At 41.9% G+C, this 233930-nt stretch overlaps 2 protein-coding genes and 1 pseudogene across 15 annotated transcripts; 1 reads left to right on the top strand and 2 right to left on the bottom strand.

The window, feature by feature from the left end:
- The first annotated feature begins 46968 nt into the window (after nucleotides 1-46968).
- HUWE1 (HECT, UBA and WWE domain containing E3 ubiquitin protein ligase 1) lies at nucleotides 46969-187849 on the top strand. Of its 13 annotated transcripts, none has more exons than XM_084870972.1 (84): nucleotides 46969-47096; nucleotides 52989-53125; nucleotides 79359-79427; nucleotides 84270-84368; nucleotides 84942-85148; nucleotides 86456-86608; nucleotides 95572-95634; nucleotides 97735-97812; nucleotides 98680-98727; nucleotides 98808-98876; nucleotides 99406-99505; nucleotides 101224-101324; nucleotides 101822-101972; nucleotides 102105-102232; nucleotides 103186-103326; nucleotides 103532-103637; nucleotides 106197-106322; nucleotides 107018-107119; nucleotides 107577-107657; nucleotides 111622-111728; nucleotides 111959-112136; nucleotides 113202-113293; nucleotides 114009-114220; nucleotides 119348-119405; nucleotides 120424-120600; nucleotides 123615-123860; nucleotides 124981-125114; nucleotides 125847-125914; nucleotides 128792-128983; nucleotides 131500-131716; nucleotides 132057-132179; nucleotides 132751-132988; nucleotides 133371-133601; nucleotides 135850-135972; nucleotides 136459-136554; nucleotides 137161-137430; nucleotides 138608-138760; nucleotides 140338-140465; nucleotides 140640-140721; nucleotides 141370-141546; nucleotides 142294-142453; nucleotides 143997-144355; nucleotides 146724-146919; nucleotides 148083-148250; nucleotides 149687-149832; nucleotides 150246-150309; nucleotides 151470-151684; nucleotides 156264-156475; nucleotides 156860-157042; nucleotides 160349-160521; nucleotides 160870-161018; nucleotides 161754-161829; nucleotides 162704-162802; nucleotides 163370-163503; nucleotides 163674-163842; nucleotides 165252-165480; nucleotides 166072-166250; nucleotides 166694-166783; nucleotides 166949-167103; nucleotides 168626-168671; nucleotides 170119-170406; nucleotides 171302-171593; nucleotides 171756-171886; nucleotides 172382-172596; nucleotides 172684-172972; nucleotides 173111-173213; nucleotides 174078-174621; nucleotides 175064-175667; nucleotides 176413-176528; nucleotides 176639-176795; nucleotides 177895-178027; nucleotides 178275-178477; nucleotides 179066-179193; nucleotides 180852-180948; nucleotides 182054-182203; nucleotides 182589-182834; nucleotides 183124-183241; nucleotides 183606-183746; nucleotides 184604-184891; nucleotides 185000-185105; nucleotides 185683-185800; nucleotides 185970-186151; nucleotides 186411-186601; nucleotides 187203-187849. In XM_084870972.1, exons 3-84 carry the CDS (start codon nucleotides 79383-79385, stop codon nucleotides 187303-187305), a joined length of 13245 nt encoding a protein of 4414 aa, XP_084727098.1. In that variant the 5' UTR covers nucleotides 46969-47096; nucleotides 52989-53125; nucleotides 79359-79382; the 3' UTR covers nucleotides 187306-187849. The 13 variants fall into 13 exon arrangements, with proteins under 13 accessions (XP_084727098.1, XP_084727097.1, XP_084727093.1 ...); XM_084870971.1 differs by having other exon boundaries at nucleotides 125847-125941; nucleotides 149690-149832; XM_084870967.1 differs by having other exon boundaries at nucleotides 125847-125941; nucleotides 166189-166250.
- Nucleotides 187850-199183: 11334 nt separating this feature from the next.
- Nucleotides 199184-202104, bottom strand: LOC311615543 (nascent polypeptide-associated complex subunit alpha-like; annotated as a pseudogene). The gene is made up of 3 exons: nucleotides 202049-202104; nucleotides 200552-201113; nucleotides 199184-199310 (listed from the first exon to the last, which is right to left on the bottom strand). The product of its transcript is annotated as a nascent polypeptide-associated complex subunit alpha-like (transcript).
- Nucleotides 202105-211961: 9857 nt separating this feature from the next.
- Nucleotides 211962-214307, bottom strand: LOC311615542 (large ribosomal subunit protein uL6-like; the record flags this gene model as incomplete). The annotated part of the gene is made up of 2 exons (XM_084870890.1): nucleotides 211962-212588; nucleotides 214297-214307. The coding sequence occupies 2 exons, from the start codon at nucleotides 214305-214307 to the stop codon at nucleotides 211973-211975; spliced, it is 627 nt and encodes a 208-aa protein (XP_084727016.1). The 3' UTR covers nucleotides 211962-211972.
- Between the last annotated feature and the right edge of the window lie 19623 nt (nucleotides 214308-233930).

Here is a 233930-nt window from a genome sequence, read left to right as displayed (position 1 = left end):
TGTTTACAGTACAAGAATTTAAACAAGAAGGCAGAAAGTAACCTTGTTTGACCTTCACTGGGAACAAGCACATTAGATATCTCAAATGTTTTGCCACTCGGCTTATGTGCATGCCTGCAAATGACTGTAAGCACTGTGAGTATTGATTTTAGGGTACAAATAAGTTTTAGAGAGTCAGTGAATTCACAAATACAGGATCCATGAATAATGGGAATTGATTGCATATCTAAAATCACTCCATAGCAAGTCTGGTCAGGGTCCCCCTCTTGGCATACCGCCAACTGTCAATGGACTCTTGATGTTACTGTCACTTCTGTAAATAATTTCTCAACATTCTCTGTGCTTCTGTATTGCCCTCTTTAAGATTTAACATTGTGATGGAAGCATATTATGGGAGAACCCTAGAACCCTGTCTCTTACTAAGACTCACAGTAGGACGTAATCCTTACATAGGAAGGGTGTTCTAACCTTGGATATTACCCCCATTAATAAATGACCACTGAAGTCTACCACTTTGGTCGAAGCGTGCATACACCCTGATTCAAATGTTTACACTTTGTGCCCCAGTTTGTTCCCACTAACATAAGATAGCCAAAGTTCCTACAACTGAAAATAAGCTTACCCTCCCTCCAAACTGAGGAGCATTTCAAAGTCTCATCCGTTGCCGCTCTTGGCTCCAGTTCCAAAATCCAGGTAATGTTCATCCTTCCTCTAATTCTGATGCAATACTATGTCAATATTCTGCAATATGGAGTAAATTGTAAAGTTCACTCTCACTACCAATATCCCTCACATGATGTAATGGGTCAAAAAAAGAAAAGAGGAAAAAAAGAAAAGAAAAGGAAGATTCATTAAAATATATCAAAGCATACATGGCATAATAAAAAGTAAATTGTGGTAGAGTCTACAATTCTTGGTTTTACATCTGATAAAGATGTAATTTGAATAACAATATTGGGACAAAGTTGAGGAGGAAACAGGGATATATTGACCCAATTACCTAATGTTTATAACAAACAAACATTAATTCAAAAGCACTCATAGGTTGATGACATAGGAATAGAAAAAGATATGCCATGGAAACAGTGCCCAAAAGAGAACTATAATGGCTATATTAATAGTAGGCGAAATGGAGCAGATAAGGGTTTCTCAAGGGGGGAGGGGAGAAGACGAAAGCAGCATTTTGGACATGTTAAATTTAAAATGTCTGTGTGACATCCTAGCAGATATATCATGTAGGCAGTTGGATGTAATAATATAAATATAGAGCCTGGAGGAATGGTCTTGTTTATGGAGTTTAAATTATGAATCTTCAGGTTTAAGGTAGGAGACTAGACAAAATCACTTAGGGAGGACATGTAGAGAGAGAAGAGGACCAGAGCCAAACCCTAAGGAGCTCCAATACGTAGAGGAAGGAAAGTCATAAAAAAGTATGAGAAGAGGAAGCCAGTGGTAATGGATAGGGACAAACCTGTAAGTCTTCTGTGACTGTGAAAACGTTTCAAGAAGGAAAGAGTGATCAACTGTCCTAACGCCTGATTAAATCAGGAATTAGAAATCAGCAAGGCAGCCATTGGATTTGACAACATGGAGTTCACTTGTCATACTGACAAGAAAAGTTTCAGTTGAGTTATGAGGACAGAAGCCCCATTTGAATGGGCTAATGAGTAAAGAGAAGTCAAGAGGTGGTAGCAATAAAGAAAAATAGAGACCGCCATTTTGAGAAGGTCTGTGAAGGAGAATAGAGAGATTCATTCTGCAAATAGTTACTGAATGACTAATATAGGCTAGGCATTGTTCTAGGCTCTAGGGATCTATCTGTGAACAGATTAGGACATGCCTTAGTGAGGAAAACTATCTGGATAAGGATTCAGATAAGGGATGATTTTTAAGGTTGGAGAAATTAGAGTATGTTAATAATCTAGTTAAAAGGGAAATACTATTATGCCATAGAGGAAATAACCCAAGGAGAGATGTCCTTGAAAAGGCAAAAGATAACCATAGACTCAGAAAATAAATATGCCCCATACCTCCTTGTGCAAATTAATTTGATGATGATCTCCAAATAAATGGTGAAGCAAAGTTAAGAATTGATTTCTAGTTTTAAAATGATTTTCCAACATTTTGTTGTGTTTTTTTAAACATAAAGATAAATTATAAGAATTATACCATGAACACTCATACATTCTATAATTAATACTTAGCTATATTTGTTTTATCACACACACCCTTGAAACCCTTATCTGCTCCATTTTGCCTGCTAGTATATATCCATTAATCCATATTACTTTCTGATGCATTTCAAAGTAAGAAACATCAATATGCTAAGCACTTTAGTATATATGAAGGCCAATAATTTTAGCGTGTGTTTAAGTCCTTTCCTTTCATAATCCCATTGAAACAACTGAAGAACTATAAAAATAAGAAAAAAGCCTTTGTTTATTGCAGCATTATTCACCATAGCCAACATTTGGAAGTAGCCCAAGTGCCCATTAGTAGATGAGCGGATAAAAAAAAATGGTACATTTATATAATGTAATACTACTGAGCCGTTAAAAAGAAGGAAATCTTACCCTTTGCAACAGCATGGATGGACCCGGAGAGCGTTATGCTTTGTGAAATAAGCCAGTCAGAGAAAGACAAATACCATGTGATTTCACTCACACGTGGAATTTAATAAACAAAATTAATACCCACAAAAAAGAAACAGATTCATAGAGAACAGGCTGACAGCTGTTGGGGGACGGGGTCTCAGGTGCGGGGTGCTGGAGAGATAGAGCAAAAAAGAAAAAACTCATGGACATGGACAAGTGTGGTAACTGCTGGGGAGAGGAGTGATCAGGGAGGAAGAGGGCATTGTGCCCCAGCATCCCACATGGGGAACAACTGGCTGAAGCCTTCATTTCCTGAAAACGGTGAGCACAGTGAGAGGCATCGTCATAGCAAGATTCTCCAAAAGGTGTTAAGAGAAGGGGTGTGGTGCCTCCAATATACAGGCTGTCACAATAAGCATCAGAACATCAGGAACTTGGCTTGTACTCCGGGCTCCCTATTGCCCAGGAGCAATTAGACCTATGACTAACACAGGAACTCCAAATCTCAGACACCGGGAGCCTGAGGCAAAAGTGAATGAAAGGTCACCTCGGAAGAAAATCCAAGTCATGAGAGATAGTGGGAACTGTAAATCATCGCTCTGTCACCTGGGATAGTTGGGGGGAGAGGGGGGATTGATCATTTAACAAAACAATTAATTTCCCTGGCAATTTAACTACCTTTTGGTTCTTCATTCCATACTCCATGTCCCAATTTAATTTCCCCAATACAGCGAAATGAAATGACAGAAAACAGAAACTCTCTCTTCTCCCCTTTGTCTAGGACACCAGCTCAGAGAGAATCTATCTCTAGTGTCAGTGATAAGCAAAGATGCCTTTTGAATGAACAGAGACCAGTTATGAGCTTGTGAAAAGACAACATTTTGAGAAAGGCCACCGTTCTTCGGAAATGTTTTTCTTTGAAATCTTCTCATTGAGATTTGAGAGGACATTCCAGCCTTAAGAGGGATAATCCCAGCTTGCTTTCAGATGAAAAACATTATTATCAACTTTAAAAAGACGATGGAGACAGTGAACAGGACATTAGATACTGCTGTAAACCAAGTCAGTTATTGAGAATAAAGCATTCTTCTTTAATCTAAAAAAGAAGAGGAGGATAGTGACTTCAAAGAACAACAACATGAAAGAATTTCATGAGTAAGGAAAGAAATTGTGTACGATTCCAGAAAGAAAGAAAAAAAAGCAGATTAACTACAAAGGCTGGGGTGGGGTGGGAAATGAGGTCCCTCTCAGAATTGTCTTCCACGCCACAAAATGGGACATTTGAACAGTATCTATAGAGTTTTAGGGGAAACCAAGGTTGTGATCCAAGAATTCTATATCCTACCAAGCTATCACTCGTGTACGAAGGCAGGAAAAAAGAAGACATTTTCAGAGATACAGAGACTCGGATGGTCTATCTTTTATTTTTATTTCCTCTCTGCCCAATCTTGCTTGGCAGAGAAACTCCCCCCCTCCATGCACCGACTATGGGAGGTAGCCCCAAACCCCTGACCACAGCTCTTTGGACCAGAGCTGGGCACATCCGCCACCCTGAAGTCAATCAGGCTACTCTGAGAGACTGGTCAAGAAAACAGCTCTAGGCATTTCACTAACGAGGTCATGCAGAAGTCACATAGAGTCAGGTTGGGAGTCACCAGCGTTGTAAACCTGCAAACTGAAATTAGCGTGGGGAAGGGGGACGGGGAAGAAAAGGAAACAAAGGAAATTCTGGTGGAGCAGTGGGGCTCTGAGAGAGAAGAAGAATCTGGATCTTCAGAAAGAAGAAAGAGAATAGAATGTGTGCAGAGAGAGAAGGAAAGAGAAACAGTAACTTGCCTGTTGCTTCTGTTTTATAGCCCTTACACCCCTTTTGGGTCATTTTGTGTTTTATTTCTGTATTTTTTTTTTTTTATTCCAAGTAACAGAAACAAACTGAGATTCGTTTATGCAAGAAAGAGAGTGCTTCAAACAGATACAACAGTGGCTGAAAATTCCCAAGGCAGGAAGAAACTGGGCCTCAGGAAGGAACCAAAGTCTCCACCACCCAGGAAGTGCTCTCTTCATATCTAATCTCTGTTTCTCAATGCATATTTGCTTCATTCCTTTCTCTCTTACTGCCTATCGATTCTTGCTGCTTCCTGGTCCACAGGGTGAGAACTGATTACCGGCAGCTGCAGAGTTTTCATCTCCTCCACTGTTTAAGAGAACTGTCAAACCGAGACTGGAAAGAGTCTCAACTCCAAGAGCTACAGGGAAAAGGCTCACTAGTTCTATTCGGATAGGATGGCCACTCCCAGCTCAATTGTCTGTGGCTAGAGAACAGAGGCATGTTTACAAACTTGGTGTCTGGAAGACCGTACCTGTGTATCCAGGATGGTTCCCACAGTCCTCCTAAGAGGTGCCTACTATGGATTATTTTTTTAATACTTATTTTATTGATTTTTTTACAGAGAGGAAGGGAGAAGGTCAGGGAGCTAGAAACATTGATGAGAGAAACATCAACCAGCTGCCTCCTGCACAATCCCTACCGGGGATGTGCCCGCAACCAAGGTACATGCCCTTGACTGGAATGGAACCTGGGACCTTTCAGTCTGCAGACCAAGGCTCTATTCACTGAGCCAAACTGGTTTTGGCTATGGATTATTTTAATTGCAAAAATAAGTACATTGGGCCGAAACCGGTTTGGCTCAATGGATGGAGCGTTGGTATGCGGACTGAAAGGTCCCAGGTTCAATTCCAGTCAAGGGCATGTACATTGGTTGTGGGCACATTCCCAGTAGGGGGTGTGCAGGAGGCAGCTGTTCCATGTTTCTCTCTCATCGATGTTTCTAGCTTTCTATCCCTCTCCCTTCCTCTCTGTAAAAAAATCAATAATATATATATTTTTTAAAAAAATAAGTACATTGGACACTAAAAAATGTTGGTGAGGATGTGGAGAAATCAGAGCCCCCATACATAAGAGGAGGAATGAAAATGTTGCAACTGCTTTGAAATCAGTTTGGCAATTTCTCCAATAGTGAAATCATGTGATCCAGCAATTCCACTCCTAGATGTATACTCAAAAGAATTGGAAACATATGTCCACATAAATGCTTATACACAAATGTTCATAGCAACGTTTTTCATAATAGCCCCAAAGTGGAGACAACTCAAATGTACGTCAGTTGATGAATATATAAACAAAATGTGATGTCTCCATACAAGTGAATATTATTCAGCCATAAAAAAGAATGAAGTATTGATACATGCTAAACATGGGTAAATCTTGAAAACTGCTAAGTAAAAGAAGCCAATATAAAAAGCCACATACAGTGTCATTTCATTTATATGAGATGTTCAGAAGAGACAGATCTATAGAGACAAGAAGCAGTTGCCAGAGGCTGGGGGAGGAAGAACCAGGAGTGACTGCTAAAGAGGCATGAAGATACTTCATGGGATGAGAAAAATGTTCTAGAACATTCAATAGCTAGATATTGGTGATGGTTGTACAACTTTGTGAATACACCCAACACCAATGAAAGGGGTGAATTTTTTGCTATGGGAATAAATATCTCAATAAAATAATTATAAGAGAAAAAATTAATAAAAGAGACTGTTAAAAATAATATGTGCTATTCTTTTTTTTTAAATAAAATATATTTTATTGATTTTTCACAGAGAGGAAGCGAGAGAGGGATAAAGAGTTAGAAACATCGATGAGAGAGAGACATCAATCAGCTGCCTCCTGCACACCCCCTACTGCCTCTTGCACATCCCCTACCTGGGATGTGCCCGCAACCAAGGTACATGCCCCTGACCAGAATCGAACCCGGGACCTTTCAGTCCGCAGGCAGATGCTCCATCCACTGAGCCAAACCGGTTTCGGCAATATGTGCTATTCTAAAAAAAAAAATTCTAAACAATGAAAAAAACTCCATAAAATAAAAAATAGAAGTAGTTTTCTGATCACCTCTAAGTAGTAACCATGGTTAATCGATTGCTGTATATGTTCTAACAGACCCTTTTTTAAGCATACACAATGTATATTCACTCTCTAGAAATGTCTTCTTTTTACAAAGATCAAATAGATGGGATCATGCCGAAACCGGTTTGGCTCAGTGGTAGAGTGTCGGTCTGTGGACTGAAAGGTCCCAGGTTCGATTCTGGTCAAGGGCATGTACCTTGGTTGCGGGCACATCCCCGGTAGGGGGTGTGCAAGAGGCAGCTGGTCGATGTTTCAAGCTCTCTCTCTCTCTCCCTTCCTCTCTGTAAAAAAATCAATAATATATATATATATTAAAAATAGATGGGATCATACAATACGCTGATTTGAAATTTTCCCTGAGCCTTGCACCGGTGCTCTATTGTGTTAACCAGAGCCTGTACTCAGTGTTGGGGGGTGGGGCGATCAGGGTGTTTCCAATTTCCTGCTGGACAGAGTGCGTTTATAGGTAGTCTTCCACAAGGGATAGTCCTATTCGGAGCATAGGCGAATTCCTTGTTTTCCAAGAGCCTTGTGTCTGCGACCCAAGGACTTCTGACATAGCTGCCCTCGTTTTGTCCTTCAAAGTAATCGCCTTGGCTCTCTTTTGTTACCAGTTTATATTATCTCTAAGCTTCCAACACCCCCTCCTCCAACAGGCCTTCACCTTTTGCAACATTTGATTTTGCCTTCTTGTATGATTCAAGGTTCGGTTTCCTTTGTCTTTCCAGTCATATTTGTCTTCCTTTTTTCACAGATTCCTCATAATTCTGGGTCTACTCGACTTGCCTCTTCTAGTTTTGTTTTACTATATTTATTTATTTTAAAATATATCATTTCTGCCAAAACTGGTTTGGCTCAGTGGTAGAGCGTCGGACTGTGGACTGAAAGGTCCCGGGTTCCATTCTGGTCAAGGGCATGTACCTTGGTTGCGGGCACATCCCCGGTAGGGGGTGTGCAAGAGGCATGGTCGATGTTACTCTCTCATTGATGTTTCTAGCTCTCTATCTCTCTCCCTTCCTCTCTGTAAAAAATCAATACAATATATTAAATATATATATATATATATATATATATATATATATATATATATATATATATAATTTCTGTCATTTTCAAATTTTTCAGTAGGAGCAGGATGCTGGACATGTACTCAGTCCTCTGTTTTCCTCTATACTGCTTCATGACTTGCCTTTTTCATTCAGCAGTAAATGAGGTATTGGTTAGGGTCTCTTAATTGCAGGCAATGAGAACCTGATTTATTCTAATGAAAGGAACTTATTGGAAGAAGAATTATATATATATATATATATATATATATATATATATATATATATATATATATATATATATATATATATCTTATAGAATCAAAGAAAAAACTAAACAACAGAACCTCAGAAATGACAAGAACCAGGCCAACTTCTAAGATCTAGGTAGTCAGTTGGACAGGATGCCATTGTTGAGATATTTTCCAGCAATATTTTCCTATCTTTGTGTTGTTATACTAAAAAGCCCCTCATAGTGCCCTGGCTGGTTTGGCTCAGTGCATAGAGTGTCAGCCCTGAGGACTGAAGGGTCCCAGGTTCGATTCCGGTCAAGGGCATGTACCTTGGTTGCAGGTTTAATCCCTAGCCCTGGTCAGGCACGTGCTGGAGACAATCAATCAATCTGTCTCTCTTACATTGATGTTTCTCTCTGTCTGTCTCTTCCTCTTCCTTCTACTCTCTACAAAAATCAATGGAAAAATATCCTCAGGTGAGGATTAACAACAACAACAACAAAAGTAACAAACAAACAAACAAACAAACACCCTTATAGATACTGACAACAGTATAGTATGGTGATTACTAGAGGGAAAGGGGATGGGGGAGGTAGAGGAGAGTAAAGGGTGTATAAATAGTGATGGAAGTAGACTTGACTTAGGTGGTGAACTCACAATACAGTATACAGATGATGTATTATAGAATTGTACACTTGTTTCCTATATAACTGTATTAACCAATGTCACCCCAATAAATTCAATAAAAAGTAAAAAACATGTAACTTTGCATACATATGTGTAACATATAAAGCAAGGATATTCAAGTGGAAATCTTCATTTCTACAACCAGTTAGGAGGCTATGACTGGTATATATGAATTCCCTCCCCCACTGCCCATTCTAAATTCTGAGCCCTTGGTGGTCCTGCCTATATGGAGTTGCTTTAGTCTTCTGCTACCTTTTACTTCTGGACATGGTAGTAGCAGGAAGTACCCCCAGAAAATCCTCTGGTGCCATCCATACTCATCCATGCCCCTTTGGGCAGTAGCAGCTGTATTTCCCCTTGATAGACTCCATCGTCCCAGCCTGTTCAGTAATTCCCACCCTTTGTCTGGCCTAACTCATGAGAAGATTGAAACGACCAGGTGGCTGTTGTCAGATAATACTTCAGGGGAAACATTCCTCTCTTCTAAACTGAGAGAATTCAGACTCAGACAGGAAGCAAAACCTTTACAAGCGATTCGTTGTTTGTAATTGTGAGACGTATCGCTCCTCTTTCCATTCCTTGATTCCTGGATCCATATGTTCTAGCTGTGAGATAAAAGCACCACGTATTTATCCGTTAGTGTAGAATGATAGCCCAATCTACAAAGGTGTTGCCTGCCAACTGGTGCTCCTACTGCCCTTCCCATTCTATAAGGCTAGTTGCTTCTGGGTGATGGGATATGTGGTAAAACACATGAACATCAGGCCATTGCATGACTTTTCCTGCTGTGAGACAAGCTCCTTGGTTAGAACAGTGTTCTATGGAATATCATGATAATTGAATGAGCTATTCAATAAACTCATGGATAGTGAGATTTGCAGAAGCATAGTGGGCAAAGAAGATAAATCCATTTCCAGAATAATTAGACATTACAGAGATAATAAGTCACTGCCTGCTCCACAAGGGGAGGGTTATACTCGGTGTACTGGTTAATAATGTGGATTTTTTCCCCAACAGATGGAGTTACACATGTTGATATATATGCGACTTGATGTGTATGCTATTTTGTTGTATTGACAACAAGCTTCAAAACTTCATATGACAAACTTGCTGAAAGTGTTATCAAAGAAAACATGATAAATATCATAGATATTTTTATACTGAAAAAATGTCGAATTTCATGCAAAAAAAAGCATTTGCAGAAAGTTATAATTCATTACTATATTTTGAAGAAAAGTGCTGCTGAAAGTTATCATACACTTCAGGAAGCTTATGGTGAACATGCTCCATCTCAAAATACTTGTGATCACTGGTTTAAATGCTTTAAAAGTGATGATTTCGATGTGAAAGACAAAGAACGTCCAGGTCAACCGAAAAAGTTTGAAGACCAACAATTACAGGAATTATTGGATAGGGGAAGAGTCTGGAAGGATTTCGGATTTTGCAATGGCTGTTATTCCCCTCCCCAAGCCAGTACTCCAGCCTGGGGTGGGAGATTCCTGGAAGAAAATGCAGCAAGTGGTTGAGTGTCAAACTTAAAAACAACTTGCAGAAAGATTAAACATTGCTCAGCAAACAATTTCTGATCACTTACAAGCAATGGGAAAGATTTTAAAGGAAGGAAAATGGGTGCCACATCAACTGAACGAAAGACAAATGGAAAACCGAAAAGTCATCAGTAAAATGTTGCTTCAACAGCACAAAAGAAAGTCTTTTTTGTATCGAATTGTGACTGGTGATGAAAAGTGGATTATTTTGAGAATCCCAAACACACAAAACCATGGGTTGATCCAGGTCAACCATCAACTGCAAGGCAAAATCGCTTCAGAAAGAAGACAATGTTCTGCGTTTTGTGGGATCAGGAAGGTGTGGTGTATTATGAGCTTCTAAAACCAGGTGCAACCATTAATACTGATCGCTACTGACAGTTGAGGGGACAATTTACATATTAGCCATTTATTATATAGGATAATTTATCCATAGGTAATGCTTCATGAGCCCATAGGTATGGGATGCAGAGAATGTAAACTATCCATTCATGCAATTTTCTTGTGCCTCCAGGATCTGCTTGAATGCAATCTTGTATTTACTTCCCTTTCATTATGGAATACTTGTGGGAATTTTATTGTTTGGTAGATAATAAATGAATGATAAGCAGCTAAGGTTATGTGCCTAAGGGTATTGTATGCCTATAGTCAGGCATTCAGTCTCCACCAGGGTGAAGCAAGATATGCTACTCAAATGGAGATCAGTGCTTGATAAAGGGATGCAGATTTACTTCAAACCCCTAAAAATCTCAGTTGTGAGTACCCTACCAGGGCCTTCCATAGGACCCTTCCCATTGTAGATTAAACTATTTGCTCCATGAAGGAGACAGGGGGAAGAGTCTGGAAGGATTTCGGATTTTGCAATGGCTGTTATTCCCCTCCCCAAGCCAGTATGCCTGTGGTGGGAGATTCCTGGAAGAAAATGCAGCAAGTGGTTGAGAATGTCCCTGTCACCACAGTTCCCAGAAAGTCCATACTCTGGTGATAACTCACACCAGCAATTGCCTCCAGCAACCCATCAAAATTTCGAGTTTAAAGTTCTTACTAGGTTAAGTGGCATCTAGCAGAATCTGCCACAAGCAAGTGTCTCCCTGCAGCATCCATTTCTCCCCAGGTCATTTGACTTGTGACCTCAGTTCTTAGAAAGGCTCACTAAAAGTCCTGAATTTACATTCTGTCCAGCTTTTTTCTCACTAGGGCTTCCTAGCTCTCTACCTCTCCAAGTTGAAACGGGAAGTTCTTTGGACACTGAAATTTGAATGTCATGTAATTTCCACATGTCACAAAATATTCTTCTGTTGACATTTTCATCCCTTTAAACATATAAAGGCCATTGGTAGCTCACAAGCTGTACAAAAACAGGTAGCAGGCTGGATTTGGCCCACTCGTGGTAGTATGCCAACCATTGACCTAAGGGATTTAGTGCTAGGTCATGGGTGGTCATGTCTTATGGGGAGTCATCTGCTGAGGATCTCCCAAGAAACGTTTCCTCACTCTGAGAGACACACAGAAAAGACAGTTTAGATTCTTCATTTCAATGTTGCATGTCTGAACATGATACACAGAACCTCAGCAGCCATTTTGCAACTCTGTGGGGGACTAGCCTGAAGATGAAGCTAGGAGGCTGAGGATGGCAAAGCAGAAAAATGAAGAGAATTTGGTGTCTTGATGACATTGTTTAGCACCTAAGTTAATAAACACTGGAGCCATTCTACCTCGGAACTTTTTATATGAGATAATACAATTTTCTTATCTTTAATTATTATTTCTTACCAAGTTATAGTTTCTGTTAGGCATTCTAACTAAAACAATGAGTCAAAATATTTTTACATCATCAAAGTAAAGCATTCTGCTCATTGATAAGACGCTGTTCAGAGAATGAAAACACAGCCACCGAATGGGAGCAAATATTTGCAAATCATATATTTGATAAAGAACTTAGTCCAGAACTACAAGGAGTTCTCAAAACTCAATAATAAAAAACAAACACAATTAAAATAAAATACAGGCAAAATATTTGAGCAGACAGTTTACCACAGAAGATAAATGGATGGCAATAAGCACATAAAAAGATGCTCAACATCATTAATCATTAAGGAAATGCAAATTCAAACCATAATGGGATACCACTACTCCCTTATTTAAATGACTAAAATTAAAAGATGAATCAAACCAATTGTTGGAGAATGTGGAGGAATTGGAACCCTCATACCCTACTGGTGGAATATAAAATGGTACAGTCACTATGGAAAACAGAGTTACCATATGACCTAACAACTGGGTATCTACCCAAGATATTTTAAAACATTTATTCTCAAAAATATAAAACTTCTATGTTCAATGCAGTGTTATTCACAGTGGCCAAGACATGGAAACAACCCAAGTGTCCCTTGATAGATGATTAGATAGAAATGTGGTACATATATACCATGGAATACTACTTAGCCATAAGAAAAGATGAAACACTACCATTTGCAACAACATGAATGGATCTTGAGAATATCGTGCTAAGTGAAATAAGTCTTACAGAAAAATTCAAGAACAATAAGATTTCACTTATATGTGAGACATGAAAACAACAAATGAACTAACAAGAAAAATAAACAACTCGCCGAAACCGGTTTGGCTCAATGGATAGAGTATCGGCCTGCGAACTGAAAGGTCCCGGGTTTGATTCGGTCAAGGGCATGTACCTTGGTTGTGGGCACATCCCCAGCTGATCGATGACTCTCATCATTGTTTCTAACTCTCTATCCCTCTCTCTTCCTCTCTGTAAAAAAATCAATAAAATATATTTTTAAAAAAGAAAAATAAATAACTCGTAGACACGGATAACAGTATGGTGGTTACCAGAGGGAGGGGGGCTTGGAGCAAGGTAGTAAAAGGCAAAAGGGGATAAATGTATAGCAGCAGCAGATTTGATTTTGTTGGGCACACAATGCAATATACAGATGATGTATCATGGAATTATACACTTGAAACCTATATAATTGTATTACCAATGTCATTCTAATATATTTAATTTTAAAAACATTAAATACATATCAGCCATATGATTGAACCATACTTTTCCTAGGAATTTACCCAAAGAAATAAAAGTATTTTTTCCACACAAAGACTTGTACAAGAATGTTTATAGCCTTTTTTTTTTTTTTTTCCAGTTTCCAAAGGCTTTGTTGTAAATATGCTTTAGAAAAGGAAGATGGATCCTATTGCTTCCAGGTCACTGGAATGAAGAGCTGTGTCCAGGGACACATCCAAGCAGAGCTGAAAGTAACTGATAATTTGTATACTTCTTACTCATAGGTCCAGTCAAAAGCATAAGACTCTTAGTCAGTCAATTCTTCAAGCTTAAACTATAGGCTGATTTCTTTCACAGCATTTTATCCTGAATGACTGATGTGAATGATGTTCCCACCAACCTGAATGCAAAAGGCCTCCTGGTACCTGGCTTAGAATCTGCTGGATTGGCCTCCCAAAGCATCGTTCTCCCTGTCTTCACAGCATTCCGCCCCACCCAGGCCATAGCCACCACAGGCGCTGAGTTAATATACTTCACAGCCTGGGGTAGAATGGGCGATCTTTCAGGTCACTGTAGAGCTGCCTCAGGAGTTCCTCAGAGGCCTGAAGAAACTTCATGGCCACCAGATGGAATGCCTTCTCCTTGAAGTGGTTGATGATGTTGCCCATCAGGCCACTCTGCATGCCACCCATCCTTGATGGCGATGAAAGTGTGCTCCATATTGGCCATGGTCTGAGGAGTCAGCCCAGAGTTGGGGGGACTGAGGAGGTTACCTGGGAAGACCACAAGAGCTGGAAGTCGCCCCTATAGCCACATTTTTGCTTTGTTCCCAACTTCCATGCTATTCTGACTCCTATCTGGAATCTTCTTTCTCCCCTCCCCACTTTGGCTTGGGAATTGTGATCTCTTCCAACACTGATTTTTTTCTCCTTTTGGTCAGATAAAAATATATTCTCCTGTAACAAAGATTGAGTATGTAGCATCCTGACATTTAATAGACACAAATATTTGTGTCTATAGAATCCTACATACATAATTACCTATATATGCTATGTATTCTGAGTGTTTTTTTTTTTTTTTTAAGAATCTAAGCCTGAGTAGATGGTGATGCCATTAATAGAAATTAAGAGTATAGGAAAAGCAACAGGTTTGGGGATCTCCCTACTGATAGCCACAAGAACACTGAAGATACTGTCTCAGTATCTTCTCAAAGGGTGTTTTCTTTACACCGGGTCAGAATTCACATGTTAAAGAGAAATAAGTTTTAATTGACAGAAAACTCAGTATGGGTCAACACTGAGATGTAGTTGCCAAAACTAATTGTAAGGTTATAGCCACTGTATTTTTCATAGTCTCAAACTGGAAACACATCAACAGGCAATCAGATAAACAAATTGTGATAAAGCCATAGTACGGAATTCTACTCAGCAATAAAAATGAATGAACTACTGATACAACAGCATGGATGAATCTCAAAATAAAGTATGCTGCATAAAAGAAGCCAGACCACACACACACACACACACACACACACACACACACACACCGAAAGACTAGGTACTGCCTGACTATATTTCTGTAAAGGTCTAGAAAGTGCAAACTAAGCTGTAGTGATAGAAAGTAGAGCAGTGGTTGCGTGGGGGTATGAGCAGAGGAGCAAAGGCAGGTGGGAGGGGTTACAAAGAATCATAGGGAAATTTTGAGTGGTGATGAATATATTCATTACATTGATTGTGATGATAGTTTCATTTATTATATTCCCATGTGGTCTATAGAGTTTATTGAAACATCAAATGTGCATTCTAAATATGTACACTTTAATACATATTAGTTACATCTCAGTAAAACTCTTAAAATTAAAAAAAAAAATCTGCTTACACAAGGTTAGGTGGGTTTTCTTTCACTTTTAGCTAAACTTTTTAACTGGAATGGCCATCACACTTAGGCAAATTATGCCTAAATGATACATTTATCTAATCTCCAATATACTTGCATAATGGTGGAAGGAAAACCAGATAATCGAAATTAAAACTAGCATTTGGAAAAAGGAAAAGAGCACACAGCAGTCATTACCAGTCCAGACTCTAACGGGATAGTCAAGTTTCCCTTCCCTGCTAATAGAGTACATTTCTTGATCAACCAATCTACTCTCACTTCTGGGTCTGTCTTGGGAGAATTTCTCTGGCTTGTCGTCCCCTTAGACCCATGGAAAATGGTTATTGGAGAAAATTCCTTTTCTTGGGGCTGTATCATTTTAGTGACCCACTTCTGGTTGGCAGGTTCAGTACTTCTGAAAATATGTTTTGTAATCCACTTGAATTAGAATCACCTTTTTAAAGGCAGACTCCTAAACCAGGATTATATGACATGCTGAAGGGTATTCTTTAAGAAGAGGAGGAAGAAGAAAAAGGTAAAGATAAAAATTATGAACAACAAATACATATCTATCAAGTGAATCTAAAAATCAAGTGAATAAAAAAAATCTAATGAACAGAATAAACTGGTGAATATAATAGAATCAGGGGCATAGAAAGGGAGTGGACTGACAATTCTCAGGGGGAAGGAGATGTGAGAGGTGCAGGAAGAGATTGGACAAAAATCATACACCTATGGATGAGGACAGTGGGGGGTAAGGGCACGGGGTGGGGGGAATCAGATGAAGGGGAGCTATGGGGGGGGTGGAAAGAGGAACAATTATAATAATCTGAACAATAAAGATGTATTTTTTAAAAATAAAATGCAGACTCCTGGGCCTTACTCCTGAAGTGCTGAATCAGAATTACTGGGAGCAGGGTTAGGAATCTATATTTTACTAAACATTCTAGGTGACTCTTAGGTATACTGTAGTTAGGAAACATTGAAGTAAGTCTTGAATTGTCGCCCTCATGTCATACAAAGAAAAGTCTAATTTAGGTTTCAATATTCTTTCTTTTCATATTGATAATCCCTTTGAGACTGTCATAAATGAAATGTTTCTCAAACTAGGATCCATGGCCTGTGAGGTGTCCCAACATGGATTCTCGGTTGTCCATACATTCTCTATAAAATATGTTAATTTTGTATTTTTCTTTTGATGCTATTCTAAATACAACAATTATAATTCTAGATTTGGATGATTGCCTTCAAGTCCAGTTACATAATGTTAGCGCCCACGTTACCATTGCTTTTTGTAGTAAAGTTGATACCAAGGTATATTATTTCAGTTGTCAGATATATACCAGTGTCTATGTCCCCTCTGTCCCTAGCAAGTGATGTATTAACATGTCCCAGTCCTTGTCTCAAAGTGTAGATGTGGGAGCTCCTCTATGACACTAGTAGATGGCCAGAGTGACCTGAAAGCACTCCAAGTGCCATAGCTAAGGGTCCTCAGACATTAGCTAGATGATCGTGGTACAAGGTCTCAGGGCACAGACAGGATCTTATTTCCCTTCCTGTGATAAGAGGGCAGTGAGAAGGTGAGGTCATGGATAATAGGCAGAACAATTGTTCTCTCATGTAGATGCTTAGGTGGCAAGATCTCAAAGCACAAGTAAGGCAATGCTTTCATTCATGGGACATATCCCCTTGAGACTTAGCCCCTGGCCATGATTCTGGGCTCTGGTCCAAATCACTGTTTCTTGTGGCAATATTGATCCATTGACCTGGCCCTTCTCAGTCCATTGACCATCTGTGTAACTATACCCAGTGGTTGGTCTCTATTACATTGAAAGACAGGTAAATTTTTCCATTTTCGGAGGGGAAAAAATGAGGAACATTGGTAATAATATGAACAATAAAGATTTATTTAAAAAAATGTTTCCATTTTCTCAAGATCTTGGTCTACCCCTAAGAAAGACTTCTTATTACAATGTATGTGTCAAAATTTAAGATTTCATACTTTACTACACTATGCTCCCAGTAAAAAAAAAAATTTTTAAACAATAAAGAAATTTTTTTTTTTTCTCAAGGAAAACTCACTTCCTATCCCACAGCTGTCTTCCAGAGGGAAAAAAAATGCATCATTTTCTAGAACTGGTCCAAAAAATTCGTACGTTTTAGTTTCAGGGTTTATTTAATCAGTAACGTGGTAACGTGGGCACTAACGTTATGTAACTGGACTTGACTATAAGGCAATCATCCAAATCTAGAATTATAATTGTTGTACTTAGATTAGCATCAAAAGAAAAATACAAAATTAACATATTTTATAAAGAATGTATGGACAACCGAGAATCCATGTTGGGACACCTCACAGGCCATGGATCCTAGTTTGATCAGATGACATCATCAAAGGCACAGGGTCTCCTTCTCTTCCTCTTCCTCTTCCTCCTTCTCCTTCTCCTTCTCCTTCTCCTTCTCCTTCTCCTTCTCCTTCTCCTTCTCCTTCTCCTTCTCCTTCTTCTCCTTCTCCTCCTTATCCTTCTCCTTCTCCTTCTCCTTCTTCTCCTTCTCCTCCTTCTCCTTCTCCTTCTTCTTCTTCTCCTCCTCCTCCTCTTCTTTCTTCTCTTCCTTCTCCTTCTCCTTCTCCTTCTTCTTCTCCTCCTCCTCCTCTTCTTTCTTCTCCTCCTTCCCCTTCTCCTTCTCCTTCCCCTTCCCCTTCCCCTTCCCCTTCCCCTTCCCCTTCCCCTTCCCCTTCTCCTTCTCCTTCTCCTTCTCCTTCTCCTTCTCCTTCTCCTTCTCCTTCTCCTTCTCCTTCTCCTTCTCCTTCTCCTTCTTCTCCTTCTCCTCCTTCTCCTTCTCCTTCTTCTTCTTCTCCTCCTCCTCCTCTTCTTTCTTCTCTTCCTTCTCCTTCTCCTTCTCCTTCTCCTTCTCCTTCTCCTTCCCCTTCCCCTTCTCCTTCTCCTTCTCCTTCCCCTTCCCCTTCTCCTTCCCCTTCCCCTTCCCCTTCTCCTTCTCCTTCTCCTTCTCCCTTCTCCTTCTCCTTCTCCTTCTCCTTCTTCTTCCTCTTGCCTTCATTTACTGACAGCAGATCTTTCTTCCTCGTTGCAAGGTGACTGTAGCAGCTGCAACACTGCATGAAGACACAACATCCTGTTAAGAAGAGGGGAGTTTCCGCCTATGCATCTCCTTTTATTTCTGAGGAAAATAATCCCAAAAGTCCCCAGTAGACTTCCCCTCCGGTCCTAGGACTGGGTCACTTAACCATACCTAAACCAATCACTGGCAGGAGAATAAGCCCATCAATGATTGGCATTGACTATTCAAGATTCCACCAATACCTCAACACAGGACTCGGGTAGAGCCCCTTCCCTAAGTCCATAACCACCTCAGGACCATGACAGAAAGGAAAAAAAGGTCGGGGGGGGGGGATGGATTTGGGCAAACAAGTAGTAGTATCTTCTTTACTCACCTACCTCCACATTCCCCACATTTGGACAGTTTAGTTCAAAAGGTGATGCACAGGATTCCCCAAGGCTGTGAGTGAGTGGGCAGCTTGATAGGTGACTGTCTCCATCTTCCCACTCAAATTCACTACCCAAATCTCTCACCCTCTGAGGTGTAGGTGCTGTTTCTTTCAATTTCATACAAAGCTGAATCTCTCAAAGGATCTACTCTTACCTTTTCTTCCGGGTCTGAAGAAATTGTCCCCTCTCTACAATAGGTTATGTGGGGGTATTTTTCCTAACCAATTTCTTTATAAGCCATAAGTTATTTTGGTAGATCACTTTATCTGGACTTCTCCTACTTTCTCACTATACTTTATACACAGTAGAGGGACTCATGTTTCCTTAGCACGTGTTAGGGGGATAGCAGCCTAGTGATGGCTCACAGGGCAGCCCCAAATTTCACAGCAGCATCTGGGCATCTTATCCTAGTGGCAATTCAATGCCTTATATTGGTTCCACTGCCTTTTCTGATCAGGCCTGAGCATTCCAATGATCTATAATAATAAAAGTGTAATATGCTAATTAGACCAGATGTCCTTCCACATGACCTTCTGGATGACCTTCTGGAGAAAGCTGAGGCTGCGAGGGAAGCCTGGGTCCTGAGTGCCAGAGGGAAGCTGGTGCCAGCAGCTGGGGGAAGGAAGGCCTCCTCTTGCAAGAATTTCGTGCATCAGGGCTCTAGTATTTAATAAAAGTCAATTAAACCTTTCTGGTTGTGGGGTTAAAGGCTCAGTCCTGAACTTCTAATCAATGTACTGTTGTCAGCAAATGTAAAACGGGGGGAGTGTTCATAGGCTGAGAATTTTAGAGCAGAAGTCCCCTAGAGTTGTTATACATATACTCCATGTCTTTGGAGTTAAATGGCTGCAATCAGAAAGTATACTGTGGTGCCGGATTTTGTCCCCAGGTATGTTCAGGTATATCCCTTTAAGGGATCAAAAGCAATGATTTGTTGAAAAAAGTACTCTAATTCTCTCCCTTCACCCACTACCACCATCCACTTGCTCCCAGATCACAAGTCATCATGCCTGGGCCTCTAGACAAGGAGGTTATATTCTGAGGACAACGCCTATTGCTTTCTCTGCCTTGTACAGGGCACCCATGCTCCCAATACAACCCCACCTCCAACCATTAGGCAGTTCTGTTCTCAAATCTTGCAGCAAAATATTAAGGCCCTGAGGGAAAGAGCCCTTATTTCTTACTTTGACCAGTTTCTTCAGTTCAGAATCCTCTACTCTGTCCCCAAATGAGGTAGCAATGACTAATTGGTGCCACGTGATACCAAGTAGCCCCCAACCGTCAGCCTGTGTTGGGTCTTTTGCTACTCTTTTTGGGTGTGCATTTGAACCCACTTCCTCTGGTTAGGGACTTCCCCATCTCATGGTTCTTGGAAGGAGGCAGAACCTTCCTACCTCTACAGACTTAAAAATGCCACAGTTAGCCTCTCTCTTAGGATGTTGGCACATAACCTAGACCAGTCAGTCATCCTAGACTTTGTCTTAGGAGTTAGAGACAAAGAATCAGGGATCCAGGCAGACTGTCTCAGGCAGCACTACCGTTCACAGCAAGAAGGAGGTGTCTGCAGGGCGACAGTGGTGAAAGCTGCAGGTGGAGTACTCAGAGGAGCCACAATGGGTTCCTCACCAGACCAGTTCTGCAGCGTGGTTTGAGTTTTGTTGCTACCTGCAAACCTGCCTCTCCAGCCCTCCTGCTGTTTCTGGGACCTGCCCACTATCCTTTTCATGAGTTCGTTTTTCTGCCTAAATCATCCAGAGTTCAGTTCTGTTGCTTGCATCAAGGATCGGGACTGAGACACAGCTATACCTCCTTCAGGAATGTGCCCTACTTCTGAGAAGTCCCAAAGGGCTTTCTTTGTCAGCGGGGAGAGTTGAAGGGGATCTTTGTAAATGTCCATTCTGTTATGAAGACTAAAATTGGAAACAGTAGTGCTACCCACCATGGTCCCACAGTATCTGGTTTAGTAGCAGTGAGCACTTTTGTTCTGAGCAATGCTGGAAAACCCCTTTGAAAGACAGAGTCTACCCTGGCCGGAGACTTCAGAATGCTTCTGGAAATAATGAGTTTCATGATGTCCTTTGTGTACCAGAGCTGATCTCGGTGAACGAGTGATTTTGAGATGAGGATTCAAAAGGTGCTTTGGCAGGAATTGAATATTCCAATGTGAAAAGTTTAATTGATGAGAAGAGAGTCTCTTTTGAGATGATGCAATACCTGCCCGGTATTGAGTCTGCTCCTCCACTGTGTGCACACTGTGTGTACACTGTGTGTACATTTCAATGTTGATCTTGGTATATTTGAAATCTGGTAAGCGATTGGTTCTCTCTCTAAGCTCTGTTACAGAATCTAGCCTGAAAAGTTAAAAGCACTGGTAATGCCCTGACCAAAATAGGGCTACCCCTTGCTGAAACTTTGAATTTCAGCCACGTGGTTCTGTCTGGGAAGACCCTGGGGCCCTCCCCTGTCTGGTGACAGCCAGCACTCATCTTTATCTCTTATCTCCATCTGCTGTGCTCAGCTAAGGAGGGTCAAAGTGTTGATAAGCACTAGGTGTTGTTGCGCATTAGGTGTGGTGTGAAAATGTCCACAGAGGCCCTCAGCTTCTGGGGCTTGTGGGAAGAAATAAAGAGTGTCTTCCTGCCGAGCACATGTACCCGTATGCTGGTAAGGGGATTTGGGGGTGATGGAACTATTCTATATCTCGGCCGTGGTGGTGGTTATATGACTCTAGGCTGCGTCTAAACTCATAGGACTTGAGACACTAATAATAGTAAATTCCATTGTATGTAAATCCATTTACATTTTTTAAAAGAAAACGAGTGCTGGAATATCTATTTTGCATGTGTGAATTGTGGCTGTGCAGTGGTGCAGCGTGCAGACACGTGACCACGGTGGAGAGCAGTGTCTACAACAATCAAAAAGCGCTATGTGTCCATTCGTTCACATTTTATCAGCCACCTCAAACATGAACTTCTAGAATTTGTGAGTGACTGCCCATTTTAGGGCCAGAGATTCAAATTGGTAAGGAGGTTACTGGGTGTGGCTTTCTTTCAGGTTCCTGCCTAAGGCTGAAAGAATCTGTTCCCCTTTTGTGTTGATGTAGTGGTGTTCACTCCTAGGCCCAGCAAACGGCCATCTGTGTGCATAATGAAAGCTTAGTAGAATCACTGAATGCTGAGAAATCAAGTTACACTGTACAATCGATAGTGTCCAACTTACCGGTAATAGGACCAACTTTCCCCAACAGTTGAGTGGGGTGGCTGGATTGCTACAATTCTCCTGCTTTGCTGGTGAGGCCCTAGTCTCAATCATCTCCAGCTGTCCTGCCACATGACTCTAGGTTGGCCTCCTATCCCAGCAGTTCTCAGCCTTGGTTATAGTTTAGAATCACCAGATACCCAGGTCACAACCCCAACTAATTATATAAGAACCTCTGGGGTGTGGGGCCCAAACATTAGTATTTATTAAAAACACCTCAGGTGATGTCTATAATTCTAAAAGAGGGAAAGTTTCTACTTTATAGACAGGCAGGAACACAGGAAGAGGGAGGTATTAGTCTTTTCAGGCTGCCATAACAAAATAGCCAACAACAGAAGTGTATTTTCTCACAGTTCTGGAGGCTGAACTTCCAACATTAAGGTGTCTGTAGGCTTGGTTTCCCCCAGGGCCTCTCTCTCCTTGGCTTGTACACGGACACCCTCTTGCTGCCTCTTCATGGCTTCAGCCTTCTGGGCAAACAGGCCCCTGGTGTCTGTGTGTCTTACTTTCTGTTAGTTCTGATCAAATAATTGAATAGATACCCCCTCCCCTGGGAACTGACCTTTAGGCCACTTCACAACAGACATTCCCCTGAGACCACATTCCCCTTGCTAAGACCACATTCCATTTGCTAAGACCATTATCTCTCCCCTCAGGATCTTCCCAGGATCCAGACCCGCCCAGAGAATTCTCTGCCCAGAGGAAGCGCCTAGAGTCCTTTAAAACCTCTGACTCCCTGTCCCTGGGTGCTGGTATCATTTGGGGCTCAGCCCATCTGGTCTCCAGATGACCTCATAAGTTCATAATCCCTCACCACTTTGGCCTCATTCATTCCTCCTTCGGCGACCCTAACATTTTCCTCTACTTATAAGGACAGTAGTCAGATTGGACTAGAACCCTTCCTAACAGCTTCATTTCAGTTTGATCTCCTCTTAAAAGTCCATATCTCCAAATACTATCACATTCTGAGGGACTGAGGGTTAGCGATTCAATATTTGAAGGAGGGACACAATTCAGGTCATAACAAAGGAGATCATTGTCCCTCCAATACTCCTCAACATTTTTGTTATCTTACCCTACTAGGTTTAATAGCCAACCTTATGGTCTTTTGGGAGTGTGTCTGCCTGCATTAGGGGTAAGAGACTAGAGTTCAAAAGGGCAATCCAGGTTCCACCTTCATGAGATCATTCTCCCAATGCCAACCACAGTTCCTCTTAAGACTTAGGACCAACTGTGAGCACTTCTGCTTTTTCTCCAGAAGGCTCTGAAGTGGATCAGAACAGAACATTCATCAACTTGACCCCAAGTTCCCTGATGCATCCTAGGCTAGAAAGTCTATCCCTGTTGTATTTTCCATCCTAAATTATGCCTAGCCACATTGTCCAATATGGTTGACCAGAAGTTATGTGTTCGGCCCAAATGATAGCACAAAAGTGTCCCAAATAATGTATAAATGCCCAACATCTGAACAATGTGACATTCCTGGGAGGAAAATAGTTGCATAACTCCAAAGAAATTTAAGTCCACAAGAATTTCCTCCCTGGTTTCTGTTTCTGCTGACTCTCAGCTAGAAGGGTCTGACTCTGAGATGTGAAGAAAGGGAAGGCTCCTTTGGCATCTGCAGCTGGGACTGTCACCCACTGAAATAGGTCAAGTTCACGCAGGACTCCAAAAAAGAATCAACCCAGGATTCACATATGTCCCACTGTCAGAGTTCAAAAAGTTCATTGGGCACAAGATTTTCAGGGCACCAAGGCCACATGAACAGAAACTTGAGAAGAAAATAATGCAAAGAAGCAACCAGACAAACACAGTAAGTAAAACATTCTACAAAACTGGTAGCCTGTTATCTTCGACAAACTGGTATCATTAAAAATGGCATCCGTGTGAAACCGGTTTGGCTCAGAGGATAGAGTGTCAGCCTGCAGACTGAAGGGTCACAGGTTCGATTCCGGTCAGGGGCACGTACCTTGGTTGTGGGCACATCCCTGGTGGGGGGCATGCAGGAGGCAGCTGAATGGTGTTTCTAACTCTCTATCTCTCTCCCTTACTCTATAAAAAATCAATAAAATATATATAAAAAATAAAAAATCTATAAAAATAAATTATTAAAAAATGGCATCTGTGAATCTTGAAGACTTGCTAGATGAAATAAGTCAATCATAACAGAAGAACTATCTATGCACGCAGTGGAATATTATTCAGCTCTAAAATGACATTCTGATAGGTCCTACAACATGAATAAAATTGGAAACATTATGCTAATTGAAATACACCAGACCAAAAGGACAAATATATGATTCCTTATATAAAATATCCAAAAAAGGCCAATTCATAGTGACAGAAAGTAGGTTAGAGGTTACCAAGGGATGGGGGTAGAGGGGATGGGAGAATTTTTGCTTACTGGGTACATAGTTTCTATTTAAGGTGATGGGAAAGTTCTGGAAATAGATAGTGGTGATGGCTGCGCATTGCGAATGTAATTAATACCGCTGACTTGTATACTTAATAATAATTAAAGTTTTATATATATATGAAAAAACATATATGGAAAAAATGGTGTCTGTGCTAGATTAAAAGAGGCTTAAGGGACATAAGAACCAGATGCAATACATGGTCTGGCCTGAGCACTGCTTTGGATGAAGCAACTGTAAGGGACATTTTTAGGTCACTTGGGGAAATACGAATATAAGCTGACTGTGAGATGAGTTGAAAATTTCCTGAAATAGCAAAACTGAGTTTGATGACTGAAAAAAGCAGGCTACAGGACGGTAGTAAGCAGTGTGTATCGTAAGACCTCAATTTGGTAATGAAACAAAATCATGTGTAGGCAGAGGGGAGGGGGAGAGAGAGAGAGAGAGAGAGAGAGAGAGAGAGAGAGAGAGAGAGAGTCTGCAAGCTATGCACTGGGGTCTTACGGTGGAGATTTCTGGGTAGTAGAAAGTTTACTTGTTTAATCACTTATTATTATATTTCTGCTTGTCTATGTTGTTGAAATATCCATAATGCTTCTGTATACATATAAAGTTATTTAAAAGAAAAATTTTCCCCTGTGATGTTGTGAAATCAAAGTGCTACTTTTATGACAGGAGTTATTTGACTCCACATGAGCATCAGTATAATTAGAGCTGTGAAAAAATTATAACAAGGATGGACTGGTTTTCAGATGTCCAAATCCGAGTCAACTGTCCTTTTTTTTTTTTACACAGAATTGTCTTTGCGAGCAGCCCAAGAGGGAACAGCATGAAAAATGAGTGTTTCTGTAGCCTCTTTATTTTTTTGCTGATCAACAGTTTGTGAGAACAGCAGCTGCAGGCTTGTCACTTAAGGCCTGAGACAGTGGAAGAGTCAAAGGTGTCATGAACTCGGTTGTAAACAACTGTATGCCTGAACACCAGCCAGCTCTGGAGGAAGTGGCGGCTTAGGATGCTTGCTCTCAAAGTGCTGCTGGAAGGCTTAGGGTCTGCGTTCCGTGTCCCACAGATAGTGCTGGTATGTATTTGGCCCAACCTGCCAGGCTCAGTGGTTGAGTGCTGACCTATGAACCAGGAGGTCATAGTTTAAGTCCAGTCAGGGCACATTCCTGGGTTGTGGGCTCGATCCCCAGTTGGTGCATGCAGGAGGCAGCTGATCAATGATTCTCTCTCATCATGGATGTTTCTCTCTCTCCATCCCTCTGCTTTCCTCTCTGAAATCAATTTTTAAAATATATTTTTTAAAGGTAGCTTTAAAAAAGGTAGCTTTTGGTTATGTCCCTGTTTCTTCTTTCATCCAGCTTGCTTTCCTGCATTTTCTGCTGAGACTGAGTCTTCTGCTGTGTCCACAAGTCATATCCGGGCAGGGACAGGCTTGTGTCTTGTGTCTGAGATACCATGAGGCATGAAAGGGGAGGCGGTGCTTGGACCAAGAGGAAAGGAATGGGGTGGGGTAGGGGGAGGAGAGCCCGCCCAGCATCCCTTGGGCCTCCTCCCCCCACCCAGGAGGGGAAAGAGGAGGAAAAAAAAATTCTTAGTCTCAAGCAAACCTCAACCACTGAAGCAATTACCCCCAGCCAAATTATGTTCTTAGAAACTAGTCAAGCCTCACACTGCCATCAGCTTGTAGCAGGGAGATCGGTGTCTGGAGAAAGGAGGGTACCCATAGAAAACGCGAGAAAAAGGAAACGGTCTTTCTTTCAGCCTCAACAGTAGGCAAATGAGATGGTGCTGGTTGTCTAGGGTCCATAACCTCTCAGTGTAAACACTATAGCCTCTTGCTTTGGAATTTCTTGGTTGTATGAAGCCTGCCTCTTCGGGCAATTTCCCATTTTCTCTCTCTCTCTCTCTCTCTCTCTCTCTCTCTCTCTCTCTCTCTCTCTCTCTCTCTCTCTCTCTCTCTCTCGTTTACTTTATGAATTACTCTCAGCGGACTCCTAAACAGACATTCAGAAGCTTGTGTTTTTGGGTCCTGGTGAGGAAAAATGTATTTGCCTTGGGCTTTGCTGTTCTTATGAAAAGCCTTTGACTTTCCCAGGCCTTAAATACCACTTCACCAATAGCAGAAACAGTTTCTCTGTCCCCTCTTGTGGCTTCCTTTCTCTGAAGCAGGCTCAGTTGGGTTTCCTCTTTTTTTTTTTTTTTTTTTTTATTGTGAGAAATGTCAAAGCTACAGAAGAAGTACAAAGGCTATTATAACAAAATCCCACAGTCCCCTCACCTAGAATTGCAGATCATTTGTCTCAGCTCGAATGAAAAGATATTAGAGATGTAGCTAATTTTCCATTTAACCACCATCTGCTTGGCCATTCTCCTCTGAGGCTCTACTATGGTCTGCAGGGTATCCTCATCCATTTTCATACTTATAAGAATACTAGAGGCCCGGTGTACAAAATTCGTGCACGGGTAAGGTCCTTAGGCCTGGCCGGCAATCAGGGCCGATCTGTGGGGCTACTGGCGGAGTGATCAGGATCCCTGCTCACACCCGCCTTGGCTTGGCACTGCCCGTTCACCTGCTCCACCATCCCGCCACAGTCCTGCTCTCATCTGGGCCTATGGGGCCCAGCAGCGCCTCCACTGCCGCCTGCTGCCAGTGCTGCGTCACTGACACCTGCTATGTTCTGCGCCATCCCTGGGTGGTCAGCGCACATCTAACTCCTGGTCAGTCAAACTCCTGCCCGTGGGGACAATTTGATATTAGCCTTTTATTATATAGAATATACATCCATAAACTGTGGTATTTTGTACCTATTCCATTTACATTATTGCATGATTTTTAGTCAGCATTGTTTTTGAGACCCTTATTGCTCTGTGGAGATCTAGCACCTTTTTCTGTGCAGTATTCCATTGTATGACATCACCACATTTTATTTTTTAAAGTCCTAATGGGTAAGAAATGATGCCTCAGTTTTTGTTTTCATGCTCCTGTGTGAAGTGTTGCTTGCTCTGGGCTGATCTTGTGACTCAGGTAGGGCCTTGCTTGGCTCCTGAGCCTCAGTAGGGACTGATACTCCAGCCCCTACAGCCTGTGTCCGTCCTGGCTCCCTTGTTCATGCCTGCATTTCTCTCTGTGTTGGACTCCTGGACAAGCCCCCCTTTTTCTGTTTTCAAGCTCAGATGTCTATTTTTAACTTTAAAAATATGTTATAAAAACATGGGATAACTGTTTCAAATCCAAACAAACTAAAAAGACATAACAAAATGCAATGCGAGAAACTTGACTAAATCCTGTGTGTGTGTATGTGTGTGTGTGTGTGTGTGTGTGTGTGTGTGTGTGGGTATGTTTAAATAAAGCTATGAAAATGAACCAGAGGCATGGATACATGGAACAGACTGCCAGCTATCGGGGGATAGGAGGATGGGAGACTAGATGAAGGAAGGTGAAGGGGTTAGCCATAGAACATATATGCATAACCCACAGACACAGACAATATGGTGATGGCCAGAGGGAAGGGGAGGCGGGTGAGGTTGGATGGAGGAGAAATGGAGGCATCTATAATAGTGTCAACAATAAAAATGAAGTTAAAAAAATAAATAAAGCTATGAAAATAATGTTTTGAGGACAAATAGGGAAATCTTAATATGGCCATATCTTAGATGATATTAAAAATATTGTGAGAATATTATTGTTCATTTCTTTAGGTGTGATAAAGGTTTTGTAATTAGTAGAGATTGTCCTTTCAAGATGTGCATTAGCCCTAGCCAGTTTGGCTCAGTGGATAGAGCATCGGCGCTCAGATTGCAGGGTCCCAGGTTCGATTCCGTTCAAGGGCATGTACCTTGGTTGCAGGCTCGATCACCAGCCCCATTTGAGAGGCAACCAATCAATGTGTCTCTCTCACATGGATGCTTCTCTCTCTGTCTCTCCTCATCCCTTCCACTCTCTCTAGAAATCAATAGAAAAATATCCTCAGGTGCGGATTCACAACAACACAAAGATGTGCACTAAAGTTTTTAGGGATGATGTGAGTCAACTCACTTTCAGGGGCTTCAAAAAATTAGATGGATGATAGATAAAGCAATTATGGGAAATGTTAGGAGTTGGAACTGAGGGTAGGGCATAATGATGTTCATTGTACTAATTTGAACTTTTCTATATAGTTGTGATTTTTCACTAAGTTTCCAGGTATTTGAAATAGGGCTGAGGGCACATTTTAGCAAATACTGAAGTCACCGTCTTGATCTTGAAGGGTAACGATCAACTGCATAACGACCTGATCACCATCGCTGATCTGCATGAGGGTAGGGCAGTGAACTACAAGAGCAGTGGAGAGCTACAGGAGGGTGGGGCAGCAGGTGGAGATACTGGAGGGCGGCAGAGAGCTACTGGCATCTTTCTGGATCTGACAAAAGCATTCATGGTTCAACAATTCTTTTCTACCTTAACCTCCCAGAATTGGATAATTTCACCAGGAGGTACTCTCCCATTAAAATCAATATCTAGCCCAGAAGGGGTGGCTCAATGGTTGAGCATCAACCTATGAACCAGGAGGTCATGGTTCAATTCTCGGTCAGGGCACATGCCTGGACTATGGGCTTGATCCCCAGTGTGGGACATGCACGAGGCAGCCAATCCATGATTCTCTCATTATTGATGTTTCTATCTCTCTCTCCCTCTTCTTTCCTCTCTGAAATCAATAAAAAATATTTTGAAAATTAATATCTATGCTAGCATTAACCCAATCTACTATTGTCTTGCTCAATTCCCCTGTATGTCTCATCTTCCGTATATTTTTCTTGGAGTCTTAACCCCATACAAGTTCTGAGCTTGTGCCCACAAGGACATATGTCATACTAGCTTGCCCACCCATACTTGTGTTCCCTAGAAACTCATCTAAAATACTTGAAGTATTTTACAATCATCCTCTTCCCCTCCCTTTCATAAATCTGTCCAACTTTTTTACACCCACTTAGTATTATGACATTCAGTCGTTTTCTATTGCTGTTGTAACAAATCACCACACATTTTTCAAGGCTGAACAATCCACATTTATCTCACTGTTCTGTAGGTCAGCAGTCTGCATTGGCTCAGCTGGTTTCTCTGCTCTGCTCCAACTTTCACAAGGCCATAATCAAGGTGTCGGGCACCTGGGCTCTTACTGGGAGACTCTGGGAAGAATCTGCGTCTAAGCTCATTCAGGTTGTTATTAAGAACTAGTTCTTGCCGAAACCAGTTTGGCTCAGTGGATAGAGCATCGGTCCGTGGACTCAGGGGTCCCAAGTTTGGTTCTAGTCAAGGACACGTACCTTGGTTGCGGGCACATCCCCAGTGGGAGGTGTGCAGGAGACAGCTGATCGATGTTTCTAACTCTCTATCCATCTCCCTTCCTCTCTGTAAAAATCAATAAAAATATATATATATTTTTTAAAAAGAACTAGTTTTTTTCTACTAACATAGTTGACCAAGTTTCTTGATGGCTGTTTCTATATTTTATGCTTGGAATCCCTCTGACTTCTTCTGCCATGTCTATATTGCTGCCAGCCAGGGTAGGTTCTCTGCTTTTAAGGGCTCCTGCTATGATATTGGGCTTACTGGGGAAAACCCAGGATAATCCTCCTATTTGAATGTCTTTACCTTTAATCATATGTGCAAAGTCCCTTTCGTCTATGTAATATATCATATTCAGAGGTTGCAGGGATTAGAGTATGAACATCTTTGGTGGGGGATGATATTTTGCCTACTATGTGTTTTTTCCCCCCCCAGTTGCTCTAAATATAGTCTCTCTAAAGTCAGCTTTCTGAAGATACCTTTATATGCGAATACCTGCTCAGAGCATTATTGCTCTGGATTCTCACTGGTAGAGTAATTCCAGTGTGTTGTTCTTTTCCCCTCTCCCTATCTCTCCTTGATTTTGTTGGGATCCAGGCAACCTTCCTGACCAAGTAACAATTAAAATATCTCCCTGTTTTCTAGTTACATTTGGAAAATATTTAGATTTATGTGTATCTTCTTTTTCCCTTTTATCTGTTTAACTAGTTCTCCAAGATGACATTTTCTTAAGAAAAGCACCCTTTCTCCAGCTTAAGTAGCATATTTTCTTGTATTTTTTCTTTCACTCTCTCACTGCTCTTGCTCTGGCAGTAAAAGCAGAGCTTGTTTTTATTTTTCTAATGTTTTATTATGGGAAACTTCAAACATACACAAAATTAGAGAGAATACTATAGCAAACCCCTATGAATAATACAGTGAATCACTCAGCTTCAACAATTATCAACACTTTACCCTTTTAATTCATCTGTTTATACATTTTTCTGGAATATGCTTTAGCAAAACAAACCTCAGGCATAATGTCATATCACTCAAATAAATTAGCATGAAGCATTATTTTGAAAGAAATCTAGTAATGTCTTGATTTTGTGAGCAAATCATTCCCAGAGAAAGTGGCCTTTTTTAAACAAAATTTTTTTCTCATTGTTAGTGCTAAATCTATCCCAAAGATATGTTTCCATTGTTTTTTACAAATAGGGGAAGGAATGGGGAGAGACAGAGAGAAACATCGAAGTGAGAGAGACACATCCATTGGTTGCTTCCCACGGGTTCCCAGACCAGGGTTGTGGATGAAGCCTCCAACGAAGGGTACATGACCTTGACCGGAATCTAACCTGGGACCCTTCAGTCCCCAGGCCTACTCTCTATCCACTGAGGCAAACCAGCTAGGAGGGGAAGGTGGTCTTTCAAGTGTTTTTGTTTAACTTTGAATTTTAATAATTTAAGACTTCTTTCTCCATAGCAATACAAAGTGCTATGTCCTATACATGGTGGGGCCTTCCATTTTTCTCTCTATACCTTGATAAAAATCACCTGCTTTCCTAGGTTAAACCCATAGTCTTTAAAATACAAAGTCATAGCCATGTCTCATCTACACTAATAAAAGAGAAAGTTGCAAATTGACTGTACCTTCATATCACTCACCAGCCAATCAGGAGTGAGTATTCAAATTAACCCAACAAAGATGGTGGGTTAGTTTGCATATGCAGGCACAGCCCCAGCCGCTCAGGGCCTCTGAGCAGTGTGGGAAGGTGGGACTGGAGCAGAAAGAGGCGGCTCCAGCCCAGAGTGGAAAGGTGGTGGAGGCAGCCAAGGAAAGGAAGGCCCATTCTTGCATCTTCATGCATCAGGCTTCTACTTTAATTAATAAATCCAGAGCCAACCTAAAACCATGCAAAGGTGGTGGGTGGAGGGAAAGGGGAGTGAGTCTATGAGCCTGTGGATGTACCATAAGAATTCAGGAAGGCTCCCTGTAGTTTTTTCCTTGTCTCCAGAACAGGATGCCATCCAAATCCAGGTAGAGGAACAGCCATGGTAGAATGCCACCTACTAAATATAAAAGATAGCACCTCACTCTCTAGGAATGCGTGATTCACATGGAATTTAGCTACTTTTGCAGTTAAAAGTCCTAGCTGAGAAATCGAAAAAAGAGAGCAAAACTTGTCTGCCCTCTGATACTGAAAACGCCTGATTATTGAAACTGTTTGTAGGTAAACCTTAACCAGTACCAAACCGTTACTCTGATCCCTGTCTCAGACACCAAAGCAAGCACAGTTTGTTCTTACTGGGTCTGCTTGGGTCCACCTACTTTTTTAAACACCAGCCACAGTTGTAAGGTCCAAAATGTATTAGGCCCGTGCTTTCTAAAGCTGCTGTCTATTAACAGTAATTGCGTGCAGCAGGCACCAATCATAATATAAACTGTTGCAAACGCCCCAAGTCAATCATGCGCATGGCAGTGCATTCTAAGGCCTGCCCTTATGGTGGAGGTGGGGGTGGGGTGGGGGGGTAGCTGTAACACTTGCATAGCAGCCACCACATTCCCAGAGAGAGAGCTGCCTCCCTCCAATGTTACTCTAGATGGCAATTGCTAGTCATTGTTTCCATTTCTCAAGGTTTCTCAGCCCATAGCCATGGGAGTCTCTCTAAAGGTCAGATCATCACACTGCTCTCTCCCCTGAATTCTGAAATTATTAAGAAAGAGACACGGGAGTCCAAGAGCGATCAGAATATTGAGACTTATTGTTGACAAGATCGGTTTAGAGCATCTCGCCCTCACACGGGCCCGTGAAATCATTTGGTCTGGCCATGCCAAGGCATTCGGAGTTCATCAAATACAGCAGGCTCCTTTTTAAAAATATATATATTTTATTGATTTTTTTACAGAGAGGAAGGGAAAGAGAGAGAGAGTTAGAAACATCGGTGGGAGAGAAACATTGATCAGCTGCCTCCTGCACACCTCCCACCAGGGATGTGCCCGCAACCAAGGTACATGCCCTTGTCCGGAATCGAACCTGGGACCTTTCAGTCGGCAGGCCAATGCTCTATCCACTGAGCCAAACCTGTTGTGGCCAGCAGGCTACTTTTAAGCTGATCATTTCCTATGGCCCATGAAGGATGTTATAAATATCCAATGGCCCTTGGCAGAAAAAAAAGTAAAGGTTCCCCATCCCTGATTTAGAGAATGGGTCTGTGGCCTCCAGCCTGAATCAGGTTTTCAATATTTTCTGCCCAAGCCTAGACTTTCACACTTTCCCGAGGGAAGGGATGGGTCTATACAGCAGCCCTTCAGCCTGTGGAGCTTGTCCTAGCGGGACTGACCAGGACAGAGAGGAGAACATAGCATGTTGTAGGCAAGGGAGCCTTGAAAGCGAACAGCTCAGTGGGAGCTGAGGAATAAGCCCTCAGTTACATTCTGGAATCTCACCCATCAGTCCCTGTGAGAGGAGGTAATGAGTGAAAAGGGAGCCAGCAGGTGCTGGGAAGTTCTCTTTCCCATACTTCTGAAAGGACAGAAGTTTCTAGTTCCGGTATAGTTGAGAATACTACCTTGTTTTCCCGAAAATAAGACAGTGTCTTATACTAATTTTTGCTCCCAAAGATGCGCTAAGTCTTATTTTCAGGGATGTCTTATTTTTCCATGAATACGGTACACATTTATTGTTAAATGAAAATAAAGGAAATTTATTACCTGTATACAGTACGGTAGTACGGTAGTTGTCAACACAAACCAGACAAACTGTGAATCCTACAGTATCAAGAATTTACTCATTTATTCAATGACAATCATGTCATCATCTTCTGGAACATCATCAGAACAATCCAATTGCTGAATTTCCTGGTGAATTTCTTGCGACTCCATTTCTTTCAGAATCAGTGGACCAAATCTCTCATGTTTAGCCTAGGGGGGGGGCTTATTTTCGGGGGGATGCCTTATATTTCACTCAGAAGGAAATCTGTAAGTAGGTCTTATTTTCGGAGGATGTCTTATTTTCGGGGAAACACGGTAGAAAGTGAAACATCGGGGTAACTAACAAGTATGCTCAAAGGGAAAGATCCCTGCCCTCCGAAGGACTTTCTCCAGTGGCCAGCTTTGTATCCTCACCGCATTACTGGAACCGACTGGAATGGAGAGATGCCTGTGGAAACAGTGGAATCCACTGGACTCACCCCATGAATACCTCTTTAGAGTCCTGCCTGATGACCGTGACCATCAGAGAGGGAGAAAACTTTAGAGCTAACTGGTTATCGGTGGGGGTGATTTGCTTGTTTTGTGTTTCGTGGAGGGACAGATGGCAGAAGATATCAAGTCCAAATGCAAGACAGAGGAGCCCTAGTGGGTTTGGCTCAGTGGCTAGAGCATCAGCTTGCGGACTGAAGGGTCCCGGGTTCGATTTTGGTCAAGGGCACATATATCAGTGGCAGGCTCTCGGCCCTAGGGGGGCATGCGGGAGGCAATCAATTGAGGTGTCTCTCTCACGTCAATGTTTCTTTCTCTCTCTGCCTCTCCCTCTCCGTTCCACTCTCTCTAAAAATCAATAGGAAAAAAAATCCTCAGGTGAGGATTAAAAAAAAAAATCATCTTCTCAAATTGCTGTTTGGATTTTTAACAATGAAAATAAAAAGCTTTTTTTCTTCTTAAAAAAAAAACACACGCAAAACAGAAGATAAAAGGGAGCTTAAACTGCTTGTAAACTGGTAGCCTGCTGAACAGATCCGGTCCACAGATGTGTTTGATTTGCCCCATAAGAATTTTTGAAAATATTTTAAAAATTACTTGTCAGCGTAGAAAATTGGTCGAGTTCATCTTAAAAACCCAGATTTTTGATGGTTTCTGTGGAAAAGCTGGATTATCGTGTGAGCATTTCTGTAGGACAAAATCAGCTGGACCCAGGAGCCGCTGATTCTTTAGGAAGGGGTGAAGTCCGCAGTGAGGCTCTGGGTGGTGTGCCCAGCGCCTGCCTACATTTGCATCTGTGATCTCTGAATCAAACTGACCAGCAGTAGAGATTGCGATTGGAAAGAAATGCAAATCACCCATCTTTGAGTGGTTAATCATGTCAGATCGAGCGTGTGGCAATGTGGAGAGTGCCAGGGAGGTGTGTGCCAAGACAAGGATCTGACCATCCATCAGGAGGGGGGAGGGATGAGGAGACATTTGTCTCGATGTCGAGGATGGAGACGTTATTATGAAAAGGCGAAAGAAAAGGGGCCACAGCCCGAAGTGTGCAGAGGCAGGCAAGCCTGGAGCAGGTGACAGCGGGAGTCAATTACATCCAAGTGTTGCTAGGGCAACTCCGGCTCCCGGAGCAGACTGGAGGGCCTCTGGCCTTCACAATGCTAAGGCAGCTGATTTAGAAGGCTGGATCTCTGAGGTCAGGGAAGCTTATGAGGAGAAAAGATAAGGTTGCAGAAGCATTGTCCTGATTTAAGGCTCAAGTACTGGTAATAGGGACAAAGAGAGACACGTCTCACCCCAAAGCCACTGGTGGCCACTCTAAAGCCTCTGGAGGCCCTACCGGAACGGCTCAGGGGTTGAGCATCGACCTATGAAGCAGGAGATCACAGTTCAATTCCCTGTCAGGGCACATGCCTGGATTGTGGGTTTGATCCCCAGTGTAGGGCGTGCAGGAGGCAGCCAATCAATGATTCTCTCTCATCATGGCTGTTTCTCTCTCTCCCTGCTTCTCTGAAATCAATAAAAATATACATTTTTTATTTTTTTAAAAATATATTTTATTGATTTTTTTCACAGAGAGGAAGGGAGAGGGACAGAGAGTTAGAAACATCGATGAGAAAGAAGCATCAGTCAGCTGCCTCCTGCACATCCTGCACTGGGGATGTGCCTGCAGCCAAGGTACGTGCCCTTGACCGGAATTGAACCTGGGACCCCCCAGTCCGCAGGACGATGCTCTGTCCACTGAGCCAAACCGTGTGTGTGTGTGTGTGTGTGTGTGTGTGTGTGTGTGTATGTATATATATATATTTAAATAAAGGCCTCTGGAATGGAGAACCATTACAACATCCCCCCTTAAGGGCACCACTTTCCAAACTATAGGCTGCATCTTATTGGTGGGCTGTGAAATTAATTTAGTGGGACAAGATCAGCATTTTTAAATGACAAAATGCATACAATTTTTAAACACCAGCATAAGTGCTGTTTTGTGAAACGCTGGTTTCAGACGTGTGTGCGCATGTGCATGGTGCACGTGTACTGAGTGGTGATGTCCAATACGTTTCTTACTATGTGGACTGCACTCAAAAATGTTTGAAAGTCCCTGACACAGGCTCCAGAGCCACTCACTCACTGTGACCAGCTGCCTGGAAGTGCCAAATTTGGCATGTCTAGTGGACTTGTATTCCCTTTTGTGTTCGCTGCTGTGAGCAAACATGGCAGATGTAGGCCAATTATAACCTCCTAAGGAGGACTCTCAGGTATCAGAAACAAACACAGGTGATGCCGGGCCAGCTGGGAAACAGCTCTACCTGACCACTCGAGGCCCTACCTTTTGGAAGTGGCAGCACTTGAGGTGTATGCAGTTGGAACCCCAAAGAGAGCCTGCTCCACAGGAGTGGACCAAAATTCTCTTTTTCTCTGGATTTTTCAGGGTTTCTAGGAGCAACAGCATTCGCATCCTTTTTTGCATGGCTCACGCTGTGGGTGCCCTGCCCACTGGCCACATCTGTCTTCCCTAGTAAGCCCCCATTTTTATTGATATTTGGGATGACCCTACGCATCATAGGAGCCGGGGTTCTCCAATGAAGACCTCCACAACATCAGCCTCATTTTGTTGTTGTTGTTAATCCTCACCCAAGGAAATATATATAATTGATTTTTTTTTTTTTATAGAAAGGGAGATGGATAGAGAGTCAGAAACATCGATCATCTTCCTTCTGCACACCTCCTACTGGGGGTGTGCCCGCAACCAAGGTACATGCCCTTGACTGGAATCGAACCTGGGACCTTTCAGTCTGCAGACCAACTCTATCCACTGAGCCAAACCAGTTAGGGCCTAAGGATATTTTTCCATTGATTTTTAGGGAGAGTGGAAGAAAGAGGGAAAGACAGAGAGAAACCAGTCCAGGGAGCACACTATGAGTGACACTGGTCTGAGCTAACTAATCATGGTAATTCCATTTCCCTTGCCAAATTATTAGTTTAGGCATGGCCAAGAGATATGATTTCTGACAATGACATTACAGGTTGTGTCTGCTTGGGCACCTGGGAAAAGTTTCTCTTGGTCTTAATAAAGGACACATAACACGTATGCTCTTTCTTCATGTTAGTATGACCATGTGATGCCTGAGAAGCTGCAGTCATCTTGGGATCATAAGGTGAAGGACCAATAGGCTGAGGACAGTGGGACAGGATGGAGGAAAACTGGGCTCTTAAGCATATTGCCAAGCTGCTGAATGGCCTACTTTTGAATCCCTCTGTGCCTGAGATAGTAAAATGGCCTTATTTGTTCAATTGATCCACCTTGTATTGGCTTTGCTGTTATCTGCAACTGAAAGAATTCTGATTGGGGGTTAACTAGGTTGGGTACAGAGGTCTTTCTATATTTGGGATATTTTATAGACAGCTTAGAATTCCCAGGAAAAAAACCAAAAACGTAGGGATACAAATGATCAAACAGACCGCCAGTGTGGCTCCATGGTTGAGTGTCGACCTATGATCCAGGAGGTCACGTTTTGATTCGCCAGGGGCATGGCTGGCGTGCAAACCACCACAGGCCCCTTGCCCAGGCTACCCCATGTACCAAGGGAACCCCCACCCTGATCCGGGACATGCTTCGTGGCAAACCAGCTGGTCTCCACCCATGAACCAGGCCTCTGTCCTATCTAATAAATGAGTAATATGCAGATTGACCATCACTCCAACACACAAGATCAAGATAGCTGCCCCTATGTGGTCAAAGATCCTGCCCCCATGTGGACACAAGATGGCCAGCAGGGGAGAGCAGTTGGAGGCGATCAACCCTGCAGGGGAGGGCAGTTAGGGGTGATCAGGCCGGCAGAGGAGGAAAGTTGGGGGCAAACAGGCTGGCAGGGGAGCAGTTAGACATCAATCAGGCTGGCATGGGAGTGGTTAGGGGGTGATCAGGCTGGCAGGCAGAAGCGGTTAGGGGCAATCAGGAAGGCAGGCAGGTGAGCATTTGGGAGCCAGCAGTCCTGGATTGTGAGAGGGATGTCCGACTGCTCGTTTAGACCCCATCCTGATGGGCAGTCAGACATCCCTCAAGGGGTCCCAGATTGGAGAGGGTGCAGGCTGGGCTGAGGACACCCCCCCCCATGCATGAATTTCATGCACTGGGCCTATAGTTATACAATAAAACAGAAGATTCTAGAAATGGACTCCAAAATATCAGGAAGATTTGTATTTGATAAATGGGGCATTTCAAATGAATGAGTGAAATATCAACTAGTCAATAATTATATAGGAACCATTGTATTGCTACTGGGAAAATTAAAATTGGAAACCTACATTTGTACTGTTTATCAAAATAAAACTCACATGGCACAAGTATTAAAAGGTAGAAATGAAGACAATAAAGGTGCAAGAAGAAACCATAGAGAAAGAGTTTTATAACCTTGAGGTAGGGGAAGCTTTCCAAAATACAGCACATAAGCCAGCTATTATAAAGTCAATGATTAGCCCTAGCTGGTTTCTCAGTGGTTAGAGCATCAGCCTGTGAACTGAAGGGTCCCAGGTTTGATTCTGGTCAAGGGCACATGCCTCGATTACAGACTTGGTCTCTGGTCCCCAGCTCCAGTCAGGCATGTGTGGGAGGTAACCAACTGATCTCTCTCACATCAATGTTTCTCTCTTTCTCTATCTCTCCCCCGCCCTTCCATTCTCTCTAAAAAAAACAAATCAATGGAAAAAATATTCTCAGGTGAGGATTAACCACAATAAAAATAATAAAAATAGAGTCAATGATCAGTAGTTTGATTATATAAAATGTCTTAAATTTGTGTATTCTAAGAAACAAATTTACAAGATTAAAATACAAATTACAAACTAAGGGAGCTATTTGGGACAGGAAGACAAAGAGTTATTATCCACAATATAAAAAGTTATTCCAAATCAATAATAAAATACTAAATTCAATAAAATGAGCAAGCAACATAAACAGACAAAATATTTTGAAAACAGAATACAAAAGGTGCTCAACTTCACAAAAAAACAACGAAAAACATGAAAATGAAAGCAATTAAATGTCACTTTGTATCATATTAGCAAAGAAAAAATGAGTGAAAATATATAGCTTTGGCAAGGATATAGAGAAAACACTCATATTCTGCTATTATGAAAATAAATTTGTATAATCTCTTTTGGAGGACAAGTTGGCAATATCTATCCAATTGTAATATATATATATATATATATATATATATATATATATATATATATATATTCATTGCAGAAATTCCATTTCTAGGCATCTGTCTTACAGAAGTACATACATGTACGAGGCTATTTACAGGGATTTTTATTTTCATACTCTATAAAAATGAAAACATACTACCCTGTTTCCCTGGAAATAAGACAGTGTCTTATATTAATTTTTGGTCCCAAAGATGCGCTAAGTCTTATTTTCAGGGGATGTCTTAGTTTTCTATGAAGAAGAATACGGTACACATTTATTGTTAAATGAAAATAAAGGAAATTTATTACCTGTATACGATACGGTAGTACAGTAGTTGTCAATACAAACCAGACAAACTGTGAATCCTACAGTATCAAGAATTTACTCATTTATTCAATGACAATCATGTCATCATCTTCTGGAACATCATCATAACAATCCAATTCCTGAATTTCCTGGTGAATTTCTTGTGACTCAATTTTTTTCAGAATCAGTGGACCAAATCTCTCATGTTTAGCCTAGGGGGGGCTTATTTTCGGGGGGGATGCCTTATATTTCACTCAGAAGGAAACCTGTAAGTAGGTCTTATTTTCGGAGGATGTCTTATTTTCGGGGAAACACGGTAACAATCCAAAGAATCATCCACTCTACACAATTAATTAAAAATAAGGTAAATCTTTAAGTATTGACATACTACAAAACACATGATTGCTTATTACCTCACCCACTTATTTCTGAAGATCATCGGGGGATTTCTTAATAATGTGATTGTTACTGTTACTTAAATCAGCATAACTTTATAACCTGTAAAGTAGGTATAATTGTAGTACTTGCCTCACAGGATTGCTGATTCATTCATTCCTTCAAAAAGTATCTATTGAACAGGTACAATTGCCAGACACCGTGCTAGGTGCTGGGGTTCAAATATAATTAAAACAGACATGGTTAGGCTCTTAATGAAGTCATTATCCAGTGTAGGGTTTGTGGGGTGTGTGTCTGGGCAGGGAGGGCAGACATTAATCACACACAAGACTGTACAATTGTCTTGGGTGCAAAGGGAGGAAAATAGCAGAGTCTGATAAAAGTGTATTATAGAGTGCCCTGATCCGGTTTGGGGGGAAGCAGGGAAGGCTTGCCTGAAGTGATATTTGATTTTTTTAAAAGATAATGATAGGCCATGGGCTTTGTATAAATGTCAGCTCCAGAGATTAGTTAAAAAAGGATGAGGTACATGTATATATACTGACATAGAAAGAATGTCAAGAATACATTATCAGTAAAGCAAGTTGTAAAACATATATAGCATGATTCCCCCCTTTTTGTTATAATACATATATCAATGTATAGATACAAAAAGATCTGAAGAATATATACCATACTAACAGTTTTTAACTCTACTTGAATAATTTATAATTTTGGCTGGCATTCTGTAATCATAAAAAACAAAAATATATGTGTATATATTCATATATATACATATATATACATATATATGCGATAGCATGAATATTAGGAATATTAGTAGTCAAGGCAAAAAGTTTTAAATAAGGCAGAGATACTGATAAAATATACTACTTACCAAGAATATCTTGTCATAAACATACAAACCAAACAATATTCCATTAAAGTATATAAAGAATTAGAAAAGCAGATAAGTTGTACCTTATAATATATATTTTTTGAAAAAAGATGGCCTATGCATCTTTTGCAAAAATTGATCATATACTAAGTCATTAAAAAATCACAATACATTTTCAATATTAGAAATCATAAAAGTCACATTATTGGGTCACAGTGCAATACAACTAACTTCTATCCACAAAAACAGCCATAAAAATTTGTCACTTCAAAAATCAAACACTTTAAAATAACTCATGGTCAAAGAAGAAATTGAAAGCTAATATACTATTATATGTCAACTGTAATTAAAAATAAAAAAATGACTTAAGCCGAAACCAGTTTGGCTCAATGGATAGAGCGTCAGCCTGTGGACTGGAAGGCCCCAGGTTCGATTCTGGTCAAGGGCATGCACCTTGGTTGCGGGCATATCCCCAGTAGGGTGTGTGCAAGAGGCAGCTGGTCGATGATTCTCTCATCAATGTTTCTAACTCTCTATCCCTCTCTCTTCCTCTCTGTAAAAAAATCAATAAAATATATATTTTTTAAAATGACTTAAAAATTGTAGACTAAAAATAAATGAGAATGAAACCACTATATATTAAGATCAAACCAAAAAAATGTATAAGTTTAAATGCTTTTAGAAATAAGAAATAATAAAAATGAATAAACCACAAATTCTATATAATAAAGAGGGAATATGCAAATTGACCATCACTCCACCACAAAAGATGGTGGTGCCCACAGTGGAGGCGGTATTTCCATAACACAAGATGGCTGCACCCACAGCAGAGGCCAAGAGCAATCAGCAGGGACCTGTGGCTGCATCCCGGTGGGGCTTGACGGGGTACCTGAGGCTAAGCCCACCTCCCAGTGCCAGGCCAGGGGACCTGAGGCCGCACCCCCCCTTCTGGCATGGCTTGATGGGATCTTAGGCCGTGGACCCCACCTGGTGGGGCTTGATGGGGGACCTCAAGGTGTGCCCCCTGCCCCAGCCTGGGCTGGGGACCTCAGGCCACGCCCCCCACTCCAGCACTGGGCCAGGGGACCTGAGACTGTGCCCCCTGCCTGGTGGGGCTTGATGGGACCTTCTGGGGCTGGATCTAGCCCAATGGGGGCGGGGGCTGGCCGGGTCTGGGTCTTGCACAATTTTGAGGCACACGTGGGTGGGCGGGGACTTGACTTTAAGTCCCGTTGTGCACCCCAGACTCTGATAGGAGGAAGATTTTCATATACATTTTACTAAGTTTCTTTCATCTCTGACACTTCTATTGATATGATAGGGAAAGGGCAAATAGCAATATTAAAATATTTCCTCTAATTAATCCCCTTTTAATGTGCATGAATTTCATGCACTGGGCCACTAGTTTCACATAAACCATTACAAAGAAAACAGGAAAAAGAACACAAAGAAAGAACTAGAGGAAGAGTTAATCAGTGTAAAAGCTGAAAATAATAATTTATTAAAGTAGAGAACAGAAAAAAAAATGGTAGTCTAGGGAAATAAATATGAAAAATAGTTATTTGAAAATATCAACAAAACAGAGAAACCTCTATAGTTTAGTTAAAATAGAAAGAGAAATGCATCGACAATATAAGATGGTTTGATTGATCGGCAGCTAGCTGATAGCTATGTGATCACCAAGTATAGCAGAACATTAATGGTAAAATCTATGCTGAGTGTATGCAGGTGTTCACTGAAATTTCTTAAGCTTTCCTGTTTTGAAAATTTATAATAAAATAGATAAAAATCTATTATCATCCAGAACATCAGTGTGGGAAACATTACACTAGAAGTTTCACTAAAACCAGGAAGAAGAAAAAGATGCCCACTGTTGCCTCTACCATTTTTTCTAGAAATCCAATGAAATGCAATATGTCAAGTAAATGCAAATAGAAATTGCAAATATAATAAAGACGATGAAATCATTATTTGCAGATGATATCAATATCCACCTGGAAAACCAAAGAGAATGAATAGAAAAAATTATTTGAGCCGATAAGGACGGTAAGTAGAGTGGCCAGCTACAAAAAGATGTCCCATTATGCACACAAAATATAAAGGGCTACTTCTAAACAGGCATGGCAGAGAGGGAAGGATGGTGAAAGGAGTCTTTCATGTTTTGCTCTGATTACAGTACTTCCCTGATGTTTGAATCCTTTACAACCAAAATGATTCATGTAGTCGTTTGAAAAGGGGAAATCGAATCAATGGTAGGCAGAATCCTAAAATGCCGCCACCCCCTCCCCATTGCCCACCCTCATTTCCGGACTGTGGTCGTGATGAGACCTCTCGCCTGTAATTATGTTGCATTATGTGGCAAAAGGGATTTTGCAGATGTAATTAAAGTTCCCCTTAAAATAGGAAGATTATTCTGGGTTATTCCAATGGCCTTACTCTAATCACAAACCTTTTAAAAGCAGAGCGTTTTCTCAGGCTAGTGGGAATAAGAAAAGTCAGAGAAATTCCAAGCAAAAGAGGGGGTCAGCGTGCTATTGCTGGCTTACAGATGGAAGGGGGCACAGGAGGAAAAATGTGGGTGGCCTCTGGAAGCTGGGAGTGTGGGGAACTCAGTCTAACAGGAGCAAGGAACTGAATCCTGACAAGAACCTGAATGAACTTGGAAGTTGGATCTTCCCCAAAGTCTCCAGATAAAAGCCAAGTCCTGGGGCACCTTAATTCTGTGAGACATCAAGGTGTTGTTTTAAACTGCTAAATTGGTGGTAAGTTGTTATGCAACAATAGAAAACAAATATAGATGCTCCTCTATGTACAATGGGGTAACATACCGATAAACACATTATAAGGTGAAAATGCATTGAATACACCTAACCTACCAAACATCATAGCCTAACCTAGCCTACCTTGAATGTGCTCAGAACACAGTATATTGTAGAGTATCTATTGTTCACCTCGTGACCACATGGCTGACTGGGAGCTGAGTCTCCCTGTGCCTACCCAGCCATCACTGGAGAGTATTGTACTAAATATCAATATCCTTAGCCTGGGGAAATATAAAAATTCAAAATTTGAAGTATTGCTTCTACTGAATGCTTATTGGTTTAGACCACCTTCAAGTGGAAATACCCTAAGTCAACCATCGTAAGTTGGGGATCACCTGTATAAAATATATCACATCAGCAAAACAATGCGATGCATCAGCTATCAAGTTTTCAAAGGTTGAACCCCAATAATGGCATAGTCATGCATTAGGATAGGGAAATGACACACCCATACACCCCATGGAAATGAAAATGGGTAAAATCTTTCTTCAAAGTACATTGGGCAATACCTATCAACCTCCCCCAAAACGTGGCTATGCTTTGCCTTATTAAAATGTATTATAGTGCCGAGACCGGTTTGGCTCAATGGATAGAGCGTCGGCTTGGGGACTGAAGGGACCCGGGTTCGATTCCGGTCAAGGGCATGTACCTTGGTTGCGGGCACATCCCCAGTAGGGGGTGTGCAAGAGGCAGCTGATCGATGACTCTCTCTCATCATCGATGTTTCTTTTTCTTTTTTTTTTTTTTAAATATATTTTATTGATTTTGTACAGAGAGGAAGGGAGAGAGATAGAGAGTTAGAAACATCGATGAGAGAGAGTCATCGATCAGCTGCCTCTTGCACACCCCCTACTGGGAATATGCCCGCAACCAAGGTACATGCCCTTGACCGGAATCGAACCCGGGACCTTTCAGTCCCCAAGCTGACGCTCTATCCATTGAGCCAAACCGGTCCCGGCTCATCATCGATGTTTCTAACTCTCTATCTCTCTCCCTTCCTCTCTGTACAAAATCAATAAAATATATTTAAAAAAAATAAAAAAAAATAAAAAATAAAAAATAAAATGTATTATAGTTAAATAATCAGAGTGATGAGCAAAGACTTCTGAATGTCCTTCTTTACAGAACTGCTTATAACAGTGGACAATTAGAAACGACAGGAAGGTATGGGCATAGAAGACTGGTTTGTCAAATAAAATATCCTACACCATTTGATGAAATAAATGTATGCAATCAAAAACCCAGTAGGGATTCTTATAGAACTTTACAAGCTAATTTAAAAATTCATCTGAAAGAAAATGCATGCGAATAGTCAAGATATTTTTTTTGGGGGGGGGGGGAAAGAGACAGAGGGATGTGTCCTAGCAGATCTGAAGTAATAATTTGAAGGTCAAGTGCTTAAACTGTGGTATTAGTGCTGGTATGGATTTTAGGACTATTGAACTGATTGTTTACATTCAAATGTATATACTTAGGAATTTGGTTTTTGATAAAAGGAAAGAGGATCTGTTCAATGAATGTTTAAGGCCCTAGAGAAATACCAAGTAATTAGTATTACAATGGAATACTATTCACATATTAAACATAACATTGTTAGAATATGCGTTTTTTAATTGATTTTTAGAGAGAGAGGAAGGGAGAGGGATAGAGAGAAACATGGATGAAGCATCATTGATTGGCTGCCTCCTGCACGCCCCCTACTGGGGATCAAGCCCACAACCCTGGTGTGTGCCCAGGACCAGAATGAACAGGTAACCTCTTGGTTCTTGGGTCTAAACTCAACCACTGAAACACAGGGGTCTGGCAACATTGTTAGAATACTTAACAACTTAAAAAAATGTTTATCAAAAGCCATTTCAGAAAACTAAAGAACTAAACATAAACAATTCTAAAACATTACAAGTAAATACAGAACAATGTTTGTAATTTTGGTGTAGAAAGCTTTCTTATGCAAGATTCAAAATGCAAAAGCTATAAAAGAAGGAACTGATAAATTTGAATACATCAACATTTACATCTATACACCAAAGACCCCAAAAGCCAAGTTTAAAAATAAACAAAGGTCTGCAGAAAAAGAAAACAAATAATCCCACACATGTAACAATGATTTATTTCCAGACTACAAAATTCGACAATAAGAAGCCAAACAATCCAATTGAAAAGTGGATGGAAGATCTGAGCAGGCAAGTCAAGAAACATGAGCAAATGGCCAACAAACACATGAAAATATTCCTTAACCTTGCTAAAAAATCAGAGAAACACAAGTAATGAAACATTTTTTACCCATCACATTGGAAAAACATTCAAATGATAGTTTAATACCCAGGATGACTAAACATTTCGGAGAAAATGGTTATTCTTATTCACTGCTAGTGGTATAAATTGTCTTCCTACATGGCAATTTGGTATTACATATTAAAATGTCAAAATGTGCTGCCTTTGAGTCATCTATTTCACTTATCTATATTTATCTCACAGAAATATTTTAGCAAGCCTTGGCCAGGTAGCTTAGTTGGTTAGAGCATGATCCAGAAACACTAAGGTTGTTAGCTTAATCCCCAGTCGGGGGACATACAAGAAGCAACCAATGAAGGCATAAATAAGTGGAACAATAAATCAATGTTTCTCTCTGTCTCTCTAAATTCAATAAATACAAAATTTCAAAAATACATATTTGAGCAAATGCAGAAAAAGTATGTACAAGGATTTTCACTGCAGCAGTGTTAATAGTAAAAAGACACTTATAGTAAAAGATTGAAAACAATATATATTTATCAGTAGGAGACCCTATCAATATGGTAGCTAACTATGGTACACTCATTCAATGGACTGCTACTGTCCAGCATGTATAATGAATGAGGTAGATTTATATAGAGTCACATGGAAAGATCATCAAGCCAAAGTGAATGAAGCAATTGCCAAAACTACACAAAATAGGATGCCATTTATTTATTTTATTTTAAAAATATATATTTTATTGATTTTTTACAGAGAGGAAGAGAGAGGGATAGAGAGTTAGAAACATAGATGAGAATCATCGATCAGCTGCCTCTTGCACACCCCCCACTGGGGATGTGTCCGCAACCAAGGTACATGCCCTTGACTGGAATGGATCCTGGGACCCTTCAGTCCGCAGGCAGACGCTCTATCCACTGAGCGTAACCGGTTTCGGCTAGGATGCCGTTTATATATATATTTAAAGGTAAAAAACACAAAATGAAGCTACGTATTTTCTACATTCGTGTGGGAATATAAGTGGAACATTAAATTTATCTATTGTGCATTTTATATGTTTTATGGATTTTAGAGAGGGAGAGAGAGAGAAGGGGGGCGTGGAGAGATATGAATGAATGGATGAGGGCTCACTATGTGCCAGAAGTGCCCTCGGCTTTGCCTTGTGAATTCAGAACGGTCTGCGCCCTGATTGCCTACCACCCTCATCCACGCGGTGCCCTCGCTTTCCCACTTGCCCCCCATTCTTCCCAAGGCAGCTGGCAAGACGGTTCATCTTTAAACGAAAATCAAACGCCGCCGTCAACCTTCAGCGGCTTCCCTCCTGCCTGGAATCAAACCCCAGTTCCTCGGAGACCCCGCATCCTTTATGGATGGGTTGGCTGGGCCAGGAGGAGCCCAGGCGCGGTCCGGGTAGGAGACCCGGTTGGCAGAGGAGGGAGCGCCCTCCCCAGGGACGGGGGCGGGGCCTCGGGAGGGGGCGGAGCCTCGGCTGGAGTGTGAGCGCTGCCCGCAGGGGAGGCTTTCAGTGCCAGCGAGCGAGGGGAGCGGGGCTGGAGCAGGGCCCCGGACCCTGCACGCTCCTGCGGGCCCCGCGCACCCGTGGCCGCCAAGGTGAGCGTCTTCCCCGGGGCTCCGGGGGCGGGCGAGGCTCCCGCGGCCTCGCCGGCTCCCCGCCGGGGCTGGTTCCCACGGGACGCCGGGCGGAAGCTCGGAGGTGGCGGCCTTGGGGAGCCCGCGGGTGAGGCTGGCGGAGGGGCCGGGCGGCCTGCCCCGGGGCGCCCCCCACCCCGCCTTCGCCCCCGATCGCGGACCCCGGCTGCGCCCGGGGGGGGAGCCAGCCGCATCCTCGGGGGCGGCGGGCCGGCGGCCGGCAGCGCGGCGAGACAGCGGCCGGCAGCGGGGATGCGAGGTACCGGCATTGGCCGCGGCCAAGGGGCTGGAGGGAGTGCAGGCCCGGCCTTCGGCGCCGCTCTCACGGGTTGGAGGAAGGCAGGCTCAGGGGAGGGGGAAGGCGATGGGCGGGCGGGCAGGCTTCGCGGGGAACTACTAGGCATTGTATATGCATGTTTCGGGATCGCGACGGTGCTACAGCACGCAGAGACCTATTTATCGGGGCCGATGGCTTTCGGAAAACTTCATCTGGCTCGCAGATCTTCCTGCATCAGGGGATCTCAATTTGTCTGATGCATAAACAGCTGCATTGTATGATTGTACTACAGTTTATTTAACTGTTTCCGGATTGATGTTTCCCATTGGGGGGGGGAGGAGGAGGGGGCAATTGCAAGCAATGTTCTAATGAATGGGTTCGTATGTGCTCCGTCCACATGTATGAGTATTTCTGTGGGAGAAATTCTTAGACGAGTAATCTCTGGGTCAAGGTGTATATGCATTTTGAATTTTGATAGATTTGTCCAATTTGCCCTCCCGTAAGGCTGTGTGAACGTACGCTCTCCGATGTTGGGCGAGAATGTCCATTTTCCCACAATTGTGCAACGCAAATTATTAGCAATTTTTGGAATTTTGACCAATTTAAAGGGCAGAAAATGGCATGTCATTGTTTTCGTTTGCATTCCTCCGAATACTGCTGAAGTTGGACATATTCTTTATTTGCCGGATTACAAAAGTAAATAGGCAAATATCAATAGTTCCTATCTATGAGCAATAAGCATTTCGAAAATTTAATACCAGAAAAAAGCCCATTCGCAATAGCAAGAAAAGCAAGTCAAAATACCTAGAAGTAAACTGCAAAACTTTATTGAGGAATTATAATAAAAGAACGTTTGCATACACGGAGGAGGGATAGAAGTTTCAATTTTGTAGTGATGTCCATTTTCCCCAGGTTCTTTCATACAATTGATACAATTTCAATAAATACACCAAGTTTTTGCAACTTAATATGATTCTAAAGTTCATCTAGAAAAAAAAAGGCTAAGAATAACTGAGAAAATATCTTAAACGATAAGTAAAAAATGGGAGTATTTATACTACCAGGTATTAAAACGTACTCTAAAGGAATTGCATTTAAGTTACAATGGAAAGAACAATGTATTAGAATGGAAAAGCTCACAATTAGAGCCAGATTGTATTCCAGGATTTACTGGAGAAATATTGTCTAGACGTGGAAAAACTGCCATATTAAAAGCTCCAAGCATTCACGTTCTCCCCCCACCCCCACCCCCCAGGAAGCTTCAATTTTCCTTTGAGGGCTGACTCCTTTGTTTGGAGAAAACCACTTTATTGGGTCTGTTGGTTAAGCCTCAGGAGTTAAAAATTAGTGGCTTTGTAGCTAGAACTAACGACGTGACCCTTCAGTTAGATTAAGATGGATTCGGGTTAGCCTGCAGTGCGGCGAGGAAAGGAGTATGGATATTACCGATGTTTTAAAAATTATTTTTCCCTATCTAATGGGGGAAAATGTTATGTCATTGTTTTCATTTGCATTTGCATGCTTATTGTGAGGCGGAACGTCTTTTATGTGTGAGTCCAGGTTAATGTGTGATGCCTGGTGGCAGGTAACAATGGGAGACCCGCTTCTCCTCTTTCAGAATGGAGTTTGGCTAATTGGTACAGCTCTGCCTAGAAGCGTGAGAATAAACAGGTTGACTTTTTCCATTTTCCTAAAGCACTAGGCTCTAGACACCTTAGATCGGGGGCGGAGGCAGTTTTCAGGACATGGCCGAGATTTGGCGCTGAGCTGTGTCATCGCGAGGTTTGGCAGCCAGCACCGCAGTGGGTCGGAAACCTCGTGGTAGGCGAGATCCCTGCAGGACGGGAGGTTCCTCCCTTCCCCCCGAAAAACTCCCAGTCATTTTCGTGACGCCCCGCCTCTCTCCTTTTTCGGAGTGCACCGGGTCTCGCGAGAACTCGTGTTTCCGAAAGGCGAGGCGCGGGCGGCTTCCTGCGGTGATTTCAAAGGTCTCGTAGAAACTCCATGTAATATCGCGATGGTTGCCGCAGCGCATGCGGGAGCCAATGGCGGCAGACTAACTCCGCCCCTCGACGGTTCATGAGGTTGTGCGTCATTTGCTTTTCGCTTCGCGGAGGTTGAGAGCGGAGCCGTAGCGACTTAGCCTTTTGGAGGAAGGAGGGGGTCTGCGAAGGGCTGGGCTCTCGCTTTTGCCGTCCGGTGGAGCCTCTCGCGGCATCGCGCAGAGGCAGCCGCGGCTCGACTCCGGACTGCAGCAGCCCGGGAGGCGGCGGCAGCGTCTTCGGCTCGTGCTGTTCTAAAGCCCATGAGTTCTCGCGGGAGTGGTGTTACGTCCTCGTGGGATCCTTCGGCGGTGGCGGAGGTAGCTTGGAGGTGGGGGGGGGGGGCGCAGTGACTAGGGTCGGTCCGCTTGCTGTTAAGATGGCGGCGGAAGCTTATGTCTGTCCGGCCCGGAGATTAGGTGGTGGCCGTCCGCATTTGTGACGCCTAAGGTATCCGACATTAGAGGTGACGATTGGCGGAACGCCGAGGTGCCGAGAAACCGAACCTTAGGCGAAGATCACCCCGTCTGTGGTCGGTTGAGACGACACCATTTCTCGGCCCTCAGCCGCGTGTGGGCTCGCTTTTGCCCCCCCCCCGTCAGTCAACGCCTCCGTTGTTGCCGCCGCAGTGGGCGGACTGGGAAGGGGGGGGGGACGGGACCTCTGTAGTTTCTGGGGTGTGTGGTTGAGGGTTAGATTGGGCCGCGAGGAGGACTAACGATGACTAGTTCTCCCCCCTCCCCTACCTTTTTGCGAGCCCTCCTCCGCTCTCCGCCCCTGCGGCCGCCCAGATCAATCACCTAGTTTCCCTTGAGCCGGACTCTACTTCCCGAACTCGCATGGTCTTGGATTACGAGCTGAAGCTTTGGCGCTTCTGATGTCCTCCTCCCATTTCTCCCCTCATTCTGTGGTCCCATTGAATCTTCTTCCCCATCTACATGGATATTTAAGGCTGTGCTTAAGAGGCGGCGGCAGTGCTTTGCCCCTATCCCATCCGATTTCCCTCCTCCATTGGTCCTCCACGCAGGTGATGAATAGAACCCTTCCAGTTCCTTTCATTTATTACATCTCTGTGGACGGAGCCACAGCAGCCTTCCGCTTTCTCAGGTCTTCGTGCTTTACGACCCCAATCTCAGCACAGGGCATCGAGTCCTCCCGCTCCGCATGCTGTTCAAGCCTCTCTTAGGCGGAACAGTGAATGGGTTGGTGGTTGCTGTCTTTGTGACCTCTTCATTCTAGGGGTTGTTGGTCTTTCCGTCTTCATAACAACCCCCCCCCCAAAAAAAAACAACAACACACACACAAAAAATTAAAAAGCTGTAGAGGGTAATCCTCCTGTAAACCAATTTTTTGTCCTACGCCCCGCAGGCCCCCTCGAAAGCTGGGGAACTGCCCCTTTACCTTACCTTACTCTGAGGTCCTGTGACCTCATGGTCTATGGAAAGCTGTCTTTGCTTCTGACCACCTCTTCCATGGGACTCAACGTCTTAATCCTTCTATTTCCTGCCCCCCTCTCCCCATACTCTTACAGCAGCTGAATTCCCTAGAGAGAAGATACTTAACTGGGACCGGCTCCATCCCCTCTCCCCCACGTGCTAGAAAATGAAATCGCTTTGGTAGAGTATCTGTCCTGCCTCTCCATCTACCCCGGGCTAGTCCTTTTTTTTTTTTTTTTTCGTACTCCCGCCATTCATTACAAAAGGCAATTAATGGTCGATTCGTTTCCTTTTTAGATTGCATGTTCAGTATCTTTTTAGCCCCACTGTTGCCCGGATTGAGGAGACGCCAGCATTGCCCAGTCAAGGGAAGGCAGCTTAGTATGGTGGAAATACTCTGTGCCCGGGGTTCATGTTGAACTTCGTGACCACGGTCAAATTACTTTTCGTATTCTCAGGCTTTTCATCCGGATAATGGGATGGGGCAGTAGCGCTTGGATTTGCTAGCTATGTTGTGAAGTGCCTGACTTGTGGTTGCTTTTTCTTAGTGTAAAAAGACCTTTTCAGATACATCTGTGTTCTGTGGCCATTTTATGACCTAGGAAAGAATAAGAGATTTTGTTCCTTTAACTCCTTAATTTTTTTTCCCATTCGTTTCTAGGCCAGTCCTATCAGTTTTGTATTTTTTTTTTTCTTCTTCATAGGCCAAACTATCTTCAGTGGTTCCCAGTGTTTGGATATGATTCCCACCTGCATTAACCTTTTAGTGCAGAATCACTATCCCAGCATAACCACCAGCCATAATGTTTTTTCTCAAGAACCCTCCACCCCTTTTCTGTCTTTTAGAAAGGGTGCCTGGTCCCTTGCTTCTTCCACCTACGCTTTCAAAGGCAGGTTATCCTAGATGAGATTTGGTGCCATGCTTTTTCATGGTGGTGATAAAGGGAACTTTGGCTAGCTACAATAGTTCCAAATGTTCATACTGCTTTTTCCCTCCCTCCCTCTTTTGGTATAACTCAGATCAGTGTAGGATCTGCTATTATCCTAGGCAGGATAATTCTTGTCTGAGAGTTTAGAAAGGTTTGGGACACCAGGCTGCTTCTTTTCCAAAGGGAATTATTGTCAGTTCTTTAATACCTACATCACCTTGTGTTATTCTTTTGACATTTTATGTTTTCAAATATTCTAACTAAATAAAAGTGACTGCTCAATATGGGGGTAGTTTTCTTGCTGCTCTGTTTGTATTTGGCCAAAATTAAAGTGAGTGCTTTTTTCTCTAATTACCTTGGTGGGTGACGGGGTTTGAAATAAGAATATGATTATGAAAAGTTCACCTAGGATTAAAAATTGACTGTGGGTAACCATCCAGTAATTACCTATATGTGGGCACTCAAGTCCCCTGGAGGTAACAGAATTTTCCTCTTTCATTGGAGGGCAGGGGATCACTTTCTGTTTTTGGATTTTGCTTTGATGCTCTTTACAATGGATCAGCAGTAATCAGAAATGAACTGAACTTTAATTTGACTCTTGTCTCGGAGAACTAGAATAAATCTGGGAATGACAATCTAGGTGTGGCCTAAAAGGTTGAATATATTCTGGGTAGATCTCTCAGAGGAAGGAGTGGAAATACCAGTTAAAAACTTTGTCGAAGGTTCAGTGGCAAAGTTCAACCTGAGTTTCTAGGGTGTTGATCATTTGTCTCCTAGTGTGGCCAAAAAGCATGTATAAAGGTGAACATTTTTTTGGTGTGTGATTTTTTTTTTTTTTTTTTTTTTACCAAAAAATAATAAATTTGCCTTGGTATCAACTAATTATGAGGATAAAAAATTGGTTATAAAATAATCACTATCCCCTAACATTTCATTTGGGTTGAGAACTGAGTTGAGTTCTCAGGGGATGTTGTCAGATGAGAAGAATTGTTTTAGCTGTTGGTTGTGAATTGTTCCTGCTTAAAGCAGGTCCTGAAAAATGTAAATTGATATGTGAGGGCGATTGCTTAAGAAATAATAACCGTGATTATGTTTGAATATTGATATAATAATGGTTAACTCCCCTACATCCTAATAAATGTTTGTATATCCCCCACCTTTTCTTGTAGGTACTTCAGTAGTCTGACCTGAGCGTTAGTACTCCAGAGGAACCAGCAGTGACCAGCTTGGTCAGGAAGGTTCAGAAAGCTGTTGCAGCAGTTTTGGTATTTCCCACCAGGATGAGTATGATTGGCTGTGATTTTAGGTTAGTTTTTTAAAATCTTTGTGGTTAGCATTTATATTTTACTTCCTGGAATGGAGATGTTGGGGGAGGGGGGTGTATTTTCCATTGTATAATTGAGGTACTCTGGTTTCTAACATTGATCTGAAGTGGCACTAGTTGGTTCTCGTGTTTAAGTGGAGCTTATTACCGAATTAAACTGTTTGAATGAATTCTGTCTGTACATGATTTTTTTAATTCACCTTAAGTATCATTCAGAAAAATAAAATTACAGGGTTTGTCTAACCAGTTCTGTTTTAAAGACTTATGGAATTTTTAAACCTACAAACATTGGGTGGTATAATGATCCCCCTGTGTACCTATTACCAGCTTTTAAGTTACTACCAATGTGTAGCCATTCTGTTTCAGCTATACTTCTCCCCACTGCCCCCCCCTCAACTATTTTGAAATAAACCCCTACTGTTATATTTTTATTTGTAAATATTTGTATCTTTATGAGGGCTGTATAGGCATAACCTGAAAACCATTATCACCACTCAAAAAAATTATGCTTTTTAAAAATATCAAATAGGAAGTTAGTGTTCAGATTTGATCCGTTTGAACTAGGATCTGAAGAAAGTCCATTTATCACAAAGGATTGATATGGCTCTAAAATCTAGCTTAATCTGCAAGTTCCCTCCCTTTTGTGTTTTTCCCCCCCTTCTGAGTTATTTGTTGAAAAACTTGTCCTATAGTTTTTCCCACATTTGGTGATGATGATATACCAGTATTGATATCCAACCTATTCTTGCTAATACGTGAAAGACCTTGGAGGAACTCGTTATAATAGAACAATGGCAGTAATCTCTATCGCAGTTGGAGTTGATACTGCTGGCCTAGGCACTATCCCAAAATAACTGGTCATGGATTCTTTTTTTCTGTGGCAGATTCTTGATTTAATTGATACCTGACTTCAGTTCCATGTCTTGGCCCTGCTTCCTGCTCCACATGAAAAGTAGGCCTCCTTGTGGAAGGAGCTAATGTTTCCTAGATAATGACCTGATTGTGCCTTTGGGGTTTTTCATCATGGTTTCAATTTCCTTAGGTGGTTTAGTTATTTTTATACTATGTCATACTATTGCTTTTTATTCTTTTGATGTTGGTATCTCAGCTACTCTGACCCATAACTTCTAAGCTATTGCATCTGAGTGATGAGTTCCTCTGGCTGTAATATTCTGTTTGAAATGGCAGTACTAAACAGTTTGTGAGAGCTTTGCACTTACATCCTGATTTCCAGTTATTTTACACACCTGTAGTTTTCCTGTTATTATTTTTCATTTTACTTCTGGAAATGATGTTTTCCTGCCCACTGCCCCCCAGCATAAAGTCCTTTAAGCTGTTCATTTAAATATATATTTATATTTATATTTATATATGTATTTACATATATATTTTTTTTCTCAGAAAGAAAGGAGAGAAACATCAATGATGAGAGAGAATCATTGACTGGCTGCCTCCTGCATGCCCCCTACTGGGGATCAAGCCCACAACCTGTGCATGTGCCTTTGACCAGACTTGAACCTGGGACCCTTCAGTCCCCGGGCTGACGCTCTATCCACTGAGCCAAACCAGCCGGGCTATACTGTTCATTTCTTTCCTTGTATAGCATTGGCCATTTTGGGATCTACTGTCTTGTCTTTTTTGCCGTCAGAACCTGAGAAAGGAAATTGGACAGACTCCAGCCAGCCTTTGACTTAAGCACAAATAGAGGCAAGAGCCAAGGTTATTTGTGCCTACATGTAAAACGAGAGTGATTCCAAGTTGAAGGGGTAAAGAGGGTATACAGGTCATGAATGAAAGTTTTTGGGGTATTAGCTGAAATATGAGTGTGAATCCAGTGATGGCTCATGAGTTCAGACTTTAGTTCTTTGTTATTAATGGAGAAATAAGATCACTAGTTGAAAACAGACTGAGTATTAAAGAAGTGATTTCTTGGGAAATGCAGTGAAGTTCATTCATTTAACAAAAAAAATTTCAAGCACATTAGATGTAATTAGATATTTATCCTTGTAAGGTTTCTATAGTTAGAAAGTTTGTCTAGGTCACTTAAACCTTCGGAGTTTGTGAAAGTAGGATAACTAGATTTTTGGCACACAGCATTACACATAGGCATTTTATTATTTGAATTGTTTCCACAGTTAAACTTTACAATGGAAATGGTGTTGGATTTTTTTTCTTCTTCTGTTGTATGTTTTAAACCATGGTTTCAAAGTATTATTGAAATGCCAAACTTGGTTGCTCTGAAAATATATGCTCTTTCTAGTCTATGTTACCTCTCCTGCAGTTAGATTAAGTTAAAATCTGATGTGTGGCTATAACCATATTAGGCTGCTTTACAATGATTTTCCCATCTAATAAGGTTGATAGTCATAAGCACTTGGGTTCTGGGTGTTTTGCTATATTGTTCTCTGACTCGTTTTCTCAATGACTGGTTACCAGATGTTTAATATGTTAATGTCAGGGCTAATTCAACTCCAGAGATTCTTTGGGAGCCTTCTCATTTGATGTGTCATAGGGGTTGAGTTGCTAAAACTTGATGTACTTGTTGACCAACTTGGTCTTCTGGTTATAGCAATGCTTTCAGATAGTGAAGGAGTGGCTCACTCTGAGTAAAACAACTACGTATTTTGTTTGGGCTGTTAACCTGAGCGTTTTCAACTTTTAGCTCCCTTAGAAAGTTTTTAGCCATTTGGCTTTTAAAAATTACAGTGGTGACATGGATTGGTCCTGGAATGCGATTTTACAGAAAGTTGGAACTTGTTTTGGCTTCTTATGAATGTATCATTAAATAGAGATTGGTTTTATAGATCCATTCAGTCAGGATTGCTAGTTGGACTAAGATGAATGTGAAAGTTCTTTTCAAACTTGGGATTCTGATTGTGTAATCTTAGATATTGAGAAAGTGATCTTTCCTTTTCAATAATTTTTAAGTAGTAACAAAAAGGGACTAGGAGTAGGGAGATGCAAATTATTCTGGAATAATCGTTTAGACTTTAAAGATTGATAAGTGAACGGGCTGCCATGAATTTACCATATTTAGCATAACCCAGGTTTTCAGTCCTTATAACTTGATACCAGAGATAATTACTCTGGAAATACTTGGGTGTGTTGTATTTGGTGGCTATTTATGTCTTGGGACACTTTTGGGAAGATTGCTTTAATGATTTCATTATTTGCTGTGAATATTTTCTTACTTGCCTGTCTTTATAGTGAAACATATTTCTCCTGGCCTTTACTTTCTTGTTGTTGTTGTTTTTAATATATATATTTCCACTACTAATTATTTATTATTACATTCTGCCAATTGAGTTTTTAGAGATGGAAGTACCTTTCAGCACAATAATTAAGAACATTGGAGCCAAGATTCCCTGGGTTCAGATTCTGACTTCTTTTTTTTTTTTTTTTTTTTTTTTTTTACCAGCTCTGCCATCTTGTGCAAATTATTTAACATCTGTGCCACAGTTCTTAATCTGTATAATGGTGTTACCTACTTCATAGGGTTTTGGAGAAGTTTAGCTGAGTTAATGCGTATAAAATGCTTAGAACAATGGTTCGAAACTTAATGGGACATCAGAATCATCGAGAGAGCTTGCTAAAACACAGATAGCTGGGCTCTTTACTCCCCCCCCCCCAGATTTCCTGATTCTGTAAGTGGGTAATGTGTTGAGAATTTGCATTGCCAACAATTTCCCAGGAGATATTGGTGAGCTGGGGAACCACTGAAGTAGAACAATGCTAGGCATAGAGTGCTAACTGGTGTGTGTGTGTTTTTCGGGACTACTTTCTCAATCCCTGAGTAAAAATACTTCACTCTTCAGTGCTGTTTAGTATTGCTTTTATCTAGAAGCAGTTTTGAAATATTTTGTTACAGTGGTTTTCAAAATGTGGCCTCATGTCAGTATCAGCAGTATCACTTAGGAATTGTCAGAAATTCACATTCTCAGGTTCCACCCTTGCCTGAATTTTTAAAGTGTGTCATGCCTGAACTGGGGTGTCTTAGACTCTTTGAACAGCTTTATTGAGATACTAGAGGCCCTTATTATCTTTATTGAGATACTAGACACGGGGGTGGGGATGGTGGTGTCCCTCAGCCCATCTTGCACCCTCTCCAATCTGGGACCCCTCAAGGGATGTCTGACTGCCCGTTTAGGCCTGATCCCACCGGACATCCTTCTCACAATCCAGGACTGCTGGCTCCCAACTACTCGCCTGCCTGCCTTCCTGATTGCCCTAACTGCTTCTGCCTAACCACTCCCATGCCAGCCTGATTGATGTCTAACTGCTCCCCTGCCAGCCTGTTTGCCCCCAACTTCCCTCCTCTGCCCGCCTGGTCACCCCTAACTACCCTCCCCTGCAGGATTGATCACCCCCAACTGCCCTCCCTTGCAGGCCTGGTGCCTCCCAACTGCCTTCCCCTGCTGGCTATTTTGTGGTGGCCATCTTGTGTCTACATGGGGGCAGCCATCTTGTGTGTTGGAGTGATGGTCAATCTGCATATTACTCTTTTATTAGATAGGATATTGGCCTGGTGCACGGGTGGGAGCCAGCTGGTTTGCCCTGAAGGGTGTCCCGGATTAGGGTGGGGGTTCTCTTGGGGTGTGGGGCAGCCTGGGCAAGGGGCCTCTGGTGGTTTGCAGGCCTGCCATGCCCCCTGGCAACCCAAGAGGAGGCCCTGGTATCTGGAATTTATTTACCTTCTACAATTGAAATCTTATAGCTTGGAGTGGAGTGAAGCCTTCTGCTTGCTCCATGGCTGCTGCCATTTCTGTTTGGATTTGTTTACCTTCTATAATTCAAACTTTGTAGCCTTGAGTGGAGGCCTAGGCCAGCTAGGGCAGGCGGAAAGCTGGCTTCTTCCATTGCCTGGGAAACCCATGTCTCCCTCCTGCTCTCTGTGGCCGCAGCCATCTTGGTTGCAGTTAATTTGCATACTTGCTCTGATTGGCTGGTGGGCGTGGCTTGTGGGTGTAGCAGAGTGGTTATTAATTTGCATATTACTCTTTTATTAGGTAGGGTTATTTTAAGGCAAACACTTTCGTAACTGCCACCCAATCAAGAATTACAACTCTGCCTGCCACCTAGAAGTCCTTCCATGTGCCCATCCCAATCACAGCACCCTCCCTCCCTCAGAAAGTATCTGCTATCCTGACTTTATAGTAATCACTTCTTTGCATTCTGTTATGGTTTTTTTTTTATCCAAGTGTACATCCCTGGATAGTAATTTACTTGGTTTTTAAAAACTCTATTTGTCTTTTAGATATCTATAACTTCCCTTTTTTGCTTTTCCCCCTATACTATGCCTGTTGAAATCAGGCCATTTGACCTGTAGTTTCCCACAGACTGAAGATTTCTGATTGCATACTCAGTACAGTTCAACAAGCTCTCTGTCCTCTGTATTTTCTGCAGACTGACAGCTGGATCCAGAGGTTTTATAGTTTCAGGTTCATTCCCTTTGGCAAGAATATTGGCAGTTTTGTGTTCATTCACAATATTCATCAGGTTGTAATGATGTCTTGGGTATTTTTTTTTATGTTAACAGCTATTGCTGTCCAAAGCTTAGATCCGTTAATTCATTGAAAGTGTCAAAATGGTGGCATTCTAACTCCATCACTTTATTTTCATATATTAACTGGAATAATTTTATAAGGTTACTCAGTGATATAACTTATATAAGAAGGCCAGGAAAAATGCTCCATTTAAAATTTTTTTCTGGCCACTTATCTATCACTTTGGGCAAGTAACCTAACCCTGTCAGTTGCCTCTGTGAAAAATGCCATAGCCTTGGGGTTATGAGGATTCAATGAGAAAATGCAAGTTGTTAGTACACTATAGGTAGTCAGTACATAATAATTTCTTCAACATTCTATTTTGCTTAATGCTTCCAGCAGCTCAGAGGGCAGTCCTGGTGGTGAAGCGATGGCCAGTTAGCAAAGCATGTCTGTATTGGGATCACCAAATAGTGGGAAGGAATGGGGTTTGTTCTTTGGTCATTTGGGGTCTAAAGCTCTGGTCAATTATAATAATGTTCCGCCAAAGTAGTTTTTCACTTTGCAAGCCTCAAGAGTCACATTCATACCCTCTGAAGTGTCTTACCCAGTTCTGTGGTGATGTGCAATACATTGGTTGCCTTGGTCTCCCTCCATCTATACAACCCCTATTGTTAAAGTTTGTTTTGTTCAGGGTTCTGCTGTAACCTTAGTAACCCATAATGCTGTAACCTTAGTAACCCATAATGAATCTTCCTTGTAGTCATCAGTATCACTATTTGATTGGCCCATATATAGCAGGTTAGAAAATAGGTAAATATTCTTTTTTATATAAAAGAACAGCACTGGATACATAGTAAGTGCTTAATAAATTGGAAATTTTTAAAATTAATATTTTCTGTTTTTCCCCCTCTCACATCTTACCCTCTCCTTTTTCAATTAAATAAGTATTAATTGAGTGTTTCTAAGTAATATGAGCTGGAAAGAGAAAACGAATGAAAGTTTGTTTCTGCTCCTGAAACTCACAGCCCAATTAAAGACTAAGAAAGACCATGTTTAAAGTTCCTTAGCCTTTTCCTCTGTGTTATCATTTCTTCCCCTGCTTTGTCCATGCATAATATAATCTATTGTTTCTCAAAGTTCTTCTTAGCTCTGTATCCCTCCCTGGCCTTTGAGACTGCTGATATGTGAGAAAGCCTGCCATTGTCTTCTGTGAATACAGAGTAATATTAAGAAAAACCTTTGGGCCAAGATTAGATCCCGAAGTGGCACATGTGGTTGACATTACAATATCAGTGTTTGGTCTTTAGATGGATCTACACCTGGTCTCCAGCTTCTGTCCTGTTGCTTCAACTGTCTTCCTCTGACCTTCTCCTTTCCCCTCTATCATCCACCCAGATGTTTGTTGCATAAAGATAGGGGCTCCGTGAGGGGCTCCTTGCTGGCCTACAGACTGAAGGGTGGTGTGTTTTTTTCTGGACGACTTGATTCTGGCCAAGGGCATACACCTAGGTTGCAGGTTCCATCCCCGGCCTCAGTTGGGGATTAACAAAAAAATAAAAAGTAGAGACTCCTAAACCCAGTTGATGATCTATCTAGTATGTAAAGAGACTGCTGTACTTCCTATAAACTAGGATTTGAGTGGACCTAGGATTTAATCACAGAATTTTTATTCTCATCTATAAAATGGTGATCAAAAAGCCTGCTTAATCAGCTGTCGCAAGCATTAAAGTGAAACGATGTATTTTAAAATGTTTAAATTATGGAGTGCCCTCCAATGATAAAGCCATTGTAATTTATGTAAAATAACTACTTAATAGCTATGTTACTTGGGGCATATTACTTCATCATTAAGCCCATTTCCTCGTCCTTTAAGTGGCGCTGGTGATAAATCATTCACTCAACAAGTATTTGAGGGCATAGTACTGCCAGATACTGGGAATACAGAGATAAGCAACTGGAGACGGGAGGGCGGCGTGGTCTGCTATGGGAGGGAGACCTATAAATCACACTCAGAAGGACCGGTACAATAACATGAGGAGTGAACAGAATGGGCTGTAGCATTTTATAGTAGGGCATCAGAATATTACATAGTCATTTTGTTAGTCCGTGATGAAAAGTACATCATGGACTCCAAATGCTATCCAAGTTAAGTTAAATGCATCCCAGATGTATCAGTTGCCTCAACCATTGTTTCATTTCCTCACTGGACTCATTCTTTAGATGCGTTTATTTCTTTTAGCTTGATGTTCCGAACTCCTGAAGGGTGTTATGTAGTCCTGTAGTAGAGTAGCCTGAAACTAATACTTTTTAATCTGAAAGGATTATTTTCAGCCACTTTATCATCATTTTTTAGTTTCTATTACTGAATTAATATAGAAGAAACTATAAAATGTGTTCTTGTTTAAAAAAAAAGATTTCTACTCCTACAGCATATTCAGTCACCATTAACATTTTGTGTTCTCATCTTTTTAAACAAACAATATGTTTTTATTGCTTTTAGAGAGAGAGGAAGGGCGGGGGGAATGAGAGAGAGATCAGTTGCCTCCTGTATGCACTCCAACCATGGACTGAACCTGTAACCTGGGCCTGTGCCCTCACCAGGAAGCCAACCAGCATCCTTTTGCTGCATGGGCTGATACTTAGCCAACTGAGCCACACAGGCCAGGGCAGTGTTCTCGTCTCAATGACAAGAGGAACATTTAGAAAATTTGGGATATGCTTTTCCAAGAATAGGAACTGAAAAATGTCTAATAACAAGAATAGATACTCAAACTAAGCATCAGAAATGCAAATTAAGATAATCTATTTTAACCATTAGATTGGCACACACAAAAAAATTCTCTTTTGAAATAGCGAGTCCTAGCAGAAATATAGGGAAAAGTCTGGTCTTAAATAATGCCCACAGTGGTATAAAGTAATACTGCTATTTTGGAGATAATTTTGGCAATTTGCAAGATAGTATTGATTATAGGATGCTATTTATAAGTCTTTTTAAAACTGAGGTAAACTGTTAATATTTATTTGGGAGGAGTGGTCAAGAAGAATTGGAGGTTATTCTATAATATTACCATTTCTGACTCTGAGAAGTTTTAAATATACTGAAGAGTACAGAGAATAATATAATAACCCCTTTTCTACCCCTCCCTGAATTGATAATTTTAACAATTATTTTTGCCTCAAGTCTTTTGGAGGGGAGGTAATATAGTTAAAGGGGACATAATTTTATGTCCAGTGTCCCTTCCCTTCTACGAGCATTACCATGAATTGCTTGGATTTTTATACTGTGAAAATGGTATAAATTACTCATGTAAGTAGAAATTCAAAAACTGTGCTGTCCACACAACAATCTGTTATCGCTTGTGTAATATTAAATTTACATACTATTTTAGAGTTTGTGAAGTCTTATTTAGTCCTTTGTTCATTTAATTGTAACTTGTTTGAAAGCACTTTCTTGACTTTAATATTCTTGATGATTATAGAAGTATACATTGCTTATTATTGAAAAATACCGATAAGCACAGAAATCTGAAATTCTGCCATTCAAAGATATGTTGGTATACAGTATATTCTTCCAAGGCTTTTCTTTATACCTGTGTAGCATAAACATTTAAAAAAAAATTTTTTTTAAAAAATATAATCCATCACCTTCCAACTTTCTAATTAGGAAAATTTCCAAACATAAAAATACTGAAAGAATAATAGCACAGGAGCATTTGTATATATCATTAGCAGTTTCTAACAATTTTTCAGAACTTGGCATATTTGATTTATATATGTATTTAACTTTTTGAAGTATATGAAGAATGACACTTTATCCTTAAATCCTTCAGCATGCATGTGTCAAAGAGCATAACCTTGCTTTGATTAGCATTTTTTAATTACTAGTTGTTCTTTGTATATTAAAAGTACTAACCCTTTATCCTCTTGCAAATACTTATTGCTTATTGTTTGAGATTTTTATGTAGTCAAATCTGCCCCCTTTTTTCTTCCCTTTGTGGTTTTTAGGTTGTGTATGTTGCTTAGAAGTTCTTTGCCAAGGTTACAAGAATATTCTCTTACCTTATTTTTTAATACTCTTATAGTTTAGTTTTTATGTTTGAGATATGGTGTGAAATAGGTATGTGCTTTTTTTGTTGTTAATCCTCACCCAAGGATATTTTTCCCATTGATTTTCAGAGAGAGTGGAGGGGAAAGGAGGGAGGGGGACTGAGAGAAACATTGCTGTGAGAGAGACACATTGATTAGTTGACTCCCACATGTGCCTCGACTAGATTGCTATCAAAACTGCAACCCTGGTCTGTGCCCTTGACTAGGAATCAAACACACAACCCTTCAGTGCATAGGTTGATACACTAACCATTGTGCCACACCACCCAAAAGCACATACCTGGGTTGCAGGTTTATTTTCATCTAAATGGTACCCAAAAAGCTCCTGTTTTCCATCTTGGGAAAACTTATTTGATGTTTCAGCTTAAAATGAATTATTTGGAAAAGCGTAGTTTATGGAGAAAGGCAAAGGTGGGGGGGGGGGCGGGGGGGATAGGGGACATCTTAATACTGTCAACAATTTTAAAAAGTTGGATTTATGCCAAGTAGAAAACTGGCTTGGTTGCCATTTTTCTCTTTAATTTTGAGAACAATTCAGATTAGTTGTGTTTAATGCTTAACATTTATCTTGAACTGAAGGCAAAGTATTATAGACAGCATATCAAGGGATCTTAGTAATTACATTCCCATTTGATGTATGTTTGAGGCCCAGATTGTCCTAAGGCCATGGTCAGCAAACTAACTGCGGCTTGCGAGCCACGTGCATCTCTTTGGCCCCTTGATTGTGGCTCTTCCACAAAATACCAGGGCCTGGGCGAGTCTATTTTGAAGAAGTGGCATTAGAAGAAGTTAAAGTTTAAAAAATGTGGCTCTCAAAAGAAATTTCAGTCGTTGTCCTGTTGATATTTGGCTCTGTTGACTAATGAGTTTGCCGACCACTGGCCTAAGGTCACAAAGTCAGTTGGTGGCAGAGAACTAGATTACCTTTGCATACTGTTCTTTCACTTCCAGCTAACACCTTTCATGTTAAAGATATAGAAATTTAAAAGCAGCCGATTGTCTACACGTTTTGGTTTCTTTAAAGAACATGGGAATAATTATGTGCCAGGCTGTGTGTGGTACTGTTAAATTTACTCAAACAGCAGCAGTTATGTCTATGTTAGGACATGATCTTTTTTCTACATGCTTTGTTTTAAAGCTTTTTTTTTTTTTTTTTTTAAATCAATGAACTAATTTGATCTGAAGCCTGTGAGGTTAGAATCATTTTCATCATACTGAAAGGAGCTTGCTATCATGTTGATAATTGCTATAAATAACTTGTTCTTCTAAACCAGCGGGCGCCAACTGGTGTTCTGCACACCATTGGTGGTCCATAATGTTTGAAAGGTTGGCGACTGCTGTTCTAAACCATATCAAAGAATCTTTGTTCCTTCCAAATTCATCTGAACCAGCTCAGAATAATTGAGATACACGTACAATCTCTTGATTGTTAAGTGGCATGACCCAACCAAACATTATTTAGTAGGCTTTAAAACATGTCAGTGAGTCCCGAGCATCATCATAGTTGAGATTTTCGGTTCATGTCAGCACTTAAGGCTAACAGTCTAGAGCAAGCATGTCAAACTTGCGGTTGGTGGGCCGCTTGCTTCAAATTTGATATGCTTGGTCTAGAGATTAATATGTACTTTGTCCTTCTTCATATAACATGTAGAAGGATGAAAAGACCAGCTCTTTTTTGTTTATGTGTGTGTGTGAGTGAGAAGGGGGGGTGGTGGAGAGAGAAAGAGACACCCAACCCAACGTAAGATTGCTGACCCCAGCTTAATCTGGGGCTAAAAGAAATGTACAAATAATGGTATGGCTTACTACTCTTTGCCAAGCACAGTCCTATGGACAGACTGTATTGTTTATTTTACAGAGGTTTAGTAAATAGAATAGAAGCCCAGTTCTGCCTGACTCCCAGGCCTCTCCATTATGCTGCCACCCTCTTCTTCATTTTGACTTTGTTCCAGTCGTATTCCTCACTGTCTTTAAATTTAAAATAATTAGTGTGCATGGTAACAAATACAGTACTGAGGTACTCCCTTCTCCCATATAGATAAATCGTTGTCAGAATGTTTTAAGCCATTAAAATCTAGCTTTTATTTAGAAATATACTTCATCTAGCTTTTCTATAGGTGGTTTTTGCCTTTTCTACCTTTCTTCAGTATACTTGACTAGAAGGTTTGTGGGGTTTTTTTTTTAATCCTCACCTGAGGATATTTTTTTCTCCATTGATTTTTTTTTTTTGAGAAAATTGTAGGGAGGGGGAAAGAGAGAGACATCAGTTGGTTGCCTCCCATACATGCCCCCAACTGGGGCTGGGATTTGAACCTGTGACCCTTGGGTTCAAAGGCTGGTGGTCTAACCACTGTGCACCAGCCAGGGCAGGACTAGAGGATTTTTTTAAATCCAGGAATACAGAATTCCCCCTTACTCAGAGGAGATTTAATCTTTAGAGATGTTGCATATTTCTTTGAAAACTCTGGGATCTGACAGCACTGGAGCTGAATAATGCAGGAGAGTCGGAATTCTTTCCTTTGGTTTCCTATACTATATTTGACAGCCTGTCATGTGGCTTTACAGGAAATACCATATACCTGTGCTTCATAAGTGAGAGTGAAAACATTGTACGGGCCTGGCTGGCATGGCTCAGTGGTTGAGCATTGACTTATGAACCAGAAGGTCACGGTTTGTTTCCTGGTCAGAGCACATGCTCAAATTGCGGGCTCGATTCCCAGTGTGGGGCGTGCAGGCGGCAGCCGATCAGTGATTTTTCTCTCATCATTGATGTTTCTATCTCTCCCTCTCCTTTCCTCTCTGAAATTAATACATACATACATACATACATACATATATATATATATATATATGTGTGTGTGTGTGTGTGTGTGTGTGTGTATATATATATAAAACATTGTATAGCTAAGTAAACAGTGTCTTGGAGATCATGTTAATGGATCTTTTTTTTCTTTTCTTTTTTTCCAGAGAGGAAGGGAAAGGGATAGAAAGTTAGAAACACCCTTCAGCTGCCTCCTGCATACCCCCTACTAGGGATATGCCCGCAACCAAGGTACATGCCCCTTTCTGGAATTGAACCCAGGAACCCTTCAGTCCGCAGGCCGACGCTCTATCCACTGAGCCAAACCAGTTAGGGCAAGTTATGGATCTCATAACTTGAAGCCAGTGAAAGTTATCAACTATCTTCCCAGAAAAATAGCAACACGTGCAAAGTTTTTTCATAGAATTACAGGAGTTTTGTACTTATCCCTCAACATAGGACAGTAAGAAATCTATAAAGATTTCTCCATGTCATTGAGAATGTCCAAAAACTGTGTTTTTGTTGTTGTTCTTGTATTTTCTAATATTAGAATAAAGCACTATGACCAAAGGTAAAAGCTGGGCCAATTGTTTCACTTCTCCTAAAGCTAGTTTCTGCTTTATGCAACTTTAATCTCTAAAAATTCTATTTTTTTTTTAAACAAGAGGATTATGATTGGTGTTATATAAGGAATTATTTAATGTACTGTGTTGAACTTGTGATTATTTTTCAGCTTTGCTTTGGCCACTAGGAAGTTGTAATTGTGCATTTTTGTGTACTAAAGTTTCATTGTTTTTATATTACCATTACTCCTAATCTTCCTTTTTTTCTGATTTTTTATTTCTGTACACCAGGCTAATTCATATCACCCATCGCAATACCCTGCGTATAGCATGTTCATTTATGTAGTATTTGTTGAATGGAAAGATGCAGATTGAATGAATTGTATAAATAGGTTTTTCTCAGCTGAAAATTTCACCAAAGGAGTTTAATGTTACTTGGATTTTTTTTTAGCTTCATTAAACATTTATTGGATAGTCATTTATTCATTTAATAATGTAATAAAAGTTTCTGTGCTGGTGACAGGAACACAAAGATAAGTAGACACAGTTCTGTTCACACAGAACTGTAGTGATGAGATAGACATGTAAACAAACAGAAGTATGTTGGTTGAGAGTATATACACCGGGTACACTGGGGGCACAAAGGAGGGAGTGGTCAGTTTTATTTGGGGGGAGAGATCTAAAATAGCTTCATAGAGGAGGTGACAGTGAAGCAGAGTTCTAGGGGATATGCAGTGAAAGCAGCCATTTCCACAGAGAGCAATAGCAATCTGAGTCAGTGTATCAAAAGTCTTGAATGTTGGGAACTGTAAAAAGCTGGACATGATTAAGCTTGTGGGGAATATTATGTGATGTCATGGCTCTGGTAAGAGGGAAACGGGTACTAAGTCCTCGCTGTCTTACATGCTAGGCTAGGTAAGGGGTTTTTCCTTGATGTAGGTAGATTTTGAGTTTATGGGGCCATTGCTCCACCGGCAATGTGGAGGATGGAATGGAGGGATCTGGCAGGATAAAGGCTTAATTTAAAATATTTTTAATTTATGAGATTTTCAAATATACACAGAAGTTAGAAAATAGTAGAATAAAACCTGTGTACCTGTTGCCCAGCTTCAACGGTTATCAACACATGGCTCTTGTTTTATTTACACCTTACTCCCTCCCTCATTACTTTGAAACAAATTCCTAAGTGAGTGACACATTGGCAAAACATAATTAATATCTAGCAAGGTGCCTCTCAAGTCTGGCTGTGCACCTAAATCACCTATACAGCTTAAAAAAAGAGATATTGCATATCTACTGAGTCAGATATTTGTATGGCCAGACATTATTAGTTTTCAAAATATGTCTTGGGTGATTTTGCACAGCCAGGGTTGAGAACTCAAGATTTAATTTTTTCAAGTAGTTTGTCTTCTGGTGGATTTATTTTCCTGAACTCAATGAATGCTGCCTGTGGCCCTTCTGGGTGAAATTCCCCCATTAGATAATGGAAGCTTTTCTATGTGGTTAAGTTCTTGACGTTTGAATAAAGAGTATTTAAAGGCTTAATTTTCTGTTACAGGTGGGTAAGACTGAATAAGTACTCGCAGCAACTTTGAAATTGGATGTGATGAGATAGGGAATAAGCAGTTATTGTTATAATAGATCTTTTGCACCAAATCCAGTCACGATTTAGGAATGGGGTGGGAGACACAGATCATCCTTAAAAAGTAGAGTAGGATTGTTCCAGAGTATCAATTTAAAATGTGTAGACAGGGACGCTTTCTCTCCTAAATTTGCATAACTTTGCTGTTTTTATTTTTTGTTGGGAATGCTAAGAAGGGCTCCTTGGCTTTCTGCCATTTCCTCTCTGCTGGCAAAACTGATGTACAACTTTGGTGAGCCCTAGTTTGTTGCCAGATTCTTTTGATGCCAGTTTCTCTAAGTAATTGGAAGTAGTGACCAGAAGGATAATTTGTGGATCTGCAGCTTCCCAGGACAGTAGGACAGAGGATGTATAGAGGGTGTGTTCTCAGACACCAGTCCTACCTCCAAAGTCAGTGAGGAGGTATCAGATTCTTCTTTGGTGCCCTTGCCCATATTCTTGGAGTATACTGAAGTGCTGAAAAAACAACAAAAGCAAGTGTTTAAAAACATCAAGAGGTATAGTGTTTTCCAATTTTGAAAGATATACTCTGTCCAAGTATTTCTGCAGATAATTTCCAGATTTGTCTTTAGTAAAAGCTATTCAGTTGCTTTATTATTATTGTGAGTTTATTTTCCTTAACAGCAGCAAACATTGAACAGTTACTGTGGACTGCTATTTTTTCTGCATGATGTTTCTTAAATTTATTGGGGGGTAACATTGGTTTACATAATTTTCAGTGTACAGCATAATTCAGCACCTGTGTACTCTGTTAGTTGCTTGGTTATACATCTTGTTATCCGTGTCCAATAAAATCTAGGTCAGCAAATCATTTGGGTCATGTTTTATGTGGTCAAGGACATTGGTATCTGGTGGTGGTGGGGTGCATATAGACATTTTATATGCTGTAGACTTGTAGAGCAATCTTGGTTAGAATCCAGGTTCTGCCACTTACTGGGTATGTGGCTACTCTTGGCCTTTGTAAACCAAACATTGGACTGAATGGAAGGGCCTGACAGTCAGTCGGGCCCCCTTTAACAAAGCAGTTAACGTGATGTCTGTGCCTCTGTAATCAAATAGTGAACAGCAAGCTGGGTTTCAAGACTCAGCTTGCTGCTTCCTGACATGATGGATCGTTGGACAGTTCTCAGGCAAAGGAAATCACTCATTGCAAGGCAAAAATGGAGTGTTTTGCTCTCTGGCACATTGAATGATGTTCTGTAAGCATTTTTGTTGTTGTTAAAAACTGCCATATGCTTTTCTATGATTTCAGTGGGAATTTTTGGGCTGACTTTGATTCATCCACATTATTTAACCTTCCAATAATAAACCAAATCAATAAATACTGAGTGCTAAACTCCAGGATTAAGTAGCAGAAGACATCAGAAGGAAGCTGCAAGAGTAGGCACCAGCCTATCCAAGGTACTTGTTTAGGTGATATTGTTCTTAGTTTGATTCATGCCCTTTGGCTCAAGAGTTAGTGTTTTCTACCTTGAGAAAAATTGTACCAAAGAAATTCTCGTTATAAATGGATACCTGCTTGTAGAAACTGGAAGGAATTGAAAAGCATGAAGCAAAAATAAAACTATGTTATCCCGCCACCTAGAGGTAACCACTAATAATGTGTGCTTCTTCCGTATCCAGGTGGTTTTTTGTTTGTTCCCCGCCCTATGGCAGACATTTTCTCATTAATAGTCAGGAAAGTGATAAGGTCCAGGATACAACTAAAACACATAGGGAAGGGCACTCAGTCAAGTTTTAGCAGATTAGGAAGAGAATTGTCAATTCTGGGTAGTATTTGTGCTTTTTAAAACCCACTTAAGTGTTCATTATGTTAAGGTGAAATAGTGGTGCTAAATGGTCCCCTGTACTCGGCTTTCTTAAGGATTTTCTTTCATTATCTTCTCTTTTCCCACCGTCCTCTACTTTTCAGTGACGCCATGCTCTCTGCTGGCATTCACTGCCAACCTTTCACAAGAGTTTTCTGTGCATTCCATGCATATTGCCTCACTTCCCATTGATTTCTTGCCTTCAGTCTGTTTTCCTTTCCCACCACCCCACTGAAGCTATTGTTTCTCCGTTATCTCTGTTTCCAATTTCAGTGAATATTTTTCTGGACATAAGTCACTTTGACGTTTGACACAACCGATCAGTCCTGCCATCTTTTGTCTTCTGTGATACTGTGAATTAATTTTGCTTCTACCTCACTGGCCTCTCCTTTGCTAAGTACTTCTCCTTTCCTTTAAATGTTAGATCAAATAAGAAATCACTTCTGGGACTCTTCTTTTCTGTAAGTTCTCATTTCCAGACCTATGTCTTCAAGTTCTGTTTATATGCCGACAGTCACAGATTTTTTTCCTCAGGCGTACTTCTTTCCTGAACTCCATTCTATAGATATATGTGTACCTGTCATTTCTAAGATGCTGTACTAGATGCTAAAAGCTTAACAGTATAGAAAATCAAGCCAATTACATTAATTGATACTTGCTATGAGAAAAACAAGCAGAAACATAACAAATTAGACCAGATTTAGGTACTATGCTGTCATGGGAAGCCGCTTTTTAGTTCTTATTTTAGTTCCTCAAATGGAACTGGCTGTGGGAAGAAGGGGAGTGTGGGCCAGAAGCATGTAAGTGGGAATAGCACTTGTATAGCTTTAGAGGCCAGAAAGAACTTAAAGAGTGTTCCAGAAACTAAACAGAAAGACTAATGTGGTTGTGAAGAGAGGAGATTGGAGAGAGTTTTGGGAGCCAAATCATGCCGAGGCCCAGTGGGATATGGTTAGAGTTTGGATATGATTCTAGGGAAACTGTTGAAAGGTTTTAAGCGAGGAGGTAATATGAGCTGATTTATGTTTTAAGAAGATTACTTGTGCTGCTCTCTAGAGAATGGATTGGATGTAAGTGTGGAAATGGGGAGATCAGCTATCCCTGTTTCACAGTTGAGGAAACAGAAGTACAGAGGCTGATTTGTCCATGTTAATACAGTAAGTGATACAGCAGTGATTCTAATCAGGGTTTCCTGATTCTGAGCCTGTACTCTGATCTGATGTTTCTCAAACATTAATATCTGAATCACCTGAAGATCTTATTAAAATACAGATTGATTCCTCAAGTCTGAGTGTGGCCTGAGATTATGCATTTTTATTTTTATTTTTTGTCTGACTTTAACAATGTAACAGAAAATACAGGGACAATAAAAATAGGTGAAATAGTCTGGCCAGTGTGACTCAATGGTTGAGTGTCAACCCATGAGCCAGGAGGTCAACAGTTCATTTTCCAGTCGGGCACATGCCTGGGTTGCTGGCTCAATCCCCAGTAGGGGGCATGTAGGAGGCAGTTGATCAATGATTCCATCTCGCTCTCCCTCTCTCTGAAATCAATAAAAACATATTTTTTAAAGAAGATAAGGTGAACGCTGTATTTATATATGTGAAATAGTATAACTGATCTATAGGACAAACAATTCAGATTCTTTAACAGATAAATTTTAAGGAAAAATAAAAAGATGTGTGTGGATTACAAGAATTTAACAGACACATCAAGCAGTTGCAATAGATGGAACTCATTAAGATTCTAATTTGAACAAAAACTGCAAAATAATTTATAATAGACAAATATAAACACTGGATATTTGATTACACTAAGGAATTATTTTTTTAATCCGATAATAGTAATGTGGCTATCTGGGTTTTATATTTCAGGGGAACAATTCTATAATTCATCATCTATACAGTCAAGCCTTGGTTCTTGAACATCTCCCATCTTGAATAATTCGATTCTCAGCAGAATTGTTAACAAAACTTAGGTTCTCAACCAGACAACCCTTTCATTCTGATACCTGTAAAATCAGTCACGTGTGTCTCAGGTGACAAAGGAAAGAATGCATGAGTATAAGTCAGTTTACTGCTAAACCTCGCATTGTTAACCTCTCAGGAAATTGTGCTATGACTATTTTCATGTTTTTTGTCTGCTTTTGTTGCTGCTTATATACATATGGTCCTAAGAAGGTTGCTAAGTGAAAAGGAAAGTTGTGAAAACAAGAGCGTGGCCATGTACTGTATATAAGAAAAATTAGAATTGTGTGAGGGTCTGGAACAAATTCCATGTACATTTTTTTTAATTGGGGGGTGTGATTTAGTTTTCAAACTTGAACTGTCTTCTGGAATGAATTAAGTGCCACTATGTTCACCACCCTTTACCTTCTCCTACATCCTTCACCCCCTTTTTCCTCTGATAATCACCATACTGTTCGTACATGAAGTGTTTGGGGAATTTTTTTTTTTTTTTGCTTAATCTCTTCATCTTTTTCACTCAGCTCCCCTAACTCCCTATTCCTTTGACAGTTGTCAGTCTGTTCGCTGTATCTAGGAGTCTGTTTCTATTTTTGTTGTTGTTAGTTTATTTGGTTCATTAGATTCAACATATACATGAAATTATATGGTATTTTTCTTTCTCTGACTGGTTTATTTCACTTAGCATAATATTCTTCAAGTCCATTCATGCTGTTGAAAATGGTAAGATTTCATTCTGTTTTTGCTGCCAAATAGTATTCCATTGTGTAAATATACCACAGCTTTTTTATCCACTCATCAACTGATGAGCACTTGCTCTTTCCAGATCTTGGCTATTGTAAATATGCTGCAGTGAACATAGGGTACATATATTGTTTTGAATTAGTGTTTCAGGTCCCTTTGGATATATTCTTGGAAGTGGTATCTCAGGATCATAAGGCAGTTCCATTTTAATTTTTAGGGTACTCCATACTGTTTTCCAGTATGCATTTCCACCAGCAGTGTATGAGGGTTCCCCTTTCTCTACATCCTCGCCAGCACTTGTTGTTTGGTGATTTTTTGATGATGATAGCCATTCTGACAGGTGTGAGGTGATATCGCATTGTGGTTCTAGTTTGCATTTCTCTGATGATTAGTGATATTCAGCATTTTTTCCATGTCTGTCGACCATCTGTATGTCCTCTTTGGAGAAGTGTCTAGGTATTCAGGTCCTTTGCCCATGTTTTAATTGGCTTTTTGCTTTTTCGGTGTTGAGTTGTATGTGTTCTTTACAAATTTTGGATATTAACCCCTTATCAGATATATCATTGGCAAATATATTCTCTCATTGATTGGGTTGTCTTCATTTCATTGATTCTTTCCTTTGCTGTGCAAAAAAAAATTTTTTAGCTTGATATAGTCTGTTTATTTATTATTTATTTATTTATTATTATTTTTTAAAATATATATTTTATTGATTTTTTACAGAGAGGAAGGGAGAGAAATAGAGAGCCAGAAACATCTATGAGAGAGAAACATCGACCAGCTGCCTCTTTCACACCCCCTACCGGGATGTGCCCGCAACCAATGTACATGCCCCTGACCGGAATCGAACCTGGGACCTTTCAGTCCGCAGACCAACGCTTTACCACTTAGCCAAACTGGTTTCGGCCCGTTTATTTATTTTTTGTTTCCCTTGCCTGGGGAGATATCAGAAAAATGCTATGAGAAATGTCCAAGATTTTGCTGCCTATGCTTTCTTCTAGGATTTTTATGGTTTTGAGTCTAACGTTTAAGACTTTAATCCATTTTTATTTTATTCTTATATAGTGTAAGGAGGTGTTCTAGTTTCAGTTTGTTACATATATCTATCCATTTCTCTCAATTCCATTTATTGAATAAACATCTTTACCCCATTGTGTTCTTGCCTCCTTTGTCAAATATTAATTGACCATAAAAGTGTGAGTTTATTTTTGATGATTTATAGGTGATTTTTGGGCTCTATTCCATTCCATTGATCTATTTGTCTTTTTATGCCAGTACCATGCTGTTTTGATTACTATGTCTTTGTAGTAGCGATTATCAGTGATTCCTCCAACTTGGTTCTTCTTTTCTCAAGATTGCTGAGGCTATTTGGAGTCTTTTGTGGTTCCATATAAATTTTTGGAATATTTGTTCCAGTTTTGTGAAAAACGCCATTGATTCTTGATAGGAATTGAATCTATAGATTGCTTTGGGTAGAATAGACATTTTAATTTTTAATCTTCCTGTCCATGAACATGGTATATTCTTCCACTGTATGCTGTTTAGTTTCTTTCTTCACTGTCTTACAATTTTCCAAGTACAGTTCTTTTACATCCTTGGTTAACTTTATTCCTAGGTGGGTTTTTTTTTGTTTGTTTTGTTTTTCTTTTTTGTACAATTGCAAATAGGATTATTTTCATAGTTTCCCTTTCTGATAGTTTGTTATTGATCTATAGAAATGCAACTGATTTTGAAATATTTATTTTGTGCCCTACTACTTTGCTGAAGTAATTTGCAGGTGTCTTTTGCCTTTAAGCTGGTACAGTATTGAAAGTCATTGTAAATTTGATCTGCTGGAGGCAATTACTACAGAGTGAGTTACCCTTTATTTTTATATATGTTTTATTAATTTTTTACAGATAGGAAAAGGAGATGGATAGAGAATTAGAAACATTGATGAGAGAGAAACATCTATCAGCTGCCTCCTGAACACACTGAAGGGTCTCAGGTTGGATTCTGGTCAAGGGCATGTACCTTGGTTGATGTGCCCACAACCAAGGTACATGCCCTTGACCAGAATCGAACCTGGGACCCTTCATTCCACAGGCCAACGCTCTATCTACTGAGCCAAACTGGTCAGGGCGAGTTACCCTTTAAAGAGCAGCTTTCCTCAGTCTAATTTTACACATTTGACATAAAACCTATAAAACCAATATTGAAACCTCAAAGGTGAAAAGTGTGGAGGAATAAGGAGAAAAAAGAAATAATTAAGTGGAAGTCATGGTAATAGTTTTCTATCTGTAAATGGGGACAGAACTTGGCTTGAGTGGTGAGGATTGCATGAAAGGCTATTATGAAACCCTTGTGCAGCATGTCTCAAAGTGTATTCTTGGGGGCACTTACATTGGTGGGATGTCAGTAGATGTCACTTGAAGAAATGGTCTTTGCCCTGATTAATTTCTTTTACCGAAGATTCCTTGGAGCCATTAGTAATGTCAGTCAGTCATATGACTGTCTTAAAGGAAGAGAAATGCCTTTTGTAACATTTCCCAAATTACTGCAACCTTGTCTTCCTTAGTGGAGCAAGATGCTCTAAAATGCTTTGGGAAACTCACCAGCCTAAGTATTATCTGGCTTGTAATGGGCACTCAAAAGCATTCTCCCTTCTCACTGTGAAACCAGCTTAAATATTGAGCAACTAGGAAAATAGAAAAACCCTTGAATTTTCTTAATCAATGTATGGTGGTAGCGTTCCTTTTTAACTATAGATGTTTCTTGCAACAAAGTTAGAAAAATCAGCTTACCATGGAACTTGTTATGGGGATATGTGTATTTGTTCATTTGTTTTGGCTTGGTTTTTGAATTGGGTGGTTATTTGAATCTGTTTATGAAGGGATTGGAACCAGAACACCGTGGAAACTGAAAAGGCCAAATGCACTGCTCTTCCAGAACCTCCACAGTTAGCATGGAGCCTATGCTTGACCAGTCAGATGCTCACACTTGGCACTTGGCACCTAGAGCAGGGGTCTTCAAACTACGGCCCGCGGGCCACATGCGGCCCGCAGAGGAGTCTGATCCGGCCCGCCAGGTTTTTTTGGGCAGTGAGCGCAGCCGAGGTGTTACAGTAGGAATTAGTAGTTCATATAGTCCGGCCCTCCAGCTCTCTGAGGGACCGTGATCTGGCCCCCACTTTAAAAAGTTTGAGGACCCCTGACCTAGAGTCACTGATGCCTAAAACAAAGAGCCTGAGACCATGTAGAAATACTTCTTGGACTTGGACTAGCAGTATCTTCTAGACATCCAGAGTCTCATGCTGTCCGCCAAGCTGTGTCTGTGGGAGGTTTTTTGCTGTAGTCCCAGGCTGTGTAGCCTCCTTGGTTCCTCCTCTTTCCTGAATGTAAATTGCTAAGTCTTCCTGTTGGTTCTGTAAACTATCAGTTAGCCTTCTAGTAAATCACTTTTTAAGCAGGTCTATTGTTTTCAATCCATACCCTTTTACAAGTACAGAATCCGGTCTAGACGCTTATGTTAATGTTTATAGGTGATCTCATCTACAGTTTTGGGAAGTCATATAATTTTACACTTAGGCTCATGATACTTTTATTACTTTGGATGTGTGTGTTTTTTTATTGTAATCATATGCAGTATATTTCAGGTGTACAATATAGTGATTCAATATAACTAGAAGTTTGTTATACTTTTTGACTACTTTAACCCATTTCAGCCATCCCCACTTTTGGCAACGACTAATCTGTTTTCTGTTTCTGTGAGTTCCAAGGTTTTTGTTTTACTTATTTTTTAAATTTATTTTTGAGATTTCCTATAGAAGTGAGATCATGCAGTATTTGTCTTTTCCTTTGACTTATTATGCTTAGCATAAATGCCCATCTATGCTGCAGATTTCCTTATTTTTTATGGCTGAATAGTATTCCGTTTGTGTGTGTGTGTGTGTGTGTGTGTGTGTGCTGTTCTATGTGTTGGCTAATGTAAATACTGTTATAATAAATATGGGGGTACATATACCTTTTCAATTTACTGTTTTCTTTCGGATAAATACCCAGAAATGGAATTGCTGGGGTCATATTTTTTAATTTCTTGAGGAACCTCCATACTGTTATTTTGTAGTGACTGCAACAGTGTACATTCCCACCAACAATGAGCCAGGGTTTTCTTTTCTCCACATCCTCACCACATGATCCGTTTTGAATTGATTTATATAAAACATGAGACTTTGGTTAAAAGGTTGGGATTTTTGCCTATGGATATCTGCTTCCTCTGGCACCATTTGTTAATGAAACTACCTTTGATTGAGTTGCTTTTTACTTTGGGCATATTTGTATGGGTCTCTGGTACATTGATACATGTGTCTATACTTTCTCCAATACTACATATACAGTCATGATTATTGTGAATATATCTGGATATAGATTTAGCTAGACATATATATACACTGAGTGGCCACATTATTATGATCTCTGAACACATAATAATCTGGCCACTCAGTGTATATCCTCTATAATAAAAGGCTAATATGCAGATTGTCCCCTCAACCAGGAGTTTGACCAGCAGGCAGTCTGTCCAACTGCCCATGTCCCCTCCCCCTGGCCAGGCTGGCTGGACCCCACCCATGCACGAATTCATGCACCAGGCCTCTAATACACACACACACACACACACACACACACACACACACACACACTGAGTGGCCAGATTATTGTGTTAAGAGATCATAATACTCTAGCCACTAAGTTTTATAGCAATTCTTGACATTGGATAGGGTAATTCCTCCCTCTTTTCTTTTTTCACAATTGCTTTAGCCCTGGCCAAGTGGCTCAGTTGGTTGGAGCGTCAGAGCATTACATCAGAAGGTTGCAGGTTTGATGTCCTAGTCAGGATACATTCCTGGGTTGCAGGCTCAATTCCCAGTTGGGGCTTATGTGGGAGGCAAATGATCAATGTTTCTCTTTCACATTAATGGTTTTTCCCCTCCCCCTCAAATCAATAAAAGCATATCTTCCGATGAGGATTTTAAAAAAATGCTTTAGCTATGGTAATCCTCTCAGAGTCCACAAGCACATTGCCACTATACAGAAATATGTTTGATTTTTGTATGTTTCTCTTATATTCTGCAATTTTGCTGAAATTACTTACTAATTCTGTTTTTTTGTAGATCCTTGGGATAGTCTCATTAGATAATCTTTTGTCATTTGCAAATACGGACAGTTTTATTTCTTCCTTTCTGGTTTATTACCTGCCATTTTCTTTTCTTACCCTATTGCAGTGGCTAGAACTTCCAACGTGTGGATAAAAGTGGTGAGAATGGATGGGCATTCCTACCTTATTTCTAGCGTTCAGTGATTTGGGTTGTATGGTGTATGCAGCAGATGCAGCTAGTAGCTTCCCAACAAATGGTTGCTCTAAGTAATGGGCATGAGAAAAACAGAGATTAACTGTATAAAAAGCTCATTTATAATTGTTGCCAGAATCCTGTTGGTCCCATTTTAGATATTTGGAAGTTACTGGCAGCAGGCATTTTGTTCATTCTCTATTAGATGCTGAGGTAATTTTTTAAAAAGTAATCTGGATTCATATGCCTTAAATGAGAAACATAGAGGAAAAACATCTTTTTTTTCTTCTTCTGGAATGATATCTACAGAAACATTAAGCATACTCCGGATTTTCTCCAACTCTTACTGAATGCCCATTGGCTGAATGGATGCCAGTTACACAGGCAAATACATGCTATTTCTACTGCACTGACTATGTTCGGCTAAATCTAGGCCAAAAGTCGCCTAGAATTTATACTTGGCTTTTTCTTTGAGTGGGGGAGGGCATTGACCTCCAGTGACAGCTATGTACATTATTGGGAACAGAATCTTTGTTGTGTAAAGAGCTTGCAACTCACCTCTCCCTCTGTCCTGTGAACTAGTTGCCAATAGGAGAAACCTTTTTCTTCCTGAGCCTTGGCCAGAGCATCTTAAAGGCCCTGTCTACAATCAAAGATCACCTATATTTATCCTATGGTTCTACTTAAGACTGTTGCCCACTTTTGAGCTTTCCAAATTACATAGCCTTAGTTCTATGCTCAGGACATTTCTAGTGAGTTTTGTACCTCAATTTTCTAATTAAAAAATATAAGTATTGTGTTGCTTTTGTTCTTATGATGCAACTAATATATTTTTATTGGTTAAAAAACAGGTACATAAATATACAGATCAGACAATCCTACCTAATCCTTTTGATTAGCAATGAATTAAAATGTTTTGATGCATTTCTACCTATTTTCTTTAGACAAACGTTTATACTGTTCATTCTATTTGTGACTACTTTATTTCACCATGAACATCTTTGTGTCCTGTTAAGTAATTGCAATATTTTTAACAGTTGCCTAGTATTTCATTTTAAACCAATTCTGTTTTGGATATTTGATCCTTTCCAATTTTTCACTATTATACATGGTAGTTCAGTATGGATTCTTGTGGTTAAAGATTTATGTACATCCTTCTGGTTTTCTTTGGATAATTTTTCAGAAGTGGGATTGTTAAGTTTTCCAGAAAACTACAGGAATACAGTGATTTTTCAACCTGAGATGTTAAAAACATTTAACTCTTCTTTTTTTAAATTTAAATTCTTTTTTTAAATTTAAATTATTGTTTAGAGTATTACACAAGTCTCCTTTTTCCGCCATTGACCTCTCCCAGGCCACTCCTACACCCAAGCACAAACCTTCACCCCCCCTACTGTCTGTGCCCATTGGTTATGCTCATATGCACACAAGTCCTTTGGTTGTTGAGAGTATTACATGTCTCCTCACACCCTCCCCCCCCCCCCCTATTGACCTCTCCCTGGCCACTCCTGACATCTTTTCTTTTCAATCATGAGTTTAAGAGGCTTGTAAAAAATGAAGAAGACATTTTAGTTTTGACTTAAATTGATTATAGACTTTTGCAACATATAGATGTGGGCCAGTTTTATCTTTACCCCTTCCTACCTCATAGCTGTGTCTATGAATTGGCATGGCATCATAACTCCAGAATTTTTACTTTCAGCATTTTGTATGCTTGTCAATGTCTGTGCATGAAGAGTTCAAGATTGCAGTTTTAATTCTTTCTTACTTTTCAGGTTATAAAATAGAAAATCGAAATCATGAAAGTAGACAGGACTAAACTGAAAAAGACACCTACTGAGGCTGTAAGTATCCAAAGTTTGCTCTATTTCTTCATTTCGGTAAAAATCCTTACAATCTGTTCACCAAATGTTATCACTTGTATATACAAAGTGCAGTTAAAAAAAAAATTAGCTTGTCTTGAAGCAGTCAGATTTTCTTTTGAACTTTTTTTTTAATTATTAAACAAGTGAGAATGCCAGCGATCAGTGGAAAGTGAGCCCTGAGCAGTCTGTAGCTGTATCTACCTGAAGTAGGTTTCCTAGCCGCTGTTTCTAGGCATTGAAAGGCTCTATGGTAGAAAGTAGTAATATCTTTCTGACTAGATTTTTTGTGAAGACAGTGTTTTAGCTTTCTGTATTAGTCTTCCTTAATCATCAAACTCAGCTTAACCTTTGTATAGGTTGGCCATGTCAATTGATCCTATGTCTGTAGTAGAAACCCCAGCTTCAGTATCCTATCAGCTTGCCCAAATTGTGTTTGAGGTTAAGAAAGAATTGAATTGTTATTACACTCTTGTTGACCCCATGGGCTGCAGGGAGCACACGCTTTGGAATGAGACATGGGTTTGAGTCTTACCAGATTTTTGTGACTGAGAGTTCATTAACTTGCCCTGGTTTCCACATCTATAAAACAGGGCTGATCATTCCTCCCTCCTTGAGTTGAGGCAGTTGCTTAGTAAAGTATCTTGTGCATAATCAATGAGTTCATTTTCTAAATACAGGCCATTTGGTTGTTTTTTTTTGTAAAGACTACCTACCTAGCTAGTATTAGTTATAGATGTCACTATTGACATTTTGCTATACTCCCAGTTTTTTTTTTTGTTTTTTTTTAAATATATTTTATTGATTTTTCACAGAGAGGAAGGGAGAGAGACAGAGAGCCAGAAACGTCAATGAGAGAGAAACATCGACCAGCTGCCTCTTGCACACCCCCTACTGGGGATGTGCCCGCAACCAAGGTACATGCCCTTGACCGGAATCGAACCTGGGACCTTTCAGTCCGCAGACCGACGCTCTACCACTGAGCCAAACCGGCTTCGGCCTATACTCCCAGTTTTTAAAAGATTATTGCATGGGTAGTTCTCCCGACCTTTTCTCTTAGCATTATACTAATGAATGTGGGAGGTGTTATTTTCCCATACCCTCTCCAGCATTATGGCTTATCTTTAAAATTTTTGTTATGGGGTGGCAAAGAAATATTTCACTGTGCTCTTTTGCATGCTTTAATATGTATTCCTCAAATTTATTGTCCTTATGTCAGTATGTTTCTTATTTAATACCATGCATACAATCATTTTCAAAATTGTTGCCAATACTTTTATTTATATTGGGGTTTTTTTAAATATGTTTTGGCATATAAAATTTTTGAAAATTACATACTTAAAGTATTTTTTTGGAAACTGAAGAACAGAAAGAAAGGTTGAAAAACTAGACAAATAATGGAAATGTAAAGTACTGTGTCAAAAGGCACATGGCAGGATCAGGAAAAATATTTGTAACACAATGTACTTAATATCTTTTGTAGCTAAATCTGTAGGAGCGATAGATATCCCAATGACAAAATTGCATAGGCCATTTTAGAAAAGAGCAAATTCGGTAGACTTGTAGAATAATTAAATTTTGTAGATAAATGCAAGTTAAATTTTTTTAACCTAATAGATTTTAGGATTTGTTCTTTGAGTTACACATGTATACAAATTTCTGTTTCAGAACAGTTGATAGCTACCAGCAAATTACTTAGGATAAACTCCTGAAAGTAGAATTTTTAGATTATTGATTATGTTTTTATGGCTTAAAAATGCCTATTTTTTTCAATTATCATACCCAGTGTTCCCTTGCTATGGTCAACACTAGGTGTTATTTTTAAGAAGAACATTTATTTATTTATTTATTTATTTATTTATTTATTTATCATTTCAACCCTTTTAACCATTTCACCACTGTGGTAACCGCCAGTCTGTTCTCTCTATCTATGAGCATGGTTTTCTTGTTTGCTTTTTATTTTTTAAATTCTATATATAAGTGAGATCATACAGTATTTGACTTATTTCACTTAGCACAATGCTCTCAGGGCCCACCTATGTTGTCACAAATGGCAAGAATTCATTTGTGGCTGAGTCGTATTCCACACACCACGTCTTTTTTATCCTTTTGTCCATTGATGGATACTTAGGTTATTTCCATATCTTAGCTATCCATGTACACTGAGTAGCCACTCAATGGATATCCTATATGCACACACACTGACTGAGTGGCCAGATTACTATGTGCTCAGAGATCATAATAATCCTGCCACTCTGTATATAAAAACCTAAGCAACCGGCTGACCGGCCAACCCGCTGGTAGCTGTGATGTGCAATGGCCACCAGGGGACAGACACGCAATGCACAGGCATGGGAACATGGAACAGACCCATGAATGAATCTCAGGGGGAAGAGGAGAGGAGGAGGGTGGGAAGAGATTAACCAAAGAACTTATATGCATACTAGAGGCCCGGTGCACGGATTCGTGCACCAGTGGGGTCCCTAGGCCTGGCCTGTGGGGATCAGGCTGAAACCGGCTCTCCTATATCCCCTGAGGGGTCCCGGATTGTGAGGGCCAGATTGCAGTTGGCCAGGCCTCTAGTTGTAAATAATAATGCAGTGAGCATAGGGGTGGATGATATCCTTTTAAATTAGTGTTTTCATTTTCATTGGATAAAAATATCCAGAAGTGGAATTGCTGGGTCGTATGATAGTTCTCTTTTTAATTTTTTGAGGAGCTTCCATACTGTTCCCCATAGTAGCTGCCCAAGAAACACATGTATTGATCACTTTGTGTATCAGCAACTGTGCAAAAGATTTCCCCCCATGATTTGACCTCTTAAAAGAGCAAATCAATATAAACCATGGTAATTGGTATGCATCCATTGAACTGGCAAGTGATTTCTTTTATATTATCATGAATAAAGAAATACACACTCAGTTTGCATTTACGTAGTAGGGACAATATGCTAAAAAAAAGATTTTGTCCCTGGTGTATTCTGTGAACTGGCAAGGTCCAGAGGGATCTTGCCACTCCCGATAAAACAACAACATGCTGGTATGTGAAATTGATGCCATGATGCTACCTGGTTCTTGTGAGCAGAAAACACAAGCAACTTAGATGACTTATGTGTTCCAGAGGGTGCCTTTGAAGTTCGAGAGCCTCGGGAAAGTTCCCAGGGGTCCAGAGGTTTGGGAAGTATTGAGATTTCCCTTCTAAACTGAGAGACAATTTGCAGCACTTTAACCACACACCATGAAGAAAGAGGAACAGTGTATGGGGTGCCTCTTCAGCATTTGTAGAAGACCCCTAGAGTTTAATCCATGCTATCCTCCGCCAGCAAATGTCTTAGCATTCAGAAAAGCAGCTTCTGGCTTGCTACAGAACCTTGATAAAGAATGAGTGCCTGCTCATGTTATAGATAACAACTGATTCCAGGACCCAAATGTTCATCATGAACTGGGAGTTATCTAACTCGCAGAATCATAAAATTGGATCTGCTTAGCTGCATTCCATTAGAAATTGAAGTGATATATTTGATACTAGGCACAAGTGAATTGCATGAGCAGATGGTTCAGACTCCCATGTTTTTCTGTTTCTAATGCTTCACCACCTCTTCCTCATCCTATATGAATCCAAGAAGAGGAAGAAAAAGTGCATGCCTGGTTTATGGAAGGATTTTATGCCAAGGACTTTACATACATTTACCACAAAAATTTGAGGTAGCCTCTTTAATAATGTTCACTTTAGAGGGAGGAAAGTTTGGGGACTTAGCTTAAAGAAAGCCATTTACCATTATACCCTTATTGTTCCATGTTCTGGTTTGGGTGCTGAAAATATTCCTAGTTCAAATTTCACAATAACATTGCTGGATAAATAGGTGTTCGTTTGGCAAAAGAGGATACTGAGACTAGAGAGGTAGCTTACCAACTGCCTAATTCCAAAGCCCATGCCCTTTGTAATCATTCTGTCTCACAATATTTAAACTCATATTATGTGAGATAAGTGCTTTATGTAGTGGCAGACATTTAAGCTTCACATTTCTGAGACAGTTATTAGGTCTGTTTTCCTGGTAGGAAAGCTGTGGCTTATAGGTTGTACTTGCTCATGATCAAACAGCTTAGTAAACATCAAGGTAAAAACTGAACCCAGATTTGTTTGGTTCCAAATGTAGGTCTATCCTAGGATGCTGTGCTGCTTTATAGAGGAAAAGAACAAGGCTAGTCACTTCCGGCTGCTTCTCCGACTCAGTCCCTATCCCCTGCTTCACTCTCAGAAACTTTGCTATAAACTTGCAATCCACATCCTGTTACCTGAAAACAGGTTCTTCATCAATAAAAGAGAACAGAAATGTATGGAAATGGGACTCTCCATAAGAACAGAGTCCTGGTTTTACAAAGCTCAGCTCTTTGCTCTCCATTGGAGGGTTTTATGTTGCAGAAAAATATAGCTAACGCTCATCTTCACCTTTTACTGTGAATAGGGCTTTTCAGTGTTCCTCTGATTCAACATTCCTTTTCGGGGATTCTGGCTGTCTTTCATTCCATGGTACAGATGCCTTCATTTTTTTTTTAATGATGTTTAGCTTCTTTGCTTTATTCTGTGTCTGTATCCATCCAAGCAGTTTATCTGGGTTTTAGAAATGCACACAGATGCATTGTTTCATTATAAGATTTCCATTTTAATCCCAAGGGATCACCTGGCAAATTTCCACTTAAGTAGTTATCCTGTCAAAAGTTAAAATTCTGAGTGTATTGCTTAAAGATGTGTTTTCTCATTTTCTTCTTCTTTGTGTCTCCCTCATAACCTAAAACACCCTTTGTGAATGCTTGTTTTCCTCAGCCTGCAGATTGCAGAGCCTTAATAGACAAACTCAAGGTTTGCAATGATGAGCAACTCCTCTTGGAACTGCAGCAGATCAAAACATGGAACATTGGAAAGGTACGTGACCCCATGCCTCCAAAAGACAGGGCTCCCTGGACCAGTACATCGTTTTGTATGCTCTGATATGGAGAGAAAAACCATCATGAGGTAGCCTCATTTAGCAACTACTTAATAAGCATCTAGTGTAGATCTAGCATAGCTGGAGATTAGCTTTTAACCTGTGAATGGTTGCCAAGGAAATTTTGAAAGAAATGTGAGAGGAAAATTTTGCTAGCCGAGGAAGAGGAACATTTAGGATTTTTACTTTTAGTTTAAAAGAATCTTCTTTAGATAACTAAAAATGAACACTTCAGGTAAAACGGGTTCTGGAAGGGAAGAGTCACTGTATTTGTAGACCTCAGAATGCAGCCAGAATTCTCCCTCAGAAGACTTAGCAAAGGGTTTTGTGGCGATAATAAATGAATTCATGTCCATGTGGTTCAAAGCACAATATTTCTCATGGGTTTCTGTATTGATGAGGGATTGAAGAGAAGCAAAGATGGAAAGTGAATTTGTCTAGGTGTCTCACTCGGCAATCCATTGTAACAGAGTAGCCACACACACCTTATTCTTTTCTTCCTCTTTCTCCAGTGTGAGTTATATCACTGGGTGGACCTGTTGGACCGCTTTGATGGAATTCTGGCAGATGCTGGACAGACGGTGGAGAATATGTCGTGGATGCTCGTGTGTGACAGGCCAGAAAAAGAACAACTGAAAATGCTTCTCCTGGCTGTGTTGAACTTCACAGCCTTGCTCATTGAGTACAGCTTTTCCCGGCATCTGTACAGTTCCATAGAGGTAGGAGAGGCTCAGATCTGTGTGGTCTGTTCCTGACTGTAATTGTTTGTGTCTGGAAAGAAGGAAATTCCTATTTCTCTCTGAGGATTACTTGTTTCCTTTTTCATTATGGAACTCGGGGGTTTTCCATGTCACAAACAATGGTAGGATGTTTCTTGGATATAGACACCATTCACAGGATTGATGGGAAAATTCTTCAAAAAATTAATGAGAATGTAATACATGTATTGAAGTATTCTTTAGAATTTGCAGAAGTTGATCTTTTTCTCATTAATTTGAGCAGCCTCAAATTAATTTAATTTTTTATTTTTTAAAAATTAATTTAAAACTATTAGACATAGTTTGATTTCATTGACACTTTACTGTATATACTGCTTTTCTAAGTTTCTGTGCTGCTTTTCAGTCTCCTTCCCCCCCCCCCCAAGTGTGCATTAATATCATGCTATGTATTCTTAAAAAGTAAAGTGCCCACAGGAATCGGTCAAAAATCACCATAAGAAATAACTATTCCTTTAGCCTAACTTGAGGCTTTTCTATCACTGTTGGTTAAGTACTCTGTTGTGTGTTAATTTTCTTAAGTCTTCCATAAAGAAACAGAATCAGGACAAAGAAGTAGAAAGAAAATAGCTTAGGGAAAGAAGTGGAACTACTGGACTAAGGATTTAGCACCCGGAGTTTTCAGGGAGATGAAATAGTTTAGCTGCTAAAGAAAGTCCATGGCCTTCAGGATAATCAACAACTGAAAATTCCTGGGTTCATTTCCAGTTGAATTGCATACTGATCTTAATGCTGACCAAATGCTTCAATATATTGGTGAGTTTCAATTGTATTAAGTAACCAACATAGAGACTCCCATGTAACTGTTATATACACTGTTCTAGGACAGTTGTGTGCCCTCAGTTGTTGCTATCTTCAGCTCCTTTAATTCCAATTTTATTTCATAAAGGATACGGGAGCATAACATTATCTTTCATTTATAATCTTTTGGTTGAGTTGGAGATGGTGTTCGTTAGTTCCACTAACTACCACTTTGTTCCTTTTGTAACCTTTTTTCCTGTGTGGACAGACACCTGTGCAGTTTTGAACTGCTGTTCAGTTTTTTAACGTTTATTGTATTTTCTGACTTGTCACCAGATTGTAAGTTTCTTGGGGACAAGGTTGCATGTTGTAAGGGCTCAATTACTTAAACATTTTTTGTGTGTTCTTAAACTTCTTGATAGTTTTGTAAATGTTGACAAATCTGGATTGGCATTTAAGTTTTCAATGCAGTGCTTAATACCATGAACCTGCCCTTTTTTGTCTCCTAGCATTTGACAACTTTACTGGCTTCCTCTGATATGCAAGTGGTGCTGGCAGTCCTTAATCTTCTGTATGTATTTAGCAAAAGATCAAATTACATCACCCGCCTTGGATCTGACAAGAGAACCCCACTACTGACCCGGCTGCAACATTTGGCGGAGGTGAGTCGTGGGTGAAGAGTTGGAAGGGCATAAAAATGGGACCAGGTGGTACCTTTTCACAGGTGTTTCTTGCAGTGGCAGAATGGATAGGAGTTCCTAAGTTAACTTTACAGGCCTAATTGAGGGGAACTATTGGCGCCCACTTAGCTAGGTTCCAAAAACCTTAAGAAGTATTCTCAGCTAATGGATAGAGGAATTTAATGAATCTCGGCTCACAAAACGGAATCTCTTTGTTCAAAAATGACAACTTGTCTTCTGGAAAGAAATTTCAGAATCAGATTCTACATGGGAAGCAGATATGGTTGCAAAAAAAAAAAATAAAAGAAAGAAAGTAAGAAAGATCTGAATTTGTGTCCTGGCCTTGCACATTAGTTCTTATATCATGTTCATCTGGGAATTTAGTGTATCTACCATAAAGTAATTTCAGAGTAAAAAAATCTAAGGTACTTAATGCTATTCTCAGTAATTAATTGGTTTTTGATGGTAGTAATTGTAATCATAGGCAAAAGCTATACTAAAAGGTCTACTCAACCAAACTATTGTCCAGTGTTCCTAAAGGTAAATTGATAATACATACTTAGGCTCAAGAGGTATACATTATCAGAGAACTTTCTTGGAAGAAAATTAATAAGGCGGATTTTTATTTATTTATTTATTTATTTATTTATTTATTTATTTATTTATTTTTTCCCTTTTTAAAAAAATATATTTTATTGATTTTTTACAGAGAGGAAGAGGGAGGGATAGTTAGAAACATCGATGACAGAGAAACATTGGTTAGCTGCCTCTTGCACACCCCCTACTGGGGATGTATAAGGCTGATTTTTAAAAGCTCATTCAAATATAACTCAAGTTTCAGGCTGTTTTATATGCATGGCTACTTAACATATTATGAAAATTCTAGGACATATAGGAAAATATAAAGAAAATGGCAACCATCTAGAATTCATCCAGATTGAGTCTCCATTAAGATTTGAGCATATTTTCCTCTTGCATGTATCAATATGTACATATAAGTATGCAACCTGTTTTCTTAACATATTGTGAGTATTTATCTCTTGCTATTAATAAAATAGAAGACAGTTCAATATTGGATCCACAAGTAACAGTTAAAAGGAACAAGAAGCCATATCTATCAGAATTCATAATGGAAAAACTAAATAAAGCATTTCCATTGATTCAGAGGTCACACAAAAATGTCAGCTATTAACTTTTGCAACTTAAATTTGTATCAGATGTCCTAACCAATACAATAAGAGGAAAGAAAGAAATGATGGTTATATATAAAAATGAAAATTCATTATTATTTGTAGGTGATGGGATTGAGACTCTTGGTTTTCTGGGGGGGGACAATATAAAATTATTAGGACTAAAGAAAGTACAGTGAGGTAAACAATTAATATATAGAAACAAATAGCTCCTCCATATATCAGTAATAACCAACTAGAAAATGATTTTTAAAAAGACCCTATTCATTGTATTGATAAGCATAGTGTCTTTAAAATATCTATATTGGGTAAAACTAAATTTAAGAAAAAGACAATGTAGAAGGTTATATATATTGTGATTTGTTGAAGAAGGAATTCTTTAAAATCCCAAAGCATGGCCTTGGCTATTTTAGTTCAATAGTTAGAATGTCAGCCTGTGGCCCGAAGAGTCTCGGGTTTGATTCCCGTTCAAGAGCATGTTCCTCAGTTGCAGGCTTGATCCCTAGCTCCTTTCAGAGTGCATGTGGCAGGCAACCTCCCTCACACCGATGTTTCTCTCTCTCAAGAAATACGTGGGAAAAATATCCCCAGGTGATGATTTTTTAAAAAAATCACAAAGCATAAACCATATGGTAAAAATTTGAATTTTATAATACAAAATTAAGACTTCCTTTTCAATGAAAGATATCATAACTCCATGCTATACTTTTTAAAAATGTATTTTTGTTGATTTCAGAGAGGAAGGGAAAGGGAGAGGGGGAGGGAGGGAGGGAGGGAGGGAGGGAGGGAGAGAGAGAGAGAGAGAGAGAGAGAGAGAGAGAGAGAGAGAGAGAGAGAGGAAACATCAGTTATGGGAAAGAATTATTGATCTGCTGCCTCCTGTACACCCCCTACTGGGGATTGAGCCTGCAACCTGAGCATGTGCCCTGACCAGGAATAGAACCAGTGACTTCTTGGTTCCTGGGTGGACACTCAACCACTGAGCCATACAGGCTGGGCTTCAGTGCTACTCAAGATACACTGGAATGGAATTCAGCACACTGCTTCCTTCATAAAGAAAAATATCAATTGATCAATTACTTATGTGGTCGAATAACATTCTGGTGCAAACTCATTTTGTCATGGAACAGGAACATTCAAACAATTGGTGAAATAGCCAGTAGTCTGGACAACATTATACAGCACTGCCAAAGACAGTTAACAGACTGGTGATAGAGAGGTTTTTAGCAATGTTTTAACAGACTTTCAAGGGTCTGTTAATGTAGAATATTCAAAAGGGCCTCCAAATCAACAAGGATAAACAGACAAAGGATATGGATAGATAATTCATAGAGCAGGGAATTCAGCACGAATAGATGCTCAAACTCTTTAGTAATTAGAGAAATATAAATAAAGCCGCACAACTTTATAAAACTGTATCAGATTAGTAGAAATTAGAAAACTATAGTGCTAGCAGTCATCTGAGGCTATATGCACCCTATGTATTGCTGACAGGAGTATAGACAGGTACTCCTGGGTATATATCCCAAAGATCATATCACATTCCATAAGGTGCTATCTGTGAGAATATTACATTATTGTGATAGGGAGAAGTTGGGGGCAATCTTAGTGTGTCATATAAAGGAGGGTTAAATGTTTACACTAAACCCTTGATTTAATGAACTTGTATTTAACAAACAAAATTTGTGGTCTGTATGTCATGTGAAAATTAACATCCTGTTAATTTTAAAACGCTTTTTAACCAAGTTTTCCTTATAATTAAAGTAACGGGGGTTTTTAAAAATTCAGTTATTTTTAACAAATTTTAGAGAACAGGCCATATGTTGGGAAAAAATGCTAGTAATTTCGTTGACATACATAAATTACATATTACATCTATATAGTCTATGTATTTAAATCCAAGAGCCATAGCTACTAAACAATGTTCAGCAAATGATTAGCACATGATCACACAGCATTGCACATGGTGCTTGGGTTCTTTTGTCACACGGCAGCATTTTTATCTTTGTTTTTTTTGTTTTTTTGTGTGTTTTTTTTGTTAATCCTTAACCTGAGGATGTGTTTTTCCCCCATTGATTTTTTTAGAGGGAGTGAAAAAGAAGTAGGGAGAGGGAGAGCGAAACATCGATCTGAGAGACACATTGAATATGCCCTGACCAAGGCTGGGGTGCATTTGCAACCCATGTACATGCCCTTGACCAGGAATCAAACCTGTGACCCCTACGTCCGCAAGCTGATGTTCTAACCACTTTGCTGCACTGGCCATGCTCCCACATGCACTACGCCATGCCCCAGCTGTGTGCATTTGTTTACTCATGGTGACTGGTGAATGCATGAATTTACTAGACCTATTCAGTATAAATTTAAAATGACAGTAATACATGAAGTAAACTTTTCTGTGAAAAACTAACTTTAAGTCGCTTCATGTAGCTCTAAGTAATTTTCTTTTAATGGCTACATAATATTCCTCAATTTGGATGTTCCATAATTCAACTATTTTCCAACTAACGCATCTTCATTTTTCCTGTTATGAGCAATGAGCTACATTAAGCAGTCTTGAATGTATGACTTTACTTACTGATACTTTTGATTCTGTGATATAGTCCAAGAAATCTTCATGTTACTTTAATTGGCACTTAATGAATTAAGCATCTTTTCTCATGTTTGGCCACTAAGTTGCTCTTGTGAATTGTCAGTTCATATCTTTTACTCATTTTTTTCTATTGGTTTAGTGTGTGTGTTTTTTTTTTTTTTTTAAGATTTAAAACATTTTATTATGCCTTAATTTTGTAATAACTTTCTTTGTTTTCCTTTTTTCCATTATTTACTCCATTGGCTTAGTGTTTCTTTGTCATCTGTTATAAGTTTGTTTTCTCAATCTTTGTTTTCTTCGTTTATTGCGTTTCTGTACATAGTGGTTTCATAAACAGTTCAGGGAAAGTGCAGCTTTAGTGGCTTTTAGAAAGTGTTGTATAGCATGTTTTGTTCTTTATGAAAAAGGACTTTGTATGTGGTATCTTTTCTTATGGCAGTGTTTTTAGTGACTCAATCCAGAGATGGGCTGATAGTGAATATGAATAGTGATTAGTGAACTGCCAGTGTAGGGGAGGTTCTCTAGGAAGACTTGTTGGATAACGTGATAGCCAGCTGGTTGGTCTTTGCTAAGGTCTATGGTGCACGGGACCTCAAACTTGAGCATGCACCAGAATCACTTAGTAGAGCACGGATTGGTCTCCCTCCTCTGATCATGCCCCTTCACCCTGTCCGTTTTTGATTTGGTAGGCCCAGGGCAGGACCTGATAATACACATCGCTAGTTTCCAGGTGATGCTAAGGCTTCTGGTCCAGGGACCGCACTTTGAGAACCACTGGTCTAGTCTATCCTATTGGGCAAATTAAAGAATTTTAACTAATTTTTACAGTTCCATCTCAAAGATCTAGTGAGATGGTGTCAGATAGGCCTCTTTGCCATGGTTGATGTACTAGTTATTTATTGGGTATCTACTTAATTGCCAGGAACAGATGGTAACGCTGCTGGGTGTAGGTGAGGACAATGAGACTCAGAAGTTCTATTGTTTTGAGTGAAGGCAGTGGGATTTTTGCACCTCATAAACATCTGCTGTTCCTGTCTTAAACATTTGAGTATGGCTTTTATTCTAAATCTGGGTATCAGCCTGAGACCTAGCTCCTGCATCCACATCCAAACCTTTCAGTTGATATCATTTAAGAAGTCTCTGACCAACCAAGAACTGAACATATAGTAAAAACATTTTCTTTTCTTCAAAAAGTTCACATGTTGGATGAGAAAGATTATGTGCATAATAAAAATGACAACTAGTTATTCTGAACAGTACTGACTAATAAGTACCCTAGAATCTTAAACATTTCATATATTTATCTTATTGGCTATAAAATAGACTTTTCTTATCTATATATATAAAACCTGAAGCAACCAGTCAAGTGTTTGGTCGCTATGATGTGCACTGACCACCAGGGGGCAGGCACTCAATGCAGGAGCCACCTCCTGGTGATTAGTGCACTCCCACGGTGGGAGTGCCACTCAGCTCAGGTGACGGACAAGCACCAGACACCAGAAAACGGACTCACCTGCCCTGCCTCTGCCTGTTCTGCCTCTGAGGTGGCCCTACTGAGGGCAGCAGCAGTGGCACAGCAGAACCAGGATGAGCGGGAGTGGCTCGGTGCTGGCCTAGGGCTCGGGCTCCTGCCTCTTTGCGCACTACTATATCCCTTGGGATGTCAGATTTTGAGAGGGCGCAGGCCAGGCTGAGGGACCCCTGGCCTTTGGTAAAAAATATGTTCTTAGCCCGGCCAGTGTGGTTCAGTGATTGAGTGTCAACCTATGAACCAGGAGGTCACGGTTCGATTCCCAGTCGGCACATGCCCAGGTTGCAGGCTCAACCCCCCAGTTGTGGGGTGTGCAGGAGGCAACCAATCAATGATAATCATCATTGATGTTTCTATCTTTCTATTCCTCTCTCTGAAATCAATAAAAATACACTAGGTGTAATACTTGACACAGTAAAATAAAACTAAACATTTACACACACTAAAAATGTACTCAGTGTTTTAAAAACCTAGAAATGTACAGAAGAAAATTTATTATCACATCTATTCTTAGCATTTGGTACACTTTTCTTATTCTTTATCCAGTACGTATTTCTTTATATAGCTGAATGCATGTGGTATATATAATTTTGAATTCTACTTTACTTACTATATAAACATCAGTGTTTTCCCATATTAACTTTACATAATTTTATAAGAAACTAGAGGCCCAATGCACAAAGATTCGTGTAAGCATGGGCCTTTCTTCCCCTGCTGTCCACACTGCCTTCGCTCCAGTCCAGAGCCACCTTTCTGCCTTCCCAGGCTGCCCAGAGGCCCATGGCGGCTGGGACAGTGTGGAATGCCTGTGTCTTGCCCTGCCCCATCTGCTCTGTGCCTGTGTATGCAAATTAACCCACCATCTTTGTTGGTTAATTTGCATACTCCCGATTGGCTGGTGGGCATCGCCAAGGTATGGTCAATTTGCATCTATTTCATTCTTTGTATTTAATATAATGGCAATATGTCATAAATGTCACAATATCACAGACTTTCATGAATAAAGTTTGGCTTGCACATGTTCTTTTAAGGATCCCAGATTACCACAACTTTCTGATTGTAGGTGCTTGATTTTTATTAGGTCACAAGATGGAAAGTAATTTTCTGGTGATACTAATGATAGTAGAAATATTAAAAAAACAATTGTGACAACACAGGAAACAAAAGGAAAGTTGTAAAGAGGTACAACCCTTCAAGTTTATTCCCTCTTACAAATTCAGGTCTTTGGATTGAATGACCTTTTCTTCTATGTAGCATCAAGTGTTAATAGCCTTTATTCTCATGGCTTTTGGCAAATTCCATGTTTCTTCACCGGAAGTCCGGGGTGTAGCCAAGAAAATACAGAAAATGTAATGAGAAATTGCTTTTCCTATTGTTAAACCTTTTTTTAAAAGCTATATGAATTAAAATAGTGTGGTAATAACACTGGAATTGGCCCGTTGAAAGTTTCCAGGAACAGATCCAACACATTAGAATTATAATAAAGATGACATATCAAATTTGCAGAAAAAGGAAAATTACTGAATAAATTATAACAACAGGCTACCTATTCACAAGGTAATTAAGGTAGACCCTACTTTATCACAATAAAATTAAGATCTATTTTAAAAAGTTGAATGTTAAAAGCATGAAGCTAAAGGCATTGAAAGAAAGTATAAGTACATGTTTTTATGTTTAGTGTGGGCAAGTTCTTTGCAGAAACGGCTAATACCATCAAAGAAGAAATTAGTATACTCTTTTGTATTTTAAATACTGTCATGCTTTCATATAGTTATCTCAGTTTTGTTATATTTCTCTTATCACCACAGTGAATAATGCATCAGTATTTATATTTAGTCATAAAATTTTTTATGAATTTGAGAGAGACAGAGAAATACATGTATACTTTCCCTCTTACGTTTTTGGTGTCACAGTGTACTTTTACATTGTGAATCATGAACACACTATTTTAGTTCTTATTGTTTTTAATACCTTTTCCCTTTCCCTTTTATTACCTATGGATATTGTTGAAGATAGTGTTCTCCTGCTGCTCTCAAACTGCTGAGTGGCTGCAACCAGTTCACAGGCCATTGCAGGGTTCAGAGCTGGGACCAAAGTCTACAGTACATGCCTGTTACCATGAATCGTTTGACTTATTGGGGCTGGATTCCACACTTTACACTGAGCATTTCAAAAAATTTTTTTATTGATTTCAAAGAAGAAGGGAGGAGAGAAAGTTAGAAACATCAATGATTAGAGAGAATCATTGATCTGCTGCCTCCTGGACGCAACCTAGTGGGGATCGAGTCCGCAACCTGTGCATGTACCCTTCACAGAAATCAAGTCTGGGACCCTTTAGTCCGCAGGCTGACACTATCCACTGAGCCAAAACCACCTAGGGGCACAAAGGCATTTTTGTTGGGATAGATGTCAAATTGTTGTGGGGGTAGAGAGCAAGAGACATCTTCCTTATGTTACTCCTCAGTTTGCTATAATTTATTTATTTTTACTGTCATAATGTGGTTACTTTAGAAGTCAGATTCTCGCCCCTTCCCAGAGTTTATTGGTTATACTTTTCTGAACCAATTTCATAATTCTTGGTTTTGTGTGGTCATTGATGTCTTTGTTCTATTAGCCTAGTGGTCAGCTAGTGATTTGCCTTAAACTCTAACAACAACAATAAAAAAAACCAAAAAACCTCCCAGTCTTTGCAGGTGGGTGATGGGTGTGTTTTGGTGTCTTCGGTCTCAATACTCAGGATCTTCAACTCTTGGTCTTTATTTCTGGTTTGTGCAGAGCCTGATGGTCAGCCAGAGGTGTGTGAACTCTAAGATATTTGCTGAGAATGTGCTTAGCCTTGGCCTCCCAGATTCCCAGGAATAAAAGCTCTATTTCCCAAAGCATTTCACTACTCAGCTTTTCTTCCCAAGCTGTTCCGTTTATTTATCCTAGTATGTTTTGTCCCAGAAAGCAGGGATTAATGCATTTATTCTTGGATGTTTTCAACAGATGTCCAATTCAGCCTTGGAAGAGTTCCAAATTAGGCCAACAAAATTATTGTTAGCTCAAACGCTGTTACGAATGCAGGCTGGTTAGTAAGAAGGATTATATGGCTTGGGTTTTGGATATGGAAGCCAATACTAGTGTACAGTTGAGCCATTTCCCCCCATTACCTTAGGGACTAGTAATTATCAACGAGGTTTGGTGTCAGAAGTACAATAGTGGTGATTAGTACGGAGACTTCTCCTTTGCAACTTGCTTCATGTAAGAAATGGAGGAACTAGAGAGCATGTGATGGCACCCTATTGAGGGAATTGAGCAGGATGAGTATTGAAGGCCTGATAGGACAAGTAAACCTGTCAACAGGTATAACAGCAAGCATGCAATGCAAAGCTTGCAGTAGCTGCCTGTGTTTTCCCCAGTAACTTCCTTACAGAACAGTGAACTTGACCTCCTGGGAGAAATTATCTTTAGGAAGATGATCTTGCCTCACGTCTTAAGTTCTTGCTTTTAGTTGCTTCCTCTTTTCATTTGACTTGCACATTATGTGTCTTCTCTACTCTGTGTTCCAGGCAGCCACATTCTTAAATGTTTTATACGCGAAACTACCTTAAGCACTATTCAAACACTGTCTTTTTTTTCTTTTTCCAAGAGCTGGGGTGGAAAGGAGAACGGCTTCGGACTTGCAGAATGTTGCAGAGACTTGCATATGGTGGTAAGTCACTCTTTGAGATGTGGGTGTCTTTTGGCAGAGCTGTGTGTGATCTCTATTTGAGCCTTACTGGACATTGTAACCACTTCACATCAGGGCTCTTGAAGAACCTAAGATCAATTGAGACATAGTAAACCCCATCTAGAAATGGTGCCCTCAGTGTGCTGGTAGTAGGTGAAGAACCTCAGACACGTAGTGTATGTTCACACCAAGCTCTTGAGTAGAAAGCTGAATTGGGTGAATCAATTTGAAACTGATGCAAAATTCCAAAAAGTGCATTTGCTTACATTCTTTCACTGGAGCTATTGGGAACTCTGGACAGTCTGGCATGATTTAAGAATGTTTGGCAAAGAGTGCTACCACTAGGGTTAAGAACGTAACATGTTCTGTGTGCTTTCCATGTGCACCCCTCATGCCCTGTCCTGCTCATACCTTTCATCCATGCTTAGATCATGAGCTCAGGCCATCTCCCCTCTGCTTTGATGTGTTACTGTGGAATCACAAGGCCCACCTGGATTTATAACAATTCTGTGCCAAGAAAGCAGCTATATTTTCCAGCAAGATGTACTACTTTTATCAGTTTATTGTGTATCGGACAAAATGGTTGTGATGAAATTTATTGACTTTTAGCAAGCCTTTTTCCTGTGCAAGAGGGCTTTTTTTTTATGGTCACAGAAAATGATAAATTAGAACAAATTGACTTTCCTATCTTAGCTGGCATATTTTTATGTAGGGTGCATTATATTGATGGATATTGGATAATATGGGAGGTGAGTGTTGTCTGTTTAATAATCAAAGCTACATGAATCTTACAGGGTATTTAGTTTAGAATTTAATTTTTCATCGTGAAGTTTAGTTGGTTAATTCTGAATCTTTTATGTATAAGAAGCTTGTTTTCACATCTTGGGCAAAACAGTATGATACACCCTGCTGGGATTTGCATGATGTCTTTTACCCATTTTGGTGCCAGCCTATGTTAAGAAATCACACATATTTTTAAATATTTTTTTATTGGTTTTGAGGAGAGAGAAAGAGAGAAACACATATGTGTGAGCATCAGAGAGACGGGGAGAGAGAGAGATTGAGAGATTGAGAGAGAGAGAGAGAGAGAGAGAGAGAGAGAGAGAGAGAGAGAGAGAGATTGAGAGAGAGAGAGATTGAGAGAGAGAGAAACATATGTTTGAGCACCAAACATCACTTGGCTGCCTCCTTCATGCCCCCTAGCAGTGATGAAGCCCACAACCCCAGGCATGTGCCCTGACCGGGAATCAAACTGACATCTTTTCGGTGCACAGTATGACACCCAACTGAATGAGCCACACCGGCCAGGGTACACATCTTTTTATTTACCGATATTTGGCATGTCATGAGACTTTTTAAAATATGTGTACTTGAAAAAGAAGTAATACATAAACATGTGAGCAATTCTAAGAATATTAAAGGGTGTGCATAATTCATCCCTAGATGCAACCACTGTTACTGGTTTCTTTCAAGGGTATGTTTTAATTGGCTTGCTGTTGTGGTCTTATTTGTTTTGTATGTTGCTTTTGTAGAGTTAGACTATATGTTGTCAGGGTCTGAAATATATTGATTTGGTATCTGCTTGTGTAGAAAAGCAGTTGGATATCATGAGAAGTGGTATGGAGTGATATGGAAAGGGAGCATATGAGAATTCTGAGGATATACCCATGAGGCATAGTTGAAAAATTATTTCAATAGGCAGTGATACACAATAAGTTTTCCATAAGAATTTTTTTTTTCCATTCTCGAGCTGGTGCCTAGACACTTGTATTTGTTTTCTTTCTTAGATTCTTATTCATTACTGCTTTGCAGCCATGCCCCTCTTTTCCCTCTTGAGAATAGTTACAGTCCAAATCGGCTTATTAGTAGTAAGAAATATGAAAAATTTTGGAGCTCTAGGCTCCATCATCCTGATTCTGAATTCTAAGATGTCGAAGCTCTGCTAAGACAAAGAATGAAGCCACTGTAGCCATTGTCTACAGTGCTCATTCTGCTGCCACATTAAGTTGCACAAAGTGGCTAGGGCTGAGGGAAGACTTGGGAGAAGATGGTATCTGATTCTTTCATGTGCTTTATACACAGAAATACCCACCCAGTGCAACTACACTACACTTTGAATTCTATGCAGACCCTGGGGCCGAGGTCAAAATCGAGAAAAGGGTGAGTCTCAATCAGACTTGTTCTGATAGAGTCTATGATTTGCTATAACTGGGGTTGACTTTTCTAGAACTCCTCAGTTAAATGAGGGAGTGGTTTTGAGCTACATTGCTGCCTTCCCAAGCTAAACATACCTAATAGCTTCTCAAGAATAAGTGTTCAACGTATGCCCAGCTCTGATAGATTTGGATCTTATGTTGGAGCGGCCGAAAGCAGGGCTCCTTATACGGGGCGCTACTATACCTAGTATATTTTTATTTTTCTTAGTTCCGGTTCCAACATGCAGTGTAATAATCTGGATAGCGATGGCTCCTCTATTTCAGCCAGCCTGCAAGAAATCTATATATTGCTCACCAGGGTTCTGCTTCAATTATCTGGTCATTCCATATACTTTGAGGAGATACTAAAATTCAGTTTGGTTTAGAAGTGGCCTAGTGAATAAGATATTTTTTCTTTTGCCTACAATATATAACAAAAATAAACTTTTTAGGTGAATGGCGCCTTTAAAACAGCTCTAATGTATATTTAAAGAGAAACCGTTTCCATGGATTCAGTTTTTGCTATGAATGCAGAGGTTGTGAGGATTAAGACAATGAAGGTTATAAGGGGACAAGGAAGAATATGAAATGTGTTCGGTTATGTACATTATATTTTCATGCTACTGGTTTCAAAGAAGCTTTCCTGATAATAAATGGGTATATAAAATGGGTATTTGGGGCGGCTATAAAGTTACCTTGATTTTAAAGAGCACTTAGTCAGGCTTCACCCTAGGGTGACAGCGTGGTTTTCAGACAGCTCTTGCAGTCTTATGACAGGTTAATCTAAGGTATGCAGTGACTCCTAACAACTCTCCTATCTTTTTTATTTCAGACATCTAGTAACACACTACATTATATTCACATAGAGCAACTTGACAAGGTATGAGGAATCTTTGACTGTTGACTATTTTCTTAACATTTGGTGTACTTTTTGTTCCTAACTATTTTTTTCTAATGTAGATTTCAGAAAGCCCTTCTGAAATCATGGAATCTCTTACCAAAATGTACAGCATTCCTAAGGATAAGCAGGTACGATATGTCCTAAAAATATCTCAAGGGTGTGGATGTTATTCATATAGCTTAATGATATGTGCCGGACTGTGAGACACCGTGGCAGGAAGATTTTAATCAGGCCATGGGCAAATTAGCCTCTGTAAGTCTTGGTTTCCTCATTGTTTATGAGTTCAACCCTTATGAGGGTTAGTGGTGGTAATATTTTGGATCCCAAAGGAGAACACATTTAGTTATGCTGTCCTATTCTGCTCACTGTAATGGGGATAAAATGCTTAATTTGATTAATAACAATCAGAACTCTTGCCAGATGTATCCAGTTTGTTACCTATCAGTTGGCTTATGTTGGGATAATAGAATTCTATGTGCCTCTGTTTTCTCGCTCCCATTTCGTCAACTGTCCTCAGAGTGGAACTGTTCTGCCTGGCATCTTAACAAATAGCAACAGTAAACCATTCTACCAAATAGCTCAGCAGGTATGTGAGCTCTTAGAAAGTATAGTCACCTTTTCCACTGATTTCCTTATTTGGGTCTTCTGTCTCTACAGATGCTGTTATTTACACACATACGACTGGCCCATGGCTTTTCTAATCACAGGAAGCGGTTGCAAGCTGTTCAGGCGAGGCTGCATGCAATATCTATATTAGGTAAGAGAATAACACTCTATAATTAACTGGCCCCAGTTGGGCAATTGAGACTTGATTTCCTTTGAACTTCATCTGTCTTTGTTGCTGTAAGGCTTATTGTAGTTACCTAAGTGGCAAGTTAAATTGTAAAATTGCCAGCATTGTGTTCACCATATTCATCATTCTTAAGCTCCTTAATGTTGGATCAGAAAGAGCATAGGATGATACGTGGATTCAGTGTTGAGTTTTATCTTTTTTGAGTGTTTGGGTAATCATCTCTCCTGGCACTCCTCTTGCCATTTCATCTTCCTCTTCTATATGACCTTCAGGTGTATAATTTTGAAATAATTCAGAAAGTATTTGTTAAGTAGTCAATACTGTGCATTTGATTTTACTGTAGGGTGGTATAGGAGAAAGCACACTAGTTTCCGAATCAGTCCTGGGCTCTTACCCTGACTCTGCGGATTACTAGCCACATGTTTATCTTGTTGGTTTCTATTTCCTCATTTAATTTGGCACAGTACTTATTTTATAGGCTGGTATGAGAGTTAAAACCCTGTACAGCACCTAATATAAGCTAGGCATGTAGAAGGTATAAAATGGTATCTGCTGTTAATATTGTCAGCTTTTATTACGTTATTAGTTATCTGCTCTTTTAAACTATGCATTCTTGATGTCAAAGGTATAAAATAGTATCTGCTGTTAATATTGTCAGCTTTTATTATGTTATTAATTGTCTACTCTTTTAAACTATGCATTCTTGGATGTGAAAGTCCTACTCTTCTTTTTGTACTCATACCTACCATAACTTCTGGTGTGTTAGTGGGTACTCAGGAAATGTTCATTGAAAACTAAATGTGCTTATGGTAGTTGCAAGAAGGAAGGGGACACGGAGGTAGGTAAAGAAGGGACGGGGATAAATGGTGATAGAAAGAGACTTGGGGCCGAAGCCGGTTTGGATCAATGGATAGAGCGTCGGCTTGGGGACTGAAGGGTCCCGGGTTAGAATCCGGTCAAGGGCATGTACCTTGGTTGCGGGCATATCCCCAGTGGGGGGTGTGCAGGAGGCAGCTGGTCGATGACTCTCTCTCATCGATGTTTCTAACTATCTCTCTCCCTTCTTCTCTGAACAAAATCAATAAAATATATTTTAAAAAAAGAGATTTGGGGTGGTAAACACACAATGCAATATACAGATGATGTAGAATTATATACCTGAAAGCAATATAATCTTATTAACCAATGTCACCCATAAATTCAATTTTTAAAAAAACTAAGCATGCTTAATCATACTAGTTTGCACTGTAGGAGACTGGTCCGGTATTATCTCTGTGTGGGGATTCATTGAAAGTGTATTACACGAATTCTCAAGTTTTATGCCAATGTCATGCAAGTTTCTGGCTTAGTCTGCAATTACAGCGTTTTGCTTACAGGAAAACAGAAATGTGATTATACTAAAATGGAAGTCTTACATTATAAAAAAAACTTCTTCATTCTCTTTTCATACTTCCATTGCCCAGATCTTTGGTCAGGACAACCGAGACCACTAATCGGAGAATCTGTTGGTTAAGTGGGTATTTAGAGCTTATCATATTTGATTTGAGTTTCTAGAATTCTACTTACCATTGCTGGTTGGAAGGGAATCCTTACCCAGAACCAGTAGTTTTCAAAAGGTTTCTTATTGGGCAGTGGCTTGACCACTGCCTTCTCGCCTAAAGTATTTATTTCTCCTTTTTCAGTGTATTCCAATGCCTTGCAGGAGTCAGCAAACAGTATCTTGTATAATGGTTTAATAGAGGAATTGGTAGATGTCCTTCAGATAACAGATAAGCAGCTTATGGTAAGTGTTTATTAATATTCTGTTGTGTATTTTAGGCTTGTGTGTATTTATTTGCCTTTTGGTAAAATATTTCCCAGGGATTTATAATGAACCCCTAGAGAGAATCCTGGCCTGTTTACTTCTTTCTCTGGCTATTTAGCAGCAGAAATTAACAAATGCTGTGTTTTCAATATTATTCTAGACAGTCCCATCTTCCCAAATCATTTGCCTGTAGAATGACCTAAAATTTAGAATTTTGGGTATTAGCAACTTGTTTTAGTAATCTACTTATTTAAAATACATACCTGCCCAGCCGATGTTGCTCAGTGATTGAGGGTTGACATATAAACCAGGAGGCCAGTTCGATTCTCAGAGCACCTGCAGGAGGCAGCTGATCAATGATTCTCATATTGATGTTTCTGCCTCTCTCTCCCTTTCCCATCCTCTCTGAAATCAATAAAAACATACTTAAAAAAAGAAATAATAAAACATAACATGCTTACCTTCTGTTTTCATAGGAGATTAAAGCTGCTTCTTTACGAACGTTAACATCAATTGTCCACTTGGAGAGAACGCCCAAACTCAGCAGTATTATTGACTGTACGGGAACTGCATCCTATCATGGATTTTTGCCTGTACTTGTACGGAATTGTATCCAGGCCATGATTGGTAAATTTTGATGATTATTCTAGACAACAAGAGGAATCCTGCTCCTTGCTTGTCTGCCTTTGTTTAACATCCTGCTAGCTTAACAATAATCTAAGCATATTTTTTCTCTTCCTCTCCTAACCTCCCTTGTAGATCCTTCCATGGATCCATACCCTCACCAGTTTGCCACTGCTCTCTTCTCTTTTTTATATCATCTGGCCAGTTATGATGCTGGTGGTGAAGCCTTGGTCTCCTGTGGAATGATGGAAGCCTTATTGAAGGTGCTCTACTTTATATATATATGTATATATGTATATATAGTGGGGAAGTCAGCTAAGAGTGTGTGTAAAGTTGCAAGCTTGAAATGGTTCACAGTGTGAGCAAATAGTATAAGAAAGCTTAATCAGAAAATGCTATACTTAATTTTTGTAGTTTAGCCTTCTAGTTATCTCATTAACTTTTAAGAGCACTTATCTCCATTATTAAGAATTGATCATAGTCCAGATGGTGTGATAGTAGGCCCCAGGATTAGTTAAGGCATTGACAACATCTTATGAACTTAGGCATGACACTTAAGAATCCTATATAATAAAACCCTAATATGAAAATCAACTGAAGGGCATAACAACCAGTCGCTATGACATGCACTGACCAGCAGAGGGCAGATGCTTAACACAGTAGCTGCCCCTTGGTGCTGGTGGTCACTGCTCAGCCAGAAGCCAATCTCATGGCTGGTGAGTGCAGGGGAGGTGGCACTAAGGAGCAGTGAGCCCAGCTTCTGGCAGGGAGTGGGCCTAAGTCAGCAGGCGGACATCTGCTGAGGGGTCCTATACTGAGAGGGCACAGGCCAGGCTGAGGGACCCCTGGCTGAGGGATTCCACCCAGTGCATGAATGTCATGCACTAGGCCTCTAGTCTAGTATATATAAATAAAGGTACTTTGCAGTAAGTTCCGTTCTATTAATAGGCTTTACTTGGGCATCAGATTTTTTTTTCCTGAATGTTTTATTTAATCCTGAAACATAATTTATGTTCCCATTACCCCAGGGGTTTGAGCCCTAAAAGTGATAACGCTATCATTGGGCAAGCACCAAAAATCAGGCACATGGTTTTTTCCTTCCCGTACCATGCATGCTGCCTCCCTGAGGCCCTAGAGTGAATGGTTCCAACAGATTGTATTATTTATGGCTTTGTGTCTTTTCATTTCATTGGTTTTGCCTCTTTCTCTCTGATAGGTCATAAAATTTCTTGGGGATGAGCAGGACCAGATAACATTTGTCACCAGAGCTGTCAGAGTGGTTGACCTCATCACCAATCTGGATATGGCAGCTTTTCAATCCCATAGTGGACTTTCTATCTTCATTTATAGACTTGAGGTATTATTACACAAGGAGTACATAGATTTATACCCAATGAGACCTGAGCATACAAACTACGCTCATAACTCTGAGGAGCCATCTTATTCCTCTCCTGTTTTTATAAGCCAATTTTGTAATCCGCACGCCACATTCTTTCATAATAATTATTTTTAATCCCTGGTATAAATGTAGGATTTTCTTACTACTTCTCCCTTGATCATAGCATGAAGTAGATTTGTGCCGAAAAGAATGTCCCTTTGTGATCAAGCCAAAGATCCAGAGACCCAGTACTGCACCCGAAGGAGAAGAAATGGAAACTGATATGGATGGTAATTAACAGTTACTAAGTCGATATTTGTGTGTTTGACGTTTAGCTGTCACCCAACCCCAATTTGTTAATATATTTTATTGATTTTGTACAGAGAGGAAGGGAGAGAGATAGAGAGTTAGAAACATCGATGAGAGAGAATCATCAATCAGCTGTCTCCTGCACACCCTCTACTGGGGATATGCCGCAACCCAGGTACATGCCCTTGACCGGAATCGAACCCGGGACCCTTCAGTCCCCAAGCCGACCCTCTATCCATTGAGCCAAACCGGTCCCGGCAACCCCAATTTTCATTCTTCATCATAAATTTAAAAGTGCACAACTGACTTGAGTGTACATTTTCAACAACAAATTTTTTTCTACAGAAATGATTTGCACGTTTTCATGAGGATAATTAAAAAAGGGAGGCACATGTTGTTGGGGACAGAGATGGAAGGTGAAGCCTATGGTAGGGCTGCTATAGAGCCTTGTAGTCACTCTATGCTGTTAATCTGTTTATTTCAAAACTTAATAGCTATTTTCTTAAATATTGATTCATTATCTTCTGTTCTCACTAAAACGTAAGCTCTGTAATATCAGGGTACTTTTTGTTCACTGCTGTATATCTAGCAGTGCCTGATACCGTGTCGGCGTGTTTTGTCTTGTTTTGTTTTTATTGATTCCAGAGAGAGGAAGGGAGAGACACATAGACCATTTGGCTTCCGCATGCGCCCTGACCAGGAATTGAACTTGCAACCTGGGCATATGCTCTGACCAGGAATTAAACCCACAACCTTTTGGTGCATGGGACAACACTCCAACCAAATGAGCCACAATGGCGAGGGCGTGCAAATGTGTTTGGGAAAGAGAAGGGAAATGTAGGCTCTAAAATGGGACTTTTTGAAACTCTCTGGCTATTTTGAGAAGGGAAAGAGTGATGAAAAAGTTTTTGGATAGGGAACAACTTTTATATCATTAAATGAGAAAGCTAGAAGACCAAACATTCTTAATCTACATCATGTGTAACGTTTTTTAAAAACTGCTCTTCACCCACATGCATAGTTCATAATCATAGTGCCAAAAATAAAAATAAAAACTTTTCCAAACTAGCTTTCTTAAAATGTAAATTAATCTTAGCTTGATGCCCCAGGTTGTTAGTATATGTATCGGTTATCATGCTTATAGTACAGTTATTAAGAATTTGTAATGCTGTCATTCTTGACACTAAATGTCCATAGGCTGCCCTTCCTTTTTTTCTCAACATAATTACCTATGTGCATTTCTGTCCCCGGCATCCCCTTTATTCAATTTCTATCTCTAGTCCAGTGGTCGGCAAACCGCGGCTCACGAGCTACATGTGGCTCTTCCACAAAATCCCACGGCCTGGGCGAGTCTATTTTGAAGAAGTGGTGTTAGAAGAAGTTTAAGTTTAAAAAATTTGGCTCTCAAAGAAATTTCATTTGTTGTACTGTTGATATTTGGCTCCGTTGACTAATGAGTTTGCCAACCACTGGTCTAGTCTATTGTTGGGCAAGCTGGTATTTTAGTTAAAGGGTGAGATCCCAGGGTGTTGGTTAAAATGTCACATTTAAATAGTGAGGTGTAGAAGACTATTTATTTAGAGAATCACTGTTGGTTATAAATCGGTGGTTATCGAACTTTAGTAAGCATGGGAATAATTTAAAGTGATTGATAAAAAGTTAGACCCCTATCTAAAGTGCTCATTTCATTCATTAAATTTGCAAGTGAAGAGCAGTAAATTTGTGTTTTTAGCAACCAACATAGGTGATTCTTATAGAGAAAAGTTTCTATTAAATGAAAAGCAGTTTATAAAATCATGAGTTTGTGCTTCCTTTATATAAGTAGGCACATGTATGTAAGTTTGTGTATAAAAAAAGATTGGAAAGAAGTACTTCAAAATGTAAACAATGGTCTATCACTAATGCAGTTTTATTATATTTAATTATAAATTGTAAGAAGTAAATATGTATTTTGTAGTCTATTGATTGAATCTATAAAGTAAAAAGGAATGCTCACTCCCTACTCACCATAACTTCTATTTGGGTGTGGTTTTTCCCCAGTTTTTTTATACATAAATCAAGTACATGTTTACATAAGTGTTTAGTTTTTTAAATGGGAAAATGAGATGATTAACATACTCAACATTGTTCATTCAATGTATCATAGGCATTCATTCATATAAGCATACTGTATATTGAGCAATAAGTATTATGCTTTTTATATTCATTAAGTTACCCTCCCAACAAGATCTACCTACTATCTACTGTTAACCAGCAATAGTATATGGAATTGCATGTTTTACCATTTTTTCTCCCAAATTTTGTGGTTGAGAAATATTGAAGGACTTCTTTTATACGATTATTTTTAATTTCCATGTCTTGAATAAGTAGTGTTAAATACGTTTCTATTTATGGAATGTTTGCATTTTCATATTTAGTTTCAATACCTTCTCTATTTTGATATCATTAATCTCGTCTTAATGGAAGACATTTCTCAGGTGATCTTTCTTTTGGGTGGTACCTTTTATTCTAACTAGTTTCTTTTTATAACTCTTGCTTAGTTGCAGATGTGACCATGGAAAATAGTCCAGGGTCATCGACCTCTATAGAGAACCGTCTGGATGTTGAATTAAGGACATCAGGTTCCAACAATAGTACTACTGCTATATGCCCTGGTCCCCGCCCAGGTACGGAGACACATAGACACACAATCTTTGACACTGATTGGATTACTTGTAAAGAAGGGTGCTTTGGGGGAGCTTGAGTGGTATATTTGAAAGCTTGCTTCTTATGACTATGCATGTTACTTTGTCATTCTGGTGTTTGTTTTCTTGTATTGATATTTATTTCATAGCATTTTACAGCTTTCTAAAGATCATACATAGGTTATTTTATCACAACTGTGTTGTAGGATACATATCTAAAACAGGAAGTGGGGATCGACGGCAAGTGCCGGCAGGGTAGGGGAGGTCTGGGGGAGGTCAGTGGGGGAAAAATAGGAGACATGTGTACTACAATTTGTAATACCTTAAACAATACAATTTTCAGATATAAGACAGGAAGTGGGGATGAGAGAGCTAATATTTTTATTTCATAATTTTTCTTTTACTTTTTTCCTTTTAATCTTTATTATTGAAAGTATTACATTTGTCCCTTGTTCTTTTTTACTTAACTTTACTGTCAGTTTTATGCAGTCCATGGTGATTTATTTTTCCAGTGTTTGAAAGCTTAAGTAAGTATGCTTTCCAACATCCAGAGATACCTCTTCAAATGTCTGTTAGTGATGCTACAGTGTATATGGGTCTCTAAAAATTTGTTTTATGTGTCTACTCACTGTGGTCTATTGGTGAGCCCAGTATAATCTCCTTTTCTCCCTTGCCAGGAGTCCAGTGTATTCCACAACGAGCAGCACTTCTCAAATCTATGTTGAATTTCCTCAAGAAGGCCATTCAAGACCCAGCTTTCTCAGATGGCATCCGACATGGTATTTGATTCTAGATATCTTCTTGGAGGGTATTTGATTTTCTCAAAGATCGGTCCTTTTCATACTTTCTGAAGCTACTTTTCTATAAGGCCGGTGTAGGGAAAGGCCATGCCATTTTGAATAGCTTTTTGTCGTTTTGTGTCACTCTGTGATCCAAATCTAAGGATCATTTAGCAGTTTTCATAATCACCTATGTTTTTTTTCCCCAGTTTTTGACTCTGCACTCACTTCCAACTTTGTGTCTGCTTTCTTTTATTCTTTGCTTACTGTGAAAAGGTTATTGCATGGACAAGGGATAAATGATATGGGGAGGAAAGACAAGTAGAGGCTATTAGATTGGAATCAACATAAACTTTGTTTACCACAGTGTTATATGTAATGTATTGCTCCATCATCCCCAACCATTAAACTGCTATTGGACTGATCATATTCTCCTTAATATTCACCTTTCTCTTAGTGATGGATGGTTCTCTGCCTACCTCCCTGAAACACATCATCAGCAATGCAGAATACTATGGCCCATCACTTTTTCTTCTAGGTAAGTGGAGTTGACATTTGGTTGCACAAACCTAGCAGAGTTCTCTGTTTTCTCTTCTAACAAGATTTACTGTCTACATGTGTGATTACATGTCTTCCTAGTTAGTGGTGAAATATAGAAAGATCAGAATTCAGTTTCAAATATCCATTTCTGAAATGTTAAATATACCTTCCATAGCCACTCTGTTGTGAATCATGTCTAATAAGTAGCATTGTACATTTGGCTTTTTGTGCTGTATTTACACTTTAAGTGTAGTAGTAAGAAGCGTGCCATTCGATGGTTAGTCCCTAACCTTGGTCTAGAAAATCCAATCAGAGTGGTTTCCATCCTTAGAATTGAATGTCAGACCTTTAAACTATAGTATAGAAAATTGTTTCTCACTGTAGAAAATGCAGTTTTAGATGTTGTGGGTACTTTGTAGTTATTTGCAATTTTCTACTGGCACTACTTTGTATATTTCTGCTGTTTAAACTTCATTTTTATTAACTGCCGTTTACTCAGAGCCATACATATTCAGGACAATACAAGAAATACATTGGCTTTTATAGTGAGAGCTATAGAAATAGAAAAACCTCCTTGTACCAGTAGAGTTATTTTTTAATACTTTGGGGTATCTGGCAGGAGTAGTTTTGATGATCACAACTTAGAAACTCCCTTGCTGAAACAACTTAAGATTTTTATATAAAACTTTGTATCCTGTGACATTGCTGAACTTACTTAGTAGTTCATAATTTTTTCTTATTATTTCTTCAGATATTCTACATAATCTTGTCATCTGCAGACAGTTTTACCTCTTTATAATCTTTATTCTTTTTGTTTGTTTTGTTGTAATAATGAATTGGCAAAGATTTCTGACACTGGGTTAAATAGAAGTGGTGAGAATGGATATCTGTTCCTGAATTTGGGGAAAAGCATTCAGTATTTCACCATTAAGTTTGAGGTTAGCAGATTTTGAGTTGAAGGTTTTCTCCAGCTTTATTAGGTTGAGGAAGTATTCCCTTCTGTTACAGCAGCTCCACCTTGACATGGAGAGACCCTTCCAAGGTTAGGTTCAGAGGACAGCACCCACAGCAGTAGTACATTGGTATGATCAAGAAAAAGATTGGTTATACCGATGAAGTCCCAGGTCAGGCGCCAAAGAAGGATGACTTTGGGAGATAGCCCCTAAACAGAGAGAGAAAAACAAGTTCACAGGCCTATATATTTTAAAAGAGGCTGCAAGAGAATATAAGTACCTGTGGGTTACGGATGGATAGCAGGTAAGCCCTCTCAGGGCAATGTAGGTGGTAGGAAATGAGACTGAGAACACTATGACAGACCATCAGTGGAGGTGAGAATTCCTTCTCTAGAGTCTGAATTCATCCCTGACATTTGTTTTATATATATATATATATATATAATTATTTCAGAAAGAAAGAGAGATGAAGAGAAAGATAGAAATATCATTGATGAGAGAGGATCATTGATCGGCTGCCTCCTGCATGTCCCCTACTGGGGAGCAAGCCCGCAACCCGGGCATGTGCCCTTGTCCGGAATAGAACTTGGGACCCTTCAGTCTACAGGCCAATGCTCTATCCACTGAGCCAAACCAGCGAGGGCCATCCCTGTCATTTGAATTAGCATGACAACCTCTCAGGTTTCTTACTAAAATACTTGTACTTAAGAGAAACCAAATTTGCAAAGCCACCCAAAATAATTAGGCCAGCAATTATTAATTTAGGTCCATAAGTAATAGTGTAGAACCTTCAAACCTAGGCAGAAGGAGATGGCCCGGGAGGGGGGGGCGGTATTTGGAGGGGGAGGGAGAGTCTGAGAATATCTTGGGGTATTTTAGTAATATAATTGGCTGTTTTGGTTTGTTGTTTTATTTGTTGAACTATTCTATATATCTTTCCTGTATTATTGAACCACAAGCAGCATGAGGTCCTCTTTAAGGCACAAGCTCCACCTTGACGCATTAGCGGCTGTTTTAATGCTAATCTGTTGTAAACTGACAGAGCAGCTAGACTGTTTTATTCCTCATTAAGGGCTTCTAAGGCCTGAGCCGTTTGGTTTATGAGTTGTGCCATTGTCTGAATAGCCTCTGTGTGGTGAGTCTTTTACAGAATTAAAAATTCCTAAATCCGTGCCTGTTACACGGAGATGGTACCCAATATAATAAGTAAACAGATAGCCCAGTGCTCCCTTTTGTGGTAAGACTTGATGAGAAAACTAGAATTTCTCTTTGGATCTAGGACGCTGTGGGTATTAAATAGCCGTAGGAAATAGGTCAGGGTGCCGGGGTGAAGAAGGGTGTGGTTGGTGGAAGTGAGTGTATGACCTTGCTGGGCAGGAGTTGTGTCACAGGAGAACTAATAGTCCGAGGGGGTTGGGAGGGGGAGTTTGTGCTGACTAAATCAGTGGTCGCCCACCTTTCAGACCTCACGAACCACCAACTGGTGACCACTGGTCTAAATTATATAGGCCGGATGTGCCAGGGCAAAACAGTCTCAAAGCCAGGAGATGATCTCATTGCAGTGTTCACTCAGTTTGTGGGGGAGGCTGGGAAGAGCATGAGAGCAAGTCAGTAAGGAAGCTCCGAGTGGGGTTGGGATGTCCTGCAACAATTTCTTGCTGAAACGCATCAAATAAGGATTCTGTCCTCTCCTCAATCCTACCTTTAACACTTCTACCACACTCACATCCCCAGCTATATTTTCTTTAACATCCTAGCTGCCTTTTCTTCTCTCATCTCCTGTCTTTTCATAGGGTTAGTTACTCGTTTTAATTATTCATTCTTTTCACCTACAGTTTCACTAAATTATACTTTATATTAATTATTTCCTAGCTTATCTTTTGGTTACTTTTTAACGAATGCATTACTGCTGTACTGTTTCATCTTGAGTAGAGTTTTGTCATATTCTAGAAGCAATGATAGTCTTTACAGCACAGTTAGTTCTAAGTATTCTGTTGTCAAAAATTGGTCTTGTTAGTACCAAAGGACTCCTAATAATGCCGATGATATTTTTAAGTTGTTGAACAGGCTTTTTAAGAATATAGAGAATCGCTCTGCGGACTTAGGGGTCTCAGGTTCGATTCCGGTCATGGGCATGTACATTGTTTGCGGGCATATCCCTGATAGGGGGTTGTGCGGGAGGCAGCTGGTCGATGTTTCTCTCTCATCGATGTTTCTAGCTCTCTATCCCTCTCTCTTCCTTTATGTAAAAAATCAATAAAATATATTTTTTTAAAAAGAATATATTTTGTCCATTTTCATGAGTTAAGTTTATGTTCACTTACCCAGCAAATCACCCCCTGCTTCGTCTTAGTTGTTTTTCCCCCCTGCTTAAGCTGACAAAATTGGTGTGTTTATATAGATGGTGGTACATGTATTTAGTGGAATAGTATGCAACCATTCAAATTGAATGAGTTATGACAGGGAAAGATAAAGGAGATTATTATGGTGTACATTACAATTAGAAAGAAACAAGTTATATTCAATATAACCTCATTCATGTAAAAATGTGCTATGAAGTCAGTTTTTGTTTTTATGTCTTTTAAAGTAAAATTGTATTTATTTAAGGTATACAACATTATCTGATATAGTGAAATGATTTCTACAGTCAAGCTAATTAACATATTATGTAGTTACCTTACTATGTGATGAGAACATCTAAAATCTAATCTATTAGCATATTTCCAGGATTCAGTACAGTATTATTCAGTAATTCAGTATTAACTATAGTTTTCATGCCTGTACATTACCCATAAAAATCTTAAAGGTAGTCACTAAATTCTTAGTAATGATTAATCTCTATAATGAGTAGTATTGGCAGTTTTCATAGTAGGAACAATTATTTAAATTGTTGTGCATTTAATATCGTGGTTTTTTTCTTCTTCTTTGTTTTGTTTTAGCCTTTGCGTTTTCCTTTTAATGACGGTGAAGAATCTATGTATCTCATATTTCTTTCTTTCTTTTTTTAAGCTACTGAAGTGGTGACTGTGTTTGTATTTCAAGAACCATCACTGCTCTCCTCACTCCAGGACAATGGGTTAACAGATGTCATGCTGCATGCACTGCTTATCAAAGATGTGAGTTCTTTTTGCTGCGTAAAGAATATTATATGTGTAACCCTCCCCGCAAAACACACACATACATAGACACAGTTGATAAGTAGTCTTATGGCATGAAAATCCTATCTCATGTCTTCTGTATGTGGTATTGAAACTAATATCTGTGTGACACCCTGATCAATGTTTTCTTAGCATCTACACCTGAACTCTTTTAGATGTCTTCAGACTCACTTTTACCTTCTCTCTAGGTACCTGCTACTCGTGAAGTCCTTGGTTCCCTCCCAAATGTATTCAGTGCCCTCTGCTTGAATGCACGAGGTCTTCAGTCATTTGTACAGTGTCAGCCCTTTGAGCGTCTCTTCAAAGTTCTTCTGTCTCCAGATTACCTCCCAGCCATGCGGAGGAGGCGGAGTTCTGACCCCCTCGGTAAGTCACCAGAATTTATCTGAAAATAACTGGTTGCTGTTGTGCCAAGATTTTAGGAGATTATAAGTTACCAATTGGCAAGGAAACTCTTCCTTGACTTTATATCATTTCTCTGGCTAGGTGTGCTAATCCTAATGGGAATTATCTCCATACCTGATATTGCAGGTAGAAAGGGATACTTCATCCTTAGTCTCTGCTTATAGTATTTCCCTACTTCTCAACAGTTCTCTTAAATGTGCTGGTGAGAAGTGGGTATTAGAGGGCATCAGTAGGTCTCTAGGTCCTCCATCTAGTCCGTAGCGAGAGGACATATGAAGTCCCAAGGTGTTGATCTTGGTAATCTTCTGTTCTGATGTCCAAGTCCCTGAAATAGTCACAAAGAGGTTTTCTTCTTAGTGTATTTGAAACCAGATCATTGAAGAATAGAAAGAAGGTAAGGCTCCAGAAAGAATCCAGTTTTTAAAAATGTGCTTACCACTGTAGTATTCTAGCTGTTATCATTCTTCTTCTTTTTTTTTAATCCTCATCCGAGGATATTTTTTCCATTGATTTCTACAGAGAGTGGAAAGGAGGGGGAGAGGGGAAGAGAAAAGCTGAGAAAGACACATTGATTAGGTTGCCTCCTGCATATCTCCCTAGGGAACCTGCAACCAAGGTACATGCCCTTGACCAGGACCCTTCGATCCTCGGGTTGACACTAACCACTGACCCAAACTGGCCAGGGCATAGCTGCCATCGTTCTTTACCGGGGCAGCCAGAGAGTTAATGGTTATGCTCATTTCTTTTCTCCCTCTTTACTCTGCAGTAGTAGTTCAGGCCTTGACATAGATTGCCAGGATAGAATATGGCGTACATGGGCACTTTAAAATATGTTTTCTAGACTGGTAATGATTCCTTCCTCCTCCCCAGTGATTTGGTTGCCAAGGTTGGTGTGAATTCATTCAAGAAGACATGACATTAGAAAATCACAGCAAAACTCATTTTCTTGTTTCCTCCTCCTATTGGCATAAAAATTACGTCAAGCTCTATTTTCTTCAGTCTGACAGTTCTTTTTTTGCTTTTAAGGGGATACTGCATCCAACCTGGGGAGTGCTGTTGATGAGCTTATGAGACATCAGCCCACCCTCAAAACGGATGCAACAACTGCCATCATTAAGGTGAGAAGTGTTGAGACAGCATTGAAGGGGGGGGAGGTAGCTTTTAGAAAAAGGCTTGGCCTGCTGGAGATCATTTGGACTCAGACTGTGCCTATAAGAAAGAGGGTTGTGTCTGCCTCATTTTCTTCATGTCCTTGGGTTGGTCGTTTGCCCATTCCCCCCTTCAAAAAAGTCACTTAATATTGCTTTCTGATACAGGGTGGGCCAAAAGTAGATTTACATTACCTACAATATCCTTGTATTATTATTATTATATTGTTTCCCATATGAACAACTGTAAACCCACTTTTGCTCCCTCCTGTATAGGAGATGCACAAGTTGCCAAGGCCTAGGTTCTGTTTGTAAAAGCATATTACTCTTCGTAATCTTTGTTTCTTCCTTCCCCCGCCCCCCCACATTTATTAGCCCTGCCAATTCCCTGTCAGGATTGTTGAGACTAGTATATGAGTTCTGGTGCTTAGTAAATTAGGACATGGACTCAGATCAGTCAGTCACTGAACAGCCATGTGATGCTGAACAAGTTATTTAACTTCACAGAACTTCCCCAGTCTATGAAATGGGCTTAACAGTGACATTTCAGGAATGGTTCATACCATGCATATAATGTTTTGGCACTTCTATGGCACATAGCACATAGAAAATGGTCCCAAAATTGCTAGTTACCTCCCCCATTCCTTAATTACTAATAAATAATCTTATTTCCTGTACCTTTCAGTTACTTGAAGAAATCTGTAACCTTGGGAGAGACCCTAAATACATCTGTCAGAAGCCATCAATCCAGAAGGCAGATGGCAATGCCACTGCTCCTCCCCCAAGGTCTAATCATGCTGCAGAAGAGGCCTCTAGTGAGGATGAGGAAGAAGAGGAAGTACAGGCCATGCAGAGCTTTAATTCTGCCCAGCAGAATGAAACTGAGCCTAATCAGCAGTGAGTGTTTGCAAGACAGGTTCACTAGCCGTGTGATCTTGGGCATATGTCATTTTCATCTGTAAAAGTGAGGGAGTTTGATTAGATGATTATAAGGTTTTTCTGGCCCTAAGAGTCTATAGGGTCTTTTTCCCCCTTTGACTCTTACGTGTCATTTGTGGTTTGATATTTAATTTTAATGGTAATTTTAGCAAGCTTTTTTTTTTTCTTCACCTGAGGATATGTTTATTGATTTTAAAGAGAGAGGAAGGGAAAGAGTGAGATTGAAACATTATCGTGAGTGAGAAGTATCTGTCTGTTGTATCCTGTACATGCCCTGACTGGGAATTGAACCTGCAACTTTTTGGTGTATGTGACAGCACTCTAACCGCTGAGCACCCAGCCAGAGCCAGAAAACTGTCTTTCTCAAAAGCCATTCATAAAGTTGAATCAGAACTCAGTATATCCAGTTGGTGGGCTTTCCTCAGAGGTCTCATTTTATTCTTGTTGATTAGGTATTTTATATCATTGACTGTTGGAACGCAATACATTTTTTAAGCTTATCTCCTAATTAATCCTTAAGAGTTACAGGGATTTGTTGCTGGTTGGATTTTGTTTTTGTTTTATTACTATATACTTATCCCAGATAAATCAGAAGGCTTTGGAATGTACTATATGCTTTATCCGGGCACAGTAAACTTTCTTATTTCTATTTGAAGTATGTTTAATATCAAAATTGTCTATCTGGGTGGTGAGATGTAGGTGGGCTTAAAGACTGCTGGCTGTAGTAGATAATCTACCTGACTATTAAAGCCATAATTTAATCACCTTCTTGCTAGAAGTGAGTGTGACCCTTCTAGACAATCATGCATTCATTCGTTTAATAGTGCTCTTTGGTGTATAGATTAGTGGTCCTGAGAAAAGCATGAGCATTTTAGGCATGGATATGAATGGGTTTGAGCTTGGGACTTGGAAGATCACTATTGTGGAGTAGACAGCAGGAGCAGAGGTTTAGACTCAAACCAGTGAGCCCTGTTGGAACTCTAGAAAGGATTGAGCTTATTGATATGAGGGTTTTTTTGTTTCTTTTTTTGTTTTGAAGAGAGGCATTAAGTACTAAGTACATTGCCTTATTGAGTAGATATCTTACCTTGCCTGAGTAGGCATCATTCTAGCAGCATCTTCTGTTTTGATTAAAGTGTTTCTGGAAAGGTGGCATGCCCTAAAAGAAGCAGGACTATTTGAAATAGTCAGAATCTTAGTGCTTCCTTGCCATTCCCTTGACTGTCAACCAGCTTGCTGCTGGGGTAGGGTTTGCTTTACATGCTACAAGCAAGGGGAAGATTTGTTAAACATGGTTGGGGGATATCGTACTGGTTTTGAGTCCAGCTGTGTACATTCATCTGCACACAACTTCTTTTCTATCTGGATATTTTACAAATATCTTATATCTAACATAACCAGATTTTAAATTGTTATGGTATATCCACATTTTCTTAAGCCCTCCATGTCTTCGCTCTCATGATTTTCTTGGGATATCATGGGTCACCGTGTTTCATCCATATTTATCCCCAATTCCCAAATTATCTTAATCTTCTTTTGCATCTACCAAATTCTGCAGGGCCAGCTCAGATGTCTCATTCTTAAAGGAGTTTTTTCTTTTATCTCCAAATAGAAAGTCGGTCTTGTGTGTTCTCCAACAGTTGTTAAAATTATTCGTATATCCTAATGGTTTCACCCCACCATCCTGTATGCTCCTTCAGGCAGGGACAATGTCTCACTCAACAGTATATCCCAATCACTCTGTATATAGTAGATAATCAGTCGGTAAACATTTAATTAGTGGGTTGAGGGAATGAATCAGAGCATTATAGTAATGATCTTCCTGAGTCTTAAATGCCAAGAGAGCTGGCCCTAATGAAACATGAATGAGAATGAAGAGATAGAAAAATTCTAGACCCACAACATAAATACCCTACCATATTGTTAGTTGTGTATAGCTTATAAGATGCAGAGGACTCTAGTAGTTGCTATTCCATGATAGTGAGATTTTTCTATACTCAGTATGGTCTGGGTGTTCGTCATGACCTCATTCACATAACATACCTAAGAGTCTCGCAAATATTGATGGATGTGTACTTTTCCACTTATGCCACTTTGAGAAGCTGCAGTTGGGTCACTATGTGAATTATTAGGGCAGGAAGGAAAAGCAAGAGACTGTCTAGTAAACTCATCCTCTGTTTTGAATGCTGCAATATATCAAAGAATTATCCCAGGCAGCTGTTAAGGTAGACGTTGCTATATACTTCCTGCCAATATAGGAAGAGGCTTAGAAAAATTTGCAGTGTATGCTACCCCTTTCCCCGAAAGTCCTGTTTCTATTTGCCCCCGATCACAAAATTCTTCAGCGGGACTCCCAGATTTCTGTCTCCCATGCCCTAGTCTGTTTTCCAATGACTTTAAATGAACAAGTAAATTTTCCAGTATTTTTCATTAAGGTATAATTTCTGTACAGTAAATGCACAGATTTTTTTAAGTTTTCTATTTCCCCACCCAAATGTGAGGCAGCTGATCTTATTCCTGTCATCACAGAGTAAGTTTTCCTGTACTAAAACAGCATACACATAGGATAAATGGAGTGTTAATGTGCATCATCTGATCTGTGTGCTTCTTGTACCTGTTTTCTATTGCTCAGTGTGTTTTTGAGATTCTACCAGCATCCTTTTTGTTATCGAGTAGTAGTCTATTGTATGAATATACTACAAGGTTCATTTATTCTTCTTTTCACTTCTGAGTTTCCTTTTTCCAGACTAAGATCGTGTTCTTGTTCTCCCCCCCCCCTCCCAATCTGCAGCTAGTATTTGAAAACGATGTTTGTATTTGATCTTGAGACATGATTTTCTGCTAGAGATTTGGGATAAGGAAACTTAGGCATTTTAGTCTCCCCCCACGTACATGGAGTTCTGCTCTACATTTGGAGGCATTCATCACAAGTGGTTATAAATACTTGTCTTTTGGCCTCTTCTGCCTTATAAGCTGGAAGTGAAGATAGTTACCAGTACTGAACCAGGGGTTTTAATTGGGGCAACATGGTGTGGGTTTTTGATGGTCAATTTCATTTACTTTGCCTAACTTCACTTAAGCCTGTCCTGACCAACTTAAGAGATACAGGTTATATAACTCCATGTTGTCTTGGGAACTTGAATAGCAGCTGTCTGTACTTTAAAGGCAGCCAATGCAGAGAAGCGGTGGTTCTCTGAATCATGGCCCACCAACAGGGCTTCTTTGCCAGAGGCAGCTGTGTTTCCTCCAGAGCTGGAAGAGACCTGGTTTCCCTCGCCCACCCCTCAAAAAACCCATTAGTTCTGTTGTATTATTATACGCTATACTATGACACTCAGTTGTAAACCTCCTTTACTTCTGATTAAGGACTGCAGCACCATAACTATATGTGTAAAACTGACCAGTTAAATTGAACTTGGGAATGTGCGCCTGTTTTATGGCGGGGAGGAGACAGTAAGTTTTTAATTTGATAATTAAGATAAATTGTTATGCTCATTTTGGGAATGCAGTCTTTTATCGGATTAAACGTTTTATACGAGGTTAAGATTAGAATCGCTTTTTGAAAAACCAGTTGGTAGGGGGATTTCTATTGAAGAGAGTTGATCATTTTTACTGTTCCTTATGACATCCTGAACCTGGAAGCCAAAGGATGAGGGAAGGAAGAAAAGTGATTTCTGAATAGGTTTGTTTCTGGAGTTGGATTAAAAACATCTATTTGTTTGTTTTCTCTCTTGTTCTCTCCACCTTCCATTTAGTAAATACAGGAAGTACCTGGGTCCCATTCCAAGGTATTGCTTTGGCTTTTTGCCCTTATATTTGGCTTTGGCGAAGGCACGGGTGTCTCAGTAGACTAGAGCCATACCTGTATCCCTTACCTGTAGAGACAGATAACGGTTCTTTCTAAGGAGGGGCAACCCAGCTTGGGGCCAGCACCGTGTAACGTTGCAGTGTTTCCCCAAGAGGAACTTTATATTGTAGTTAAGGAAAGCTTTACAATTTTCCGTGGAATCATTTCACTCCTGACTTTTGGATTCTCCTTTTGTACAAAGTTCCTTCCCAAATTCTTCCCTGAGCCTGCTTATAACCTCCTACCCAAACCCTCCCTCTGGATATCTCATCCGTAGAGCCATCTGTGGTGCTTTTCCACTCTTTACCTTATTTAGATTTTGCTGCCAAATGTCTTTGTGCCTGGCAAATCTTTATTCGCATTTTATCTTATTCAGAGACGAGAACTATTAGCTCCTTACCAACTTTTCTTGTCTTCTCTCTACCACTACCTCTCCCTTCTACCACCTCCGCCTTTTCCCAAAAAACCTGTCCCAGAGGCCTATAGACAAAGTGCTCTTTATTTGACTCAAGTTTTGTTCCTGCCTATGGTTTATCTTTGAGGTAGATTTCGTTTCAGGTCAGTGTACTTTCCCCGTCTGGCTATTTCTTACGAATGCCAGGATGTAGACATTGGGCTGCAGGCAGCATTTGCTGTGGCCGTGGCATTAGTGCAGCCCTTTTGCCTGCAGTGCAGCATTGAAGCGTCTGAAGCGAAAGAACTGATCAGTTTTTGGATGTTCGGAAACTATTGTGACCAAAGCACAAATCGTTAGAGAAGGAAGCCTTGGGTGTTGGCTTCATCTTTAACCAGCTTTGATCTGAATGGTTTGTCGATATAAGCATGAAATTTTGAGCAAAATTAAATTCTATTTCCTGTTCTCTCTAATTTCAAACCTGATGCAAGGACATGGTAAGATGTTTATGAGTTTGTTTCTTCATCTGTCTTTTTTCTTCAAGCAAATGCTTAAATAGTCCCTCATCTGAACTTGCTTAAGATAGGGTAATTTCTTTGACATGTCAAAATGCTGAGTTTGTGAAGGCTTGGTTTTTCTTTTCTTGGTTTTTCTCAATCTAGTCAGGCTAGGAAAGCTAGCTGCAGTTGATTTCAGCTCTTTTCCCCCCTATGCTGTGTATACACTAAAGGCTATAAGTCTTTAGAAAAGGGCTAGAATTTCATGGCTGTTTCCTTTTCCTCACGTTGTTCTCTTGCACTGTATCATGAATTTCTGTGTAACTCACTCTTTTCTTCCTTAACAGGGTTGTTGGTACAGAGGAACGTATTCCTATTCCCCTCATGGATTACATCCTTAATGTGGTAAGATTCATGGTAGGGGCAAATAAGTAAAGGTTTGTGATTTTCTGGAAAATGTGCGGGGTTACCAAATAGTCGGGAGATTCCTGCGTTATTATTTTAATGGGGACCCTTAAAATGTGGAGAAGTGGGGAAAGGTTTGCAAACATTGTTCTGTGACACTGGTTTTCTAAAATTTGGCCAACACTTTTTTTTTAAAACATATATTCCCATTTTTTTGGTTACTATTCCCTGTAGGAATCCGAACAGGAAGACTGGGATTTGTTAAGCCCATTCAGTATTATGTTCTTTGAATGTGTCCGCATATATTTTTTCTTGTTACTTGCCATTTTTCCCATTCACTTCTCTTTAAAAAAATAAAAATAAAAAATTAATGTGGTCTTTTCTTGTAACTTCCTGCATCTCACAGGAAAAAGTGAAGTGTTTTAGTTTTCCCAGCATTGTGTCCCTGTTAGGGGAAGCCTACCTAATATTTGTTCTAGCACATTAAGCACTTCCAAGGCTTCCAGGGATGGTTTGATTTGTGCCTGTGTGTTTGTTGCCCACATTTTACTTTCTTACCCTCACAGAATGCTTTATTTGGTCTGAATCAGAGTTGTGGGTTTAATTTGCATTATGAGCTCATTTAAGGAAAAGTATGAATGCTGTTCGCTTGCAGGGAGATAATATTATTGTTGATAATAATAATATATTATTAATACAAGGAGCACAAAATGAGGAAAATAAGAGACTAGACTTGATTCTGCCACTAGCTCATGGTGTGGCAAGTTATTTAACCTCTCTGTGCTCTCCAATTTTATTACTTTGTGTGTGGCTGAAAAGGTGGCTTGGGAAGAAGTTTCCATTATTCCTTAATTTATGGATGTTTAGTGTTCATATATATCAATCCCTGTTTACCTGAAGTTTTGTTATTCTAGAAAATACTGATTTCGTGACTATAAGGCTACCCCTGTCCTTACTCCAAGCTGGCCTTTGAAGTGTCAGGCTCTAACTCTTTTTTTTTAAATTTTTTGTTACTTAGATGAAATTTGTGGAATCTATTCTGAGCAACAATACAACAGATGACCACTGCCAGGAATTTGTGAATCAGAAAGGACTCTTGCCTTTGGTTACCATTCTGGGTCTTCCCAATCTGCCCATTGACTTTCCCACGTCTGCAGCCTGTCAGGCTGTTGCAGGTGTCTGCAAATCCATATTGGTAAGAAGCATCTGGCCGAATATTTTCATTGTTTTTAGACGTCTGTTCCAATACTATCTGTGTGTTTTTACTGTGGTCTTCCTTTACCTCCAACTAAAAAGTAATGATGAGATCTGTGGTCACATACTATAGGTGAATTATATGACTAATAAATAGTGTGCCACCTTTTTTCTCTTTGAAAAATTGAAGTGTTTATTTTTTGTTCCTGAGTTCGGTCAGTAAATAGTTCGAACACTTCAGTTTATTGGATTTTGAAAGTGGTAAAATATATGTAGCATGATATTTATCACTTTAACCATTTTTAAGTCTACACAGTTCAGTAGTGTTAACTTCATTAATATTATTGTGCAACCCATATCCAGAACTCCCTTCATCTTGAACAACTGAAATTCTATACCCATTCAACAACTCCCCTATCCCCCTCTCCTTCCCAGCCCCTGATTAAACACCATTCTACTTTCTATCTGTATGATGTTGACTGTTCTAGGTACCTCATGTAAAATGCACTTCATAAGGTACTTGTCCTTCTGTGGCTGGCTTATTTTGCTTAGCATAATGTCTTTAAGATTCATCCATGTTGTTGGTTATGTCCTAATTTCCTTTATTAAGGCTGAATTTACTCCATTCTGATGTTTAAACCAGGTTTTGTTTATAGATATTTATTCATTGATAAACCCTTGGGGTGCTTCCATGTCTTGGATATTATTATAAATTAGTGCTGCTATGAACATGGGTGTGTGAATATTTCAAACCTCTGCTTTTGTATGTGGTGAGAACACTTGAGGTCTACTCTTAGCAAATTTGTTGAGTAGAATACATTATTACCTATGGTCACCATGATATACATTAAGTCCCCAGCAGTTATTCATCTTGTCATTGAACATTTGTATCCTTTGACCAATATCTCCACATTTCCCTCCAGCCATCATTCTGTTCTCTGGTTCTGTGAATCTGACTTCTTTAAATTCCACCTGCTTTCAGTTCTTTTGGACGTATACCCACAAATAGTAGTGCTGAATCATATGGTAGTACTGGTTTTAATTTGTGGGGTGACTACCATACTATTTTCCACGCACCTTCACATTTCACATTTCAACCAGCAGTGCACAAGGATTCTGATTTCTCCACATCCTCACCAATGCTTACTATTTTCTGGTGGTTTTTTTTTTTTTTTTTTATAGTAGCCAATCCAGTGGGTGTGAAATGAGATCTTGTGGTTTTTATTTGCTTCTCCCTGGTTAATGATGTTGAGCATCTTCTCATGTTCTTATTGTTATTAAACTATTTTTGGAGAACTATCTGTTCAGGGCCTTGGTACGTTCTTCTATGGGTTGTTTTTTGTTATTGAGTTGTAGTTCTCTATATATTTTGGGTATTAGTCCCTTATCAGATAAATGATTTGCAAATACTTTTCCCATTTCATGGGTTACCTTTTCACTTTGTTGACAGTTTGGTTTAGTTTCAATTTTGAAGAAGTCCAGGTTATTGTATTTGTTTTTACTTTTGTTACTTGTGCTTTTCGTGTCATATCTAAGAAATCATTGCCAAGTCCAATGTTGTGCAGCTACACTATAGCTTCTTGTGTTTTATAGTTTTAGCTCTTACATTTAGATCTTTGATCTATTTTGAATTAGTTGTGTGTTTTTTTATATGGTACCAGATAAGGTCCAACTTCATTCTTTAGCTAACACTGTTTGTTGAAAAGACTGTCCTTTCCCTATTGCACCCTTGTCAAAAGTCATTTGGCCAGATATGTGAGGGTTTATTTGGGTGCTTTCTGTTCTATTTAATTAGCCTTGATGTCTGTCTTTGAAGGTACCACTTTATTGTTGATCCTCACCTGAGGGTATTTTTCCAGTAATTTTTGGAGAGAGGGGGAGAGAGAGAGAAACATCAATTGGGTGACTCCCACATGAGCCCCAACCAGAGCTGGGGATCAACCCTGCAAATGACGTACATGCTCTTGATTAGAATCAAACGCAGGACCCTTCAGTCCATGGGCCAACATTCTATCCACTGAGCCAAACTGGCTAGGGCAGTACCACACTTCTTATTTCTATAGCTTTGTGGTGTCAATTTTGGAAATCAGGTAGTGTGAGACCTTCAACTTTGTTCTTTTTCACGATATTTATATCTCATTTGGCCCCTTAAAATTGTTATATGAATTTAAAGAGATTTTTATATTTCTGTAAAAAAAAAAATCCATAAAACCACCATTGAGATTTTTATAGGGATTACATTAAATCTATGAAGCTCTTTTATTAGCTGGGTGGACGATAATAACTATTTTCTGCTACAAATCATAAGTCCAGTTGCTTATGAACTTAGAAAGATCCATAATTATGACATGTCTGCATTTAATGTTTTATTTTGCTTTACTCTTTGTGAATATTTGTTATTTCATAACTAAGAGAGGGAAAAGGGCTGCTGCATTCTTATCTCACTTCTTAAGATACTATGTGGGAACAGATAGGTCTATTTAAAGCCATAGGAAAGGCACATAAGTTCTCATATTTGAATGACAAGTGATAGTATTTTACTACCAGATATTTTTTAAGACTCCAAGATAGTACAAGGGCCATATAATCCTTGAGTTGTCTCATAAAACAAACAAATTGACTAGCTGATGCCGGTCCTAGAGTAGTCTCTCTTATTGTTGGAAGGAAAGAACATTTATAATAGTAGTTTACTTCCATGCTTTGGAACTTTGCCTAACTTTGCTCCCTGTTGAACAAAATTTGGAATTCATCTTATAGCATGAAGACCTGGCTATGAGTATATTGACATTTATTGGCTTACCACATTTGAAAGCCTCTCATTTGAGAAAAGTAATGTGCTGCTCTAGAGGAAGGTGTTGAGGTATGTTAGCTACATTCATGTTTTGGCTCCACCATTTATTAAGAGACAATGGCCAAGTCTGAAACTGTGAGGCTTATCTTCCATTTCTTCTATTGTGACTATGAAAGACATGCATATGAAGTTCACTATACATGTTTTAATCCTTCTTGTTTCAGACACTGTCACATGAACCCAAGGTCCTTCAGGAGGGTCTCCTTCAGTTGGACTCCATCCTGTCCTCTTTGGAGCCCTTACACCGCCCAATCGAATCTCCTGGGGGTTCAGTGCTGCTGCGAGAACTGGCTTGTGCTGGCAATGTCGCTGATGCTACCCTCTCAGCTCAGGCCACACCTCTGCTGCATGCACTCACTGCTGCCCACGCCTACATCATGATGTTTGTTCATACTTGCAGAGTTGGACAGGTAAGAATTATCTTACGGGTAAACATGTTGGTTTAAAGGCAGTGAAATACCTAGGGTGTCCATGTGGCATCTTACTGTGCTTAGCAGTTCTACCTAGGCTAGCTAATGAAAGAACAGCTTTAGGGTAAGATTTTTTCTTTGCCATGGTTGACTTAGGTCTATGCTTTAACTTTCTGTCTAGTTTCACTTTCCCTAAGTATTTGAGTGACCACATATTTGTTTTGTGCACCGGACCTTTTTAAGCGTAAAAGGGGTTGGTTTAAATAGCAAATATGTATCATTCATATGGACCGCCTGGAATGTATAGTTAATCTTTGAAGCAGGCAAGCCTCATCTGGCCTGTTACTTCCTAATCTTTCTACAAATGCATGAGGCTTGATAATGGGGTGCCAAGAAGGAAGTTTGACAACAGAACATTTAAGTGAATGTAAATGAACAGATTACTAAAGATTTCCCAAATACAAACCCTATGCCTACAGTCCTTGTGAGGTTCCTCTTGTGATTCCAGAAATGTGGGTTTATTTGTGTGCTCACAGTTTTACTATCTTTACTTCTCAAGTAATCTATTGTAAAGATTAATGGTACAATATTTTAGCAGCCCTGTTTTATGCTATTGAGCAGACGTATATTCATTGAATCAAGTCAAATGAAAAGCAGTCATAAATTCTTTAGAAATACTTAGACTATATACCAAAGCCTTAGGGATTTATTTTTATTTTTCTTAATTAAATGAAATGTTTAATTGAATGAATTAAATAAATCTAAGTATTTATTGAAATAAATGATGGAAATAGGATGCCCCCATCACTGAAGAAATTAGAAAGCTGACAATGAATTTACAAAACTGTTTCTTTGATTTGGAAAAATAAGGTTGCCTATGACTTCTGTTTTTCACTTTACAAAAAGCAATTAAAAGGGATGTTAGAGTCAGATTATAAATATTGTCAAAGAATACCGTATGGAACTGTGATCTTAAATGTGGAAGCTTTTTTGAAAAAGACAACTGTGAAAATAATACAGAAGAGAAAATAGAATCCTTCATCCTTGTTAAACAGCTGATTTTGAATATAATTGTTCAGAGATCAATCCAAAGATCATCTTCTTTTTACTTTGGTTGCAGAGTGAAATTCGTTCCATCTCCGTAAACCAGTGGGGTTCTCAGTTGGGTCTGAGCGTTCTGAGCAAGCTGAGCCAGCTGTACTGCTCCCTGGTGTGGGAAAGCACTGTCCTCCTCTCCCTGTGTACCCCAAACAGGTAAGGGATTGGTCAACTCTTACCTTTCCTAACAGAAAAACTAAGCTCAGTGAGCCTGGAGTATTGGTCTTCAGTCAAGGATAGAAGTGTATAGGAAAGAGTTCAGAGGCTTCCTTGTCTGTCTTAGTCCATTCTGGCCGCTATAACAAAATAACACAGACTGGGTCCTTATAAACAACAGAAATGTATTGCTCAGGGTTCTGGAGGCGGGAAGTCTGAGATCATGGCGCCAACATGATTGGGTGAGGGCCCCCTTCCAGGACACAGACTTCTTGTTGTAACCCCACATAGCAGAAGAGACTAAGGACACTAGTCCCATTTGTGAAGGTTCCACCCTTATGACTTAAGCACCTCCCAAAGGCCTTTCCCACTAATACCATCACATCGTGCATTAGGATTTCAATATATCAAGTTTGGGGAGGGGCACAAACATTCAATTTGTAACATTGTCCTCACCAGCCTAGAGACTTACCTAAAAATCTGATTTATGTATCTGATTTATGATGAGACAACATAGTGGCTTTTAAAATTTGGCCTGTTGTTAACCAGATTGAAAAATTTGAGTTGGAAACCTTGGTGAGTGCTACTTCAGGAATTCTATCATTGAGATGTTCTGTTAGGTCAACTTGCCCACTATAGGAAGGATAGTGTCAGCTAAGCAGGTTAGAGACCAAGCACAACATAAGAGATGAACTATCTAAGTTTTGGGGCTCACTATTTCTCTTGTGGCAGCCTACCATCTGGGTGTGAATTTGGCCAAGCGGACATGCAGAAGCTGGTTCCAAAGGATGAGAAGGCAGGTACGACCCAGGGCGGAAAAAGAGCAGGTAACTCCAAGAAACTAAAATCTCAGACGTTCTTTTAAGTTCTGTCTGTCTTTACAGGTCGGTTGTGAAAGTTTAGTTTAACCTTCTAACACCTCTAATCCTCAATTTTTTCCTTTCATTGTTTTTTGTTTTTGTTTTTGTTTTTTTAATGTTTTTATTTATTTATATTTTTTTACAAAGGGAAAGGGAGAGGGAGAGAAAAATGTCAACTGCCACCTATATGCCCCCTACGAGGTAGGGAGTGAGTGCACAATCCAGGCATGTGACCTTACCAGGAATCCAGCCTGTGACCTTCTGGTGCAAGGGACAATGCTCAACCAACTGAGCTACTCCGGTCAGGGCCCTTTCATCGATTTTTAATTATTTTAAAATTTAGCTTTTTATCAATTTTTTGTATAAAAATATATACACACAGTGGTAAAAATTTGAACATGTAGTAGAAAGAAGAATCACCCATATTTGTAGCACACAAAATACAATATTTTGAAAGTGTCTTTGTAAGCTTTTCCACTGAGGATATATTTCATTAACATAGCTACAGTTATCTTAGATACAACATTTTACAGATCTCTTTTCACTTAACATTAAGTGCCATTAAAGGTACAAAGAATTAATCATTCCCTGTTAAATTTCTAATGTACAATTTGAAAAGTGAACATCTTTGTATGTAGTGTTATGCAACTCTCAGATTGATTCCTAGAAATTACCCTATCAAAGGGTATAATGGGACTTTAATTTTTGTACATGCTTATTTTTCAGCTAAATAATTTTTAATTGCCTGTGGCACACTAAAACCACAATGTCCAATATGGTAGCCTCTAACTATGTATGACTGTTGAATACTTTAATGTAGCTAGTACAACTAAAAAACTAAATATTTTCTTACTTCTTTATTCTCCCCCACCCTCCTGTCTCCCTCTCTCTTTTTTTCTTTTCTCTTATTAAGGGGAAGGTGGTAATGGGTTGAAATTTGTTCCCCCTTCTTCTACCACCACTACCCCCTGCGAGCTCCTTAGAATATAACCTTCTTTGGAAATAAGGTTGTTTCAGATATAGTTAATTTGAGGTCTTAGGTTGGGTGGAGAAAACTGAATTTTTAAATTTAATTAATTTAAATGTAACAGTTGTTACCCTGTTCACTAGTTGGAAGACTTTTAAATATGTTTGGAACAAATTGGGTACGTAAATCTTTTTTTAAACTAAATTGTATTAAATATAAACACAGATCAATTATTATGAAGTATAAAATAGATACCATTTTAAAGTATTTAGTATAGAATGTAAAATCTTGAGAATTTAATTTGGATTAAAAGTATATTAAAAATTATACTTGTTTCTTTTTACATTTTAATATGGATAGTAGAAAATTTAAGATATATATAACTCATATTTCTAATAAACAGTGCTAGTTTAGAAAATAGCTTTTATGTTATAGCACAATACAAGTTCCAAATTTCAGTAAGCAGAAATGATACATAATTTTCTGACCCTAATATAACAAACCTAAAATTAATAAAAACAGCTTTTTAAGGAAGTTTTTTTTCTCCTATATTCTGCATTAGGGAGGAAATCCTTTTGATAAACTGTTCTAAAGATAATTTTATGTATAAAAATGCATCAGATATGCTTTAAACTTTATTGAAATTACTAAAAGTGTAAATTAATAAAGATAGCAGACATTCCATCTAATAATGCTAATTGACCCTCGTGCCATCACAAAGATGGCGGCACCCACAGTCAATAAGGATGGAATATGCTAATTGACTGTCCCGCCCTCAATGATGGCGACCCCCACAGCCACAAGATGGCAGCACCCAGTACCCTCAGCTTCACCAGGGCACCTGGCTCCAAAGTCCCCCAGTCCCCTCAGCTACCTAGGGTCTGCTCAAGGTGCAGGTAACCAGGGCCTGCCAAGGCTTGCGCTGCCAGCAGTGGCAGCAGCAGAGGTGTAATGGGGAATCACCTTCCCCTGATTGCCAGGTCATCTGGCAGGCCATGCTAGGAGACCCCTCTAGTAACTTATGAAACAAATAAGGACTGATGTGACAGTATGGAACAGGTTACAGAATTAGTAAAATATATACACACCTGGCAAGGTTAATTTTGGAGAAAATGAACCAAACCAACAATTAGAGTATCAAAATACATCAAATTTAACTCAAGAAAAAGAACTGAGAACAAAATTAAAATAGTGTCAAAGAATAACCACCTCTAATCCAGATACATTTTCCCCAGCAGTGTCTTTCACACATGAAACAAAGATGACTCAGTTTGCACTTAGTTTTACTTGAAAACTTGGTGGGATGTTTTATAACATTCACCTAAAGCCAATTCTTACATCTAAGAGTTCACACACACACACCCAAAAAATACATATCTCACATTTATGTACAAAAATCTTAAGTTCTAGGTTTTATATTTCTACAGTGGTGTAATCTATGATGTGTGCCATGAGTTTACTAATAAGCTATAGAATTCTAGCAGGGCATGCTCCCCGACAGTATGAGGGCACCATGCACATTGTAGTCGGTCTAAGGGGTACCCCTGGATTTTGAAGTGTCTGCAGTCTTCCACAGTAGCCCTGGATTAAGGCTATTCATAAGCTTTCATTGGAAGATGTCAGTATTAGCTAAAAAGAGCTCCAAGGAGAGAAGCATATCAGTATAGTTTGGGATTTTTTGGTTTTGTTTTTTGTTGTTGTTTTTTGTTTGTTTTGTTTTTTTGTTTTGTTTGTTTTTTTCTTCTTTTCAAATTTAGGTAGATTCTTTTCAGATTTGGGACTCTTCAGAACAAGGAACCAGGTAAATGCTGGTTTCACGTGGTCTTACTGGTCTTCTCTTCTGTCTATAGATGGGGAGCAGGATGCCACAGCTGCAAGTATGGATGCTTCTACCCAAGGCTTGTTGGAAGGCATCGGGCTTGATGGTGACACACTGGCTCCTATGGAGACAGATGAACCTACTGCTTCAGACTCCAAGGGCAAATCTAAAATCACACCTGCCATGGCTGCCAGAATTAAGCAAATCAAGCCTTTATTGTCAGGTGAGTGATTCCTTTTTCTACTCCCTTTTCTGGCTTTCAGAGCCTTAACCAGTTCTCAAACAAATTGAGTTGGTATGGCTGTATTTGCCCATTCCCATTAAGGAAATTTAAGACTTTGGTGGCTTGCCTTGGCTGATGTTCCTCAGTGCATTGGCCCAAGCATCAAAGGGTCGCTGGTTCAATCCCTGTCCTTGGTCTGCCCTGGTCAGGGTGCATGTGGGAGGCAACCAATGCATGTGTCTCACATCAGTATTTCTCTCTCCCTCTCTGTAAAAATCAATGGAAAAGATATCCTCGGGTGAGGATTACAAAGGAAAAAAAACTTTGGTGGCTCGTTTTTAGGTATACTTTATTGAGTGTACTATGTGATAGGCTCTGTATTTATTGCCAGGGATTCAAAGATAAGAGAATCACTTACTAAAAACCCTCTACCATTTCCCTATCTATAGTTCCTTCCCTGCTATTCATTCTTCAGCTGCAAATGGCTTCTGCTTCCACCAATTCTACTGAAATGTCTTACCAAAATACCTACAACCTCCTTAATGCTAAGTTTCTTGTATGTTTCAGTCTCCTTGTCACTTCTCTATTGCATGATAGTTGACCTTCTTGAAATGCTCTTTTCTTGACTTTTGTGGTATAAAACTCTACTTTCCAGTTACCTGTCTTGCTATTCCACCCAGTCTTCTCTTTCTCTGTCCCTTATACATAGCAAGTGACATGGTTAATTTATTTGTATTTTAGTCAAGTCACTTTGACAACTCTGGAGATCACACATTAGCATGATACAAGACCACATTAAAGATGTACACTAATCTGTCTCTGCCATTTTTTTGCCCTTTAATGTAATATCAATGTTTGGAGGGTCTGTTTTTTCTGTTCCTCGGTATTTGCCAGTTTCTGCCACCTTAATGTAGAGGAAATTGAAGGTGTTAAATTTAGACTCTGGGATCGAGCTCGGCCCCAAAGCAAGCAGAAAACAGCTTTTGTTTGGCGTTGCCATTTGTTATCTTAAAACCCCTTGAACATTCTGTTCCAATTTACTTAATTCTACTCCTTTTGTTTTAATTTGAAAACCTACCACTACTAACCCAAACCGAAGGAAAATTGACCTAGAAGATGGCTCCCCTTTCTTGGTTAGATGTCTTGGACTATGTATGCTATGTATGACCTTGGATAATTCTAAGGTTTCTGTGTGGGTCCACCTCATGATTTTAATGTCTATTTTTTTGTGGTTGCTGACCTTACTGACTACCTTTGAGCCACTTTGGTGTCTGTTCAACTGAAGGCAGTGGTGAAAACAGTACAAACTTAAGTTTGGGTGCATTAGATTTTTAGAATCTGGGCATATTCAACTTCTAACCAGGTAATGCAAGTATTCAAGTACAGAGAAATATTTTAAGAAAAGCAAGTTAACACAAAAATATAATATGCCTAGGCATATCTGCTCTTTCTATGCATTTCCTTTTACATGTTTTTTGGATTGTACTTTTTTGGTTCAACCGTATATACTTGAAATTCTCAACCTTTTTCATTTTGTGGCACACATAAACTAATTACTAAAACTCTGCAGCACACCCCAAAATATATTTTTTGCCAATCTGACTTAAAATTGGTATGATTTTGATTAATTCACACTGCTGGCTATTATTGTATTGGCTGTTGTCACTTTTTTATTTGACAATCTAATGGAAACGAGGTAAGTGCCCCTGACTAAATAGTCAGGAATTTTAGGTTTTAAAAATTCTTGTGACACATGGCATGCTGGTTGAAAATCACTGACATAATACCAAAAACATTTCCCAAAAATAATTTGAAATACTTATAATCTACCTAACACCTTAAGAAAGCCACTTAAAATTTTTTATGCTTTTCCTAGCTGTCTTTTTCCCTTTGGGGACCATATCTGTAATGTAAAAGGACAATATGTAATATGTATGATGTTCTTTTCTGGTCTGTCATTAACATTTTTGTCATTTTTAACCCTTTGCACTCCAAACCATTCTGGACATTGGCTACCAGCTACTCGACACTACTTTGCGAAACGTGCATTGAATTAACTCAATTCCCCGTAATCAGTAATAAACTGCGATGTCCCCTGAGAGGGGACAGCGGAGTGCAAAGGGTTAAAGTTCTCTGTAGGCATTATAAGTGACTTCATAATAACCCAGTAAATGTATTATTTACTTAAGTAGCTCTTACTGCTATATTACTCTCTGCAAAGGTGGTTTCAATTTCTACTTCCTCTAGCAGTCTGAATATTTGTCTTGTTTGCCTTTCACGTTTGTTATATATCCAGCGCCAAGACATGTCTCTGTCTCCTGCCTTTGAAAGAGGCATTTATTCCCTCTGGAACTTCCCTTTTGGATTATGATGTGGAGAGACAAATCCAGGTGTTTCCTACGTGTTGGGTGGCAGGAAGTGGTCAATCATAAAAATGTATTAATGCTAATGTGTCTGTTATAAATGAAACTAATTCTGAGAATACTGTCCGCCTTATTCTAACTTTTGGATTCCAGCCTCTTCCAGATTAGGCCGAGCACTTGCTGAGCTGTTTGGACTCCTTGTTAAACTCTGTGTGGGGTCTCCTGTCCGCCAGAGAAGGAGCCATCATGCTGCCAGCACCACCACAGCACCAACACCCGCTGCTCGATCAACCGCCTCAGCCCTCACCAAGCTCCTCACAAAAGGCTTATCTTGGCAGCCTCCACCTTATACACCGACTCCCCGCTTCAGGTAAGGTTCTGCTTAAGATCCAGAGTCAAATTGACTTGGTGGGCTCTTTCTCTAGCTGTGTTATGCAAATACAGTTTAGGGACCTGTTTTGGTTCTACTTAGTCTAAAATACAGAGATTTTCAAAGCATTTATAATCAAACTGCATTTCAATAACCTGGTATATTTAGTAGGTGGGAGCTTAATTAGAAACAAGAAATTTTAATAAGCAGACTAATCACCCCCATGCATTTCAGTCAGCTCAGTGCAATGTTAAATTTTACTCTTGGCTTCTACATGAATTGCCCGTCGCGTTAGTGTCTGCCTCGGAGAATGTTAAACATGTTTTTTCTCTTCTTTCAGGCTAACATTCTTCATCTGTTCGGTTGGTTTTACATCCCCGATGCTGTTTGATGAGAGGAAGTATCCCTACCATCTCATGCTGCAGAAGTTTCTCTGCTCTGGAGGCCACAATGCTCTTTTTGAGTAAGGATCAACTTCTAAGCCACCTCTCTTGTGACATTGGGATACAAAGAGACAACCGTTGGTTGTGCCTTTTCACATTTTGGGCTCTAGCCCTTATTTCCCTCCATCTTTCTTGGATTCAGCCTTTCTGGAGGTGTTTGTAAGGGTCTCTGCTTTTCCTCATTTTGTTTCCAATGTCTGGTACCTAATTTTTAGTAGGCTTATCCTTTTCTGTTGTTCCTCAGTATGATTTTTCTGCTTCTCGGTCAAAATTTTAATCTAAGCTTCACTTTTTGTTTGTTTATTTTGTCTTTAAAAACGAATGCTAGAAGTGGTAATCATTTTGCAACATGTATGTGTATCAAATCATAACACTGTACACCTTAAATTTACATGTTAATATCTCATAGCTAGAACAAAGACCGAAAAAGTTAAATCTAATAAATGTGGGACAGATTAGAAGCAATGGCTCCAAGGGGAGGGACATGTAGTGCCAACATAAAGACTGGGAACCTAGCAAATGTCCTTTTTACCACTACCCCATCTAAAATGCTCATGTTCTCTCTCCTTATTTTTTCTTATTTGAATTTAGAACTTTCAACTGGGCTCTGTCCATGGGTGGCAAAGTTCCTGTTGCTGAAGGATTGGAGCATTCAGACTTACCTGATGGCACAGGAGAATTCCTAGATGCTTGGCTTATGTTGGTGGAGAAGATGGTGAATCCTACCACGGTGCTTGAATCTCCACATTCACTGCCTGCCAAATTGCCTGGAAGTGTCCAGAACTTTCCACAATTCAGTGCCCTCCGATTCCTTGTGGTAACTCAGAAAGTGAGTATTCAGCATTCTAAAACCAAGAGGAATTTCTCATGCTGATTAGGTCACTCCTACTCTGTTTTGTCCTCCTTGATTAAATACCTTGATGATTAGACAACTATTAGAGTATATTCCCAGATAGGGCTGCATTACAGAAGGGAATAGGGATCATTTGAGAATTTTCCACGGTGTAGACATTTGAACCTTAAACTTCAGATTGGTTTTTCTAGGTTGCATTAAATGCCCCTTCTCTGTGCTTGTTTAGGCCTCTTCACTACTGACCTAGGGTTTGTTGTTGGCATGGACTGATTGTGGAAGGACTTTGGCTTATTCCTCAACAGGGCTTTTTTAATGGGGGGGGGGGTGATTTTCACACAGCTTTTCCAATTATTTCTAGGCAGCATTTACTTGCATCAAGAACCTGTGGAACCGGAAACCCTTGAAGGTGTATGGTGGGCGAATGGCGGAGTCCATGCTGGCCATCCTATGTCACATCCTCCGTGGAGAGCCTGTGATTAGAGAGAGACTGAGCAAAGAGAAGGAGGGGTCTCGAGGAGAAGAGGATACAGGACAAGAGGAAGGTGGCTCCCGCCGAGATCCTCAAGTCAACCAACAGCAACTACAACAGGTAAAGACGCTGACCTTATACCCTGGGGCCCGGACTGTGCACCTGATAGAATGCAGTGCTTGTGGGTTTTCTAAGTTTACGTGCCACCAAGTGCCTGGTCCTGTTAGCCAGGATATAGATTTAAATTTGCTCTTTACCTTACGGGTTTGTGTGTTTGTTTGTTTTTCATCTTTAAATGAACATATAAACCACATTTTGAAAATCGTAAGCCAGAAGCAGTTGTGGGGTGTAGGTTCGGTGGAAGCATTTACGAACTTGACATTTAAATCTCAAAAGAATATTTAGCGTAGTCCTCTGAGCATTTGTACATATGTGTTCTCTTTATGTCCAGAGACCTTTGCCATATGACTTCTATATATACATGCCATAATTTTTTTTAGTTTTTAATTTCTTTATTGATTAAGGTGTTGCATATGTGTTCTTATCCCCCCAGTATTCCCCCCATTCTGCCCACTCATGCCCTCACCTCCCTATTGTCTGTGTCCGTTGGTTTGGCTTATATGCATGCAGAGGAGTCCTTTGGTTGATCTCTCGCCCTTACCCCCATCCTCCCCTACCTTCCCTCTGAGGTTTGATGGTCTGATTGATGTTTCTCTGTACATGCCATAATTTTTATAATAACTAACAAATGCTCACTTTATTTTAAATATTTTAAAAGGGTAGTCATAATGTCACCAACACAAGATAATTATTGTGTTCTTTTTTATCATTTGGTTCTATGCCTAATTTTTCTTTATTTATCTTTATTGTTGAAAGTATTACAAATGTCCCCCATTTTTCCCACATTGCCCCCCTCCACTGAGTTCCCACCCCACCCCACCCACCCCAGGCCTTCACCACACTGTTGTCTGTGTTCATGGATTATGCATATAAGTTCTTAATTTCTGCCCACCCCCTCTACCCCCTTCCCTCTGAGATTCATCAGTCTGTGCCATGCTTCCATGCCTCGACTTACTTTGTCAGTCACTTTATTTTGTTCATTACATTCCACATATGAGTGAGATCATGTGACACTTGTCTTTCTCTGGCTGGCTTATTTCACTCAGTGTAAAACTCTCCAGGTCCCTTCCTTTCCCCCTCCCCCAGCTGCATAGTGTTCCATTGTGTAAATGTACCAAAGCTTTTTTATCCACTCATCTACTCATGGGCTCTTGGGCTATTTCCATGTCTTAGCTATTGTAAATCGCACTGCTATGAACATAGGGGTGCATGCATTCTTTCTCACTGGTGTTTCGGGATTCTTAGGATATATTCCTAGAAGTGGGATCACTAGGTCAAATGGCAGTTCCATGTTTAATTTTTTGAGGAAACTTCATACTGTTTTCCACCAGCGGTGTGCTATGGTTCCCTTTTGTCCACATCCTCACCAGCACTTGTTGTTTGTTGTTGCTTTATTGGTGGTAGCCAGTCTGGCAGGTGTGAGGTGACAACTCATTGTGATTTTAATTTGCATCTCTCTGATAATCGGTGACTTTGAGCACTTTTTCACATGTCTCTTGGCCATCTGTATGTCCTCTTTGGAGAAGTGTTTACTTAGGTCCTTTGACCATTTTTTTAATTGGATTCTCTTCCTTTTGTTGAGTTGCATGAGTTCTTTATATATTTTGGAAATTAACCCCTTATCTGATGTATCGTTGGCAAATATGTTCTCTCATATGGTGAGTTTTCCTTTGCATTTTGAGGATTTTTCTGTTCTCTGTCTGATTTTACATAGCTATCATCATGTATTCTCTAGAATTGTGTTGCTTTCATTAAGAAAATGGTGTGTGTGTTTTTTTTAATGTCTTAGCCATTCTTTCATTGCCGGATGTTCATTTCCTTATTTGATGTTGTAAAGCTCTGGTATGTGGTTTCTTTCTGTACATCTCATTGTTATTTCCGAGTGATAGAAAAATGGGTCATTTTTTTCGGGCTCTTGTTCTGTTGCTAGTTTGTTTTCCAGAAAGTAGGACCAACTTCTGCTTCTGCTGTTGTCATTTTTGAATTAGAATAATCCTATTAATGATAATAACCATCTAACCCCATTTTCTTAGAGGATGGAATTCAGAATCATCTGTCCCATTGTGCAGCTCTAATGCTCAAAAGCACCAAGTAGACAGGTCCATCGGTATCACCTATCTCAGCTCATAAATGTTCTCAGTTCCCGTGAACTTAGAAAACCTCATTTCTCGAAAGGGTTTCTTTCTTTTTAAAATGCGTTTGGTTGTCTCTGTTACCGTGGTTCTGAGGTCCTACATTCTTTTTGTAGCTCATGGACATGGGCTTCACAAGGGAACATGCCATGGAGGCCTTGTTGAACACCAGCACCATGGAGCAGGCCACAGAGTACCTTCTAACCCACCCTCCCCCAATCATGGGAGGAGTTGTTCGGGTGAGTTGGCTCAGGGGCTCTAATCTTGTAGGACATTGGTTTGGCTGCTGATGTGCTTTTCTCCTCTCCTGCTTTCGTCACTGGTCTTCCCTTATATAAACTCCTTCTCATTTGCAGACTTCTTCGTGCCAATATTTTCCTTTCCTAATAACTCTTCTAGCTCTAGAATGTAATAAGCAGAAGCTCCCTATCTCCCAGGCATGCAAATTACTGGACTTCGTTTGTGGAAGAACTCTTTAACCCTCCACAGTCCTAAAGCCATGGAAGAGGCTCTCTTTTCTGAGGTGGCACATTAAAGCTCCTTTCCTGAACCTAATTTCCTTGTGATTTTCCCTCTCTGTTCTTACAGCTACCAGGTAAGTCTAGCTCGTTTTAACTCTAGAAAGCAGCACTCGGAGCCCCTTCTCTAAAGCTTGAGCACAGATGCCTGGTTCCTTATGAAATGGGGTATGTATGGTTGCTGCATATTCTCTTATTGCTCTGTAGGATCTGAGCATGTCCGAAGAGGATCAGATGATGAGAGCTATTGCCATGTCTCTGGGACAGGATATCCCAATGGATCAAAGGGCAGAGTCACCCGAGGTAACTAGAATACAAGGCATCCAAAGGGGTCTGACACATTGATCTTAGTATTTCTCTGAACATTCTGCTACTAGTACAAAGTAATTGGTGGAATTAAAGTCTAAAGAAAGACATGGAAGTATCATTTATTTCAACCTTATCTTCACTGATCTACATTGTATTGACCTAAAGCTTTAAGTGGGGCAGATGAAGCATTTTTCTTTACTATCAAATCAAATAAGAGACCCCCAAATGTACTTGGTAGTATTCATGAAGTCAAACTTGGGTGTCTATTTTTAGGTAAAAGTTGGTTGCTTCTGTTTGCTATACTGACCGAGAATTCAGGACAATGCATAGAAATGATTTTGTAGGACATAATGTAGGTTTCTGTGAATAAAATGGCAATGTTTTAGTGGTTGGAAGTGTCCTTCTTTTATATTTTCCTTGTCTTGCCTTAGCCTTTGTGGCTGCCCTCATACCTGTTTCCCCATATTAATGAACATTTCACTTACTTGAAAAGAAGGTAGAGGGTATTCATAGGATAAGGCAAATACATTCTTAGAGTCTTCCTGGTCTTTGTTCCTTCCACTCTTCCACATGCCATCACTCTTCCTTCCCTGCCTCCAGGAAGTTGCTTGCCGGAAAGAGGAGGAGGAAAGGAAAGCTCGGGAAAAGCAGGAAGAGGAAGAGGCTAAATGTCTAGAGAAATTCCAGGATGCTGATCCATTGGAGCAAGATGAGCTCCACACTTTCACAGACACCATGTTGCCTGGCTGCTTCCACCTTCTTGATGAGCTACCAGACACAGTGTACCGGGTGTGTGATCTCATTATGACAGCAATAAAACGTAATGGATCAGACTACCGGGACATGATTTTAAAGCAAGTAGTCAATCAGGTAAGCTCTCAAGGGGCCAAAAGACAGGAATTTGCAAGGTGGTTTTCCTGCCATCTATCAAAACCTGATTTCTTTAAAAGATTAATATTTTTGCAATTTACCCAATGTGGATGTTGTCTTTTTTTTCCCCTCTCTTTGAATTCTCTAGATCTAGTAATTAGCCCTTCTTGAGTTTGTTCTTACAAAAAGTAATTTTAACTTTCACAAAAATGTCTCTGAAAGGAAAAAACCAAAGCTTTCTGTTCTTAGGCATTTCTTTAGATTTATCTTAACTCTCCAAGATGTGTCACATTCCTGAACCAAGTTAGGCTCCCTGAACTAACAGTGAATAAATGTTTTTTCTCTCCCCTCCTATGCAACAACCACAAGACAAATGAGTCCCCATCCTGATGAACAGTTGTGACCTGGTGTTTATCTTTTTTGAGCAGTGTTTTTCCTCATTATGCAGTTAAAATATGCTAATGGTTAGAAGTAGGATACGAAATAAATGTCTCTTAAGTCCCCACACAAATAGATAACCAGTTTACATTTTGCTTGTATTTTCTTACTATTTTTGTATTTAAATCATTTTAATTTTGTTTTATATTTTAAATCAAGAAATAAAAGAAGAAATCAAAAGGTGATGTATGTAATCACAACTTTGGTGTATAGAATCATCACAAAAGTAAAAGACAAAACCATTTAAGAAAACAACCCTTAATATGAATGGACAATTTTATAAATTTATTACATGAAATTTAACATGCAGCCTTGCAGGTTTCACTCAATGGTTGAGCCTCGACCCTTGAACCCAGGAGGTCATAATTGGGTTTCCGGTCAGAGCATAAGCCTGTGTTGCAGTCTTGATCCCCAGTAGGGGGCATGCAGGAGACAGCCAATCAATAATTCTCTCATCATTGGTGTTTTTATCTCTCTGTCTCCCTATCTCAAAACAGTGGGGAAAAATATCCTTAGGTAAGGATTAGCAAGAAAATAATATTTAGATATTATCCTGCAGTAGCACACATCTGCTTTTAATACAGATATCTCAATAGTATAAACATAATTATTTACCCACCCTCTTTGGGCGAATGTGTTGAGAGTGGAGTATGAGTACAGGGTTGAGAATGTTTTGACAAACCTTATCAAACCCTTATCTAAAGTTATCTGACTTGGCCACTGCGGGTTTTTTTTCTAGGTATGGGAAGCTGCTGATGTATTGATCAAAGCTGCTCTTCCCCTGACCACAAGCGACACAAAAACTGTGTCAGAATGGATCAGTCAGATGGCTACCCTGCCCCAAGCATCCAATTTGGCTACTAGAATTTTGCTTTTAACCCTGCTTTTTGAGGTAAGATTTAGATCTGTTGGTCCCTCTGATTCATTCATCAGAGAATTAATTGAACACTGTTATTTGAGACATTGAAGAAGAAGGTAGAGAGAAATGTAAGTCATGATCTCTGCCTTTCATGAGCCTGCAGTTTCTTATAGGCTAGCATATACATAATTAAATACAAAATACAGCATTAGGTACATGAATGGCAGTGAGTTCAGGGAGGGGGTATATACCTCTTCCGGATAATTCGAGATGGGCTTCTCAGAACAAGTGTTCATTAATTGAATTGAGTCTTAGAGGATTTGGGGGTAGTCGTTAAAAGCGATATTTAGAATTACTACCATAGTTCTGTTGTGGAATACTTTTGGTCTCTCTGAGGAAACCTCTAAGTGGTAGCCAATTAGAGTAGGTGGTGAAAATTGGGTAATAGGCATAAGGTAGAATCTGACTCTTCTTTTGTACTGGGTCAGTCAGTGGATTCTTTGAGAGAAAAGAGTATTTTGGCCAGGACATGTTCTTATTCCAACCAACATAGGAATCAATAGGCAATTGATTTTGAACAAATGACTCTTCATTTGTCATCATGTTTAACCCTTTGCACTCTGAACCATACTGGACATTGGCTACCAGCTACTCGACGCTACTTTGCGGCGGAGTGCGTTGAAATAACTCAATTCCCCGTAATCACTAATAAACTGCGATGTCCCCTGAGAGGGGACAGCGGAGTGCAAAGGGTTAATAGTAAACCCTGAAATTAATGGAGTAAATACTTTCAAGCAACTTGGGAGAAAAGTTCATTGTATGTGTCAAACTATAGTATTGGAGCTTTCCCTTGTGGTGGACGTGGTGATCCTTATTATAGCATTTATAAGTAGATTGGAAAATACAGAATACTGGGGATCCCTTCTAACATTATAATATAAAGAGAAAATCACAAGTAACAGTCTTATATTTTCTTTTAGTTCTTTTTCTGTGTATTTAAAAAATTGAGATCAGATTATTTTAAAAGTTGTATTTTCTCTGTGTATTATATTACAAATATTTGCCCATGTCATGTATATATTATTCCATCTCTGGACATCCCATTCTTCAAGTAATTGCCTATTCTTGGGCATTTAAATAACTTCCAGTGATTTTCTGTTATAAGTAATACTTTAGTATGCCCCCTGTAGAGCAAACCATTAACTGGGTTGTGTTTAATTATTCCATCTGCCTTGAGAGACTGTAAATTGTAAGCTTTTCAACTTCAGCATATTTAACATTATATATAACCTAGATGACAATCCTTAATGGTATTAATGATATTAATAACAGTTTTCATATTAAGCACATACTAAAGTGCTAAGCACTACGTTGGGCACAGCCTCATTTAATCATCACAATTACCTTGGAGGGAGAGATTATTATTTCCTTTGATCCATGAGGAAACAAAGGCCTAGAGAATTTAAATAACTTATCTCAGATCACACAGCTGGTAAGTACATCATATAGAAGTGGAATTTGAATTCAGCTAATTCTAATAGTGTTCACCCCTGTGATTACTGACTAGAGGTTGGTATATGTTTTCTTTCTCCCTTTGATTAATTAATCAGGAATTGAAGCTACCTTGTGCTTGGGTGGTCGAATCTAGTGGCATCCTTAATGTCCTAATCAAACTCTTGGAAGTGGTTCAGCCCTGCCTACAGGCTGCCAAGGAGCAAAAGGAGGTCCAGACCCCAAAGTGAGTGTATCCTATATCCTGGTTTCACTTCTATTTTTCTGGAGCATGTATGGGGCAAATCTTGGGTACCTCTTTTGGTTTGAAAATTGTGATGTCCCTGATGAAGTCAAGGTAAGTTTTACCTTGTGTCTAGGTCTCCGGTTTGCTCAGAATAAACAATTTCTCCTTTTGTAGGTGGATCACCCCAGTGTTGCTCCTGATTGATTTCTATGAAAAGACAGCCATCTCCTCAAAAAGGAGAGCCCAGATGACTAAGGTACATAATATAGTGTATATCGTTGGCAGAACTGCTTAACTTCTTGAAGCAAAAAATAGGCCATCAGAGAATACAGGAGAGTAAAGGATGTAAAGCTCTCTGATCAAGGAATAAATCTCTTGGGGGATATTGATAGCTAGATTTCTCTCCTGAATGGGCTGTTAGACTTCTTTTTTATGGAGCTAAAGGGCCCAAGAACTTACTCTGGAAATAAATGTTTAAGAAGGATGCAGAGGAGGAGTGGCTCTTCTGTCGTGTAAAGGACTGAGTGTGCAATTTCTCCCAAAGCAGGTGCTCCTTAATGGAGATTGCATATGTCACATTATCTCAGTACCTTCTCAGAGACAGAGATTTTGTCCCACTAAATCTAAAATCACTTCCCCTTTTATGGAAAACAGTTGGAAATAAAAGGAAAGCAGAGGATCGCAGGACAAGGATATAGAGGATTTTGTGTCTATGAAGAGGCTCAGGAATATGAGGTTTAATGTATAAAAAAAAGTTCTTTCTTAGTTCTCAAAATGTCCTAAGTGTTCAGTATATTTGTTTTTCCTGGGTTAGCTTTAGCAATGAGCACTGATAAAGTTAATATTTTTTTCTAACAACCAATCTTGTAGAAAATATGAAGAAACTTTGTGCTCTTGTATTTAGTACTTACAGTCCAACAACAACAACTGGCGCTGGTTTGATGACCGCTCTGGACGGTGGTGTAGTTATAGTGCAAGCAATAACAGCACTATTGATTCTGCCTGGAAGTCGGGGGAGACGAGTGTTCGCTTCACTGCAGGCCGAAGAAGATACACTGTCCAGTTCACTACAATGGTTCAGGTACATGTTCATTCAATGGTGTAAACATTATTGAGAAGAGAAGGCGCTAGGGTATGCCTTTTGGCTCCATGTTATAAGGAGCAATGTTACCATACCACTACCAAACTGGGTCTAGTTTTTAGAGAAGTGGATCTTCTTAAAGTCTTCAGGTAGACCATGAATCTGTGGCAATTTGATACTGTCCCACTTGGAAATCATTTTTATTGTCTCGTCATAGATTAGGGCGTGGTTAGGGGTGGTATCTGCTCTATTGGGAAGTTTACAATTCATTAAAGCAGTGTTTTTCAACCTTTTTTGGGCAAAGGCACACTTGTTTCATGAAAAAAATCACGAGGCACACCACCATTAGAAAATGTTAAAAAATTTAACTCTGTGCCTATATTGACTATATATAAAGTAATTCTCTTGAATAGGAATCAAATAAACACAAAGAAAGTATTTTATAATTACTTTATTATGAAATATTAAGTAAACAAAATAGTGAAAAATTATAAAATTCTTGTCTTGTCTGCACCTACGGCACACCAGGCAACTGCCGCGGAACAGCGGTTGAAAAACGCTGCATTAAAGGGCCTTGTGCATGCCACTTTCCCTCTCGGAACCTTGATCTTTTCTCTCTGTAAATAATAGGGATGGTTTAAATTGCCAGGGTTCCTTTCTCTTGTAGCATCTTGCCTGGGAGTTCTAATACCCCCTTTCCAGAGTTCCTTTTTTGGTAGAGATATTTTTGTCTGCTTGAATTACTAGGTTAATGAAGAAACAGGGAACCGTCGCCCTGTGATGCTGACTCTCCTGAGGGTACCACGGCTGAATAAAAACTCTAAAAACGGCAATGGGCAGGAACTAGAGAAGACACTGGAAGAAAGCAAAGAAATTGAAATCAAGCGTAAAGACAGTAAAACCAATGGTATGGACTCTTAGTTTTGAATTTTTCAAGGAGTGTTTTACATGAAACTCTGTTCCTTTATTGCTTTAGTTCTAGCCGATTTCATTGCCATTTCTTTTTCTTTTCTTTTTTTTTTAATATATTTTATTGATTTTTTTACAGAGAAAGGGAGAGGGATAGAGAGTTAGAAACATCGATGAGAAAGAGTCATCCACCAGCTGCCTCTTGCACACCCCTTACTGGGGATGTGCCTGCAACCAATGTACATGCCCTTGCCCGGAATCAAACTTTGGATCTTTCAGTCCACAGGCCGACCCTCTATCCACTGAGCCAAACCAGTTTCGGCAATTGCCATTTCTTATATACTAGAGGCTTGGTACACAAACTTTGTGCAATTGGGGGGGGGGGGGGGTCCCTGAGCCCAGCCTGCACCCTCTCCAATCTAGGATCTCTCTCACCACCAGGACTGCTGCCTCCCAACCACTCGCCTGCCTGCCAGCCTGATCACCCCCTAACCGCTCCCCTACCAGCCTGATTGCTCCTAACTGCCTCCCCTGCTGGCACATTTACCCACAACTACCCTCTTCTGCTAGTGATCTTGTAGCAGCCATCTTTGACCACATGGGGGAGGCCATCTTATGTGAGGGCATGAAGGTCAATTTGCATATTACCTCTTTATTATATAGGACTAGAAGCCCGGTGCACAAAATTCGTGCATTGGGGCGGGGGGCGTATGTCCCTCAGCCCAGCCTGCACCCTCTCTAATTTGAAACCCTTTGAGGGATGTCCAGCCACCCATTTAGGCCCGATCCCACTGGGCAGTTGGACATACCTCTCACAATCCAGGACTGCTTGCTCCCAACCGCTCACCTGCCTCTGCCTGATTGCCCTTATCTGCTTCTGCCTGCTAGCCTGATCAACCCCCTAACCACTCCCCTGCCAGCCTGATCAATGCCTACTGCTCCCCAGCCAGCCCGATTGCCCCTAATGGCCTTACCCTGCCATCCTGGTCATCACTAACTGCCCTCCCCTGCTGGCCTGGTCCCTCCCCCGCCCAACTGCCCTCCCCTGCAGGCCTGGGTCCCCCACAACTGTCCTCCCCTGCAGGCCTTTGCCTCCCCTGCATTCCTGGTCCTCCCCAACTGCCCTCTCCCGCAGGCCTGTCCCTCCCAACTGCCCTCCACTGCAGGCCTGGTCCCCCCCCAACTGCCTTCCCTTGCTGGCCTAGTCTCCCCCAACTGCCATCCTCTGCTGGGCTGGTCACCCCTAACTGCCCACAACTGCCCTCTGCAGCGGCCATCTTGTGGAGGCCATCTTGTGTCCACATTGGGGCGGCCATGTTGTGTCTTGGAGTGATGGTCCATTTGCATATTACTCTTAGATAGGATGATATTACTTAGTGACTTGATTCACAGTCCTTTTTATATGCCTTTTTATCTAGTCTTAGAATTGATGTTTGGTATATTTCTCCTCATAAGGTGCAAGTATTTGACTGGTTCCTTAGGATAGGTATGGGAGAAAATGTCAAGTTGAACTGTCTGAACTCTTACTTTCCCATTTGTAGATACTCCATTGGCCCTAGAGATGACAAATAATGGAAAGGAGGCAAGCCTGGAAGAAACAAAAATCGGGGAGATCCTGATCCAGGGCCTGACAGAGGATATGGTGACTGTTTTAATCCGGGCCTGCGTGAGCATGCTAGGAGTCCCTGTGGACCCAGACACTTTGCATGCCACCCTGCGCCTCTGCCTGAGGCTCACCCGAGACCACAAATATGCCATGATGTTTGCAGAGCTGAAGAGTACCCGCATGATCTTGAATTTGACCCAGAGCTCAGGCTTCAATGGGTTTACTCCCCTGGTCACCCTCCTCTTAAGACACATTATTGAGGACCCCTGCACTCTCCGTCATACTATGGAAAAGGTGAGTCTTTTGGTGTCAGGTGATGGTTTAGCTTTGCATCATACTTTTGTTCTCCTTGGTCTCAGAACAGATAGACTCTGGCTCTTCTTAGGATCTATAGCTAGATATGTAGTCTCTATATGCTGCCCAGTCAAATTTCCCAGCTGTACACTTAGGTGCTTGCTTGAATAGGATAGATAATCCCAGTGAATGACATGAAAAAAGAACTAGAAAATAAAGCTTTTTCTATTCTTAAATTTGCTATAGTAAAAGCTCTTACCTAGTAAGTTCTCTCTGGCAATGTAGGTTTCTTGAACCAAAAACTTCATAAGGAATTAGAATACCTTCCACCGAGTTCATGTCTTAAAGATCATCTCCTTGTAGAGAACTTCGCATGTGTTCACAGGTTATAAAAGTAGTAAGGTTTTTGGAATGTTTATGATTGTCAGGCACTGTGGTAAGCTCTTTACAACTACCCATTGTGCAGACCTAAAAACTGAGGCTTACATGTGTTTTTTTAAGGAACATACAGAACAGTGGAAGAAATTACAAAGTAATTAGAAAAAATAGAAACATAGCATCATCATTAATACATAATTGGAGTAGTGGAGGGAAAACACCTTACTAATAAATAAGGCTTTTCCTTTTTGGTACTTTGACAAAGTTTTCTTTCCTCCTGCTAATTTGTTGTCAACAGTCATCATGTGAATGTCACTAGATTTCACTTCTATTTTCCCCTTTTGGAACATTATTTCCTACATGTATAAATAATGTTGCAATATGCATTTTTGTGCATGACTTTGTTACATTTAAGAATATTTTTCCTAGAGATTCCTAGAAATTGAGTCAGAAGTTATAAATGTTTTTTAACCTATTTGCCAGAAAGCTGGAATCTGGTACTATTTGTGTGTGCGTGTGCATGTGCGCTCATACATCTGACATTCTTCAGATAGGTGGTGGTGTTTTTCTACCCAGCCTGTTTCATGTTACCTGACATGAGCAAAAACAAAAGCAGGAGAGCTGTTAAAGGCAGAACATGTACTGATCTAAGCTCAGAGGACAACCCTACAAGGAAGAAACAACTATATACAGACAGGATTCTAACATAAAACAAGATAGTTACAATATTTAAAATTTTTGTAGTAACTTTAAAAATGCTAGGAAAAAATATAGGTTCTTGTTGGAAGAGAGAAAACTCGGAGCTTAGAGGACATTGTATTTGGGGGTGTTGGGAGCAAAGGAAGGTCAGTGACAATTTTAACATACCGAGTTGGCAAAATGTAAATGCTTAATAATATCCATTGCAGGTACGGGTGTGGAGAACCAGGCATACTCTTACTTTTGGTAGGAGTGGAAATTGGTGCAGCCACATTGGAGGGCAATTTGGTACTGTCAGTTTAAGATATCCTTTGACCTAGAAATTCTATGGCTAAGAACTTATAACTAAAGTCACGTATGCCAAGGTACATATACAAGAATTTTCACTGTAGAATTGCTTGTAATATCACAAAACTAGAGATCTAATGTCCAGCAGAGGACTGGATAAATAAATTGTGGCACATTTTTATAGTGAAGTTCTACTTTTCTTTATTTAAAAAGTAAGAATTGTTTTATAATTGCAGCCTGACAGACAAGGTATAGGGATTAATATGCCAAACTAAAGAGCATGGTCGGTTTGGTAAGAAAACCATTAAGATTCCAAAAGATGTTTATCTTTGTGAACATTGTTCATGAAGGAATAGATAATGGAAAATACAAAGGAATTGTTTTCTTTATACTTTCCTGTTTTCCATGATTGACGAGTCATTTTTTTTTTTTAGAAGAGCAAAACCATAATAGATATCTAAGCCCTGTGATATCAAAGCAAACAATCCATAAATATAGTTTGATATCTCCTGTGGCTATCATTATCTGAAATGGATGATTGGCTCTGAGGCATAAAGGAAATCTTGAATTTTATTCTTATACACTGAGTGGATATCAATATTATATATTTTTAGAGTTTGAACCATTCAGTTTAAAATTAGGACAGCCTTTGGGAAGGCTATGAGCTGGCACTTAAATGTGGGAGCTGTAATTTGGATGAATGATCAGTGGTCTACATATATTTCCCAGTTTATCTAAAAGATCCATATACCATCTGGTCTAATAATTTATAATTTTGAGATATTCTGAATGCTGATTTTTTTTCTTTGTAAGCCACATTTTTGAATTGGTAAGGGACTTAAAAAACTAAGTTTATCTTTCTCCCAAAAATCTAAATCTTGTCATTCACTGTCTTGAGGCAGGACTTGGTTAGTATTTTAACCCTTGGAAACTCTTCCTTGAATGCAATTGTATTTTTGGAAAGTTGTCGTTAATTAGCAATGTTTCTCCCTCTCTTTACTAGGTTGTTCGTTCAGCAGCTACAAGTGGAGCTGGTAGCACTACCTCAGGTGTTGTATCTGGCAGCCTCGGCTCTCGGGAAATCAACTATATCCTTCGTGTTCTTGGGCCGGCTGCATGCCGCAATCCAGACATTTTCACAGAAGTGGCCAACTGCTGTATCCGAATTGCCCTTCCAGCCCCTCGGGGCTCAGGAACTGGTAAGTTTGCCCTTCTCGTGACCTTTTGAGACATTGAGGTCTGTGGCCTAGTATAACTCCAGAAGTTTTCTGCAGCGAGATCTGTGACTTAGAAAGCTTCCTTGGGCAAGCTTTGGGACATTGGCTGATAGATCACGTGAGTGAGTTCAGAGGTACTTCAATAGCTTCTTAGTCCTTGCCCTGTGTTAATCTCTGCGAGAAATACCAAGGATTGTCCTTGCTTTCCAAGGACTCATCTTAGTGTGGCATCAGGGCTTACATCCAGTGACCGCCTTATAGATCGAATGACAGTTGAGGAACAGACAGACAACTGACTCATGGTGCAGAGTGAAATACACAATATCCTCAGTATATTCTGGCCAAAAGTGTTTGGCCTATATTTAATTATGAGGAAACAATTAGACATAAATCATGAGACATTCTATGAGAAAATTGGTCTAGATTCTTTTCCAAAACTATAAATGTATTGAAAGGAGGAAAATGCAAGGATCTCCTAGCTAAAAGACTAGAGAGATAACCACCAACAACCTTGATGGGATTGTGGACCAAATAAAAGAGATTTGGAGAAATTTGAATACGGGCTGCTATTAGATAATATAGTTGTGTCTGTGTTAAATTTCCTGGGTGTTACGATCCTTGATGTTATGTGTACAGATAAATTTATTTAGAGGTAGACAAATTATGATTCTATATGAAAAGTATATGGATATTTATTTACTAACCTTTCAATGTTTCTGTAGGGTTGTGGGTTGTGTTTGTTTTCTTTAATAAAAAGTTAGGTGGGCAGCTAATTATTTTGGGTACCTCAGTGTGCCTGTCCCTGTGCTAGGCATGTATGATCTCATTTAATTCTCATGTTTCAAAAATGAGAAATTTGAGGTTTCTTGGAAGTAATTTGGCCATGATCTTGTAATAGAATTAGATTTTAAAACCAGGTCTCCCCAACTCCAAAGCCTGTGCTCTTTTACCATTTGCTACAGCTATATTAAATCCTATGGTAATTGGGGAAGGTAAGAGGCAGATACTCGGATAGGCTGCTTGAACATTGGAAATGACCTCCTGTCCCAAGCTTATATATTATGTAAGCCCCCTTCTAAGTTTTTATCAGTAACCAAACGTAGGTACCCGTTCACTATTGATTTTTCTGTCTCACTTTGGCTTAGCTTCAGATGATGAATTTGAGAATCTTAGAATTAAAGGTCCTAATGCTGTCCAACTGGTGAAAACAACCCCTCTGAAACCGTCACCACTGCCTGTCATTCCCGATACTATCAAGGAAGTGATCTACGACATGCTGAATGCCCTGGCTGCATACCATGCTCCGGAGGAAGGTATGTAGCTAGCCCACCACAGGAGGCTGAGCACTTTGCCTGGGTCATTTCAACCAATTCATCTATTCGTGAACACTCACTGTATGGCCATCCTCGGGGAATCAAAATGAATGAGCCACACGGTGCCCTTCTGTAATGAAGCTAATAGTAATATAATATGACAGATGCCGAAGTAGTAGTGAGTCCTAGAGCAAGGCACCTGACCTGGTGGAGGTGGGGCCTGAAGGGGAGTTTCTTAAAATAAGTGTTTTCTGGAAGAAGTCTTGAATGATAGAAATAAGGATATTTCCAGAGTTCCATCATATGAAAGAAAGAACATCCACTGGGGAAAATTAACAGTGATTAAAATAAGAGCATCTTGTTAGCTGGTTGAAAATAAAATACCCAGAAGTCTTGCCCGGCCAGCGTAGCTTGGTGGATTGAGCGTCGTCCCATGTACCAAGCGGTCACCAGTTCGATACTCAGGGTACATGCTCAGGTTTTGGGCTCGATCGATGTTTCTCTTTTGCATCAATGTTTCTACCTCTCCCTTTCCCTTCCTCTCAAAAAAATCACAACACATTTAAAAATAAAACACCAGGTAGTCTCTTAATGCGTTCATTGTCAAAAACAAAACATCTTTATTACCCAAGAAGTTGGGAACAATATTAGAAGATATAGCTAGGCTTCCTGGCCTTTGAGACCACTTCATCAATCCATCTTTATTTCTAGCTAAAATGCTGCATATAATTACTGGGAAACTCATAATAGATTGTTTGAACCCAAGGTTTCATTACAGTGATATTTTTCTGGGTTTTATTCAGGGCATACTTATTTGACATGTCCCACGGGATTGCCAAAAAGTGATGAACAATGCCTTTAATAGGTCAAGAAAATGTGGGTCTTATGAGCTTTTCATCCATACAGCATTCTGATGGAGAGCTCCTAGCTTCTAGACACAATCTTTAACCAATCTTATATATCCCCCCCCCCAAAAAAACAAAACAATTTAGCTATAGTAATCACTTATTGACCTTTCCATTGCACTAGACATAATTCTAGGTATATTAATTTAAGCTTAGTGTAGTGACAGCTGAGGAAAGTGAGGAGACTAAATAAATTGCTTCTGGTCACAAAATTAGAAGGAGACTTTCAACCATGCTGTCTTGGTTACACAGCAGTTCCTCAATTAAAATCATTTCGTTATAAGAATAATAAGATGCTTTGTGAACTTTACTCATGCTATGTCAAGTAGCTTGTGGTAAAATGGATTTTATTAACATCATTTTTGTATAAAGTCCCAAAACCTATCAACAACATTAAGTGAGGAGTTATTGTTTTACATCTAGCAATATGACTATGTAAACAGTTGTGGCAACTTGGAGTGGAATTATCCAAGCTACCAAATAGGCATTACCATTGCACAGTTACAGAAGAGTTTTGTTTTGTTTTTCTAGCAGACAAATCTGATCCTAAACCTGGGGGTATGACCCAAGAGGTTGGCCAGCTCCTGCAAGATATGGGCGATGATGTATACCAGCAGTACCGGTCACTTACTCGACAGGGCAGTGATTTTGATACACAGTCAGGTTTTTCCATTAATGTAAGTCAGTTCCAACTTTCTACCTTCCTTTTCCAATAAGTGTGTGTGCTCAGTATTTAGAGTTATGCCAGGGAAATGTCAAAGGTATTAATTTTGATCTATCTGTAAATTATATGTTACCTAAAAATGAAGGTAAAATTAGGATGTCTTTGGGATTTTCTTTTCATTCCTTGGGTTGGAAATGTTTTCCTAATGCATTTTTCATTCTCCTCTTTTTCCCCAATCTCCCAGTCACTGTTTATAATGATGACTTCCCACAGATCATAATAGCATGTGGGGGAGAGAAAAGTGGATAAATGATCAGCCAGAGAGAATATGTAGCATTTCCAGCCAATACCCTGGAAGGAGTCCTACCATTTGGGGATGGCTGTCTTTGAAATTAATAATGGCTCAGGAGTTTTCTTCTTCCATAGAGTCAGGTCTTTGCTGCAGATGGTTCTTCCACTGAGACAAACACACCTGGGGCATCCCAAGAAGGTAATGGTTTGTTTTTCCCCCTCTTTTGTTTGAATTTCTTGAGGGTGTCCTGGACAGGGAGTCAGAATACAAGCATAATTATAAAGTTTACTTGTTTAAGTGAGCTTTCTCAATATTGAGTTCAGTGTTCTATAAATAAAGAGTTTCTATAAGCTAAAGTTAGTGGAACTGTGACTTAACTAACCCAGTATGGTTGCTATGGTAATATCCTTTTGTTGTACTCTAAACCATCCCATATATTTTTTGATGGCTTCCATGTTGGCTTAAAGAGCTTTGGTGCCAATAGCAGTATTCTATGTATGCTGGATTCTTGCCCCCAGCAGTGTCAGCAGAGTCCACTGGCTACTCGCCAAGAATTAGAGAAATGTCATGTGGAAGCAATTCTACTGAGACCTTTTATGAACTGTTTCTCCTTGGAAAGGAGAGATCTTTGAGGTCTAAGTTAGGAGACATTAAACTTAATATCTAATAGTGAAAAATTTTTAAGAGGCTATTAACTGGTAAAGTATTGGTTAGCTCATTTTGGTGGCCTTACTGCCCATCTATAGTATGGGTGATAGTAATATTTTCAATGGAGGCGTTAGGTCCTTCATGTAGTGGACTATAGTAGACATCAAAATGAATCTGATTAATTCCCTGCACTTAAAGAATTTTGTCTAGTGAGGGAAACCTGCAACCATTATGGTACAAAGTAATTAACTGCTAGAATAGAGGCATGCTAGCATAAGGTATAGTGGGCATGTGATGTAATAGAAACTCACATGGATGAGCTAGAGGAAATCAGCATTTCAGCTGAGCTAAATAAGTAAATGTGTGCTAAGCAGACGTGGGAAGGAAGAGGTAAAAGAGTGAGAGTATACAAGGTGTGTTTGGAGAGCTGTTATTACAGTATTCCTGGGGCTTAAGGTTATATATAAGAGGAGGGAAGGTGGTGGACGATGTGTGAACAGTTGGGCAAAGCCTCCCTGGTGTACTATATCCACAGACCATGTCTACAACCTGTGTCGTCCGACCTTTCTGTCCTGCCACTGCAGTGTGAGAAGGGCATTCAAGTTGTACCAGGGACCTAAAGTGGAAAAGTGGTTTTCTTTCCACTGAAGGCTTGTTCTCACCAATATTCCAGTGTGTAATTGAACTGGTGTTTGGCTCTTTCTCAACAGCTTCAACTCCAGAGGAGTCTCGAGATGGGAAAAAAGATAAAGAAGGGGACCGAGCCTCTGAAGAAGCCAAACAGAAAGTCAAGGGCAGCAAACCTTTAATGCCCACCTCCACTATTCTTCGTCTTCTGGCTGAGTTGGTGAGGTCCTATGTCGGTATTGCTACCCTGATTGCCAACTACAGCTACACTGTGGGCCAGTCTGAGCTGATCAAAGAGGTAATGCTTCCAACTTCTGCTTAAGACTTTATACTGTTGTCATTGGATACCTGCTATGTGTTAGATGCTTTACTAAGAACCTATGCATGTTAGCCCAATGACAAGAGAGGCAGAGGCCTCTCAAGACACATTAAAGTGCAAGGCCTTTTTACTCATAATGTGGAGCAATCAGGCTCACTGCAGGGAGTGAGTTGCTGCAATTTGTTAATTTGTTTTGTGGAATATCGCTTGGTCTGCATTGAAGAGACTGTAAAAGGCCAGATTGGAATCAGAGAGAGCAGTTAGGAATCTGACTCGATATAATCTAGGTAATATGGGATCTTGGTGAAGTTGATGGGGGTCGGGAGGTAGTTGAAGAGATGTTTTAAAGTTAGAAATGGACAAGAATTGGATTTGGAGGATGAAGGTGAAATCAAGGGCTCAGATTATTTCATGGTTTTTTGTTCCTCTTACTAGTGGTCCGGTGCATGAGGTAGGGGTGTCCCTCAGCCTGGCCTGCACCCTCTCCAATCTCGGACTCCTTGAAGGTTGTCCTACTGCCAGTTTACAGGGATCGGGCCTAAACCGGCAGTCGGACATCCCTCTAGCAATCCGGGACTGCTGGCTCCTAACCACTCGCCTGCCTGATTGCCCCAACCACTCTGCCTGCTAGCCTGCTCACCCCCACTATCGCTCCCCCACTGGCCTGGTCACTCCAAACTGCCCCACCCAGATATCTTGATCACCTCCAACTGACCCCCACTGAGGGCCTGCTCAGCTGCCAACTGGCCCCCCTGCTGATCTACTTACCCCCAAAGGCGCCCCCTCCCCCCACTCATTCAAAACTGCTGTCCCATTCTGGCCTCTAACCGCCTCTACCTCGGCCCCGCCACCATGGCTTTGTCCAGAAGAATATCCGGAAAGTCTCCTGGAAGGTCTCCCAGTCTTCCCATGAGTGCCATTTTCAGGTCAAGTCCCCCAGTGGGGACCTTCACCCCATGGGGGGTATAGCCAGCCAGGGTGAGGAGCTAGGGGCTATTTTCAAGCTGGCCACACCACCTTCAGGGGGGGTGCCTGGCCAGCCTGGGTGAGGACTAATGGCTATTTTCAGGCTGGCCATGCCCCCTGGTGATCTAGGATCCCAGCCCCTCCTTTTTTTTCTTTTTTTTTCTTCAGTGCCTCCTTGAGTGGAGGCCAGGGCAGCCTGAAAGCAGGTATCTGGGATTTATTTATTTTCTATAATTGAAACTTTGTAGCTTTGAGCAGAGGCCAGGACCAGCCAGGGCGGGTGGAAAGCTTGGCTTCCTCCATCGCTGGGGGAAACCCAAGCCACCTGCTTGCTCCAGCTCCTTGGCTGCTGCCATCTTTGGGTTAATTTGCATATTTGCTCCTGATTGGCTGGTGGGCATAGCGAAGGTACAGTCAATTTGCATGTTTCTTTTATTAGTGCAGCTGTTAAACAGTTTGAAGAGAAAATGTGGAATTTGAGAGTATCCTGTTGGTCACTTAAATTTGTCTAAGGGACGGTAGAATAAACCAAACATAAGAATATTGGTATTTAGCTTTTGGGAGTACTCACATGTATGCAAGGATACCAGATTTGATAATAATAGTAATACAAGTCATATTTTATATATCCTGATAGAGAATTTATCTTCAGGTTACATTTTTCAAGTGAGAGAGCACTTTAAGAAACTAATCATGGTCTCTCTGGTATGGCTCAGTGGTTGAGCATCAACCTATTAACCCAGAGGTCCCTGTTTGATTCCCATTCAGGGCACATGCCTAGGTTGTGAGCTCGATCCCCAGTAGGGTGCAAGCAGGAGGCAGCCAATCAATGATTCTCTCATTATTTATGTTTCCCTCTTTCCTTACTTCTCTCCCTTCCCCTTCCTCTCTGAAATCAATACAAATATAATTTTTTTTTTAGTAAGAAAGAAAACCAAATGTTTAGATTGGGGAAGAAAAGTCACTATATCATGTTTTCATATATGTAAAGGTGTGCGTGCCTAAGGAGGTTTCTTCATAAAGGGGACATTGTTTTGGCAGTCAAACATAACAATCTTTTTATCCATTAATTAATGTTAGTAGACAATTGGGTAGTTTTTTATTTGGAAGTATTAAAAATAGAGCCTGCTGCAGTCATTCTTGCATGTGTTTTGGTAAACATATATAACCATTTATGTTGGATGGTATATGCCTAGGAGTAGAATTGCTGGTCTGTTCAGATTTACCAAATGGTGCCAAAAGTTTTCCAGAGTGGTTGTATCAATTATATTATTGCAGGCACAGCACATGTGGGAGTTCAGATTGCCATTACTCAGTATTTTTCCTTCTTTTGTATTTTATTTTAACCATACTAGTGTGTTTGTGACGGTGTATTGCATTATCATTAAAATTTCCTTGTCTTTACTGGACATTGGATATGAAGATAAAGTGTTTAAGTCTTCTTGTTTTCTGTTGAGTTCTTTATATGTTTTGTATATGAGTTCTTTGTGGAATATATGTGTTAAATATGCATTAGGCATTTATTTCAAAGTTTTCACTCATTAATGCAAGTTGTAGTTATAATTTATAATTAACAGCATTACCTGTAGAATAAGACTATTGCAAATTGATTAAGTATCTGCTTAATATATGTCAAGTTCCCCGCTGGTACCGGGTACTCATAGGTGCTTTACTGATAATCCTCATCTCAGCACTGAAAGGTTGTTGGTAGTACTGCCCTTAATGGAGAAGACAGAAGGCTCAGAGAGGTCATAAACTTGCCTAAGGCCACACTTCAGAGTAGCAAAACTAGAATTGAAGCCTGGGTCTGATTTCAAATCCTTTTTACTCTGTTACATTGCTTTCCCAATTTATGAAGTTTTTTTTCCCCCCCTGTTTTTACTAATAATGTCACAAAATTATTTACACTTTTATTCAGAATACTGTTTAACTTTCATTTTAGTCACTACTGAGAAATTTTTAAAATTCTAATAAAGTGTATAATTTAGTAGCATCCTATATAATAAAAGCCCAGTGACCAAATGGCAGTATGACCAGAATGACCAATCAACCAGTCGCTATGACTCACACTGACCACCAGGGGGCAGATACTTAATGCAGGAGCTGCCCCCAGTGGTTAGTGCGCTCCCACAGTGGGAGTGCCACTCAGCTGACTGAGATGAACGATGCTCCCACAACGCTCTGATCCCTGTAGGCCAGGGGTCCTCAAACTTTTTAAAGTGGGGGCCAGATCACGGTCCCTCAGAGAGCTGGAGGGCCGGACTATATGAACTACTAATTCCTACTGTAACACCTCGGCTGCGCTCACTGCCCAAAAAACCTGGCGGGCCGGATCAGACTCCTCTGCGGGCCGCATGTGGCCCGCGGGCCGTAGTTTGAAGACCCCTGCTGTAGGCCTCTAGTTTAGTGTATTCAATTGTGTGGCCATCATCTTATCTGGTCCCAAAATCATCATTTTGATCCAAAATCGGCTTGAATGATAGCAGAACTAAGTTTTCTTTTAAAGATAAGAAAATATTGTGGGATACAACATTGTTAGAAGGAAAGGTCTATTTTCTTCCCTGTTGTTGGGCCTTTTTTTTTGCTATTTTAAGTAATCCTACATTAAAAGTTATTATTTATCCATATCTATGATTGTGCCATTTCTCATTCAACCCCTGCCAGTTTCTAGCCCAGGGTCCTGGGCACATTGTAGATGTCGACAATGTTATAATTTAACTAGAGGCCCGGTGCACAAAATTTGTGCATGGGGGAGTGGTCCCTTAGCCCAGCCTGCACCCTCTCCAATCTGGGACCCCTTGAGGGATGTCTGACTGCCCGTTTAGGCCTGATCCCACTGACATCCCTCTCGCAATCAAGGACTGCTGGCTCCCAACCACTCCCCTGCCAGCCTGATTGATGCCTAACTGCTCCTCTGCCAGGCCAATTGCACCTAACTGCTCTCCCCTGCTAGCCTTGTTGCATGATTGTACTGCCCTCTCATGCCAGCCTGGTTCCCCCGCCCCCAACTGCCCTCCCCTACAGGCCTGATTGCCCACAACAGCTCTCCCTTTATGCCTGATTGCCCACAACTGCCTTCCCCTGCCAGCCATCTTGTGGTGGCCATCTTTGACCATATGGGGGCAGCCATCTAGAGTGTTAGAGTGATGGTCAATTTGCATATTACCTCTTTATTATATAGGATTGAATACTGAAAGGATTATAGCACTCAATTAGGAATCAAGATTTGAATCCTTGCCATTGACTAAGTCCTTTGTGCAAGTCACATTTCTTTGGGCTTCATATTGCCCATCTATTAGATGGCGAAAATATTGTACTTCATCAACTCCTATAGGCTTGCTAGGAACAGTTCTATTTAAATATCACACATAAAAATGTTTTAAGAAATGTCAAGTAACATCTAAATGAAGATGTGAATGGGTCTTGGGAGCATAAAGTCTGGATTTGCTACTCAGTTTGTACCTTTAAGCCTTGTTTTTCACATCTGGCTGGGTGACTTCATATAACCTCTGTGTGAATATATCTTGTTTGTCTACAAATGATATGGCATAACTGTGCTTATGAGTAAATATCATGATCAATGACTTTTCAGGACTGCAGTGTGTTAGCTTTTGTCCTGGACCACCTCCTCCCACATACCCAGAATGCAGAAGACAAGGATACGCCTGCCCTGGCCCGCCTATTCCTCGCAAGCCTGGCTGCTGCAGGGAGTGGCACAGATGCCCAGGTGGCCCTTGTGAATGAAGTAAAAGCAGCCCTCGGACGGGCACTGGCTATGGCTGAGAGTACAGAGAAACATGCCAGGTAAAATTCTTGCCTGACCTAGTGCTGGTAACCAGTAGCATCCCCTTACTTCGTTCTTGTCCCGCTGGATTTCTTGCGTTTGAACAAGTGTTCTGTTTATACCAGCACTGTATGTTCTCTGGTTCTCTCAAACTGATTACATTTGGAGTAGGTGGGTAAACAATTTAGAGAAAACAAAGGACTGTTTTTATTCTTTAAGCAAGAGCAGGTTATTCAATCTTATTTTTTAAGAGTGCTACCACCCAAGGAATAAGTTTTCATCTATTTAGTTGTTACTTTTAGGAAGTAATAGAACACAGGAGGGTTATCTGGGGCAAGTTAGTGAAGATGTGGTTCAAGAACATGCTATATTCACGTGATAGAGATGTCAAACTTCTCTCCCAGGCTTCAGGCAGTGATGTGTATCATCAGTACTATCATGGAGTCCTGCCCCTCCACGTCCAGTTTCTACAGCAGTGCCACAGCCAAGACCCAGCACAATGGCATGAACAATATCATTCGACTCTTCCTGAAGAAGGGACTGGTTAATGACCTGGCCAGAGTGCCTCACAGCCTGGACCTATCCAGGTAACATCATTTCCAAGCCCAGTCCCAGGCTGTTGCTTTCTCTTCAATCATGCTGCTTGCTTTTCCATTTGCCTAATATTTCATGTTTTCTTGCCAGCTGTGTAGTAAACAGCCAGTGTGATAGGAAATGTTTCAGTGTAGATGGGTACCTGAGTTCTTAGTATTGTGGCTAAGGCACTTTCTGTTTTGGGGCCTTAGTTTTCTCATTTACTGGAAACTTAAGAGTTGGATTGCATCACTAATTTTTTCCCCCAAGCTTCCCACCTGCAATTAAAAATAACCTTTGCCCTAACTGGTTTGGCTCAGTGGATACAGCGTCAACCTAAGGACTGAAGAGTCCCAGGTTCAATTATAGTCAAGGGCATGTACTTTGGTTGCGGGCTTGATCCCCAGTAGGGGAGTGTGCAAGAGCAAGCTGGTCAATGTTTGTAACTCTCTATCCCTCTCCTTTCTTCTCTGTAAAAATCACTAAAATATCTTTTTTTTTAATGTCTCAAAATATTTTTAAATAAGTAAAAACAACCTTTTTATTTTAAGATTTTATGTGTATCATAAGAATACAGATGAGTGAAATAGACACCATATTCCTGCCACCCAGATACCACTGTTCTTATGTATCTTTCAGTGGTTTTCTTACACACCTAAATAAAACTATAAACGAAACCTTAGATGGGGTGGGTTTGTTTTTTGTTTCTGTTTTTATTTATTTGTTGCTGTTTTCTTTTGTTGTTGTTGTTTTTTATCTACCTTTCTGTGCAAATAAAGTTTCATCCTATTAAAGCCCAAATATATATTCAAAATTTTTGTCCAAACCAGAATTCAATTATGGACCTTGCATTACATCTGATTGTATCCCTTGTAACTCTATTCTAACAAAGGTCCTTAATTCATCTTTTAAGTCTTTATTTTATTGCTGTTGTTCATGACACTAATTTGTTGAAGTGATCAGGCCAGCTATCCTGCAGTGTCTCTTTCTGGATTTGTTCCATTTGATACCTTGCAGCATAGTTTAACTTGGTCCTTTACTCCCTGTTTTCTATAAACCTCTTGTTAGAGCTAGAGACTTAATGGAGCAATGTAAACATTATTGGCTAGGGTATATCATAGATGGTATACATCTTATTGTATAATCTATGTTGTTACTTTGGCAGTGTACAAATATCTAGTTCCCTATCATGTACTTAATATTCTTAACACCAGTTGATAACCTTGGCATGCACCAGTTAATTTGTCTGGAGGCTATCAATGACAGCTTTCTAATTTCTATCATTTCTTCTATATTATTAGCATTTTCTATGATTTAGCCCATTAAAGAGGGAAAATCTGGTTATCTTGACCTACACTAACTAACCATTTGTTAACATTCTGTCCTGTTTTCTTTTATCACCCCCTCCCATCCCCTTATCAAGAGATGAATGGGAAATGAATCATTTGAAATTCTTGCAAACAGCTTGTTCCTTAACCTCTGAATGCTTTAGCATGTTCTCCTAAGAACAAACATTCCCTTATATGATAGTACTCAGTATCTATCCTAATATATAAAAAACCAGGGTCCATAACAGCCGATCAGAGGCTCAACCAAACACCAGTAGTCCTGCAGTCAGTGCTGGGGGTGGGGTGGGGAGAGGCCTGCAGATCAGGCCCAGAGAGAGATCTGCAGCCTCTGTGGCAGCTGTTGATCAGCCATTGCCTCTCCTCTCCTGGCTTCAGCAGCAGCCAAGCCTCCACAGGGACTGCTGATCAGGCCCAGAGATGTTGACTGGCATAGAAACCGACCAATCAGAACCAAATTTGAGTGAACTGTGAGGAGCCAATGGCTGCCTAGGAGGCAGAACTTTTGACTCTGACTGGCATAGAAACAGACCAATGAGGACCAAATTGGCTGGCAGGGTAGAGCAGTTGGGGGATGAGATTAGGCCGGCAGGGTTGGGCAGTTGGGGGCAATCAGGCAGGCATGCAGAAGGGCTAGGGGCAGGCAGGTAGGTGAGTGTTTAGGAATCAGCATTCCCAGATTGCAAGAGGGATGTCTGACTTTCACTAGTCTATGTATGTAAAAGCCTAATCAACCAGCCGACCGGTAGCTATAATGTGCACTGACCACCAGGGGGCAGACGCTCAACACAGGAGCAGAAACCACAGGCATAGAAACATAAGACAGACTGATGAATCTCATAGGAAAGAGAGGAGGAGGGAAGGTGGTAAGAGATTAACCAAAGAGCTTATATGCAAATTAGAGGCCTTAGTGCATGGATTCATGCATTGGTGTGGTTTCTCAGCCTGGTCTGCACCCTCTCACAATCTGGGACCCTTCGGGATATTGGAGAACCTGTTTCGGCCTGATTCCCGCATGCCAGGCCTAGAGACCCCACTGGTGCACAAATCCATGCACTGGGCCTCTAGTATGTTTCATATTCATATATCCCCAATTATGTCTTTATAGCCCAGAGGAGAGCATTTTGATCCAGTGAGCATCACTCAGTTGACATTTGGTTGTCACAGGCTCCTTGTTTTTGTTTGTTGTTTGTTTGTTTGTTTTCTATTTTTTATGGTAACTTGATTGTTTAGAAGAGTCCATATCCCATAATCTGAATTTGTCTGATTGCATCTTTATGATTAGATTTGGGCTAACCTTTTTTCTTTTTTGGCAAGAGTAGTTATGTGATATTTGTTCTTCTCATTGTATCACAGCAGGAGACATGTAATGCCATCTATTATTGGTGATGCTAAGTTTGATCATATAGTTAAAGGTTACATTTCCTCTTTGTAACATTGTGTCAGTAAGTTATCTGTGAGGTGGTGCTTTTGAGCTCATAAAGATCATGTGAATATCCTGTGCCCTAAAGATTTTTAAACGTTTACTTCATTGTCACTTGCTGTAGCTCATTTCTTTGGTGTGATTTTTAATCTTTATTGTTGAAAGTATTACAGGTGACCCCTTTCTTCCCCTAAAGATTTTTAACTCAGTAGTTTTAGCCTTCATTGGTGAGCCTTGCCTAGATCATTTACATTGCTGGTTGCAAAAGGATGATTTTCTGATTCTCTTATTCCTTTGTATTAGATGACTTTCTTATAGATTCTTTTTATAAGTACAATAATTCTCTTTGATACTCAGATTATTTCAAATTTGGCCTATAGTGAGGACCTCATTATTTTTTTTTAAATGTCTTCTAGGACAACAGTATGTCCCAAGCTCTCCTTGTACCTTCCATGCCCCATTTTTGGGGATAATTGTACTATGGTGAACATTGTTGCCTTTTAGTGTGGATTTCTGTGTTCACTCCATCTCTGTATCTTCCTTTATCCCAGCCCCAACATGGCCAACACAGTCAATGCTGCTCTGAAGCCTTTGGAAACACTGTCCCGGATTGTGAACCAGCCCAGTAGCCTTTTTGGCAGCAAGAGTGCTTCTAACAAGACCAAGGCTGAGCAGGATGCCCAAGGAGCTACCCAGGACTCCAATAGCAACCAGCAGGACCCAGGTAGGGAATCGGAGCAAATGGACTGGCGTGCTGACAGGGTGGGCATAGTTGTTCTATGGGCATCGCAACTGTTCTGGCTTGGTATTGTTTCCCTGGGAACTTGCTGGCCTTCCAGAGATCTGTCACAGTGGCGTGGGAATCTGCCCCACAAAGAATTGCTTAAAATTGCAGCCTTATTTGGCTGTCCTCACACGTAGCCTTGTCTTTTCCTTTGTCGCCCATTCATTTTATTCTCTGAGAACTTGTAAACTTGCCCAGGGAAGGGGCCTTACCGTCTTCACGCTTGCCTCGTGGTGCCTTGCACATAGGCACCCTTTGATTATTTTGCTGGTTGGTTGATTGTTTCAGGCGAGCCTGGGGAAGCAGAAGTGCAGGAGGAGGATCATGATGTCACTCAGACAGAGGTGGCAGATGGGGATATCATGGATGGGGAGGCTGAAACCGACTCAGTGGTGATTGCTGGGCAGCCTGAGGTGCTCAGTTCACAAGAGATGCAGGTAGGGAGGCAGATCACCCAGCACACCCCTTTTGCGGCGCCGAACCAAAACCCCCGAGTGATGTGGGTGGGTGAGTACTTGGATCCTCGCGGCAATGCTGTCTGCTTTGTAAAGGCGCACGGACGATGTACTGAGTAGATGCTCGTAAATGTATTTGGATTGTATTAAATGCTGGGTGGGGGGGCCGGATGCTATGTACTATGATATGGAATCGATCCCAACGAGAAGACTTCGGCTCGTGTTAAATGTTGATGTAGAGAGCTGGCTTTTGGGCCCAGGGTCTTTGATTTACTTGGCTCTGGTATTAACGGAAGCTCCTTAACATTACTGCCATTGCTATAGCGCCAGCTCTCACTGCGGTACTCAAACAGTAGTCTTGTAACAACCTTAAAGAAAGCATTGTAATTTCCGCAGCTGGTGGCAGTGGTAAGAAATCGGGCCTAAGTCCTAAGCTGCTCGTTCTAAGGAGATATGCATGTATTCCTGGACAGTATAAAGACTAACCTGGTCTCAGATCGCTGGGATGGATCCATGTGAAGGACATTCTGAGTGTGGATTGGCAGCCCGCGGTAGTTTCTGTGCTCTTAGCACCCCCAAGTGCGTGGTACTTATATAACGCCGCCTGTCACACATTATCTTAGAAATACATGCTCCCTTGCTGGCTTTTTTTTAGGGTTTCAGCACTAGCACAATGATAGACTTGTGTGCATCTGTATATGTTCTATTTCTCTCCAGGTTGAGAATGAGCTGGAGGACCTGATAGATGAGTTGCTTGAGAGGGATGGCGGATCTGGGAACAGTACAATTATAGGTGAGAGCCCCAGAACTGAGTAAAGCCTCTTCCTTTGCCTCAGTCTCTCTTGGGAGGACCCTTTTTCTCATCATCTGCTTGCTCAGCTCTGCCTAAGGGCTCATAGCCAGCCTAGATCGCTGCTTGTCTCGATGTTGACTGTCTTACCGATGAAAAATTCACAATCCATCTACAGACCTGTGGTGGGTCTGAATTGGTGCCTATGTGGGGGAGGGGTGGGGGTGGCCATCTGTAGAGATGATACATTAGGCACATGAAGAGGGTTTATTTTTCATGGGGGTCTAGAGTAGGCTATAAAGGCTGTAGGGTGAGAAAGTGCTATCCTTTCAGTTCTTCAGAAAAATTCAGGGGCTTTCTGCCTCTGAGTCTCAGTAATGTAAAAAAAAAAAAATTAAAAAATAAAAAAATTGATCATTCCCTAAGGGTAGCCCTTTTTACCACCGAGAGGGAAAACGGCTAAGTACCCGACTGTCATCTGGCTCCAAGGGTATATGTGTTACTTTTTTTATTTTACTGATGAACGAAATCAAATGAGTAGCGGAAGTAGACGAGTATTTTTAAATTGGACAAGGCTTTTTCACACCCGTTATCCTCTGTGGTTTTACAATCAGTGGAATTGGCAAGGCAGATGTGATCATCCCATTTTACAGATGAGGAAACTGAGACTCAGACTGGTAAAGTGACTGGCCAAGCTCAAGTAGATAGTCAAAAGCAAGAGAAACTAGGTCTTCTCCCGCATCTTAAAAAAAAGAAAAGAAAAGAAAAAAGAAAAACAATGGATGTCTGCCGGGTGTACATAGCTACTTTAGGCACACCCAACCTGGAAAGGGGAGTCCTCTGTTGTTCAGTGAAGGCTCTGCTCTGTAACCTTCAGTGAGCAGAAGTGGAGAGGATGAATCACAAGAGGACGTGCTGATGGATGAAGCTCCTTCCAACCTCAGCCAAGCTTCCACCTTGCAGGCCAACCGAGAAGGTGAGAGTGCCGAGGCCGGAAAGGCCTCCCTTCTTGCCCTGCACGTCTGACAGATACTACACTAGGGTTTTCCTGGAGGCAGCTGCCCAAATGTGCAGAATCAGGAAGCATCTGTCTGCATGCGCTGACATACACCATCCACTTTATCCTCAGCCAGTTTTTCAAATAACATGTTACTACCGCTTGCCCAAAAGTTTGTCACTTCTTACTTGGTTCGCTTTCTTCTCACCTACCTGCTATCATCGCTCCTGATTCCCTCTTACCAGTAGGATGCAGTCAGTAGCAAAGTAGGGCTGGAAAGGCAAGGGGGCACCAGCAGACTTGGCCACGTCCTTGACCATGGCTTTTCAAACATCCACATTCAGCCACCCTGCTCAGCGTTTGATGCACTGAGTAGCACTTTCAGGAAATCAGGGCTGGCTCACTTAGCCTGTATATCACCCCAGATCTGGTTCTTCCTCTCCTAGTCAGATACCACATCGCCTTCCCACTCAATCTGCTGGCCTTCACAGTAGCCTGTTGTCTAGCTACTCAGTTTAGTCCTCCAATGTGCTCCCTTTGTTTTAGATTCCATGAATATCCTGGACCCTGAGGATGAGGAGGAGCACACTCAGGAAGAGGACAGCAGTGGCAGTAACGAGGATGAGGATGATAGTCAGGATGAAGAGGAGGAGGAGGAGGAAGATGAGGAAGATGATCAGGTGAGGGGGGACTGTGTTGGGTTGGTTCAGACAACCTCTTCCATGGGAACACAGAGCTGGAGAAAAGCAACAGCCTGGGTGGCTAGTCTCAGCGCCTCCTTCCCTCATGTGCAAAGGCTTCAGAAAATCCTTACCCCCAGCAATTCTCCATCTCCTGTTTTCCCCTCAAGGAGGATGATGAAGGTGAAGAGGGAGATGAAGACGATGACGACGATGGCTCTGAAATGGAATTGGATGAGGATTACCCTGATATGAACGCTTCTCCCTTGGTCCGATTTGAGCGCTTTGACCGGGAGGATGATCTCATCATTGAGTTTGACAACATGTTCTCCAGTGCTAGTAAGATACAGGGGCTCAGCTGGGTTTTATCTCTTGATTCTTATACCCTTTTTTAGGGTAAGCCAAACAGTGACTGAAGCAGATCAGCTATCAATTTGATCGATAGCACTTCTTTTCCTATGCCACCTTCCTGGGGCAAGGAATATCTGATTCCATCTCTCTCGATAAGTGTATGCTTAGCAGAAAGAATAGTGAGAGGCTCTTGTTCTCTCCACCTCGGTAAACAGGCAGCTATTTTAGAGCCTGGACAACTTGATGTGCTTGAATTTTATTAAAAAAAATGAGATACCAAGGCTGACTGCGTCAGGCACCCTCCAGTAACAAGCCATTCAATAATCTTTATTTCTAACGCTGCATCTTGAGAGTTTGGGTCCAGCCTTTGAGCTTGGCATTGGGGAGTAGATTTGAGCACATTCACTTGGTTCATCAACGATGCATCTTTTTCGGAGGAGAGGGTGAATTTCTCCCCTCCTCCCCCATCAACATCACAGTTCCCTTTTAGCGTCGCGTTCTTAAAATCAACCTGTCTTGAGAAGGCAGCTCTTAATACCAAATCACAAGCATGACATAACAGAAAAGACTGTTCTGGTGGGTTGTCTTGGCCAAGTAGTCTTTTACCTCTTTGAGCCTCAGTTTGTCGCCTGTAAATGAAAGGTTTGAGAAAGAAAAAAAAAAAAATGGGTTGGATTACATAATTTTCAAGATACCTTTTATTCTGTGATTTTCTTTGCATTTTTGTGATTTGCTCTTACCTCTTTGAGCCTGTTTGTTGCCTATAAATGAAAAGTTTGAAAAGGGGGAAAAATGGGTTGGTTACATGATTTTCAAGATAACCTTTTATTCTGTGATTCTCTTTTGCATTTTTGTGATTTGCGTCAATCTTCCTTATGTTGAACCTTTGTTCATTCGATAAATTGATCAAATACTAGAGGAATGCAAAGAAAACAGCCCTTTTCCCTCCTAGGAGCTTATGGTCGATTGGGAATTAGAAATGAGCAGGAACTATATTGTAATATGGTAAGAAAGCACAGAGTAGATGGTTAGTAAGCCAATCTGTAGTGTCAGAGGAAGTGATGTATAAGCCAGGAACAAGAGAGCAGGTGAAGAAGAGGGAGAGGACTCTTCAAAGTGGAGGAGGCAGCGTGCTGCTAGGGGCCTGGAAGTATCCCTGTGGCTATAGTGCGGAGAGTGGATTGGGAGAAGGCACTGCTCAGGAGGCTGTTGTAGTATTTAGGTGAGAAATGGTGGCATAAGCCATGGTAGTGCCAGTGATCACGTGGGAATGAGGGAGAAAGGACAAAGCTCAGGTTTCCGTGTGAGGAGGTAAGGCCCAGGAGACATGGTTCTGCTTGGACGATCAGGGAAGGGAGTTGTTTTTGGCACTGACCCCTTGCATATTGTCCTTGCAGCAGACATCCCCCCATCCCCAGGAAATATCCCTACCACCCACCCACTGATGGTTCGCCACGCAGACCACAGTTCCCTGACACTGGGAAGTGGCTCCTCTACAACACGCCTCACCCAGGGCATCGGGCGCAGTCAGAGGACCCTAAGGCAGCTGACGGCCAATACAGGCCACACCATTCACGTTCACTACCCTGGGAATCGCCAGCCCAACCCGCCTCTCATACTTCAGAGGTGAGTTACAAAGGTGGTTGGGCTCACTGGGCTTCAGCGTGGTCTTAACCTGGAGGGAGCAGCTCATCACTCAGTGCTCTCTCTCATCACACACCAATCACATAGTTGTCCCGTTTCTTCGTAAACTATTTGTGTAGCCTTTTGGGGAATGCCAACTTGTATAATATGTTCTTTCGCTTTCGGTGTATTCACTAAGCAGTCATTAAGCATCTCACATACCAAGCACTTAACACTTTAGATACAGACAGAACATGATTCGTGCCCTAGGGGTTAGTGTTTAGTGTTTCTTTCACTTCTGAAGTTACTTTTAAGTAGTTTTAGAAATGAAAGAAAGGGTTATAGGTATCTTAACGGTCATTGTACAAACCACAGTGAGTATGCAAGTGAGGCATTATACCCTAACACAGTTCCTGACATTATCAGTGACACTCAGCCTGAATAAAGTTACACGAGAGTAACTTCGACTTATTTGTTGTGTGATCCGTCCATAATAGTGTTACGCATTTCGAGAGGATGCAGAAAGGGTCGCACAGTAATAAGTTGAAGGGCCCCGATGTACAGTGACCATGGCATTCCACCATCACCCTACAGGTTACTTGGTCCCTCTGCTGCCGCTGACATCCTTCAGCTGAGCAGCAGCCTTCCCTTACAAAGCCGGGGCCGGGCCCGCCTCCTGGTGGGCAATGATGACGTCCACATTATTGCCAGGTCTGACGACGAACTGCTGGATGACTTTTTCCATGACCAGAGCACAGCTACCAGCCAAGCAGGCAAGTGTGTATGATGCATTTTTGTCATTCTCCTTTTTCTCTGCTGAGGGAAAGCAGCACAGTATCTGCCCTGTCTCGAAAAGCCTCATTTTATAATAGAAGCCAGAACCACTCAATGACTTAGCCAAGGTAACAAAAATTTTACTTTTCTAAATATATTATTATTGATTCCAGGGAGGAAGGGACAGGGAGAGAGAGAGATAGGATCATCAATGATGAGAATCATTGATCGGCTGTCTCCTGCACACCTCATACTGGGGATTGAGCCCTCAACCCAGGCATGTGCCCTAACCAGGTATCTAACCATCACCTCCTATCTCTGGTACTTATGATGCGCCAATCTTTGTGACAGACACTGTGTCCTGTTAGGAAAATACCGTTGTTGTTTTTTTAGTTGACACATGACAAGACCAAGAGTCTCACTCTCCTTTGTTCCTCTACAGGGACCCTGTCCAGCATCCCCACCGCCCTGACCCGCTGGACAGAGGAATGTAAAGTCCTCGATGCTGAAAGCATGCACGACTGTGTTTCAGGTGTGTGACGATAGCTTACTTATCAGGGCAGTAGTGAGCCCTCCAGTGCTGAAACAAGTACATGGAAAATGGTTTGCCTGGTTCTTGGAGGCCGCAAGCTCTGCCTCTTTGGTTCTTCGCTCCACCTCCCCTGTGTAGCCTCTGATCTTTGCTTCTTTGATCCAGTTGTTAAAGTGCCCATTGTTAATCACCTGGAATTCCTGAGGGATGAGGAGCTGGAAGAAAGGCGAGAGAAACGGAGGAAACAGCTGGCTGAGGAAGAAACAAAAATAACTGACAAAGGCAAAGAAGACAAGGAGAACAGGGATCAGAATTCACAGGTGATTCATCTTTGGCCGTGTCTGTCTCCCTTAACTTTCTATGATTTTTGACATGCACATAGCACCAAGAGTCATTGTAGAATCCTTGGATGTTCACATTGAAACTGGATTTGCTGTACATTCACATGGTTTTGGGGGTGGGGATTCAAACCCAGAGGGGAAATAATTTCTCCAGTGTCTTACTGGGGAAGACGAGTCAGAACCAGAGCAGCTCCTGACTCAGCAGTCACACTATGTGGTCTCTACCTTTAGTGACTGCAACTGGGTGAAAAGAATGACCTTTACCACAACCGTGCTCGTGGTGATTTAGTTCCATTTGTCTTGGTAGATTGCCTTACCAAGTTTTGAGGCAGGGAGGCTTACCAGATAACCCCATTCCTTCATCTGCTTAGGCTTCAGAGAAAATGTTTTTAACCTGAACCCCCATCACCACATACAATTTCCTAGGGCTCAAAATCGCTACCATGATTTTGGTTTAGAGAAAAGCTAGCTACCTACCTTTTTCTGAAATTTCTGGAACCTACAACAGTGTAGCTTTAAAATAGATGAGTTAAAAGCTAATCTGTGTTCTAAAAGCCTAGTGACCATTACAGTGAAACGACCAGAATGACCGGTCACTATGACGTGCCTTGACCATCATGGGGCAGACGCTCAACGCAGGAACTGCACCCTGGTGGTCAGTGTGCTCCCAAAGCCGGAGCACTGATCAGAAGCCAGGCTCAAGGCTAGCAAGCGCAGCCGTGGTGGCGGAAGCCTCTCTCACCTCTGCTGCAGTGCTAAGGCGCAGCAAGCCAAGCAGTAAGGAGCAAGCAGATGGGTGGCTAGGATCGAGCCTAACCCGGCAGTCGGACATCCCCCGAGGGGGTCCCAGATTGAAAGAGTGCGAAGGCAGGGCTGAGGGCCCCCCTTTTCCCCCCTGCATGAATTTCATGCATTGGGCCTCTAGCAGAAATATAAAGAAATTAAAAGACTTCAGTGAAACACCTTATTATACCCTAGTCAGTAGTTAGAGTATCTGATGGATTAAAAGGAAGGATATTGTGATGTTCAGTTAGTAAGAAATATATTTTTATATGACTTTTACCTAATAAACAGTATTATTGTTCTAAACACATAAAAACGGATAGAAAATTAGCAAGCCTGGCTTGTAATTGAAAAAGCTGTAGTGAGCAAAATGAGCCCAGGGAAGGAAAACACATACAGATAAAACTTGAAGAAATTCTTGTTAGTCTCATGATTGTAGTCAGGTCATGTCCTACGTTCAGCCCAGCTCTAAAGTGGTTATTGTCCTTCTCATTCTTTAGTCAGCCATCTGGTGGTCCCCTTATCCCCAAACCATCTCTGAACATGAGTACATATTAGAGAAATTGGGGATATATTTGCACACTTAGGTATTCATCTTCCATTCAGGCCATTGAACTCATAGATGGCATATATGTGTGTATGGGGGAGGGGTGGCTATTGTAGTTGAGCTCCAGTGTGTTTGCAGAGTACCACATCGGTCTGTCCCTTCTCTTTGCAGTGTGCTGCGTCTAAGACAAATGACTCTTCTGAACAGAACCTCTCAGGTAACTCTCCCTTTCTCTTCCTCTCCTTTCTAACTGGTTGGTTCTTTCTCCTGACCCTTCCAAGTAGCTGGCCCAGGGGGCTGAAGATGAATGCTGGTGCTCTGTGGGATGAGGTAGTAGATTGTATAGTTTTAGGGTCGTACCCCATCTTGGAGATAACTATACAGTCTACTGTCTTTCTCACGGTGGTACACTTTCCCTCCAACGTGCTCTGTTCAGCTTCTCGTTCTGATTATGCTGTGTAGCCTTCGGGCATGTGTAATGAGGCAATGTGTCTTGTCCCCTTTGGGTGACCCCCCATGGCTCCCGAATGCCAGTCTTCTGTGGAAATCAAAAAATAAGGGAGGTTTAATGAGTTTTTCAGGAAGCTGAATTTATCCAGCTTTTTAAATGAGTTGTTTTTGTTTTTGTTTTAATAGCGATTATGTTCTTCTTAGTTCTCTGGTATTGAAATGCTTTTATGAAATGATATTGTGGGATTTTTTTTCTTAGCTAAACTAAAAGTCAGTAACCCTATGTTAGCCTCTTTTTACTTTTTGCTTCCTATGTAAATTTTATCACTCTGTGGAATTCAGAATTCTAGGAACATAATCTTGAGTAACCTGCTATTGGAGAAGGTAGCTTTATGGGCTAAATGGTATTACTATTATATGCTTTCTGTTCCTCCTAATCTTCTTAATGTCAGTAGCTATTTTGTGAGTCTGATAGGTCCATGTGGTATTATATGTCTCCCCCACCCCTATTTCCTCAGAACTGCTTCCCAATACCTTCTATCTCCTTTGGCACTTGAGTTGGGAAATGATTGTACCAAAGTCTACCCAGTCTTTTTAAAAGCAGTGAAAGAGGGTAGGTTTCCTGGTGCCCTTAATTTAGCAAAAGATCTTTGAGAGGGTCTATCATCCAGTAACGTGACCTCTTGCCTACTGCCCTTACTAGAGGATTCTGCTCATGCCGGGGTGAGGTAGTAAGTTGTATTGTTGTGTGGGGTAAGGATTAAGGCCCCAATAGAAGATAACTATACAACTTACTACTTTCCCTGGTGTGTGGCATATTCACACTCAGTCTTGGCAGTTGCTTCCCTCAGACAGAATTATAGATATATCTTGGATAATCAGGACTGGAAAAAGGAGTGGTGGAAAGGGGCAGGTGATAATTTAGAGTGGAGCAAATATAAAGTCACTTGAGCTTTTCCCCCTTCTGGGGCACAGAAAGAATTTAAATGTTAGGTCCTACAAAGGGATCTCCAATTATTGGGACTAAGATAGTGCTGTGCCTGAGCCCTTATCCTGAGCACACTAGCTCAGGCACCTGCTATTGCTATTGCTAGGGAATCCTGCATCGCTGGCTGGGTGGGATACTTGTCAAGCCACGTGTGTTGATTGAACGGCTCCTTGGGTTCTTGGCTGATTGCCCTTTAACACATCCATTGTCATTCTTTCCGAGAAAGATGGGACTCCTATGCCTGACAGCTACCCAACAACCCCATCTTCGGCTGATGCAGCTACATCTGAGTCCAAGGAGGCCGGTGTCGCTCTACAGCCTTCACAACAGCAACCAGCACTCCCAGCTCCCCCAACCTTGGGAGAGATTGCTCAAGAGCTGCAATCCCCAGCTGGAGACAGTGGAAACTCTGCACAGCTATTGATGCCTGTAGAGCCAGTGGAGCTGGGAACCGCAAGGCCAAGTGGAGAAGGTGAAACGACTCAGATGGAGTTATCCCCAGCTCCCACTATAAGTGAGTACAGTTTCAAGGTTTTGGGGAGGGGGGCGTTAGTTCAGGAGGAGAAAATAGATACCTTTGTAGTTTCTCTTTCCTCTCTTTAGAGACTTAGTCCTCAAAGAGTAGAATAAGATTGCACATCAGCCTCATAAAGTTAAGAATTCTTATCTGTGCGTCAAGTGATTATACATCTGAGTGTCTTATGATACTGGTGATGATGCCAATAGTATATTGAGGTGATCACTCTGTTCCTAGGTTATCATGCTGGGCTTATTATTTAACTTCTTTTAAAATAATCCTCCAAAGTAGATGGTGTTATCTCCGTGAATAAACTGAAACTTAGAAGTGAAATCATTAGCCCAAGGTCAGTAAGTAGTTGAGCTGAGACTAAAACTCAGATCCGTGTGAGTTAAGCTTGCTCTCCTTCCATAGTTCTAGGGATGGCAAGCACATAACCCCACACATACAGCTCTCCCGTCCTGGCAGGCATCATTTATCTCATGGCACTGTTTCCTATTGGTCTGAAATGGCGCCTCAAAATGCTCAGCAGCGTTCCAACAGGGTAAATTGAAACCTGCTTGCCATTGCTGCTCTATACTGTGCTGTGCTGTGGAAAAGCCTTAAGTTCTAGGGTTTTTTCCTTCAAAAACCTTGTTTATTGAGATAAATAGAACCAATATGCATTCATAAATAGTGCCTGTGGGAAATATGCAAGTGACAGGACCCCTTACCTGGGGTGCCTAGAAAAGATGCTTCACAGGCATGCCTGGAACCCAATAAATGTTCAACAGATGCAGGAAGGGACTTGAGCTGAGCCCATTAAAGTAGACGAAGTTGAGCGGGAACACAGGCTACCATGGCGTGAAGACAGAGAAGTGAGAGGTCTGATCTGGCTGCTTCTCAATTCCAGGCAGAGATCTAACCTCTCCATGTGACTTCCTCCTAGCCTCTCTTTCCCCAGAGAGAGCTGAAGATTCTGATGCACTGACAGCTGTCAGCAGTCAACTGGAAGGCTCTCCCATGGACACCAGCAGCCTGGCTTCCTGTACCCTAGAGGAGGCTGTGGGTGAAACCTCAGCAGCTGGCAGTTCTGAGCAGCCCACAGCAGGCAGCTCTACTCCTGGGGATGCCCCACCAGTTGTGGCAGAAGTGCAAGGCAGGGCTGATAGGTCAGGGGAACCTGCCCAGGCCACTGATAACAGGTAAGCACTATGTGAGCGAGAGGAGGGCAGGATGTGTTGGTGGGTATTTCGAGCCACATTCCTACTTGTTAACGAACACATATGCTGAGAAACGGGGGTTGTAGGCATATTTTATAAACGGAAAACATGTACAGAGAACAACGTGAAAATGATTTCCTTCAGCTCCACCCCTGCGTCCTCTGAGAGTTCTTCTACCAGAGAGTCTGCCGTGGGCATTTCCGGAGGAGATTCCCAGGGAATCTTGGAAGAGCCGCTGCCTTCAACAAGCAGTGAGGAGGAGGATCCCCTTGCAGGTGAGCCGCGTGTGAGCTCAGGCTCTCCTGGGCTTGTTTCAGCTGCTTGTGGCCGTTGGCATGGAAATGCCAACCAACCAAATGGTCCTGTTCGGGCGGTTGGCAGGCATATGTATTGGAGGAGAACCAGCGGTGAGGGTCTGCTGACACTGCGGAGTGGAGCGGGCCCAGGCTTTGGAGTCAAACTGATCTTTGCTCAAACCCCCCTCTGCCACCTCCCGCCTTTAGGACCTGGGCCATTCTGTCCCTTCTCTGACCCTCCTGATCCTGAGGGGTTGGTAACTACATGCTAGGTTCTTTAGGAAGGCTGTGTGACTGTGCACACAGAGCCTGGCCCAGAACAAGAGCTAGTCAGAGCCCGAGGACGGGGTGGGCCTTGCATGCAGTGAGGACAGAAGGCTGGTTTCTTCTAACAGGGCCGTGGGTTTTTCCTTCGGCTGCATCTCAGGCATCGGTGGAGGTGTGAGTTCCTTTACATCTTGCATCTCCCTTCAGGTATCAGTCTTCCCGAAGGTGTGGACCCCTCTTTCCTGGCTGCTCTGCCTGACGACATCCGCCGGGAAGTGCTGCAAAACCAGCTAGGCATCCGTCCGCCCACCCGGCCTGCCCCCTCCACAAACAGCTCAACTCCTGCGGTGGTCGCCAACCCCGGCGTGACCGAAGTGAGCCCCGAGTTCCTGGCCGCCCTGCCTCCCGCCATCCAGGAGGAAGTAAGTGAGCGGGCAGCCGGTGGAGCCAGGCTGTCTGGCCATAGCTATCCCCACCCTCAACCCCACTGACTATTTCTACTCCAATAGGTGCTGGCACAGCAGAGGGCTGAGCAACAGCGACGGGAACTAGCACAGAATGCCAGCTCGGACACCCCCATGGACCCTGTGACCTTCATACAGACTTTGCCCTCGGACCTGCGCCGGAGTGTCTTGGAGGACATGGAGGACAGCGTGTTGGCTGTAATGCCGCCGGATATTGCAGCTGAGGCTCAAGCTCTGAGGCGAGAGCAGGAAGCCCGACAGCGGCAGCTCATGCACGAGCGGCTCTTTGGTCACAGCAGCACCTCTGCTCTCTCTGCTATCCTCCGAAGCCCTGGTATGGAGAGGAGGCAGTGGGAGGGCTCTGGAATGTCGAACTCTGGCCACATGAGGGTTCAGTTCTTTGCCTTTGCGTTACCTAGACCTAGCTCACCACCCTTCTTCCCAATTTCAATTGCCTTTTCTTTCCTGCCAGCTTTCACCAGTCGTCTGAGTGGCAACCGTGGGGTCCAGTACACTCGCCTTGCGGTGCAGAGAGGTGGTACCTTCCAGATGGGGGGTAGCGGCAGCCATAACAGGTACTTTTGTCTTTTCTCACCTTGCCGTACCACCTCTCACATCTACAACTGCTCCAACTCGCTTAATATGTAAGTGGAGAGGCTGGATGATCTCCCGAGGGCCGTGATCAGCAAACTGCGGCTCGCGAGCCACATGCGGCTCTTTGGCCCCTTGAGGGTGGCTCTTCCACAAAATACCACGACCTGGGCGAGTCTATTTTGAAGAAGTGGCGTTAGAAGAAATTTAAGTTTTAAAAAAATGTGGCTCTCCAAAGAAACTTCAATCATTGTAGTGTTGATATTTGGTTTTATTGACTAATGCGTATGCTGATCACTGCCCTAGGGTATTTCCTTAAATGAGTGGAGGAGCCAGAGCTTGGACTCCCCCTTCATAAAGCCATACTCTTAGTTGAGTGTAGCTAGTAGAGACCTTACTCACAAAGTAAGGCGGCTGGCACTGGCTGTGATGGTAACAGCAAAAGTCACCTGCCCCCCACGCAGAGAGTAAAACGATGAGCCACTTCCCTTTGAAGTGGTAGTGTCCAGGCTGTGGCAGGAGAAGGGAGTACATTATTAACCAGGCTAAGGTAGAGTGGATTCCAATGGGAGGGGAGTGATCAGTTCCCACATAGACAGCAGGCAGCCCTCTGGTGGTCTAGAGAAGGTGGAAAAAGTATCATCTCCTAAGACTTTGCAGTCTGATTTTACCGATTGATAATACAGAACCCCTGCTCTCTTCTCAGTCGTTGTGGGATATAGGACAAGTCACTAGCCTGTTGGAGCCTCTTGTTGTTTATCTCGAAAATGGGCGATTCTTTAGTCTTTGCAGGCAGCCCCTTGAGGAAATTGGTGAAGTGTTAACCCAGAAACCATGCTCTGTTCCAGGCCTTCTGGTAGTAACGTGGACACTCTGCTCCGCCTCAGAGGACGGCTCCTCCTGGACCACGAGGCCCTGTCTTGTCTCCTGGTCCTGCTCTTTGTGGATGAACCAAAGCTAAATACTAGCCGTCTGCACCGAGTACTGAGGAACCTCTGCTACCATGCCCAGACCCGTCACTGGGTCATACGCAGCCTGCTGTCCATCCTGCAGCGCAGCAGCGAGAGTGAGCTGTGCATCGAAACACCCAAGCTCTCAAGCGAGGAAAAGGGCAAGAAGTCAAGCAAGAGCTGTGGGTCCGGCAGCCATGAAAACCGGCCCCTGGACCTGCTGCACAAGATGGAGTCGAAGAGCTCCAACCAGCTTTCCTGGCTCTCAGTATCCATGGATGCAGCCCTGGGCTGCAGGACTAACATATTCCAGATCCAGCGTTCAGGTGGGCGCAAACATACTGAGAAGCACGCAAGTAGTGGCTCTACTGTCCACATCCACCCCCAGGCTGCTCCCGTTGTCTGCAGACACGTTCTGGACACACTCATTCAGTTGGCCAAGGTGAGGAGCCTGAGGGAACCCTCCTCCTGGGGCTGGAATAGGGATGGTAGCCACAGCCTGGGGGAAATCTGAACCCTGAGGGAGCTGGCAGGTCTTTCTTAGCTGTTACTGCTGAAGTCTGGATTGTTTCTGGGCAGTTGTCCAGGAAATAACTGATATATAATGTCTTTTAATTTCACAAGGCAGTGTAAGTGTCCTCCCATTTTATTTATAAGTACAGAGGCCGATGCTCTAAAAGTTTACTAATCTTCTCTCCCTACACAGCCCCTGTTTCTTTCTAGGCTGCTTTGCCCTCAGTTGGATAAAACTGTCTGGCACCTCTCCTGTCTTACCAGAGCTATCCAAAGGAGTGGCGAGCCTCAGAACCAGGTGTCATTCCTTGTCAGGAAGCCACGCTTCCTGTGTAGACCCCTGGACCAAGCTTGTTTTTCTGTTCCTGCAGGTGTTTCCCAGCCACTTCACACAGCAGCGGACCAAAGAAACAAACTGTGAGAGCGATCGGGAAAGGGGCGGTAAGCAGGCCTGCAGCCCGTGCTCTTCGCAGTCCTCCGGCAGTGGCATTTGCACAGACTTCTGGGACTTACTGGTGAAACTGGACAACATGAATGTTAGCCGAAAAGGCAAGAACTCCGTGAAGTCGGTGCCAGTGAGCACTGGGAACGAGGGGGAGACCTCTCCGTACAGCCTGGAGGCCTCTCCGCTAGGGCAGCTCATGAACATGTTGTCACACCCAGTCATCCGCCGGAGCTCTCTCTTAACCGAGAAACTCCTCAGGCTCCTTTCTCTCATCTCAATTGCTCTCCCAGAAAACAAAGTGTCAGAAACACAGGCTAACTCTGGCAGCGGTACTTCCTCCACTACTGCAGCCACCTCAACCACGTCTACCACCACTACCACTGTCGCCTCCAACGCGCCCACTCCCCCTGCTGCCACCACCCCTGTCACATCTGCTCCAGGCCTGGTTACTGCCACGGCCATTTCTACCATTACCATAGCTGCTTCGACCACAGTGACTACTCCCACGACTGCTACCACTACTGTTTCAGGTGAGTGTGGTTGGAGGCTGGGGTGGGGCGTGTATACCACCTTGCCTCCCACTCCCCATCCAGTTAGTCCTCCCTAAGAGAGTGATCGGCTTGGTTTGTGCTTGTGAGACCTAAATGTGTTCATTCTCACCTTCATTAGTCTCAGTTCTCTCTCTGGTCCTCCCCTCCTCTTCCCACACACACCTTCTTCTCCCTCTCCCAGACACACACACACACACGCGTGCGCACGCGCGTTCCTTTGAGGACCAGCAGCCATTCATTGAATGTGGCTTCTCCTAGGTAAGCAGCAAACAAACGGAGGAGAGAGAGAAGGTTCCCGTCTTCAAAGAACTCCCAGCCTTTTCTAGCATGGTTGAGGGAGTTAGTTCTCAGAGGGAAGATTCAAGAGCAAGCAGAATACAGTGTGAACCGGAGTAGAATAGAATAGCTAGGCTGTTCCAGGAAGGGAGTGAACACTACAGCAGACTAGTGAGAATGATGTGAAGAAGTAGGTTTTGAAGAGGGGATTTTGTTAGTAGGGCAACAGTTGAGAGAAACATCTGGGATTCTTTGTCACTTTAGAAGATACAGTCATAAGAGTGCTTGGCATCTTAAGTCATTAGGCTTGGTGGGTGGATCTTCATTTTCACTGTTTCCATTTTGAAGTCCTGGGCAGTTCAGTGTGACTCCTTGTTTCTGCCGCTTTTAAGTCTTCGGCATGTGAGTCTCAGAGGCTTACAACAGTGTTCCGTCTATTTTCTCAAAGCTACTACTAAGTCCAGCAAATCTCCCGCAAAGGGGGTTGATGCGGGTATTGGCACTGCCGACTTTAAGATGGTGTCTTCGGGCCTCACTGAAAACCAACTACAACTCTCTGTGGAGGTGAGTCCAAACTCTTGCTGTCTCCCAGGGTTTGGGGAGAAAGGGTAGATGGGGTGGATAAGGTTTTAGTTCTCAAATTGGGGCTCACCTTTCTCCTTTCTTTCTCCCAGGTGTTGACATCCCACTCGTGTTCTGAAGAAGGCCTTGAGGATGCAGCTAACGTGCTACTGCAGCTCTCTCGAGGGGACCCTGGGACTCGGGACACTGTTCTCAAGCTGCTACTGAATGGAGCCCGCCACCTGGGTTACACCCTTTGTAAACAGATAGGTAATAACGGCATTGAAGCCTTCCCTAAACCTCTAAGCTGAATCGAAGTCCTGCGCTTCTATGGCACAGCACCATGCTCTCTTCTGCCATATCTATGATAGTACTGGTTGTCATCTACGTCCTTCTGCTCAGTTCTAAAAGAGCCAGGCTGGGCTTCTCTCTCCCCCAGTACCTGGCACGTGGCAGGTAATCCATGCTTAGGGCAATTGAGCATGTGTGGGACTGGCAATGCCCTTTTGTTTCTCCATTAAGAGCCCTCTGGCGAGCCTGCTGAGGCAGCTTTTGCCAGCTCAGAGATGTGCCTGCACTGTGATCAGGCTCATGAGTTGAAAGTCACAATAATACCCTCTGCCTTGGTGCAGTTTTGAAGGTACAAAAATCCTAAGACCACTCGTACATTACCTAGTTTTAGTTGTTTTCCTTTGAATTTTGCCAGAAAGGAAACTAAAATCCAGGGTGGTGAAGAGATTGAATCAACGAATAGAGCCAGATTTTTCTTACAGAAGTCTCTCTCTGCTCTCTTCCACCTCCATCCCAGTCATGGGCCTCCCTCGATATCAGCTGCCTGCTAAGGTGATAAGAGAGTTGATTGGACTATATGACCCAGGGCATTCTTTACTACTGAGAATTATAAGGCTCATCTCTAAGAGGCCTCTGACCTGTCTTGACTGCTGCAATTTATTCAATGCCCATGGACCAGGGAATATTTCGGCCCTCTACTACACATGCACCGCTAATTCTCAAAGCGGCCTTGTGAGGTTAGGCAGTATTAGTTGTATTAAGATGGGTAAGCAACTTGCCTGAGGTCACCACAAAAACCTCAGACATTCAAGAGGTATACAGGCTGAAAAACAGATAATCTTCCTCTTTACACTGAGCTGTGCTTCACGCAGAGTCTTGAGACCAGGTAAATTAGTGGTCCCTGGGTGATTGATCCAGAGCTCGCATAACAAGATGCATAAAGCAAAATTCCTGCTCACCTCAGGTCCTCTGTAGTTGAGCAAAAAGAGTACCCTGGGCAGGTTTCATGGTAAAGTTTGGCTTTCGGCTGCTTCGCTGGGCAAGTCTGAACACTTTCTCATTCCTCCCCCCTCCCCAGGTACCCTTCTGGCTGAGCTCCGGGAATACAACCTGGAGCAGCAGCGGCGAGCCCAGTGCGAGACCCTCTCCCCCGATGGCCTTCCCGAGGAGCAGCCACAGACCACAAAGCTCAAAGGCAAAATGCAGAGCAGGTGGGTGCCGCTGCCTGTCCTGCGGTGGGACTGGAATCTGGGACGTGCTGGAAGGTGGCTCTTGCTGATTTCCTGGTGGTCCCCCTGCCCCCGGGGGCAGATTTCCTTACCTGTCCTTGACACGTTTGGCCCGGTTTTTTCCTCGTGAGATTTCTTACTCCTCTGGTGATGCCAGGAGGCCCTGCTTGCTCTGAGTGTGTGTGCTTTGGTGCTGTCAGCATTCGCAAGCCACCTCTACACTATCCAGGTTTGACATGGCTGAGAATGTGGTAATTGTGGCATCTCAGAAGCGACCTCTGGGTGGCCGGGAGCTCCAGCTGCCTTCTATGTCCATGTTGACATCCAAGACATCTACCCAGAAGTTCTTCTTGAGAGTACTGCAGGTCATCATCCAGCTGCGGGACGACACGCGCCGAGCTAACAAGAAAGCCAAGCAGACAGGCAGGCTAGGTATGGAATTGGAGTGTCCAGTTGAGGGGCAGGGTTGGTGGTGGAGAACCCAGAGTCCCCGGAGGGCAGGACTTAATGTCATGTCTCCTTCCTGTTTCACCTTTCCCAAGGGAAGTGATGATTCTTTCTTAACATGTTGATGGCTGCATTCTGTATCTCCCTCAAGCTGCCTGCATAGGAAATGCATTAGTGCAAGTAGGAATTCAGGGGGAGTGGAAATCTGGCAAAGAAATCGAGGGCGGATCTTTTGCCGAACAAGAATTAACTCACTGAGTGTGCCTTTTCTGTTTCCTTGATCACTCCTAACTAACGCATTGCAGCCATGTTGCTTCAACCATGGCCTGCCAAACCCTATCTCTTTCCTCCTGTCCCACAGAACCCTCTCACCTGCTACCTCCATCCGCCTAGCACCGTGTACACTGCCCTTGTCTGTAACAGTAGCCCTTAGTGCCTAATGCTGAGCACTCTGCAGCTGTCTGAGCTAAAGCTCAGACTTCAGCAAGATGCCCTGTGGCAGCCCAGGAGATGGGAGAGCATTGGGCATCCCTCTTTTGACGTTTTATAGCTTGCCTTCTCTCTTTCTCCCAGGTTCCTCCGGGTTAGGCTCAGCTAGCAGCATCCAGGCAGCTGTTCGGCAGCTGGAGGCTGAGGCTGATGCCATTATACAAATGGTACGTGAGGGTCAGAGGGCGCGGAGACAGCAACAAGCAGCAACGGTTAGCATGGTGCCTGTGGCCCCTCATTCATTTGTCTCTCCCCCACCAACGGGGTTTCACTGCCCTTGTATGCTTTTGCATTGAGTTTGCTATTTAAATGCTCTGGACAACAGAGTTACTTTTTTGTTGTTTCCTTTACTGTTTGTTCGTTGGTTTGGTTTGGTTTGGTTTGGTTTGGTTTTAAAGCTTGGCCATCATACCCCACTCCCAGCTATCCCGTCAACAGTGGCGCTTTTGCAAACTGCATAATGCTAAATGTCTGGGTTCTGAGGGGATGTGGGATGAAGCTTTTTCAGTTTCGTGGAACAATTCAGGTACAGCAGAGACATCTCAGGAATCCTGCCCCTGGAAGTCCCCCAAGCTTGGTCCACATCCTATGTGGCCACCTCTGGCTACAGCTGATCCCTCCACCCTGACCTCTGCCTCTGCCTCTGCCCTCCATGTTCCCCTGGCACTTAGGCCCTCGGGCCCTTTTAGGAGAAAACCTTCAGGTTCCCAGGCAGTGAGCTCACGGGTGGGATCCCAGCACAGAGTGGCTACAGGAGAGGCCTGGCATCGTGTATGTATGCTGTGGCACTCTTTTTCTGTCCTTGCAACATGCAAGTCACCTTCCCCGAATGCAGGGTAAAAGGTATCCTGCGGCCTGGTGTTCCTTTATATAAATACTGTTATACAATATGAGTTCAGTGAACATGCTGGGAACAGCCTAGAACTTGAGGGCCTTGACTCAAGCAGGGTAGAAAGGGAAAATAATAGAGAGCTGTTATTCTGGAGTATTTTTTCTGCCCAACCCTTTTCCCACACGTGATAACGCCGATGTTGTCTTTTTAAATAATCACACTAATTCCCCTATTATTTTACCTTTTTAAAAAATATTTTTTTAGCCGAAACCGGTTTGGCTCAGTGGATAGAGCGTCGGCCTGCAGACCGAAGGGTCCCAGGTTCGATCAAGGGCATGTACCTTGGTTGCGGGCACATCCCCTGTGGGGGGTGTGTGGGAGGCGGCTTATCAATGTTTCTCTCTCGTCTATGTTTCTAGCTCTCTATCCCACCCTTCCTCTCTGTAAAAAATCAATAAAATACATTTTTTAAAAATATTATTTTAATTGATTCCAGAGAGGAAGGGAGAGGGAGAGAGAAACATCCATGACAGAATCACTGATTGGCTGCCTCCTACATGTTCCACACGGGATGGAGCCCACAACCCAGGCATGTGCCCTGACCGGGAATTGAACCGTGACCTCCTGGTTCATAGGTCAATGCTGAACCACTGAGCCACTCTGGCCAGGCTTATTTTACCTTTTGTGAACAAAGCCCTTCTGCCCATCCGAGCTTTATATTTATGTTCACATGTAAAGTGTCCCAAGAAGAAATCTTAAGTCTGTATCCAAGAGGCTAGTCTATGACTACACATAGGTCCAGAATGGAACTGAGGCAACGCAGGCAGGCATCCATGGAGGGAGCTGGCTAGCTCAGGGTGGAGGACAGCAAAGGAGGTGGGAAGGCCATTATTTTGTCCTCGAGATCTACTTTCCTGGCCTGATAAAGGAAGCTTCTTTCTAAGCCTATGGCATGAGAAGTGGTAGGACCAACCTTAGCCTGTCCCTGAAGAATGCATAGCTGCACCTTTTAAGTGACTTTGTCTCCCTTTTATCCAGTCGGAGTCAAGCCAGTCAGAAGGTTCTGTCCGGAGGGAGGAGTCACCCATGGACGTGGACCAGCCATCTCCCAGTACGCAGGACACTCAGTCCACTGGTCAGTACTGCTTCTCGTTTCCAGCCCAGGAAAAAGAAGTCAGTCTTCATGGAATGTCGCCGGAGGTCCCGCTCGACAAAATGCATGCTCAGTGTTTCCTATTCATTCGAACAAACACTGTTTTCTGTACCTGCTGATAGGCAGTTACCAACCAGGATCACTAGCCGTAATCGCCTCACCGTCATCTCGGATTCACAATACGTGTTGCAATTCCTGTAGTAAAGAAACTAGGATAGCCTAGCTGGTGTGGCTCAGTGGTTGAGTGTCGATCCGTGAACCAGGAAGTCGTGGTTCGATTCCCAGTCAGGGCATATGCTTGATTGTGGGCTCGATCCCCAGTGTGGGGTGTGCAGGAGGCAGCCGATCAATGATTCTCCCATCATTGATATTTCTCTCTCCTCCCTTCCTCTCTGAAATCAATAAAAATATATTTTTTAAATACTTTTTTAAAAAGAAACTATGGTATGATATGCATGGAGATAGGATGTATTTGAATTTTGGCTTCCCCATTTACTAGCTCTGGGTGAGACCTGAGGCAAACTTCTCTTTGTTTCCATTTTATTCTTTAAAATAAGGATGTTCATAGTTAGGATTAAATGAGCTAATATGTATATATATTGTTAGAGCAGACCTGGCACACAGTGGATGCTCTTATTACAGCATTTCTCAAAACTAATTGTACATGAATACTTCGTGGGACCTTTTTTTTTTTTTTTAAAGCTATATTAGATCATTACTCTGAGAATTAATGAGGCAGTAAGTAGACCAGCATTGTTTGGTAGAACTTACATCTGTGTTTTCCGATGGTCTTAGGCTCTACAGGTTGAGAACCGCTGGCAGTGTCGCCTAAGATCATCAGAAAACACAAGATATTTACATTACGATTCATAACAATAGCAAAATTCGTTTTGAATTTTAACAAAAATAACTTAATGGTTGGGGTCACTACAACATGAGCAACTGCATTAAAGGGTCTGGCATCAGGAAGGTTGAGAACCACCGCTGTGGCCAGTGGCCAGTCTTCTTGGTCTGCGTGCTTGGTGTGGGGAAATGGAAATGAAGGGCCAAGCTCAGAGGCCTTCTGACTCCTGTGTGTGCCTTGTAGGCTCGGACGGAAACTCGCAGGGGGAGAAGGAGGAGCGGCCACCTGACTTACCCCTGCTCAGCGAACAGTTGAGCTTGGACGAGCTGTGGGACATGCTGGGCGAGTGTCTAAAGGAACTGGAGGAGTCTCATGACCAGCATGCGGTGCTAGGTGAGCGGTGGCTTGAGGGGCCACTAACCTGCTCTGGGGCCCCTTCAGCCGCTTACTTTTCTCCCTTCCACGTCACCCCCTTTCTCTGTCTCTGATGAGGATTCAAAGGAAAGTGTTTTTTGTTTTAAATGTTAGGGGGGAAATGTTCTCTCTTTCTGTGGCTGGTGTCTTTACTTTTTAGACCAGGGGATCTATACAGCTGGTTGGCCGTTTTTCTTTGGTATCAAGGAAACTCGGGTGTGCTCTTCGGCTTCACTCTTTTATTCTACCCTTACATTTCTCCTGCAGGTTTCCATTATGTCTTCCATGTTGGGTTTTTGTAACTAGACGATGTATAAAGAAGAGGTTTGTAAAAATGTCATCTCCCTGTCATTGCTACCAATAGTGCTGCAGCCTGCTGTGGAGGCCTTCTTTCTGGTCCACGCCACAGAGCGGGAGAGCAAGCCCCCTGTGCGGGACACCCGTGAGAGCCAGCTGGCGCACATCAAGGATGAGCCGCCTCCCCTCTCCCCGGCCCCCTTGACTCCGGCCACTCCTTCCTCCCTTGACCCGTTCTTCTCCCGGGAGCCCTCGTCTATGCACATCTCCTCAAGCCTGCCCCCCGACACGCAGAAGTTCCTTCGTTTTGCAGGTACGGGGAACTGTTAGGCCCTCAAATATGGAGGGCTCTGAGATACATTGTATCCTTAGCTGGGTGTGTGTGTGTGTGTGTGTGTGTGTGTGTGTGTGTGTGTGTGTGAGAGAGAGAGAGAGAGAGAGAGAGAGAGAGAGAGAGAGAGAGAAAGTGAGGCCAGTGAGGGAGGGCCTGTCTGGTAGCACTTATGTGTCGCATTACCTTTTTTCCTTGAAACAAGAAATACCTACTGGCTGGCTGGCTGTCATCCAGTCTTCATGATTCCCACTGTCCTCTCTCCCCTCAGAGACTCACCGCACTGTGTTAAACCAAATCCTACGGCAGTCCACTACCCACCTCGCCGACGGGCCCTTCGCTGTCCTGGTAGACTACATCCGTGTCCTCGACTTCGATGTCAAGCGCAAGTATGTGCCCTGGATGTCAGTGGGGGCGGGAACTCTCCGAGTAGTTTGCAAGTAGCCATCATGCACAGGGGGTGCAGGAGGCCTCCTGAGCACTCTCTCCCCTGCTCTTCCTCCCTGTGCACCTACATGCTCACTTGCTACAGTCTGCGGGGCCTTACTTGGTGGAGATGGGGAAACGGGAGTTGGTAGTGAATGACCTGTCCCTCCCAACGACTGGGCGTTCCCCAGGGGAGCAGTTGAGGAGCAGGAATCAGTAATTGGAGGACAGGGAAAACATCTTGGTGAGTCTTCATTCTGATGAGGAAACAGAAATTTGCTCTGCCACCCCCAATCCTGTTTTCCTTCTTTTCCTACCCCCCTCCAGATATTTCCGCCAGGAGCTGGAGCGCTTGGACGAAGGGCTCCGGAAGGAGGACATGGCTGTGCATGTCCGCCGTGATCATGTGTTTGAAGACTCGTACCGGGAGCTGCATCGGAAATCCCCTGAAGAAATGAAGAATCGATTGTAAGAGCCCAGAGCAGAGAAGAGCAGGGGCCAGGCTGCCGCCGTAGTGAAGGCTTACTCAGGCCCCCGATGTGCGGAGGGACATAGGGAGGCGGATCCCTTTGGGATCCAGCTGATGTCAGCACACTGCGCTGCCTCCCCCATCTCCCTGGCCTGGTCTCATAAGACCGATCTGCTGCTGTCCCTTGGGCTGTGCTGCCCGACAATTCCCCGTCAGAAGAGTCTCCGGCATTTATAAAAATAGACCTGATGGCCCGGCAGAGGGAGTTTTCCCATTGTTACAGTGGAACATGCCTACTGAGCAAATGTTACCTCGGGCTAGGGAGATACCGCTCACTGGTGATGTGAAGCCACCAAGAGGAGGTTGGCAGCTTGTTATGCCAGATGTCACGGGAGCCGTGAGATGACAGGCCTATGGGAGCAGCTCAGGTGCTCCTAAACTCAGGAGTGATGCCTCCTCTCCCTTGTGGCTTGGGCTTGCTATCCCTGCCATCACACGGGAAGTCATGGAGGCTTCTGAGACAGACCGGGCCCTGCTCTTCCACTCCCAAATCCTCACTGACATTGGACTTGGTGCACACTCTCTTCTCTGGCACCACCTGGCCACTCCCTGCTTCCCCTAACTAAGTGAGGCCTCATTTAGGCCCCTCTCACCATTCCCATTGGTGTTTTCTGGAATATTGGGCAGCCTTTACTGGCACTTCAAGGTATCCATCAATAATGCCCCAGCTGGCACCCTGTCCCGGGACCTTACACTCTCCAGCCACTGCTGCGGTCACTCGTTCCCCTGGGTCATGCTGTGTAAGCGAGCGGCTGTCCTGGGCTTTCTGAACACCATTTCTCCCTCTCTCGCGCAGGTATATAGTGTTTGAAGGCGAAGAAGGGCAGGATGCTGGAGGGCTCCTGCGGGAGTGGTATATGATCATCTCTCGCGAGATGTTTAACCCTATGTATGCCTTGTTCCGTACCTCACCTGGAGACCGGGTCACCTACACCATCAACCCATCCTCCCACTGCAACCCCAACCACCTCAGCTACTTTAAGTTTGTTGGACGTATTGTGGCCAAAGCTGTATATGACAACCGCCTGCTGGAGTGCTACTTCACTCGCTCCTTCTACAAACACATCTTGGGCAAGTCTGTCAGGTGAGGATGTGGCACAGCCCTAGGAACCGGGTCCTTTATCTGTGTCCTGCCCCTACGCTGCCCCTCCTCCACCCCATCCCATGACCCTGTCTGATTGTGTTCTTCTAGGTATACGGATATGGAAAGCGAAGATTACCACTTCTACCAAGGCCTGGTCTATCTGCTGGAAAACGACGTTTCCACTCTAGGCTATGACCTTACCTTCAGCACTGAGGTAGGTCAGGGAATCCTGCCTGCAGCACATCCCAGCTCGTCTAGGAAACCTATTTCGGATCACCCTTGACTGGGCATTGGATAACCTCATGGTTTTAAGGAAGTATCTTGACTTCTTAAAGTCCCATGCCCCATTTCCCATCGGGCAGAGGGCACTGGGTATTTGTATGAGACATCACTAACAGAAAAACCAGAATTTGTAAAACAATCCAGACCGTTTCCCGGTTTCCCCCTCATAGAAAACAATGTGTTCCTCCAGTTACTCTCCATTCCCAAAAGTAGTTCACTGTAGAAAAATTATACAAGTGAAAACAAATTTTTGAGGTCACTCTTCCGCCAAATTGTTTTTGTAAAGATTGTGTTATGTTGTTACATATATTAGCCATACCCTTTTTTCCTTGGCCTTTTCCTGTTGGAAGTTATGACCTCATGAGAAAAGTCACTGTTTTTTATGACCTTTTTCGTCTCTCTGCCCAGGACACAGCAAAGAATTTAGGGTGTGTTCCCAGGCACCTATATAAACCCCATCCTATACCAAGCCCGGTACATCTATATGATTGATGTCTTGGGTATTCTAGGTCCAAGAGTTTGGAGTCTGTGAAGTTCGCGACCTCAAACCCAATGGGGCCAACATCTTGGTCACAGAGGAGAATAAGAAGGAGTATGTACACCTGGTGTGCCAGATGAGAATGACAGGTAAAATATTTCCTTTCCTCTACCCTCATGGGGGCCCAGAAAGACAGTGGCAGGCCAGGCAGGCAGGCCAGTGAGCTTCCTAGTAGCAGCATGGGCTAGACTGGGGAGATTTCTGACTCTGACACTTGTGTGGGTTCAGATGTCACATGGTTGTTGGTTCTCTCTCCAGGAGCCATCCGCAAACAGCTGGCGGCTTTCTTAGAAGGCTTCTATGAGATCATTCCGAAGCGCCTCATTTCCATCTTCACTGAGCAGGAGTTAGAGCTGCTCATATCAGGACTGCCTACAATCGACATTGATGATTTGAAATCCAACACTGAATACCACAAATACCAATCCAACTCTATTCAGGTGAGCCGCTGCGGGCATTGCCCACCCCTCCACCCCTGAGCAGTGCTAGTTTGTGTGGCACCAGAGAAAGCAGTACTGACCACTTACCTATGTGTAACTCTTCATTCTCTGGGTCACATGTTTAGGTGATGTTTTTGCTCATCCTGTGAACGAACTGAAGCCCATCTTCCAGGAGAGACTGCCTAGATTCCAAGTCCCATCCCCCCTCTTTTCCAGGAGCTCTCTGTCTAACACTGGCTGCTTGTGTCCCTTCCTACAGATTCAGTGGTTCTGGAGAGCATTGCGTTCTTTTGACCAAGCTGACCGTGCCAAGTTCCTCCAGTTTGTCACGGGTACTTCCAAGGTACCCCTGCAGGGCTTTGCTGCCCTCGAAGGCATGAATGGAATTCAGAAGTTTCAGATTCATCGAGATGACAGGTCCACAGATCGCCTGCCTTCAGCTCACACATGGTAAGGAGAGAAGCATTCAGATGAAGCTTGCATATATGCCAACGTTGGGCCCTACTCAAGGTTGGGAGCTTTGGTCTGCCTCTGGCTGCCCTGCCCCTGGGGCAGCTCCCATTTGGTGGGTTTTTGGAGAGGCTGGTGTCTGAGATGAGAAGCTGGCCCAGACTCAATGGGGCTGGAGAGACAGTGTATCCCAGGCTCAGTGTGGCTGGGGAGACAGTGCAGAGAATCCCCACCAAATGAGACCACAGTGTATCCCAGGGCTCAGTGTGGCTGGAGCACGGAGTTAGAGTTGCGGGGAGCACAAAGCTAAAGAACTCAGCAGGGGTCTGATCACCAGTGACCCCAAATGCCTCCTTGGAGCTTGCACGTTAGCCATAGACAAAACCATGGTGTTTAAGCAACAGGGTCAGGTCTACGTTTTAGGTGCCTGGTGGCCAGTAACGGGGCCGGTTAGAGGAGGGCAGCCCAGGCTAGGGCAAAATGGGGAGTCCACAAGAGGCAGGGAATAGGTTCCCTCGGGGAGGGGTCACGTGGGCATCACGGGGACATGGGGGTTTGGCTGCCATCTTTCATTGGGAACTCATCTTTCTTCTTTCCCCAGTTTCAATCAGCTGGACCTGCCTGCCTATGAGAGCTTTGAGAAGCTCCGCCACATGCTACTATTGGCCATCCAGGAGTGCTCTGAAGGCTTTGGGCTGGCCTAGTGAGCCCCCTGACTGTGGGGTTTTTCTACCGTTGTTGGACCTGGGAAGGGGGGGATGAAAACAAAATGAACGGGAAAGGAAATGTTGATACCAATAAATGAAATCCACCAACTCACCATGTGTGTGTCCCAGCTGCCCCAGCCTTCTCCAGTGCATACCTGTGCCCTTCCTCCTGCTCATTCTTTCCTCCCGCCCCTTTTCTCACCTCCTCTCCCCATTCCATGCCGTCCATGCTCCCAGCCCATGTGTTTAAAGGCAGTAGCCTTTGCAGGGACCTGTTCGTCCCAACTGTTTGAACAGTGTGCTCCTCAGAGTCTGTGTTCAGAAGGATTTGCTGCATTGAGACTTGAAACCTTTGGATAGGGGAAAAATTATATATATATATATTTTTTTGTTCTGTTTGCATTTCTTAATTTGTGCTTGGAATGTGTTGATGTGCACAGCTAATGATTCAATGCGAGACAAGATTGGCGTCTGTGTTGTGGAGGTTTCAAATAAAGAGCACTCTTCATAACTCACTTTTCACAATGGAGTTTTTTTCAAACTTAAAAGAGAAAAACGGCCCTCGAGCACGTGCTAGACATCTGGAGAAAAGATCCAGATGGACGCTCCAGAAACCGTCTCTGCCGTCACCGCGGTGTATCCTCCTCCAAAGTTGGTTTTCCTGTAGTCGGGAGAGAGACGCAGCCGCCAGGAGCTGGCGCGTGTGTTTTAAGAATGGGACCCACGCTTGGGAGTGGGACAGAGCATCATGCTTGAGAGGAACAAACCGGTAGAACTCACCGTCTTTGGTGAGCCTTTACGACAGTCTTAAGTCCGGCTCAACCTAGAATTTTTATTTCATCTGTTTGGTTTTAACCAATTTCAAATAGTGGACAAGCTCTCTAGGGAAACAGTCTTACCATCCTTTTGTTTTGGTTTTGTTGTCTGCCTGTCTGCCAGTCTGTTCACAGATCACTCGATAGTCTCTTGTGGTTTTTATTCCATACAACCCTTAAAACCAATCTAAGGACTTTGGTTCCAGCCTCCAAAGAAAAAAAATAAAGGTTTAGTTAGAAAAATAACCCCCAAGTGGTGCTTGCTTTGTGTGGTTTTTCTCATTTTCTGAGGCTCTGCATAAAGGTTTTCCCCTTGGCCATGTCCCAAAGTGGATCTAGGAAAGCAGTGTGTGTTCTTAACCTATACCTTTGGTCCCGATGCAAATGGCTACTGGACATTTCTCTCCCTGTTTTTCAAAATTCAAACTTGTCTGGCCCTGCTGATGACAGAAAAGATAGATAACTCAACCCTGTCCCTGCTACTGAGCGTCCAGTCAAGGGGAAGAGACTGGTCGGCTCTGCGACTAATGTAGGAAGGGGGATCAGTGAAGATCAGTGAAGACTCCATTGTCAGTGGACTTGGGATCCATCAACTTAAGAAGTGGTTCTTTGGGAAATCAAAGTAGAATAAAGCTCTCACATTTAAATTTGAAAAGGGTTGGGAGTTGGGTGTAGAAGCTGGCCATACAGGTGAAATAACCCTGAAGGAAATAAAAGTAACTCAATGGCATACTACAAAAACCTAGCTTGACCAAATATGATTTGCCTTTGGGATGTGCATATGGTGTAATATTAATCCCCTCAATGTGAAATGAGAAAGATCCTATCAAAAAGATACAAAACACTTGCTAACACTCAACTATTGCTAGCAACTTAAAGGTAGAGACACTACCTTAAGGTAATCTCGGACCAAAAGCCAACATCATGCCAGAAGCCTAGGTTGCCAGTTATCACGTTAGCACTGTTCTGCTAGTCCTAACCATGAAGTAAAGCAGGAAAACAAGTATAACTTGACTATGCTAAACCAAGAGAAGTTGCTAGAACTTAAAACAGTCCAGCAAGCAGCTTGGTTATAATGAACAAAATACTAGTAAACATTTATTGTCCAACAGGTATAAATAAATTGTAATAAAATCATACAGTGGGATCCTAAACAACATTAAAATGTATGGCATGTATCAACATGCATAATCCCAATGGTAAGCAAAAAGTATGAGGCATATTTAAAATTTGCCGAGACCTGTTTGGCTCAATGGATAGAGCGTCGGCTTGGGGACTGAAGGGTCCCGGGTTCGATTCTGATCAAGGGCATGTACCTTGGTTGCGGGCATATCCCCAGTAGGTGGTGTGCAAGAAGCAGCTGATCGATGACTCTCTTCGATGTTTCTGGCTCTCTGGCTCTCTCCCTTCTTCTCTGTACAAAATCAATAAAATATATTTAAAAAATAATAAAATAAAATTTACCAACACCCTAGTTGGTGTGCTCTGGTTGAGCATCCGCCTATGAACCAGGATGTCACAGTTCTATTCCCCAGTAGGGGGCGTGCAAGAGGCAGTCAGCACTGATGTTTCTAATATTTCTGATCAGTAAATTGTAATAAAGTTACAGACAATACTACATATTTATGTACTAAGAACATGAAAACCACATCCATATGTATGAAAGGTATAAAAACCCATACATGAGTATAACTAGTGCATGATGTTCAGGATGAGCTGGGGCGGGGGACTGGGGGCATTAGGGGACACGGCTGGGAAGAGAGCTTCAACTGCATTGGTGATGCTTTATTAAGCTGTATGGGGTATTTATTTGGCTGTATCTTATAATGCCATACTGTATAATGCTTTATAACTTTTATACGTCTGAAGTAGTTTATAAGTTTTATGAACAACTTGTTAAATTTCATAATGCATTTTGGGGTAGGTAGCAGCAAGTCAATGACAGGCAGGCCTGATTCTACATGAAGGCTAATAACTGCGTGATAAGATTAAATGTCTCTTTTTGTCCCCTAATAATTGCTTCCACTGCTCTGCGCATTGATGGCCACAGGTTATCTCCTTATTGAATTAGTCTCCGTCTCCTATAATTAGGGTGACCATATAATTTATCATCCAAAGTTGGACAGATTTAAGAATAATAAAATGATGCTATTAATAATTATGCTGAGCCACAGATGCAAACAAACGAGATAAACTGTGATTTATAGCTCTATATTTAGGATGCATATCTGTCTTGGCTGGGAAACAATTATTACCCATCATAAAGAATTTTATTGAGCACTTACCATGTACTGAAAACAGAAGTCTCTGCTTTCCAGAAATTCACTGAAGGGAAAGAGGCAGATGATAGGAAAGCGTAGGAGGAAATGAGTACACAAAGACTCTTAATGGTGTGGCTCAATGGTTGAGCGTCGACCCATGAACCAGAAGGTCACGGTTTAATTCCTGGTCAGGGCACATGCCCAGGTTGTGGGCTCAATCCCCAGTGTGGGGCCTGCAGGAGGCAGATGATAGGTAATTCTGTCTCATCATTGATGTTTGTCTCTCCACCTCTCCCTCTCTGAAGTCAATAAAAGATATTTTTTAAACTACAAAAGGCAGCATAATAGAAAAGATATATTTGACTACTAAAATGTTGGAAACACGATGTACTGAATTTAAAAGCGATGACAGCCCAGCCTGTGTTGCTCAGTGGTTGAGCGTTGACCTAGGAACCAAAAGGTCACAGTTGGATTCCGGCCAGGACACATGCCAGGTTGCAAGCTTGATCCCCAGTAGGGGGTGTGCAGGAAGCAACCGATCAATATTTTTCACATCAATGTTTCTCTCCCTTCCCTTCCTCAATCAAATCAATTTTAAAAATATATCCTTCGGCGAGGATTTTTTTTTAAATGACAATCTTAAAAAAAGATACATCTCTAATAGATAATGCATTTATATATATATATACACATCTCTAATAGATAATGTGTGTGTGTATATATATATATATATATATATATATATATATATATATATATATATATCAGATCGCTAAGAGACCTATGCCCCAATAGAAAAATATACAAGGACATATAAAGGCAATTCACAAAAGGAGAAATATAAATGAGCAATAAACATAAAATTCTTAACCTCTGTGACAAAGACTATTATCTATGTAATAATCGAAGATCCATTTCGTTAAATCTCAATGAAAACCACTTACCAAACTGAAATATATATGTGTATGTGTTAACACAGGTGGAAGAGAACGTGAGAAAGTGGCACCACTTTCCTCAGGTAATTTTGTAGTGTCTGCCGACAAGAGCAGAGCAGCCCCTGACTTCCGGGAGCTGGCCCGGCATGCACAGTTAGACCTTGGTGTTCTGTTCAACATACATATTTCAGACAAGGTCATTCTGTGACCGAGTAAGAAAATTAAAACAACTCCATCATAATGTCTGAACACTGAACATAAGCATTGTTCAAACCACAAAAATGAACCAAGCATTCCCTATCCTGATTAATATAAGGGACTGCTGTTTTTTGCATAAGCAACTCTCCAGCCTGCCCTCTCTAGAGAAGATGCACAAACATAACCATAAAATTACCCCTACTTCTGGGTAGTATTCAATCTAGAGCAAAGCCACACTTCCTGAAACTGTTCCCAAATCATGTAGCACAAGCCCAGCTCCCCATGCTGAGCTCAGAGCAGGTTCACGGCCCTGGCTGCTGTCAGCATGGGCAGACACCAGGAAGAACCTTGAAACACACATAGTAAGATGTTAAACAGTATGCATCCTCCGCTCCTGATAACGCTTTTTAATATTCACTAATTAAGACGGAGTAGGACAGCCCCAACTTGGCTTGCAGACACAACACTGCGTGTGTGTGCATGCGCACACTAATGTGAACGGTTTGAGGTGGGTGTGTCTTGACCTTCCTCTTTCATTGATTTTTTTTTGAGAGCGGCACAGGTCAGGGCACCGGGACTCCTTTTCGTTGTTAATCTTCATCTAAGAATATTTTTTACATTGATTTTTTAAATATATTTTATTGTTGTTTTTTTTTACAGAGAAGAAGGGAGAGGGATAGAGAGTTAGAAACATCAATGAGGGAAACATCAATCAGCTGCCTCCTGCACACCCCCGACTGGGGATGTGCCAACCCAAGGTACATGCCCTTGACCTGAATCGAACCTGGGACCCTTCAGTCTTGCAGGCCGATGCTCTATCCACTGAGCCAAACCGGTTAGGGCTGATTTTCATTTATTTATTTATTTATTTATTTATTTATTTATTTATTTATTTATTTATTTATTTATTAATATATATTTTTATTGATTTTAGAGAGAAGGGAGAGAGAGAGAAACATCAATGATGAGAGAGAATCATTGACCAGCTGTCTCCTGCACACCCCACACTGGGGATTGAGCCCACAGCCCAGGCATGTGCCTTTGACTGGAATCAAGCCTGGGACCCTTCAGTCTGTAGGCCGACGCTCTATTCACTGAGCCAAACCAGCTAGGGCTCCATTGATTTTTAGGGAGAGTGGAAGGGAGGGAAGGAGGGAGGGGGAGAGAGAGAAAAGAGAGAACCTGCAACCCAGTTATGTGCCCTTGACCAGGCATGGATCCTGAGACCCTTTGGTGTGTGGGCTGGCGCTCTAGCCACGTAGCAACCCCAGGCAGGGCAACACCACTCCTTTTTATTGCTTATGTCCTTCTGCTTTGTTCACTCAGTCATTCAACAAACATTTATTGAGCACTTACCATGTGCCAGGCATAAATTCCTACCATCATGAAGCTGACATTCTAATGGGGAAGGCAGAGAATAAATACATCAGAGAGTAAATGACTTATTTTCTTCTCTGAAGAAAAACAAAGCGAAGTAAGGACAGGGAGTTGAGGAGGGAGCCTATTTTAGCTGGAGTAGTCCAGGAAGGCCTCTCTGAGGAGGTGACAGTTGACATTGAAACATGCTTGGAAGAAGTGAGGGCATAAGCCACTGGGGGATCTCAAGGAAGAGTGTTCCAGGCAGAGGGAACGGCCAGTGTAAAGGGCCCCTAGAAGGAAGAGCAGTGGCGCTCCGGGGAGTGAGTGATGAGAAGGACATAGAAACTGAGGTCAGAGGGACCAAGGGCCAGATCCCAGGGCTTATGCTCTAAGATGGGAAACCACCAAAGCTTCCCAGCCCTGATCTGAAACATCTACAGCTGCTCAGAGAGGAGGTGGGAGGGGCCAGCCTGGAGGCCCGAGAGCCTGAGGAGGTGGCTGCTGCTGTCTTCCAGGTAGGACACATTTACCTAGGAGGACTTGAAAAATAGTGCTTCATAAGCTTATATATGTGCGGGCCATACAAGGCACTGTTAAAAGGATAGGGACCTGGAGGCCTGAGGTGAGAGTCGAACCCTTGAAGCTTGAGGTTTTTGTTTCGATGATGATAATGGGGGTGGTGGTGAGGGTTTTGTTCTCTGTTTTCCACCATAAGCATGTATTTCTGCAATTAAAAATACATAGCCTAGTTTTAGAGGGCACGTTTTGCCTCTTTCCCCTCCTAGACGCAAGCTTTGATTGCTGAGGCATCCATTTTGAAGATGCATCCATTTGATGCATCTCCAATAAATACAGTAAGAGGGAGACCACAGTTCTGGGGTTTTACTTTTATGGGGTTGAAGGTGGAGGCCTAGGGTTTTGCAGCCTCACTCTTTATTGGTGAATTTAAAACGTAAGAGTGGGAACTTAAAATGATGAGGCACCTGGCTCTTTAATCCGGAAGCTGGCACTGTGTTTATTGGAGACAGCTGCCTTCAAATGGATGCATCTTCAAAATGGATGCCTCAGCAATCAAAGCTTAAAAAGAAACTGTCAGGGTATACACAACAAAGTCTGTTGCTAAATGTTTTCCCCACATAGTTCATATTTTTATGGTATGTTTTTAATTTCATTTCAACTTCTGGCTATGAATTGATAACATATAGAAATGCTCTTGAAAAACAATAACAAAGCTGGAGGTATCACACTATCTGATAAACTATACTACAAGGCTATATTAATCAAAACAGCATGGTACTGGCATAAAAACAGACACATAGACCAATGGAACAAATAGTAGGCCCAGAAATAAACCCATGCTTGTATGATTAATTAATATTTCACAAAGGAAGCAAGCACATACAATGAGGTAAAGACAGTCTATTTGATAAATTATGTTGGGAATATTGGCAGATAAATGCAGAAAATGAAACTAGACCAACTTCCAAGAATAAACTCAGTGGATTAAAAACTTAAATGTAAGACCTCACCTGAAATTATAAAAAAAGAAAACGTAGGCAGGCCCTGCTGCCACAGTGCTGGAGCTGCCACTTGTACCCACTGCCAGCACCAGCCCTGTTCTCACCCACTGCTGGTGTTGGCCCCAGTTGCTCTGCGCCATTAGTGCATGGGAGCAGTGGCAGCAGGAGCAGGGCTGCTGGCAGACAGAAGTTTGGGGCCCACGGTGGGTGTGGCCAGGCTGGAGCACAGAGGATGGACTTAGACCCTCCCCTGTGCCTACTCCTCATAGCCCACAGTTCCTTTCAAGGTGCACAAATTCAAGCACTGGGCCCCTAGTATAGTCAATTATCCTATCTAATAAAAGAGCAATATGCAAATTAACCATCACTCAGCTATACCCATAAGCCACACCCACCATCCATACCACCAATCAGGAGCAAATATGCAAATAAACCCAGCCAAGATGGCTATAGCCACCGACAGCAGAAGGGAGACTTGGGTTTCCCCCGCAATGGAGGAAGCCAAGCTTTCAGCACACCCTAGCCAGTCCAGGCCCCCGCTTAAGGCTACAAAGTTTCAATTATAGAAGATACATAAATCCCAACAGAAATGACTGCCACCACAGAGCATGCAGAAGGCTTGGCTCTGCTCCAGGCTACAATGGTTCAATTGTAGAAGGTAAATAAATTCCAGATACCGTGGCCTCTGCTTGGGTCGCCGGGGGCATGGTTGACCTGCAAACCACCACACGCCCCTCGCCCAGGCCGCCCTATGTCCCAAGGGAACCCCTACCCTGATCTGGGACACCCTTCAGGGCAAACCAGCTGGCCCCCACCCATGCACCAAGCCTCTATCCTATCAGGAAGGCAAGCAGGCAAGCAGTTGGGAGCCAGCAGTCCTGGATTGTGATAGGGCTTTCAGACATCCCTCAAGGGATCCCATATTGGAAAGGGTGCAGGCTGGTCTGAGGGACATCCCTCCCCCTCGCCCCTGAATGAATTTCGTGCACCAGGCCTCTAATATATATATATATATATATATATATATATATATATATATATATATATATATATATATATATATATATATATATATATATTAGAGGCATATATATATATATATATATATATATATATATATATATATATTAGAGGCCTATATATATATGGCTAACATGCTAAGTGTCCCACCATCCAACTGGTTGCTATGACACGCACTGACCACTAGGGGGCACTCAATGCAGGAGCTGCCAAGCTGCAATGACTTGGCAGCAGTGTTTCTCTGGTTCTCGGGTGATGCACCCTGAAACCAGAGAAAAGGGAGCCTGATTCCTCGCAGGGCCGTGTGATTCCACCTTCAGCCATGTGTTGTTGCTGGAATCTGGTTTACTGCACACTTGCATTTGTGTTCCACACCCTGTACGACAACAACTTTGCAGAGTACCCTCTCACACTCTGGGATCCCTCGGGAGATGTTGGAGAGCTGGTTTTGGCCCAATCCCCGAAGGCCAGGCCAAGAGACCCACCTGCTGGAGGGACCCCACTCACTCCACAGACGCCAGGGACATGGGAGGTTGGCTCTGGTGCATGTCTGATCCATCTCGACCAGTCCTGCCCCACCGGCCACCTTCTAATTAATTTCCTTTCAATGTGCACGAGTCTGTGCACCAGGTCACTAGTATATGTTTATGAGGGATAGTTGATCTATAGTTTTCTTGTAATATCTTTGTCTGTTTTTAAAACAGACTTTTTTGTTAAGGCAGTTTTAGGTTCATAACGAAATTGAGCAGAAGGTACAGCAATTTCCCTATGCCTCCTGCCTCCTCCATCTTCAACATCCTGTACCAGAGTGGTACATTTGTTACAGTTGATGAACCTACATTGAGACATTATGATCACCCATGTCCATAATTTACATTAGAGTTCACTCTATGAGTAGTAAATTCTATAGGCTTGGACAAATGTATAATGGCATGCATCTACGACAGTATTACACAGTATAGTCTCACTGCCCAAAAATCCTCTATGCTCTGCCTATATCCCTCTCCCCCTAACCCCTAGAAACCACTGATTTGTTATTGTCTCCATCGTTTTGCCTTTTTGAGGATGTCATAGAGTTGGAACAATACAACATACAACCTTTCCAGTTCAGCGTCTTTCACTTAGTACTATACTCCATGTATTTTCGTGGCTTGATGGCTCATTTCTATTAAGCACTGATTGATATTAGATTGGATGTACTACAGTTTATTTATCCATTCGCCACTGAAGGACATCTTGGTTGCTTCCAAGTTTGCACAATTATGAATAAAGCTGCTACAAACATCCATGAGCAGATTTTTGTGTGGGCATAGTTTTCAAATTTCTTTGGGTAAATACCAAGGAGCACAATTACTGGGTGGTATGTTAAGAGTACGTGTCATTTTCTAAGACGCTGCCAGTCTTCCAAAGAGGTTGCATCTTAGGAAGCAGAATCGGTGTTTTAGCTTGTGGCTGTGTAAGGTATCTTATTTTCATTTGCAATTCACCAGGACACAGGATGTGAAGCATCCTTTCATATGCTTATTTGCCATCTGTTTTTCTTTGGTGAGGTGCCTAAGATTTTTGGTTCATTTTTAATTGGGTTTTTTTCCCTCACTATTAAGTTTTAAGTATTCTTAGTATATTTTGGATATCAGTCCTATTCAGATATGGCTTTTGCAAATATTTTCTCCCAGTGTATGGCTGGTCTTTTCATTCTCCTAACGGTGTCTTTCACAGACCAGAGTTTTTTTTTATTTTAATGAAGTCCACTTTATCAATTCTTTCTTTCATGGATTGTGCCTTTGGTGTTGCATATAAAAAGTCATTGTCAGTTAGCTGGTGTGGCTCAATGGATTGAGTGTCATCCCATACACCGAAAGGTCGCTGGTTTCGTTCCTGGTCAGGGCACATGCTCGGGTTGTGGACTTGACACCAGTAGGGGGTGTGCAGTAGGCAGCCAATCAAATGTGATGTCTCTCTTTCATTGATCCCTTTCTCTCTCTAAAATCAATTTTAAAAAGCTTATTTTAAATGTATATACTAAAAGAGTCATTGCCAAACGCAAGATCACCTAGATTTTCTCCTTTGGTATCTTTTAAGTTTTATAGTTTTTCATTTTACATTTGGGCCTATAATCCATTCTGAGTTAATTTTTTATTGAATTTATTGGGGTAACATTGGTTCACAAAACCATACAGGTTTCAGCCCCCCAAACCCTCTCCACTTTATAACTGTCAGTCTATTCCATGTATCTATGCCTCTTGTTCTATTTTGTTCATCAGCTTATTTTGTTCATTAGATTCCACATATAAGTGAGAGCATGTGATTTTTTTTACTAAGTGAAAGTTGAAAATCTTTATTTTTCTTTATTGATTAATGTATTACATACATATCCTTATCTCCCCATTGCCCTCCCCCGACCCCTTGCTTGTGCCTTCACCACCCCCCCCCCCAGTGTCTGTGTCTATTGGATATGCTTATATGCATGCATACAAGTCCTTTGGTTGATCAAGATCATGTGATAGTTGTCTTTGTCTGACTAGCTTCTTTCGCTTAGCATAATAATCTCCAGGTCCCTCCTTGCTGTCACAAAGGGTAATAAATCCTTCTTTTTTACAGCTGCATAGTATTCCATGGTGTAAATGTACCACAGCTATGTTATCCACTCATCAGCTGATGGCACTTGGTCTGTTTCCAGATCTTGGCTATTGTAAATTGTGCTGCTATAAACATAGGGGTGTATATATTCTTTCTAATTGGTGTTTTGGGGTTCTTAGGATATATACCCAGAAGTGGAATCACTAGATCAAGAGACAGATCCAATTTAAATTTTTTTAGGAACCTCCTTATGGTTTTTAAAAATATATATTTTATTGATTTTACACAGAAAGGAATTGAGAGGGATAGAGAGTTAGAAACGTCGATGAGAGAGAAACATTGACCAGCTGCCTCTTGCACACCCCCCACTGGGGATGTGCCCACAACCAAGGTACGTGCCCTTGACCGGAATCAAACCCGGGACCTTTCAGTCCGCAGGCCAACGCTCTGTCCACTGAGCCAAACCAGTTTCGGCGTCCTTATGGTTTTTAATAGTGGTAGCACCAATTAGCATTCCCATCAGCAGTGTGCAAGAGTTCTAATTTCTCCACATCTTTGCAACAATTTTCTTTTGTTGTTTTGATTATAGACACCTGCCAAAAAGACTTTGTTCCATTTTGTTATTTTTGTATCTTTGTCAAAATAAGTTGAATATATTTATATGGGTCTACTTTGGGGCTCTCTCTTTTCTGTTTCATTAATCTAGTTGATTATTCTTTTGCCAACATCACACTGTTGTAATTACTGTAGCTTTATAGTAAGTCTTGAAGTTGGGTAGCATCAGTCCTCCAACTCTGTTCTCCTTCAACACTGTGTTGGCTATTCTGGATCTTCTGCCTCTCCATTATACATTTCACAATCAGTTTGCCGGTCGCCACAAAGTAACTTGTTGGAATTTCTTTGTCTGGTTTTGATATCAGGATCTGGATAATGCTGAATGCATAGAATATGATGGGATATGTTCCCTCCTAGTCAGGCAGAATTCTGAGATGGCTCCCAAGGTTCGAAGCTCCTGGCATTCACATACCTTCTTGTAGTTATTTAATGAAACATGAATGGACTTGCTGCAGTAAAGGGATTTTGCAGATGTAATTAAGGTCCAAAATCAGGAGGATAGGAAATGTGTGACACACTGTTGTTGGCTTGTAGACAGAGGGAGGCCACGTGGCAAAGAATGTGGTTGGCTTCTAGGAGATGAGATCAGCCCCAGCTGATAGCCAGCAAATAAGTGGGAACTCCTCCTCCTCCACCAGAAAGTCAGTGTGAACTCCTCCTCCATCAGCAAGTGGGAACTCCTCCTCCAAAGGCAAGGAACTGAATTTTGCCAATAACAAAAATGAACTTAGAAGCATATTTCCTCCAGAGCCTCTAGACAACACCTAGATTTCAGCCTTGTTATAACTTGAGCAGAGAACCCAGTCATTTTGCACTGAACTTTTGACCTATAGAAACTGATATAATAAATGCATAGTGATTTAGGATATTAAGTTTGTAGTTTGTTATGCAGCAATACAAATTTAATACATTCCTCTCTTTCTCTTGGAAGAGTCTTCATACAATTGCTATTATTTTTCCCACAAGTGTTTGATCAAATTCACCAGTAAAGCCATCTGGATATAAGGTTTTCTTTGTGGGAAAGTTTTTAACTATGAAATAAATTTCTTTAAAGACATATGACTAGACTATTCAGGTTGATGGTGTGTGTGTTTTTCTGGAGTGAACTTGGTACCTTGTATATTTTAAGGAATGTGCCTATTTTACCTGAATTGTCAAATTTATTACCATAAAGCTCTTTATAACATCCCCTTATTATTATATTAATTTCTGCAGGGTCTGTAGTATTGCCCTATATCTCATTCTTGATATCAGTCATTTGGGTCATCTCTCTTTTTTCTCTTATCAATTTGGCTAGCTTTTCATTAACTTTATTGATCTTCCCAAAGAGCCCACTATCGTGTGTGTGTGTGTTTTATTTTATTTTTTCTCTATAATTTTTCCTTTGTATTTTGGTGATTTCTACTCTTATCTTTATTATTTCCTTTCTTCTGCTTACTTTGGGTTTAATTTCCACTTTTTATCATAGTTTCTTAAGGTGGAATATGAGGTCATTGATTTGAGACAATTCTTTTCAGAAGCCATAGCTTTATTAATGATAGAAACAGTACAAATTCAAAGCCAACCTGCAGTTACTCTTTTGAAATACCAAAAAAAAAGTCATCTTTTTTGAATGGTTACATTGTCAATTTCATAATAGTATGTATAATATCATTCCCGAGACTGCCTTTGCTCTCCACACATTTGCTTGTCATTATCAGTTCTATGTTCTTAACTTCCACACCTGTTTTTCTTTTTTTCTTTCTTTCTTTCTTTTTTTTTATCGACTTCAAAGAGGAAGGGAGAGGAAGAGAGAGACGGAAACATCAATGATAGGAGAGAACCATTGAACGGCTGCCTCCTGCATGCCCCATACTGGTGCTCAAGCGGCTGCCTCCTGCACACCCCACACTGAGGATCAAGCCCAAAACCTGGGCATGTGCTCCTGACCAGAATCAAACCTGAGCTCCGCCCCCTCTATCCACTGAGCCAAACCAGCCAGGGCTATGCCTGTTTCATCAGCCCCTTCTTCACTCTCCTCTTGTACAGTTGGAGTGTGTGTGCTTTCGTAAATGTTTGAGACAGCTTCACCTTGAACTTTGAACTTCTCAGGAGCTGCTAGCTGTGCTTGCTGAGATAAATCCTCAATCTTGGCTTCCCCAAAACTTCTATAGGTTGGTGAAGCTGGAGTCTTGTAGACATTTGGCTTTGTGATGACAAAGAGGGCATTCTTAGATGTCATAGTGACCCTAGTAACCCCTATAACCTATCAAAGACTCAGTTTGGACATAGCCTTGTGTGCCTTCTTTTCACTTCCACTCTGTTTTGGTTTACTGGCTAGTTCTTCATCGATTTCAGCTGCTGCTGCTAGCTGAGCTTGTGTGGTTGCCTGGGTGGAATCTTGTTCTTTGAGCTCTGGTACTGATCCATCACTGTCAGGTTCTGCTGCAGATCCTGTCTCAGCCTGGGGCTGTGGCAACTCATTCTGTGACACAGACAGTTTCTGTGGCTTCACCCAGAATTCTGTGCGGGCAACGCAGAACCAAGACGGCAGCAGAAAGAGAGTATTTGGGAGCCTAACATAAGCATTTAATGTTATAAATGTCTTTGGAAGCACAGCTTTTGCTGCATCCCATACACTTTGATACATTTGTTTGCTCTTGAATTCCATTCGAAATACTTTTAAGTTTTCCTTATGATTTCCCTTTTGACCTTTGGTGTGCTGGTTATCAATATATTGCCTCTCAACTTAAAGTTCATCCTTCCTGCCTGTTCTGTGATCATGGAACATATTTGAGGTATTTTTCCTTCGCCAGCTGGCCCTGAAGCTTTCTCAGGAGAGGGTGCTGAAGAGATATTGCAAGAGGAAAAGAGGTTTCCTTCCTGATTCCTGTGTGTTTGCTTGGCAGACTCCTTCCGCATGACTTTTTCTGGCATCAGACTTCTTCCATTCCTGGGTTCTTGCAGGACATGGCAGCCAGCAGCTCTCCCCTCGCACCGGTACTCCCCCCTAGACAGCTTGGCAGCAAGCACAGGGCCTCTGGATACTGCAGCACTTGCAGTTTCCCCAGGGCCTGGCTCCTGCAGAGCATGGAAGCCAACAGCTCTTATGAACAGCTTCCCCGCCCCCCCCCCCCCCCAGCAGGCAGATATCTGGCAAGTTCCAGAAGATAGATTTCCAACAGGTTGCATCAGAACCAAGCAAGGGATAGAAAACCTGTTTGAAGAAATAATGACAGAAAACTTCCCTGATATAGGGAAGAAAAAACTCACACAAATCCAAGAAGCTTAGAGTCCTAATCAAAATGAACCCCAAAGACTGACACCAAGGCACATTATAATTAAACTAGAGGCCCCGTGTTGGAGGTATGTGTTGGGGGAGTCCCTCAGCTTGGCCTATGCCCTCTCACAGTCCTGGAGCTCTCGGAGAATGTCCAACAGATGGCAGTTGGACATACTTAGCACTGCCATACTTAGCACCATAATACTCTGTCATCCAGTGAGCTACAGTCATGCCTCTCCAACAAAATCTGGATCTCAGCTCCGGGGGCATTGTATCTTAGCCTAGGGATAGTGACTATATCTTAATTCTGTTATTCCTATGTTCTTTGGAGTTCTCTTCACATCTTACTAGCCAATTCTTTATCATTCTAATCCCCTGTTATAGGAAATTCCTTGTATTAACGTTTCCTGTTCAAATTCCTGTGCCATTCCTCTCTTCAGACAGGACACAGACTGACAGAATTGTTATCAGGAGTGATCCCAAGAAATAGACCTGCCAATGGAAAAAGGATGACTAGTAATCGATGGCGAGCAGTGGCATCGCAATTAATCAACTTACTGTTGATTGTGATGAATGCTAACTGAAGCAAATGCCTTAGATGTCTTAAATGGCTGCTGCACTTGACTGTTATGGCAGTGATCATGGCTATAAGGACTGGGATGTGAGACTGACATCTTTTAATGCATTTGAGCAGTTCAGTCACAGTCTAAGAACCAGAGAGCTTTCGTGGTGCATAAGAGAGGCTGCTCTTGGTTATAGCCACAGGGCTAATATTGCTGAAAATCAAACACAACATTTAATTGAGTAGGTCGTTGAATTGCAATGACAGTTGAGGTCACAGTCTTGACACTGACTGGTAAAAAATGGGATCCCAGTACTTGGAATGGGGACAACTGTTTGGTCCCAGATGAAACGGGCAATCTTGAATTACCAAGTCTCTCTGAGCCTCCCTTACTACGTAGCTACCCTTTACTACCTGAGACTAGCCCTTTTCTCCGTGAAAACCCTGTGATAAACTCACATGGTCCAGGTGCCTTGTAAAGGGATGTCTCTTCTCTCTTCTCCTCAAGACCCACCACAACCACCCCCTAGTGCCCATACAGCCACAACTGAGGTCAAAGCTCAGCTCAGTGTGCAAATGTACACAATAACCAAGGAGGAAATAGCTTATATTCCAAAAGAATTGCAAGCCCTGGCCAGCGTGGCTCAGTTGGTTGGTTGTCATCCTGTGCATCGAGGGGTTCCTTGTTTAATCCCTTGTAAGGGGCATGCAGGAGGCAGCCTATCGATGTCCCACTCTCACATTCATATCTCTCTCTCTCTCTCTCTCTCTCTCTCTCTCTCTCTCTCTCTCTCTCTCTCTCTCTCTCTTGAGGATATTTTTCCCATTGGTTTTTAGAGAAAGTGGAAGGGAGAAAGGGAGGGAGGGAGGGAGAAAAAAAATCAATGTGAGAGACACACCCATTGATTGCCTCCCACATGCACCCCCTACTGGGGCAGGGGATTGAACCTGAAACCTGGATACATGCCCTTGATAAGGAATTGAACCCGTGATCTATTGGTGTGCAAGCCAATGCTCTAACCACTGAGAAACACCAGCCAGGGCTGGAATAATTTTTAAAAAGAATTGTAAGACCTTGCTGGTATATATTGGCAGAAACCCAGGGAACAGAAGCGGATTTTATACTGGGATCAGGTCTAAATGGGCAGCCGGACATCCCTCGAGGGGTCCCAGATTGGAGAGGGTGCAGGCTGGGCTGAGGGACACCACCCCCCCCCAGCCCCCATGCACAAATTTCATGCACCGAGATATATATATATGAAATTGATTTCAGAAATGTGTGTGAGAGAGAGAGAGAGAATATCATTGATCATGCATGTCCACTATTGGCAATTGAGCAGCCTGCAAACCAGAATTGAACCGTGATCTCCTGGTTCATAGGTCAATGCTCAATCACTGGGACATGCCTGCCGGGCTGTGGTATTTTGTTATAGCAGCCCAAAGAGACTAAGACACCTTGGTAGGCTTCTTTGGATTTTGGAAGCAACACTTGAGTGTGCTACTCTGAACCCATCTACAGAGTTGCCCAAAAGGTTTCCATTTAGCTGCCCACATGCTTTGCAGTTCAGCCTGCAGCACAAACTGCCCTTGAACTTGGACCTTACATCCCAGCAGATCCAGCGATACACCAAGTATCTGTGGCATATAAAAGTGCTGTAAGAAGATTCTGGCACGCGCAAATGAGGCAATCACCATGTCAAGCCTCTGGGATTTTAGAGCAATTCTGTATGCTCTTTTGCAGATAACTACTCTCATTTTTTAAAACATGTTTTGAGGTATAACTGACATACAATATTATATTAGTAGCAGATTGCAGTGTGGGCCCTGACAGTTGGGTTTTTTTCTCCTTTGTAATGCAAGTGCCTGACTTAAGCTTTGACTGCTGAGGCATCCATTTCAAAGGTGCATTCATTTCAAAGGCAGCTGTCTCAAATAAACACAGTGCCAGCTTCGGGACGAAAGAGCCAGGTGCCTACCCCCTCCCCCGCAGGCTCCTCTGTTTTAGAGGTCCTGGTTGACATCAATAACTGAACATTTAGGCTACTTGTTTGTGTTTCTTGCTGGGTTTTTTTGTTTGTTTGTTTTAAATTCACCAATAAAAGAAGGAGCCCGTGCCCTGGCTGCTTTGGCTCAGTGAATAGAGCATCAGCTCCATAAACTGAAGAGTCCCTGGTTTGATTCCTGGTCATGGGCAGGGACCTTGGGCGCATGCTGGTGGGAGGCAACCAATTGATGTGTCTCTCTCACATCGTTTTTTCTCTGTGTGTGTCTCTCCCCCTCCCACTCTCTCTAAAAATAAATAGAAAACTATCCTGGGGTGAGAATTAACAACAAAATAAAAGAGCGAGCCTGTGAAACCCTGGCCCCCAATATAAGGAGAACCCTAGAACCATTCTTATTCTCTCTCTCTCTCTCTCTCTCTCTCTCTCTCTCTCTCTCTCTCTCTCCTCTCCTCTCCTCTCCTCTCCTCTCCTCTCCTCTCCTCTCCTTCCCTCCTCACCTCTCTCTCTCTTCGACATCTCTGTGTGGCCCCAGACATGCTGTGTCATTTCCAGGTCTAGTAAGTAATGAACCTGGATCCCTGGCAGTTATTGTTGAAGGTCATCTTGCAATCTTAATAAGAACCACAAAGGCCAATCCAGCCACAACATTGGTTATTGCTAGGCTGAGAACAGAACATGTACAAGCCCTAGCTGGTTTGGCTTGGTGGATAGATCATTGGCCTTCCGACTGAGAGGTTCTGGGTTCAATTCCAGTCAGGGCACATGCCCAGCTTGTGGGCTCGATCCCCTGTAGGGGGCGTGTAGGAGACAGCCGATCAATGATTCTCAGCACTGATGTTTCTGTGTGTCTCTCTCCCTATCTCTTCCTCTGTGAAATCAAGAAAAATATATATTTAAAAAAAAACAACACATGTACAACATAATGATTCCATACTTGTACATGCTTCAAAATGATCACCACAATAAGTATAGTTAATCACCATACATAGATACCGAATTTTTTTCTTGTGACAAAAACGTTTTAAGACTTACTCTCTGAACAACTTTCATTCAATACAGTATTGTTAACTGCAGTCACCGTGCTGTACATTACATCCCCATAACTTCTTTTATTTATTTATTTATTTATTTATTTATTTATTTATTTATTTTTAAAATATATTTTATTGATTTTGTACAGAGAGGAAGGGAGAGGGATAGATAGAGAGTTAGAAACATCGATGAGAGAGAATCATCGACCAGCTGCCTCCTGCATACCCCCTACTGGGGATGTGCCCGCAACCAAGGTACGTGCCCTTGACTGGAATAGAACCCGGGACCCTTCAGTCCGCAGGCTGACACTCTATCCACTGAGCCAAACCGGTTTCGGCAACTTCTTTATTTTATAACTTAAAGTTTGTAACTTCACCACTGTCGTCCACCCACACCTCCTGCCTCTGGCAAACACCGGTACTGTTTTTCTTTTGAAAAACAGTTCCCGCCACTGCCGCTGAGCTCGCCAGCTGTGAGCCGGCTTCTGGCTGAGCGGCACTCCTCCTATAGAAAAAAGTCAAGCTTGTCTTATATATGGGCCTGAATGACATGCTGGCACCCACCATCCAAAAGTGGACAGATGCACATTACAGCTCTCCTCAGGGGTGACCCTGAATGATAATGGTGAAGGAAAATCGCATCCAGTGAGCAAAACATGGAACAGCATAATATTTCATGTCCACTGTATCTAGACTGGGAGATGGACAGAAATATGGAGATATAGATATAGATATAGATATAGATATAGATATAGATATAGATATAGATATCCAGGGACTTGGAAGTAACTGGACTGGTATATTAGTGACAAGGAAGTCTAGGGAAGAGAGAAGTGGATGGGCCTCTGAATGGACACACAGTGAAGGTATTTGTGTCCCATGTGAATGCCTACTGGAAGGCCTATAGTGCCTGGGCTCAACAACTTGAACTTCCCCTTACTGAGGATGGCATGGTTCATGCCAATGCAGACTTCCCAATCTGCCATCAGCAGAGACCAAAATTGAGTCCTCACCATGGCACCATTTGCTCTGGGGCCAGCCAGTCAGCCACCAGTGACACGTTGCTTATATCGACCTCTTTCATCATGGAGCGGAACAGAGATTCACCTTCACAGGAACAGACTCATTTTCTGGATATGGTTTTCCCTTCCCTGCCTATAATGTTTGTGCCAGCACCACCATCTGTGGACTCTTCTACACAGCATTGCATCTGACTCAGAAACTGATTTCACAGCAGAGGAAGGGTAGTGATAGGTCCATGCCAATGGAATGAACTGGTCTTACCACAGGCCACATCATCCGGGAGCAGCTGGCCTAATTGAAAGGTGGGATGGCTTTTTAGACTCTGTCATGATGCTAGTTGTGAGACAGCGCCCTGAAAGAATGGGGTTTTGTTTTATAGGATGTAGTATACACTTTGAATCAGAGACCAATATATGCTTCTGTCTCCTCCATAGCCAGTATAAATGGGTCCTAAAATTAAGGGGTAGAAGTAGGAGTGGCTCTTCTCACTATTACACCCAATAACCCACTCGTGGAATGTTTGTTTCCCATCTTGACAACATTGAGCTCTGCTTTTTTTGAATCTAAGTGCTTGTGATGGTTAATTTTTAAAAATTGTATATATTAGAGGCCTGCTGCACAAAATTTATGCACTGGGGGCGGGGGGGTCCCTCAGCCTGGCTTGCACCCTCTTGCAGTCTGGGAGCCTCAGAGGATGTCTAACTGATGGCAGTTGGACATTCTTAGCGCTGCCACGGAGGTGGGAGAGGCTCCCACCACGGTAGCCATGCTCGCCAGCCATGAGCCTGCTCAGGACTTCTGGCTGAGCAGCACTCCCCCTGTGGGAGCGCACTGACCAGCAGGGGGCAGCTCCTGCATTGAGCGTCTGTCCCCTGGTGATCAGTGTGTGTCATAGTGACCAACCTGTCCTTCTGCCGTTTGATCAATTTGCATATTAGCCTTTTATTATATGGGATTTTTTTATTGGTTCCAGAGAGGAAGGGAGAGGGAGAGAGAGATAAAAACATCAATGATGAAAAGAGAATCATCGATCGGGTGCCTCCTGCACACCCCACACTGGAGATAGAGCCTGCAACCTGGGCATCTGCCCTGACCGGGAATCAAACCATAACCTCCTGGTTCATAGGTCAGTGCTCAACCACTGAGCCATGCTGGCCGGGCATGATGGTTAATTTTTGTTTTTGTCAACTTGACTCAGCCATGGAAAGCCCAGATATTTGGTTCAACACTATTTAGAGCAGGGGTCCTCAAACTTTTTAAAGTGGGGGCCAGATCACGGTCCCTCAGAGAGCTGGAGGGCCAGACTATATGAACTACTAATTCCTACTGTAACACCTTGGCTGCGCTCACTGCCCAAAAAACCTGGCGGGCAGGATCAGATTCCCCTGGGGGCTGCATGTGGCCCGCGGGCTGTAGTTTGAAGACCCCTGATTTAGAGCATGCCTGTGAAAGTGTTTCTAGATGGGATTAACATTTGAATTGGTAGACTGAGGAAAGTAGATGTTTCCCAAAGTGAGGGACTAATCCAATCCATTGAAGGCCTGAATAAAACAAAAAGACTAAGCAACACAGACTTCACAGAGAGGGGGGGGGGGGGGAGAAGAAGAAGAAGAAGAAGAAGAAGAAGAAGAAGAAGAAGAAGAAGAAGAAGAAGAAGAAGAAGAAGAAGAAGAAGAAGAAGAGGAAGAAGAAGAAGAAAGAGGAGGAGGAGGAGGAGGAGGAGGAGGAGGAGGAGGAGGAGGAGGAGGAGGAGGAGGAGAAGGTAGAGGAGGAGTAGAAGGAAGAGGAGGAGGAGGAGGAGGAGGAGGAGGAGGAGGAGGAAGACGGGAGGAGGAGGAAGAAGAGGAGGAGGAGAGTTAATTTACTAGCTAGAGCGATTGATCTTCATTACTGAAGGGAAATCTATTGCTACTACACTGTGGAGGCAAGGGGGATCATGTCTGCAACCCAGAGGAGTATCTGAGATGCCTCTTAGTACTTGCATGCCCAACAGTAAAAGTTAATGGACAACTATAGCAACTGAAAACAGGCAGGATGACTGAGGACTCAAACTCTTCAGGAATTAAGGGTTGGGTGGCTCCCTCCGGTAAAGAGAGCCTCTGAGGTTCTGAAGGAAGGCAGGGAAAATACAGAATGGAAAGTGGAAGAAGGAAGCCAGTGATGGCAATCACAGCCTTGTGATCAATTATAGAAATGAGTGCTATTGTAGTTTTGCTTATTTTCTTCTTGCTTGTTATATTTCTGTATTTATTTGTATATGCTAGTCATTTTCTTTTTCTGTCTCTTTCCCATTTTAATTTTATATATGAATACTTGTTGGAAATTGATTTTATAATTTCATCTTTAGATGCTAGAATATTTGTGGGACTGTGACTCAATTTGAGGAATAATTAATATAAACAGCAATGAATATACGTGTGGAAGGGTGCATATGGAAGCTGAGTAATCAAAGGGGTGGGCTGTACCACTTACTGATTTTTGTCTCTTGGCTCCAAATTCGTCCTTTATGTCTGTTCTGTGAAAATGGTTCTGGTCCGTTTAAATTTTTCCTTTATCAGCCGGTATTGAAGGCCTGCCAGTAGAGGGCACTGGAAAGACATTGCAAGGAGGAAAATGATTTTGATTCCGGCTTCTGGTGGGCCCCCTCAGCAGGTTGCTGCAGCATATACAGCTTTCTCCAGCACCAGCGTCCTGAAGCACCACATGTTCTCTAGTGCCTGGGTCCTGCAGTGCAAGGTGACTCCCAGCCCGCAGTGGCCAGCAGCTTCTCCCTGGAATCTCCCATCAGACAGGGAAGCACTCCCAGCTTCTCCATTTTCCAGTTTTTGCTGTGCAAAGCAGCCAGCAGCAAGCAGTGGCCAGCAACTTCCCCCTGACGCCCTCCCTCACGTATAGCTTTGGAGCAGAGTGCCTCTATGACTCACCTTCCCATAAACAACTTTCTTTGGCACCCTACGTGGTGGATTTCTGGCAGGTTTCAGGAAGCAGATTTCCAGCCAGTTCCACCATTCAGTGAGTCACGACCATAATTTCTTGAGCAATTCGGACTGGATCTCAGCTCTGAGTTCAGGAGGAGAGGGTGGGCTGGGGGCAGAGTACGGTCTTCCTTGGGTGCCATATTTCAGTCATGCGCATGCTTTCCTCCACCTTCTTGAACATAAGCGTTAGATCTATAAAGCTGTTTTAAAGTTCTTTGTCTATTGGATTGAACATCCAGGTCATTTTCTATGGATTATTTTTCTCCATGTGGGTCGTTGTCTCCTGCTTCTTTTCATACCTGGTAATATTTTATTGCATGCCAGACATTGTAAATTTTACCTCGTTGAGTGCTGAATTTTTTTGTACTTAAAAAATTGGGGTGCTTGCTAAAACCAGTTTGCTCAGTGGATAGAGCATCGGTCTGCGGACTGAAAGGTCCCAGGTTCGATTCCGGTCAAGGGCATGTACCTTGGTTGCAGGCATATCCCTTCCCAGTGGGGGTTGTGCAGGAGGCAGCTGGTCGATGTATCTCTCCCATCGATGTTTCTAGCTCTCTATCCCTTTCCCTTCCTCTCTGTGAAAAATCAATAAAATATATATATTTTTAAATTGGGGTGCTTGCCCAATGTGGATCAGTCGGTTGAGCATTGTCTCATGCACCAGGAGGTAGCTGGTTCAATTCCTGGTCAGGGCACCTACCTGGGTTATGGGCTCGATCCCCAGTAGGGGGTGTGGGAGATTGATGATTTTACTCTCATCATTCATTGATGTTTCTATCTCTCCCTTCCTCTCTCTGAAATCAATAAAATATATATTTTTTTAATTGTGGTGGGACGCTTTGTTCTGGGACACAGTTAATCAATTTTTTAGGGCAGGCCTGAATAACCTTTAGTCCAGGGCTAATTTGACTGATAGTCTAGAGCGAATTTGGTACTGAAGCATTACCCTTCTGTGGTCCTTATTCAGTGCTTCATGTGTTAATAGATTTTTCACTCAGGCAGGTGTTGGGGATGAACTTTTCCTGCCTCTGTATATTGTTTCTTCTGATCCTTTTCCGTGGTCTTTCCCTGGCCCCAGGCGGTTTTCTTACATATATGTGCTGATCACTACTGCTTGAAGACTTGAAGGGAACACTTTCTCTCTGTGTGCAGCTCTATCCTCCATAGTACTCTGCCCTTTCCTGTGAATTCTAGCTGCTTTCAGAGTTCTCAGGTGTCTAACCTCTCCCTGGGGTGAACAATTACATTCATCCATGGTTTATCCTTCCTGTGTTTCTTTTGGCAAAAATAACCAGTTCTGAATCTCTATTCTTATTTCTTCTTTATTATCAAAAGATAGCACTTTCTTGAAAAAAAAAAAAATCCAGTAGACTAAATGGCCAATCCACCAAACCATCATCTCACCTATAACCCCTGATGAAACCTAATTTGCTAAAAGATCAATGTTCTGAATTCCTGAAGATTTGGAGATAATTTTAATTTCACTCTGGTACTGAGTGATAGGTACCAGACACCTTCAACCAAGTTAATTCACTGCTGTTCTTCGTTAGCCAGAGGTAGCAACATGATTGATGGCAATACAAAGTGTGGCCAGGAGGAGGGGAGAGTTCATAGGCATGGGTTGACTTGGTCACTTGGCATTTTATACTTCATAATAATTTATCTGTGTTTATATTTAATACAATTTAGTTTAAAAAAAGATTTACATACCCAACTTGTTCCAAACATACTGGACAGTGGTGTGGCCTTCTTTCCATTAGGACTTGGGGCTGGAATGAAGATGGGGCCAAAAAGTGAGGATGAGCGGTAACAATGTTCATCTCAAAGTGGAGCATTTCCAAGATACCAAGAGCCATGAGCTGAGGCCACCCCAAAAGAGGCTCCAGTAAATCTTCATGACCTTGACAATGGATTCTCCGCCCCTCTCCCCGCCCTCCAAAATCAATACATGGCTTTTTTTTTGCATCTTTATTTTGTAATATATTTTTATTGATCTCAGAGAGGAAGGGAGAGAGAGAAACATCAATGATGAGAGAGAATTGTGGATTGGCTGCCCCTTGCCCATCCCCACACTGGGGATCAAGCCCGCAACCCGGGCATGTGCCCTGACCGGAATCAAACCTGGGACCTTTCAGTCCACAGGCCGATGCTCTATCCACTGAGCCAAACTGGCTAGGGTGCATCTTTAAAATATCACCAAAAACAAAAACAAAAAAGAAAATAAAGAGAAAAAACTTATGGACAGTGACAATAGTGTGATGATTGCCATGGGAAGGGAGTAGAGGGAAGTGGAAGAGGGTATGAGGGGGATAAATGTGATGGATAGAAACTTGACTTAGAGTAGTGAACACACAGTACGTTGTACAAATGACGATTGTACAATTGTGCACCTGGAACCTGTTAACCAGTGTCACCCCAATGAATTCAATAAATATAATATTGCAAATAAGTCTGAGGAATCATTTGGCATCTTGCAGTTCTTATAGTTGAACAACTTAGATCTTATTCATCAGCCTGCTGAACTGTGCCTTTTTCAGAAACATAGATACCAACCAACATTTTTCTGACATCCTTTGTTTTAACTGTGGTGGCTCGCTGAATCAAAGCAGCTGAATTTGATACAAGTTCAATGTCATTTCCTTCACGAATCAACTCATCTTTCCGGGCTTGAGCTACTGAACAAACAACGCCTGACCTCATCCGAACCCTGCAGGTGTATTTTTCACCCACGAAATTTCTGTTTCCAGCAAGAGAACCATTCTCCTGAATAACGACATTGATGGAGAAGTGAGCGTACACAGACCTCCTCTTGTAACGGAAGCTCAGTGTAAAAGCCTTGATCATGTTCGGTACATGACTGCAGACAGCAAAAACGGTGGCCAGTTCCTTCCTATATCCCCACCATTTGTCAACCCAGAGCCTCTTCTTTTTCTTTCCCAGGAGCCTGAGTTCCCCATTGATGTGATTGAAGCCCCTCCGTAGGGTGCCTCTGGGGCCCTTCACAATAACGGTGCGTCCCTTCAAACAGATGTCTACATTTCCTGGGATGTTGACAGTTTGATTGCTGAGAAGGGTCTTTATCCTCGCAGTAAGTGTGGCAAAGAGTGACAGTGGATTCCTAAGTATGACACCCAAAAGTACACTCAGCAAAAGAAAAAGAACAGATAAATTGGATGTCATCAAAATGTAAAACGTTTGTGCATCCGTGTGAAGAGACGATTTGCAGAATAGGAGAAATTGCAAATCTTTTATCTGATAAGGGTCTCGTATCCAGAATATAATAGAACTCATAATTCCACAACAAAATGAAAAACAGCCCGGCTGGTGTAGCTCCATGATTGAGCATCTACCTATGAACCAGAAGGTCACTGTTTGATTTCCCATCAGGGCACATGCCCGGGTTTTGGGCTCAGTCCCCAGTGGAGGATGTACAGGAGACAGCAGATCAATGATTCTCTCTCATCATTGATGTTACGCTCCCGTTCTCTCTCCTCCTTTCTTCTCTGAAATCAATAAAAAAATATATTTTTTAAAAGAAGATATTTAAAAAAAAAAAACACATTTTTTTTAGTAGGCAAACGACTTCAATAGACATTTATCCAAAGAAGACATACAAATGTCTTGGAAGCACCTGAAAAGATACTCAACATCATTTGTCATTAGAGAAATGCCAATGAAAACCACAATGAGATACCATCCTCACTAGGGTGGCTATAATAAAAGATTTTTAAAAATAATAAATATTGGCAAGAATATGGAGAAATGGAAACCCTCATACTACTGATGGAAATGTAAAATTATTTCAGCTGCTCTGGAAAGTTTGGCTGTTCCTCAAAAAGGTAAACATAGAATTATCAACTGGCCCAGCAATTCCATTCCTACCTAGATTCCCCCAAACAACTAAAAACTGGTACTCAACAAATTCCTGCACACACATTACTATTTATAACAGCCAAAAGGTGGAAATAGCCCATATGTCCATCACCAGATTAATTGATAAACAAAACATGGTATATACATACAATAGAATATTTATTACTCAGTCATAAAAAAGTAGGAAGTTGCCCTAACTGGTTTGGCTCAATGTATAGAGCGTCAGCCTGTAGACTGCAGGGTCCCAGGTTCGATTCCGGTCAAGGGCATGTACCTTGGTTGCAGGCACATCCCCAGTAGTGGGTGTGCAGGAGGCAGCTGATTGATGTTTCTAACTCTCTCTCTCTCCCTTCCTCTCTGTAAAAAAAAATCAATAAAATATTTTTTTTAAAAGTAGGAAGTACATAATGCATACTGCAATGCAGATGAATCTTTTAAACATTTTGCTATGTCAAAGAAGCCAGACCCAAAAAGCTCACACACTGCATGATTTCACAATAGGTACATCCATAGAGACAGAACACAGATCAGTGGTTACCAGGGGTTGAGGGATGGAGAATGTGGACAACTGCTTAATGGGTACAGGGTTTCCTTCTGGGGTGATGAAAACATTTTGAAACTAGACAGAGATGATGGTTGCACAACGTTGTAAATATACTCATTGCCACTGAATTGCTCACTTTATGAGTTAATTTTGTTTTGTGAATGTCACCTCAATGAAAATAAAAAGAAGGGGAGGAGAAGGAGAGGGGAATGGAAGAAGAAAATCTGATTCTCCAGTGGGGTGTGGGTAAGTAGGTTTTCCTGTAGACATTCTTTTCAGTTTTATGAGATATAATTGATATGTGACATTGCGTAAGTGTAAGGTGCAGAATGTGGTGATTTTTTAAATACACATAGATATTGAGAACTGTTTACCACAGTAAGGTTAGTCAGCATATCATCCACCTCACATAAGCTCCATTTTGTGGTGGTGGTGGTAGTGAGAATATTAAAACTCTACTCCCACAATAATTTTCTTTTTTTTGTTTTTGTTTTGTTTTTTAAATATATTTTATTGATTTTTAAAAATATATTTTATTGATTTTTTTACAGAGAGGAAGAGAGAGGGATAGAGTTAGAAATATCAATGAGAGAGAATCATCCATCAGCTGCCTCTTGCATACCCCCTACTGGGGATGTGCCCGCAACCAAGGTACATGCCCTTGACTGGAATCGAACCCGGGACCTTTCAGTCGGGAGGCCGACACTCTATCCACTGAGCCAAACCAGTTTCAGCTATTTTATTGATTTTTTACAGAGAGGAAGGGAGAGAGATAGAGAGTTAGAAACATGGATGAGAGAGAAACATCGACCAGCTGCCTCCTGTACACCCCCCACTGGGGATGTGCCGGCAACCAAGGTACATGCCCTTGACCGGAATCGAACCCGGGATCTATCAGTCCGCAGACAGACGCTCTACCGCTGAGTCAAACCAGTTTCGGCATTCTTTTGTTGTTTAATAAATGCTTTCCATTCTACTAAATCTACATGATCTTCAAGTAAGTGCCTTTACTTAAATTTTAAAGATAAGAAAATTAGACTAAGCCTAAGTCACACAGTTGTTAGGTTTGGAGCTAGTAAATTTCAAACGCCATCGAAACCTCTGACGCCATACATTTTTGTACCTTCAGTGTCTAATAGGACTCAAACGTTAAATCAAGTCCTGTTATTCTTTATCAACTACTGACCTGTTTTAGATCCATGGCCTTAGGTTCCATATTTTAAGTCCTCCAGAAGACACCAAGGGAAAACCCACCACTTCACTGAATGACAGGTCTTAACTCCTATTATTGATTGATTGATCTATTAAATATGTTTTTATTGGTTTCAGAGAGAGGAAGGGAGAGAGAGATAGAAATATCAATGAGAGAGAATCATTGATTGGCTGCCTCCTGCATGACCCCTACTTTCTCTTCGATATTTCTATCTCTTTCTCCCTCTCCCTCCCTCTCTTTCTAAAATCAGTAAAAAACATGTCTTTAAAAATCATTATCAATGAGAGAGTATATGAAAACACTATATTATATGACAAATGAATAATAAATGGTTAATGTGTGGGGATGGTGGACATTGGGTAGACAGACAGTGATAGCAGGGAATTTTTCACTGCACACCTTTCATTTTTGAGGTATATGCATATTACCCACTCAGAAATTAAGTAATTCTTTAAAGTATGCCTACAAAAAGACATTAATCCATAAGGGCAAAAAGAATTGCAGAGGAAAATTCTGAAATGTGGATGAGTAGTGATAGATAAAGCAGACCATAGGAAATGAAATAATACACTAGCACAGGGGTCTTCAAACTTTTTAAAGTGGGGGCCAGATCACGGTCCCTCAGAGAGCTGGAGGGCCGGACTATATGAACTACTAATTCCTACTGTAACACCTCGGCTGCGCTCACTGCCCAAAAAACCTGGCGGGCCGGATCAGACTCCTCTGCGGGCCGCATGTGGCCCGCGGGCCGTAGTTTGAAGACCCCTGCTAGCAGTTGGGAGGATGAAAGTAAGGAAACTATTGCACCGTGTAAGCCCTAACACTTGTTTTTTGTTCCCTTTTGTAATGCAAGTGCCGACTGAAGCTTTGATTGCCTGAGACATCCAATTCAAAGAGGCACCCACTTTCAATAAACACATTCCCAGCCACTAGACCAGATAAAAGCCAGGTGCTTCCCCCTACTTAGGCTCCTTTGTTTTAGAGATCTTGGTTGATTTCTCTCTTTTTTTGAGAGTATAAATTCTCATTGTTTTAAGCCACCACGTTTATGGTAATTTAGCAGCTACAAGGAACTAATACTTTTTATAAAATCCCAACCATGTAGAAGTTTCATTTTATTTTTTTAAAATATATTTTATTGACTTTTCACAGAGAGGAAGGGAGAGGGACAGAGAGTTAGAAACATGGATGAGAGAGAAACCTCGACCAGCTGCCTCCTGCACACCCCCCACTGGGGATGTGCCGGCAACCAAGGTACATGCCCTTGACCGGAATCGAACCCGGGACCTTTCAGTCTGCAGGCTGATGCTCTATCCACTGAGCCACACCAGTTAGGGCCATGTAGAAGTTTTAAAATTCTGTGGGGGATAATACAAGAAGGTAAATGGTTATGGAAGGATCCTTGACTTGGTGTGGTGAACACACAATACAGTGTACAGATGATGTGTTGTAGAATTATATGCCTGAAATGTCTATATTTTTAAATATGTTTTTATTGATTTCATTGAGGAAGGGAGAGGGAGAGGGAGATAGAAACATCAATGATGAGAGAGAATCATTGATCAGCTGCCTTCTGCATGCCCCACAATGGGATCAAGCCTGCAATCTGGGCAGTGCCCTTGACTGGAATTGAACTTGGAACCCTTCAGTCCGAAGGCTGGCTGATGCTCTATCCACTGAGCCAAATTGTCTAGGGCAAATGTGTATATTTTTATTAACCAATGTAATCCCAATAGACTCAATAAAAATAATTTTCTTTTTTTAATACATTTTTATTGATTTCAGAGAGGAAGGGAGAGGAAGAAAGAGATATAAGCATCAATGATGACAGAATCATTGATTGGCTAGCTCCTGCACACCCCACACTGGGCACCAAGCCTGCAACCCAGGCATGTGCCCTTGACCAGAATTGAACCCGTGACCCTTCAGTCCACAGACCAACGCTCTATGCACTGAGCCAAACCGGCTAGGGCAGTGGTCGGCAAATTGCGGCTCGCAAACCACATGCGGCTCACCAGCCTTGGTTTGCCGCTCTGTTGACTAATGAGTTTGCCGACCACTGATCTGGACTCTCGATTCTAATAATTACAGGCTGTTGTTTTTTGTGATTAAGCCCCCGCTAGGGCAAATATTTTTCTGATTGACTGGAATGATTCCAATAACTCACCATTTGGGCTACGTGTTTGTTTTCTCTTACTGCATTTGAGATTCCCACTCTTATGTTTTAAATTCACTAACAAAGAATGAGCCAGCCAAACCCTAGGCCCCCATCCTTGACCCCAATAAAAACAAAGCCCCAGACCCATTCTCCCTCTCCCCCTCCTCCTTTTCCCTCTGTGGTCCCAGTTGGCGCTGTGTAATTTCCAGGTCTAGCAAGTAATAAATCTGTATCTTGTCAAAGTTTCCTGATGGTTATTGCTGAAGGGCATCACCCAATCACAGTAAGAAACACCAGGGCCAGTCAGACACAACACTGGTTACTGATAGGCTGAGACCAGTAAAAACATATTGAAAGTAGAATCCCCAAAGTACTTCAAAATTAACAGTACCAGCTACCTCTGGAAGGAAGAATGCATCCAAAAGCAAAGATGTATTGGTTCACAGTTTATTTAAGAACTTAGACCCAAGCATTTTCTTCCCACTCCATGAGACTGGAAGGATAGAAGACATATGAACAATTAATGATTGACATATACAGAACACCACAGCCAATGACAACAGGATAAACTTTTTTGAAATGTATATAGAACATTTACCAAAAATTAACCATATTGATACCTATAGAGTAAGCTTAATGAACTTCAAAAGATTGAAATTCATCCTCTCCCCCCAAAAAAGAAAGAGCCCTAGCCAGTTGGGCTCAGTGGATAGAGCAACAGATTGTGGACTGAAGGGTCCCAGGTTCAATTCCGGTCAAGGGCACATACCTGGGTTTCGGGTTTGATCCCCAGTAGGGATTGTGCAGGAGGCAGCTGATCAATGATTCTCTCATTGATGTTTCTCTCTCCCTCTCCCTTCCTCTTTGAAATCAGCAAAAATATAAAAACAGAAAAAAAACACATAAAATAAAAAAGAAGAAATTTATCCTCTGATTATAGTGGAAATACATGATATCATAAGTAACAATATAAAAACTGGAAGATCTAAAAATGCTGGGAAGTTAAGTAGTATATCACTAAATACCAGAAGAAGAAATTCTCTATGTACTGATTTTTTAAAAATAATTTTTTGTTGATTTCAGAGAGGGAGAGGGAGAGATAGAAATATCAATGATGAAAGAGAATTATTGATTGACTGCTTCTTACATGCCCCTTAATGGGGATGGAGCCCATAACCCTGGTATGTGCCCTGACCAAAATTGAACCATAACCTCTTAGTTCATAAGTCAATTCTCAACCATGAGCCACACCAGCTGGGTTCTATGTATTGATTTATAAAGATTTCCAGGATATCTATAATAATAAAAATGTAATATGCTAATTAGAATGGATGACCTTCCGGACAAAACCAGAGCTGTGAGGGAAGCCTGGTCCGGGGTGCCAGAAGGAAGCTGGTGCTGGCAGCCGGAGGAAGGAAGGCCTACTCTTGCATATATTTTGTGCATTCGGCCTCTAGTTTTGTTAATAAAGCCAGACATAGCCCTGGCCGGTACATTCAGTTGTTAGAATGTCAGCCCATGCACCTAATAGTGGTGGGTTTGATTTCCAGACAAGGTCACATATCTGGATTGCAGATTTGATTCCCAGCCCTTGGGTGGGGCACATGTGGGAGGCAACCAATCCATGTCTCTCTCTCTCTCTCTCTCTCTCTCTCTCTCTCTCTCTCTCTCTCTCTCTCTCTCCCTTTCTTCTTCTTCTTCTTCTTCTTCTTCTTCTTCTTCTTCTTCTTCTTCTTCTTCTTCTTCTTCTCTCCCTCTTCTTATCTCTCTCCCTTCCACTCTCTCTAAAAATTAATGGAAAAAATCTTCTCCAGTGAGGATTAACTAAAAATAAAGCAAGATACAGCACAGTGTATCGAGTATGCTACCTTTTATGTAAGAAACAGGGGGATGCATATTCATATTTGCTTATATATACATAAAGAAATTCTGGACAGATATACACCAAATTAATAAAGACGGGCACAGAAGCAAACCCAAGCTCTTTGGCTTGGAATACAAGTCTTTCTAGGATGTGCTTGGAAGCCAGGCTGTCTGCCACTTACTTTGATATAGGACTTTGGTCAAATTACTGTTTACTCATCTGCCACCTAAGGATAATAGCATAGTATTTATCCTCACAGGGAGGCGAGGATTAAATAGATTAATAAAAATGTCTGGCACATAGTTAAAATTCAATATATGTTAGCCAATTTATCATCACTGTTATCTGGCTCTAGCCTACCTTTCCACCAGTGTCCTAACCCTGTGGTCGGCAAACTGCGGCTCTTTGGCCCCTAGATTGTGGCTCTTCCACAAAACACCACGGCCTGGGCGAGTCCATGTTGAAGTGGCATTAGAAGTTTAAGTTAAAAAACTTTGGCTCTCAAAAGAAACTTCAATTGTTGTACTGTTGATATTTGGCTCTGTTGACTAATGAGTTTGCCGACCACTATCCTAACCAGCTCCCCTATAGCTATGGCTCTCAAGCCCAAGTGTTATTAGGATCATCTGGGAGATTTTTTAAAAATAGTGAAAAATAGCCCGGCAGGTGTGGCTCAATGGTTGAGGTTAACCCAGGAACCAGGAGGTCGCAGGCTTGATTCCCAGTCAGGGAACATGTCCAGGTTGCTGGCTCGATCCCTAGTTGTGTGTGTGTGTGTGTGTGTGTGTGTGTGTGTGTGTGTGTGTGTATGTGCGCACGCGCGCAGGAGACAGCCAATCAATGATGTTCCTTTGTCATCGATGCTTCTCTCTCTCTATCCCTCTCCCTTCCTCTCTCTAAAAATCAACAAAAGCGTATTAAGAATACTGAAAAATAAAACACGAAGGCCTGGGGCCCACCCCCAGACCATATCAGTCAGAATCCTTCCTGGAGGAGGGGAAGTGGGGCCCAGGCAGTGATATTTTCAAAAAACAGCCCCAGATGGTTTTGATCATTTCTACCAGATTGCTGGTTCCTTCATTGTACCTGACACGTCAGGCTCATCCTGCCTCCACTCCTTTACTCACACTGTTCCCCCTCTTCTCCCCACCCCCATCCATCCCACATCCCGGCCTGGTAAATCTCGACTCATCCCCCAAGCCCTAAGTTAGACACCCTCTCCTCCATCAGGACTTCTCTGTCCTCTGCACACTCCCCCCTTTGATGATTGTTTGAGCTGGTGGCAGGGGGAAACCCCGCCCCCAGCCTCATCACCTGCTTCTCCCCCACCATATATTCCTTCCCTGTGCTACTACCGCACCCAACTATTTGCCCTTCTGCAGGTGCATTTACACCTGAGCCTTTGTACGTGCTCAGCCGAACCCCCAGCCTCAAGGCTGCCCTTAGGCAACTCCTACTTGTCCTTTCACTCCTATGAAACCCACTCTGAGGCCCCAAGCAGAGACTCCTGGGGCAGAGTTAGGTGCTGTCTGCCCTGTGCTTTGGACTTATCTCTAGCACTCAGCGCAATGTGTTTATTGTTGTGTTATGTGTCTGGGTTGCCCTCCATGTAAACTTGAGGGCAAAGATTGTGATTTTGCCATTTTCTCTTACTTTATGCAGCACAGACCCTGCATAAAGGAAGTACTCAGAGAATATTTGCTGAATTCTATTACACCGTGGTAGTTACTGGTAGCACTGGTGAAAATTGCTGCTCTCCCCTGCTAGAAAAGCCCCATAAGTGAACACATAGTTTAAGACTATATGAACAGCACTGAGGAAAGCAGATTATCGCCTCTCATTTTAGCCCATTTCTGTCCATAGAATCTGGGGCTAAGATCTCAGTGCCTTATTTACATTGTATTATCAAGCCAGGCTTTGAGGTCTAAGATCTTATTAATGTTAACAAAACAGCCTTTGAGTACCACCCCCTCAACCAATTCACTGCCTGACAAATTGCTTTGCTTACTCAATGGTTTGCATCCCAAATCCACTGGAAAGCTTTTCAACATCCTGCTGCCCAGGCTGCCCAGCAGGACAACACATTAGAATCTGTGGAGGTGGGTCCCAGGCATCAATGGTTTTTGAAATCCCAGTTGAGAGTCACTGTTAGATTTAACGCCATGCAGCTCCCTCCTCAGACTCTGCACTTCTCTTTTGTCCTCACTTGTCTGTCATTCCTCCCTACCCTCAACTCCACTCCCTCCCACTTGCCTGCTCTCCAGTTGCTCACAGTTGTCTTTTTTTTCTTTCTTTTTTAAACTGCGTTTTAAAAAATGTATTTTTATTGATATTTAAAAAGAGAAGAAGGGAGAGGGGGAGAGAGATAGAAACATCGATGAGAAAAAAATATCCATTGGCTGCCTCCTGCACGCCCCCTACTAGGGGTGAGCCTGCAACCCAGGCCAGTTGCGCAAAAGGAAACTATATCATGTTGACAAAATACTATGAAATTGATGGATACATATATATAAAGTTGAAGAACAAAACATATATGGACATGGTAAACTCTAAGTTCAGGACAGTGGTGACTGGGTGCCAAGGGGTATTCAACTGTATAGTTTCTGCTTTGTTTTCTTTTTCTTTTTTAATTTTTTAATTAAATATATTTTATTGATTTTACACAGAGATGAATTGAGAGGGACAGAGAGTTAGAAACGTCGATGAGCGAGAAACATCGACCAGCTGCCTCCTGCATACCTCCCACTGGGGATGTGCCCGCAAACAACGCACATGCCCTTGACTGGAATCGAACCCGGGACCCCTCAGTCCGCAGGCCGACGCTCTATCCACTGAGCCAAACCAGTCCCGGCTGCTTTGTTTTCTTTTTAATTACTTTTTTACTTATTGATTTTGAGAGAGAGAGAGAGAGAGAGAGAGAGAGAGAGAGAGAGAGAGAGAGAGAAAGAGAAACATTGATTTGTTGTTCCACTTATTTTTGCATTCATTGATTTTTTTTTTTCATTGATTGATTCTTATATGTGCCCTGACTGGGGATCCAATCTTCAACCTTGGTGTATTAGGACAGCACTATAACCAACTGAGCTATCCAGTCAGGGCTCTGCTTTCTTTGAAAAACTCAAATCTGACAAAAATGTGATGATTTTATTAAACTGGGGGTGTTTTGCAGTATCCTCTACTTTTCTGCACACTTGAAAAGAAGATAACATAACTATATATAGCATAAAGCAGGGGTCTTCAAACTACGGCCCGCGGGCCACATGCAGCCCCCAGGGGAGTCTGATCCTGCCCGCCAGGTTTTTTGGGCAGTGAGCGCAGCCAAGGTGTTACAGTAGGAATTAGTAGTTCATATAGTCCGGCCCTCCAGCTCTCTGAGGGACCGTGATCTGGCCCCCACTTTAAAAAGTTTGAGGACCCCTGGCATAAAGCTACAGTTTTTAAAAAAATTTTAAAGTGAAATGAATAAAAGGCATTCTTATCATCTTGCCCTAGCTTAGTTCTATTGACCATGCTGGTATAGTGGCAGGAAATTATAGATCTTGCAATTGATAGTTGCTTCAAATCCATTTCATAAGATAGAGATGCATAAGTCAATAACTTGATAAATTAAAAAAAAAAAAAAAAAACTTGTCTGGCCCACTGGTGTGCTCAGTGGATTGAACCAGGAGGTCACAGTTCAATTCCTGGTCAGGGCACATGCCCAGATTGCAGGCTCCATCCCCAATGTGGGGCATGCAGGAAGCAATGTGCCTCTCTCGTAGGAGTTTCTCTCTCTCTCCCTCTCCTTTCCTCTCTGAAATCAACAAAAACATATTTTAAAAACTTGGAGACATCACTGAGGACATTTTAAAATACCTACACTAATAAAAGAGAAACATGCACACTGACCCACTACACCCACAGTCAATAAGGAGTGAGTATGCAAATTAGCCCAACAAAGATGGAGATGGCCGTGGAACTGGAGCCAGCAGGAGGCTTGGGTTGAGGGCAGAGGAGGAAGCCAAGCTTCCTGCCTGCCCTGGCTGGCCCTGGGCCTCTGCTCAAGGCTACAAAGTTTCAATTATAGAAGATAAATAAATCCCAGATACCTGCTTCCAGCCTGCCCTGGCCTCCGCTCAAGGAGGCGCTGAAAAAAAAAAAAGAAAGAAAGAAAAGAAAGAAAAAGAAAAAGAAAAAGAAAGAGAAAAAAAGGAGGGGCTGGGAGCCTGGATCGCCATGGGCATGGCCAGCCTGAAAACAGCCCTCAGATCCTCACCCAGGGGTGAGGGTCCCCTCTGGGGGGCTTGGCCAGCCTGCAAACAGCCATCAGTCCCTCACCAAGGCTGGCCAGGCACCCCAGTGGAGACCCCCACCCTGAAGGGGGTGTGGCCAGCCTAAAAACAACCCTCAGCCCCTCACCCCATCAGTGGGGGTTCAGTTGGAGGTTATCGGGACAGCAGGGGGAGGGCAGTTTGGAATGAGCAGGGGGGCAGTTGGGGGCAAGCAGGTCAGCAGGGGGGACAGTTGGGTGAGCAGGCTGGCGGGGGGGGGGGGTTGAAGGGGGAGGGGAATTTGGGGGCAAGCAGGCTGGCAGGCAGCGTGGTTAGGGGCAATCAGGCAGGCAGGCAGGCAGGTGAGCGGTTAGGAGCCAGCAGTCCTGGATTGCAAGAGGGATGTCAGATTGCCATCTTAGGCCCAATCCCTGTAAACCAGCAGTAGGACATCCTTTGAGGAGTCCCAGATTGGAGAGGGTGCAGGCTGGGCTGAAGGACACACGCCCCTTTACACGAATTTCATGCACCAGGCCTCCAATTTATATATATATTTTTTATTTCAGTGAGGAAGGGAGAGGGAGAGTAGAAACATCAATGATGAGAGAGAATCATCAATTGGCTGCCGTATGCATGCCCCCACTGGGGATCAAGCCTTCAACTTGACCAGAATTGAACCGGGACCCTTCAGTCCACAGGCCTACTGCCTATCCACTGAGCAAAACCAGCTAGGGGTCACTGAGGACATTTTTGCATGCACTGCTCCGAGTTATGAACGCTCATTAAGAGTTCAGTTCAGGCCCGGCCACCGTGCCTGAGTGGTTGAGCCTCGATCTATGTACCAAGTCAGGGCACATGCATGGGTTGCGGGCTCGATCCCAGTAGGAGGTGTGCAGGAGGCAGGTAATCAATGATTCTCTCTCATCACTGATGTTTCTCTCTCCCTTTCCCTTCCTCTCTGAAATCAACAACAACAAATAACACACACACACACACACACACACAGAGTGGCCAGATTATTATGTATTCAGAGATCATCATCATCTGACCACTCAGTGTGTGTGTGTGTGTGTGTGTGTGTGTGTGTGTGTGCGCGCACACGTGTTTAGAGTTCTGTTCAAGTAAACACAAGCCACAGGCGAGAGGCCCAGGAGGAGCCTGAAGGGGGCAAGGAAAGGGGATGCAGGAGGAGGGAGAGGGGCTCATTCATCTGGATGAAATCACTGACCCAGCAGTGAATAGCGGCCATATCATAGCTTGTTCAGTTTCCGCTGCAGTTTCTCCATGAAGGGGCTAAACACACCCACCCTATCACCGCTCTGGTCCGTGTAAGAAGGACATACACGCATTGTTCATGGTGCTCTTTTTAAAGACAGCTGCTCAGGTTTTTTCAATAATCTCAACTGATCTGCTACCCTGGCAACCACTAACTCAGCACCTGGCACATAAACCACAGCTTGCCCGTCTAGCACCCTCATTCTATTTAAACAAAGGTGCTCTTCTGGGCAGAGGCAGCCCTCTGGCTCCCAGTGCAGCTAGCTGTTTGATAGAAAAAAGGCCCCTCCTTCTCCTGGCTCACAGAGCCCTCCAGCAGGATGCACAGCACGGCTGCTTGAGGTTGACTTTTATTTATTTTTTATTTTTAAAAATATTTTTATATATATTTTATTGATTTTTTACAGAGAGGAAAGGAGAGGGATAGAGAGTTAGAAACATTGATGAGAGTCATCGATCAGCTGCCTCCTGCACACCCCCCACTGGGGATGTGCCCGCAATCAAGGTACATGCCCTTGACTGGAATCGAAACCTGGGACCCTTCAATCCGCAGGCTGACGCTCTATCCACTGAGCCAAACCTGTTTCAGTGGGGTTGACTTTTAGATCCCCGTTCTCACCGCATCAGCACAATGTGTCCTACACAGTGAACACTTGCACAACCTTGTGTATGGGGAGGTCCTGCTGGGATTTGTGATTTGGCCCCTGTCTGCCTCCAAGACCTCAGACTTGTATTATCCTAGCCCGCTCTCATTCACTGCTTTCCCTGCTACCTGTTTTCCACACACTGGCCTTCACTCCTGCCCTAGCAGATGACAAAACCAGTCCTGCCTCAGATCTCCTTGCTCTTCCCTCTGTACTCCTTTCCTTCTAGACCTTTGTATGTTCAGGTTCTCAGTTCACCAAGAGAGTCAATTCCTTCTCCAGATCTCAATATCAGCACAGTCTATGGGATGACCCAGTTCCCACCTGGAAAAGCTCAGGGCTGTCAAAAGAATTTACCTTTTGGCTCTAGCCAGTTTTGCTCAATGGATGGAGGGTTGGCCTGTGGACTGAAATATCCCAGGTTTGATTCCAGTCAAGGGCACATGGCCAGGTTGCGGGCTCAATCCCCAGTAAGGGGTGTGCAGGAGGCAGCCGATCAATGATTCTCTCATCATTGATGTTTCTAACTCTCTCTCCCTCTCCCTTCCTCTCTGAAATCAATAAAAGTATATTTTAAAAAAGAATTTACTTTTTGTTCTAGCTGACAGCTGACACAGTTCCCTGACCTCCCTTGCTTAGTGTTTACTAAAGGGACTTATAACTGTAAATTCTTCCCCTATCCCTTTGAGATATAGATGTGCCTCCCACAGCTCCAGGGTGTCTCTCTACAGGGCCATTCCCTTGAACAGCCGTCATCAGGCAGCCTCTGGCCTCTATCTCCCAGAGGAGGATAGACTCCTCTGGGAGGATAGACTCCTGACTTCCATAATGGACAGACACAGCCAACCTAACTGCACCTACACTGAGCAACCCATTGTAGTTTTTTTTTTTTTAAATATATATATAATTTTATTGATTTCAGAGAGGAAGGGGCAGAGAGGGAGAGAGAGAGAGAGATAGAAACATCAATGATGAGAGAGAATCACCGATCAGCTGCCTCCCGCATACCTCGCAATGGGGATCAGATCGAGCCAGCAACCCGGGCATGTACCCCGACTGGAATCGAACCCGGGACTCCCCAGTCCCCAGGCTGACGCTTTATCCACCGAGCCAAACCAGCCAGGGCAACCCGTTGCAGTTTTTCACTTCCCTGACACCACTGAGCCCTGCTTGCTCCTCTCCCTCCTTCAAATGCCCAGTCCCCTCCCCCCCTACACCAATGGGAACTGGGCTCAGCTTTTGCCCTAGTCAGTAGTGGCTGAATAAAATCTGTCTTGCCTGGTTGGTGAGGCTCAGTGGTTGAGCGTTGACCTTTGAACCAGAAGGTCATGGTTCAGTTCCATAACCAAGGCACAAGGGTTGAGGACTTGATTCCCAGTAGGGAGCACGCAGGAGGCAGCCAATCAATGACTCTCTCTCAATGTTGATGTTTCATCTCTCCCTCTCCCTTCCTCTCTGAAATATATATAAATTTTTTAAAAATATATTTTATTGATTTTGTACAAGGAGGAAGGGACAGAGACAGAGAGTTAGAAACATCGATGAGAGAGAGTCATCAATCAGCTGCCTCTTGCACACCCCCTACTGGGGATATGCCCGCAACCAAGGTACATGCCCTTGACCGGAATCGAACCCGGGACCCTTCAGTCCCCAAGCCGACGCTCTATCCATTGAGCCAAACCGGTCTCGGCTATATCATTTTTTTTTACATGCACATATTAAAAAAAAAAATTTCCCCCCAAAAATGCCCCAAGCTCTAACCGGTTTGGCTCAGTGGATAGAGGTCCCAGGTTAGATTCCAGTCAATGTTTCTGACTCTCTATCTTTCTCCCTTCCTCTCTGTAAAAAAGCAATAAAATGCATTTTTTTTTTAATGCCCCAAGACTGGGAGATAGGAAACCTAGATTTTAGTCTCGTGATTTGTCTTGGTTAACTAGTTAGTTACCTGAGTCAAGTTGCTTCATAAACATGGTCCAACTACTTTACTGTCTGTGTGAGCTTGGGCAAGCTCATTCATCCAGCAATTCATTCCTCTCAGGGTTGCTGGGGGAAGATGAAAACAGTGTGAGAAGATGAAATAATGTGCTCAGGAAATTAATTCCAATCTTGACCTTTTACTGGGTCTCTCTTATCTAATCTCTTACCCAGAGGAGCAGAGTTTGTGCTCATAAGAGTGTGGCCTCTGGAGCCAGAATCTCTGAGTTTGAAGTTTAGCTTTGCTCTTTAACTTTAGGAAGTAGCTTAACTTTTCAGTACTCCCCCTGGCTGGGTAGCTCAGTTGGTCAGAGCACTGTTCAGATATGCCAAGGTTGCAAGTTCGATCTCCCTCCAGTCATGGCACATATAAGAATCAATCAATGAGCCAAAACCGGTTTGGCTCAGTGGATAGAGCGTCAGCCTGCGGACTGAAGGGGCCCAGGTTCAATTCCGGTCAAGGGCATGTACCTTGGTTGCAGCACATCCCCAGTAGGGGGTGTGCAAGAGGCAGCTGATCGATGATTCTCTCTCATTGATGTTTCTAACTCTCTGTCCTTCTCCCTTCCTCTCTGTAAAAATATCAATAAAATATCTTTTTTTTTAATCAATGCATAAATAAATAGAACAACAAATCAATGTTTTTCTCTCTCTTCTTCCCACCTGCCTTCCTCTCTTTCTAAAAGCAATCAATTTTTTCAAAACAACAATGTGGTACCATCTCACACCTGTCAGAATGGCCAACATCAACAAATCAACAAACGACAAGGTTGGCGAGGTTGCGGAGAAAAAGGTACCCTCGTGCACTGCTGGTGGGAATGCAGACTGGTGCAACCACTGTGGAGAACAGTGTGGAGTTTCCTCAAAAAACTGAAAATGGATCTCCCATTTGACCCAGTAATGTAATCCCACTCCTAGGAATATATCCCAAGAAACTAGAAACACCATTCAGAAAGGATATGTGCACCCCTATGTTCATAGCAGCACAATTTACAATAGCTAGGATTTGGAAACAGCCTAGGTGCCCATCAGCAGATGATTGGATCAGAAAACTATGGTACATGTACACAATGGAATACTATGCTGCCATAAAAAAGAAGGAATTATCATTTGTAGCAACCTGGATGAAATTGGAGAACATCATGCTGAGTGAAATAAGCCAGTCAATGAAAGAGAAACACCACATGACCTCACTCATTTATGGATAATAAAGAACATTATAAACCGATGAACCAAAAGATAGATATAGAGACAGTAAAGCAACAAGCAGACTGTCAAATTACAGCGGGGAGGGTAGGGAGATCTGGGGAAGATAAGAGATCAACCGAAAGACTTGTATACATGCATATAAGTACAACCAATGGACACAAAACTCTGGGGAGGGAGGGCATGTATGGGAGGGGGGGTAATGGTATATGTACACAGATAATTATTTAATTTAAAAAATGAAGCTTCAAAAAATTTTAAAAAATAAAAGCAATCAATTTTTTTAAAAAGAGTTAAAAAAAAACTTTTCAGTGCTCAATTTCTTCATTTGTAAACCAAGGATGATTGTAATCATAGGGTTGTGATGAGGATTAATACAGTAAATATCCTCACAACAAAGCCTGACATCAGTGTAAATAGCATGATGGGGCCTCAGGATCCTCATTCCTAAGAAGCATTAGGCTTTAAGGTCCCTGCAGTCTCTATAATGTGACCCCTGCAGCTGGCATACAATAATATATTAGTTTCAGGTATACAACGCAGTGATTCAGCATTTATATACCTTACTATGTAATCCCCACACTAAGTCTAGTAACCATCTGTCTCCATGCAAAGTAATTACAGTATTAATGAGTATATTGTCTGTGCATCGCATTCTGTGACTTATTTTGTAGCTGAAAATCTATACCTCTTATTTCCCTTCATCTTTTTCACCCATCCTCCCTCACCCACCCATAGGGCAACCAGGTTGTTCTCTGTTTCTGTAAGTCTATTCTTGTTTTGTTTGTTTCATTTTTAGGTTCCACATGTAGGTGATAGCATAAGGTATTTGTCTTTCTCTGTCTGACTTACTTCACTTAGTATAATACCCTCTAGGCCCATCCATGTTGTCATCTTTAAAAAATATATATTTTATTGATTTTTTTACAGAGAGGAAGAGAGAGGGATAGAGAGTTAGAAACATCGATGAGAGAGAATCATTGACCAGCTGCCTCTTGCATACTCCCCACTGGGGATGTGCCCGCAATCAAAGTACATGCCCTTGACCGGAATCGAACCTGGGACCTTTCAGTCTGCAGGTCAATGCTCTATGCAGAGCCAAACCGGTTTCGGCCATGTTGTCATTTTTATTGCTGTATGTGGTCAGAGTTTTAACCCCATCTCACTCTAGGCAGCTTCCAATCTCCTTCAGGCCTCACTTCCCTGATAGGTGGTCTGAAGTCACTCTTCACAGCACTTGCCAGGCCCACATGGGGTCTTCCTTCCCCACCGTGAGGGAAGCAGAGGTTCTTCCGGGTTACAGGTATTTCACCCCCACGCAGCCCCACCCCACAGGACCCCCTTTTTGACTCAGAGTCCCCCAGGGGTGTGGGGTAGGCTCATAGAACCAACTGGCTGGAAGACTTGAGGTGGGGTGCTGGGTGGTTACTGTCCAAGCCTAGCCTCCCTTTTAGGGGGATGATCTGGGGGGGTTACTGGACCTCATTTTTAAAAATTATTCTTTTTTATTGACTTTTTTTTTTTTTTAAGAGAGAGAGATCAATTTGTTGTTTCATTTATTTATGCCTTCATTGGTTGATTCCTATATGTGCCCTGACCAGGGATCAAACCCACAACCTTGGCGTATGGGGACGAGGTTCTGTCCAACTGAGCTACCTGACCAGGGGGACTGGACCTCATACTGAGTCCCTTCTAGGACCTGGAGATGTGAGGACGGGACTGAGAGGGGTTTCCTCTGGGTCTAACAACCCCCCCCTCCCTTCTATCTTCCGGTTTTCAGTCTTCCCAAAGGACCGTACACTGTGATCCAGTTGAAAGGAGCAACCACAACTCTACTTCTACTCCCCTGGCTGCACTTCTCCTCCTCCTTCTGCGACCAGAGCCGTCAGTGACCAGTCGCTGTCACACACGGCTTTGTCCACATCCCCTAAGGGTCAGACCGGATGGCACCGCCAGCTCTACAGGGGTCCCTCCAACCTCCCGGGGAACAAGCAGTGTGAGCCGGTCACGCATGCGCGGACGGCATTTTCGCCAAGGACAGGCCAACCCAGCCCCCAGCCCCGGTGGGGGCGGAGGGCGCATGCGCACACGCCCTTCGCCGCTTCCAGCTGGGAAAATGCAGTGAGTGGGTGGTGGCGCCAAGCCGAGTCTATGCATCCCGGCCATGCGGGCGGATCCCGCCCCCCACCCCCCTTTTTGTCCCTGGGTCTGGGCTTCCCACACTCAGTCGGGTCTGTAGGGCAGCCCCGTGCCGGAGTCTTAGCGGGAGTCCTTCCGTTTCCGCTGGCAGTTCCTCTAATTATTACAATGAACCTGGGAGGGACGAGCACTGCGAACCTCAGGCGCCTTTGCTTAGACTTAGAGGGGGCGCAGCCTGCACACGATCGCCATCCCGGCCTTGGTGTCAGACCGGGTGCCTTTTCTTCCCCACCGGGAAGTGGCAGGAATAAGAGAAACCTGTCTCTGGCCCGAGACCGTTCGCCCAGACACTTTGGGGTCTGCCCCTAGAGGAGCAGAGCCACCTGGGAGCCTCCTAGTGATGTCAGACCAGGGCCTCCCACCCCCGCCACTGGGGCAGCCTCACATGGCGCAGGTGGCCGAGGGTGGAGGCCACAGCACTGGCGCTCCCATAGGGCGCATCAGTCCCACTTCGAGGTGGAGAAAGCTGAGGCTGGGCGACCGACACGACGTGACCCAGGTCCCACAGCCTCTCCTCCAGCGGGTGCGTGCTCAAGGCTGATTCACTGCCTCTAAAGCCTGGCACCCGGGGGACCCCCCCTACCCTCCCACCCCCACCCCGCTGGCCCCCACTTCTAGGTGCTGCCCTCGCACTCGCGGGGGGAGGAGCGGGGTTCATTAGCAGCTGCCGCCCCACGGAAGCTGACTCATGCCCCCTCCCTACCTCAATGTATTCTGTTCAAAATCTTTCCTAATTCGACCCAGGTGGGCGCGGAGGTGAAGGATTCTCAGAATCTCTCCCTAGTCCTCCGGATTTGGGGGCCGAGGGAGTGGTTAGAGAAGCTAGTTTAATCCCTGGGCTGGAGAGCAGGGTCCCCCCCCACAGCCCCCCTGGCTCCGGGCCTCTCCCTTCCTCCACCTCCATATTGTCAGCATACCATCCTCTGCCTCCCTCCACAAACAAGCAGACACCCCCAACTGGCCCGGTAATGGCTTCCCTGAGCCTGCAGACTGCTCCCAGCTCTCTAGCCTTCCTGCTGGGTGAATGTGTAAAGCTGGAGGTAATTCTCCCAAGGCTGTGAAGGCTGACACTACGCTAATCACAATACTGACTGATTCCACGCAACGATTCCGGATTAGTGCGATGTCACACATATGCATTCATTCACTCAGCAGACGCTGCCATCTGTTCTGCCCCGGGCCCTGTATGCATACGGTGGATACAGACATCAGAACAGACCCCTGATCTCTCAGAGGGAAGTATTGGTTCAAAGGTGGACATATAGAGCTGTGTGTGTGTGTGTGTGTGTGTGTGTGTGTGTGTGTGTGTGTGTGTTGGGGGGGTCATCTCATGGTCCTAAGGAAAGTCTGTGGGGTGGGGTTGCCACCTGGCCGGGTGGCTCAGTGGGCTGAGCATTGTCCCATGCACGGAGAGGTTGTCTGTTGGATTACCTGTCAGGGCACATGCCTGGGTTTCTGGCTCCATCCCCAGAGGAGAGCAGGGAGCAGTCAATAGATGTTTCTCTCTCTCTCCCCCGCTTCTCCTTCTCCCTCTCTCTCTCTAAAAATCAATAAAAATATATTTTAAAAAACACAGGATGCCCACTTAGATATGAATTTAAATAAATAGCCAGTACTTTTAAAAAATATATATTTTATTGGTTTTGTACAGAGAGGAAGGGAAAGAGATACAGAGTTAGAAACATCGATGAGAGAGAGTCATCGATCAGCTGCCTCTTGCACACCCCTCAATGAGGATATGCCCGCAACCAAGGTACATGCCCTTGACTGGAATCGAACCTGGGACCTTTCAGTCCGCATGGCCGACGCTCTATCCATTGAGCCAAACCGGTTTCAATAACCAGTACTTTTAGTTAATAACAATTTTCATGCCCTAACCCATTTGGCTCAGTGGATAGAGCATCGGCCTGCAGGCTCAAGGGTCCCAGGTTCGATTCCGGTCAAGGGCAAGTACCTTGTTTGCGGGCACATACCCAATGGGGGGTGTGAGGAGGCAGCTGATCGATGTTTCTAACTCTCTCTCCCTCTCTCTTCCTCTCTGTAAAATATCAATAAAATATATTTTAAAAAAAAAACAATTTTCATAATAGTATGTCCCAAATATTGCATGGGAGATACTGATGCTCACAATTATTTGTTGTTTATATGAAATTAAAATTTAATAATCATCTGGCAGCATTACTGTGCATTGTCGCTGGAGAGTACAGTGTTATACAGGCTGAAGTCAGGAAGTCAGCAGCTGTGGATTATGGGGAGCCCTAAAAGTGAGGGGAGACCACTGGAAGGGTTCACAGCAAGGAGGGTAACATAATAACATTCGAGTTTTAGAAAGAAACTTCTACTGGCTTCTTGGAAGGTCCCTTTAAGAGGGACAGCAGTGGGATTTGACCAGGTGCAATAATACAAGCGATTTGGGGTGTTGATAATATGAAGATAGGAGAGAGGAAGTGCCAGATTCAAGGAGTAGGTAGGACTTGAATCAGCAGGATTTGCCAATTGATTACATGGAGTGAAAAAGGCATTAGCCCCAAGGTCTGGCTTTGGTGTCTGTTAAGGTAGTATTGCTACTGAGATAGAACAAGTTTATGGCGAAATGATTGAATTTAACGTAAGTCATATGTTGGAGGTGCCGAAGAGCCAGCTGGTGTGAGGGGCTAGCAAATGATTGGCTATCTCATCCTGAAGTTAACAGAGAGGCGAGCTGGAGGTAGAAATGGAGAAGTCTTCAGCAGAGAGGCGGTATTGAAGCCAGGAGATTACTGAGGAAGGAAAGGAAGGAAAGGAAGGAAAGGAAGCCAGGGAGGAGACCTAGAAAGAAGAGTCAGAAAATACAGGAGATAGTGATATTGAATAAAGTATAGCACTGTACATGTATGTACAACAACAACAACAAAGAGTCAGAGAGGTAGGAGGACACAGGAAAGTGAGGTATCATGGAAGACAAGGGGGGTTTCTAGGAGGAAGATGTAATCCACCATGGCAAACACAGCTAGAAAGTTCTGATTACACAGAGGCTGAACAATGCCACTGATTTGGGCCATGCTAAAGTCATCATGACCGTAGGCTGGCTCACTCAGGCTCACTCAGATGTCAACCCTATCAATTCAAATGGTAGACATTCAACTAGCATGTGTCCTCAGCTAGGCTTGCATGTCATTCTCATGTCCTGCACACTGCTTCAGAGTTTATTTATTTTTTAAAAATATATATTTTATTGATTTTTTTCAGAGAGGGTTAGAATGTTAGAAACATCAATGAGA

The sequence above is a fragment of the Pipistrellus hanaki genome, assembly GCF_964339955.1.
Source record: "Pipistrellus hanaki genome assembly, chromosome: X".
Lineage (NCBI taxonomy): Eukaryota > Metazoa > Chordata > Mammalia > Chiroptera > Vespertilionidae > Pipistrellus > Pipistrellus hanaki.
The sequence above is the reverse complement of the archived record's forward strand: the minus strand, read 5'-3'. Positions and strand labels throughout refer to the sequence as shown.

What these genes read in the sequence shown, in the direction of transcription:
- HUWE1 (XM_084870964.1), top strand. Translation starts at nt 79,383, where the DNA reads ATGAAAGTAGACAGGACTAAACTGAAAAAGACACCTACTGAGGCT. An exon ending in AGTCTGAGCTGATCAAAGAG is followed by an intron (nt 151,685 to 156,263) that starts GTAATGCTTCCA and finishes ATGACTTTTCAG; the next exon opens with GACTGCAGTGTGTTAGCTTT. An exon ending in CCGCCTCTCATACTTCAGAG is followed by an intron (nt 165,481 to 166,071) that starts GTGAGTTACAAA and finishes ATCACCCTACAG; the next exon opens with GTTACTTGGTCCCTCTGCTG.